Below are 215000 nucleotides of genomic sequence, written 5' to 3' on the forward strand. Positions count from 1 at the left end.
GACCTTCACCAGAATGAATTTTCCAGACTCTAACTTCTCCTTTTATCCTCCCAGAGAATGGGCTTGTGGTTACTCCACGGGCTTGTGGGAACTACTTACAACCAACGAATTTGCTCCTTTTTAAAGGTGTGTAAACTCCTTTTCAGAAGTTTAAAAGTGTAAAGGTTTGAACTAAAGGTATGAACTCTGAGCTAGAGAATTGCCAAGTTCCGACTTACCACTTAGTAAGAACCAAACATCTGAGAGCTGTCCGGACCAAATCCCCGGCAGACTAGGCTTGCCCTGCTGCTCTTTCCATTTTCTCACCAGCTCCCTTGGTCATCCTCAATTCACCTCTAACCCTGAGAAATCTGAATCAATCCACACTTATCATTCCCCAAAAATCCATGTCAACCAATAGCCTTATTCACCTCCCCAGATAGCCCCCAGATGAAACTGTATACTTCAAGAGGGAAGGATGGAAGGTCCCTTTAAAAAAAAAAAAAAAATTATTCTCTCTTGTGAAAACCTGAGGCAATTTGATGACTATTGCCCCTAGGCAGATTACTCAGGGCCCCAGCACTGGGCCTCTGGGTAAGAACAGAAGGGTAATTTTGGAGTCTTGACTGAAAGTTACTGGCTCCCCCTTGGTGGACCCCTTTTAGCCTACTCATCCTAGACCCTTCCTGTCCTTCTCCACTGACCACACGGGAGTCTATTTTTATTAAAGAGATCTTGGGGAATCTTTAAGGACCCAGAGATCCATTGCTTCCAATATCAGAGCAACTGAAATTACTGCAAATGGATTTAACCTTATTCTTTTGTGTGTGTGTGTGTGCTTTATTTAATATTTTTATTTTTCCCATTTATACATAAAACAATTTTACATTTGTTTTTAAAACTTTGAGTGCCAAGTTTCCTCCCACCCCCTTCCCCAGTTGAGAAGACATATGTGAAGTCATGGGCTGGGATTTTCTCTGGAAACCAACAGATTGAGATGCTGCGTTCCAGTTAAGAGGGACAAGCCGGTGAAAAGTGGATTCCCCGTAGGGATCCCTTCAGACATGGGTTGGGTGCTGAGGTCCCTTCCAGCTCTCAAATTCTGGGTTAATAGAAACAAGCCCACTTTTCCTTCATGTGTACACTAATGAATTTTTGAGCATGAGATCAAGAGGGAACTCAGAGACCATAGTCATCACATCTTCCATGTGAGGTAATGGAGGCCCTTACCTCTCTTAAATGACTCACCTAAAGCCACCAGCTAATTAGTGGCAGAATGACTACTACGCCAGACTTCTGACCTGGTGCCTTTCCTTTCCATCAAGTTGCCCTTAACCTCAGAGACTCTTTCCTAGAAAATAGATAATGCTCCCATAAAGACCGAGTTCTTCAAAGGCCCACATATGCACATATTATTTAGGGTCCTAACTATGCACTTCCTATCCTCAGTTTGTTATCAGCTCAAGAGACTTTTCACCAAATGACCCAACATTTACTACATTGGATTGAAAACTTTTGTATAAAGGAGATTTTTTTTTAATTTTTTAAGTGGGTGATTTGAAAAATTCTACATTAAAACCATACAGATCATAATTTCATCTTTTCTTGATGGTTCCATAAATACTTCAGAATCTTATCTGGTTCATGTTCCTTGTTATGAATATGTATTGTTCTGTGAATATATGGAATTCTGAATAATATATTTCTATAATTTATAGAAACTTCAATAGACTAGCTCATTTCACTGTTTTTTTTAATATAGTTTTAATTTCTGCAGGAAAATATTTCTAATATAAATTTAATTGTACCAAATTCTGGGCACAGTGTTGGGATGATTGTAATTCTTATTAATGGCTCATTTTGACAAGATATTATTTACATCTAAAAAACTCACACTACAAGACTGGGTGCTCTGAATTCATGAACAGTCTGAAGAATATTTTTTAAATGGTATGGCTTTGTACACACAGTACACAAGTAATTAAAGTACACAAAGTAATTCAAGAGTGTTAGATGGTTTTTCTTTTTCTTTTTTTTTTTAACAGTTTTTAATAAATAAATTAATTCAAGAGTATTGGTTGTCTTAAATAAAATATATCTAGTTAATATAATAATTGTTTTTATCTAATATAACACTCAAAACTAATACTCAGAAACAGTTTACAGTAGAAAGTGGTTTAAGCATTCCCTCTATAATTGTGTTTACAGTATCAGTTTACTTTTAAAATGCCTTTTTCAAACAAACAACCACACAATATTATCCCACAATATAAAATCAGAGAATTTTAGAATTAGAAGAGATTTTAAAGATTATTTAATCCAACTTCCCAAATAGAAGGATGCTTTCAACAACATCCCTAAAAAGATGGACCTCCAGTCACTTCTTGATACTTTAAGTGATGGAAAAATAAGGGGATCAAATCCATTTTTGAAAACCTTTTATTGCTGGAAAATTCTTTTTTAAAATAAATGAAAATCTGTCTCTATCCAAAATAAATAAATAAATTGATTGATTGATTAATAACTAAATAAAGAGGCCTTTTTTCCCCCACCAAAAATCAGTTTGGTCCAAATTCTTATTTAAATACAGGCATTTTAAAAATTCTAAGCAGGATACAAATTACTGAGATTGTAGTATACACCAAAGCCATAGAGTACAAAGAATGGTGTTTTTGCTCAAATTGCCAAAATTCAAAGGACCTTACTGACATACTTTTAGCTAAGGTAAAAACAACTAATCTTTGCAAGATAACAATAAGAATAATCAGTTGAAATAAAAAGGTACCAAATGATCTTCTTGCTTTTTCCAGCAATCTGTTCTCCCGTCTGGGCCAGTTCTGTACTATTCTTTCCCTCTAGTGTCTTCCCAAGCTCCGGTTTCACAGTGTCTTGAGGTCAGAGAGAGGCTTTCTAATCACTGTCCCTTCCTAGGTATGAGCAAAGAGCTGAAGACCCAAAGCAGAGACCAATTTGACTGTGACAGAAAATAGGGCAGACAATATAAATATATGGTACCTAACACAGCGGCGTGGCACTTATTACCAGATGATATCAACAACTCTCCATCATGTTAGACGTAAGTTACCCCTTGCCATTGATCCAGTGTTCTTAATCTGGAGTCTGTGAACTTAAAAAAATTTTGATAACTTAATTTTAATATTATTTACTTCCTTAATAATGCAATGTGATCAAGTCAGTTTCCTTAAATACATCACAGGGAATAGGTTTCAACCTCAAGGTTGCACATGACTGAAGCAAGCCAGATTTTCTCTCCTCCAAACTTGAACTGTTAGATGTTATCGAGCATCTCTTAAAACATCCCCCCCAAAGCTTAGAGATTAATAAGAACTCTAACTTAATCTATGGTTCATTGGGAACCTCAGTACTTGGGAGTAAGTGATGCATCATGGTCCCCGAGGGATTCTATGAGCTAATTTCAATTCAACAGTCGGCCATTTGTCTCAAAAACTGCACTAAACCCTGCGTTTATTAGAATAATAATTGATTCAACAACAAAAGCAAAATGAACACCCCAGTCTTCAGAGAGCTTACCTATTACTGGAGGAAAAAAAATACATGCATTTGATTTCCAGTTTCTTGCCACTACAAAAAGGGCTGCTGCAAACTTTTTGCACATGTGGTCCTTTCCCCATTTTTACAATCTCTTTGGGGTACAGAGACACTGCTGGATGAAAGAAGATGCATAGTTTGATGGTCCTTTGGGCATAATTCCAGATTGCTCTCCAGAATGGTTGGATTAATTCACAACTCCACCAACAATGTATCAGTGTCCCAGTTTTCCTATATCCCCTCCACCCTTTATCATTATCTTTCCCTATCACCTGAGCTAGTCTGAGAGGTATGAGGTGGTACCTCAGAGTTGTCTTAATTTGTATTTCTCTGATCAATAGTGATTTAGAGCACCTTTTCACATGACTAGAGATGGCTTTAATTTCATCTGAAAATTGATAATTTGTCAACTGGAAAATGGTTTGTATTCTTATAAATTTGAGTCAATTCTCTCTCTCTCCTCTCTCTCTCTCTCTCTCTCTCTCTCTCTCTCTCTCTCTCTCTCTCTCTCTCTCTCTCTCTCTCTCTCTCTCTTTCTCTCTCTCTCTCCACTGCACCCCTAGCTGCCCCAATTCTCTATATATTTTAGAATTGAGGCCTTTATCTTGACCATCTACCTTGGATGTAGAAATTCTCTAGAAGCTCTTTTTGTAGTGGCAAAGAGTTGGAAACTGAGTGGATGCCCATCAATTGGGGGAATGGCTGAATATGGTATATGAATGTTATGGAATATTATTGTTCTATAAGAAATGACCAACAGGAGGATGTCGGAGAGGCCTGGAGAGACTGACATGAACTGATGCTGAGGGAAGTGAGCAGGACCAGGAGATCACTGTCCACAACAACAAGATTATGTGGTGATCAGTTGTGTGGAACGTGGCTCTTTTCAATGATAAATGATTCAGAGCAATCCCCAAAGGCTTGTGCTGGAGGGAGCCATCTGCCCCCAGAGAGAGGACTGTGGGGACTGAGTGTGGATCACAACAAGGTACGTTCACCTTTTGGTCGTTTTTGCTTGCTTATTCGTTTTTTTCTTCTTCATTTTTTCCTTGATCTGATTTTTCTTGTGCAGCCTGATAAATGTGGAAATTGCTCATGTTTAACCTCTATTGGATTACTTGCTGTCTAGGGGAAGCGGGGGGAGAGAGAAAAAGTTAGAACACAAAGTTTGCAAGGGTGAGTGTGGAAAACTGTCTTTGAATGGATTTTGAAAAATTAAAAAGCTATTTTATATATATAATTTAATTTTTTAAAAAAGCCTCACCCCAGGAAAATAAATTCAAAGTAATTTCAAGAGGAAGAGTGCATTAACAAGTGGGGCCACGAGGGGGGAGCCACAGTGCCTAGTTTTGAACTGACATGGTCGGGATGCTGTTCTTCCCCAGTGAACCTGAGCAAGTCCCTTTTCTAAGTCTCAGTTTTCTCACCTGTGAAATGGAGATAACGGCAGGATCGATGTGAAGATCAAATGGAAATATTTGCAAAGCACTTCGCAAACCTCAGGCTCACAACTTGGGGAGGATTGGGGGAGGGACTGGGAAAAGGACTCCTGTAGAAAGCTCTGGGGGGAGCTGGGGATCCAGGTGGGGACAGGGAAGGAGGAAGGACCTTCCCCACGCAGACACAGGCGAAGCTGGGGTGCCAGGGAGCAATCAACCCAGAATATTCACTGAAATACAAGAAAGGGACAACAGCAAATCAGCTTGGAGAGGTGAGGGGGAGCCAGATTGGAGGGGAGCAGGGGGTCCTCCAGGCCACATCCCGTCTAGTACTACACCTGGCAGTGCAGCATCCCTCCCTCAAGCCTCCGAATTGTCCCTCCGCACCACCCTGGCCTACAATCCCAAGCACGTGACTCCTCTGGCCCAGAGTGCCTTCTTCCCTCTCCCTAATCTTCCTCACCTCTTGGAATGGGTCCCTCCTCCCAAACTTTCCTTCAGCTCCTCAACTCAGGGTCTCCCCTCCTGTTTTTCCCTCCAAGGCTTTCAGTCTCTTGTAAGGTGCCACTCTTTACCCTGGATCACTCCTGTGATAACCTCTGAGATTTGCACCGCACTTGGATGCATCCTCTCCTGTGAGCCTTGAAAAAATCCTCTGAAGTCAGGTACTTCAGGTAATAATCCCCCCCACTTTATTAAGGAGGGAATAAATGAAAGCTCAGAGAGCTCCCCCTGTCACAGACAACAAATCCGAGGCAATATTTGTATTATATAATATAATATATATAATAATATAATAATAGAGGTTACTCTACTCTGTGCAGAGAAAACAAAGCTTATTGTATCTTTATACTTCCAGTGTCAAACATGAGGTGTCTCATTGGAGAATCATCTAATGATGTTTCCTATCACTCCGCAGTGACCTGCCCCTCACAGCACTGAAAGGCGTCCATCCAGATTCAGAGACAGTATGTTCCTGGGAAGCTGCCCACTTCAAGGAAGCAAGAGAGGCAGAAAGGTACCAGCTGCATTGTGGGAAAGTCCCCTACGCAGGAAGCATTAGAAAATCAGAGTCAGATCCCACCTCTGACCCTTCCTAGATATGGCACCATGGACAGATCACTCCACCCCACTGAAGGTCCTCAGCCTGACTGGCTACATCTCCCCATTACCATGGAGATCATATACCCATATGGAAATCTTACATTGAAGTTGTAACCCTAATCCTTAGGTGTCTGGAGGGAGATTCCAAGGGATCTATGAATGTATAGAGGGGAAAGTGAAAACAATCACTAACTTCTTGCTGAAATTTGGCATTTTTTCCCATTCTGAATGAATGAACAAATGTAGATGACAAACCCCAGTAGTATTGTCAGTACCTGTGTCTTTGTCACCAAAGAAAGCACAGATATTTCTGTTTCTCATTATAGTAGTTACAAATATCTCAAAATGGTCATGGCCATCACACTTGGAAATTACTGGATTTGGGGTAGATACAATGATTCTTTTTTTTAATTATAAATTTTTTGAAATTTTCAATAGTATTTTATTTTTCCAAATACATGTAAAGATAGTTTTCATTTTTGTAAGACTTTGTCTTCAAAATGTTTCTTCTTCTCTCCCTTCCCTCTCTCTTTTTAAAACAAGTCATCTGATATAGGTTAAATAGGTACAATTCTTTTAAATATATTTTTTATTTGTCATGTTGTGTGAGAAAAATCAGACCAAAAGGAGAAAAAAAAACTATGAGAAAGAAAACAAATAAATAAAAACAACAAAAGATGTAAATATGATCCTTTAATCCAACTTCAGTCTTCCTAATTCCCTCTCTGGATGTGGATGGCGTTTTCCATCCCAAGTCTATTAGAATCGCTTTGAATCACCCCTTTGTTGAAAAGAGCCAAGTCCATCATAGTTGCCCACCACATAATCTTGTTCTTATCGTGCACCGTGTTTTCTTGGTTCTGTTCACTTCACTCAGCATCAGTTCAGATACAAAGATTTTTAAAGAAACAAATTACCTAGAATTTGCATCAATAGCAGAGAATATAAATAATTTCTGTAAAAGAGCCAGCATTGGGCTATAACTAGGAAACTCGGCAGCGCCACACTCCATCTCTCAAAGCAAGGGAGCCACCATTCAACTCCTCTCAGCCTCTCTGGGGTGGAAGTTTGTGAGTCTGATCTCTCCCCTCCTCTACTGACAATCCCAGCAATAAAAGGAAGAAAAAAGATCTCTAAAGGGGCATCAACTGCTTGGCTCCATCCAGCTCAGGTTCGAGGGACTGAATTCCTTAGCACACTCAAGAGAATCAGGGGACTGAAGGCCACTTTGGGCTTCATGGACTTGACTTGGGAATCCCATCGTGTCTATGCTGCAGCTCTGTCAATTTTGAAAAAAGAGCAGCTGGGAATCTTAGGCACCTTCTCTGGCTCACACTGTCCTCCGAGCTCCTGAAGAGAGAAACAAAGTGAATCCTTGGTGGCTTCATTCTATAGCTTCCCACCCCCTCTTTCTTTTAATTTCCTGTTATCTTTGCCTCTCACCTTAGCCTGCCAGGGTACCCTCCAGCATCATATCACTTCTGTCTCAAAAGGGACTGTATTATGCTCAGTCTGATAAGGGTCCTGATCAAACAGCCATTGGAGAAATAATCATTCAGGAACTACGGACCCTGTCCAAACTGTCATGCTCTCTACAATCCAAATGGGTTACATAGGTGCACTCCATATAGAGCTGGGAAGTGATCCAGCACTCTGGAAAGCAATTTGGAACTATGTCAGCTTTAAATATGTCTCAACAGAGAGTATCCCAGTTATGTCCATACCCCCAAAGGGATCAAAAAAATTTAAAAAAGAAAAGGATATCTTAAATCAAAAAATGTTTATATATATATATATATATATATATATATATATATATATATATATATATATATATATATAATCAAAAAATGTTATATATATATATAAACATTTTTTGATTTTATATATATATATATACATATATATATATATACATATATATATATATATACATATATATTATATACCTTGAAGTATGTTGCAAAGAATTAGAAACCAAGGGAATGCCCATCCATTGGGAAATGGCTAAACAAATTATAGTGTGTGGATATAATGGAATACTACTGAACTATAAAAATATATTTTTCAAAAGAAAAAATTGCAGAGAAATCTTTGAAGACTTGTATGAATGGATATAGCATGAACAGAACTAGGAACACAGTTTTCATCATAATATCGATTTATTTTTTTTATTTGATCAATTCCTATTTATCATAGAAAATAAAAATTTAGAGGTTTGTTTCTGGACCTGTTATTTTACTGGGTGAAGAAACTCCCTCTATCAATGTAGACTGACAATTGTTTTTTTTTTTCTTTTTTATTATTAAAGCTTTTTATTTTCAAAACATATGCCTGGATAATTTTTCAAAATTGATCCTTACATAACCTAGTGCCCCAAATTTCCCCCCCCTTTCCCCATCTCCTCCCCTAGATGGCAAGTAATCCAATATATGTTCAACATGTTAAAATATATGTTAAATCCAATATATGTAAACATATAATATCAAGATTTTTTTTTTTACTGAGGCAATTGGGGTTAAGTGACTTGCCCAAGGTCACGCAGCTAGGAAGTATTAAGTGTCTGAGGCCAAATTTGAACTCAGGTCCTCCTGACTTCAGGTGCTCTATCCCACCAAGCTGCCCCTCCCCTCAATAAGTTTAAAAGAAAAATGAAAGACTTACAGATTCTGATCAATACAATGAGCAACCATAGTTCCAGGGGAACAATGTTGAAGCAGGTTACCCCTCTCCTGGCAAGGAGGGGATGGACTCAAGGTGCAGAAAGAGACAGACATTTTAAGATACAGGGAATGTTTTGCTTGATGGACACATTTGTTACAAGAGTTGTATTTCTTTTCTTTTTTGCTTTTCAAATCAGGGTGATGTTGGTAAAAAAAAAAAAAAAAATGAATCGGAAAAACCGGTAATTGGTTCTTCATTAAAAAAAGAGAAGGGGCAACGAGGTGGCACAGTGGACAGAGCACCAGCCTTGAATTCAGGAGGACCTGAGTTCAAATTTGGTCTCAGACACTTCCTAGCTGTGTGACCCTGGGCAAGTCACTTAACCCCAGCCTCAGGAAAAAAAAAGAAAAGAAAAGAAAAAAAGATCATTGAAACATTTTCTTTAATGTGTGGAAGAGAACAGGAGTTAGGCTAGAAGGAAACACAATTAGTAAGACAGCTTTGAAAGTTACATGTTGGAGCAGCTAGGGGGCGCAGTGGATAGAGAACCAGCCCTAAAGTCAGGAGGACCTGAGTTCAAATCCAACCTCAGACACTTAACACTTCCTGGCTGTGTGACCCTGGGTAAGTCACTTAACCCCGATGGCCTCAGGGGGGAAAGTTACATGTTGAATTTACTTATACTTTAAAAGAAAATACAAATAGAGCATTTATTAAACGTTCAGTAAGTGCTGGGCACATGTATAAGCAGCAGGGACACAAATGTAAGGAGACAAGACAGTTCCTGCTGTTAAGGACAGATAACACATATATAAACACTGATGGGAGGGGAAGTGCCCAGGGCCAGTCCCAGGAAGTGAACAAAGCCATAGTGGGTGGGAGGAACATGTCTATGGCCCTCCTGAGGTGAGATTCTAGTGGAGTCACCATACAGGATACCGGCCTCCAGGTGGCGGTTTTTCCGGGGGGATCACAGTAGAGTAAGGCAGTCGCCAGGCAAGAGGGTGGGCCTTCAGGGTGGAAGTTCTGCCAGAGAATTGCATGCAGCCACAAGTGTGAAAACCGTGAGCCAGAAGGCAGAGGCAAGGAGGGAGAGCATCCCTGACGTTACAGACTGATGCTGTCCCAGATGGAGAAGTGGATGCCGAGAGATGGATGCTGAAGGTGGTGGGGAAGAAGGGGAGAGGAAAGAGATGGAGTCACATAATCAGCTCTTCAGTCAGCCTTGGAAACGGAGGCAGAAGCAGGCTTGGAACTGAACAGAAGGAGAGGATGCAGCTGAATCCCATTTGGCAAACGGGGAAGTTTCTCAGTGCTCCCAGACAACTTCCTGTTCCAAAAAGGCTTCTTTCAGCACCAGCACTCTCCCTGGGATGCAGCGGGACTTCAAAGCCTGGAACAAGGAGATCTCTCCACAATCACCATTCTCCCGGACAGGATGGGTGACGGAGAACGGCGGTAGGGGAACAAAAATAGTGACGCAGCACCAACTGCTTCCAGATGGACAGTGCTGAGAGAGTCTTGGGAAGGTGGACTGGCTGAAAAGAAAGGGCCGGCCCCTGCTCCAAGGGGGAGAATCCTGCTGGTCAGAGAGGAGAGAGGCCTTCGGCACCCACCCTGTGCCAGGCTTTGTGCTTTACAAATGTCATCCTGAAAGGAGGTGCTGCTGTTGTTTCTATTTTTTTTTTTACAGATGAAGAAACTGAGGCAGACTTAAGTGACTTGCCCAGACTCATAAGACAGAATTTGAACCCAGGTCTTTTGATTCCAAATCCAGCACACTCAGCAATGTATTCAGATACCAATAGAGGGGCCCACCAAAAGCAGGGAACAAGTATGTGTTTCCCGCTGCTTTCTTTTTTAACCCTATCTGTTATTTCATCAGCATTCCTCATGGCGCCAGCCATGAAACAGTGTAGACAGAGAAGGAAAGTGATTTTCTGGGAGCCACCCACCTGACTATGAGACTTGAACCCAAGCTCTCTGACCACTGATCCACCCTGCCTCTCTTTTCCTTATAAACACTGAAAAATTGCTGTTATAAATGTCAGCCAATTGAATGAAACCACAATGAGTAAAAATTTAACAATTCAGCTGCTTAAAGTACCTGAGACATGCCTTCCCAGGGGCCCTGGCCCCCTTCCTCCTTCCCAGCAGAGCCAGGCAATCTGAGTTTTTATCTCAGCTCCCAAGTGCCCTTGGCTAGGTCACTGATTCTGACACTCTGGCCTTCTGTTTCTTCCTCAGGAATAGGGAACAACAGTTGCTAGGGTTCTAAACCTAGATGCTCTGACCCGCCAAATGATTTACAATTCATGATGGAAGCTTGGGCTGAACAAAAGTCCCTGGTGTGTTTGTGGGGACCTCCCTTTGTGGAGTTCTCCCCACTTCCTCCCCTGCTCATTTCAAGACAAGCTTCCTGGCCTGGCTTGGCCATGACTAGGAGCCAAGACTGGTTGGAGCAGCCAAGGCAGTTTGCAATCATTATATCATACAGCTGGGATTGGTGCACAGTTAAAAGGAAACCCATTATGCAGAAATTAGCATTTATGGAAATAATAAATTACGCAAATGATTCTTTAGTGTGAGCTGTCAGCCCTAAGCAGCTCTGATCTAAATAAATTTGTAACTCACCAAAGGGTCCAAGAAGATGAACTGCTGGAGTATCCAGCCAACATTTTTAGCAGATGAGATTAGGGGTTTAAAAAGAAGCATGAGACAAAGCTATTTTGTGCTTGTATCCAGTCCTAGAGAAGGACGGATATTTATGATCTTCTTCTTTTGGAGGATCCTTCTGAATAGCGTTTAAAAGAAGAAACTCAGATTCAAACCTGACCTCATGGAATCCTAAAGTTAGAGCTGAAAGATACTTTGGAAGCCATTAGTCTGAGCTTTTCATTTTTACAGATGAGGAAACTGAGTCTCAGAATGCCCCTTTGGATATGACCTGTACTCTGGGAAGATCACTTATCCAATCAGGGCCTCAGTTTCCTCATCTGTGAAATGGGAACAATAATAACAACTTCACAAGGATATTTTGAAGAAGGTACTTTAAAAGCTTCAGTTTCACTTTAGAAATGAACATCATCTTTCCTGCCATCCTCTAGTTTGTGTTGTAAATTGTTGTTGCCATGTTATTATTATTATTATTCCCAAGCCTCTTCATAGTATAAGAAGCCGTCTTTTTAATATCAAGATTTTTTTCAAAATTGTATATAACCATGAGTCATGGAATCTCAAGTCTCCACAGAATTGAAGATGAGGGTCACCCAAGGGGCAATGGAGAAGTGCATTGTGGGCTTGAGCAGGCTGCAATGCATCATCCACAAGGCACTCATTATGAAGAAGAGTCGTAAAAAAGATGTCATCGGAGATACGTGGAAGCTCAGAAAAGAGGAGCTGCTTACTTGGTAACCGCAAAGATCAGTGGACAGCTGGTGTCCACCATTGGTAACCATTAAATGTCAAGAAAATAAGAGCAATGGTCAGACATGGACAAGGTTGGAAAGGCGGAGGATGGATGGGCTGCCATCTGCAGCATCAGAGACACCATGGCCATTGAAGAGATCTCGGATCTGTTTGGGTATTGGAAATTCATTTTTTAAAATGATTCCCATTTAACGATGCTTTCCCCTGCAAATTTGCTTCCTTCTTGTGTGTGATTAGGAGCGTAAATGGGTCCTTTGTAGTAACAGAAGTCAGTGAGGAAAAAAAAATTGTTTACAAATTTGATTTGATTTTTATTTTCATTTATAGAAATTTCCCTTGAGGATTTTTTTTTAATAGAAGTTTACCTTGAAGTATAGTCTGTCAAGGAGGAAGAGAGCTCAGGAATGCATCCATTCCATAGACTGAGGCACACCTGTATTATTTCTCAGGACTGGAAAAGAGGCCGAGTGACTCATGAGGTAGGGATTAAGCCATGGAAGCCTCCCTCCCTGGCTTACCAGCTTGGATACCAGGAGACTGCGCAGGAATTGGCACACACACAAAAAGCATAACCCCTGTCCCAAAGCTATGTGTTAGAAAACTCTCTCCTCCTTGAAGAAGATGAATGTCCTGTCCTACATGAGGAGTGATGGAGGGTTCCTGAGAGGGAAAGCTGGGAAGTTGCAGGCAACTGAAGAAAAAAGTTCTGGAAAGAAATCAGTATGAGTAGAGCCAAGTTGGGTAGGAATGGCCTTATCCCCAGCTTGTTACAACAGAGTATTTCTTAGTTGAGCTGAGTTACCTCATGCCCAATGGAAGAGCTTCTTCACCCAATATAATCTGGTATATATTCTGCTCTGGAGACCTCTGAATTCTTTTTTCTATTTTTTAAATCAAAGCTTTTTGTTTTCAAAATATCTGCATAGATAATTTTTCAACACTGACCCTTGTGAAACCTTGTGTTCCAAATTTTCTTTCCCTTCCCCCCATCCTTAGATGGCAAGAAATCCAATATGTTAAATCCAATATTAGTATACATATTTATACAATTATTTTGCCTTATGAGAAAAATCAGATCCAAAGTGAGAAAGAAAGCAAAAGTCAAGCAAACAATATCAAAAAGAGTGAGAATGTTATGCTGTGATTCACACTCAGTTCCCACAATCATCTCTCTGGGTGTAGATGGCTCTCTTTATCACAAGATCATTGGAACTGGCCTGAATCATCGCTTTGTTGAGAAGAACCACATCCCTTCGAATTGATCATCGTACAGTCTTGTTGTTGCTGTGTTCTGCTCATTTCACTCAGCATCAGTTCCTGTAAGTCTCTCTAGAACTTTCTGAAATCATCTTGCCAGTCATTTCTTGTAGAATGATAATATCTGAATTCTTTTTTTTGCTGCTGAGTTGGATAAATGGGTTCTCTTTGCTAGTCACTGTAACATGCCCTCCTGGCAGTTACAATTACTAGTCTGTCCTAGGCCCAACAGAGTACCTTTGACCACTGACCTTTGCAGTGTGAACTCTACCTGGCTTGCCTCCTCTGAGGCCTTCAAAGGTCTCCGGCCACGATCTCTTGAATCTATAGTTTAATAACCTGTAGCGCACTCAAGAACAGCCACGTGTAATCTTAAAACCCTTTATTATACCTACTCACATAATGCCCTGACTTGTTGGTTCCCTAGTGAACACCTGGTCAGAAGATCCACGTGTTCTCTACCAAACTCCTTACCTCTCTGGGCTATCCATCCGCTTGGCTTGGCTACCCCAGGCTGGGGAGCCAGGTTAAAGAGAGTGACTGCTGTCTGCAGTGGGCTTATAAATGGCCTGTGAGGTCACACACACAGCCAATCAGCGAGAGAGTCGTCACCCATTACGAAGCTATCTCAGTATGGCCAAGATCCCACCCACAAGGCAGTCCTATATCCACAGAGATTACTTCCGGGCCACTCAATCTCCTGTTGCGCTGTGGCACCCATTTAAAGGGCCCTTACAATTCCCTTCTCTTGTTTTGCAGAATCTCATCCTTACAAGTCACTATATGTATTCTTCATAGAACTGGTACTTGGTAGGAAAGGAGTCAAGCCTTGGGTATAGAACATGGCACCTCCTCCTCCCTCACAAATAATAATGACAGCAATCAGAAGTTACATGGAACCCAATCATACCATCTTCATTAATAATGTTTAAGGAGAAAATAGATATAGTTCTATCCCAGTGTTCCTTCTCTCTGAGGAAATCAGAGTGGTCTCCTTCTCAGCCACAGATACCAAGAAGACTTGAGACTCCAGATTCCAGACTCCAGACTCCATCTTTGAAGATCCATCCTTGGGAGTCTCCTGCCTCCTTCACTCCTCCACTAAGACCAAGGACTCGGGATGGTCCTCCAGAGAGCTAGTCTGGACATTGCCACTCATGGGACCACACTCATTATAGAAGTTTCAAGAATTGACTTCCAGTTTGGGTTCCATGGCTTATTAGCTGGATGTTCAAAGGAGGTTCCCTCTGCCTTCTGATGGAGGCGTGCTCCAGGGAGTAGGAACAAAAAAGACCAACTGTCTGGTGTCCTCTGGGCCCCAATCTATGGGGCAGCCTGGAAATACAGCAAGGCCCATGACCCTCCTCAGGAAACCCACACAGCTTAGGAGAACTGGGCAGGACCCACATGCCACAGATCTCCTTCCATGCCACCGAGAGGTCTCCCCAGCTTGCCCTCCCTCCTTTCCAGACTAACAGCTTTGCAAGAAAGGTAGAATGAGTCAGACTAATAAATGGCAATCCAAAAACTCTCTCCTCTTAGCTGCCACCTACAAATCAACAGAGCAGGGGAAAGAAGGGAGAGCTTGATGCAAATGCCTCAAGGCCATTGCCTCCTGCCACTGCTTGTCATCCCCACAGTCCAGCTCCCTAATGCCCTAATTCTGAGAGAACAGAACAGGGGAGAACGTTAGAACAAAGGAAGAAACATTTATTGTGGGATATATAGGCCACTGAGCCAGACGGAGACTATGGATGCTGATTTCCTAGTTCAACACTGTCATTTTATCAGTGTAATCTAAATTATGAACTAATTTAATTCTCACCAGAGTAGTTCTTCTCATCTCTGTCATAAATACCAATTCAATTCAACAAGCATTCATTTGAAACTCCTATTATGTGTATTCCCATAGATGGAAAGGATAGATGGGAAAATATGAAAAAGTTCCCTGCCCTCAGGGGTGCTACATCTACTGCACAGAAGATCTAGCCACTATGTTTGGGGCCTTTTTGTAAATCAGGGGGTCTTAAGTGGGATCCATGAACCCACAAGGGATCTGTGGATCAATGTTGCGGGGAAAAAAAAACACATATTTATTTCTGCTGAAATTTGGAGTTTAAGTAAAATTTAGAATTTCCTTCACTTATTTAAAAACATAATTCTGAGCAGGAATTCATGGAGTTCTCTTGATTCTATGATCTATAATAGGTGAAGAAGCCCCTCTCTGGGTCTTGGAACACTTCATGGATCATCAGGCTGTTCATCTTCCATCCTTTGCTCAAGGTAGGACTGTCCTATCACTTTATGCGATGAAACATACAGGTCCTCCTAGCTCATTAACTACAGTCTGCATGCACCTATCATTGTCCTTGAAGTTCCCTGAAATTTTAATTCTTTGGAAATTATGGTGTTTCATCATTCATTGCCATATGAAATGATCAGCAATACAGGGCCTTTAAAAAGAAGGTTATAGGGGCAGCTAGGTGGCGCAGTGGATAGAGCACCAGCCCTGAATTCAGGAGGACCCGAGTTCAAATGTGGTCTCAGACACTTAACACTTCCTAGCTGTGTGACCCTGGGCAAGTCACTCCCTAGCCTCAGGGGAAAAAAAAAAAGAAGGTTATAAGACCAAGAAGTGACACAGAAAGTAATAGGCAGTTTCTCAAAAGCCTGAGGCCAGATCCAGTCATTTAGCAGCTTTATTGTCCTGAACAAGTCACTTAAATCTCTGTTTGTCTCAGTTTCCTAGTATGTAAAATGAAGATTAATAAACACCTACCTCCCAGATAATGTTTGTAAAGAGCTTAGTACAGTGCCTGGCACATAGTAGGTGCTATAATGCTTTCTCTTCTCTCCTCATTCCCATATTTGGTATGAATCATCAGAAGACCAATTAATAAAATTATCTCTGGAGAATGATGAATGAGAAGAATTCAAAAAGAAATGTATAAAGACTTGTCTAAGTTAATCCAGTAAAGGAAGACATAGTTTAATATGTATATATATATATATATATATATATATATATATATATATATATATATATATATATATATATATATATATATATATATATATAAACTCCCATGTGGGTAAAGAAAAGATTTATGGGAAAATATGATGGAAAATAGAATGAAAGATTTCAAAGCAGAAGAGACCAACAACTTGTAGGTTACTTAGATGCCTCCTCCATTCTTTACAAAGAGAACTGGGAGTCTACGGTCACAGCCAAGCCCAATATGCAGCATCAAAAGAAAAAGAAGAAGAAACTGACCCTATCTTAATAGACAGGAAATGATGGGTTATAGAGACAAGAATCATTTCAGAGGAAGCTCCCCTGGGGTAACAAGAACAAAGATCCAAATCAACATTAAATTAAAAGAAAGGCTGAAGATGAAAAGACGCTCTATGTAATTATGACTGCCGCACCCCAACCTGCCTAAACAAATTGTTGACTCTGAAAAATATGAAGTAGATAAAAGCAAAGACATTAACTTTATCACTTAGCTTAGCTGGACTTCACTTTCCTCCTCTGTAAGATGAAAGGGTTAAAATAGATAATCTTGAAGGTCCCTCCCAGCTCTCAGGCTCATAATCCTGGTCTCATCATTTCTTAAAGAAATTTAATCAAATGTAAGATAGTAGCCACAACGAAGAGGCCAAAAGAACCCAGAAACCACCTCAGCCAACAAATGTTTGATTTCATTGGTGGGCAGAGAAACAACTCAGTCTAGTTTATGCAGTGAACTCACTGGCAAAACATCTGGTCCAATCCCACATTTTATAGAAGATGCCATTGGGAAGAGTTTCTGCACCAGACCAAATAAAAACTTATAGAAATTTGTCCTACATGACTTCTCAACAACGAGATGATCTAGGCCAGTTGCAATGATTTTACGATGAAGAGAGAGGACTGTGAGAATGGAGTGTGGATCACAACATAGCATTTTCATTTCTTTTATTGTTATTTGCATGCATTTTATTTTCTTTCTCATTTTTTTTCCTTTTTGATCTTATTTTTCTTGTGCAGTGAGTTAATTGTATAAATATGTATGTCTATATTGGATTTACAAATATTTTTACCATGTTTAACATGTAGTGGATTACTTGCCATCTAGAGGAAGGGGGAAGGGAAGAGGGGAAAAAATTGGAACACAAGGTTTTGCAAGAGTCAATGTTGAAAATTTATCCTTGCATATAATAAATAAAAATATAATAATAAAAATTTAAAGCTTCAACAAAAAGGAGCTGTATTAGAATCAGACATTATCACATGTAAATAATATTTTGAACACCAGACATTATATATATGCTGACTTCTCTAAAATTCTCACAAGAATATCAGAGTGTCTTTGATCAAAATATGAAAAGAGCCCAGCAGGCTTTGGTGAAGGATTTGCCCGGCTCAGCACTTCTTCACTGGCAAAGGCAGAGAATATAAGATCCCACTGGGTTTTTTCATTTATTCTTATTTTTTAAAAAGCTTTTCACTAGGTTGAGCAAAACACAGCCTTTCAGATGTTCCCCTCCAACAAGTTGTATCTCCTGCACAGGTTGAAATCACACAGGATTCCTTGCTAGATGCTGCTGTGTTCTGTCTGTCCAGTCTTCCCTCGGTGACCATGGTAAGCCCCAGATGGGGAGCTGCAATGTGCTCAAGCTGTCTTACACAGAACCCTGATACAAGAGGAATCCCTCCTAGGTGGGGAGAACCTCCCAGAAATCTCTGCAGACAATCCTGTTGTCCAGCTCAATTCCAATTAATGCAAGTGGTGAATTTCCTTTGACGTGGTCAGGTTTTTCAAATTGGCGTTTGCCTCTTTCCATTGGGCTGCAACCCAAGATCATATTTCACATAATTATAACCTCCCAGAAACGTTCCACCACTTCAAAGGATTCGTTATTGGTACTAATCTACCCTTAGTTGTAATTGTGTTATGTCTCAGAACTCTACAGTATCTCGACAGAAGTAGTGGGCCTGCAGACAGCAAGACCTGAATTCAAATTCTACCTGGTGCACTTATTCTAGCTCTGTGACTCTGAGAAAGCCACTTAACCACTCTAGGTCATGTCCATGAACCCGAATCCCAGATGAAAAGCCCCTGTTTTAAGGGAAATTTCCAGAAACATAGGGTCAGTCAGCATGTGGCATTTCACAACTAGCACCATGGGACTATGGGAATCAGCTCACAAAGCCACATAAAACACAACACAACACAACAAACAAACAAATAAAATCTATTGAGTAATTTTTAAAATATTGTTTTGAAAGCATGACTCAATCACTTCTCTGCCTCAGTTTATTCATCTGTAAAGTAAGGATCATAATAATAATGCTCACCTTCCAGGCTTTGCAAGGACTGAATGAAATAATAAATGTAGAGGACTTTACAAACCTTAAAATGTTCCAATTTTTTTTGAGTTTTGTTTATTTGTTTATTTTGGTCTGAGCCTGTGATTTCTTCAAAGTTGATGCAGATTAGAAAGTGACCCAATTTTGATAGTTCTGGAGAATTGCCTGTGACACCAAAAGGTCAAATGACTTACTTGGCCCTACAGCTAATATGTGCCAAAAGCAGAATTTGAACTAAGGTCTCTCTGATTCTAAAGATAATTCAGCCTTCTAACCACTACACTACACTGCCTCTGGAATTAACAACTCTCAGAGGAAGACCTAAGTAGCTGAAGAATGAATATTTGTAAGATGACAGACAATTGGGAGGGTGACCTAATGACTAAGTCTTTTGGTATATTGGTATATATTGGTATATTTGGTGTATTTTGGATGGGTGCAGCAAATGGACAATGACCCAGAAGGGGCTAAATTCAATCTAACAAATTATGTCGTGGTTTGTTTGTTTGTTTTTCAAGAATGTCAAGCAAAAACCCCTGTCTTTGCAACCCCATTATCTTCCAGGGATTCTATATTGCCTTGAATAATAGAACACTGTGCTCTCTGAAGTGGGTGATTAAAGGCTGAGTGTGGGGAAAACCAGGCTATACAATGTCACCCCCTAATAGCCCACCTATTTGAGATGTTCTAAACAACATCTTCATTTTGGGCCAGCAGAGGAAGTGGGCAGTTTGTAGAGCAAGAGAGAAAGAAAACAATTTGGGTGACTCAGTTGTTCCACCAAAATTAATCTATTTCAAACTTAGAGCATGGTCTCCAGAGGGTTGGGCTGAGCTTTCCTGGGGGACAGTTAGAAAACAAAATTCCCGGAGGACAAGATGGTGTGAATGGGTTTGGAATGGTAAGGCTGTGACTGATGACCCAGTCACAGCTTGGAGCCATGGAAGCATCTCAGCTTCCAAGAGTCTATATCAGACCATGTCCAAACAGGGAATAGTGAGCAGCTTAACAATCACATCCTAAATATATCATCTGAAGGTTGATTAGCTTAGAAAGTCAAAAGTAAAAGGGAGAAATGATCGCCAAGGTCACACAGTCAAAAAATTGTAATGGGGAAAAGGAAAAAAAGATTTGGGTTGGTCCCAAGAGTAGAGAAATAAGTGGCTATTAGAGAGAGGAAGGTTTCAGCTGAATAAAGAACTCCCTGTAAGGGAGAGCAATCCCATCTTGGAATGGACCACTCAAAGGATGATGACATTAACATCCCTGGAGATCAAGTGACCTTGTAGGAAGGCCTTAGGGAAGAGTCTGACATCATTAAAGTTTGGATGAGACAAGCCCTAAGGTTCCCTCTGGCTCCAAGATGTTCTCTTTCCCTGCCATATGAGGCTACTACACCTCCAGAAACAGCTTACCTCTAAGGTGAGGGCTTGATTTGTTTATTTTGGTGAGGCAATCTAGGTTAAGTGACTTGTCCAGGACCACACAACTTGTTAGTGTCAAATGTCTGTGGTCAGATTTTGAACTCAGGTCCTGACTCTGGGGCTGGTGCTCTGTCTGCTCTGCCACCTAGCTGCCCCTAACTACATCATGGATCCCTCTGCCAGTTTGGAAAAGCCTTCAGACTCCACAGTTACATTTTAAAATATGTGAAGGAAATGCTAGCCTTCAGTTAGAGATAAATGAAAATTAAAATGTTGTGTTTTCCCCCCGTCCAAGCTTCAGACGCCTTGAAATAGTACATGGCCGAGTCCCCGATGAAGAACCCCTGCTTTCAGGGGAATTTCCAGGGACACAGAGCCAAGTCACCTGAATCTCATTATAGGATTTTACAAAATAGCACACGGAGTCCAGAATCTGCTCATATGGCCACACAAAGCAAAATCAAGGCAACAACAGCAAGCCTGTTGGGTGTTTAAAAAAAAAAGCCAAACCCCAACAACGTTCTTTTGAAAGCATTAATAAAGTAGTTAAAATCGACTCATGTGCTGGCTTTGGGCCAGAGAACACTGGGGTGGAGAAGGGAGCCAAGTTCTGGGTCCCCACACCCATTTCTTTTAGGAGAAACAAGCCATACCAAGCCAGAATAGTTTTAGGCAGAGGAGTCAGGCACGTTTCCCATGACTGCATGACTAAAGGACATTTAATAAAGGCCTCTCAGTCAACTTTATCACTCAGACAATTAGACAATCTCACTCGGAATCATGGGACAGAAAGAAAATGAGATGGAAGGAACAGCCCGCATGGCAGGCAACAAGGGTGTAAATCAGTTCCAGGAAGGCTGGCCCTGAGACTCCCCTGGATCTAGAGGGGAGGAGGATGAGGGTGGCCTTGTCTACAGGTACATGAATTCTGGGCTGGAAGGAAGCTCCCATATGATGATGATGGCGGCTTAAGAGTCACAAAGCACTGAGGTGTATTATTTCATCTGATCTCCCCTTACCCCAGTAAGATAAATGCAAAGACTATTCCTATCCCCATTTTACAGATGGAGATAATATAGGAGTATTCAGGTCTTGCAGAGCCCATGTCTGTGGCTCTTTTCACCTAGCATTTTCTCTATTTTCTCCAATCTTGCCTCATTTATGGAGGAGAAAACTGAACTGGAGATGGGGACTTGCCTAAACTAAAAACAAACAAACAAACGAAAAAAAAAAAAAAAAAAAAAACAAATATAGAGGCAAAATTCAAACTCCGTGCCTCTGCCTCCCAATCCAATGCCCCAGCAGCTTTGTGACCCTAGTCAAGTCACTTAGCTTCTGTCTGCCTCAGTTTCCTCATCTGTAAAGCAGGGATAATAATATACCTATTTCCCAGACTTGTTGTGAGGATGAAATGAGATAACACTTGTAAACTATTCGCCAAACCTTAAAGTAATATATAAATGTTTGTTATTATCCTCATTATTACTATCTATTATTACTTTATGCTACTCTATTCTACAACTAATGGGCTAGAAAATTAGGCGATATGATCCCAGAAACACCTGGTTCTGACTGGCGTTGCGGAAACTTTCAACGGGGACTGAAGAAAGAGCAGTTGTTGTAAAGAAACACCATAAAATCTTCAAAGCTTCCAGCCACATGGGCAGGTGTGGAGGGAGGGGTCTAGGGGGCAGTTTCTCCTCCTCTCCCAGAAGAGCCAAGAAGGCCTCAATTATAGTCAGTTGGGAAACGGAGAGATTAGCGACGTGGATGTCTGTCTTCAAGGTCAGAGTTTTAATTTTCTCTTTCACAACAAAGACTTCTTAGAGCAAAGAGGGAAGTGGTAGTTCCAGTGAACTGTGGGAGCATCTTGTTCCCTTGGACACAGTCTTATTTCCTATTATTATATATTACTTTCTCTTCTCGTCTGGCTATTTCCCTTTTGGAAGTGTGCAGGGTTGTAGCTACTAATGCTGTCAGTGACGAGCCCCCATCGGGTGCGCTCCAGGATAGCAATCAAGCGTTGGCAACGAGCTTTCACAAGATCCCAGGATCAGAGATTTAGGAATCAAATGGATCTTAGGATCCATTGAATCCAATTCTGTCATTGTATAGATGAGGAAATTGAGGTACAGAGAGGTTAGATTATTTACCCAGGCTCACACCACAAGATTGGCACTTGAGTCTTTCTGATCTAAGACCAGTGCACTAACCATTTTGCCACCCTTGAACAGAAGGTACAAAAGCACCCTTGGGGTCAGGAGGGCTTTTTCTCTTGCATGCCCCAGGTCCCTGGGTCTCCAGATTAAGTGTTTTTTCATACCATTCTCCCTAAACTTGGGTGTTTTCTCCCACAACTCCTCACAATACATGAGCTTTGAGGGGAAATGGCCTTAAGCTTGGGACATAGAGGGAGGCAGCTGTGGACTCCAGGGATTCTTGGAACTCTTATTTCTGGGAGATCCTCTCTCTCTCAGAGTGTCCCCACCCAATTTGCTTCCAGGCAGAGAACAAGTGACTCCTCCTGTTCAGCAGGGCACTCTTTGCTGGGGCTTCTTGATTGAAGGGTCATCCTGTGGCTGACCCACATCAAGTAAATGACTGACCCATTATGCTGGCTCCCTAACAGACTCAGTTACTTCTCTCTCTCTCTCTCTCTCTCTCTCTCTCTCTCTCTCTCTCTCTCTCTCTCTCTCTCTCTCTCTCTCCTGAGGCAATTGGGGTTAAGTGACTTGCCCAGGGTCACACAGCCAGGAAGTGCTAAGTGTCTGAGGTCAAATTTGAACTCAGGTCCTCCTAACTTCAGGGCTGGTGCTCTATCCATTGCACCCCCTGGCTGCCCCTCGGTTACTTCTTTATTGGTTCTGATGACAGTTGACCCTTAGTTGGCTTGGATGGAACTCCCAATTGAACTGGCTCACTGGGCAACCTTCCCCGCCTCAGGATATTCCTTTACTTAATATAAGGAAGCAGTAGAAGGGGAAAGAGGCCCCATGTTCAGGTACAACTGAGGGTTGGGCTGGGCTGGGGGTGACATGGGTCAGCACTGCCCCTTCCCCCACCTGGCAGTGGTCACCCACTCTCTAAAGGGAATAAAAGATACAAGACGAGCTGAGGGAGTCTGAGGCATGTCCAGTCTTTTGTGTTCAAACCATGTTCTGGCTCAGCCAATCAGAAGACTCCTCTGTGAGCATCCACCCCATGGTCTCATAGCCAAAGTTGGGCTCAACAAGTTTCTGCTCCCTGGGTGAGAATCACTCAAAAATGATCCACCAACAAGAGCCAATCCACACATGCTCTAAGGATCAGAACAGCCTGTCTTACACTCAAAGAGATTATCTTCATTTTCAGCTTTGAGCATCCTCAGCTCCTTTGGAATTAACAGTTTCGATTCTGCTGCCTCCTCCTTGAAGCCTTTCCTGATTGTTTTAGTAATTTGGCCATTTCCCTCTTGGTAGTACTATGTATGGCCTCACATACACTTTGTATCATTTGATAAACACTTTGTATCATTTTAAATAAGCTTTGTATCATCTCGAATACTTTGTATCATTTGACAAACACTTTATATCATTTTAAATATGCTTTGTATCACCTCACATACTTTATGTCATTTGACATATACTTTGTATCCCCTCCTATATACTTTGTATCACCTCGCATATACTTTATATCATTTCACATACACTTTGAATCCCCTCAAATACATTTTATATTCCCCTCACACTGCACTTTGTATGTACTTCCTTGTATACACATTTTCCCTGCTCCCAGAGCTCCTGGGTTGTGCTTAAGCACCTGCAAATATTTAATAAATATTTGTTGGATTGGGATTATATTGGATTTCAGATTCCCCCATGGAGACTGAGAGCAAGTGCCAGCTGATGTCACTTTATAACAGTTTTGCTGTAAGCAAAATATATCCGTTGCAGTGCCTAGTATAGGACATTCACCAGGACAATAACAGGCCCTCATGGATCATTGGACCATAGATTTGGAGCACTTGGGGACCTCAGATTTCATCCAATCTTTTTTAAAATTAATGTTATAATTATAATTTTTGACAGTATATATGCATGAGTAATTTTTTTACATTATCCCGTATTCATTTTTCCAAATTTCCCCTCCCTCCCTCTACTCCCTCCCCTAGATGACAGGCAATCCCATACATATTAAACGTGTTACAGTATAACCTAGATACAATATATGTGTGTAAATCCAATTTTCTTGTTACATGGTAAGAATTGGATTCTGAAGGTGTAAGCAACCTGGATAGAAAGACAGTAGTGCAAATAGTTTACATTCACTTCCCAGTGTTCCTTCTTTGGGTGTAGTTGTTTCTGTCCATCATTGATCAACTGGAAGTGAGTTAGATTTCTTTATGTTGAAGATATCCACTTCCATTCATACAGTATTGTTGTTGAAGTGTACAGTGATCTCCTGGTTCTGCTCATTTCGCTCAGCATCAGTTGATGCAAGTCTCTCCAAACCTCTCTGTATTCATCCTGCTGTTTATTTCTTACAGAGCAATAATAGAATTCATCCAATCTAATGCTCTCATTTTTACAGTTAAGAAAACCGAGTTCCATGGATCATAGATTTGGAGCATGTAGGGACCTCAGAATTCATCCAGTTTAGTGCTCTCATTTTTATAATTAAGGAAACTGAGTCCCAGAAAGGCATATGACATGGCTACGCTGATAGAAGGTGGAAGAGGCAGGTCCTCAGCTACCAGATCTCAGATTTTTCCCAGTGATTCACAGGATTGAGGGCATGGCTGACACAGTCAGCCAGAAACAGATGTCAGGGGTCAAAAGAACCTAAATGTTTCTCCCAAAGCGAATCACCTACAAAGTGTTAATGGGCAAATGATGCCCCGGTCAAGACGAATTCATCCCCTGCCAAAATTAGCTTCCGAGAAAGCCCTTGTGTCCACTTCTCTTAGAAGCACAATGTGGCAAGCTCAGTGCCAGGCAGCTGGTTCCTAAGGGCAAAGAAAAGGGCCCTGCTGAGGAATGCCTGCTGCGAGCAGGGCCTGAGCACACAGAACAGAAGGAGAGGCAGCCTGGTGCCCCGAGGGGATGCCCGGAGAACACCAGAGGAGGCAGAGCTGCTGTTGCTAAGAATCCAAATGAGGCCTTGGGGGACCAGCACTCATGCCAAGCCCAGACTGAGAAAGAGACAGAAACCAGAGCCAGCCTACCACTCTCTGCACAGAAAAGCCCCACTCCAACCTTCTTAAGGCTCTTTTCTCTCCAGATTTCCTCACTGGGAACATTTATGAAGCTTTTATTCCAAGCAGACCAAAGTGTCCAGAATCTTTTTTTAACTTTTTAAATGCCACCAGAAAGGATAGCAGGGCAGTGAAAAGTGACTGGGAGTTAGAGGAGCTGGGTTCAAATACTATGTATGTCACCAGGTACTCTTGGGTCAATCTCTTCCATGTTTGGGCCTTGGTTCTTCCTCTGTAAAGAACAATTGTGGGATGAGAAGCCTCAAGGGTCTCTCCCAGCTCTGAATCCCAGAATACCATGACAGTTCCTCCCTTCATTATTTCTCTGTTGAAACAGAAAGATCTCAGGCATCTGCTCTGGCTCAGGAGGAGCCCTCCAAGACCCCAAGCTTTTCTTTCTTCATGTCATCTCAAAACTGTTGCATCCGTGGAAAGACACATTTAAAGTTCTACTTGACACCTGCTTCACAAAATCAAATTAAAAAAAAAAAAATCTGTGAGTCTAGTGCTGGAGTCAGTTGAAAGCCAGCATGGCCCAGAGAGTAAAGCTTCAAAGCTGTGGGTTTAAATCCTGCCTTAGAAGCTGAATGTTTAATGTCCTTGCCCACATCTGTAAAATACAGAATTGAACTCAGTGCCTCAGAGGTCTCTGATCTATTTTTTTTTATTACAAATTTTTATTTTCAAAACATACGCAAAGACAATTTTTGACATTCACCCTTGTAAAACCTTATGTTGCAAATTTTTCCTCCCTCTCTCCCAGATGGCAAATAATCTTTCATAGGTTAAACATGTACAATTCTGCTATTCATATTTCCACAATTATCAAGCTGCACAAGAAAAATCAGATTAAAAAGGAAAAAATGAGAAAGAAAACAAAATGCAAAACAACAACAAAAAGAGTAAAAATCCTATATTGGGATCCACATTCAGTCCCCACAGTCCTCTCTCTGGGTGCAGATGGCTCTTTCTCCATCACAAGATCATTGGAACTGGCCTGAATGATCTCATTGTTGAAAAGAGCCACGTCCATTACAATTGATCATCATATAGTCTTGCTCTTTCCGTGTACAAAGATCTCCTGGTTCTGCTCACTTCACTTAGCATCAGTTCATATGAGTCTCTCCAGACATCTCTGAAATCATCATCTTGATAATTTCTTACAGAACAATAATATGCTTATATATAATATAATACATATAATATATAATAATATATACATACAATAATATGCAACAATATAACTTATTTAGCCATTCTCCAAATGATGGGCATCCACTCAGTTTCCTATTCCTTTCCACTGCAAAAAGAGCTACTGCAAGCATTTTTGCACACATGGGTCCCTTTTCCTCCTTTATGATCTCTTTGGGATACAAGCCCAGTAGAATCATTACTGGATCAAAGGGGAGGCACAGTTTTATAGCCCTTTGGGCAGAGTTCCAAACTGCTCTCCAGAATGGTTGTATGATAGTTTTAAATGTCCCCAAAGACCATGCCTCCCTCAGCCTAACCTTAAAAGCACAAATCTGTCTATAAAATGTAGAATGTGGCTCAGTTCCCTCCCAGTGCTAACTCTATGGTATCAATCAGATGGGATGCGAGCTACTGGCCACTAGTCCTGCCTTGTCAACTCCCTTTGGGGAACCTTCTCTGCAGGGCTAGCCTCTGAACCTTGGAATTCTAAGAAGAAAGGGGAAGGAGCTTTCTTCCCTCTGCCAGCAGCAGCAAGAATATGTATTTGGAGGAGAGAGGCTCTTGCCTTGATGTGTCCAAGTGCTTAGCACATAGTGGGTGCTTAATAAGTGCTTGTTGCCTTGCTTTGACTTAGTTGCTTTCTTCTGATTTGTTCTCTCATTTCTTTTTTCCCCAGAACATAGGCAAGGGATCAGGGATCCTGAGAAAAGGACCTTCCCAGCATGTCAGCCCCTCATGAATTAGAGTTCGGCAGTGAAGGGCAAGCTGCCCAGGGGAGGGAGCTTCCTGAGAGCCCCACTGTCCGGAGGATGCTGCGGTGGCCAATGTCCATGATGTCCTGGCTGCCCAGCACAGTTGGACCTTGTGAGCTAGGCAGGTGGTGTGGGCTGGAAGAGGAAACCAAACTACCCACCCAGTTGGTCCCAGAGGGCTCTTACTTTCCGGGAGGAGCACAGCAGATACAATGGGCTGAATGGTGCTTCCTGAACGTCCTCATTGTGCCTCTGAACCTTTTTTTTTTTTTTTCCCTCTGAGAAGAAATAGCAGCTGCTCTCTGCCCAACGTCCATGGTGTCCCTTTGGGGTCTTCTCTAGAACAGACCTCATTTCCCACACTGGGAGGAGAACCCAGGCACGTGCTATACCTAAACTCTGTTTTAAATATTTCCCCAGGTTTTTACTCTGGCGTGGGGACGTACCAAGCCCAAGAAAAAGCAAGAGAAGTCTGGTAGCCCCGACTTCTTTGGCATGAGGCTCCCCTTCAGTCTGTGTAAACCCTGATTGGGCCTTCTTGGGTCAGGGGCTCCTTTTGGCCATAGTTAAGAGCGCCATTGGCCATGGAGCAAATAAGGAGCTGAGAAGCATCATGTTCTAGAGCACAGGACCAGCTTTTCCTGTCATGACTCAAAGAGCCAGGAAGAGCAAAAGTCAGAAAGTTGGGTTGGTTTCTTTGGGATGGTCAGGTACCTTCCCCAGACAAGCCTCAGGGCTCTCTGAGACACAATGACAGCAGGCAATCCTCAACTTCAAGTACTTTGCTGCAGCTCATTCCACATTCAACATTTTGGGATCTTTTGGCAAACGCGTTCACTGCCATGACTTGACGTCCATACCACCCCTCAAGGGAAGTTCAGAAAGAATCTTTGATTTTGACTCAGAATAAGGACTTTGTCAAAGTAGTATGAGCTGTCTCGGGAGACAGGGACTCTCCGCTGTAGATGTTCAAGCAGTAATGGTGTGTCCACTTGTCAAGGCTCTCTGGAGGGGAGACGAGATTGGCAAGGCGACCTCTGAGGGCCCTTTGAAATCTGAGATTCTAGAATCAAGATGAAGCTATCCAGGAACTTAGCAGCGAGTTCTGGAGATGTCTCATGTGCTTAGAGACTGCTATTGAGGCTTGCCTTATATCATTAGTGAGGTAGCAAGGTGAGGTTCAGACAGGAGGGAGGAGGTGAGCTAGGCAGACTTCAGAGAGCAGGAGGCAAGCCTAGCACTAGCTCTGGAAGGATGGGTTGGGTTTTCCGACAGAAAGGAGAGGAGAAAGCTCCTTGGGAGAGTGAAGGCTGAGAGTTCTGAATCCTTCCTGAAAATAAGGGACCACTGAATCCATTTCTCCCACTCCCATGCTACTGAAAAGGTTGGGTGACTTCGCTGAAATCACCTCCATTTGTAGTTTTCAGATTAAGAAGAGCTAGCATTTTTGTACTGCCCAAGATTTGCAAGGGGCTGTATGCATGTTACCACATTTGAGCCTCCCAGCTTTAAGGAGGCAGATGCTGCTATGACTTTACAGATGAAGAAAATGAGATTGAGAGAGATAAAGTGCCAGTCTTGCTTAGGGTTACCCAGCCTATAATTATCTGACACTGGATTTGAACTCAGCTTTTTCTGACTCCAATCTATTCACCAAACCACCTGGCTGATCTGGGGCAAATGAAACAGTCCCTTAAAACTAGCAACCGAAGCTCTCTGTGGCAAGCTGCACATTTGGTTGGAGTTAAATAAAAGTACATATGGCAACACTTGATGCCTCTGTAGCTTCTAGGATCCCTTGTCATGATGTTCTCCCTTCCTAGGCATCTGTGCCCGACATTTAGGAACCATGGGTAGAAGCAAAGGCATGGAGGTGGGAAAGTCCCATTCAGTTTCCTTCCACAACCTGTCCTGTCTCTCCCCTCGCAAAGCCACACCTCTACTTTAAGCCTGCTAAAAGTCCAAGCTCCCATGTGGATTCTTGCCTTCCCATATCTCTCCTTTCCAAACTGTCCTTTATGTAGCTGCCAAATGAACAACCATGACCATATCACTCCTAAAAATCTTCACTGGCTCCCTATTGCCTCAAATGATATCCTCAATGAGGCGCTTCATACCCTCCCCACTTTGATTTCTATCTGTACCTTCAGGCTTCTTTCATATCATCTCCTTTCACCAGGTCTTTATCCAATCCAGTGGCTTACCACTCCTGACCTGTCAAGCTTTTACTTCTGCATGTGCCTCGGTGCCATCCTTCCACACTAGCACAGCTCCAGGGCCACCTCCTACAGGCAGGCTTCCTTGATCCCCAGTGCAGCCTCTGCTGTCTCCTTCTTCCTCAAACGATCCCATATTAACTTCCGTCCCTATACCACAGGCCTCCCAGTAGAATGGGTTTAACGAGAGCACATCCAAAGTTCAAAGGATCTGTAATCTAAAGAAGGGAGGCTTTCTGGATGGGTCAGGTAGAGCATCTAGAACCCTAATGTTATCCACGAGGAAAAAGCCAAGGGAAGTGATGTAGCTTCCCCAAAGGCAGTGTTACAATTTGAATCCAGATCCCTCCCCTCCAAACCTAATGCTCTTCCCACTGCCCAGCACTTGTCTCCAAAGGTAAAGGCCCAGAAAGCTAGGGTTGTTTGACTATGGTCTTTGTATTCCAGATGCATAGAACAGTCCTTGGCATAAATAACAGGCACTTGGATTGAACTGAAAGCACTTGCTGTGTTTGAGACCAAAATATCATCTGACTGCAGTGGAAAATATGGCAGGAAAGGGAGAGTGCCTTCCCCAAACCATGTTCTCTGCAGCCAAGATCAGGAAATACTGGTTGGACCGAAGATATCTCTGCTCCAGAGCCCCCTAAAAGCAGACTTGCTTTTCTGAAAATTTGGACCATCCTAAAAATTCCAGACATGTGATTATTCTAATTCCATCCCATAGATTTTGATTCCAGGAGAGAAGAGAATTTCATCTCAAGCTCTCAAGGGCCAGAAATAGGAACTGCATAATTGTACTTGTCCCAAAGGAAGAATTTGGACAATACTAATAATAGCTTACGTTGACATAGTAATATAAAGTTAAAAATCAGTTCAACTTGATATGAGGGATGTTGATATCACAATATGCTTGATATGGATATGAAACCTGAATATTAAAGAATGAAAACAGTTCAGATACTTACCATGACTATGGATTAGGGGAAGAATTCTTTTTTTTTAAATAATTAACAAATGTTGATTGATTGATTGATTGATTGATTGATTCACCATAATGTTTGGTTTCTAATATTACAGACTTGCTCATAAACATATTCGTGCTTGGAGTCCCCTTGAACTTTTGTCTTTCTTACTTTTTTCTCTTTCTGTATTCTTTTCTGAGATGTCAGAATTAGACTTATCAAATAAAAGATTTATCATTTTGTCTTTATGTCTCAGGGGAAGAATTCTTAACTAAACAAAGCGATAGAGAAGAATACAAAACATAAAATGGAATATTTTGAGTACAGGAAACTGAAAAGTATTTACTTGAAGAAGAAGAATGTAATCAGAAGAAAATTGCTGCTGATTGGGAAAAAGATAAAATATTTACCTCCAAAATCTGTGATATCCAAGAGATACAGAAAACTAGCACATATATATAAGATCAAGAGCCATTCTCTACAGATAAAGGATACAAACAAACTGTTCTCAAAAGAATTATAAACCCTTATGAACTATATGAAAGATTTCTCCAAATCACTAGCAAGAAGGAAAAATGTAAATCAAAATGATTTCACCTCCTATGTAGAAAATTGGTAAAAGATAGAAATGGGCAATGTTAGATGATATCAAATAAAGGAAGCAGACCCTGAAAACAGAACACACAATAACTGCAATGATGACTCCATACTAAAACCTCAAGCTAAATTTTGTGGGAACCCTATACAGCAGTAGAGATGATGTACCTTCTTGGCAGAGGGAGGAGAGGATAGGTGTGGAATACTGAAAATGCTTCTGGCCAGCACTGAAGGACTCTGGGACTTTAAAGAGGATGAAGCAATCCCTGATTGGACATTGTTACAGAGGATCTTTAAATGGAAGTAATCTGCCTGTGATCTCACTCATCTTTCCGGCTATAGATTATCAGCATGGCTCGAGTCTGTCTTGGAGCACAAGGCTCTTATGCCTCTGCCCATCCTGGCAGCACTGCAATCACAGCCACGTGGCCAAAGGGTAGAGGGCTCAACTTCAGCCTGCCTGTTTTGCTTGGTTTCTTTGCCTTAACATGGATGATCGAACGGCAATCACGAGACGAACTTGTCTTTTTTTACAGCATCAACTTAGTAAAGCTGAGAAGAGAGAAATCCTGTTCTGACATCTGATGTTGGCTCGGGGTGGCAATCAGAGAGGGAGCTTGAGGTCTGCCCAGCTAGAAAACGCAGACTTAACAAGCAAGAAGCGAAAGGTCAGATGTTGATTCAGCAGGGCCGCCAAATGTTTGATGTTTTTATGGTTTCGATTCAGCCTCAAAGGAAAATTTAACACTCCCAATAAATCCTAAATTGCTAACTGTTGAAATCTTGTCAGTAGTGAGAACCTTTTGAATTAAGCATTTCTTTTCTGTGCAGGAAAAAAAAAATCTGTTCTATAGTTCATTAATTAGTTGCATTTGATGTAGGTACCCCTTATCTAGTTCTCATCACATTGATCCTTCTTTTAGGTGGCCAGGAGCCACCAAGACTGAACCTGGTCTCTGTGTGGCCCAGAGCAGAGACCTCTTAGTAGAGAGGGGAAAGACACAGTCCTCCAGTCCTTTGGGCCCAGCGATTATTAAATTAGCTTTTCTATTTCCCCATTATGTTCAGCCTAGTTCTATGGTTAACATTTATTTAAGTAATCATTTAAATTAAAAGTTACTTAAAGCATAGATTTGACCCATGTCTTGTTCATACTCCATTCCCTTCAGTCTGCCTTAAGAATCTGAATTTAGGTACTTTTTTCTTAGTTTATTTTTCTTAGGCTTTTGTTGTTGTTTTTTGTTTGTTGCAGGGTCGGGGAAGTGGGAGATTTATGTTTTCTTTCACAACATGACTATTACGGAAATGTTTTATATGACTATACACGTATAACATATCAAATTCTTGTCTTCTCAATGTGTGGGGGACAGGTCGGGGAGGGAGAAAATCTGGAACTCAAAGTTTTAAAAACAAATGTTAAAATTTATTTTTACCAGTAACTGGGGGGAAATAAGATACTAAATAAATGAATTTTTTTTAAAGAATCTCAATGAAGGGTCCAGGAGGCCCAGTGATGGCCCTTCCAGTGGGGTGCAGTCTAGATTTAAAATGCTGAGGTAGGGAGGGAGGAGTTGGTGCTGAGTGTGAGGTAATAAGCTAACACGTGGGGGGAAGGGAAGAAGAAAGGAGGAGGAAAAGAGAAATCAGATGTGGGGGAGCCACAGGATGGTCCCAACATACTTGTACGCATGGCACACTGTTGAACACTCATTAACACATAAGTGAATACTCGTTTCAAGCCTGGGAGGGAAGGACTGAGTGGAAGAATGGATGAAATGAGCTGAGAGGTATGGGGCCAGCTGTCTAGTAGCATGGAAAAAGGAGTTAGAGGGAGGCCCTGGGTTCTAGTGCATGAACTGCCTGCCATTGCCTGGTTGCTGTTGGAAAGATCCCTTCTCTGAGCAGCTTCCCTCTCTGGGAAACGAAGGGGCTTGATCGAGTGAGTCCCAGATCCCTTCTAGGCCTAAATCTGTGATCCTTTTGGACTATTTACTCCTTCACACTTATCAGCTTTAGCCTGACCACGATGGGCAGAACGCTGCTGCTTCTGTCACTTCCAGCGTGAATGAGGAGCAGAGTAGACAGGCAGCTCAGGGGCTGCAGATCGCTTTGCTTCTTTCCTCTCCATCTCCTTTCTCTCCCCTCAAACCTGGGCTTCCCTTCTTGGCACACAGAATTTCCCCTGAGTTGAGAGTATGAGTAGAGACCCTCTACTTCCCCTCCCCTGTTCGATGGTAAAAAGACCTTGCAAAAATCTGTAGGGACTTTCCATGTTCTTGGGAATGTTGGAGCCCCATAAATAGATTTCAGGTGTTCAGGTCCAGCCCAGTGCTCAAATGCAGAGCACTCAGCCACTATAAATAGGGCTTTCAGGGGCTCTGACGTGTGTGAGGGGGGAGGTTCAGCAGGGAGCACCCACAGAGCCTTCTGCCAGTCCAGCCTGGCCCGGCTCTTCAGCCGGGGCATCTCACAGAGCACGGCCCAGATGGCCGCTCAGTGGATTCGGATTTCTGCTCTTTCCTTAAATGAGGAAGGTTTCATCACATTCACTGAATTCAATTTCAGAAACATTTACTAGTTACCTGCGTTCCAGACTAAGTGTGGGGCAATGGGGATGATACACAGACTCCCCCCAACCCCACAAGCCAAATCCCACCAGTCACCTGTGCTCTTATGGTGATGGTCGTGTGAAGCAATGAAAATAGGCCATGGAGGGAGGGGCTTAGAAGACCCGGACTCTGCCTTCCTTCTGCATGACCCTGAGCAGATCCCTTCTCTCAAATATGAAATGAGGTGTATAGGTTATCCGGCTTCCAGGATCCTTTCCTGCTCTAGGTCAATCATATTGGGGGCTATGCTTCTGGCGAACAGCCACCCCCAGGATGTGCCCCCTCATCCCCATCTCTTCAAACATCACAGAGAACTTGAACTGGAGTGGGACACCTGAGTTCCCATCCTGCCTCTGACACTTCCCTGAACAAATCATCTACATCTCCTTTTCTGTCAGTAGGGAGTATTCCGAGTGGACAAGCCCCTTTGGCGTCCACCTTTTCCAAACTCTCCCTTGTGACTCTCCACTGGGGCTCTAAGAAGCTGCAGCAGGCCCAGCACCATGTCTGGGCTGATCCAGACTGAGGGTAACCGATGGGCCTCAAACCTGTTCGTGAATTGGGGGGGTCTACCTCAAGCTTGGAAGACTTGTCTAGCAGAACGGGCAGATGACAACAATCTGTTCCAGGCCGTGAAGGCGGCTGAAGCAGGGGCTGTGGAACGCTTAGAACTCACTCATCCAGGACAATCACTCGTTGTCCCCATTTTCCTCCTGCCTCTGGACTTGGCTGACTCAGGAAGAGAGAAGCAACTCTGCCTCAGGTAACTCCAGGTTTGGGCAAATCACCATCCATGTTGTAATATCGTTGCTCTTCAGATAAATGAGAAGATAGTCAGTGTAGTATGTGTGTCTGTGTGTATACAATTCAATATACAGACATACACATGTGTATATATGAAAGAGAAAGTGAGAGGGGAGGGAAGTGGAGAGATGGGGAAGAGAGAAAAAGAGAGACAGAAAGAGGGACAGTCAGAGAGAAAGAGGGAAGAGGGAGTGGAGAGATGGGGAAGAGAGAAAAAGAGAGAGACAGAAAGAGGGACAGTCAGAGAGAAAGAGGGAGGAGGGAGTGGAGAGATGGGGAAGAGAGAAAAAGAGAGAGACAGAAAGAGGGACAGTCAGAGAGAAAGAGGGAGGAGGGAGTGGAGAGATGGGGAAGAAAGAAAAAGAGAGACAGAAAGAGGGACAGTCAGAGAGAAAGAGGGAGGAGGGAGTGGAGAGATGGGGAAGAGAAAGAGAGAGGAGGTAAGTGCAAAGAAAGGGAGATAGAAATGGAGAAAGAGAAAGAGAAGAGACAGGAAGTGAGAAAAAGAGACAGAGAGACAGAGAATAATCATTCTACTATGGAACAAAAATTCATCTTTTTTGAAGGAAGTTGGCACCAGACTTGACCCAAGCAGGGTCTTCCTGGCTCTGAGGCTGACTGTTTACTACTTTACAGACTGTGTAAATGTCAGCTATAATTATGATTATTATGACTGTTATTAAAAAGTCACAAAAGGCCTGCTATATGTTAAGTACTATCCTAGAGAAAATCAGAAACAGTCCCTTCCTTCAAGGTGCATATTAGATTCTTCTTGAGAACAATCAAGAGGAAGCTTTCATTTTGCTCCAGGGCTGCCTCCGGACTTTTCTGCCTGTAGTTATAGTCACTCAGTCCACACCTTTCCTTGCTCCCAGAAAACAGAGAGAATATTCAAATGTGAAGATTTTCCAGAAAGAGTAGGGGAAGGGAAAGAGAAAGAGAGAGCTAGAGAGAGACAGAGAGAGAGAGAGACTGAGACAGAGAGACAGACTGACAGAAAAAGGGAGAGACAGAGAAATGGACAGAGACAGAGACAGACAGATACAGAGGAAGGAGGGAGGAGAAGAGGGAGAAAGATGGGGGAAGGGAGGGAGGAGTGAGGGAAGAAAAGAAGACTCTTGGGAATCTGTTTTGATTTTGTCCCTCTGGGACAGGGACTACTTTTTTGTCTTCCAATCCTAGCTTCTAGCCCTGTCAGGACGTCACAGGCTTAATAAGTGCTTGCTCTCTAGGGCTTTATTTAGATCTGCTTCTTCCCTCAGTCTATTGAAGCTTCAGTTGAGAAAGCCTTTGGATTGTAGAGCATGGCTAAGAATGTCTGCTCCACCCTACAACAAGATTAAAGGCTACCATCTTAAAAGATAACAGCTCCTTCTGAGGGATACATTGAAAATATCCAGAAGCTGAGCCATAGATTTATGTTTAAAAAAAAAAAAATCCCTAAATCCTTGCTGGGTGTTAAATATTTACTAATGCCCCGCTGGCTTTATCCCTGTGCTATGCTGGACTTGCTCACTCTCAGGAAGCTGAGGGAACTGCTCACTGGGCAATACCAGCATGGGGGGAGAGGGAAAATGCTGGCCATGGCTCTTAGTTATGGATAACAAGCTCCCCGAACACCCTGTCTTCGGCAGCCATCCTCTGAATGTCTGAGGACCAGCTTGGCTAAGCTTAGAAAGGTTCACTCCCAGGCTGGTTACTGGGTAATGAATTTGGGAGCTAACTTCTAGGCTGGCAGGAACACACATTTGGAACTGGAAGGAACCTTAGACATGGGTAGAAGAAGTGTCCGTACCATGGAGCTTATGCATCTACGTTGCCTTGTGAGAGATGCTAATATATATGTCTGGACCTCCCTTGAGGAAAGGAGAACTGAAGGGAGTGTGTGTGTGTGTGTGTGTGTGTGTGTGTGTATGTGTGTGTGCAGGGCAACCTATCCAACCCCCTACCCCCAAGTACTGCCAGGCTGGGCATTCACTAAATATTTCTGGTCTAGGGGTATAATAGTTTCAGAACAAAAACAGTTTCCTTGGTCCTCCTAATAGTGAAGGGCAAATCTTAGCCTGGAGCCTGTGGGTGGGGCTGTGGATAGAATATCCCTGCTTCAATCATCTTCTTGACCACTGGAACAAACTGTTCACATCTGCCCATTGGGGGATGTCTTCCCATGCTTGGGGGAGACATCCCCTTAATTCACCAAAGGGCTGAAGGCCTGTGGGTTACCCCGACCTAGTTTAGTCCATTTACCAAGGTGGTTTTCCCACGGTGTGGCCACTGGTGGAGAGTGGGAGAAGATGGACCCTAACGGTGGATGAGCAGCCCTGAAGAGGACTCTGTAAGCCCTTCCACAAGAGGCTGTAAGCACTGGGGATGCAAGGATGAAAAAAAGGAAAGGCAGAGGGGGTCAAAGAGGAGCTTGGGGGCACAGGAGATTTACTGGGTTGCACACCCAGATAAGAAAGGACATGTCCAGGCTGAGCTCCTGGCTTTGGAGTTCATGGCTCCTGATCAGACAAACAAGAGGAGGCTGATGGCTCATGGTACATGCCATACACGTATATTAGTAGAGGATGACCCACACCAGGTTTCCAGGCTGGAGCTGCTGAAGTTGGCTGTTTGAATTTCCTAGGCACTGGATCTCTCTTACTCGGTGAACAGCTCAGCTGGCTATTAGTAGGTGTTTAATCAGTGTTTGCTGAAGGAATGAATAATTTCATATCCTTAAGAGAAGGATGGAAACGAAAATGTCGGTAGATCTGTGCATTCATTAATCTTGCCGGTGGGATCAGTTTGGGTGAATTTTTTTTTGAGTTGTCCATTAAAAAGCTAACATTCAACATTTATTCAGAATGTGCTCAGTTCTGGAGATATAAAACGCTGTTCCTGATTTCAGGGAGCTCCCGCTCTAATGGGAGAGACAAGGAGCAAACAGATGTGGACAAATCAACCATAAACAGAATAATCAAGAGAGGGAAGATATTGGAATTAAGAGCAGTTGGGAAGGGCTTTCTGTAGAAGATGGGATTTTAGCTGCGACTTAAAAGAAGCCTGGGAAGTCCCAGGTAGAGCTGAAAAGGGAGAAGATTCCTGGCAAGAGAGGCAGTCAGAGGAAATCAAGATCTAAGGAGTAAAATGTCTGACTTTGGGATCAGCCAGGAGGCCTGTCTCACTGAATTGGAGAGAATATATTGGGTCATGAAGTCCGAGACTAGAAAGGTAGGCTTTGAATATCAAACAGGCATTTTGTATTTGATCCTGAAGGTGAAAGAGTTTGGGAGTGTGGGTAAGGAGGTGGGAAGAGGGCTAATGTGGTTAAACTTGTATCCTAGGAAAATCACTTTGTGGTCTAATGGAGTGGGGAGAGACTGAGGCAGGCAGATCCCCCAGCAGCCTTTGCCACAGCTGAGGCATGAGGTGAGGATGGTGACAGTGTCATAGGAGAAAAAGAGATAAATTGAAATCCGTTGTAGGGGTGACATTCATAGGGCTTGGCACCATATTGGATATGGGATAAGCCAGAGATGGCTCCTAGGAGGAAGGAGGGGCCCTTTATTGTGGCCGTTGTTTGTTCTTCCTTCTCCAAGGTCGGGGCAGCACAGAAGGGACGCCGTGACATGAAAGTGAATTGGATTTAAGGGAAGGAGGCCGCTTCAAAAGCCTCACTTTCTCCTTCGAACCCTTCTGGGTCCAGTGGCTCCAGTGCAGGAGGAGACCTTTTAAGCTAAGATCTTTTACAGGTCTCATCTGACTGAGGCAAAGCTCAATCAGTGATTTAGTCTAGATAAAAAAATGAATGAATAAAAAAATGAGAATGCCCTCTTTTACCTAGACAAATTAAAAAAAAAAAAATCAATCTGGGAGGGGAACTCCCTCAGGTTTTCTGGTGAAAACAGAAACGATTTTTACTTACATTTACTCTGAGCCAAATTGGGTCCAAATAATGACCAAGTGGGGTTTGATGTGGGACTGACTATTGGCCAATTAATGAGAGCCAGGGAGATGTGGGTTTAAGGCATGGTCCTGGCCTGTAATACTAGCCAAGTTGTGGTGATCAAAATTTGCATTCATTTGGACAGAGCACTGGCAGTAAGGTTCTGATACCCAATGTGGACAGAGCCAAAGGAAAGGAGAGAAAAGAAAGGAAAAAAAAAAAAAGAAGCTGTGTTGTCCAAGTAGCCGGTTCCAGTTGGGTCCCCAGTGGACAGCCCCTGCTCCTACTCACAAAAGTGGTTATTCCCCTTACCATAGTGGGAGGTTGGGGGAGGAAAAGAAAACTTCTGACTACAGCACCAAAATTCTTGCCTCTTTTCCAGAGGCAAGTGCTTAGTAAAAGGGATTTGTTGATAAGACTTGATGGTTTTAAGCTGTTTCTCCCCTTGGAAGCTGGAAAGTTATCTTGGATCTTTGGTCCTGGACAGAGAGTCAAAGCAGTTAGGTGGGGGAAGTGCCCCTCATCTTCTCCTTTTCTTTTAAAAATGAAAGCTTTTTGAGGGTAGGGCCTAAATTGCTTTTCATCCTTGGGTAGCCCAGTGCCCAGCTAAAGATGCTACAAGCATTCATGCTTATGAAATCTTCCAGATCTTCAAGCTATCATGCTAAACCTCCCCTTCCATTTGGGCAAAACTTCTAGGACAAACATCTGTATTCTTTATTTCTCCAGCCTGACTACTCACTTCTCAACTATTTGTACTCTAGTTTCTGATTATACCAACTGGCTGAAACTTCTCCCTCCCTTTGCTCCCCTCCCTTCCTCCCTCTCCTTTTCTTTATCTGTCTCTCAAAGATCTCAACTCCTAAATTCAATGCTTCCCCCACCCCCTTCCCAAGCTCCCTTCATCCTTTTTGTCCTCACTGCAGTTTTTGACAGCCATTCACCCCTTCCTGACTCCTGTTCTCCCTTGACTTAAGTAATATTGTTCTGTCTTGACCCTTCTATTTATCTGACTAAAAAACTGTTAATTGATAATCATTTATCAAGTGTCTGCTATGTGCCAGGTGCTATACTAGGCCCTAGAGGTACAAAAAGAGGCAAAAACTGATCCTTGCCTTTAAGGAACTCAACATCTAAAGGGAAAAACAAAACAAAACAAAAAACCATGTAAACAACGAGGTCTTCCATCTTTCCCTCTAAAGGACTATCATCTAGATCCATCTTCTCAAACATAGGTCAGGTCTCCCTTAAGACTTGATCCTGGGATTCCTATTCTCTCAACATTGGGTCTTCCTGGCTGAAGTCTAGTTTTTTGGTCACTTTCTGGTTTAGACCAATCAGCCTATTCCGTGGGCTTCTGAGAGCTGGTTGTGATCTCTGTTTGGAGGAATCCCAAATTTATGTACCCAGTCCTAGCCTGTCTGCCTGCTTGACATTTACACAGATGTCTCATAGGCATCTCAGTTGTGACACGTCCAGGATAGCATGATTATATTTCCTGAAAACCCTTCCCTCCTCCCAATCACCCAGGCTTGCCCCATTGGAGCACTCCTTGCCTCATCCCACTTCCTTATCCACTCAGTTGTAAATTCTGGTCAATCCTTTCCCAAAGTCTCATTACAATGTTCTCATCACCACTGGACAGTTCAAACCCTTAGAATCTCTCATTGAGAATCTAGGAATCATGGCTCCCAATCGCTACCATCTCTATCCTCCAAAATGGCAGCTAAGTCAATATTCCTGTCACTAATTTGACCATACCCATCAGTGGTTTTCCATTATCTCTAAGATAAAATATTGGCATTTAGCAATCTGGCCTTGGTGCCTTTTGTATCCTATTATTCTCGTTCACACACTTATGATCAGGTCAAATTGAGCCATGTGCTGTAAACTGAACTCGTGCCACAGTTTTATTTTCTTTTATTGTCCTGCCTCAGTTTCCCTAAATTGTTCTGTCTCAGGCCCTTGAATTGAACTGCCTCAGTACCCCTGATTGTAAACCCCACCCCCTTCCCGACCATTAGGACTGATGTAACTAAGGGCTGGCTACGCTAGGGTCGTAAATTGTAAATGTTTAATCTCAGATAAAGGGGAGATCTTCTATTTCAGACATCCTGGCTCCTAAGTCCTCCTAAATTATCAAGAACTTATGTTCCTCACCCTCCAACCTGTCAGAACTGGATTGATGGTCCGTTCCTGGAAATTCCCACTCACCAGTACCCTTTACCCCTCCCCCATAAAAATCATTGGAACCTCCCGTTCAATACTCAATTTTTGAGACAAAAGTCTAATTCAGCCCTGGGGAGGGGGGGATGGATTCTGGTCTGCCCCCAGACAATTTCTCCCTTTCAGAAATTCAAACAAATATTAAAAACTCTTGCCTCAGTTTCTCTGGCATTACAACGTCTCCATTCCCAGATCCATGCCTAGGTCCACTCAGGAGGCTGTTGGCCCCCCTCTGAGCCTCCTCCTCTCCATCTTGGCCTCTTTGCAGGATTAGCTAAGAGCCCCGGGGTTTTAAATTCATTTCTTGTTTTGTTTTGACCTTTCCTGCTCTGCTCCCCTCCTCTCATAAATGTTCAAAAACCTATGTTTTCTTTAGTCTTTATTCTGCTACAAGTTGTTCTCCTACCCCCAAGTAGAATGTAAACTCCTTGAAGGGAATGGTCTTTTTGGGGTGTGGGGGGTATGTGCAGCCTCAAACGCCTTAAACTTGGCAGCATAGTGGGCATTTAATGGCTATTCAAATCTTATTTGATAAGTTCCACGAAGGCAGGAAACTTCCTTTTTTCCTTTTCTTGTATTCCCCTGAAAGCTTAGAGAGCCTGGCAAACAAGAGGTGCTCAATAAATGGTGATTGATCCACTGGACTGAACTGCATTTGGCAACCCCCCACAACGTCCCTAGCTACCTCTGCAGTGGGAAGAAAACTAGTGTGGAGTCGGGCTTTGCTATTTACTGAAGTCATCCATTAACGACATTTATCAGACGCCTGCTGTGTACAGGCAGCGAAGTGCTGGGGTCTTCGACTGCCAAAACAAACAGGATGTTGGCCTTCGCCCCCAGCATCTCAGTTAATGGGAAGCAGGGGTTGGAGCCTGGGCCTGGAGTTGGGGGGAGCGGCGGCGGCAGCACCCGGCACAGGGCTGCTTGTGGCACTGGGAGCTCCTTTCCTCCCCCAGGGGGCTTCTCCGTGCACAGCGCCGTGATCCCGGCATAGCCAGAAGGGATCAGAGGGTGGGGGCTCCCGGCGTTCTCTGATCTGGGGGTGCCGCTCCTCCCCGGCTCAAGGTCCCCCCTCAGAGCTGGTCAGCGCCTGGTGAAGAACTCCGGGTCATTCCAGTCTGGACACTGTATCCAAACCTCAGCGGCTCTTTTCTTTGGCGACAACCGCCGGGGCTCCGCAGGGATCTCGCAGAGTGCGAATCTGGCGCTCCCAGGGGGCCGCTCCGCATTATCTGGGGTGGGCCTCATCGAACCTTCCCAATCCCAAGGTTTTTAGGTCCCCTGTCAGGCCAAGCGGGAGAACCCAGCCCCCTCTGCGAGCGGCAGGAAACGGGCCGAGCGCCAAGGGAAAAGCTCCACTAAGAGCATCCCTCTCCTGCCTTCCCTGCTGGAGGGCACAGGGCTCAGTCTCGTCCAATGGCGGGGATGCCTCGGGAAGGAGGACGACGCTGGGGCCTCCTGGGGCCGACCCAGAGGTCTGGCTCTCCCTCCTCCTCCTCCTCCTCCTCCTCTCGGCCCTCCCTCCTCCCACCTCCGGGGTCTCTTTCTCCCCCCTAAGTCTCCCGGTCCCTTCTGCCGTCTCCTCTTCCTCCCTGTCCTTCCCTCCTGCCCGGCGCCTCCTCCTTTCCTCTTTCTCTTTGCTTCTCTCTCCCTCTAATCTTTCTTTTTCTTATTTTCTCGAATTCGCTTTCCCGCACCTCCCCCCGCCCGGTCTCCCGCCGGCTCTCCACTCTCCGTCCCTCCTCCCAGCGCTCCCTCGGTCTCCTCCAGAGCCGACGGCGGACTAGTCAGCGCACGCGCATTGCCGCAGATGCCCCAGGAGCCTCTTCTCTCCCAGGGCACTCTGGGGCCGTTCCGTACACGCAGGCGCACGTCCCCGAGAGCCCCGGGGGCTGAGAGGGAAACTGCGGTCGTTTCGCGCAGGCGTATAATTCCAGCGTCCCAGAGCCTCCCTTTCCTTCTTCACAAAGCGGCTTTTTGCGCATGCGCACATCATCTTAGCAGTCCCTCTGGGGCGGAGTGATGGGTGGTGGGCGTGAATTTTTTTTTTCTCTTCAGTCTCAGAACACACCTGGGTAGTCCTGCGCACGCGCACATAAGCGGGAGTTTCGCGACCGGGGGGAGACGCGTAAGCAGGCGCACGCACGCAAACCCACGCACCACGTAGAGGCAGACGGCTGCGCAATGACGCAAGCGCTAACGCGCGGACGCCGCCGCGGCGGCGAATGACGCGCGGATGACGCGGATGACGCGCGTCCCGGCCCGGCCCGGCCCGCTCCCGCCGCTCCTCCTCCTCAGCCGCCGCCGCCGCCGCCGCCTCCGAGTCGCCGCTCCTGGGTCCGGCCGCGGCGGGCAGGCGGGCAGGCGGGCAGGCGGGCGGGCGGGCCGGCCTGCCTCGGGCTCGGGGAGTCGGGGCAGCGGGCCCGGGCTGCGGCCTGGCTGCCGAGCCTTCTCCTTAGTCCCGCGGCCCTCGGCTCCCCTCGGGGCTCCGCCTGGGCGCCGGCGCCGGCTCGGGCCCTGAGCCAAGGTGAGTGACGGGCGGCGGGGGGCGGGGGCCGGGACCCGGGCGGGAGGGGAGCTCGGCATCGCGGCCGGGATGCAAGCGGGGTCCTCTCCCCCGGCCCGGGGGAGCGCTCGGAGACTCCGGCGTCAGAGGCCCCCCGGGGAAACTGAGTCCGACCCCCCGCGGGCCCCTTCTCCGCCCGGATCGCTGCCCTGCGTGGGGCGCGGAGGCGGGGCTCGGCGGCGCGCTCTCCTCCAGAGGCCGTTTTTACTAGACAGGGAAACTGAGGCACAGAGAGGCCGCCGTCAGCCTCACCGAGTGAGGGCCTCCCGTCTCCCCGAAGTTCGGGGCCGCCTCCCGGGAGCGCCCCCCAGTCACTCCGGGAGCTTGGGGGGGCCCGAGGAAGGGCCTGCGGAACTGCGACCTCCTGCCCTTCCTTGGAGCCTGTCTGCCCGGCGCTGGACGCAGCAGGCGCTTAATTAATGCTGCTTGGGCCGCTGCGCCCCGGGGGGGGGGGGGGCGGCCACTGGGTCCGGGGCTTTGGGTTTGTGTCTCCTGTGTCTCGTTTGGTCGTTTAAGAGCCCGCTCCGAGAAGGGCCGCTCTGGGTCCACCAGCCTCCTCAGTCTCCCGTTTTTCTGAGTTGCCAGACCCCTTCCCAGGAGCCTCTGGGGCGGAGCGCCCCGCCCCCGGCCCTGAATAATTTAATAATGGAGCTCCTTTTTGCTGGGGTCTCCCTGCCCTCCAGCACGGCGGCCCTGCCTTAGCCCCATGGGTCTAGCCCCGTCCGCTCCGTCAGTTGCCCGGGGCGTCCGGAGAGGCGGTGGCTGTCCAGGCTGTTTTGGGGAGGGCTTTTGTACCTGAATCAGGGAGAGGAGGCTATAAGAGGCTTTTTAAAGTACGAGACAAAGTAGCGCTCTCTAAGCCTCGCCGGGTTCCTCTAAACAATGTGGGAACTTCGCTCCTAGTGGGAAACGATGACGGAAGCTCAGCCCGGAGCAGCCTCCGGCTCATTCCGTCTGAGCCCCGGCGCCCCCTGCTCGGATTTTCCCGGTTCTCCCAGCGTCTGGGGAGCACTCGGGACCTCGGTGTCGCTCTCCCTGTAACCGGCTCCGGCCGCACGTTGTTCTAGCGGCTCCTGGGCCCCCGCTGCGCTTGACTGGGGTCTCTTTATTTCAAGATGATGTGCGAGGTGATGCCCACCATCAGCGAGGCGGAAATCCCCGCGGGAGGAGGGGGGGGCCTCGGCTCGGGCTCCCCCTCCCAGCCGGACGCCGACTCCCATTTCGAGCAGCTGATGGTGTCCATGCTGGAGGAAAGAGACCGCCTTCTGGACACGCTCCGAGAGACGCAGGAAACGCTGGCCTTGACTCAGGGGAAGCTGCACGAAGTTGGCCACGAAAGGGACTCCCTGCAGAGGCAGCTCAACACGGCGCTCCCGCAGGTAGGGCCGGCTCCGCCGTATTCTCTGCGCAGGGGGCGGTGGGCGGCTTCGTGGAAGTGAAGGAATTCACGTGGGATTTCTGGACGTTCCATGTCCCGCTTCCTTCTCCGACTTGGGAGAAGCTGGCTCTGTCTGCCCGTCTGTCCGGGGTGAGAAGCTGAGGTCTCTGTGCGCAGCTTCTTTGCACCCTGGGCGGCGCTGTCCCTGCGCTCAGTCCGGCTGCAAAGTCCGTCCCTCGGTCTAATTGTGGAATCCTGAGGATCCGAGTCCAAACACACGGTCCGCAGCGGCCCCTGGCATCCCAAACACACGGTCCGCAGCGGCCCCTGGCATCCCAAACACACGGTCCTCCGCAGCGGCCCCTGGCATCCCAAACACACGGTCCGCAGCGGCCCCTGGCATCCCTGCTCTGCCTCCTGGGGAAATGCTGACGGGGGTGAAGGAACGGAGGGTTTGCACCATTGTCCAGTGTTTTGTCTGTCTGGGCCGATGGCCGGAGGGAGCATGCGTGAGAGCCGAAAATAGAAAGAGCAAAGGCTTTGGCTGGTCCCAGAGGTTCCTGAGATGAGGGTAATTGTAGAACGGCTAAAAAATAGTGCACTAGAAAAGGGGGTGGAGGGGCGTAAAGGCCCCGCTTTGGTGCGGGACATAGGAAGAGCTGACTTCGTGAGCCCCGGGGCGTCATTAGCTCTGTGCCTGGCCCTTGGGCAAGGCCCGTCCGACACCTCGGGAATGCCTGCCCGCGTCCTCCGGTTGTAGCTGCTGCTGGGGCCAGGCGGGGTGTGATGCCTCCGCCCCAAATCTCCGTCCCTGCAGGCCATCGTCCCCTCAGCCACCGAGGGGACTTCTCCTGATTGATCACTGGGGGCTCCCCCTCCTGTGCACCCTCCGTGACCCAGCCCCGCCTGACCCGCCCTCATACTTTGCTGCCCCCACATACCCGGCTTCCGCCGTCAGCCCCGGACTTTCTCTCCGGCTCTCATCCCTGGAATTCCCTTCCTCAGTTCTCCCTCCTCGCCTCCCTGGCACCGTGTAAGTCCCAGCCAGAATCCTGCCTTTTAGTGGAGCCTTCTCCAGCCCGGCTCAATTGTAGTATATCCTTTTCTTGTTAGACTGTGCTTCCTGAAAGACCGCCTGGCTCCTTTCTCCCCGATGTTTGTCACAGTGCCTGGCAGTGCGCACTTGATACATGGTTACTGAATGAAAGGCTCAGCCTCAGTATTCTCCAGTTTCCTCGACTGTTTAAAAGTGGGGACGCTATGGGCATCTCCCTCCCAGGCTGGGGGAATCAGATGAGACGGTCTCGGTGAAGCTCCAGCTGGGCACAGAGTGAGTGCTACGCCAATGGCCCTCCTCCCAGCGCTGTAGTGGTCAGTGGCGTGTGCCGGGGAATCCCTTCTCCAAGGAGGAGCATGTGCTGGGAGCATGGATCTCTGGCGCCCGGGGAGAGAGGAGCCTTCTCCGGGGAAACTGGCGGACCTGTGCTGGGCTAGCTTCCCTCCTGGAGCTTGAACTCGGTTGTGGGATTTTTTTTTTCACTTTGTGAGAAGGTATCTCTAGTTTCCTCATGAAAGATAATTTGAAAATGGGTATTTACTTAACTGGAATTTGCATTTTGTAATACTCTCGGCTGGGACATTTCTCTTTCTGGGAATGAAAGCTTGTAGAAGGACATCTTAGGGAAATTGGGCTTGGAGGCTAGAATTGCAAAATTTGAAGCTACAGTTTTCTTCTTTTGTTCCATTTGGGCCAGTGTTTGGGAGCCTTGAATGTCAGTATTGAATAGTAGTGTGACCCACAAGAAGGGCAGGAAATGTTACATGTGTACCTTGGTGCACAAACGAATTCTAGCCCAGTGTGTCAGGGTGGGTCCGTCATGTAACTCATGAGTTTGATTTGGAATTAAATGAATTCAAAGATCTCTTTGCTGTTCTGGTCTTTGCCTCTGAGAGTAGCACGTCGTGTGAAAGGAGTAACCTTCTTTGTTCTCCTTGGGATAGTCCATTTTACTTAGGGTATATGCAGCGAAATGTCCTTTTATGCAGTTTTTAGAAGTGATTAATCAGTGAATTGTTGCTAGCCTCCTAAGAAGCCAAACATTGGATTTTCCTTTTTAGCAGCAGCAATTCCAGGTTAGTGCTATCTGCTTTATTTGGGATGAAGAATAAGCATGTGTAAAAATAACGTGTTCTGTTAGAATCTCGTTCCTATAAAGCTTAATCATATGTAGTTGCGCACATTCCGTCCCATTGTACTTCAGGGCTTGGCAGAGTTTTCGGTCGTGCTCAGTTGTACTCACTCTTGTTCAAGATAAACGGTTTGCTACCTGACTTGGTGGTTGTAATGTCACATTGCAGCTGTGTTAATGGCCAGAATGCTGGGTTTGGAATCAGGGAGACCAGGGTTCAAAGGCCTCTGGTATGCTGGCACCCTGCTGCGGTACCCTGGACAGAGCACCTACCTCGGACCGATGAAATCAGTCACTTCTCTGGTCCTTGGGGCTTTTGGAAAAATGAGAATGAACAGGTTCCGAGTTGGCAAGGGCATGATCTTAAGCAACATACCACGATAGTGGTTCGGGATTGCTTCAGTGGAGGGGTCAGTAAAATGATGACTCCAGTCCAGGTCTGGAAAGATACTGCGTGGCTGAGTGCCACAATATCAAAACATTAGCTATTAGTGTCATCAGGAGCAGCTGGTGGTGGAATGGATACAAGGCTCGCCTTGAGGCCATTTCAGCCTCTCACGCTTTTTGGCTGGATGGGCCTGGGCCAGTCCCAAAGATTTCCTAGCCTTAGTTTTCTTACCTTTAAAATCGAGATAGTAATAGCACCAGCTTCATGGGATTTTTGTAAGTGTCCAATGACACGACAGCTCCAAAGTGCTTTGGGGATGCGTACTGTCATCATTGCTGTCCTCACTATCCTTGTTTAACATGTTGGAGAATGGCTAAAGGACCCAGGAAGTGAGTTTTTAGGTGTGGCATTTGACACTTAGCACCTGCCTGGCATGTGGTAGGTGCATAATCACTGATGATTGGTGGACCAACTTCCCTTCCCTGTATATTGAGAAATTGAGAACATCCCCTCTGAGTTCCCTCTTTTTCATTCTGTACCATATACTCTTGTTGTCCCCATTCTTGGCTCTTTGCATCAATTCCAGAGGAAGCAGAGGTACCTTTTTTCCAGACCCAACAATATTTTTGCCCTTGAGTATTTCCTTCTGGACTCTGCCCTTTTCTGTTGCTTCCTTTTTCCTCATCTTCATTCCTCCCTACTTTGCCTAAGAATATTCCACCTCCTCTCTGGAAGAAACCTTCACTGGTCCCTTCTGTTTCCTACTTCTTTTTGTCTTCGTGGATATTTTCCCCCCTCCATTTCAAAGTCAACTCTTAGAAAAAAATACTTACTTGACTTTTCCTCATTTTCTTTTGTCTTCTGGACTTCTCTACTCAGTCCTGACCTGCTTACTACTTACTGCCAATGTTGTAATTTTTAAATTGGATGAAAGGTGTTTTCTTAATTTAATCTCTCAGTGGTCAATAACACGTTATCACCTTTTCTTTCGATGTTTTCTTTGTCTTTCTCTTCCTGGGCTGTCCTGCTTCTCCTATCATTATTATTGGTCTTAGTCTTTGTCAATTCATTGTCACTAATGTCCTACTGATTTCAGGCACTTTCTTTTCTTCTCTTTTCCTTGATCTCTTTTTTCCCTTGGCTCGTTTTAAAATCATTCAGCAAGGGTTTATCATGTGCCTTAAATGTGTCAGGCACTGCACCACATATAAGGGATCACATACAAAGTGAGACAGTCACAGTCTGCCCTCAAAGAGCAGTCTTTTAAAACATTTTCAGAGGGTTTTTTTTCTCTTTTCTTTTTATATCACTTAACTTCTGAATATATTTTTCTTTATCTCCTCTCCATTTGCATTCTTTGTAGCAATTATATTGAGTAAAATCTGAAATGACTGAGGAAACAAAGGTTCAACCTTCCGAGCTATTCGTTTATTAAGCAATGTGTGCCAGTTGCCTAACAGACCAGGACCAGGCCTCCTCAGCTTGGCACTGGTCCTTGAAAACAGGTGGAAACAAATTTTTATGCATTAAAAGAAAACAATGAACAGGATATATAAGCCAAGATATAAGATTAGGTATTTTGATTTCTAATTGGAGGAAAGATCAGGGCTTTCCAAGTTGGGAGAGGGAGAGCAAATAGACTCAATTCCTTGAAATTAGAAAAAGAGGGAGCCTGTTCCCCCCAAGTGTTTGTATTCAATCAAAAGAAAGACAATAATTGACCAATATGGGGTCCATTTTCACATAAGACATGAGTTAAAAAAACAAACAAACATATGGGTTACTTGTGATGTGTAATTATGAGAAAATTTACATCAATTTTTGTTTCTAACTGGATCCTAAGGTGATCAAACTTCCCAGCCACACAGGACTAGTTCAAATAGGATAATAATGGAAAATTTTATTGTACTAACAAAAATAAAGAAGTTAAGAGGAGGGGTTTGTTCAGGGGTATTCCATGTTGGACAGGTTGAGTTAGGGAGGCCCATTAGACTTTTGGGTAGAGAAGGCTAGCTGTCACTTGAGGAGATAGATCCCTTTAGCCAAAGAGAGAGAGGAGCATTTGTCGATTTGAAGGTTATGTGCATTACAATGAGAGTGAGTTTGTGGGAGCTGATTGTGAGATCTCAAGAGAGAGAGTGTAGCTGGGAGAAAACCATGGTGTACACCCCAACAGAGGGGACAGCACATGTGTGGTGAAGCTGTGGAAGAATGGCTCATGTGATAAAACAGGGACAGAAAACTGAGAAGGGAGTATGTTAGGAAGGGAGTGACCAGCAGTGTCCAAGGCAGGGGACTCTGGGAGTGAGCCAGGGGCTGAGGAGGAAGTGGGTGGCGATGAATAGCCTGTTATGTCTCATTCCCCTTGGTGCCCTCTCTAGTTCAGCCAGATCAGCTTTTGTCCTGGTTCCTATTCCACCTCCATCTCTGCTTCTGCTCAGATCCTGTCTGTGACTTGAAGGGCCCCTCCCAGCCTCCTCAGCTGCCTATCCCTTCTTCCCCTCCATGCTTTATTTACGTGTGTGTGCGCGCGGGCGCGCATGAGCCCACACGCATGTGTTGTTTCTCCTTTTTGTATCTCCAAGTGAGAGTTCTTTAGGGACCTCTAGTCTCTCGTTTTTAGAGCCAGGTCTGATCCCTCTTTCACCTGATTGATGGCTCACTTCCTCACACTTGCCCTTTTCCTGGGCAGAATCTCTGCAGTTCTTTTAGAAGGTTTCAAGTTGGCGTCCAACTTGTCGCTGTTCTTAAAATGTGATGCCCGCCCAGAACACTACTTTCCGATGAAATCTGACCAAAAGCACGCAGCTATATTATAGTCCATTTCTGGTTTCATTGTCGTTCATTCCTTTCAGTCATGTCCGACTCTTTGTGACCCTATTTTGGGTTTTCTTGGCAGACATACTGTAGTGGTTTGCTACCAGCTTGTTTTCCAGATAAGGAAAGTGCCAGAATTGTGTTAAGTGACTTATCCAGGGGCACCCACCCAGTGTCTGTAGTCAGCTTTGAATTCAGGAGGATGAACTTTCCTGACTCTGGGCCTAGCACTCTTTCCACTTTGGTTTTTTTTTTTTTTTTAAACTAACCTCATTCCTTGATTTAAATTGAGTTTGCAGCCCATGAAGCCAGTGGTAGAGCACAAGCCCGAAAAATGGACAGATCTTTGTGTGCTGTTGGCAGAGGCTCACATTGGACCTGAGAGAGAAGCCTGGGAGCAGCCATGGGGGGTCTCTCCATGCCTGGGGCCCAGAATGTCCATCCCGCTATTCTGTATTCAGAATGACTTGGGTAATTGAGAGGTGATTTAGAGCCAGAGAGCCAGTTTCTGAGGCTGTCCTGTGCCAAGGGAGTCCTTTACCCCTTCCCCGCCTCTGCTCTCTCAGTCTCTGGTGCAAAGCACTGGTGGCCTCCATTGGTGGGAAGAGTGGATTCACTGAAAATTCTTCATACCAATGAAATCACAGGTCAACAAAATGAAACTCCCCATAATGCTTTATGGTTTACAGGGCACTTTTAAAAAGTAAATAAATGAAGTGATAATAATAGCTAGTTTTTATATAATTTCTGCTGTGTGCCAGGCACTGTGCTAAGCCCTTTATAATTATTCCCTCCCAGCAACCTTGGGAGGGAGTTGCTATCATTATTCCCATTTTACAGTTGAGGAAACTGAGGCACACAGCTTAAGTGGCTTGCCCGTGGTCACATGTGTCTGAGGATGGCTGTGAATTGAAGTCTCCCTGACTCCAGGACTGAGGTGCTTTCCTTTGTATCTCTGAGCTCTTGATAGGCAGGATATGTCTCTCGTATTGTAGCTGAATTCTACCTTCTTGGTCTAGGGTTACATGGCTAGCAGTAGCAGAGTTGGGAACCTAATCTGGATCTCTGTGGCTCTTCCTGATCGGGTGATCTTTCCAGAACATCAGGGCACCCCCACCCCTTACCTCTCCTCAGCCAGAAACAAGTCATTGGCTCTGAGGCCAAGAACTACTGGCTTCTGTCCCTTCTGGGCTCACAGGCCCAGGGCTGGAAAGGTTCCAAGGTGAAGCAACCTGCCTAGGATTAACTAGTAGTAACCCTCCAAGAAGAAATGCCCATGCTCTGAGTCTTTCCACTGGCCATTTTAATTTAAAATTGTGATTTATTGTTTTATGGCTGTGCAGGCTTTTACATGGCATGTTTTAGTAAGGAAATTGATTGAGTTAAAGAAGATAGAGATGTGGAAGACACACCAGTAACTGTCTGGAGCAAGTTTAGCTCTGCACCAAGTCCTTAGCTCCTTTTCTCAGTTTTTGGAACATTTGACATGCTTCTTTGAAGCATCAGAGGCATAAACCGGCTCCAAAATTAGAACTTCAAAAGGAAGAGCCTTCGCCATCCACCTTGTGTGGAAGGCTTGAGCTGACCTTACCTGGGGAGGAGACAAGATTTCCCTCTGAGTTCTACTTACGTTCCTGCAGATGACCCTCTCACATCAAACTCAAGGGGAAATTGGTGTGATTTAACATTAAATGTGACATGTAACAATATCACATTTTTCTAAACTTTGTGCGAAAGCTTGTAGATGTCCTTGGGTAACACAGGGGCCACACAGCTGGCCACCAGAATCCCTTCCTGCAGAAAAGCACACAGACACATTACCCATCTTTTATTGGAATTGTGTTTATTCTGTTAACTCTTTCCCAATAAACTTTTTTTGGATAGGGGGCAAGGCAGTTGGAGTTAAGTCACAGAACTCATAAATGTCAAGTGTTTGCTGGATTTAAACTTGGGTCCTCCTGAATCTCCAGGACCAGTGCTCTAACCACTGCATCATCCAACTGCCCCCTCTCAAATGCCTTTTAACCTGATTTGGCCATTCCCTCATTTTTATGAATTTCTGAATTTCTTTCTATTTGCTTGTATTTGATTTAAAAAGACACACAACAAGTGTGTGGCAGGAGAGGCAAGAGATAGTTTGTGTGTTATTATTTCATATCAGATTTTATCTAATTTCATGTTTGTGCTTCTTAACTTTGATGTTAAAATCTGCCATGTCTAGTTGTAGTCCTTCAAATTGACATTTTCTAACATGGAGACAACCATATTTAAAAATCTTATCAGAATATATTGTTGTATTCCTTCAGATGTAGGAAGAAAGAATTCTTTCCGAATAATGTGGGTCAGTCAGGTCTCAAAAATTGTTTGCATTTATATCTGTATTTTTTTTTTTCAGTTGAATGTGTGTCATGAAATAGATTCATTGATTAACCTTTTTGGAAGCAAGTGTTTTTGTTTTTAATAGAAGACTAAATTAAAAAAAAATCTTATCTATTTTTATATCACCTATATTTCCTAGTATATTCTTCCTCTGTCCCCTTGCAGAGAGCCATTTCTGATAACACATTTTAAAAAGGAAGCAAAAAACCCATCAGCAAAACTAACAAACTAAATAAAAATCGGACATAAAAAGCAGCGTCCTGTGCCTGTAGTCCCCCAAGTCTACAAAGAACCACAGAGTGACTACTTATTTCTTCTTTAGACATTCAGTTTTTATTTTCTTGTTTTCATTGGCGTAGTCATTGTGTGGGCAGCCAGTGGATACAGTGCCAGGCCTAGAGTCAGGAAGGCTCATCATCCTAAGTTCAAATGTAGCCTCAGATCCTCCCTAGCTGGGTGACCTTGAGCAGGCCACTTCACCCTGGTTGCCTCAGTTTCCTCATCTGTAAAATGAGCTGGAGAAGGGAATGGCCTGCCTCTCCAGTGTCTTTGCCAAGAAAACCCCCCGATGGGGTCACAAAGGGTCAGAGTGGACAGAACAATTACGAAAGTTGCGGTGCATGTGACTGCAGACCTCACTCTGCTTCGGTTCGTCTAAATCTTCTCCTCCTTCTCTGTCCCGATGCCATTCATCCTTTCATGTACCACAGCCTGAATCACTACTTCCCACTTGGGAAACATCTGCAAAAAGTGCTGCTATAAATAGTTTGGCGGGCGTGGATATTTTATTCCTGTTTTAGCCTCTTGGACAGTGGCTGTTCTCCTAGGCTGTCTCCCTTTGCTGATTGGCTGGGCCCACGGGCTAGTGAAGCTCTGCTTTCTAAATGCCGGAAGCGGCACGCTGCGCTCTCCCACCATTCACGGGGCTGTAATTCACATGCATTTCTTGGCAATCTGCACCTTTGGTTGCTTTGATTTGAGCTTCACCTGCTGAACCGGAGGTGCTGCTGTAAAGAGCACACTGTGACAGAAGTTACCTGTTGGCCTGTCAGCCCTCGAATTGACCTGCCCGGCATTCACCGGCATCGCCAAACCTTTAGCTGGGAGGGCTATTGGAGGTTCAGAGGAAGTCCCGGCGTTTTGTTTGGACTTTTCTTTTGTATCGGTCGCTTTTGTGCCTGGCCCAGGCTGCTGTTCTTAGGCCCTAACTCACTTGAATAATTAATTCTAGCATTAAAATAATTACATCCTCTATGGTAAATGTGCAGAAGGGACAAAATTAGATCAGGGTTTGTTATCTAATTTAAACAGAGAAATCCCAGCTGCTGGTGCTAAACAGGTTTTTCTTCTGTTAGTCTTATATAGCATAGCTTAGGATAGCTTTTTTTCCTCTGAATAGTATAGGCCAAATCCCCAAGAGACTGGCCTAATTCTTTTGTTCCAATGGAAACTTCTTGTACAGAATGTTGCTGGAAATAAAACTATCACAGCGTGAAAATATTTGTGCTCTGCTGAAATGCCTATTGCAGTGATTATTTGTAGGGGGATTGCTTATTTTTGCCATTCTCCTTGAACCAGTTTTATATTTATATTTATAAAATCAATTTTCATGAAGTTTTTAAATTACATAATCAAACATCTGGGCTGAAGGACAAAACCTACTAGCCTGCTCTTTGTCAGTGAAGAATTCCCCCTCCCCGCCTTTTTGGGGGGCCTGTGAAGTGGGTGCTGGGCTCTTTCTAGTGCAGCTCATCTTTTCAGCTCTGAACAACCTCAGTTTCCCCTTTGGAATCCTCAGGTCCTCATCAGAGGCTTTCTATGATTTCTTCTCCCTGTGACTTTGTATTGATTTTTTTATTTGCTAATCAGATCAGTAGTTTACACACTCCTCTAGGGCAGGGCTGGTTTTTGTTTTTGTTTTTGTTGTTGTTGTTGTTGTTTGTTTTTTGTTTTTTTGGCTTTATATCCCAGGGCCTAGTACTAGATATTTTTGTTGAGTTCAGTGGAGAGTGAGTATGTGTGTATGTGCAGGTTGTATGTGTTTGTTTGCACCTCTGACCCCAGATGTAGATCACAATCTCTTCATGCTTTTGACTTTTTTTGCAGTTTACTTGGCTAACAAGCTCATCACTCACCTGGTGGCTACTACCCTGGTGTCGGGCCGGCCCAACTATGCTCGGCTGCCCCTCTGACAAAAGATGCAGTTAGGCCTGTGCAGTCAGGGCTGGACCTGCAGGAGCTTGTATTTCCTTGGCCTGGTCTGTGGGAGCCCAGTTTCACCTCCACACTGTCTTGGAATTAGGGAAATAGAACTTCAGTGGAGGAACATGCTGTTATTCATTCTCTTTTATTCATTCATTTATTATTATATTGGAGTGAAGTTCTTTCAAAAGAGGAAAACTACTTTAAACTTTCATATAATGATCTTTAGTGGGAACCGTTTTGGACTCTTACATCCTACAAGAACAGTTTTGGAATGATTTTGAATATTTTTTTTCCTTTGGAGGGAAGGGGAAGTATTCAGAGTAACCCTGAAAATGTCTGTTCTGAAAGTCTAAACTCAACTTTCTATCTGTCTGAATGCGTGTATTGTGACCAAACCTCCCAAACCAAACAATAAAAACTGGTGAACAGGGAAGAACAATTAGCACATTCATGGTGCTTCTTGGGAAGTGCAATTATTTATCTTTAATGAGTTCATATTTGGTTTTTAAAGTATTTGCTCCTTTCTTTTTCTCTGGTGAAAAGAAGTGTCCAATTGTAACATGGTTCAGGTGTTGGTGAGGTCCTGAGACAATGAATGCAACTGGCAGAGTTGGTGAATGTTGCTATTGATGTTTCCCCATGGTGCTTGAATAATTTAGCGAGAAAATAACATTAGATAAAAGTATGTATAAAGGATGTCTATTTAAAAGCCCAACTTGTATTAGCGGGGAGAGCCCACTGGCAGGGTTTGTTCAGGATGGTAACTAATCCTGGGCCTTGGACAGTGCCTACTGTAGTGCTGTTAATGACCTGGTAAGTAATTACTGTGGGATGATTGAGCATTTCTGAGTCCTCCCCCTTCTCTCTTCCAATGCTGTGCTTCCTCCCAGTGGTCTCTGGTTGAGATTCTTGATGGTGTTCCTCCTCTAAGTAGGATGCTTTTGTTCCTCTCCACAGTTGTAAGCCTTATGTTCAAGGGTTCTCAAGAAGAGGGCTCCTTTTCTTTGATGACTGTTTGGTGATTCATCTGAAAGCAGGCTTTACCAAAAAAAACAAAATGAAGAAATACATACTTGGCTCCTGTTGTGTCTAGGCCCTTTATGAGAAAGAAGGGGGCAGAACCAGGTGGAAGTAATTTGGCCTTTGGCAGTTAGTGTTGAAGTATTTACTCTTTAAGTGTATACTGGCAGTCAGGAAGTGGGCTGGCTGAGAGGAGAGGGGCCAGGAAGAAAGTGGGAAGGGCTCATTCCTCACTCCCAGCAACCACTTGGCTCCAGGACTGTGGAGGTGGTTGAGCAGGTGGGAATGAAGACTTCTCACCTTTCTGGAGGGGGGGAGCAGAGCCTACGGCTTCCTAGCAATCCTGGTTGAGTTTTTGAAATATGCTGCTTTCATTCTTCTCAACCTCCCTTCCCCCATTGTCCAAATGAGCACTTTCTTTGTTCTACCCTTGGCCAGAAGCTCCTCCACAGCAAGGATTGTTTAGTTGGTCATTTCTCTTATGGCAAATAGTTGGTACTTAATTAATGCTTATTGCGTGGCCTTCGATCTATATGCACACTGTTTTGCCTGAGTTCAGGCTGCACCACTGTAAGGGAATCCTTGAAAACAGTTTTCTTAGTTAACTTTGTACCCCCCCAGGATCTAGCATGGGATAGCCCTTGGCTCAGTAGACACCTAGAACCTGTTTGCAGCATTGAATTTATTCTTATGAGATAATGAATCATGGTTTCAGAGAATTCTATTACTTCATCTGCCTAATAAAATTAATAAGATCTGGAACGCAAACTTTGGCATGGATAATTGAGAGTTAAGTATATTATTATTGATTCATATGGAAGATTGAGTATATTTTTATTAGTTTACAGAACCAAATAGGCAGCTTCATTATTAACATGTACTTACATTTTAAATTCAGATTTTTGATGTTTCTGTTTCCAAGTGATTTCCTTTTTTTTCTTAGAACGTTTCCCTGTACTGAAATAAGGTAAGGGAGAAAGGAGAGCATTCTTGATGGTCCTTAACTGTAAATAACTTCACTTTGTGGATCCTTTGTTTCCCCCCCCCCCCCATTAGCTTCAAAGTGCTATTGGCTGAAGGAGCAGCCTCTTAGAATGCTGTGAACTTGGCAGCAGAATTCACAGCTTGGCTTTCAAGAGTCTAATTCGCATTCAGAGGAGAAAATGTCATTTTGTTCATCTTAGCCTTCTTCTGCAAAATTCTCTGCTGGGAAAACTGACTAGCTTGCTTTCTTGCCCGTATAATATTTGATGCCAACACTAATATAAAAATTGATTTCATGCAGTGACATGTACAGAGAGGTGGGTACATGTGAAGAAAAGTTAAAGGACTGTTTTAGACTAATTCGTAATTGAGAGCTGTTGAAATGAACCTGAATTTCTCTCCAGTTCACTCAGCTTTTTTTCCCCTCACAACTTGATTTCAGGAAGCAAATGTGAATTTGAGGTCAGACCATATCTCAGACTTCTCTAAAAATAAATAGAAAGCCTGATTGGAGGAGACCATTTTAGGCCCAAACACTAAGCTAGTGGTATGTGAGATGAAACATTTTTATTTATGTGTAGCTTAGCACTTTAGAAAGTACATTTGTGGCTAGATTTAGAGATGCAAGAACTGGGATGAGATTTGCATTGGAAAGCTGCAGAATCCTAACCTGTTCTTTGAGGGGGAATTGGGGAAGAAATACAAGGGGCCGGGAGTTAAGCCTTAAGAAAGATGAGGAGATCAGGGAGGGTTATTTTGAAGTGATTACATTTTGGAAATTGTAGAAATAAATAATATGAGGTATAAGTTCAGGGTGTCCCAAAAGTCTTAGTGCCGTTTTAAACTTTAATATAGACATGCTCTTGTGTCTAATTACCTTATATATAGTTGCTGTACGTATCTGTGCTCTGATGATTCTGATTTTGCTGGTTTTTGTAGTACATATTGTATCATAGTACACTTACCATAATATTTAAATATTAGCGACTCTGTGAGATATATGGAGTGTGCTCGGGGAGGACTAGCACCTCTGATGGGAGGGCTTGCCAGACCCTTTTCAGGACAAAGAAGGCTGTGGAGCACCAGAGTCGCTCACTGCATCCCGGGCTGTTAGTGATCAATGATGAGGAGTAAACTGAGGTTCTAAACCGAGATGGGTCAGTTCCTTTTCTCCTGGGTCTGATTATCTCTCTCCTTCCCCAAAGTAACGAAGGCGGGTTCGGTAGCAAATGAATTTGCTACTCAATGCTCTATGGAAACATTGATAGTAAAGGATAGACAGGCATTTGGCCTTAGGAAGGCCAAGCTGCCTGGCAAGGAGACGCCAGTTGGCAGACACTAGGCTGGTATGAACCAAGTGCAAAGATCCCATTTTTCAACCTTCCTTTTATACATAGAGTCATCAAAACAACTTTTGCACAGAGATGTTATCCAAGAGGTTCCGGAGGTATTTGTAAATAAGACAGTAATTCTCTGTTGTTATCTCCTTCTGTCTCTCCCCAAAAAGGAATTTCAGATCATTAGAATGGGGGCTGAAAACCCAAACTAGCCCAAAGGAAGTTGGAGATCAAACAAGGAATATCAAAGGGGGGCTACCACCCCCATCAATCTTGACTTTTGTTTTGCCACAGGACTTGGATGACTGGAAGAGGGAGAGAAGCTGACCCTCAGTGAAAGTCCAGTTAATGGCAAGTCCAGACATCACTTGTGACGTTGTTGGTCCTCTTGGAAGGGCCTCACTGATGCTTGTTGACTTGTGAGAGTGCTAGGGAAAGAGTAGGTGCTTCATAAAGAGTGCTTGTCTTGACTGAGATGAAACTTTATAGGCCTGTTTATTGGATCAATTTTTGGTCAGAACTTTCTTTTATAAAACTTATATACAAGACGTTTTTTTCTGATGCCCCAGCTAAATTACCTGCCGTAGGAAAGAGTCCTGGTATAATGAAAGAGCCACTAGTGATTCTGGGAATGTTCTCTGAATTTAATAGAGATAATGGAGAGCGAACTGTAGAAAATTGGGCTTAGTTGATTTGAGAATGTTAGGTGAGATATTAGGCAGGAGAGCTTCCTGTTCCAGTTCCCCAGTATTGACTGACAGATGGACTTCATAGAAATCTCCAGTACAGATTTTTGTGAGACGGTTACAAATCTGGTTTAAAAAAAATATTGCTTTGAGTGTCTTAGGCTAGGAAGGAAAAAGGCATGAAGGTGATATTGTTTGAAAAAAAAAATCATCAAAAGTATTTGTTTCAGTGATTTCCTGATGGGAGTTACTTTAAACTCTAATTCAGTTTTGTTTTGAACTGAATAAAATTGCTCAATGTGTCTTCCGTGAGCTTTCATATTTCTTAGCTGAGAAAAAATGGGTGCAGTTTTGTTTAATCTAAGTAAGGAGTGTGTAAGTGATGACTAAAACAATTAACAATGATGCTTGTAAAATTGAAGACATCACAATAGCATTTACCTGAAGGGCAGCTAATGATACCACCTACAAGCTGGAATACTCTGCTTAAACCAGCAAATTTGCATTTCTCCTCTAGAGCCAAACTACTTTCCTACTTATTAGGGAACGTTGGTTTTAGGGAGTTATCCTTTTATCCACACCTTAATTGGACATTTTTGTTAGAATATTAGGCTTTCTCTGTCTTATTTTTATTCCTGTTCTGGATGATCTATTCCCAATTTAAAGGAGAAAACAGTGAAATTTCACAAGAAATAAGAAACAGTGGTTTTGTGACATGAGAAATACTGTGTATGTGTTTGAGAGAGAGAGAGTATGTGTGTGAGGGAGGAGAGGGAGAGCATCAGAGTGAAAGAGAGGGGAGGGGAATCAGAAATCTGGGGAGGGAAAAAGGAAGGAGGGGGAAGGGAGAGAGAATGCCACCTTTGTGGCCTGTGTCCCATTACAGGAAAGATGGGTGTGTGGTTTGAAAAACAAAATTGGATTGTAAATTCGATAGTGTTTTTCCTCTAGAAGTACTTGCCCCATAACAGTCTGATCGTGATGACCTGATGACAGATTCTGAATGCTGTATGCAAACCCATGGCACTTCCTTTCATTAGGGTTTTGCCAAGGTCTATCACTGAAGTTTTACACAAATGTGGAGTGTTCAGTGTTGCTCCCTGGAAGGAGATAATTTGGGAAGTGCATTTCATGGACAATGGTGCCATTTCAGCAGCCCAAATCATACCCTCTTACGCTTAGGGAGAGAGGGGGTAAGTGGTTCAGCATGTCCGAATAGTGAATGACTTTAGGAAGTGCCAGGATTGTTTCATTTCTTGATTCTGTTTAAGAATCTTTGAATCCTTTTAGTACAGAAGGAAGTTATACAGTTTTGTCATTGTCTTCTCTCCATGATACTATTCATCATGCAGACTCCAAATGCGCTCATGTTTGGGCAGGGGCCAGCTTCTTTTCCAAATTCTCCTTTAGACATATAACCCCTCCATTGCTTACACTTACTTTTTAGTTAGTAGGGAAAATGCCTCTGAAGTTCCCTATCAGCCGTAATGATAGGATGAGCCATGATTGACTGGGGGAAGAGGGGAGCTGACTCGAGCTCCTGTTTGCTTTCTCCTGTATGTTCTTTGCACACAATTGCAAGTGGGATTTCCCCTCTACAGACGTCTGTTTGTAGGTATCCAGAAAGGTTTCAGTGGATAAGGAGCTAGGAGGGAACTCGATGTTTAGATGATATTTAAGTTCCTTCTTTGCTCCAAACATAAGAACCTTTGCAAGTGAGACCAGAACAGAGGCCGTGTGCTTGGAGAAGAGAGAGCAGAAGACCTGCTGAGTCTGAAAAGTGTGGTTTGGAAGGGAGAGATGGAAGAAGAAAGATAGCCAGCCAATCGTGGATCTGCCTCTTCTAGGTTTGCAGAGCACTTTCCATTTGTTAATTCATTTGCTCCTTCCAACAGTCCTGGGAGGCAGCTTCTTATCCCATTTCTTATCCACAAGCTGAGGGACTTGGCCAGTGTCACACAGCTAGTCGGAGGCAGGAGCTGAACTCTCTTCACTGCTCTCCCTAGCAGAAAGTAGGAGTTTGGGAATAGAGAGGAGAGTTTCAAGAATTCAAGATTGTGAGACCAGGCACTTCTATAGTGCTCCCCCTGTGCTGGGTACAGTGGCAAGTGCTTTACCAATATTACCTCATTTGAGCCTCACAGTCACCATGAGAGATAGTTGCTGTTATTATTCCCACTTCACAGATGAGGAAATTGAGGCAAAAAGAGGTGGTGATTTGTCCAGGTCTCACAGTTTGTGTTTTGAACTCACCTTCCCAGCTCCAGGCCTTAGCTGCTTGTCTCTATGATAATTGAAAGTCTTGGGAATTGAGGAGATTGATAAATTGGGGGGCCAGGATTTTTGATATCTTTATAAGAAATAACGCCTTTCAAGGGGACACTTGGGGGTTGGGCTGGAGAGGAAGGCTGGGAATCAGCTTGAGAAAGGAAAAATGGTGACCTGGGAGGTCACCCAGATGCAGTGACCTCAGAGGAAGAGACGGGGTTGTGGAGGGAGAGTCTGTGAACGCAGCCAGGCCTGGGATTCTGATACCCTTTTTCAGAGTTGTCCAGCCATGAGCCTTCACAGAAAGCTATGGCCATGGAAACAGATTGATGGAGATTCTGAAAGCAGCAGGGGACATCCACAAGGCCTGGGGTCTGAGAGGCCCACAACCCACATCCTGGATCAAAGGTCCCAGTAGAGTTAGTTAATTGATGAAGAGGAGGAGGGTGAGAAGTGGGGAGAGGTGATTCCTGGAGGGTCCAAGCATCCTCAGCCCTTCTGGGAAGCAGCCGCTGTGCAGTGACTCAGGAAAGAGGCTTTGCCACATCCAAGAAAGTGACATTAAAGAAGTTCCCTGCCCACTTGCTTTGCTGCTGCACCCTCTGGCTGTGATTGGCAGTGAGGAGCTGTCCTGTAGACCCCAATTTCTCCAGCCAGGAACCCTGGGTTCCTTTTCTTCTGTCTTTCCCCAATACTTAACCCAAGCTAGGGGCCCATCCATCCATTCATTCATCTAAGGAAAATAGAGACTTCCAAGTCATGAGAGAGTCTGGGAGAGGGAGAAGGGGGAATCTGTGGACTCCTAGGAAGATTCCTGCCTTTTTCAGGAACGAAACCATGGGACTGAATGGAGATAGGCCGGGTCCTGAGTGAGGAGGAGCTGGATTCCACTGAGAGGTCCCGCTGTGGAATTTCAGTAAAAGGGGACGAGAACAGTGCTGCCATCTGAGGGTGACCTCACAGGGTGAGGTCTTGACTTAGGTTTTCATTAGATTTAAGTGAGGCAGAGTTGCCCAAAGTCTCAGCCCTTCCAGTGACTGGAAAAAGACCAGGAGGGCTAGGGATAGCCCAGGATACAGGGCACCAAGCTCTAAGCCCAAGTCACACTGAGCCCTATGGAGGCCTGGCTTACAAAGGCCACGGGCTCCCACTGCATCCAGGGCCATCTCTGGTCATCCTGGGATCCTTACCTGGCCACTGGACCCAGAGGGCTCTGGAGGGGACAGAGAGACCGGTGGCCTTGCCCAGACTTCCCTCCCTTATCCAATTCATCCACATGTCGTGGTGTCTCCTCTCCATGTCATAGGTCTCTTCCAGAGAGGACTAACAAGCACCCCATGGTTGCTGCTGTTCTCCTTTGCCCGTGCAGACTAGGGAAGGGTTCACGTGCTTGGGGTCATCTCCCTAACTCACTGATGGGTTGTTTACCTGGAGAAGGTTACCAGGGTGTGGCGATTGGCTGTCACAGCTTCTTGGAGTCGCTGGTTTGTGAGATTAAAGGAGGTAACAGTGTTTTATAAACTTAAAATACTATGTAAATGCTGGCTCTTACTATTCTTGTTATTCAAGAGCTGCCTTCTGAGTAATTTGCAAGAGGTTCTTATTTTTATAATATTCCTATTTTATGAAGGGCAGGGATGAAGATGACTGTATTCTAGTTATTCTCTTCTAAAATCTATCCTCCCTCTTAAAAGCCTGGGGTGGGGCCCAGGCAATGAATATTGCATTAAGGAAACCACTCTGTTCTTAAGTGCCCAGCTTTCCTTCCCTTGTTGATTTTAGAGAAGTCCTACCTAGTGGGTGTTTAATGCTTCCCGCTTTTGGAACTCTCCGGATCTAATTTCTGGTATCTACCTGGCTCCCATCCTGCTTTGGCCCAGGAAAGGCGAAGGCAGAAGCAGGACTGAGTGTCTGACTTAACCCGAAGTCTCTGAGAAGGGCCGAGCTCACCACAACTGAGCCTGGCCCCATGATCAGAAGTGCCTCCCTCTTAAAGTCAGAAGTGGGGAGGGGCCTTCGCACCACACTCACAGTGGGGCCCCTGGGAGAAAACCTTTCTTGGTTTTCTCCACCTTTCTAAACACATTTCCCTGAAGCCCTTGTGTGTGTGCAGTGAGGATTAACTGCATGGTTAACACCTGTGATCAACAGAGCCTGGTGACATCAAGCTGTATTGAGACGCAAATTCTTTGCAGACTCACGTGTTTGAGCCCTGCTGTGGAGTCGGGGCAGCCTGTGCAGGGCCCACAGGCCCGTCCTCTGCCGCTCTAGCAGTATGGAAAGGGGGATTTGGCTTCCTAACTGCATCCGGGCAGTCTTTAATCCTTCAGTAGTTAGTGTGTGCTTGGTGTAGAAGACACAACTCCTTCCCCTGCCCACAGCCAACGTAGCATTGATTCACGTTCCAGCAAAATCAATAGTCCAAATATCGACAGAGCTAGAAACGGGATCTCCCGTACAATTGTTTGGGGGAAAACCACTGGGACAGATCATATCACACTAATTGAAGGGTGGGTTAAAAAAAGGGTGGGCTAATTGCTTTTGGCATCTGAGGAACGGAGATTTTAAAATGCTGTCGGAAAATGGAAAGCGATCCTGACCTGTGAAGATGTTGGAGATGGCGGATGTAAACTTGAAACGCCCTTATGTGGCCCTTGGAACCTAGGAGAACTCGATCGCTGTCTGCATTACTGCCGTTGGACTAGAAAATGCAGAGAGGAGGCTTGTGGGGGAGAGTCTCTTTTGTAAGCTGTGGCAATTGTAACTATTCTAGCATCATTTTAATAATAAGTACATTTTACTCTTAAAGACTTGACATTGCCAGTTTTAATTACAAAGGTATTAATGACTTATATTGGTATTCATTTTGTTGAAACCTCCGCATAGGGCTAATAAAATCAAAGTCCCCAAGTTCACTTTCCTTTGCCCAATAAAAACAGACTGCCTCTGTAGCCTTGACCAGCCATCTTGTCAATTCATCTTCAGCTACGTCTCAGTGAGATTAGGTAGGCCACACGCTGGCGGAAAGGATGTGTTGGCAGGAGGGAGCTCTGGGAGGCCTCTAGAACCTGGAAGTGTGATGTAGTCTCATTTCTCTTTTGTTCCTAAGGATGGATACCCCCAAACTCACTTCCTGTCCTCCTTATACTTTATCCTTCAGCGATGTCTTTTTACCTCTGTAGCTGGTCGGAATCTTTTCTTCAGCTCTCCAGTCGCCGGGAGCTGACCCCTACTGGCCGTGCCCCTTTGGACCTTTCACTCTGGATGCCCCGAACTGATCTGCCCTTCTTGAGGCTTCTCTCATGCCGTCCTTCCAGTGACTTTGGAGGCATCCCTGACTTTCCTCCGTCCTTACTCTCCCATGTCTGTTGCCTGTGTTGGCTGAGACACAGCTAGGCAGTGTTGGAGGGGGCTGGAGGTGGGGCAGGAGGGGCAGGGCCAGGGGGCTGTTTTGGAAGATCCCTCTCCCCCTTTTCTTTCCAAAGGTTTCATATACTCTTCCCTTTTCTATGCTAAGACTCCTCCCCATGGGGTCCCCCACTTCCATCTCTGGTCCAAGACCTCTGCAGCCAGCCCCCCTGGGGAGCTCTCTCTGCTGCCTCTCCGACCACTCCTCCCCCAGCTCCTGCCCTCTGAGTCTGGGTGTCTGCTAGGGCTCTGCCCTGGGCCCTCTGCTCTGCTTCCTCCGACTCCTTCCCTGGATGATGGCACCAGTTTCCATGGATTTCAGGACCGTCTCTGCGCTGCTGTCCTGCTCCAAGCTCTGGCCACCTCCAGACTTGCGTGTCCTACGGCTTCTTACCCATCTCAAACGGAAGACTCGGGAGACTTCTTCAGCTCAGACCGGAATTCAGGATCTTTCTCCCAAACTTAGCCCATCACTGCAGAGAGCGATACCAGGCTCCCAGCCTAGGAGTCTTCAATTTCTCCCTCTGTCTCTCCCGTCCCATCCTCTGCAGCATCTTCTCTCCTCTGACATTGCCCCCACGCTGGTGCAGCCCCCATCCCCCCACCCCTGGACTATTGGAATAATTGCTGGGGGATCCACCTGCTCCAGTCCATCCTCCATTCTCTTAGGGACTTGTAAAGCCCTGGTCTGACCATGTCCCTCACTCAGTAAATCCCAGGGGGTCCCTGTTGTCTCCAGGAGCAAATGCAGAATGCCCCGTCATTTAAAGCTTTTGTGCATCTTCTCCCTCCCCCCACCTTTCAGTCTTTTTACAGTCTTTTTACACCTTACTCCCCGCCACATACTCTTCCGTGGGGTGGCACGGCCTCCGGCACTTGGCTCTGGGAATTCTTCCTCCTTGTCCCCCCATGCCTGAAAGGCTCTTCCTGCGGTGCCCAGACTACAGGCCCGTCCCCGGCACCCTTTACATCCAGCTGAAATCTTACTTTCTAAAAGATTGTTTTCCAATTTCCCTTAAATTACCTTCCTTTAGTTACTTTTTTAAAACTATTTATTTCAGTACATTCTTACAGGAAAGTCTAGCATTGAGCCGTTTTCTTCCCTCCTTCTCCCCACTTATTGGTATTTTATTTTTTCTAATTACATAAAGATAGTTTTCACATTCACTTTTATAAGATTTTAGGTTCCAGTTTTTTCTTGTCCCTCCCTCCCTGCCCCTCCCCAGGCTTGTAAGCATTCTATATGGGTGACGCATGTGCAGTCATAGTAAACAATTTCCATTAGTCATGTTGTGAAAGAGGATCATTTGTTTGCTTGCTGCCCCCCCTTTGGATGGAGGGCCGGGTTTCTGACAATTTTTTGCTAAACTTGGAACACAACACCTGCTTAACTCTTGCATCACCCTGGATTATGCTCACTCCTGTCTTTTTAGATCAGGTATCCCTTCCTCCTTGAAGCCCTCCCTGCTTCCCTCTGTTTTTCTTTGCCCTGTGTTCTAAAGAGGGCCCGTGACCTCCCAGGGTGATGTTCTGTCAGCTCCCCACTCCTTCTGAGTCGTTAAAGTCCAGAGGCAGGACAAAGGTCAGGACAGCAATGGCCAGATGACCTTGTGCCTTAAGCACCCCCTCCCCGAACCTGCTTCAGCCACAGTCATGGGCACTGCATCAAATTATTCTCCTCCACCTGTTCCACCACGGAGATCTGCACACTCCTCATTCTCCCCTCCCTCCCCAAGATGTCACCCTGAACGCTTCAGCTGGGTGAGGCTGTCATCCCCAGTGACAAAAAAGGAAACTGAGTTTGAGAGGAGGCTGTGTTGCTAGGAAATGGGAACCCAGGCGTCCCTGCCCTTCCCTATCCCGATCAGTGACTGCTTACCCTGGACACAGCTTGTGTGTTCAGATGTCTGTGCCTCTTGTCTCCCCATTAGATTGGGAGCTCCAGGAGGGCAGGAACAGCTTTGACAGCACTTAACCCAAAATGACCTGAACAGCTCTAGCCAGCAAGATGGCTGGGAGAGAGACCCCTGCCCAGAAAAAGGCTCCTGTCTCCCTCTAGAGAAACAAGTTTCTTGGCCGAGCCATTAGCTGTGCTCCGTCAGGCCTCAGGAGCAGCGGGAGGATTTGGTCTCTTTGGACTCCTTGGAGGCCAGCTGAGTGGGACGAGGGGCTGTTGGAGAGGAGGCAGGGAGTCCCGGTTCATATTCCAGGTTAGCCATTTATTCTATGTGCCCTCGAATAAATCCTTGGCTTCTCTGCACCATCCCAGCAACCCTAGGTCACTTACAGGCTACTGACCTCATACATATAACAGGAGCACTGGGGACATTTTGCGTTTCATAAAAGTATTTTATTCTTTCGGGGAAGATGGAGAGATCTGAACTGCATAATATCATCCAGTGGTTCAGACCTTGTTGATGGCTGGACTCACAGCGTAGTTGTTAATGGGGTGGATCAGCAGGAGATCTCCAGTGCAGGGCCCCGGAGATCTGGGGGCGGTGATTCGTAGTTTGGATAGAGGCGGAAGTGGTGCGCTCAGCAAACTGCAGATGACAAAAATCGACAGAACTGATCCATGGGGTGACAGAGGCGGGAGCTGGATCAAACATTGAAAGTATTTATGAAGCCCTCACGTTGTGCCCTGCCTTGCACTAAGTCCTGGGCCACAAAGAGCAAGCCAAACAGCCCTTGCTTCCCGAGCTTCCATTCCCCGGCAGCTGAAGGAGACATTCACAGGGGGTGTATGTAGGGGGTTTGCCTTGAAGTCTCAAAAACCATCTTCCCAACCTCAGAGGGGATGATGATGATGATGATAACTAACTTTTCTCTAGGGCTGACATAGGTGAATGAGATAAGACAGGTGAAGTTTCTCAAGAAATCTGAGACTAGGCCTAAGTCACGTGATCCTTATTCCCAGAGAGCTTTAGAGCCAGAAGATCAGGTCTTGGGAACCAGGTAGCAGAAGTTACATGATCTCTAAAGGTCAGGCCCTAAGTCAGTGACAGGAAATGACCTGACCCACAGGAGGCAGACAACATTGGTGACCATTAGTCAGTGATGGTTACTTCTTTTTAGTCTATCCAAAGAAAAGGCTTGGCTCTTTTGCTATTTAACTGGGTGTTCTGCTTCCAACTTGTCAGTTCCATGAGCACATGTTGGGAGCTGTTTCCCAGGTGCTTGAGACTCTCCCTGCAGGGACTAAATAAATGCTTTTTCTTTGTACCTGAAGATTCTGATTGGTTAATTTGGGAAGTGGGTAGCCCCGTTTGACACATAGGGATATATATATGCCAGGTATTTTACATGTGATCTCCTTTGAACTTCACAGTACCCTGGAAGGCAGGTGCTGTGGGTGAGGAAGCGGGCAAACTAGGGCCGTGATCAGGGCCATGTTTGCCTGGGCTCACACACCAGAACCTGCATGGCTGCTTCAGAGCTGAGCATAGGTGTTCCCATCCATCCGCTGCACCGGCCAACTGCCTCTTAGACAGTGGTTTGGAAAAGGGAGAGAGCTTTTGAGGAGACCACTGCGAGCCCAGCAGAGCTCTGGGTGGAAAAAGAGCCATTAGTTAGCAAGTATCGAGTCAGATCCTTCCTTCCTTTCCCAGCACAGAAGCTTACAAGAGCCGAGAAGTTGGTACAGCCCAAAGAGTATTTGAATGGAAGGAAGTTAAGGAGAGAGAAGATGCTAATGCTTCAGGGAATCAAGAAAAACTTCACCTAAAAGCTGGGGCTTGCTCTCTGTGTGGTGGAGACGAAGGAGGCCGAGCGTCCCAGCAGGTGGCACCACCTGGCACGGGGTGGGGTGTTGGGCACCTTTGGCCTTACTGACAGGCGGAAAGTTTGGTTGGGAAGCACTTTAAGAGCAAAACAGAAATTCATATTAATCCTGGAGGATTAACAGAGTCCCCCGCTACTCCTGGAGTTCATTCGGCAGTGTGACTGGTCAGATGTGTGCTTAAGGAACATCTGCCAGCTGGGTCTAAGAGGGGGTGAAAATGAGGAGAGGTGATGAGAACTCCAACTGAGGTGGCCGCAGTCAGTGCTGGCGATGTGGGGGAGGTCGGAATGCCGAGTTTGGCGGACCTCCAGGATCTGATCTGGGGCTCCATTCAGGGTGGGCGCTAGTGCTGCTCTGTTCTGCCCTATGAGCCTTCACCCAGAGCGTCAGATTCAGTTCTGAGGATACTGATCATCTGGAGAGGGTGTGGTGTTTTGTTTTTGTTTTTGTTTTTCCCTGAGGCTGGGGTTAAGTGACTTGCCCAGGGTCACACAGCTAGTGTCTGAGACTAGATTTGAACTCCTGAATTCAGGGCTGGTGCTCTATCCACTGCGCCCCCTAGCTGCCCCTGGAGAGGGTTTTAAGGACAACCAGTGTGGTCAGGGACTTTTAGTTGTATGGGGGTAGCCTGAAAGAACTGGGGAGAAGACTCCAGTCATGAGACAGATTTGAAGGGCAGGTGTGTGGAAGAAGATTTAGGTCTATGGGGGAGGAAAGTGGCAAATAGGCCTATTTATACTTTTATAAAAATTTTACTTAATTTTTATTTTCAGTTGTCAGTTGTTCCTCTTCCCCACCCATTGAGAATCTAGGAAATTAAAAAAAAAAAAAGTGAAGTCATGCAAGACACACCAGTTTTGAATCGATGTCAGGAAAAACTTTGTCCCAGTTGGGAAGATCCAGAAGTGGGATGGGATGGCTGTTTCAGCAGGTGGTTTCCCCTCCTTGAAGAGATTAGAGGAGAGGGGCTTGGTGGTCACTATTGGCTCTATCACAGTGGGGATTCTTTTTCTTTTTTTCCAAATGTATTTTATTTGAAGAAACAATAAGCAAAAAGAAAAATAATACAAAATGAAACAAAACAGAAGAGAACATTATCATGGGCCCAGCAGAGCATCAGGAAGGATTCAAAATATATGACAACAAACACCAATTTAAGAAAGCAATGTATTAGTAGAAGAGATTGCTTTTTACACCTGGCCCTGGCCTTCCCAGTCAGCTGAGGTTCACGCTGTCTTCCTGGACCTAAACCCCCGTTGGACTAGCAGTCCCAGAGGTGAAAGTGTCTGTGGTTCCTGCTGAGGCTCCAGCCACCTTCAGGTGGCCCCAGGGAGCCCCACTTGATGTTTCTGGGGAGCTAGCTGGGAGGTGTCTGCACTTCAGACAGTTATTCCCTGGCCCTGGGGTTTTCTTCAGATATTGTTGAGTTTTATCTGGAGCACCCCTGTTCTGCCCCAAGTCTTCTTGGTTTTTCACTAGTCTGTGTTTACCCTGAGGTGCAAATTGGTTCTGTTTGTGGAGGAAATCGGGAAAGCTTGAAATTTACCAACCTGCTCTGCCATCTTCCCAGAATCCTCCAACCAGAGTGGGGATTCCTTTAGTATATGGGCTGCATACCAGTCCTTCTGACTCCCATTACTGTTTGCCCTGCTTCTCAGTGACTCGCCTTAGTGAACCAGGCCCCTTCCCAAGTCTTCTGTTACTGACAGAGGGGATTTTTTGTGACAGACATTTACTACACAAAGAAAATCACAAGTCACACGGGTTTATGTAACTTCTAAGTGGACATCACATCTTCTCTATGGAGCCTGATAGTCTTCTGCAATAGATCCCTCATTTTATAGATGAAAAATCAGGAAAGTTTAAGTAGTCTGCCCATGAAGGAGTATTTTGACCCAGGTCTTTTTAAAGAGTATTGATTTTTATTTTTATATTCTTTCCTTTTCCTATTAGAAATGTCCCTTCCCTCTTCCCGGAGAACCGTTCCTTGTAGCAAACTTTCTTACTTGCATTTGCCTCAGCTCCCCTCCACCTGTCCAGTCTCTTTTTCCTTCTCTCTCTCTCCCAATCCAAGCACATGGGGATCCTGGCTGGCTTCTCTTGAGGAAAGTGCTCCATTTTGGTTTAGACATTTTCACTGGCTCTCCTTGTGCCTGGAATTGGCTCCCTCCTCAGCTTCCTTGGCTTCCTTCAAGTTTTGGCCTTTGTTTATACTTCTTAATTCTATCGCCTTCCCTCTGAGCATTACTTCCATTTTTCCTTGTATAATAGCTTGTTTGTACATAAATGTTTTCATGTACTTTGCCCCATTAGACTGTTGAACTCCTTGAGAACAGGAATGTCTTTTACCTTTCTTTGAGTCTTTACTGCTTAGCTGAGCACCTGGCATGTAATAGGTGCTTAATAAATGTTTACTGACTGTCTGAGTAAAGGTCTAGCCTCTCCTTCCACAGTGCTACAAGCTTAAACCTTTGCCTTTGTCTTGAAAATTTCCCTTCCTCACTCTTTCCATGGTTTTCTTGCTCTGAGCCCTGGCCCTCCCCTGGTCACTTCCCCTCTTGCCTACTGCCCACTGGCTGTGGTCCGGGCACAGCGCTCCATGTTCCCCACCACCACTTCCAGGCTTTCTATCTGTCTTTGAGCTTCCATCCCAATTGATTATGCATCTCATCCACTGTTTCAAGGGTCCTCTCCTCCCCTTGATTTCAGTGTCTGCCTTGCCTCGGTGCTCTCAGCACCACCAGCCCCTGACTTTCTGCTGCTTCCTCATAAATGGCCTCCTCCATCCCACCTTAGGCACCTGGGGATGGCTGGACCCATGACTTTGGTGTAGCCCTCCAGGGTTCTCAAGAACTCTGAAATTCCTTTATTTGATCATCTTTGATCGTTCTTCCTAATCTCATCCTGTTCTTCCTTTCATTCCTTGCCATCACCTCTATCTGCTTGTCCCACCCCGTCTCTGTCCAGATATCTGTGACTCATTTCAGCTGAAAGCTTTGGATTCTCTCCGTCTCGTCCTTGCTGACCCCAGGCTTGGATTGTTCCCACCATCCCCTGCCTTTACTCCTCATCATATGCTGCTGATTGGTTCCTCTGCAGATTATGTGACATCATCTTAATGGGCCCTCTCTGGGCAGAGCTGTCTTACTTGCTCTAGTTCACCCTCCTCCTGGTTCCCTTCGCTAGCTCCTCCTCCTCATCTTGTCCTGCTGTCTCTTTCTCCCCTCAGAGGAAGCTGTGGACCCCGTGTCTTGGCCCAGGCAAACTCCACTACGCACATCTTTGATACTGTTCCATTTTTGTCAGTTTTCTCCTGCCTTGGCAACATCGCTGATGCTGCCCGCTTTGGAGCAGGCCCTCCTCAACTCACCCCTGGATTGTTGTCGTAGTTGGCTGAGGGCAGGGAGTTGTCTGCCCCCACTCCTGTCCATTGTCCATTTAGCCACCAACGGGCCTATTCTGTCACTCCCTATTATTAAATGAACTCCAATTCTTCCTGTTTCCTCCAGAATAAAATCTTCCATTTGTCATTTAAAGTCCTTCCTCTCCCTAACTCTTCTGATCTTCTTATGCTTTGGTTCTCTCCTGATCCCATGATTCTGGGCTGCTTTTTGTTCTTTATAAATGGTGCTCCTTTTTCATCCCTCATCCTAGAATGCCCCTTACTCCCGACTTAACTCCAATCCTGGCTCAGAGGGGGGCTTCTCAGTCTCTTTCACCCTCAGAGAGCCCCTGCCTTACCTCTGAGATTATTTTCTATATGTGGGATCGCAATCTTGCCATGTCCAGTTATTTTCACATTGTTGCCCCTTTCTGTGGCAGATGTGCTAGCTCTTGAACATCTGGTTCAGAGGCCACTGGCACTTCATGTACTCGGTCCCCATAATTCCGGTTACTCTACAGAATGAGTCCTGGTCTTCTTGAATCAGATTCAATATTATAACCATTTCTAAAGAGCTCTTCTCTTGACCTGAAGATTCCTGGCAAACAGTGTTTAAGAGCTGTCCTGCTCTCTTTGTGGGCCGGGACCTTCCCTAGACAGGCATCTTGATTTGCTAAAGGGGCCTCAATGCCCATATGCTTGTTTTCCTTCCTCCTCCTCAACTGACCAAGTTGGAATTGCTTATTAGGGGACTGTTTAAGAAGCTAAATTGATTGCTGGAGAGTCATCCTTAAATGGGATGAATTGGAGCTGATAACGCATCTGTTTTAAGTCTGCTAAACTACCTACAGACATTCTACATATATCAGAGCAATGTTCTGGTGAAATTGTTTATTATTAACAATCACAATAGATGGATGGACCTTTAAATTGCCTGGTACCACAGATCTTCCAGGCTTACTTACAATCAAATAAAATGAAAATCAAGGCAAATTTACATTTTAAAAACCCATCAGCAGCTACAGCCACAGATGATTTTATTTATTTTTTAGGCTGTGTCATAGAATTCACTCACTCTTGATTTTTATGAATGCTGCAAGAAAAGAGTAAATGAATTACTATGGTAATTAGGTTATTTAGATAGCAAAGAGCTATCTTCTCTAAGAGAGGCAGGACCCTCCAATACATCTAATATATTTTCTTCTATTTCTACTCTATCAGTATATTTTAGGCTTCCTCTTTTCAGTGGTTGCACTGGGCTTTGAATTCTTTTGCTTAAAATAATCAAGATTTTATTCACTCACGCTAATAGGGAGTGAATGGTGGTGGACGCCTGCCTGTGCAGGCTGAGAAGCCTCATGTTAGTAGAATCATGTTAGTAACCTTAGCCCAAGATAATGCTTTTCACTTTGCAATTTCAAATATTGTTTTAAAAATTGTCCTAGAAATATTTAGGTTTGGAAGAGTGATTTATAATAAACAGGGTTACAAAGAGATAAGTCAATAAACTATAATGCCAGCTTATTCATTCTCTAAGTGTATTTTTTTTTAATTTTCCCTCCTTACCTCTCCACTGAGAAGGTAGGCAGTGTGATATCAGTTATACAAATGAAATCCTGCAAAATATTTCCATTTAAGCCATTTTTTTTTTTTTAAGGCAGGGAAAAGGAAAAAAAGTGAGAAAATTGTACTTCAGTTTATACTCAGTTCTCTCTGGAGGTGGGCAGCATTTTTGTTCATCATGAGTTCTTTATAATTGTTTTGGATCATTTTATGGATCCCACGAGCCAAATCTTTCGCCAGGTTGTTAATTTATAATGAGATATATGAGAGGATTTGTGGCTGGTGGATAGGGAACCATCTCTGACAAATACTTAGCTCTGTGACTGTGCACTAGTCACTTGATCTCTTAGATCTCTAAGAACCTTTTTTTGTATCTTAGATCTCTGATGAAGCATATGCCTTCTCTGAACAGTAGTTTTAAAGGCATAAAATAAAATGCATAGCTCTGAAGGAAACTTCATATTGAAACATAGTTGTCCAAATGTTTTGTTTTGATGTTCACAAACCCCAGGTCCGGAATCTGTTCTAAAACTGTGTTGGGGGAAAAACAAATGAAACAAGTCACTGCATTTTAATGGCCGCCTCCTCCCTCCTGTAGCCTGTGGCCTTTAAGACTCAGCTCCAGTCCCCTTTCTGATGGGGGAAGCCCTGCTTTTTGTTCCCTTTAGTCTCCTGGATTACCTTTCATTTGTTTGGTTTAGCTCTCTCGGGTGGACTTTTTTTTTTTTTGGCATATTGTCTTCCTCATTAGAATGAGAGTTTTTGCCTGTCTTTGTATTCTACTTGTTCTGTCACGTCCCACTCTTCTAGACCCCATTTGGGGTTGTCTTGGCAGAGATCCTGGAGTGGATTGCTCTATCCTTCTCCAGGTCATTTTACAGATGAAGTGGAGGCAGACAGGGTGAAGTGACTTGCCCAGGGTCACACAGAAAGCATGTGATTTGAACTTAGGAGGACAAGTCTTTCTGCCTTCATGCCCAGTATTCTGTCCACTGCACCGCCTAGCCTTAGTGCTTGGCGTGCTTCTTGGTACCTAAGAGAAATGATGATTATGAAGTGTGGTGGTTGGAGGGAAGAATCTCTTTTACAGATTGTTTCCGTCTTTTTGGCTGCTTGTTGTCCTCTTTTCAGTTTCATCCTTAATTGCCTTATAGATGACATGGCTCAGTTATATCTCTTGTCAAAAGAGACAAAGTAAATGTATTTCCCCCTCTGTTCCTTTCTTTTAAATAAATGGGCAGGATACTTGTTTTGTGGTATACATTGTACATAATACTAGGGAGATACAAATGAGCAAAGAACTTACACTCTGGCCACAGACACTTAATTGCTGACTTCTGCTTTGCTTGGGTTTCCTAATCTGGAAAATGAGGATAATGGCACTTTCTTTCTAGGGCTGTGAGGACCAAAGGATATCACACGGAGCCTGGCACATAGGAGGTGCTCCATAAATGTTGCCTCTCAGTAGCTGTTATGGATATTCCAATTGGGAAGGAGATTGGGAAGAGGAGGGGCCATGTGTACAGAGGCAGGGTTGGTGAGAAATTGGACAAAAACTGACCTTTCCTAAGAGCAGTGGAAATGTGAGCAGTGGGGGTAGATAGAAAAGGTAGATTTGAGCATCATCAGCATAAATGGTGCTTAAATCCATGGAGGCTGATGAGAGCCGGCCTCAGGACAGAATTAGAGGTTTAATGTGGGGGAGGCTCCAGCAAAGGACAGAGAAGGAGCACTCTAAGAGGGAGGAGGAGAACAGGGGAGAGAGTGGGCTGCAGAGTGGTCCACAGGGTCTGCAGAGGAGTTAGGAGGAATATAAAGAGGGCAAGAGAGTTGGCTTCAGTTCTTCAAGCAGCGTGGCCAATCTGAGGCCTGGGAAAGGCTTCCCATGGATAATTAGCCCATGGTTCCCTCAGCATAGATGTAATTCCTGACTCCTCTCCTACTGCCACTGCTTCAGGACAGCAGGATGCTACTCAGGACACAAGCCCGCGTGTATTTTTATTTCATGTATTGTAGCCTGTGGAAAACATCATAATGATGAGCTTACTAGCAAAGGGGCTCTTAGTATTTGCTTCTAACTGGAGCTTTTGATGCCCTTTATAAGAACCTTGGTACATAGCCGTGCCATGTGGGGTGCCATGTGGGGGCCACTGAGGAGGACTCTGTGGAGCTTTTTGAATGGTCATGGTTTAGAACTGAGGGCTCTTCATTCTGATCTTTGGAGTTGCTTTCAGGCCTGGGCCAGTTGGAATAGGTGCTATTTGCTTCCCAGCAAATATTTTCTTGGGCGTGTGTATAGATGTATGAATGAAAGGTTTCCCCTTGGAAAAGGTATTAATATTTAATCATTCTTTCAGTGTGAGTGTTGCTAAAAGCACTTACTCATTTTGTGCAGTTTATAAGCACAATATAAGTTCTTGTCAATTCTTTGGTTCACTCATTACCCATTTATCAGTAGTTATCACCAATATTGTCATTTTCTTCCAAAGAACTTTAATGTAGAATTGACTTTGTTGCTTATTCTCTTGTAAATAAAGAATTTTAGTTTAGTTCAGAGATAGTTGCAGAGATTAGTGCAGAGATAGTTCAAAGTTTTCATGCTCAAAATCTGACTCATTTTGTCCCCAAATTCCTGCACGTCTATCAGAGTTAGCTCCACGGCTCTTGGGCTTTTCTTGCCTCCTTATTCTTCTTTCCCCCACGTAGACAGTAGCCACATCTTGTCTCTTGGACCTCCATGACTTGCTCAATCATCGGCTTAGTCCCAGCCTTCATCATTATCCCTGGATTATTGCAAGAACTTTCCAATTAGCATCCCTGGCCCAATTCCTTCCTTTAAACTATTCCCAAAAGAATTTCTTTTAGTATCCGCTGACCAGGGCACTCCAGTGCTTTGTGATCTTCTGGGATCAGATGTAAACTTCTCTCTTTTCTTAGGTCTTTTGTTTTGTTTAAATTCCCAGCCTTTCACACAGCTGGTCCCCTCACACACACAGCACACCCCCTCCCCTCTAATTGTCTTCTTTCTTTGCACACTCAGAGATCGAGCTAGAGGGGCCTCAGCCATGACCTTTGAGGCCTTCTCTATGGCTGGAATGCGGCCCCTCTCTTTCCCGTGGAGGCTCTTGCTTCCTAAGCCTCTTCTAATGGCCAGTGCTTCCCTCCTAGACTACTTTGTATTCAATGCTCTAGTATTTATTTGTAATTGTTTTATTTATATTTGTTCTATATGTACTTAGATTTGTATGTTTCCATGTCCTTGGGGAGTAGGGATGATTTCCTTTGTATCCCCAGAGCTGATGCTGCCTTGTCAGGTGTCCGGGGCCCCTTTGTGGGTTTTTTTTTTTTTTTTTTTTTTTTTTTTTTTTTTTTTTTTTGCCAATTTGGCCCTCATCCACGTTGGAGAGTCCATCACACAGCCAGCATCTGAGGATTCTTTTCACTGGAGCTTCAGATGGCTTTGATGACCCTTTCTTGTTATGTTGTGTTTGATTCTTAGCACACTGCAAGTATTCTCTTTTCTAACTTTAAGGAATGTAAATGAATTTATTACTTATTAGAAAAAAATCTACATGCACACATTTTTACATCAACTATATTAATAATTTCCTTTTCATCATTCCTCCCTTCTCTACTTCTCACATTTCCTTAGGCTCAGTCCAGGAACTCTATATATGGTAGCAGAATTGCTAATGCCAAGAAGGAAGGGAAAGTGTTTTTATTTTCTGTTCTTGTTAGGGTTATTATGTATTGGAATTTAATTCAGTTCTCCTGTATCAGAGGTCAGAAAACTAACCTCTGGGTTACCTATTTTTGAACCTCTCTTGATTTAAGAATATTTTTCTTTTTTCTTTCTTTCTTTCTTTCTTTTTTTTTTTTTTTTTTTTACTTTTTAAAATAATTTTAATGTACTTAAAATAGTTCAAGGAATACAAAAACAGGCAACAGGTGGATTTGGCCACAGTTTGCCACCTTTGCTTTCTACAATCTGAATTGCTATTTCACATTTAGAAACTGAAAGAACAATCATGAGCATTTTTGCAAACACTGTAGGGTCTTTCTTCTCCTTCACTTAGTCTCTCCCTCCCTTCCTCCCCTCCCCAACCTTTCCCCATTCAAATTCCTGGAGAAGATTTATGCCCAGATCAGTTTGGCTTGTATTATCCAAGTCTGAATTATTTCTCCTCCTTTCTCATTTTCCCAAATTATAATTTTATAGCTAAGTGCCTGCATGGGCCCAAAGGGTGCCCTGGTCTTTGTTCATTATGTTCCCTTGTTAGAAGAAACTAAGAAAAAATCCAGTTTGGCACTCAAATGACTTTCAGTGACTCCAAACTGTCGATCTTGAAGTAGAGGAAGCAGATACCACCTTATTCTCCTATCAATCCTTGATTTATAGGAAACCCCTATAAAGGGGCTTATAGGTTTGCCGGAACCCCTATAAAGAAGAGAACTTCTCTAGTGTCTGTCAGAGGTGGGACTTGGGCACAAGGAGAAAGCTGGGAAGCCATCTCTGGAGCAGCCATACCTCTATGTCACACAGCTGGAGTAGCTGCCCCCTTTTTCCCTCTTCCACCTCCCCTAGCCATGTAGCTACAGGTCTGAACATCTGTGGCATCTCATCCCCACCTCCAGTTGGCTGTAAAGAGCATCCTTCATTAAATCACTTTGGGCTGTAAAAGTTGTTTGTAGGCTTCTTTTCTCCCCCTTGTCAGTATGGATTCCAGCTTCCTGTAGCATCACCCACTTGGAGAGACTTGCCAGCAACTGGAATGGGTAGGCATATACTTCTCATTTTTAAACTATGCAGAGAGCTTTCATTCTAGTTGTTGGCCCAAATTTAGTTCCTCATCACCACCTGTCTATTGGATTCTCTCCAGCTGGCTGTTTCATTTAGATGGCGTGTGGTTCTAGGATCATCAGTCTGGGAGTCCCATTCAGACCCCATCCCGCATCACCTCCTTTCCAAAGGCTGGCCCAGATAGAGCTGCCTGATGTCCCAGAGGCCTTCCTTACTGTTTCTTTACATTTCGAGGGATCACTGCAACCCTTTGGCTGCTCAGCTCCCTTTTACACCACGCACTTTCTTGGTAATATTTTTCATTCCTTCAGAATTCCTTATTGCTTCTATGTTGTAGCCCACTCACAGCAGCCTGTGGGTCTCTTTATTTTCCTCTGTGACATTCACGTTTAGTTCTTTGCCTTCTAACTGCATTCTGTGTCTTGCTGCCATATGTTGAAGAAATTGTAAAGAACTCATAGAGGTTCCTGAATGAAAATGATAGAGGGGAAAACTAGAAATGGCAGTAGAGAGCAAGGAGTATTCCAGTGCCACCCATCAACAATGAGGAGTAAAGAATGGAAATGGAGTCATTTCTGGAAAGGTAGTCAGGAAATCTGTGTCATCAGGAGGGAGCCAGGTTTACACACACTAGAAGAAGATGGAGGGAATGAAAAGGAAAAATGTTGAGATAAAAACTAGTTTGTTGAGAAAGAACAGAGTGGAAGATTTGGGTAGCTTTAGAGTGTGATGTTGACCATGGGGCACCTGGGTTGAGGGGAATGGGACCAAGGGAGTAGTGTCAGTGGAAGAATGATAACAGGGTTTTAAAAATGGCAGTTTGGTATGTCCCTGCTGGGTTTATATTCCAAAGAGAACATAAAAGAGAAGAAAGGACCCATGTGTATAAAATGTTTGTAGCACCTCTTATGGTGGTAAGGAACAGGAAACTGAATGGATGCCCCTTAGTTGGGAAATGGCTAAATAAGTTATGGTATACGAAGGTAATGGAATATTATTGAACAGCCTGATTTCAGAAAAGCCTGGAAAAACATACATGAACTAATACTGAGTGAAGTGAGCACTCCCAAGACACCATTATACACAGCAACAGCGAGATTATGTGGTGTTCAGATATGATAGGCTTGGCTCTTCTCAGCAATGTAGTGATCCAAGACAGTTTTCCAATAGACTTGGGATAGAAAATGCCATCCACATCCAGAGAAAGAACTAAGGAGACTTCGTGCGATTGAAGTGTACTATTTTCATTTTTTTTCTGTTTGCTTCTTTCTTGTAGTTTTTCCCTTTTGTTGCAATTTTTCTTTCACTACGAGACTAATATGGAAATATGTTTAAGATTATTATAAATGTGTAACCTACTCTAAGATTGTTTGCTATCTTGGGAGGAAGGAGATAAAAGAGGTAGAAAGAAAAAAAAATTGAAACGCAATCTTACAAAAATGGATGGAAAATTATCTCTACATGTAATTGGAAAAATAAAATACCACAGACATTTTTTAAAAAGACAGCCTGGGCTGGGAAAGATTTGGTGGGATGGAGGTACATGAATTGCTAAGGAAAGTTGCAAATTGAAATGGCCATTGGAAAGAATTAGTGGTATGTTTCAGTTTGAGAATGTCTTAGGAGTACTTAAGTGTTCAAGGGAGAGGAGATTCCAGATACTGCTAAGATGAGAGAACCTGATTTGGAAGCTGGAGACCAGCTTCCAAAGACAAGATAAATGAGAAGATAAAAAGGAAGCACTTTGGCCATGTGAGAGCAATAAGGAAAAAAGCTACTTCACGATCACGGTACCGACTCTCAGAGTAGGGCTGTGAGTGACTAGAAATGGAAAAGCTCTAACAAGTTTGGAAATATGTTGTTTTGTATCTGGCTCATATGGCTCAATGAAAAATGTCACAGCCATCATTTTTAATGAGGAACCCATGGTTAAATGTTTCTGCCAACCAAGAAATTAGGAACTTAGAAATCGTCAAACCTGTATGAAGAATCATTTCCTGAAATAAAACTTGAGTCACCCTGCACTTGATTTTTTTTGAGAAAACCCTGTAGAAATAATTAGCTTTATAACTGGGTTACATTTTGAAATAAGAATTCATTGCTTCTAGCAATAGGTTTTTATTATTATTGTTGTAATCATTCTGTTAGATGAAATATTTTGGATCTTGAGTTGCTTGTGATAAATTTCATTTTGTTATACCCTGTGTGTTGCTGGCTTACAGATTTTAAGTCTGGCTAAGATAAAACACCAACATTTGTGCTATGATGAGATGGGGAACGCTGGGAATTTTATTCACAGATGGACAAATATATATTTTCAAGAGCTCCTTGGCTCTTGTCAGCGTCACATCCCAGAGCCTTGGAAATCTTAGCTTTGGGAATGGCCAGTTTTCATGTTTCTTCAGATTTACCTGCTTTCTTTCTATTGTCTTTTTGTTTATTGGATGGAGTGTGTTTTCAAACAGTATTTATCAACTGGTTTTAATAGTATTTTATTTTTTCAAATACGCATAATTTTCAACATTCATTTTTGTAAAACTGTGTTTTCTCCCTTACCGCCCCCCCCCCCCCAACACAGCAAGCAATCGGATGGAAGTTAAATATGTGTAGTCCTTTTAAACATATTTCCATATTTGTCATGTTGTGCAAGAAAAATCAGACAAAAGGGGAGACAAAACACAAATCAAAAACAAGCAAATAAAAAAAAAGTGAAAATACTATGCTTTATGTATATTCAGTCTCCGTAGTTCTCTCTCTAGATGTAGATGGCATTTTCCATCCCAAGTCTTCTGGAATTGCCTTGAAATCATCTCATTGTTGAGAAGAATCGATATTATACTATTATTCCATTATCTTTATATAATATAACTTATTCCATCTGAGAGGCATCTACTCAGTTTCCAGTTTCTTGCCACTACAAAAAGAGCTGCTAAAAACATATGGGTCCTCTTCCCTTTTTACTATTTCATTGGGATACAGACCCAGTAGTGAGATTGCTGGAACAAAGGATATGCACAGTTTGATGGTCCTTTGGGCAAATTTCCAAATTGTTCTCCAGAATGGTTGGATCATTTAATAGTTCCACCAACACTGTATTAGTGTGCCAGTTTTCCCACATCCCTTCCAACATTTATCATTATCTTTTCCTGTTTATCTTAGCCAATCTGAGAGGTGTGAAGTGGTACCTCAGAGTTATCAACTAATTATAAATTCAAAAGGCATTTTCTTTAGAGCTAGTCACATATCCCAAGATACTCTCTTGGCTGTTTTTGGTTTTGTTATAAGAAGTGCTCCATAAACTGGATAAGTATTTAAGAACAGCAAACATTTAGAAAACTCCACACATGAAGATACAAGGTAATCCAGACATTGAAGTATTTAGACTTTTTGTTTGCCACAGCCATACTGCTGGTAACTTGACAGGGTTTATTTTGTATGTTCCTGTGTTTTAAGATCAGGGTTTTGTTTATAGTAGTTAGAGATTGGTGAAATGCCTTTTTTTTAATGCTGATGCTGTATAATAAAAATATTTTGGGGAGGAGGGATGATTCTACACTTGTGGTTTTTGTCAGGCCTAGGGATCTCCCACTGTGGAGCCTTCTTTCACAAAAACTGATTTGTAATTGATGGTTTCAGAGACCTTCTGGGACATTAAGATGAAGCAAACTAATCAGGGCCACACTTCTACTGTATTCCAGAAGTAGGACTTGAATCCAGTTCTTCCTGATTCTAAGGTTCTTATGGTCATTGTTACATTCTGTTTATCTTTTAGAATTCCCTGAAACACAGTCAGTGTCTTTGTATGCCTTGATGAGCATATTTCTGGTTTTACTCTAAGGCATTCATCCAAGACCTATGAGATATAAATCAGATAGGTAGACTGGCTCAGAGGCATGGGGTAGCGCTATTGAAACACTAGAAAGAAGGCAATTGACAGAATAGAAAGGTCATTATTAATATACAATAACTGCTTATTTGGCTGGCTTTCTTTACCTTGTGGAAGTCTGAAATGATACCTATTACCAAAGTAATTTATAAAGATTCTTTAGTTCTTGACACAATGTTACTTAAGGTTTTTTCCTTTCTTAAAATTAAATTAAATATATTTATTTTTTAAATATACTTTGTTTTATGAATCACATTGGGAGAGAAAAATCAAAACAAGAGGGGGGAAATATGGGAGATGGAAAAAAAAACCCAGAAAAAAAAGTAAACATAGCATGTGTTGATGATTTACATTCAATCTCCATCGTTCTTTTTCTAGATGCAGATGGCATTTTCTACTTAAAATTTGAGATGCTTGACTTTTTCGTATATTTGTGATACTGAAAATCAGCTTGTATTGTTAAACCTGCTCAGGTTTGAATACGGTTGTCATATCTCTTTGCAAAATGAAATGTTGGAAATGTCAGATTTATAATTGAATCACATAACACCATTTTTATAACATAATTTATGGCATATTTTTGTACAAGACATCTATGCAAAAGAATTGTTAGGAGATGTCACCTAAAATGTGTATCCTCTTGCTGTGGAGGCAGTTGTGCATTCCTGAAGGCTCTCCTGTTCAGGTGTGAGCAAGCTTGGAAGGTTTCTACAATGATCCCGAGCCAAATTCCAGGATGGCTACCTAATGATTTATTTGTTTTGGTCAAATGACTCTTGAATCCCCTCTTTTCAGGTATAGATGGGCTCTCTTCTTCCCTGGTAGAAAAAGGACTCAGCCACATGGAGGAAATCTTGGGTTTTTGAAGTCTTGAAGGAAGGGGTTTGATAATAGGGATTTCTATCCTCATCAGCTGCTGTTTATTCTGCCTTGTCTCAGCTGCTTTGTTATAGTATAGAGTACTATTAAAAAGAGGTGTGGAGTACCACAGTTACTTAAATGTAAAGTGGTTTAGTATAGTGCAGCTTAAGTTATGAGAGAGCTAGGTAGGATAAGGAGGCCCAGAATTATACAGGAGGAACAAAGGGACTTGAGTTGCTTTCAAGAAATTTGTAAAGCTCTTTCACTGACAGCTGACTTCTTCCAGAAATAAAGACCCTTAGGAAAAATCTGATTTTTGTATCACTTAGATTTCCTTCTTACTCTATCCATCATCTAAGGGAGCCATCTCTCATAATGAAAGACTAAATAAATAAATAAAGCCACCCCAAAAAGGAAGACGAAAAAAAATTTAGCAAAATCTGATGTTCCATGACTGTTACAGGTGGAAAAGATGTTCCAGATCACTTACTTGCTTTAAGATAAGAGAGATGTCTTGGGGGGGGGGGAGAGGGATCTATTCTGGCCACTGGCTAAGAGGGGACCACAGGGTTAGTAGGATAGCTAGAGCACTCAGTTGGTATCCCCTGATAGGTGTCTTTTAACGATCTTGACAAAGGAGAAGACGGTACCAGAATGGCAAGTGGGGGGTTGGGGAAGAACATTCACTTCAGTTTTGTTTCATTTGTTTTTAATTTTGAACTTAAGCATCAAAAAAGCAAATGCAGAACAAGGATTGTATATGAAACTGAGCCACCTCTTGGGAACTTTTAAAGTATCTAATAAATTCCACACATTATTTAAAAATCCCTACTTGCCTGTGTGTCCTGAACTTTTTTCTCTTCTCTGTATGTTTCTAAAAATCTCAGTGTCTTTTCCCTTCCCCCCTCTTTTGCATAAGTAATGCTAATTCTCCAATTTAAAAAATGATAATATAGTCAGCCATTTGGTAGTGCATAAGCAAGCTCCCCCTTGCAGCCTGGTTCTTGTTATATACTTTTCATTTTCTTTTATTCCCAGAGCAACTTACTTAACTTCATTCCACTTATAGATTCTTGTGAATTTACGTGACATAGTCATGGAGCTTTAGTAAGAACATTTAAAACCATAAGGCATATGGTATTTTAAGTTATTTCATTGTTTATTATTTATTTGGATTTCATTGAATTGAGGCCCGGAGAGATGTAATTTAATCAGGGTCACCACAGTATACTTAGTGGCAGACCCAGAAGGAGAGCCTATTTCTCCAGAATCTTTTTTTAAAATTGATCCTTGATACAAATATATGACAATTTAGTCATTGATTTCTAAATCATTTGCTTTAGTTTTTATGACTATTCTTTTTTAAAAAAAATGGAAATACATTTAGAAGAACTGCACATGCTTAACCTATATTGGATTGCTTGCTGTCTTGGAGAGGGGAGGGACGAGAAGGGGAAAATTTTGGAATACAAGGTTTTGCAAAGGTGAATTTTGAAAATTTTTTGCCTGTATTTGGAAAAGTAATATACTATTAATAATTAAAAAAACATTATTAATTCTAGCTAAATTATGAACATTGGATTTATAAGTTTCCTGTATCATAAATCTGGTTGCAAATCTTGGCCCCATTCCCCCAGCACCCCAGCTGTCCTGGACTTGTACAGGGAAGTGTCTGACCTGTAGTAATCCTTTTTCTGTATTTGGTTTTATGTACAGTTTCATTTCACCTTTTTTCCTCTTCTTCCCCTTCCTCCCCCCTTTCTGGAGGTCTCCATTTCCAATTACAGTAAAATTTTTCAAGCACCATCTTTTAAAAAAATGTTTTAATCAGCTAAAATCGAACCCTTTCCCTTACTGAAAATATCAAGAGAAAAACAACAGCTAACCCCCCCCCCAAACTGCAAAACAAATTACCACAAATGTGAATAGACAATCAAAATACATTTCCACATTGACCATGATGAAATTTTTTTTGTTTCCTTCTGCACTCTGAATCTTTCACTTTTATCAGGAGGTAGGAAAGATGTTCCATAATTAGTTTTCTGGAATTGTGATTGATCATTATGCTGGTAAGAGATCAGCACAAAAATATTCCATTATGTTTATATTCAATAGTTTACTGACCCATTCCCCAGTTTATGATTTAAGATTTCCATTCTTTGCCACTTCAAAGAGCTCTATTTTTATACATCCTAAAATTTTTATTTGCTTAATACTAATCCTTTCTTTAATTGTTCCTTCAAAATCCTCCCTCCTTCCTTTCCTCCATATTTAGTGTTTCCATATTTAGTGAAATGTTCTCCACCCAACTCTGTGCTTTTGTGTGTTTTTGACCACTTTAGGTTGAGTTTTAAATGTCAATCCACTCTCCCTATCTCCCTCCTCATGGAATGGATTTCTTATATTTCATACTCTCCCATCCCCTTCTCCATGTGTATTTCTTTTCCCCTTTCTTTTATTTTTAAGATCATCAAGATACAATAAAACCAGTTCCAGACCTTGCCACTTTGTATTCCCTCTATAACCTCTGATGATGGTTGAACTCAGAAGGGATACTCTTTTATTTTTGGATATAAGCAGTGTATCTTTATTATATGGGTGTTTTATTCCAGGATCTTTAATATTCTTGGTACCTACAAGCTTTCATTGCTTTCTGAGTGATGTGGTGAAAATCAAAGTCTAATTGTGCTCCAGTAGCTTGAGCTTTGCAAGTTTTTCCCTGGGTTTGGGTCTGAGCAGGAGTAGACTGCTGCTTGGACTCAAGAGTCCAAGCCCTTTGGAAAGCACTGTGGATTTCAAGTGGAAGAACTGCAGGCTTCCTTTTGATCTGGGATTCCTGCAGGCTGGGATAGATGTTGGAATGAGACTCTGTTCTATTCCTGGAGTCTGAGCCATCCTATTACTGCTGCTACCTTCTATACTTTCTCCTTTTTTTATATATGGTCTCTGCACAGGTCTCTTCCTCCGTCCATCCTGCACTACCATATAGTGGTAAAGTTACCAATTTGTACCTGTCTCTGCAACAGGATCCTGGAATGAGTCTGGGACTTCTTGGGATATGTTTGGTGCTGGATGGCTCTGTTCCAGTGTCTGCATATCTTCCTGGGTATTTCCCAAATGATTCACTCACTTTTTTCCTGGATTTCTCCATCAAGCTTTGGTCTAATGCATTTTCTAAAAATTTTAGAGGATTTGTGTGAAGGGGGAATCTGGCCCACTACATTATCTTCACTCTAACTCTCAAGCACCATTTTAATGGAAATTCATTTAATATGATGTTGAAAGTCCTTCATGAATGCAGATCTCCCACTTCTGTGGTATATAATTCACTGAGTCTAGTTTTGAACTGGTTTCTCAGCCATTTTTAAAAAATGATATTAATGGTATTTTATTTTTTCAAATGCATGCAACAATAATTTTAAACATCTACTTTCACAAAACCTAGTGTTTTTCTCCTTCTCTTACTCCCTTCTCCCTCCCCAATGCAGTAAGCAATTTGATATAGGTTAAACATGTGCAATTCTTCTAAACATATTTCTCTGTCATGCTTAGCCAAAAAAAAAAAAAAAATCAGATCAAAAGGGAAAAAACACTATTAGAAAGCAAAATAACAACCAAGTGATAATAACAACAAAAATGTGAACATACTATGCTTTGATTCACATTCAGGTTCTTCTCTCTGGATGTGGCTGGCACTTTTTATCCCAGGTCTAATGGAATTGACTTTAATTGTTGGAAAGAGCCAAGTCCATCACAGTGATCATCATGTAATCTTGTTATTGCTATGGATGATTGTTTCTTGGTTCTGCTCATTTAACATCAGTTTATGTAAGTCTCTCTAGGCCTTTCTGAAATCATCCTGCTAATTGTTTCTTATAGAACAATAATATTTTCATTACCTTCATTTACCATAACTTATTCAGACATTCCCCAACTGATGGTCATTCACTCCCTTCCTAGTTCTTTGTCACTACAAAAAGGCTAGCCAATAATCTTTTAAAAGTATTTTTAAACAAGAAATTAAAATGTCTTTGAAAACTTTAAAAAATGTGTGTTTCTATCCTTCTCTCTCTGTCTTCTCATTGAAAGCAATAGTATTTCTGTGGTTATTAAACAGCTTTTGGTTTAACTGGGATCGGAACTAACTTTCTTCTGATTTTTAAACAATAGACTTGGGAACGTACTTTGGGCACAAACCATCTCCACCTCTCCCCAAACTCAAGGGTTCCTGTGCTTTCCTTGATTCACCATCTTTTCACATTTTAAATGACAGGTTTTTTTTAACTGACAAGAAAACATTTTTTTTTTTTAAATTAAAATTTTTTTAAATTAAAAATTAACTAGCAACCTTAAAGATGTCAACACCAGTATTTGTTAAATCCATCAAAACACTCAAATGTGGAAAATTCTAGCAGAATTCTTTTTTGTTTCATGGCTGTCATTGGTTATCCTTTGAATATTTCTTGTATTGTCCATCCAAGTATCCTCAGGGCTGGGCTCCTAGGATTGTGGAGGGTGGATTCCTGGGCTTTTGCTAATAAGCAGGTTATGTCTGTTACTTGTGTTACAGAGCAGCTTCATCATTGTCTTCCTTCCACCTTGTGCTCAGTTGTGGTTTTTATATGAAGTGGACCCCTGAAGCCTTTCTCTGGACAAGGAAGCAGCCCCAGGCTCCCTTGGACCATGCACATGAAGCTATAGAGCTGCACCTGGCCCAGATGGGTTGGTTTGGTGTGCTTCTAGACTTAATTTACTTTATTTTCCTTCCTGTCAGAATCCCAAGTGAATGTAGTTCAGATTCCTGAATATTGCTTTTAAAACTCTTACCTATTTCAGCTTGAAAATTGAAACAGGCCCCTGAGTTTTTGCAATTAGAGCAGCTGCCTCTTCTTTAGATAAGCATATAAAGCATTTCTAGGCAGAGAACAGTGGGCTTGGGTTCTCCTGGGATGTCCCAGAATTGGCTGGAACAGACGCCTCAGACCCCACTGTTCTTAGAACACTCCATTGTGCAGAAAGGAGAAGTTGGGAAATCGAGCAAGCCCTGGTTTATTACTTTTTCTTACCCAGTGTCCTCCCACTTGTCCTTTTCCAGGAGTTTGCAGCACTGACTAAAGAACTCAACGTCTGCAGGGAACAACTTCTTGAGAGAGAAGAAGAAATTGCTGAGCTAAAAGCAGAGAGAAACAATACCCGGGTTAGTACGTCACAGCTGCTTGGGCTCATGGAGTGCATCCCACAGGCGGAGGGACCGAGAGAGGGCTGGACTGGTGGTTGGCCTCCATGGGACAGCTTAGCATGGAACTGAAGTGGTGCCCTCTTAGTGAGGGGTGCTGAGCAAGGGGACCCATCCTTTGCTTGCTAAGTTTTGGGGTTTTTCATATAGTGATTGAATAATTGACTAAATGAATGGTCAGTAAGAGGCTCTAGCCACAGCCCTGTTCCCACTCTTGTTATCTTGTACGTTCACCATGGTGGGCATGCTTTCTAAGCTTCTTAGAGACCAGCTGGGATCTTTCTTTGTATCCCTTGGGGCTGAGCATATTGATTAAATTTAGGTTACATATTACATTTTGGTATTTTTTAATTTTAAAAATTGGATTAAAATTTTAATTTAAATTAATATTTTAATCCAATTTTTAAATTCTTTTTTAATATATTTTAATATGGAAGATTCCTAAGACCTGGACCCATTCCTTCTAACCTCCAAATTACCAAGTCTGTCTTCCAGTTGTCAGTAAACCTTTCTAAGCACCTACTATGTGCCTGGTACTGTACTAAGGTTTTTCTCTGAAAACAAATGTACATAGACGTTTGTTTCTGATTTGGTTTTGCTCTTTCAGCTGCTGTTGGAGCATTTGGAATGCCTTGTGTCCAGGCACGAGCGATCTCTGAGGATGACAGTTGTGAAGAGACAAGCCCAGTCTCCTGCAGGCGTGTCTAGCGAGGTGGAAGTACTCAAAGCACTAAAGTCGTTGTTTGAACACCATAAAGCTCTGGATGAAAAGGTGACCCCTGGTGCTGCTCCTTTCCCCACTTCCTTCCCTGCCACTGCCACTGGCACCACCATTCAGGCTGAGGGCATAGTCTTTGCCATTCCAATGGGACTCTGCTGTCTCAGTTTCTTGACCATATCATCCCATCCATTTCGGGGCAGTTGCCTAGTCCTGGAAATGTTTTTCACTGTGTCTCAGGCACTTTGCACTTTTAGGGAGCAAGAGGAAAGCAATTGGAGTTAAGTGACTTGCCTAGGATCACACAGCTAATAAGTGTCTAGGGTCACATTTGAACTCAAATCCTCCTGACCTCAGGGCTGGTGCTCTGGCCACTATGTCATCTAGCTGTTCTCCCTTGAATACTTTTACAAAGCGAACAGCCCCCTTTGAATCATTTTAAAAATACACTAAATGAAACCCAAAGAATTACAAAGGGAACCAATTAAGTGGAAATTCATATGCCAAGTTTTTTCCTAAAAAGTCTAAAAAAGTTCATGGATGCCTGGAAATTTGTTCCCAGATTAGGTGAGCTCCATCTAGGAGATAGAAACCTAGACATTGATTTTTCCTTTTTTATCCCTTTCTTTTAAAGGTGAGAGAAAGATTACGAGTGGCTCTGGAAAGGTGTAGCTTACTGGAGGAAGAATTAGGGGCCACCCACAAAGAGGTGAGTGAATGGGGGGGGCTCTTGCAGATTTCCACTCTGAGGGCAAGTTTAACCATATTGCAGCATTGTTAACTCTGAACTAAACCATTTTTGGCATTTTGAAGACTATCCTTGGTTTTTACACCATCCCCTAACCTTCAACACAAGGTATTCTACTACCTCCGTCCTCCTGTTCCTAGGGAACCATCCCTGCTACTACTCTTATTTCTCAGGAGAAGATAAAACCATTTTAACAGTTACACATGTCTGTTATTTGGAGAAGTGAGGCTGAAACTCCCCTGGTGCTTTTATTACTTGGATGTTCTTTGTGACACCAAAGAAGAACACTTTTCTGATGGTTTTAAAGGAAGTCTTTATCTGTAGAAATGGTGAATTATAATTGGCATTGATGTGCTTGATTTTCAGTTAATGCTTCTGAAGGAACAGAACAATCAGAAAAAAACACTTGCAGATGGGATGCTGGACATAAATCACGAACAGCAAAACACACCAAGCACAAATGGAAAGGCAAGTCTTTGAGTCTGTGAAATTAATTTTAATTTATGGAAAGGCATCTTCAGAAAGGTTTTCCTGAAAAACTGCTCAGAACAGAAGTTGGGATTGGCTTGTCTAAGCCCCCCATTGCCCAAATCTAGTTTAATATTCCCGTGGCTATTTCTCTGGATCGGGCACCATAAAGCTTTATTTTTGTTTTGACAGAGATCTTCTGATGGATCTTTGAGTCATGAGGAAGACCTAGCAAAAGTGTTAGAGCTCCAAGAAATTATAGATAAGCAGTTAAAGGAACAAAGCCAGATGAAAGAGCGGCTGGCGGCCCTCTCGAGCCGGGTCACCGAGCTGGAGGAGGACCTGGACACTGCCCGGAAAGACCTCATCAAGTCGGAAGAAATGAACACCAAACTGCAACGAGATGCCCGTGAAGTGAGTAGTGAGCCTTTGTTACTGAGGAGGAAGAGGGAGAAGTAGCAGGATGGCAATCAGGCTGCATGGAGTAGGGACGTGCTTCTCAGAATCCTCCCTGGGAGCTCTGAGAGGCTCCTCCCTTTCCCATGGCAGAGTAATGACTGTGGGGAGCCTTGGGAGCAAGTCTAGCACTTCTGTCTTGTTCTTTGCTTGGCTTTCACCAGCATGGACTTCAGGTTAGCTGGGGATTTTTAGAAGCACCATTGTTAATCTGTAATAGAGTGGACTTTGGCTTTTCTCTTTTTTATGTGCACACACACACACACACACACACACACACACACACACACAGACACACTCAACCCTTTTCAAATCATTTGGGTTATACAAGGTGTCTGATTCGGTAGATAAAGGGATACATTGCACTAGAAATGATTCCTGACATTACATTTTCTCTACGAATCAGACTTCTCAGAAGCCTCTTAAGCAAAGCCTGGGTGACAGCTTGTCCACAAGGTTTTAAAGAGAATTCTTGTCAAGGAGGAGATGCCCCCCTGAGGCCCTTTCCAACATGGAGATTTCGTGATTTCCCTTTAGGATTAGGGGCAGTCCTTTGTGGGGAATGTCATAGATGTGGCCTATAATTTGTTACTCCTCCCTGTCCTACAATGAACAGATAGTATATTGGAATAAAATAGAGGTGATTAATATTAAAGGTCATTAGTTTTTTTCACATTGATAAAACTGTTCATCTTCATAAACCTCATGCACAAACCTCCAGTTTATAGGTTCCGATTTCCTTTTTAATGGATTGACTCTGAAACAAAACCTTGACTTGAATTGTTCTCGCTTTTCTGTATAACAGTGTCAACATTACCTGTTGACTGAGTTAAAGGAGTTAACAATATTGACAGTCTCCTAGGAGTCTGCCATTCTGTCCTTGGTTTGTAAGAAACAAGCTGCTAAGATCAGCTGGAATGGCGTCAGGTCAAAGAATACTGGGTGTAGAATATTTGTGGTTAACCTAACGACGAGTGGGTGGAATGTATCCACCCCGGGATGCTTGGGAACCAGCTGGGAAAGGAGCAAAGACGCACATCTCTGGTCATCACTGTTGCCCCAAAGCACAGTCACAGTAAGCACGGGCTGGAGGCTGGTTCTCCTGCTGCCTCTCCGCTTGCTCCCTGTAGCAGATAATAGGTCCGTTAAAGAGACATTCACACCAAGAACTTAGAGCAAGTAAAAAGAGTTCTAACCTTGAAATGGAAACCGCACCCTGCTGTATGTGTCTCCCTGGGCAAGTCACTTTTCATCATCCTCAATTCCGGATCTGTAAAATGGGTGTGACAGACCTGCTTCTTTCCAGGGTCCTTGTGAGGCTCTCTTCTGTAAGCATCCTTATTTAGGGTAGTCACTTAGAGCATAAAACTGTGTAACTGGTGAAAAGAGGGAAAGCCATGCTCAAGTCACACTGCTTTCCTAGGTTATCTGGGGGAAGCGGTTAGACCAACACTCAGAAGCCAAAGTTGATAAATTGAGAAAAGTTACTTCTCACCAGGAGCTGACCCTCCCACTGTGGAGACTTTGCTTCCATTGCTCATCGAGCCAATGGGATGATGATGTTGGCTTCTCTGCTCTCGTGGTTGTCACTGAGGACCTCCTAGCGTTCTGGGTGTGACCTCACCAGCACTCTGGGCTTATTTTCTTGGACTAGATTCTTATTTTTCTGATGCAAATGAGCAGAATTGTAGCCCTAGATCTGAGTGTTAGCTTTCTCTCTAAGGTGAGGCTATGACCTTGTGAAAGGGCAGAGGCTTGCATATGTTTGTCTCTGTGTCTCCTGTACTGGGCTCAGGGCCTGGCGTAGAGGGAGCGATGCCCATTGGATCCCAATAAATGACTAGAGTAGAACTGTGGAATCTGAGTTCAAAAAGACCTCAGGGCCCATTTGCTTTGATTTGGATTCTTTTAGGACCTTGCACAAGAGGTTGGCCGGCTCCTTTGCCTGCAGCTCTCAAGGCACCTCTGTCCTAGGGGTGGCCCCAATTTGAAGAGAGTTTTTCCTCTCTGAATCTCCCTCTTGGCTGCTTCTTCCTGCTTGTGAGATTTTCCACTTTTCATAAGGCCTCATTCTTAGAATCTTACATTTATAATTATAATTTTAAAATTCTTTATTGAAAAGTCAAGAGATGAATTAAACTTTGTAAACTTTGTATACCATAGTACTCATCTGTTTCAGTAGCACTGCTTTGTATATACTTATATTTAGGAGAATTCTTTTTTCCTATTAAAATCTATATATTTTGGAAAGGTTTCTCTATCGAATTTTGTAATGATCAGATTTCACACTGTACTTTTACACACAATTATGCCCTCTTATCTCTATGTCTGAGCAGCATCTGCTTCTTTCCTCTACTTCCCCTATAGGCCATGGCCCAAAAGGAGGACATGGAAGAGAGGATCACAACTCTTGAGAAACGCTACCTCGCCGCCCAACGGGAAGCTACATCTGTGCACGACCTCAATGATAAACTTGAAAACGAAATTGCTAATAAGGACTCCCTGCATCGCCAGGTAGTGTTTATGAAGGAGGCTGTTGAGCCTTTCCTTCTGTCGTGAGTTTGAACAGAAGGTGCTCTTGTCCTCAGGCTTTAAAAGTTTTTATAAGTCTGAAGTTTATGACTGTGTCCTTACTTGAGGAATAACCCTGTCTCCTCACAAAACCGGATTGTTCAGGCAGGTCTGTGGAGCCAGTGGTGGGCTGCCGGTCCCTGGGGCTGGCCTCCCAGCACTTTTCTAGATTCCTCATTGAGGAGCAGAGAAACAAAGGAGAGCAAACCTAATTCAGTTGTTTTGGTTCTTGTTAGTAACTTAGGTAAAAGACTTATGAGTGAAACCTTGGAAACCACTCTTGCCAGTGCGGTTCTTAGCGGTTTATTTTTTGTCACCCTTCCTCCACGGGAGAGGTTATCCATGATTAGTCAGGAGCAGCTGTTTGGCTCAGTGAGCAAAGAGCTGCCAGTCAGTGTGAAGATTCAGTAGTGCCCAGGGGCCTGACAAAATGTGTGACCCCCAAAAGTTCTCAGTGCTAACATTTGAGTAGGCTTCCATTCCTTTCAGTTCAGTGAGTAATAGTTGAGCTCTTCCCTATGTATATGGCCCAGTGGGCTGAGAGAAAAACCAGCCTTCCTGTCCTTGGAGCGTATAACACACATGGCAAGTCCAGGTATGTTAATGGAGAGGAGAAAGCATGAAGAGGCGAGGGTGGTGGTGGTGGAAAACTGTGGTTAGAGGTGGCATTTGAAATGATCTTTTGGAAGGAATCTTAGAAGCTGAAGGGGTGAAGGTGAAGAGCGATCTCTTTCTAGGTATGATTGACAGTGTTTGCAAAGGCAGAGCATTCAGGGCTGAATTGGGGGAATGTCATGTAGGCCGCTGTGCCTGGGGGTGTGAGTGGTAGGTCAGTTGTGAAGGAAGTGAGGAGAATTCGGAGAGGAGGAAAAAGAAAGAGATAAGATGAAATGGTGTTTTGCCCCGGGGCTTCAAATTAGGCTGCACTGCTTACTTTGCAGGAGGCTTCAAGCTTGAGATCCTCTTGGGTTTGTCTTCTGCAAGTTACGTAGGAACTAGGCTTAGAAATCATCATAAAACTTTTTTTCTGCTTTTTAGGAACATTCATTTATCATGATAGTATTTTATTTTTTCAAATACACATAAAGATTCACATTCAGGGCATTGAAGTGAAGTAGGATGCATTAGAAAGAGCCCTTTCTAGACTAGAATTGAGTGAGAAATACCCTGTCTTGTGGGAGACTGCATCCCTCCACCTCAGAAATACCTGTCCTGTGCTGTTAACAGCTGGATTTTGTTCCAGAGTGAAGACAAAAACCGCCAGTTACAAGAACGCTTGGAATTGGCGGAGCAGAAGTTGCAGCAAACCTTGCGGAAAGCGGAGACCCTGCCTGAGGTGGAAGCTGAGCTGGCCCAGAGGGTGGCTGCGCTCTCCAAGGTAGGGGCCCTGGACCGTGCGGCCTGGAACTGGGCGCTCGGTGCTTCTCAGTCAACAAAGTTGATTGTCCCTGGATGATTTCTGATTCAGTGCTTTTCCTTGTCCCTCATTGGAGAATGCAGCGTGGTGAAATGTCACATTTCTGTCTCGTTTGTGTGATTCCTAAAAGCTTTTTCCAGTTGGTGGCTTTATGTAGTTCATGTCTCCCTGGCTTGTTTGAACTAAGGATTGCTGCTTTGTAGAGCAGCCCCTGCAAAGCCTGGGGGGCTTGATTTCCTTCCCAGGAAACAGGTTTGCTGGTTTTGAGGAAGAAGCTTTCTTTTAAAAGTCATAGCTGATGGACATAACAGCCAAAGTGAATTCTTGTTCTTAAGTCAGTGAACAGTGGAAATCCTTATTTTAAACATTGATGTGTGCTAATTAAACCTCCTAGAAGGTTTATATCTGGAGATATAACCATGTTTTCCTCTCCGTCTGTGGATCTGCTTTTTAAAGTCTCATTTTCTCTTCCACTCCCTGTTATCTTTATCATTTCTTGTTGAATTTGTAGTCTGACCCTTTGTCTTCTGGAAACTCTGCCGCTAAGGAAGCTAAACTGTTCGAACTTACTTCCAAGCTTAGGAAGGTAGAATCCTTTGCACATCGGTCCCTGTTTCTGCTTGCTGCTTTCTGCTTTCTGTGGTGACTGACTGAAGGCCGCTTAAAGGGCTGGGGAGTGTTTCTGGGGGGAGGTGAATTTGAGAATTTCTAGCACAAACTTAATTGCCAGCACCAGACATTGCACAATTCACCCAAGGATGGCGTGCTCACTGTTCATCACGTGAAAATTCACAGGTTTGTGGTAGAAGTAGATAGAGACAGTGCCCACTGTGGTAGGGAACAGTGCCGCTCACGCCCAGCACGTCCTGCTTCTTGCTATGGCAGCATGTTGAGAGAGTGTTTTAATTACTAGGTCGGACTGATGTATTTGTCCCCAACAGGCTGAAGAGAGACACGGCAACATTGAAGAAAGATTAAGGCAGATGGAAGCCCAGTTGGAAGAAAAAAATCAAGAATTGCAGCGGGTATGTGTGCACCTGCCCTAGGGCAGAGGTCTTTTATTGCTTTCTTTTTCTCTCGCCTCTTTCGATGTGCTCCCGTGCATTCTTTTTGGATACACATAGACTCACAGATACTGAAAGTCACTATTTTGTTATTAAGCCACTCAATTTTGAAAACTCAAATTGGTTATTTTTTACATTACAAAGTTTTCCTCAGTATTTTTTACTCTACCATCAACATATTTTTTTAAAAAAAAATCTGAAAACTCGTGTATTGTACCACATTTGTGGGCCTCCCAACACTGCCACCAGCTGAAATTGGTAGGTTATCTTTGTATATGTTTTTAGGGGAGCCATGCTTGTTCTTTCTAATTTTGCAGTGTTCATTTTTTTCTACTTCTGAACATGTTGGAACATTTACTTGTGTGTGTGTTGGTTCTTTCCATTTATATGTATGTTGTTTTCTTGACTGCTTACTTTGTTCTACGTCTGTACATGTAAGTTGTACCATTTTCCTTGTTTTTATCATATTTGTCATTTCTTACAACATAATAATATTCCATTATGTTCAGTTATCTTTGTTTTCAAGTCACAAAAAGCATTATTATAAATATTTTCTTCTTATTGATAGCATCCTTTGTGTAAAAAGCTAGTAGTGGAACCTCTGGTTAAAGGTAATGGGCATTTTATTGACTTTATTTACAAAAGTTCTAAATGCTTTTCAATGTTTGTCTTGAAGTCCACTCCACCAACAATGCCAATTTGTAAGCTATGAAGTGGAACCTCAGGGTTATTTTGATTTATTTTCTCTTATGACTAGTAATTTGGAACATTCTTTCATATTTATAGTGTGCAGTTTTGTTTTGTTTTTAATTTGGGTTTTTTGTTTGTTTGTTTGTTTGTTGTTGTTGTTTTGAGAAGTGTTTGTTTATGTCTTTTGACCATATAAATGGCTTTTGTTCTCATTTAGTCTGTCAGTTATATGGGTGAGTGTGTGTGTGTGTGTGTGTGTGTGTGTGTGTGTGTGTGTGTGTGTGTGTGTGAATGTATATATAAACAATTGATTTTGAATAAGAAACCCTTGTCATAAAAATTTGATTCAAAGATGTTTTCCTCATTAATACTTCTCATGTTTTGAGATGCATTAATTTTCTTTGCGCAGCAACTTTTCAGTTTCACTGGAGAGCTCTTTTATAATTGGCAGAAATGCTGTCGATTGTTTTTCTTGAAATGACAGGCTCACGGTGTTTATTTTTAGAGGAAATATTTGCCATAGAGCCACACTTATCAACATAAAAACTATAGTTGGGTGTGCAGCAGTCAGTGCTTTGTATACTTTCCTATTCTGTCACAGAATATGCCAAAGTGTATCCTCCAGGGTCAGTTGTTATTGCCTCAGCAAAGATGCCCTTTGTTGATAAGTCGATTCTCATTACTGGGACACTTCAGTGACAACTGTGATCAGGATGCTTGGGTGCCACAGTTGTAATTGCTTTTCTACTCACTGTTACTGAAAACTCAGTTGTTCAAGAATAAACTAAGAGATTCAAACACTTGAAACTTTTCATCCTACATGTTTGTTGCTAAGCACTCATTCACATAAATTAGTTGGTATTTCTGTTGGATGAATACAAACAAAACAGCAAGTCAGGCCATGTTTGGAGAGTAACCCATTTGTAAGATAATGTATAATTCTCTGGTAAAGATATTAACTCAGTCTTTACCTTTGTTGCTAAATTTTTAATTCACAGGTAATGTAGAATATGGAAAACTCAATTGTACACTTGAGAAAATACAGAGTTAAAAAGGCAAATCACACCGAAATGTTATTATGAAAATAGATTTGACTTTGAGGACTCCCTGAAAGGATCTCAAGGATTCCCAGGATTCAATGGACCATGTTTCATAAACTATGGATTTAGACAGAATCTCTCTTGTCTGATCAGTGCAACTCACTTTTTTATTCCTCTGTAGCTGACTATATTTCAAAGAATAGAAACTGAACATGGCCTTGTGTTTCCTTACTTATGATTTTTAATATTGAACATGCTAAATTCAGTCACTCTGCCTGGATCTCAGAGCTTACCATTTGTGAAATCGATTTCTTCCTTTGGAAAATGGGGGAGTGGAATTAGACGGCCTCTCAGTACACTTTCTGCCCTAAATGTGAACTCTGAATATCCTTACCTTAGGGTGGCTGTGAAAGAATTGCTTTGTAAAACCTTCAAGTGCTGTATCAGGGAGAATTAATGAGTTTTGTAGTTTAAAAAATTTAATTTCCTTTAGTAGTTATAATTTCTTAAAGAGGAGAACCAAATGTCTTGTTGCTTTTCTTGTGGATTTTTTCCTAAGTAATATTTTATTTTTCCAAATACATATAAAGATGGCTTTCAACATTCATTTTTGTAAGACTGGTCCAGATTTTTTCTCCTTCCTTCTCTTACCTCTACCTTCCCAAGAGAGTAAACAATTTGATATAGGTTATACGTGTACAATCATTTTAAATATTTTTCCATATTTGTCATATTGTGCAAGAAAAATCAGACCAAAAGGGGGGAGGGGGAAACATGAGAAAGAAAAAGCCAAAAACAAGCAAACAAAAAAATGAAAATTTCATGCTTCAATCTATATTCAGTCTTCATAGTTCGCTCTCTGGATGTAGATGGCACTTTGCATTACAAATCTATTGGAATTGCCTTAAATTGCTTTGGAATTATCAAGAGCCAAGTCCATCGCAGTTGATCATCACATAATTTTCTTGTTTTATACAGTGATCTCCTGGTTCTGCTCATTTTACTAGCATCAGTTCGTGTAAGTCTTTCCAGACTTTTCTGAAATCATCCTGCTGATCGTTTCTTACAGAACAATAATATCCCCTTATATTCATGTACCATAACTTATTCAGCCATTTTCCAACTCAGTTTCCAGCTCCTTGACACTACAACAAGGGATACTACAAACATTTTTGGATACGTGGGTCCCTTTCTCTCCTTTATGATCTCTTTGGGATACGAGCCCAGTAGAAACACTGCTGGATCAAAGAATGGCCCTTTGGACATAGTTCCAAATTGTTCTCCAGAGTCAACTGTTCTAATTCTCTACTTTATGACATGAACTTTCTCATTGAAGGACTGCTCCTGTTCCTTCCTAAAGACCTTTCTTTCATCTTAGGTCAAGAGATTTTTGATTTCTTTCTTTGGAACTTCTTCCTTTAGTTGTTACAAGTTATTACTCTGTATTCATGGGAAAACTCTGTGACACAGGAGGAAAATTAAGGAAAAAGAACCGTGTCCATTTTCTTCTCTCTTCCTCTTGTTTCAGGCACGGCAGAGAGAAAAGATGAATGAAGAGCATAATAAGCGTTTGTCAGACACTGTGGACAAGCTCCTCTCCGAATCCAATGAAAGACTCCAGCTCCACCTGAAGGAGAGGATGGCAGCTCTGGAGGATAAGGTAGGCTGCTCTGAAGGTGATTGATCAGAAGCATCATCAGAGCCGCTGTTGAGCTGACTTGCTCTTGTAGAAAAGTAGCCACTGGCTTTCTGCTTATAAATTCTTTTACTTATTGTAATTTCTATCAGATAAACTAGCTTATTCATTAATCAGGAAAGTTTGTCACTAATTTGCCTTGCTCATAGAACTACATAGTTTTCAAAGCCTTCTATGTGTCACTCTCCCATTTGCTGATTCCCTTTGAGCCTAAGACTGTGCTAGGTAAGATTTTGTTCAGATGGGCTGTTTATATTGCAGTATCAGAAATTTGCTTTTTTTGCTCCATAGATTTGCCCCAGTAAATTATAATCAAGCTTTTTCCTAGACTTACTTATATAATGGGAGTCAAGAAATCTTTAGTCGATCAGAAATCTCACCTTGGTCAGGGATGGGTGAGCTAATCTTGTAGAGGGAAAGTCTCTATTTCCATGTGTGTGACAGGTAATGAATTGTACAGGATTATGCCTGGGAAACTGAGGTGGAGCCTGTCTCATTCATTAACCATGTGTGTAATCAGGCGTTTCTAAGACATGGATTTGCAGGGTTTGCCCATATTGACATGAAAGTTTTCTTTGTGCCAACATTGTATGAAAAGCTTTGGGCTGAGGTTAAGGAGATAAATTTTCTATTCAGGTACTAGTTTGGCCATTCATTTTTTTCCATTACTTTCCCCAAATTCTATAACTTTGATTTCTTCATTTACCAAAGTTTTTGAAGAAGATTGTTTTAACACACTCTGTTTTCCAAGTTTCTTTGAAAGGCTATTTTTGGAGAAAATAGTTTTCTGAGCTCCACTTCTGATTGGCCATGGCCGTTAGCAAGAGTCTTAGTTGTTTGCCTTGTAAAACTTTGATATTTCTTGTAACCCATGAAAAAGAGTCAGAGGAGGCGGTCCCTGCCAGGTTTGTTGGTCCAGTCACATTATAAGGAGAACATATAGTGTTTTGTTTGCCATGCTTTTGCTTGCAGGTTGGGATCAAGATAATTATTTTTCATTAACTATACATTTTAAGTTTTAAGTGCTCAAACTCTTTTAAAATAAATTCTCTGCTGCCACAAACTACTTTCTTTTAAATGACATTTTTTAGGGATTTCATGAGATGGGCATCCTAGTTTATTGTTTTGCTAGAAGTAGGATATTTGGATTTGAAATCCTGCTTTTAATAAAATCAGTTGCTTTATGAATTTGAAATTTTATTTTATTCATGCAAATTGACTACTGAACTGACAGACTAATGTAACATTTAAAAAGCTAGATCAAATATTTGCTAATTCCCTACTGTGAAGAGCAGTAATTTGGGCCTTGGGAAAATTGCAAACTTTAGCTAAGACTCATTTCTCACCTTTAAGACAGTCTCTGGAAGGTTAAAGCACCAGTCTAGATAAAAGTGTATCACGATAAGTCTTCAATGAGCTGCAAAATAAAGTGCCAGCACTTTTAATCAAGCAAAAACCAAGACCAGGAATATCTATTAATGAGGGAAAAGGCAAGCCCTGCCTGCCCCCTGGTGCCTCTAACTGTGCGGTTTCTCACCTGGCTGCTGCCATTCTGCCCTGCCAGGACATCCACAGGCTGTGTAGACTCACAGGATGTCAGAAAAGAGATTCTGAGCTGTGTGATGTTTCTCTTCTAGAATTCTCTTCTTCGAGAAGTTGAAAATGCCAAAAAGCAAGTAGAAGAAACACAACATGACAAGGTATTTGTAAAAGCTTGAGCTATTTCTGTGGGATCTCTTTGAGCAGGGAGACGGTTGGGTGTGGGGCAGGAGGCTGGATTGAAAGACTGTGTAGGATTTGCTTCTTATTATCTGGAAGTTCTTGGAGCCACCGGGTTAGAGCTGAGCATGTATTTGGGAAGGAGGAGTAATTGCTTTTTTTTTAAAGAGAGAGTTGAGAGAAAATTTGGGCTTGGGTTTCATACTATGTATTTTTACTCTATTTTCCCAACCCTTTGTGATTTTTTTTTTTTCCCTTGAAATCTAAAAGATACATTGATGGCTCCTCAAATGCCTCTTCATTCCAGACAACCTGGGAGGCTGGGGCTCTGTTTGCTTTAGGGTTTTCTCTGGGTGTACCTCTGCACAGATGGGGCTGAATATCTTCCCCCAACCCCTTGTAGCTGATAACAACCAGGTGACATGTTCCCCTGCTTTTTAATGGAGTCTGTTTCATTTTTTTGTTTTTTTGAAATGCCAAAAATGAAAAATGGCTTCAGCCATTTTTTCTGCCAGCAGAGGCATAAACCTCTTGGTCTAATTAGGGAGGTGATGGGTTCAGACAGGGAGGTGAGGCCGAGATAGCTGCTGCCTTGTGGTCATTCCCTTTGGCTCAAGGGCCTCTTTCTTCGGCGCTCTTTCCCAGGACCAGCTGGTGCTCAACATGGAAGCCCTGAGGGCTGAAATAGAACAGATGAGGATGCGCGGCGGCGGCTCGCTGCTTCACGGGTACGTATGCTGGGGGCCCCTGAATTGGTCCCTCAGAATAATTGTTTTTAGGTGTTCTGTTCATTTGCAAAGGCATAGATGGTGTGCGCTGGGCTTTCTGTAAGCGGTGGCTATTTTTCTCTGTTGCAGCCGCCCACATCTGGGCAGCGTACCCGATTTCCGGTATCCTGTGGCAGAGAGTCCCACTGATCCGTATAGCACCACATCAGTATTGCGGAGGGCCCAGAAGGGCCGTCTGGCAGCTCTCCGGGATGAGCCTTCCAAAGTGAGTGAGCAGCTTCTACTTGACTGAGATCCAAAGAACCTGAGCACGGGCAGTTCTGAGCAGGAACCTACTCTTGACTTAAGAAAATATTTTAAAACAGTGGTTCTTCTCTGACCCTGCCACGTCCTGCTTTCACTTCTAAAATAATTTATCTCTGAAGTTAACTTTATTATATACTTGTAGACAGTTTTATTCTTTATATGCCTTTGAAGAGGTAAATGATTCTTATATACTGGGGTATTTAAATTATGTCACATAATAGAAAACAGAAACCTTATTTTAAATTTTCCTTCCTATTCCCCAGACCTAAGGATTTGGAGCATTAAGGGTTAGCACTGGGGTGTGTGTGTGTGTGTGTGTGTGTGTGTGTGTGTGTGTGTGTGTGTGTGTGTGTAAAATTCTTTCCTTGATTGCTCAATGGGTTATCCAGAGGCCTTGCTCTTTCCTCTCCACATCCCAAGTCTTTCCTTCAGTTCAGAAGCTAGAAAGCAGAGGAAAGAGCATTGGAAAGTTGAAGTTAATGATGACTTCCTCATACTCAGAACAGTTGGGTACTTCTAACTAACATAGTTTACAGTTCTCTGGGTACTTGATTCCCTTTTAGCACAGCTAATTCTTGACTTCTTAAAACTTGCTCTTAATTTTTGCATTTGACCATATCACTTGACCAGACCTTAGGTTATTGTAAAAGGGTGTTCAGCAGCTACATTCAGAGAATGTAGAAGGCAACTAAACCTTTGGTTTTATTTTTACTGTTCTTTAAACACTGCTTACCTGCTGGATGGTTGCAGCAGGTAAGTTTGCCGTGCTTTTCCCTTTCTTTGTTTACCCATGAAATATTAGACTGCATACAGTTGTGTGGCTTTCAGTAAAGTTTCCTCTACCATTTTGCACACGATTGACTAAAATCCCGTTGTTTTGTTCCTAGGTACAGACTCTGAACGAACAGGATTGGGAGCGGGCCCAACAGGCGAGTGTCTTAGCAAACGTAGCTCAAGCGTTTGAGAGCGACGTCGATGTGTCTGACGGTGAGGATGACAGAGATACTATTTTCAGCTCCGTGGATCTCTTATCGCCCAGCGGGCAGGCCGATGCCCAGACGTTAGCCATGATGCTTCAGGAGCAGCTGGATGCCATCAACAAAGAGATCAGGTGTGTTGTGATTCGTGGCTTCTCAGAACACATGTGGGCCTGGCACATTTGAGGACAAGAAACAGATCTTTAGTCTGAATCTTCTTAGATTGTCTGTGCTTTTGACATATCCCAGGGGGACTCCAGGAGCTTTTTCATCTTCTATGAAGTCTAATGCAGTGGAGCGCCAGCCTTGTAGCTCAGGTCTGCCCCCGGCCCCTTCCTGCTGGATTGGATGGGCATGAGCCAAATCATTGCCCCTCTTCTGGTTCCAGGGACAGTCTAAGATTTCCTTAGACTGTGAAATGATAGCTCCTGCTCAGATAGACTAGTGGTTAGTGGTTGCCTTCCTGCTTTGCGCCCAAATGGCAGGATGGGACATTGTGGGGCTACGAGCAAGGTTTGAGTCATTATCACTGCCTTCAGGGGGCTCCTGGCCTGCCTTGGTGGCAGAGGTTCCAGGAGTCCCCTGTGTGAAGCAACAAGATCACTCCTGTAGCCCACCAAGGTGGGTCAGGCTGCATGTACAGGAGAGCTTAGAAAAGGGGGCCCTCCCCCTGCTGGGAGGGGGGACCCAAACATTGGGCTGTCCCCGGGTGATGGGGAGATCTTGAAATGGAGGCAGTGAAAGGAGAAGGCAGGAACAGAGGGGGCTGAGTGCTGAGGAGGTGGACAAAGGTGTGGCAGGATTATGGTGGAAGGAAGGATTTTCATCCTCACTGCTTTGCTTTGACTATTGAGGTGGGGAAATTCCCACATCTCTTGGAGTCTGAGGCACAAATTGCCCCAAAGTTTCATTTTATGTCTTTGCTGTATGGGAGCCTCCCTACCACTGGGCAGGGATGGAGCCCAAGGTGTTTGTATTTAAGAAGCTCATTGTAGCTTCATGATCATCCACCATCATCAGATCATCACTGATGGTGCAGGGGCCCATCTTGACCCTGGCCTGTCTCATTGTTCCTGGAGAAGGAAGCGCAACCTTGGCTGTGCGAATCTCATACCAATTCCTCTGGATTTCTTGCCCAGACCTGCTAAAGTGCTGGGCTGTCCACTCTAGAGAGCAAAATGGGGGACGGGGGAGAGGATGCTATGGGGTGACCCATGACTGGATGCAGGCCAGGCGCCGAGCTCTAAGACGAAATACTGAATCAGCTGAGGCAGGAGCATCCCCGGGAACTGTGCAGCTTGAGCCCAAGGAGGCTTCTCCAGATCTCACCTGTTAAGTAGGAAGCAGTGACGAGCCCTTTTGTTTTAGATTGATTCAGGAAGAAAAAGAAAACACCGAGCAGCGGGCAGAGGAGATTGAGAGCCGCGTGGGCAGCGGGAGCCTGGACAACCTCGGGCGCTTCCGCTCCCTGAGCTCCCTCCCCCCCCATCCCGGCCCGTGCCTGGCTGGGTCCTCTCCTCCCGGCAGCGGCCGCTCCACCCCCCGGCGGCTCCCCCACAGCCCTGCCCGTGAAGTGGACAGGCTGGGGATCATGACTTTGGTAAGTCTTTGCCCTCAGTGTGTTTTCCTTCTTTTTCCATTTCTTTGTCTGGCCTCTGAAAAAGTCACACATTTCAGTGGGCCCTCCTGTCCTCTCCCACTCCTGTTGCCTGTGTAAAATCACCTTTGCTGCAAGCAGACCAGAAAAGGGAGTGAACTGAAACTGCTTCTGGTTTTGGTTTGGCCCACCTACAGACCCTTGAGTGTCCCGGGCAGTGCTCTCGGTGCCATGTTGGGTCAGAAGGGGCTGTTTCATGGGCAGTGCCCATAGAGTAAGCACAGATGGTGTCAAATGCTGCTTCCCGGCTGTCTTTGTAGGGTGGTCAAGAGAGACATTCATGAAGACGACGGGACTAGCAAAGGCTAGCCCACCTCGGTGATGCTAATCAAAGTCCAAATTAGACTGCTGACCCCCATGTGCAGCTCTGCTTCTCCCTGTATCCAGCTGTTTTCTGAAAGTAACTACTTCCCAAGGATGGGGATGGGCAGGACTGGAGCTGTGGCTGCCCAGGTGCTAGGAGCTGCACCCACAAGCTGTCTGAGTGCCCAAGGAGGACCTCAAATGCAGGCTTTCCTGCCTCCTGGGCCAGCTGTGTAGCCGCTCGGCCATGCGGCCTTGCCCCTTTTGCTTTGGGGAGGAAAGGATTAAATTCCCACTTTTTTGATGTGTGAAAATCCCACACATCTGCTTCATGCTGCTCCTCTTGCCAAGATGCCAGCCCAGATGTCTCGGAGTGTCCCCAGCTTTCTGTTGAATACAGGGACATCAATGTAGGAATACCAGTCTTGTTTGTCCTCTGCATGTGAGCCTTGTCTCTGTTTTCTGCCCTTATTTTCAGTCTATTCTTTTGACTTCTAACAGTTTTTATCATTAGGTAGCTCATTGATTTTTCCATATGTTGTTAGCCAGCATCGTGTTCTCACTACGTGACTGAATTGGATGTACCTCGTTATATTGACATCGGGGCCAGGGCAGGTGCCCTTTGGCGCCTTTGCCATCCCCATTCCTGGCAGCTGCTCGATGTCGTTGCCCTTTTCCCTTCGGGGGGCTTCAGCCCATAACCAATGCCAAGGGGAAAATCTGTCGTTAAATTGGTTGAAACTCAGCATGCTGGCTAACAGACCCTGTACTTAACCGTAATGATTGGTTTTGATTTTGTGTATTATCCTTTTTGTTTTACGATTTTAGCCATCTCCAGATTCATTTTTAATCCAGACCTCAGTTCCCCATCAGTCTGTAGTTTATTCATCTACCTCCCCTCCCAGTTCCACCCCATCCTATAATGAGGCTTCACAGCACTCTCAGGTAAAGCAAGTGGCCATTTTTGCGGTGAAATTGTTTGCCTGTATTGGACTTTGAATATGTGAGTGAGTGGTTTTTTTGCCTGTTGGTCAGCTTCAACAGTAGTGGCTGTGCGGATTTTTTTTCTCGTTACATTATGATTCTGTCATATATAAATAACATGACCAAGGTCTTCTTCCCTATGCAGTTTCCCTGTGAAATGCAGCAGGTTAACGGGGATCCGTGCACCAGGTTTTTTGCAGCCTTGCTGTTTTGGACTCACAAAGACCCTTTAAGCAAATCTCTTAAGTTGATTTCTACTGAACTCTAAAAGTAGACTATTGTACAGTTATGCTCTATTAACAACCTCTATCCTTGGAGGAAGCTTTTGACTGCTCCGGGTTAATGCATGATGATAATTTGGTATTGGGATGAGTTTTTGCAGAGAGCAGCTGGGACATTATAAAGCAGAAGACTTTCCAGGCCTGGATTCCATTTTAACAGGTTCTCAGGAACTCTGGGTCTTCTTTTGTTTCAATGCAAATTTTTTTGTTCAAAATATTAATAAAAGTAAATGGCACACTGAGCAGTGATCGGGAATCACGCCATAGAATTGTAGTAGAAATGGAATCGAATGTTGCTTCAGAATGGTTTTGTATCATGCTGAACTTTTGCCAATGCAAGTATTTAGGAATTTTGTAATTTATTGCCTGAAAATATTTTTATTATTGACAAATTCTTTTCTCTTCTTCCGCTTAATCTTTTCCACATTCTTCTTTAATGTGTTCACTTGCCTAATGCTTTTATTTTCAACTGCAGAGTTTGCAATAAAACTGGTTTCTCTGAATCTCTTTTCTTTGCATGCATCTTTCAGCCTAGTGATTTAAGGAAACATCGTAGAAAGGTAAATGATCTAGCAACTTCATCTGACTTTTTGGTTTTCTATAAACTTTCTATAAACTGTGATGTATCACAATGCCCCATCGTTCCCCAGAGTTGAGCCCTAGAGAGGACATAACATCTTAACGATGATATTGAATCTTGCACCACGGGGGTAATTTCCATGGGTCAGAAATAAGTCTTAGCTTCTTTTCTCTGGAGATCGGACAGTGCAAAATAATCTCTGTTCTCCCTACTCCAGCCCTTTCCATTTCGGTGTGTTAGAGATTTACTTAGACTGCCATCTAATTTAATTCAATCCAACATCCTACCAGTTGTGTGATTCCCTTTGCAATGGGACCATCATCTTTTTGTGTGTTTTATTCCCCTTTGCCAGTCTGGTGAAGCCTCTTGGTTTCTCAGAATGATATTTTTAAATAATGGAATAACATGCTAAATTTCCTTTAGGGGAAAGGAGTGGGTGAAATATATGTGCGGATAAATACTTATATGTGCAAATTTACATTTGTGTGTGTGTATACATATGTATGTGTATGGATATATATGTGTGTGTGCGTGTATGTATATATATATGTGTATATATATATACATATATATATGTATATATGTGCACACACATACAAATATACGTTAACAATAACAATGGTAATAGAGTTAATGGTAGCTGATCTAATATATGTGTATGTTTCACATACACATTCATTGAGCTCCTGAGTTCTCTCTGTAGACTTCAGCATGAAAAATTCTTGTTGAAAGTATCCCTGACAGATGATTTTTGTCCTGGTGTCAGTGGGCAGCTTGTTGATTTGAGGAATAGGAACCCAGGCCATTTTGAAACACTTATTGTTAAAGACCCAATTCGTGTTGGGTCTAAGCTGTCTGCTGGAGACTTCTGCTCTTTGTTCTTGTTCTTTGCCAAGTCCATGTTTCAAACATTGAGCAACAGCAGACATGGCCTTTGGTTCCCCTCCTTCTACCTACACTCTTCTCCAGGGAAAATTGAATAGTCCCCAGATTTTCAGGAGACCCTCATAAATTTTGTCCCTCCTGAAACAAGTGCTCTGGATGCACTAACAGAGGAAAGCCTAAAATGACTATCAGCTGTGACAGCAGCCATCATCTTACCTTCTTGGGTGCTTTGAATAGATAAAGGTAGATTGATGATGGGAGCCAGTATTGTATCAGGTCTTTTTTTTTTTTTCCTGTAGCTTTAGAATTTTTTTTATTAATTTTATAATTATAACATTTTTGACAGTACATATGTATAGGTAATTAGAATTGTTTTTTAAGTGAAAGATTTTTTGCATTTATGTCTGTTAAAATTCATTTGGTTAGGTTTACCCAATTGAGAGATTATGAGTACTTAATATAGAGATTAGAACAGAATTAAAGATTTTAACCTCAGAGCTTTTCATGTTTTGTTTTGTTTGTTTACTTGTAGCTTTAACAGGCTCAGCTGTACTTGCACTAAATTCAATAAATGAGGCTCATTCATCTTGCTATTTGTCAGTTTTAAATGGTGATCTCAATAATTCAAAAATTTAAAATACTAAGATGCCTACTATGTGCCAACTACATTAGCAAATTACTTTGATCTGAACATTTGCTGTGGCTGCTCAGTGGAAGCGGATCTAACCTGACCTTCACGCTGTTCATGTTCACTTGGGCATATATAAACAAATAGCCAAATAGAGTTAATATAGCTGAATAGATTGATAGCAGCCTAAAGGAATTTATTCATCCTGTAGCCTTTGGCACCCTTCTCCCTCAAACAGGAAGTACTATCAGTTGAAGGGCAAAACTGAGTTTATTAGAGCTATGCTGGCTTGAATAGAACTATTTTTAAAAAAGCATTTCAAAGTATAATAAAAATAAAGTTAAAAAAATTACATATTATACTATTTTGATATATGCCATTGATTTGTTAAACACATGAAATCCAGCCAAGTTCAATGATCAAAGTTATTTCATAAAATCACACTTTCTAGGAAAACTGCTATTTTACTATATCCCCAACCCACTTGAAAAATTACTGGTTATGGCAAAATATGCCTTTTTATTCTAATGAAATATTAATGTGAACTGTGGCATATAGAAGAGGCTGTGGCTTATGTTTAAGCACCATCTGGATCTCAGGAAGCCATTGATGATCTTGCCTAGGAAACATAGAATCTTAGAGCTTAGAGGGAACTTAGGGAATGTTGAGCACCTTGGGGGCGCAAGACAATTAATGGAGGAGACAAAGGTGCTGGCTTGAAAGCCCAGAGTCTCAGATCCTGCTGCCCCCTAAACTCAGCCCTTACCTTCAGTGAATGTCAGTTTCCCATCTTTACAATTTGGAGAATCCTACCCAATCCAGAGAGGCCTGGAAATTAAAGCCTGAATGAATATCCTTCCTTACTGTTTTTCTAAAAGCAGACATCTTCCTGGCCCGGCCTGTAGTCATAAGGGGCAGTGATATCCAGTCATTAGGTCTTTCCCCTTGATTCTTCTATTTTTCCTGCCATGGCTATTTTCACTGAATTGGTATTGGATATAGCTCAGAGCACATAGCATAATTGGGGGGTGAGGGTGATTCAAGTTTTAAATTCAGAATTGAAGATGTATAAATAACCTCCCACAATAGCTCTTTGATAGTTTTTTTTTTTTTTTTTTTTTTTTTCCTGATCTCTTCTAGTTGCCGGCTTCAAGAGAAGAGGTACGAGATGACAAGACGACCATAAAATGTGAAACCTCCCCACCTTCATCCCCAAGGTCCCTTCGTTTAGACAGACTCCATAAAGGAGCTTTGCATACAGTGAGCCATGAAGACATCAGGGACATCAGGAAGTAAGTGATCTGGCTCTCCTTTTGGGGAGGGGGTTTAATACATTGAGGATCACGGTCAGTATGTGTGTATACCCATGGCTCAACTGGCCACCATGAAGCTTCCACCTGCCTAGATTACCTACTATTGACTTGAGATTTTACAGTGTTAATTCTGCTGCTTGTTTTATGCTCTTTTTAGAAGATATGTTAAACAGATGGATCCTTCTCCTTTAATCTCAAGGGTTCTGCTCATTTCACTCAGCATCAGTTCATGCAAGTCTCTCCAGGCCTCTCTGTATTCCTCCTGCTGGTCATTTCTTACAGAACAATAATATTCCATAACATTCATACACCACAACTTACCCAACCATTCTCCAATGGATGGACATCCATTCATTTTCCAGTTTCTGGCCACTACAAAAAGAGCTGCCACAAACATTTTGGCACATACAGGTCCCTTTCCCCTCTTTAGTATTTCTTTGGGATATAAGCCCAATAGCAGCAATGCTGGGTCAAAGGGTATGCACAGATAAACTCTGCAAATCTTAAAGTAATATGTGTGAATGCCAGTGGTTGTCATTATTATCAGTACAACATTGTAAAATCAACAAAGATTTTACAGCTGTTGTACAATTACAACTCTTTGTGGCACTTGCTGATGTGGAAGCATTTTTGCAAAAGCTGTCACATACACATGCTTATTGCTATCAGCAGCGAGTCAGCTTCAAATGGAAGGTACCTCTTCAAAGAGAGATTTGTATTAATGTGGAAATGAATCCACAATTTTTAGAAATCTGTTCCCTGCTCACATTTTGCTTCTCCTAAGTTTTGTTACTGACATTTGAAATGAATGTCTCATTTGTCTATAGGGCTGGAATTTTTGTTTAAAAATGTGAAGGATTCGATATTGAGTCTTTTAATTTCATGAGACACATTTTAAGGACTAAAAGTATTCTTTATTTCAAGCTCTACAGGTTCCCAAGATGGTCAGGTCAGCAACCCCAGCAGCAGCAACAGCAGCCAGGACTCCCTCCATAAAGCGCCCAAAAAGAAGGGGATCAAATCCTCCATTGGTCGCTTGTTTGGAAAAAAAGAGAAGGGCCGTCCCGGACATGCCGGCAAAGAGTCCCTGGGACAAGGTTGGTTGTAATCCTTTGGATTGGGAAAGGAACAGTGACTTACATTAATCTTAATATCTTCAAGTAAAAGTGCTTTGATTTTTAAGATTATTAAATTAAATTTTTAAAAATTCACTATTTGTGAACTTAATTTTATATTAACTTTGAGTTTTTAATTTTATGAATTTGAATTTTAATTTTAATATCAGTTGAGAAGTCACATAATAAGAAGACTCCATACTGGAAGGTCATAAGGCCAGGGTTTGTGATCCAATTCATCTCCATTTAATCAGAGCTCAGTGAATCTTGAGCATGAAGGACCCTCAGAGTAGAGTTTGTCCTTTTAGAACCACCCCAGCCAGTTGAGCCATCGTTGGTAGTGATCAGGGGATCCCATTGTTCCTCCTCACTTTGGAAAGGCTTCTCTAGCCAGTTCCTACTCAGGCCCCCAGGCCAGAATTTTTAGGTCACTTTGAATGTTGAAAATCATCTCTCAAGTGCATCCTAAGCCTTCCTTTCTCCAGGCTCTTACTATGCTTCCCCATTCCTTTCAATGCTGCTCAGATGGTGTCAGGAATGCTCTCAAGACCCTCCTCCTGGTCATTTAGGGCCCTTCTTTATATGCCCCTCCGGGTCTGACTTGAGCAGAGCGCCCCTGGACTGCCCCTCTCCCTGCTTTTTTTCCTGCTTTTGCCTGCTGTGCGGCTTGCATCATGCACATTGAGCTTGCATTTCATTGGGATCCCCAATCCTTTTAAGATGGGCTGCTGCCTGGGTAGGCCTCCCTTGTGCTGTACAGTGGAGGTTGGCTTTTGGAATCCCCTGAGATCTTTAGATCACAACCCCTGTATGTTAGATAAGCAGGTTTGATAAGCCCAGGTAGATCCTTGCTGCCATCTCCTGCAGAGACCTTCCAAAGTGACCTCTCCCGCTGGAGAACTAATCTTGAGAGGGTGAGCTAGCCATTTCTGAGCCTCCCTCACCGTATTTTCTTCTAGCCTCCGTCTCCTTCAGACCTACAAATCTCTAATACGTTTTGGAATGTTGGGCAAATCCCCGTTAATCTCACCCCCTTAGAGGGTTCGAAGGTCTCTCTGCGTATTCCCCAGGCCCCAGGGATCTGTGAGCTTTTCCTGCCATCGTTGGAGGAGGTACCTGCATTCACATCATCTGAGTCTCCACTAGTACTGTCCTTCTTCAGGGAAATAAGTCAAAGCCTAATTGTGTACACTGAGTTGTTGTGAAGGAGCATGTGGGTGGAGAAAAATTCTTTCCAGACTTGGGTTTTGTTTACTAAAAAGGACACACTGCTTAGAGAAGGACATAACTAATGTGCTGAGCTGTTGCCCATCTGGAAGCTTTCTGTACTAGAAATCAGGGGAGGTTTACACGAGGTTTCTTACCTGGAAGCTAGAAGACCCAGCGTGCCCGTGCTCTTCAGACACGTGTTCTGGGTCCCTGGGCACTGCCTGGCTTAGCAGGCTTTTCTTATTCCCTTTCCCTGGCTTCTGGAGCACAGCTCTTTCCCCAAAGTCCAGAACTTTCGGAGGCCGTCCCAAACCAATGCTTTTCTTTGTAATTCTCTGTATTTTATTTTATACAATTTAAAACATACTGAGAAAAAACCCTTAGGCTTCACCAATAGGTCTGGCAAAGGAAGCCTGCTGCAAAGGCAGGCACCGCTGGGAGACTGATGGAGAAGGAAGCAGGCAGTGGGGCTGGGAGCTGAGGAAGCTCAGTCGCCCTTGTCAGGTTCAGCTTTCTGAGCATCTTGTCAGTCACTGGTCTGCTCTGATTGTGTACAAAACCAAATTGTGAATGAGCTGCCTAAAGAGAGAAAGTCCTTGAATCACAAGCATCTCCCATGTGCTCCCCTTTCCTTATGTGTTCTTCCGCCTCTCCTGGCCTGGATCAGTGGCCTGGCAGCTCTGGTGGGCTCCTCTGCTGCCCCTCCCCCAGCATACATAGGTCAGAAACAGCTGCAGGTATGCCTCGCATCAGGTCAGCTCATAGCCAGAGGGAGCCGCTAGGGCTGTCCAGTTACCACAAAACATATTTAGGTGTGTTGGGCCTTGATTTCAAGATCCCTGGTCTGTCACTCATCTTGTCTAAGGGGTTGGAGCTGGTAACTCATTGTTTGCCTTGATAAAATTCCTTTTCCTGGGACTAGTTTATTGTCGCATCTGTCAGCGGCACCCTGGGAAGTAACGCTCGTCTTTTGAGGGACAGAAGCAACTTCTTGTCCATAAGATTGCCATGCTGTTTGGTAGTCCTCAACTCATTGGACCTTTTTTCTTTGCAGCTGGTGTTACAGACATGGATAACTCCTCTCAAGATGCTTTAGGAATGAACAAATTGGGAGGCCAGGCTGAAAAGAACCGAAAGCTACAGAAAAAGTGAGTTCTTGGTCAACGGTTTTGTTCCACTGACTTCTTTCAAAGGAATGACTTGTTTAATGAATCTTTTGTTGATGCTTCCTACATTTTATGATTTCCTCCTAAGAAAAACTAACTGCCATACTCGCTTTAAGGAGTTACATGGTAAAAATGGATTTTAACAACTTGGTAAAAGTCACTTTAAAAGTAGAAATCCTCATAGAACTTGAGAATTTGAGCATTTTCAGGGGCCTTTGTCATTCACACTCACAGAAGACCCTTCCGCTTCCTTTCCTTGTCCTGAAGTTGTCTGAATCTCAAGGCAGCCTCCTCTATGCTAGGATTGTTCAGACGGTCAGACTGGTTTTCCATCTGCTTTACCCCAAACCTTTCAGGTACTGCTCAGCCAGCCCAATCTGCAGACCATAGACCATCTTGGGAAACTCAAGTCAGTGAGCGCTTATTAAATGCTTCTTGTGTGCTGGAAATCATAGTAAAGTTGAGGAAAGCTCATGTCAGGGAAGGAAGCCTGGGCAAGGCTTCTTCGAGAAGGTGGGGCTTTAGCTGAGACTTTTTTAGAGAGCGCAGCGTAGCCATGTCTGCTCCTCCTTACATTGATTAAGCTGATTTATTTGTGATCCCAAGCATAATACTCGATGTGTGTCTTGCCTAAATGTCATCTTCAGTTCAGTGCGGCATGTCTGCTTGACTTTGCTCAATTTCATTCTTTACGACTTGACCCAGTTTTTTCATCCTGTCAGGATCTTGTTTAGCTCTTGACTGCTTTATGTTGTGTTGAAATGTCCCCTCTAGCTTTCAGTCATTGCTAAGTAGTTAAGCCCGCCATCCGTGCCTTTAAGTGGGTCATCGATGGACATCGATAGTCAGGAGCCAAGCAGAAAGGGGCCACAAAGGGCTTCCTTTTTTTGGCCTCCTGTTCCCCTGAATGGGAATCCCTTGGACCTTGGGCATTTTCTTGCTCTCATCTTGCCATGTTTTCACAAAAATTTTATTTTATTTTTATTTTATCAGTTGTTTTAATAAGTCATTCCAACATTCTCAGCTAAATAACCCTGTCAGATACAGGAAATGTGTAGCCTGATACCACCTGTTATTGATGCTTAGTTATTTGTCTCGTTTTTCCTTGATGGCCACTAATCATCTTTGTTCAGATATACTCTAGAATTTGCCAACAAGTGAGGTCAGAGTCTATTTCTTACCGCTTGCAGGCTTTTTTCTGTTTGGGGAAACAGAGGTATTTTGTTCTTTTCTCCCATTTTCTGAGTTCTTCTCTTTAAGGACAGTCTTTCCCTTGGTGTTGCCTCTTGTTTCACATCATCAGTCCTTAGTCTAGCTTCAGGAGGAAAAGAGAGGGAGAGACTTGACTACATTGTCATTGCCGTACCATTCTGTGCTTTTTTTTGTATACCTCACGAACTTCTATTTAGGCAGCTGCATGCTCAGTGCATGTGCTGGACCTGGAATCAGGAAGGCCTAAATTCAAATCCAGCCTCATAGTTGTCTGACCCTGGGCCAGTCACTTAACACTTATGGTAAAGCACTCTAGTAACATTGCCCCAGAAAACCCCAGATAGTGCTGGGAAGAATCATAGATGATGCAAATCCATCTGAACATGCTTCCATTTGATTAAGGAATACGTGGGTGAAGATTTAGACATCTGCCCTGATGTGGCATTTGGAAGTGGCTTTCTTTTCCACATTCTCAGCCATTTTGTTTAAGGTGATATATTTTATTTTTCATTCTATAAATTTTGGAAGGGGAAAAATAGAACATGAAATAATCTGAGGAATAGTGGGCACTATTTCCATTGTGTAGTTTACCTCAGTTTTAAATAAAGTCGGGTTATCACGGTCATAATTTTCTACCATCCAGAATTTGTTGATATGAAAGTGGGACTTAAAGTGGTGACTGGTTATATTGGTCAGCCAGCCACTAAAGAGTCCAATGGTGTGGACAGAGGCCGTTCTACAGACTCATCCTTGAGTAATGTCAAAGGCTCGCCCCAAGCCTGATACTGAATCTTCCCTCTTATCTTTCCTGCTATAAAGTGGGTTCTTATCTTTGACCTCTTTAATTATCAGTGGGGAAAAGTTAAAAATGGATGAGCTTGATAGGAAAGAGGGGACTGATAAACTGGAAAATAAAATTGAGCCTGCTTCTGAAACAAAATAGGTGCTTTGTCATCATCTAGGAGATAACCTGCTCACCCGAGAATGGAAAAGTAGATTAAAAGTGATGGGTGTGCCTTTGGTTATGATGTCAGCGAGCCAGAAAATGCAGGGTATTTAATGCAAAACTTTCTGCCTTGATAAAAATTAATAACCTGTGAGCAGAACCATTTCTGGTGGGTTCTGAAAGCCCCAGAGGTGAGCAGTATTGGAGGGTGAGGTAGTAATTTATTTCTGAATGAAGAGCCTGCAGCTCTGCTTCTCTAAATACTGGAAATTTTGACCCTGAAGTGAAAAGAATGGTTCTGAATCTGTTTGAATCCATCTCTTCACCTGCCACGACATTTCTTGCTTACATTAGTATTCCATTAGTCCTCTGAACCTCTCCCTGATCCCTGTTCTATCATACAGGTGGCCTATACAGTTCTTCACTATGGAGGAGGAGAGAGAAGGGGATGGAGCCAGCCCCATTCCCATCCTCTTCCTGGGCCTTGTGCTACCAGTGTCAAGGTGTATGGGAAATGAGCATGGGAAAGGTTTTCCTGCCTCTGGCTTAGATCTTGCAGAAGCAGCAAAATGTTCATTTCTTCTGGGGCATAGTTTCTAAGTCATTTGGAGGAGAGTTTCAATATCCAAAAAGAAGAAAAAATAACTGCCACCTCCCACAGGGAAGGATTGAAGGCTGCACCCCAAATCTCATCCCAGCTTCTTGACCACTCATAAAGCATTTCCAATTTCAATGAAGTCTTCACAAGGGGCTTGTTCTCAGCTGCTCCCTCTCGTTTGTCCAACCATTTCTTGAACCAGTCCCTTTCCATTTCACCTCTCACCCTTGTCCAGACCTTCCTTGTTCCTAGTGTTTTGCACTAGATCCCATCACGGCAAACATTGCTCAGGATGGTAGGATTAGCCACGTTCATTCCTCACTGTTTTGTAGGATTGATCCCTTTTGAGAGTCTGAAAGCCTTTGGGCTTTCAGTGGGGGCTGGTATGTCCTCCTAGAATAGGGGCCTTAGTAAGTTATGGCCCTGACACTGTAACTGTGTGTAACCAGCCTTGTTCAAGGACTAGAAAAAATGAGACTGGATGGCCAGACCTGCTCTCTTACCTTCTTTCCAAAAGAAATCCAGTCAGTTTTCCTCCTCTTCCTCACATCACTGAGGTTTTCCTGATCTCTTTTTCTGCTGAAAGCCACACACAGTGGTTTTATTTACAAGTTAGCAATTACTTCTCAGCCGTCTCAGCCGCTAGTCGTTAAGTTATCAGCCTTTTGTTACATTTCTTTTGCTTAGTGGGTGCCACCTAGTGGAATTTCATAGAAATCATTTTAATAACTAAAAGGTACTTGAAATCATGGAAATTTTTTTACTTTGTACTTTTTTTTTAATATGTCCTAGCACTTCCTACAATTAAAATGCTTGTTTTTGATACATTGATTAAGTAAAACCTAATATTAAAACTTAATTTTGTTTCTTTGGAACCTCGCATAGAAAGAAATTCTTCCTCTAACTTTGGTATTTTATTCTATACACATATACCTTTTATACGATTTATTATAGGCTATGAAGTATCATATATCTTTTCACCTAATTTGTTATGGGAAGGAAAAAAAGATTTTTAACACCAAGTTTTTTTTAGTGATTATTATGCACCAGTCATTTCTCTGTAACATCCCAAACCCTCATGGGACCAAGAAAGAGACAAGTGAACCTGATAAACCCAGTCATTGCCTCCCTTGTGAAAGGAAGGAAGATGGATTTCTCTTGGAGAAATTCCAGATGGGGTTTTAGAAAAACCTAAAACTAAAAGGAGATGGTTAATCCCCCCCCCCCCCAAAAAAAAAAAAGTTTCACATGGTCTCTGTTGTATTTTTTTAAATTAATTTTTATAAAGGAAACATGATTCAGAGTAGAATTTAGAGATTATTGGCTATGAATTAATAAATTGCATCATAGTTGTGACTTAGATGACAAATCTTGGAGCATCTGACATCCCATGTGTGCTTTGGAATATAACTATAATTCTCAGCAAAGTCTTGATACATAAGATAATAATAAGAGAAGAAAGATGTCTCATTTGATTAAAAATCTGCTCCCTCCCCTTCCTGTTTGTTCTGGGAGGCCGCCAGGGGCAGCATGGGTGTGGGCAGGGGGATGATAAGGTCGGGCCCCCTCACTACATGTTTGTGGAATGAATGACATTCTAAGCAGTGTGAAGTCTGGGCAGAACTGGGCTAATTTAGACATCTTAAAGAAGTATTGTCTATTACCTCATGGGTAAGAGAGTGACAAGCGTTCTCAGACAGCCCTTGGCCTCTCAGGTTCAGTTGGGGGCTCATTGGGGATTTTTTTCAGGGCCCAGCTTTGTGCCTGAGCCTTTAGGTAAGTGCCACAGGAGAGGAAGAATGAATGAATGAATGAGGAAGTGAGTGAAGTCTGCTTTCAGGTCGCTGACCTCTGACAGGGCCCATATTCAATGTGAGCCCTTTCTTCCACATCAGCTTTACCTCGACCATTTTCTATGGTTCATGGTTCTATGGTTCTATGCTGGGTTCATAACGGGGATTTTCTTTGTTTTTCCCTGGGCCCTCTAGGGTGAAATCAGGGTAAGTATTTTGGTAGGTCTTGTGTGTTGGATTTGGTGTCAAATGTGTTCAGTTTTTCTTTTTAAGCACTAAAAAAAGCACTTTTATTTATATTTACCAAGGAAATAGTTCCAGTTTTGACATGGAATATATTTTTAAAATCTACTTAAAATAACTCCATTCCCATTGATACTTCCATGCCAATGAAGCGTGACATGTCTTTTTTAACAGCATGCTGTGTATTTGTGATGTGTATATTTATTTTAAAATGCATTTTATCTTTTATGATGAAACTTTCTAATTGAAATTTTTTAAAAAACCCACAAAATTCAATACCTTCTTACCTCCCTCTTCTTCCCCTCCCCGCTCAGGTCCCCCTCTTATTCCTGTTCTTGGTTTGGAGGTAGTCATGGGTGTTTGAAGGTTCTGCCAGTGCAATACCCCTCTCCCCGCAGGCAGGGGCTGACAAGCTGGATGGACTTTGGATTTGGACCTGGTGATGCTGGGTGTGCCCGCAAGGCCTCTGCTGGGATCAGAGATGGGGTAGCAGCAAAGAAGGAGGAAGCATTCACATTGAATGAATTGCTGATTCATTGCAAACTTCCTAGGATGGCTTGTGATATTTTTAATTGACATGTTTTAGAACATTTCATTTTATTTCCCAGTTTAAGGGGTTTGACAATAGTCTTACACAACATTAATGAACCATCTCCTTACCCCATCTCCTATCCGTGTACACATAAGTTGGTCATGCTTGGCAGCTACGTAGGATGATGTCATCACAGTCTAATAAGGAGTAGCTTTTCATTTATTGGTCAGGAATATTAGAACATACTTGCTTCTCCCCTCTTAGAGCTGATGAAGTAACTGTCTCTTGCCTTTTCTACTTGTTGTCTTACTTATGGGAAAAGGAAGGGAAGGGAAAGAGAACAGGCATTTATTAAATACCTACTGTGTTTCAGGCCTTGTGTTATTAATTTATATATTTATAAATTTTCTCCTTTAACTTATACAATTCTGCAGTCTTCTAAACACTGAATGTGAATAGCCTTTTAATTTGTAAATATTTCTAGTTTTATTTATTTTGAATTTACCAGCAAATAAAATTAGCATTTTTCTATATCAGATGTAACACACAAAGGACCATTTGTGGAATGAACAGTCCCTGTTATAGACAATTGGCTTTTCTTTTTAAAAGTAGAAGAATTTCTAGAGGGAACTTTCAAACTATCCTGCTTTCTTGGTGTTTCCTTCAGGCTCTCCTATTCTCTTACGTGAATTTAGAAAAATCCTTTCTTCTTCCCATCAGTCCCACAGTGGAAAGAAATACAAACTCAACATAGTCCATGTTAATTTCAAGAATCAAGCCATTTTTATACCTCTGTGATCATGTCTACTCTTCTTAAGTCTGAGCTTTTCTTTTTCTTTTTTTCTTAATTTAAAAATTTAGTATTTTATTCTTTCCCTATTTACATATAAAAACAATTTTCAAAATTCATTTTTAAAGCTTTAAATTCCAAATTCCCTCTCTTTCTCCCATTTTCTCCCTCCTTTCCTCCATTGAGAAGGCAAACAATTCCATAAAAGTCATACGCAATGTGTGGTCATGGAAAACATTTCCATAATAGTTACATTGTGAAAAAAAACAAAAAACATAGGCTTCCTCTCACCAACCCCCCTTCCAGAAAAAATGCCCTCAACAAAAAGTTTTTTTAAAAGTATGCTTTAATTTGTATTCAGGCATCATGAGCTTTTTCTCTGGGTATAGATACAGCATTTTTCAACATAAAGTCCTTCAGAGTTGTCTTGTATCATTGTATTTCTGAAAATAGCTAAATTCACGGATAATATTGCTGTTTCTACAGAGTACAGTTCACTTAGCATCAACTCATATTTAGTCTTTCTAAGTTTTTCTGAGAGCATCCTGCCCATCATTTCTTAGAGTGCAACATAATTCCATCATAATCTCATGACAATTTGTTCAGCCATTCCTAGTTGATGAGCATCTCCTTAATTTCCAGTTCTCTCTCTCTGCTCTCTTTCTCTCTCATTGTACAGAATGGTTCAATCAGGTCACAAGTTCACCAATAGTGCATTAATGTCATTTTCCCACATCCCTTTCCCATTTTTCATTTTCTTTTTCTGTCCTATTAGCCAATAAAAATAGGTATGAGATAGTATGGTTTTTAATTTGCATTTCAGTCAGTGGTATTAGAGCATTTTTCATATGGCTATAGATAACTTTTATTGCTTCATCTTAAAACTTCACATCCTTTGATCATTTATCAGTTGACTATAAATTTGACTCTGTTCTCTGTATAGTTGAGAAATAAGGCCTTTTTCAGAGAAACTTGCTGCAAAATTTTTTTCAGTCACTTTTACCTTCCTCCTTTCTTTCTCACCATCCTATTCTTCTTCCCCCATGTATTCTACTTTCTCTCTCTTTTCCTCTTGGCCCTCAAATATGTTTTGCTTCTGACTACCTCCCCTTCCTCTTCTCTTATCCCTTTCCTTTTCTACTGTCTCGTAGGGTAAAATAGTTTTTTTTATTCAATTGAGTATATATAGTATTCCTTCTTTGAGCCAATTCTGATGAGAGTCACTTTCACTCATTCCTCCTCACCCTCCCTCTTCCTCTCCACTCTAAGAGCTTTTTTGTGCCTCTCTTTATGTAAGATATCTTAGTTTTTTCTGCCTTTCTCCCAGTACATTCATCTCTTAATTTTATTTTTTTATCTCTTCCTATTCAACTCATACCTGTGCTCTCTGTCTATATATATATATATATATATATATATATATATATACTCCTATCTGCCCTAATAATGGGAAAGTTCTTATGAATTATAATTCATCTTCTCATGGAGGAATATAAACAATTTATCGTTATTAAATCTCATGATATCCCTTTCCTATTTACTTTTCTTTGCTTCTCTTGAGTGTTCTCTTGGAAGGCCAAAACTTCTGTTTGTTCTGGTCTTTTCATCAAGAATACTTGAGAATCCTCTATTTCATCCCCGAAGGATTATACTCAGTTTTATTGGGGAGATGATTCTTGTTTGTCATACTAGCTTCTTTGACCTTAGGAATATCACTTCAAGCTCTCCCATCCTTTAATGTAGAAGATGCTAAATCTTGTATTATCCTGTCTGCCTCCATGATACTTGAATTGTTTTTTCTTGCAATATATTTTCCTGAACTTTTCCTGAGTTCAGGAATTTGGGTCAAATCTTCCTGGGAGTTTTCAGAGATTTTCTTGTTTTTTAGAATGTTTTTTATTGTATTAATTTTTCTCCTGGTTGTCTAGTTTTACTAGATGTCAATTAACATTTTCTGAGACCATCCTTTTCAGCATTTTTTCCTGTTGTTTGTTTGTTTGTTTTTTGGGGGGTGTTGTTGTTGGGAGGGGTGTCTTTTTTCGTGAGGCATTTGGGGTTAAGTGACTTGCCCAGGGTCACACAGCTTAATAAGTGTTAAATATCTGAGTTTGGATTTGAACTTCGGTAGTCCCAACTCCAGGGCCAGTGCACCATCGGGCTGCCTCCCTTTTAGCATTTTCTTATGGTCCAGTAATATTTCCATTAATTGTTTGTTCTTTCCCAGTTTAACAGACACTTTTTTGGTTTCCAGTTCTTTGCTATAACAAAAAAGCTACTGTAAACATTTTTGTTTTCTGGTTCCTTTTCATTCTCTTTTTAAAAATTGCTTTGGGCTACAGATCTATTAGTAGCTTCTTTCAGGGTTCAAGGAAGAGGGGGAATTCAAATTTCACGATAGCTAGATTCCTCTCTCCCAGCTCTATTAATAGTGCATTCAAGCCTCCCAGGCCTTCTTGTTTGACCAATTGGACCTGTCAAATGGGTGTGAAGTAGAACCACAGAGCTGTTTTACTTTGTATTTAATTACTAGCAATCTGTAGTATTTTTTCATGTGTCTTAATAGAGTGATTTTTTTCTTTTGCAAATTATCTGTTTATAACCTTTGATCATTTTATCTTTTGGGGCATTTAAAAATTATTAGTAATTTTTAAATTTTCAATTTATAAATCAAGAGAGAACTTTAAAGGGAAGGGGGCAGGAAGTTGCCAGAATTTCTATTGTTCAATCATTGTTTATAATCCCCACAAAGTTATGTTAATATGATACAGAGTCCTACATTGTATTGCTAATTTGTGTGGAATTAGTCAGAACGAAGTATAATTTTTATACAGAGACCATGTTGGAAAATATTTGGGAAACACTTTCCTAATATTTTACAAGTGTGTGTAGATTCTTATTTTGTTCTAACTTTTTTAGGCACGAACTGCTTGAGGAAGCTCGAAGACAAGGCCTGCCTTTTGCTCAGTGGGATGGGCCAACTGTGGTTGTGTGGCTCGAGGTAATGACATTTCTGAAAACTCCAGAAAGAGGCTTTTCTGGAATGCTTGTAGTACATGCCGTAATGTAGAAATGGATATTCAGTTTTGCTTTCTCTTTCCTCCAGCTATGGGTCGGGATGCCTGCGTGGTACGTGGCTGCTTGCCGAGCAAATGTGAAAAGTGGGGCCATCATGTCTGCCCTGTCAGATACTGAAATACAGCGTGAAATTGGAATCAGTAATCCTCTACATAGGTTAAAGTTGAGGCTGGCTATTCAAGAAATCATGTCCTTGACAAGTCCATCTGCCCCACCCACGTCACGAACGGTAAGAGCTAGTGGTCAAGGAAGAGCCTCATTAAAAGTCATATATCCCTTGTGTATGGCTGATGGTAATTAATAGGAAGTGCATGGTTTGTGTCTTGGTTATCCTAGTAGGCTCTTACTAAGTGTCCAATGGATTTAAAGAAACTTTGTAAAAGTGTCTTTGTGCAAAGCTTGGGTGGAATAACATTCTGATTAACTACAAAATTAGAAATAAATTTCCAGACAATCATATGTTTGCATGTGAGCTTGTTATAAAAATTCAGTAAAAGCCTCTGAAAACTGCTCCTGAAGAAGGAAAAAGAAAAATTTGATGGCGTAAATATTATATCTATGTCCTCCCAAACCTGATTTGTTTCTCCTTTACTAATTGGAATTTAAGACCAGCCAGTGAAGTTTAATAGAATTTACTATTCAAACTTATTTTAAATATATTTTTTTTCCTCCAATGAGAGAATAATAATCTTATTCTTTTTTTTGCTGAGGCACTTGGGGTCAGGGCTAAGGGTCTGAGGCCAGATTTGAACTCAGGTCTTCCTGACTTCAGGGCTGGTTCTCTATCCACTGCACCAACCAGCTGCCCCATGATCTTATTCTTTAAACAATCACAATAGTATACATCAATGTCTCTTTGTACCAGATAACAGCTTGAACCTTCTTTCAACTTTCATAAAGAAAATTACTTAGATTTCTCTGTCATTCTTTGAGATGCTTTTTAAAAAATTGATTGCAGACTTTTAGAAGCAAACTAGCTTTTATTTTAAGATGTCTCAGTTTTGGTTCCTTGTTATTCACAATTAATTTTAATCATTATAGGAAGCAGGATTATAATGTTAAATCTAAAAAACAGAGAAAATGAATTTCCTTTTATTTTACAATGTAGAGAATTGGTATTTTTTGATCACCTAATACATTTTAGAATGTATTTGCATAATGAATGACAGCTGCCTGGTCTTAAATTCAGCTTTATAATCATCTTTTGCCAAAAAGAAAAACCTTTATTTAGATAAAATCCTCAGTCCTTACCTGTTTAATACAATTCCTCTTTAAAAAGAGAAGACTGTTGGTGTTTAACTTTTGAAGGCCTGAAGTGCTCCTGGGGCCTGAGGTTTTCCCGCCTTTTATTGCCAAAGCAGCTCGGGCAAGTGTCCTCAGAAAGCAGGTGCTCCAGGTTAGCACCATCACTGCCAAGTGGTGACTGCTGCAGCTCAAGTCCCAAAGCCTTGGATGTCCCTGTTGCTCATGTTCTGCAACCCACCCTTTCCTCTTTGTTACTGCTCTCCTTTCCTGGGATGGGACTTATTCTCACTGGGGTCATGTCAGACCACGGGGAATGTCTGGTTAACACATGAAGAGATGGAAAACCTGACGGCAACGCCACAAACGGTCAGTCCGCATACCCCCTCGTTGTTTGATTCGTGTGCTGCTTTTTGTTTCCCACAAAGTTATTGTGTGTGTGTGTGTGTATATATATATATATATATATATATATATATATATATATAGTATTATATGTGCATATTGTATATATGTGTAGAATTATTGAAAATAATTATTCCTTCTAGGTATTAATTAATTGGTTAAAATCAGAATCAATATTGATAAGATTTAAATTTTTAGTCTCCTGAAATTAGGAGTGTAACTTTATTTAGCTCCTCTCAGAGAATCTTAATCTATTTACTAATTTCTGCTAATTTCAACATAAGACCTTTCCTCCCTTCCTTCCTCCCCCCTTATTTCCCTCCTTTTTTCCCTCTTTCCTCCCTCCCCTCCTTTCTTTCTTCCCTCTCTCTGTTATTTCCCTCTCTTCCTTCTCCTCTCCTTTCTTTTTCTTTCTCTAGAGGTGTACAGCATGAAAAAAGGACCCTGCTCTTTATTGCATAAAGAATACCAGTAGATTTGCATGGCTGTTTCATGATGCTTTTGTCGTTGTCCTTGAACTTAGTTTGCTCATCATGAAGTTGCATGTGTCCTACAGCATTTACTGGCTTGTTTTATGAACTTACACTACTAACCGTTGTCTTCTTTTGCTTTTTTAACCATGTAACATCAGGACGATGAGGAGGGAAGCTGGGCTCAGGTTGGAGACTTTCTCTGATTTGTTTCTCATTATGTTTACCTTCTCCCAAAGCAGGGAATACTGGGAAGCTTGTACTTTTCTCTAATTGCTTAAAAACCGTTTGCTAATCAATCAGAAATGTCCAGAGGTTTCCACCCTTTGGGTAAGCCTCATGGACAATTTTGAAAATCTTTCGGGGGTAATTTTGATGGAAATTTGTGATTGACATGAGCTTATGTATAAAACGCTATCTCTGTTTCAAAAAAGGGCCTGATGCTTAGACGAGTCTCCTGAAGTTATTGTTCTTTGGTGGTGGGGAAGATTCTTGCTTCTCTGTTGTTGTTGTTATTGGGGGTTTTCAGATTATAGGCATATGCTTTGCTCTGTGAGGGGAAGATAGAAGGGGATCCTCCTCTAGTCCCTTCTAAAGACACAAACCAGGGAAGTATCCGCTGCAGAAACCCTTGTCTCATTGAGCTGACATCAGCACTTCCTTTCTGGATTGACGGAAAATGACATTGAGCAGGGAATCAGGGCCCCTAAGAACTTGTGTGACATCAACAGGACACCTACTCTTTCTTTGAGCCTCTTGTTTACTCATCTGTAGCACTGGGTTGGAGCTGATGATCCCTGGGATCAGAAATGGATGCAGTACTGGTCCCTGTTTCCCCTTCAGAGGGTCCTCCTACTGTGGAAGGTCAAGACGCCCTTGTCTCTGAACATCTCATAGTAGTCTTGCAGTTTGTTTAGTAAGACCCAATTCTGGAGAAGGCTCCGTGGCCTGCAAAGACAAACACCCAGCGCACCTGCCAGAGCTCCACGAGCGGCTTAGGTGTTGTTGGAGGCAATACCTGGACTTGAGAAAGTGGCAGGTCATGTCTGGTGTGGGACAGGGTCCTAACGTGGGAGGATCCTCCACATCTGTAGATGTGGAGGAGAGCGTGTGCAGGGGAATGGGGAGAGGCACGAAATCTGGGGCTTGTGGTTGGTCTATTTTGCCGGCAATGGAGAGTGCAGAGAAGGGACAAAACTGCCTGGAAAGATTGCTTGGAGCCCTAATGGGAAGTCACCTGATGGGCAGAGTTTCCTCAGTGGGGCAGTGGGCAATAGGATCAGAGCTGCACTTTAGTAATATCACTTTGGCAGCCATGAAGGGGAGGGATTGGTTGGAGTGGACATAAGAGAGGGAGACCAATAGGGAGGCTGCAAAATTGGTCCATGGAAGGGGTAGGGCACTAGGGGACCTAGAATACGCTCAGTGAAGAAAGGACACGGTCAGCTTAGCAGGGCCTCTGACTCCAGAAACCTGGGCTCTGTGTGCAGGGGTAGCAAGCTTCAGCCAGAGGTGTGGAAGTGGTCATGCAAGGGTTAATGAGCAGGAGGAAAGCCCTGGAGGACAGGCCCACTGAGGAGGCAGCTGGGCCCACCTTTCATAGCCTCAGCTCTCAGTGCTAGGAATGGATGCAACAGCACGTTTAATACCTCAGTGCTTGCCCCTGGACCTCACTCTTCACAGGCAGACATGGTCCAAATGAAGGTTCTGCTGCAGGTTAGATGGAAAAGTCCCAGGGAGTGTGCAGAGCAGGTGGTCAGACCTCTTGTCTCGTGCCATTGCCCCTGAGAAGATGGCTTTGGTTTCTGATAGAGAACTGTCATTTAAGGCTCAGGGCCTCAGGGGCTTCAGAAGCTGCTTAGTTGTAGCTCGGGTAAAAATCACGTTTGGATTTCATATTTAGAAGATTGACCTTTTCCTTCATGCAGCTGACTTGGATTTCTTGAACCTTCTTTATGTCCAAATAACTTGGAATCCTTAGTGATTTAGCGTCATTTGGATCACCTCTGACTAGTTGTGGGGGAATATTGTTAGGAAATTCCTAAGTGATCTTCTCTCATCTTCACCCAGATTCATCTTGGTCTGGGTGGATGCTGAACTCAGCAAGTTCTTTTCAGATGATAACGATCATTTAGTGCAAATAGAGTTTCATTAAGACTTCTATTTCAGGCTCATTTTTCAGCAACATTTGAATTTCGTTTTCTCCTAAACTTAGCTTAGAGGCACAAAACTTGATTTATAGCAACCTCTTTGTTATAGAAGTGGCAGGTGAGGAAGAATAACTAGGATTGGCTGTCAGCCTTTGACATAGGTTTCATGTCTGAGCACTTAAAAGCCCACACACAGCCTCTTTGCTCCCTGGTAACCCTGCTGTGTAGCTTCAGCTGTCTGCATTTGAAGGTCAGAGAGTTTAGTCATTCTTGGAGACGATGCTTTTTTTTCTCCATGTCCGTTGGTTGCCAGATCTTAGAGATGCTAACTCCATAACCTCCCCTGTTAATCCACCCTGCCAGATTGGTTTTCTCAAAACCTAAGGCTGCCATGCGCCTCCTTCTTTGAACCTTTGCACTGCTACCTGAAGGCCTTCTGATTTCCTGGCTCCCTTCTAGACCCACCTTTGGCCCAAGGCCTTTCCCAGACCAATGTGCCTCACCTAAATCTTGTCTGGGCCTCCTGACCTTCATGTTGTCTCCTGTGTAGAATGTAAGTTCCTTGAGGGCAGGAACTGTTTATATCTTCCCCAGCTCCCAGTGCCATGAAGCAAGTGAGAGTTAGGGCTTTATTTTTTTGGCTTTACTTCACATCATGACTTTTGAAAGCCACTTGGTAGTATTTTTCTTTCCCTGTTTTTGAATAAGAAACATTTCTCATAGGAAGTCCTCCTTCCAGGAGTTTGCTCCCCCACCACTTGGAAAGGGTTTCATGAGTGGCTCTCTCCTAGAAGGCAGCCACGGCCACAGAGGTGCAAGGAAGCTCAGCCACTCTCTGCTGTTAGTGGCTTCAGAATACAGAACTCTGTACAGCAAACAGTGACAGCCATTGGCCACTCGGCCTCCTCCTGGAGGCCTCCCGCCCCTCCCGAGGCTGTCTGTGACCACCGGCTGCAGGGTAGCACTGGCATTCGTGCTTCACGTCCATATACTTTGGGAAGGTTCCTAGCCACAAACCCAGCCTCCATTTGAGGCTGGCCATCTTTGAGCACAGATTTGAGGGGCTGTGATTTTGCCCCTGGTTTTATCAGTGGGGTCTTGGTCCACAATGAAGTTTGTCATGGTTGTGAGTTCATTGTCAGAAGATTAGATAAAACTGGCATTTATTCTCCCCAGCCCTTTGCCATTTGGGAGGCCCAGCTCTTTGGCTCAGTTTGGGTAGGAAATGGTCAGCCAGAAAGAACCCAGTCCTCCAGTCTTTGTGTGCACCTGGTGGTCTTGGGTCCTTTAGAGAGACACTGAAGAATAGTGCTTCGGAGAGCCACCTGACATGCCTGCTTACTTGTAGCTCTGGGTTAGGCGGCGAAAGTCTGCTTCCTTGGGAATATGAGCTTGCTTGTTAGTGTCCTGCCATCAGTCACTCCTGACCTGAACCATTTGGGCCTCCTGCATCTACCCAGTGTGCATTAATAACCTGCCCAGAGAGAAGGCTTTAAGCTTGCAGAGCACTTTCTTCACAGTGACCCTGTGAAGGAGCCTGTACGAGCAGCATTGTCCCCATTTTACAGATGACTAAACTGAGGCTCTATTATATAACTTGCGCATGTGAACAGACTTTTTTTTTTTTTTTTTTTTTTTTTTGCTGAGGCAATGGGGGTTGTGACTTTGCCCAGGGTCAGAGAGCTAGGAAGTGATAAGTGTCTGAAGCCAGATTTGAACTCCGGTCCCCTGACTTGAGGGCTGGAACAGACATATTCTTATATGAACGTAAGTGTCTGAGGCAAGCTTTTTGCACCGGCCTCCTGATCCCAAGGCCAGTGCAGCATCTCCTTTGCAAAGTTGTCTTCCTCACAGAGAATCGGTTATTGTAGCAGAGCATACAGAGTATGTGGTTGCAGAATCCCACTCACAGGAGCCCTTGACTGCCACAGGAGAGATTTCTACTTTATATCTGCCATAGACATCTGATGAACCTATCTCCCCTCAGCCCCCATCCCCACCCCCAAATCACGTATTTGAAAGCTCGGGTTTGGCCAATCATTTCCAGTTGTTCATGAGTCATGACTTTTCTTTGTGTGTTGTTTGACAGTCGGTGAGAATCGGGGATTGTAACTGTATTCTTGGTGATTCTGCCAAGGCAGGTTTATGTTTTCAGTCACAGAAATACCCAGATGTGAGAAAATACAATATCTACTTGGTAATTGCCGCCTGAGTAAAATGTCCTTAGGTCCGGAACTAGTCATCCTTCCGATGCAGGCGTAACAGTGTATAATATAAACAGAAGGGTCTGCAGCACTCCTCTCTTTTAGCTGTTCAAAATAGAAAGGCAGTTTGACAGTCATGAATTTAACTTGTCTGGTGCATTGACTCGGTTTCTCCTCAGTAACTCTTGACTTCTTTTATCAAGCAGACACTAGCCTATGGCGACATGAATCATGAGTGGATTGGCAATGAGTGGCTCCCCAGCCTGGGGCTTCCTCAGTATCGAAGTTACTTCATGGAGTGTCTCGTGGATGCTCGGATGCTCGACCATCTGACCAAGAAAGACCTTCGAGGACAGCTCAAGATGGTGGACAGCTTTCACCGGTAAGTGGATCTGGAGGAAGCAGGACTGTGGCGGCAGAAGTCCCCGCCCGTGGCTGCCCCTGAGTGTTTCCCTTTTCCAAACAGAAACAGCTTCCAGTGTGGAATCATGTGTTTGCGAAAACTAAATTATGACCGGAAGGAACTGGAAAGAAGAAGAGAAGAAAGTCAGAATGAAATCAAAGGTTCGTGCTGTAATCTTGCTTGCAGTCTTAGCCATCCTAGAGCAGGCATTCTTCAGGTGCACCCGCTCACAGCCTCAGCCAGCAGCAGGGGACGTAGGGGGGTGGGGATCTAGTGGGCCTGTGGGGGAGAGACAGGACCAGCACCAGCACCAGTCAGAGCCGACCTTTTCCTATGGCCCTTGTGGCCAGGGCAGCGTTTCATCCTCACCTCCCTTCCCTGTAAGGTCCTGGTGCTGCTGATGGTCCTGGCGGTGCTTGTGGACGGGAGGCTTTATCGTGCTCAGTAGGCCTGCACTTGGCGTGTCTCGTTTCTGCCTTTTGCTGCTTGGGTGACATGGGGGAGTCTGGCCCTCTGCTTGCCTCTGAACCTCTCAGCAGGTGCTGCCAGGATTCACATCCCCACCTTAACCTTCCCCTTCACTGCTCCCCGCTTCAGGCTCCTTCTCACAGAAATGAAGGCCCTAGGCTAGATCAGGCTGATAACCGGACCCGGGAGAGTCTGAGGACAGTCCTTCGCTCATGGCCGGAAGATGGGGGCAGCCGGGTCCGGCCCGCTCTCCTGCCTGAGTGACCAGCATCGAGTGATCCTCCCTGCTTTTCCTTTCCCTCTTTAGAGGTCCTTGTCTGGAGCAATGACCGCGTGATCCGCTGGATTTTGTCCATTGGCCTCAAAGAGTACGCCAACAACCTCGTGGAAAGTGGCGTCCATGGTGCTCTGGTGGCCTTGGACGAGACCTTCGACTTCAATGCTCTGGCCCTCCTGCTGCAGATCCCCACTCAGAACACACAGGTGAAGCTGGCACCTTTCCCTTTCCCAGCATTGTGCAGGCCCCGGGTCACTCAGACTCACCCAAGCTGGGACTTAGTCCCACCCTTCTCCAGTCCTGGCCCTCTGCTCCCCCCCTGTGGCCGCCAGAGCCATTGCAAGGAGAGCTCCCCTTTGCATCTTCTACCACTTCTCATTCTCCTGTTTGGGGGAGTGACTGGGTCCCCTGGGACAATGGCCCCTCTCTACCCTGGCTGCCCGGCCTGTGCTGCCCTGGATTCCATGGCATCCTCCACCCCGACAGGTCAGGGCAGAGTCCCCCTGTCTCAAGGCTCAGAATCACCTGCCTTCCTTGCCTTCCTCACCTCACTCATAGGGGCCCCCCCCCCCCCGGGACCCCTTGGGAGATAATCCATGATTTAAGGGCTGCATATAAATGCTGACTGATAGAAAGGATTTGGTGAAGACTGTCGGAAAATGGATTGCCGTACAGCCACCTGCTTTGATCTTGTTTCTGCAGGGAGATTGCCTTAGGAATATGGTGGTGGCTTAACATATTTAGAGCTTTCAGAAAATAAGCCAGAAATCCCTTAAAGATTCTCTAAGATTAATGGAAACTCCATTTGTTTTGTTTTGTCTGTTTTTTCCCTTAGGCTCGTGCTGTTTTGGAAAGAGAGTTCAATAACCTTCTAGTTATGGGCACTGAGAGAAGGTTTGAGGAAGTAAGTTTTAGGCCTAAGCACATGAGATGCTTTCAGCAGATGTGGGTTTGAACTCGGTTTCTGAGGTGGACGTTCCTGAGGGGATTATTTGGCATCATGGCATCAGTTACTGGGGATGGAGTACCTGTATCTCCTTTCCACCGACTGGGCATATGGATTTGTGACTGAGCACCTTGTCTCTGTTTTTGCAAATTTCACAATTAACGAAACATTCGAATATCTTTTTTCTGACACAAGATTTTTTTTCCTCTTTAAATTCTGACATTTTCTCCTGTTGAGGCTGAAAGAGATCTGGGAGATTTTGCTTGTTTCACATTCTTGATCTGGCACACATTCCCCATGTCCCCAGAGCTCTCCTCCTGTGGGAAGTACAGGAATCATTTGGGACAACCCAGAATGCCGCCCTGGGTAGGAAGTCAGCCAGAACACGAAAGTCCCCTTGTAACGTTTAGCCTGAAATACTGGGTCTGCCTTTGGCTGCTGCACCTGACCCTCAAACAATCCCACTTAGCCAAGCAGTGAAGGCAAAAACTTTCAATGCTAGACCATGATTATTGTTTTCAGACCCAGAAGATGAAGGTTGGGACAGGATGTGACCAAAGGTTACCAAAAATGTTGAGACACTTGATGGAATATTACCTAAACTTGTTGGGTCTGTTTCATTCCTTACCTGTAATGAAGGGCTTCAGCCTTCCTGGGCCGGCCTTGTCGCCCTCACTCTGCCCAGATCCTCCTGGGATTGCAGAATTTTTGGAGGAGTCTGTGTTTGAGTGTAGGGCTGGCTATCCCACAAGCCCCTGGAATCCCCTCGGGCTGCCATCTGTGCCGAATCATTGAGGAAAGTTTGGGGGGGGGTCTCTTGCCAGCCAGGCGTTGGCCCCTCAGGCCAAGAGAACACCTTGGGGTGCAGGAATTAGGTTCATGCAACTTCGAGAATGATTATGCTCAGACAGTGACCAAATGGGGCACATGTGGGGCCTGGCCTGGACAGAAAAAAAGTGCCTGCAAAGGTTTGGCCCGGCTTTCTCTGGGATTTTTACCGGCTTCTCGACTTTCCAGGATGATGATAAAAGCTTTCGAAGAGCCCCTTCATGGAGAAAGAAGTTTAGACCGAAGGACATTCGAGGTTTAGCTGCTGGATCGGCAGAGACCCTCCCTGCAAATTTCAGGGTCACCTCGTCTATGTCTTCACCCTCTATGCAGCCAAAGAAAATGCAAATGGACGGTAGGTGCTCTTTTCTCTCTTCTCAGAGCCTGCTTGGAATTCTGTTGTGGTTGGAGTGTAAGTTGTTTAATTATCTAAACTCTCCTGATTAATCAGTTTTAAAACCTTTGTGTTCCTGGTGCATGTGCTGCCTTGAAACTTTTCCTTGCCCTTGGAGCGTTTCCTCCAGAGTACTTGTTGTCTCTGCTTTCTGCCAGCACGCTCAGGGCCAGCCAGGCTTTCTCGGGCCTCCTGAGAGCACATCCCTGCTCCTCACTAGTGGCTCTGGTGCTTCCATCTCCCGAGAGGGATTCTGACCACCATTGGTGGCCGGTGTATCTGTGGGACTGTGGACTTCAGGGCTTCAGTGTTTCTGATTCCTTTGGTTACATCTTCATCCACCAACAGATCTGAGCTCGTCTTCATCTTTATATTTAATCTGTAGGCAAAGGGTCTGTCCCTCCTTGGTAGATGATGTCGGGGGATACAGAGGAGCTGACACAAGATTGTTTTCGAGATGCTCTTCTAACTAAGATCCAACTTTCAGGATTGTCTACAACCTTAGCTTTCCTCGTCATATAATCTTATCTACTTCAAAACGGGCAATTTCTAAATTTAGGTTAGTTACTCATATCTCCTCCATCATTCTTTGAAGAAAATACCAACAGGTCAAACTCTTTCTTGGGTACTTTTAGGGTCAGAAGATGACCCTCGTCTATTTGTTTTAATTGCATGTAGCCTAAAGATTGACACAGATTCTGGCCAGCTTTCAAAGCAAAAGAAAAAACACTCAAAATGGAAGCACATTTGAGAAGAACACCCTTTGCACCCCAATTCTTGTCACCTCCTGGTGTCCTAGAGCATTTTTCAGGGCAGCTGGGCATTCTGGGAAAGGAAGTGTCTTGGCGTCCTTGAAGCATGGATGGCTTCTGGAGGTCTTATCCCAGGAGGCAGCACATTCAGAATGGACTTCTGTATTTGAAAATCAATTTTTTTATTCAGCTTTGTTCTTTGTATCAGGAATGCACTTCAAATACAGAGAATAGTGTTTGAAAATCAAATTTTTCATTCAACTCTGGTCTTTTTATCCTGAATGCTTGAAAATCCTCTATTTCATTGACCTTTTCCTCTGGAGGATTACACTTAGTTTTGCTGGGTGGTGATTCTTGGTTATAATCCTAGCTCTATTGTGCTCTGAAATAGCATATTCCAAGCCTTTAATGTAGAAACTGCTAAATTTTCTGTTATCTTGACTGTAGCTCCACTATACTTGAATTGTTTCTTTCTGGATGCTTACACTATTGAAAACATCCAGAAAGAAACCATTCCCAGGAACATTGCAACCAAATGTTCTGGAATTTGGCTGTAACATTCCCGGGAATTTTCATTTTGGGATCTCTTCCAGGAGGTTATTGGTGGATTCTTTCAATTTCTATTTTACCCTCTGGTTTTAGAAAATCAGGACAGTTTTCCTTGATAATTTCTTGAAAGATGACTTCCAGGCTCTTTTTTTGATCATGACTTTCAAGTAGACCAGTGATTTTTAAATTATCATTCCTGAATCTATTTTGCAGGTCAGTTGTTTTCCAGCGAGATATTTCACTTTTTTCCTTTTTTTTTTCCCTTTTTTTTGGTTGTGCTTTATTGTCTCTTGATTTCTCATAAAGTCATTAGCTTTGATTTGCTCAATTCTGTTTTTAAGGCTATTTTCCTCAGTGAGCTTTTGTAGCTCCCTTCCCAATTGGGCATCGATCCATTTTCAAGTATGCTTGTGATTATCCTGTGCCTTTCCAGAACTGCTGTGTTGTGTAATCATATCTAGCAATTAGCTTATTTGTGCCAAATTGGGCATCTCAAAGGGATTTTGATGACCTGGAGAGTATGAAAAAGAGAAACACCCTGCAAGTATTCCTATCGATTTATAATGTCAGCAGCAGTTTTTAAAAGCTGGTGCCATTTTTGCTGTCTTTCTTTCCTGAGATTTTGGTCTCCCTCATCCGGATGTGTTGCGCCTGTCTCCTGAGGCACCTTCTTCACTATTTATCTGACACTCCAAGGGATTGTTCATCCCTGGTTGACAGTTGATTCAGACATAGCAGACAGAGAGATGGAAAGAGATTTCCCATGACCCTCCTCTCCTGTTGCTTCCTGGGGTGGGGGTAGGCCCCTTAGAGACCCCTGGGGCCAGTGTCCAGCTGTCATTCATTCCCACACCTCTCCAGAGAGATTCCCCTCCCAACCACCATTGGGGAAAGGTGCAGCCGCTGCCTCAGAATGTTTGGTGATTGTTCTCACTCGTGTGATTTTTAAAAACTAACTGCATGCTGTGTTCTGCACGCTTTCCTTCTGCGCTCTTGAAACAGGCAGTGTGTCAGGAAGCCAGAGGTTGGATTCTGCGACCGTAAGGACTTATTCCTGTTAAAGCCTTCTATTGGTGAGTAGAGAGAGCATGGCACCCACAAAGTGCCCAGTGGGTACCAGCCCTTTGGGACTTGGTTTCCCATGGCTGAGTCTCCTTGGCGTTTCTCCCTGGATAAAGAGAGAAAGAGAGGGGGCAGTGGGTAGAGCACCAGCCTTGAATTCAGAAGGACCCGAGTTCAAATCTGGTCTCAGACACTTAACACTTCCTAGCCATGACCCTGGGCAAGTCACTTAACCCCAGCCTCAGGGGGGAAAAAATCATTGAGAGAGAGACAGACAGACAGACAAGGATCCTTCCTTGTTGCTTGAGCAGTGTGGATTAGCTGGCCCTACATACAATGTTAACACTTAGTAGGTTCTTTATCCTAGCCTTCCATGGGATGGACCATAATTCTCCAAGTCTCATTCATTTCATTTTTAAAAATATTTTACATCCTTTTGTACTGTAGAGGTACTAAGGTTACTCTTCACTCCCAGCTGCTCTGGAGTCAGGGACTAGAGTAATTTGAGAATTTTACCTGAGGCTTGGCTAAGTGAGCGCCCCACACGCCACTGTCCCGTGGCTGCCTTGCCTTGCCTTGCCTCTTTCCAGTGTCCAAGTGGGAAAGGTGACGTTTCCTCTGATGGTTCTTATTTACAATTTACACCAGCAGCTTTTCCCTAAGACTGGAATAGGCTAATTCATTTGGAGCAGGGAGCCGCTAATCTAACATGTTTCTTCCTAGGAACAGAGCTTTAATTAGGTTCCCAGGTGACAAATGCAAATGGTAAATGGGCCATTTTCAGTTACAGTCATTTGAAATCTAAATTCTACCAATAAGCCCAAGTCTTCTCACGGATATAATTTGCATTCTTTGTGGTACAGATTTTACTTAAAGGTTCATAGCAGGTCCATCCCTGGATTTTGGAATCAGGCCATGAGGCAATCCAGTTAAGAGGGTCATTGAAACATGGCATTGGGCACACGAAACACAAAGCCAGGGATTGCTGGCTTGTGGCCACTTCCCATCGTTTGGGTTTTGTGAGACCAAATCCTTAGCCATTGGGTCTCAGGAGGAGCAATCTCTTCTTCAAAGGGATTCTCCCCTTTGACCCTTGGGAGGCTTGAGTCTCTTTTCTCGGGCACACTTGCTGTTGAAAAGTTTCCAAGCTAGGCCGGCTTGGTTTTGTACGGTCTCAGTGCCTGACTTCGAGACATGCTTCAGTAACTTTGTTTAGGGACATTTCTTCCTGTAATTAAAAAACGTGGGTTTTTCTCGGCTAATTAATTCCTTAAAGAAGGTAGCGTGGGTTGGGATTTAGGCTTTTCAACGGCTTCTTCACTGACCTTTGGCTGATAGCCACTCATTTCCGTGTGCTTTTTTTTTTTTTCTCCTAGTTTACCCACACTACTTCTACAGATGATTATGCATCGTTCTGAACTCAGCCAAGACCACACTTTAGAATTGAGTGGATCTTTAATCTGTTAATACTTGTTATATGGACAATGAGATATTTTATTACAGAGTTTTTAATTAGTAAAAAAAATTCATGAATACCATAGAGAAAATATTTTAGAATTAAATGTTTCTTATATTTATGTAAACTTATGTGACTTCATTTATACGGTTACTTACTTTTTCATGTGTATCCAGATTATAAATATCTTTTCCAATCAATTCATGAGGTTCTTATACTTAATTTGTTAGTCAACTGAATGTACTGTAATGCTTGTAAGTATAAATCCTATGAGCAAATAGGGTTTTTTTGTAAATTATGCAGTTATTGTAATTATCATTGTTTAATTTTTTTTAAAATAATAAATCTGACCGCAATGAGGATTTTACTACATTTGTAAAAAGTGCCCTATGACCACGGAGTAGGCATTATCAATCATATTTGTAAGCTAATACTTCAAAAAGCAGACCACTGCGACCGTTTGGAAACAATCAGACTTTTCATTGCAAGCAGTTATGGTGTGTGATTTAATTACTGATCCACAGCTGATCTTTTTCCAAAAAGAAATTTTTCATTCTGTAGCATGGACTGATTTTAAATTTCCTATTTTAAATATGATCTTCTCTACTAAAATTTGAACTGAGAAACATGAGAACACTCTGGAGGCGTTCTAGACAAAACTGACTCAGGATGCTTTTGGAACTCTCTCTCTCTCTCTCTCACTCGTCAGTGGATAACTTGTCTCCAGTGACCACATATAAGCCATGAACAGAAAAGACTTCTCTCAGCCAGGAAGGGGGTTTGGAGGAGGGTCCAGGGCCAGGTCGCACGCCCCTCCCTCCCCATCCTCACCCCCAACCCACAAAGAAGTGCTTTCCTCCCGACGCCATTGGTTGAGAGGCTCTGATGCAATTTCTTAGAGGACCAATCACAACCCGCACTGCAGTCTCAAGGCCCGCCCCTGCCAGGATGCAGCGCCACCTTCAAGCCAGGCCTTACCTGCTCACTTGTCAGTCTCTCAGCATTTGTTGGTCAACTTGTTTCAAGTCTGCGTCTGGACACGTTTTGGAGCTTTTAATGGTTATAGCCATTACATTTCAGATTGTGGAGAATGTACCTTTTACTTTTGAAAATGGCACATTAAAAAGCCAAGGAGAAACTGGTGTAGATCATGGTGCATTATTTATTATGCAAACTATATATATATGTATGTGTATATGTATATATATATATATAGCTAGATCCAGATATAAATATATACATATGTGCATATATATATAGCATGTCTTTTTCCTATTCGTTTCTGCTTTTAATGTACTTGTATAACTCATTGTTACTGTTGTTTTTCTATTAATCTTTTGTGAACTTTCCAATTATGTAACAAAGTATGTACAGCCTACTTTTGAACTATTTTTATCACAGTATTATTTATTGCTTTCTTTCAATAAAGTACTGAAGCCTTTTCCACTGCCAATAAAACACCCACAGAATGAGCCATGGTTAATGCTGACCATCACCTACCGGCACAAGGCGTCAAATCTGGGAGGGACAAGAGCTGGGGGGGGGGGGGTCAGGATCCCTCTGGGGGCTGGGACAGGGTGGGGGCTGGCCTTTGGCTTCAGCCTGGGACGGGGCTTCTCCGAAGCTGCTTCCTGAGATCGGAGCCAAGGGGTGGGGGCTTCAGGGACATTCCTAGGGTCCCCGCTCTGCCTGCTCCACCGTTCCCCCAGTGGTCTGGATTCTAAAAGGAGATACAGGAGCCAGTCACCCAGAGGGGAGCTCTCGTACTCTTCTGACACTTTTCTGGCCTTTTCACAGTTGAACAAAAACTTGTGGGGCTTTATTGGGCCTGCGCACATATCTTATTAACTATCTGGAGGCAGCTTGATAGCTCAAGAGCTAGACCTGAATTCAAATTCAGCCTCACACACTTAACAGCTGTATTAGCCTGAGCAAGTCAGCCGCTGTCTGCCTCAGTTTTCTCATCTGTACAGTGGGGTTGGAAGCACCTTCCCTGGGTAGTTTTGGGGATCAAAGGAGCTAATAACTGTAAAGTACTTAAGTACTCTGTAAATGTCAGCCCTTTTTATTGTCCCTGAGGCTAAATTCTACCACAGGACCGAAGCTGTTTCTTCTAGTTCAGATCAACTTTTAATCTTTTTGCTTATTAAAAAAGCAGCTGAAGAAAGCCGCACCCAAGACAGGGGGCGATCTCTCATCAATCTGTCTGCCAGAATGTGCAAGGGGAAGAAATGTTGCCAGGTCTTTCCCCTTCGGGGTCTTTCCCCTTCGCAGTTTTCCTAATGAGTGAGCTCCAAATGGCTTTCTTATTAATTACCTGTTTGCTATTTTTTTTTTTTTTTTACACCATGAAAATCACTCGATTCTTATCTACTTTTAATCTGTTGAGGCAGTTCAGGTGGCCAAGTGGTTTTTCAGTAATTTCTTGGGTTTTCTTTTTTTCCTCGTGTCTCTGGTACTTGAGATCATTCCCTTTTTTACTTTGTTTTATTAACCTGAGGGGAAAAATTGTTATATCAGGATAGTTATGTGGAGAGTAAAATTATCCCATCTACATTAAAAGGGAGACTGAGGCAGAGCTCGGTGCCAGTGGCACTTTATTAAAGGGTCGTGGTCCCTTCTAATCAAGAGGACTCTCATCTTCCTCAGGACCCGAGATGCCGCCTCCCCTTAGAGCTGTGTACTTAAAGAGTTCCAGGTATGCTAAACAGAGAATAGGGATTTCATTGATCGGAAGTTATCAGTGATGTAAGTGCTCATGAGATGGTCACCTGTTGGACAAAGTATTGTCTGGAGGTATGGAAATATCCTGGGGGACCTTCCGTGATCTCTGCCTCGCTGGACCATCACAGGCAGTAGAGGGTCTTTAGTCAACTTCCTAGAGTGAACGAAGTGAATGCGGAATCTGTAGCTCCCAGCTCTGGGGCCCTTACATGCAGAATTTGGTTAGGATTCTGTCCATTTGATTGATACGAGGGAGTCCAAATGGATTATTTCTCCCATTCATCACTCAGTTTCTATGAAAAGGGGAGATTCTATTCCCTGTTTTGTGCTCTTAATCAGCCTCCCTACATGCTGCCCAAATTGTTCTCTCGTTCTGTGTAAGGTTAGTGTTCATTGAGCAAGACCTTCGACTGGGACCACTCCTCCATCACTTGCTAGCTCTGTGATCGGGGCCAGCCACCAGACATCAGGACATCAGGATGGTCTGGATGAGCCCCACCCTAGGGGCCACTCCCTATCTCTGTGACCCTCCAATGGTCCTCTGGGAAGTTGCCTTTGTTCTGTGCTTTATTTCTTCATTTCCTTAGAACGGCGTAGCCTCTTTCAGTTGGCGAATTCCATTTTCTCCACCTTTTCCTGCTAAGTTTTTGTAAAAGACCCTCGGGTTCCGGAGAAATATCAAGAGTCCATGTAGACCGTGCCCTCAGATGGGAAAACCGAAGCTTAGGACTAGGTGAGGTCTCAGCCTCAGAAACTGCTTGAACGCCGGTGCTCTCACTCCTTTCCCACGTTCCCCTTTCCCTTTCCCCTGTCACAAGGGGAACATAGAGTGAGCTTTTATCCAATGACTTTTCTGCCAGGACAGTTCTCACTTAACACAAGAGTTCTGGGTCAAAGGTGAAAGTTGAGTTTGTTACAGGCTGGCTTTTATCAGCATCTGCCTCCAAAACAAGTCCCTGGGAAGGGATGAGCAGGCAGTGACTGGATGGGCTTCCGTTTCTCTGCCTTACTAATAAGGACATCGTACCTATGAGGAGTTGTGCCAGCTGCCCCCATTAGGGGTATGTTCGTTCATTTGAGCCAATGGAGGCCTCCATATTTTGTCATTTATTAGCTGTGTGACCTAATGCAAATAAGTTAACCTACTGACCTGCTTGCTCATCTGTGAAATGGGAAAAATGCTTGGTACTGACCTTCTGGTTGTGAGGTTCAAATGAGCTCGTTGATGGGAAAGTGTCAAAAAAGAAAACAAAAAATGTAAATAAAACAAAGACAGGAAAAAAAAGTGCCATGTGGGATTATGTAGTGCTATTAAATTGTAATGACTCCTTGGGGAATCTGTGTCATTAAACAAACAGCTCCTGCCCTCCACAGTTCCAGAGATGTAGCGCCTGGTGGCACAGTGCTTCAATTGCCAGGCCTGACACTGACTTGGGCAAGTTCTTTAACCCTGTTTGCCTCAGTTTCCTCATTTGTAAAATGGAAAAGGAAATGGCAAACCAAGAAAACCCTAAATGGCAGAGCCTGAAACGACTGAACAACCCCAGGCTGCTCTAGTCCTAATCTTGGGCTCCTGTGGCCCTGCCTCCGGGACTTTTTGGGGTTGGCCAGTTGGTTTGTTTTTAAGAGCCAGTAGTAATTCCCCTTATTTCCCCCTTTATCATTTAAAAAATATTCTCCCCAATTACATATAAAAACATTTTTAACATTCTTTTTTATGTTGAGTTCCAAATTCTCTCCCCTCTTCCCTTTTTTTTCGAGTAAATTTATTTTTTAACACATATTGCTTTATGAATCATGTTGGGAGAAGAGAGAAAAATCAGAGCAAAAGGGAAAAACCATCGAGAGAAAAAAAACAAAAAAAAAAAAACCCAGAAAGGAATTGAACATAGCATGTGTTGATTTACATTCAGTCTCCTTAGTTCCTTTTCTGGAGGCAGATGACATTTTCTCAAAGTCTATTGGAATTGCTTTGGATCTTCTCCACTTCCTGAGAGCAATTCGGTGTAGGTTATACATAGGCAATCACGAAAAAACATTTCCCTGCTATATTGAGAAGGAAAACAGATCCCTCCCCCTAAGAAAAGAAAGAAAAAAAGGAAGAAAGTTTTAAGTATTTATTTTTATTCGACATTCAGCTTTTTCTTTGGAGGTGGACAGCATTTTCCCTCGGGAGTCCTTGGGGATATCCTGGATCACTGCATTGCTGAGAAGAGCTAATTTAAGTCCAGTTGAGCATCATATAATAATTCTGTTGCTGTGTACAGTGTTCCGCTTCTGGTCACTTTACTATGCATCAGTTCATATAGCTTTCCAGGTTTTTCTGATATCATCTTGCTTTTTATTTCTTATAGAACAATATTATTCCCACAACTTGTTCAGCCATTTCCCAATCATGGGCGTCCCTTCCATTTCCAATTCTTCGCCATCACTAAGAGAGCTGCTATAAATAATTTTGTATACATAGGTCCTTTCCCCCCACTTTTTTCTTTTTTGGGGGATACAAACCTAGTATAGTAATTTCCCATTTGGAGATTGCCCTTCAAGGTTTTTTAAGTTCTTTGCTCCCTAGGGCAACCTTGTTGCTCTCCCCAGTGTAGACATGACAGCAAGTATTCAGATAATTGAAGGCACCTAGCCTCTTCCCCCATTGCTTTTCTTTCTTTTTTTTTTTCCCAGCATGAAATAATGCCCCCTCTCCCACCCCCAATTCTCTTTGCTTTTTGTTTCAGCTTTGACAATCTGGAGCAGAATGGTACAATGCTGAGGGCGGCTGATTTAGCCAAGCTGTGGGATGGAAACCGGCCTGGCTGTGTTTAATACATAGGAAAAACTTTCCAAATAAATGTTTGCTGAGCCCGAGTTGGTTTTTCAGAGCTTTCTCATCTGTGAAATATGGAAAATAGAGCATCTGCCTTCTGGGGATCGTTGAGGATCAAAGAGAAGAGAGATCCGAAGCCCTTTACAGAAAAACGTCTGACCCCGGCCCGTGCGGTGTGTTGGGCTGAGAACATTTTAAAAAACTGCATTCCAGAAAATCAGCTCTGGGTCTTTCTGCTGCTGCCATCCTTGTTCAGACTTGCCCCACCCTTCCACTCTTGCAAACCCCATTTGGGGTGCCCTCGTCAAAGATCCTGAATCTGGATCTTCTAGTTCATTTTGCAAATAGGAACGGAGGCAAATGGGATTCAGTGACTTGCCCAGAGACACATAACTAGTAAGTGTCCGAGGCTAGCCTAGAACTCAAGAGGAGTGTTCCCGACTACAGACCCTGCCCACACTTGGGGAGACGTTCAGAGCTTAAGAGGCTCTGTGGAGCCCGCAATGCCTTTTGCGAGCTGGAATGGGTGATCTCGGATCTTCGGGCCTCAGTTTCTTCCTCTGTAACACTGGGGCAGAGCTGACTGACGGGGGGATCTTCCCAGGTTTGCATTTTCTCTCTTGAGCTATTCAGGGGACAGGCGGTTTGACTGATCTGGGTGGAAGGAGGCTTTCAGGAGGGCCGGAGGAATCAGGTTCTTCCAGCTCTGTCTGGGAAGGAAATGGCCCAGCCGAGTCCGAGGCAGCGCCCGGCTGGAGGGATACACTGTGGCAGCTCCAAGCTTAAGGAATACAAAGTAGCAGCTCCAAGTTCGAGGGATACAAAGTAGCAGCGCGGGGAGGGCCGGGTTCCCATGCTCCCCACCCCCAAACCCCGAAGGGATACAAAGTATCCGCAGGGGACGCGCCGGCTCCCGAAAGTTAGCGGGAAAGCCCTGGGGGGCCGAGGGCCCAGGCGGGGGCTGGGAGGAGAAAGGAAGGAGGAAGGGAGGGAAGAACGAATGAATGGCGAAGGAGCCTGGGCCGTCCCCTGGGTTCTCGGCTGGGAGGGACGGGCAGACGGACAGACCCAAGCGGGGCAGGGTCGCTCTTAGAGGGGGCGCGGGGCGGCCCGGCAGGACCGGTTCGGCTCCGCTCCGCCGGTGCTTCCTCCGGGATCTGCATCCCGGGCCCATCCCGGTGCTGACGACACAGGAAGTGTCGCGAGCGGAAACCGCGGCTGGACCGGAGCGGCGGGGCGAGGAGAGGAGGGCAGCGCAGGGCGGCGGGGGAGCTCGGACGCACGGAGCGAGGTGAGCGCACGGAGGCGGGACCCGGAGGCTGCCCGGGGTCTCGGGGCGGCCCGGGGCGGGGGCGCCGCCGAGGGAGGCCGGGGCTCGCTCCTCCGCCCGGCCCGGCTGGAGTTTCGGGAGGAAGTGGTGGCTCTTGGGGTGCTGCGGTTTGTGGGCTGCGGGTTTGGGGCGAAGGCGGAGGAGGAGGGGGGAGGGGACGTGCTGAGCGTGGATGTGGATGGGGTCGGGGAGCCTCCTCCGCCAGCCGGGGAGAGCTGAGCCCCTCTGCAGTCTGGGGTGGAGGTGGGGGCCGTGACCGGCGAAGGGGGTGCCGTCCCCTCCCCCGCGCCCTCCCTTCCTTCCCCTCGGAGCCGGGAGCGGACGCGAGGAAGAAGGCTCAGGTAGGAGCTGGGGGCGATGCGGCGGGGGACCCAGGCCTAGGGCGCGGGCCGGGCCGGCTCGGACCCAGCAGATAAATGGGTGTGGCGCCTTCCCTTCTCTCGGGTGCGCCCGGCCTTCTGGCCTCTGGGAACGCCGGGACCCCTCCCCCTCCGCCCGAGGGCTCCTTCTGCAGGCTCCCGCTTCTGGGGGAGGGGCGGGAGGGGAGGGCTGCGGGAGCACCGGCCCGCTTCGGGGCACTGAGGGCTTGGAATCGTGGCGGAAAAAGTTCTCCTGGGAAGGGAGGGGAGCCGGGACTCTCCAATTGTGTCTTCTGGAGGACCGAGAGCCCCTGGCACCAGGGCTGCCCGGGCCGGGGGGAGGGGAGTGTCTCCCGGGGACTCCCCGACTATTCGCCGCCGGGCCCCTGGAGCCGGAACCTTGGCGCTCGCCGTCCCACCGGCCCGGGAGCCTGCGGAGAGCGAGTCCTCGCCGAGCTCCGAGCCCGTCCCGGCATTCGGCCTCCAAGCCCTCCCGGACTCTGTGGCTTTCGCTCCCTCCCAGCCTCCCCGTGAGTCAGGGCCTCGTGCACCGCGAGCTCAGCCCGCTTCTCTCCCGCCGGCTGGAGGGCTGCTGGGATCCGAGCGTTCCCAGGAGGGGCCACTTCTCCCCCCGGCGGGAGCTCCGGGCCCGGGACGGGCTGGGGTCGCGTTCTGAGCTGCTCGGCCCGGGAATCTCCTCGGGACGGGGCCAGGGCCTGGCGGCCTCTACCAGGCCATTTCTTTAAAAGATTTCCCAAGGGAAGGCATGCCCAGCCCGCTCCCACACTTCGGGGCAGCTCTGCTGGGAGGGCCGTGATGGGCCCTGGAATTCTTATCTGAGAATTGGCTGAAGGGAAAAAAAGGGAAGCTTCCTGGGGACTGGATGCTCGGCTTCTAGTGTTTGAAGGGCTCTCTATTTTACAAGGAAGACGACATCCTAGCTGTGTGACCTTGGGCAAGTCACTTAACCCCAATTGTCCAAGAAGAAAAGAAGGAGAAAGAATTAAGATTCCTTTTTTCTTGCCCCAGATTGCCCAAGTTAGTCTGGGATTGCTGAGAGGCAAATTTCGGGGGCAGGACTAGCCACAGTGTGTCTTTCTGCCCCGAAGTTAGATGGATAAGGATGGGGGGGGGATAGGCATATGGACAGATCTAGATATCCTGTTTATATATGGCTGTTTGTCTCCCACTCGATCCTGAACAGCCAAGGCTGGGACTGGTTTTTGCTTGTCCATATATTTCTCCTTAAGCACTGTTTAGCATACAGTAAGTACTTAATAAATGCCCATTTCCTGGAGGAGTTTCTTTGGGAGGAAGTGGGCTCTCCCTCTCTGGAAGTAGCCAGGCAGAGGCTGTTGGCTTGCAGGAGATATCGGGGAAGGTTGAACCAGTTGCCATTGGTGGTCCAACTCTGCCATTTATGAGAACACGGGAAGGCTGTTATAATTGAACTCAATGGGGGTGGGGGAGGGTGGTTTTCCTTGGGCATTTTCAGTCCTTGGAACCCAGACTCGAGCTGACTTTTCTAGGCTCCTAACCCTCCCCCTCAGTCCTCCTCTTTAGCACAGAACTTTAGGAATGTTCTTTTCCCTGCCCAGCTACCACCCAAAGTCAGGCCTTTCACCTGGATTTTAGTAACAGCCTCCTCCTGGCCTCCCTGTCTCCTCAGCCTTTCTCCCAGCAGGTTTGGCCAGAATCCTCCCTCTGCCCACACCACACACTCCGTTCAATCAAGTCGAATCTCCAAGCATTGCTTCAGTTCCTCCCGGGTGCTCAGCTCTGTGCTGAGGGCTGGAGACACAAAGAAAGAAAGGCCCAACAGCCTCTGCCCTTACTCAGAAATCCCGGGGCTCCTTGAATCCATTATCGAGTCAACTGTTTGGCATTTCAAGCCCTTCCCAGCCAGCTGGACTCCTTGCTATCTTTTATCTTCTCCTGTTTTACTCCCCCTCTGTTCTCCAGTCTAGCACCCCGGCCTTACACCCAGCCCTTGTTTCCAGTCTCCAAGCACTTCCATTGGGGGTTCCCCTGCTTGAAATGTCCTTCCTCCTCCTCTGCCTCTCAGCAGTTCCAGCCTCCTTTCCTCCCTTCCCTCTCAGAACTGCTTCCGTGGATCTGATTGTTTTCAGCCTTTTTTTCCAATTAGAGGGAGAGCTTCTTGAGGGGAGGGGAAGCGTTTGTGCCTTTTTATCTTTAGGTCTTATGATGCTTGGCACATGGTAAGTGGACTGGCCTTGGGGGCTTCCTTGTGTTTCCACCCCAGGAGGCCCTCCTGCCCCACTGATCTCTGTTTTCTGCAGCTGGCTCTCTCCCCATGCAGCCTTCTCGGACATCTAGAGTTTCCCTCCCTTGCTGGGGTCGCCATATTGGTGTCAGATTAATACACATTCTCTTTAGCCCAGAACTTCCATGCCTCAGTCTCCCCAAGGAGCACATACAGCAAGCATTGGCCTGATCGGGTTACTTCCTGGTTTTGTTGTTGTGGTTGTTGTTAACTCCATTTGGAATTGTCTTGGCAACAATGCTGGAGGGGTTTGTCATTTTACAGATGAGGAAACTGAGGCAAACTGTGTTCCGTGACTTCCCCAGGGTCACATAGCTAGTGTCTGAGGCCAGATTTGAATTGAAGATCAGTGTGACTCCAAACATGCCCTCTGTCCATTGTACCATCTCCTAACCACCCACTTTGTAGCACCACCTGCCTAGCACTTAGCTACCCATGTTATTTTCTAGCATCACCTGCCTACCCGTGTTACTTTGTAGTACCACCTACCTACCTCTGTTACTTTGTAGCATCACCCCCTAGCACCCATATTACTTTGTAGCACCATCTATCTACCTCTGTTACTTTGTAGCATCACCCCCTAGCTCCCATATTACTTTGTAGCACCATCTATCTACCTCTGTTACTTTATAGCATCACCCCCTAGCACCCATATTACTTTGTAGCACCATCTATCTACATCTGTTACTTTGTAGCATCACCCCTAGCTCCCATATTACTTTGTAGCACTATTTATCTACCTCTGTTACTTTATAGCATCACCCCCTAGCACCCATATTACTTTGTAGCACCATCTATCTACATCTGTTACTTTGTAGCATCACCCCTAGCTCCCATATTACTTTGTAGCACCATCTATCTACATCTGTTACTTTGTAGCATCACCCCCCTAGCACCCATATTACTTTGTAGCACCATCTATCTACCTTTGTTACTTTATAGCATCACCCCTAGCACCCATATTACTTTGTAGCACTATTTATCTACCTCTTACTTTGTAGCATCACCCCCTAGCACCCATATTACTTTGTAGCACCATCTATCTACCTCTGTTACTTTATAGCATCACCCCCTAGCACCCATATTACTTTGTAGCACCATCTATCTACCTCTGTTACTTTATAGCATCACCTACCTACCCATGTTACTTCCTACTCAAAGACATTCAGTGATTTCCAATTTTTAGGCTTAAGTTTGTCTGGAAAAGGCCTTTATAACCTGACCTGACCTCCCTTCCCAGGCAGATTCTACCTTATTCTGTCATCCACACACATACTCTCTTGGGTCCAGTTCAGAGGGTTTTCTCTTTTCTCCTTACAGGAGACACCCACTCTCTTATTTCCATATCTTCCCTGTCTGGAAGGCACCCCCTCCCCCCTCTCCTTGCAGTTGGGCTCAAACATCACCTTACTATGGAGTTTTTTCTTATCTCCCACTGCTGGGACCCTCCTCTTGAAACCACCTTGTATTTGTTTTCAATTTCTGCTTTGCCTACCTTTTTGTTAGCATGTTGTTTCCCCGATAGAATAATTAATAACAATAACTGGTATTTTTATAGTGCCTTACACATGAACCTCACTTTTTCCCTCAATGTAACTATGGAGGCAGTTGCTTTGATCTTTACTTAATATCCTCATTAGGTTAAATGATACCCAGGAGGCATCTGATGATGCAGGATTTGAACTCAGGGTTTCCTAATTGCAATTGGGCACTTTATAAAACTACTTCACTGCCTCAAGCTAAACACTGCACTTGGGAACTTTGGGTTTTGTCACCTGGCCTTAGAGAGGTGTGAGAACTACCATAGAAGTTCCTCAGGTGGGATTGGGTCTGGGAAGTGAGCAGCAATGTTATGGGCCAGAACTCTCAACTTGAAACAAGGAGCTAAGTCAGTGGAATTGATAGAGATCCCAAGAAAACCCCAAAAAGAGAATATTACATTTTAGAGAAGAATATTACACAGCACGGCTCGAGCTGGGCCTCAGTGGGCACTGGGGCTGCCACTAGTGGTACCTGTGGGATTTGAGCCAATCTGCTCAGATTTTGATGCAGTATCATGTACTTCTTGGGGAAGACAATCCACCAGAGACCCTCAGAAATGGGTGGTTGCTTAGCCTCAAAGAGTAATTGTTAACAGTGCCCCAGAATTCTGTGCTTGACCTTGGCTCCCGCATGCTTTTGTCAATGGCTTGGATCAAGCTGTAATTAGCGGATTCATCGAATTTGCAGGAGGCACCGAGCTGGGACTGAGGGCTGACACAGGAGTTGAGAGTCAGCATCCAAAATCAATCAGTGGGCGTGCGTAGAAGTGGCAGCCTCTGTGCTAAGGCCTGGGATACAAAGCAAAAGCCCAGACAGATCTTTCCAGAAGCTTATCTGATAGATTGGCCTATTGGGCTGGATCCAATTGCATGAAATTCCTAGGGATGAGGGGAAGGGAAGAAGCCTTTGTGTGGTACCTGTTTTCTGCCAGTTCCTGTGCCAAGTGCTTTGCAGATATAATCCTACTTGACAAATGTAAATAAAGATTACACTTGGGAGCAAGAAATCAACTTCATGAATTGCACATGTTGAAAATTTTAGAACAGGATTTTTTAAGGATGAATGTTGGAAATTATCCATGTTTTTTTTTTTTTTTTTTTTTCATTTTAAACTAAGGCTTTAAAAAATTAACTTCATGGGTATACGATGAGTCACATGACTAGATAGGCAGTTTTGAAAAAGATCTGGGGGTTTGAGTGGACTGCAAACTATATAAGAAAGCAGAGGACTATAGCTTTTTCAGGTAGCTTCAGGAAGGTAGAGTTTACAGGCAGAGGGATGTCCTCTGCTTCCTTTAGATCTCATATTTAGTTCTGGGGACAGGGACAAACTGGAGAATGTCTGGAGGTGAGCAGCCAGGGTGGTGCAGCAGGAAGATTATTTGAAGGAAATGGAAAGAGAGCTTGGAAAAGATGAGGCTTTGGCTGGGTCTAAGGGCTGAAGGGTTGTCAGTCATCTGGAGGCAGGAACTGATTTGTTCTCTTTGGTCTCTGAGCAGGCTTTTGACTGATGGGGGAAGGGAAGGCTCAAAGAAGTGGTAGGGGAAGATACAAAGAAGCTACTTGAAGTTGGAGGTCACCAAGATTTTCCTGCCTCTGCTGTCTCCCCTAGGACTCTTCAAGCCATGTCTAGATGCCAGCTTGTCTGCCCAGCACAGGAGACCGGGCACTCCCTTTGGGGAGCGTTTGGCGTGAGGTGCCATCTAACTGGTCCTGTGAGTCTGCCCTGGGGATATAAAGTTACCCCATTGCACCGGCCCTGCCTGTTGTGCATATGAATACTAGCCTAGAATTGGAAAGTAACCTAGAACCTAAGTTCTTTGAAGGAGAGACTCCTTACCCATAGCAATGGCTAAGTGTGAGTTAGCATTTATTACCTGGCCTGGTGCGATGCCCCGTGGAAGTGCTTTCCAATTATTATTTCATTTGATCCCATGGTTGTTGCTATTGTTCTTTTGTGTCTGACTCTTAGTGATACTGGAGAACCTTGTTTCTGCCACAGCCATTTGGATATTTGTCATTTGTGGGTCATTCAAAAATATTAACTTAGGAGATCATGGTACTTAACTTTCCACTCATCACCTGCAGTTGCTTTAGCAAAACATTTCAAGGGCCTTAAACAGGCTCAGCTGTGGGCAGCACATCCCCCACCCCAGCTGTAGACCATCACACCCTTCCTACCTCCACCATCTCCCAAAGTCTTCCAAGCTCATATTTGTTGCTTCCATGACGTTATCTCTTCTTCTATCTTGTTCTCTGCTGTCCCCTTTTCCTTTTTGCTTTTAGTCTTTCCCAATGTCAGTGAGTCCCATCTTTTTTTTTTTTTTTTTTTCCCAATGAGTCCCATCTTTTCATTATGTGGTCAAAACATTTAAGCTTACCCTAGCAGGTAGGTGCTATTATTATACCCATTTTGCAGTTGGAGAAACTGAGGCAGGGGGCACAGAAGTGACTGCTGACTCTAACCCTAAGTGACTGAAGCTGGAATCGAACTCCTTTACTTTGGGTCCGTTGCTTTATAGCATCCCCGAGCTGCCCCCCCCCCCCTTTTATCTTGTGGATCTCACTCTCTGTTCTGTCTTTGTGCTTCATCAGGGCTTGCTATTGCCTCCTCAATGAGCCTGTAAACTCCCAGAACATTAGAACCACACTCTGTCCAACCATCCTGCCTCTCCCAGGACAGCACGCCACATAAGCCCAGCAGAGGGGTCGAGCCTCCTGGAAAAGCAGAGGCCTTCCCTGGCGAGGCTGGACATGGGGGGGGGGCAGCTCTTTAGCTGTGGCCCTTGTGCCCAATCTAACACTTAAGATGTGGTGGCTCGGGGCAGAATCCTGGAGAAGGTTATGGGATCAGAAATTATGGCATTGAAGCCGATTGCTCATGTCTTCTTTGTTCTGTATATGGGGATGGAAAGACCCAAATGAGCAGGTCCTGCCCTCTGGGAGCTTACTGTCAGCTGCCTCTTGGAGAGTCTTAGATGTAGCTTTTTTGAGAAAACTGCACGTGGCCCCAGCACAGCCAAAGGTTCCCCACACGGCCCCTGGTATCACTTTCTTCATCTTGAATCTGTTTTGTTCCAGGGGGAGAGGAGGAGTGTCTAGTTCAGACTGTTTTAGCATCTAAATCAATTAGTAAACATTGTATCATGAGCCCTGTGCCAGGGGCACATGTTAAGCCCTGGGGATACACATGGTGACAAGAGACTGGCCCTGGCCCCCTGGAGCTCCCAGTTGATTGGAGGAGACCAGATGTAAACTGCTACAGAAAGTAAATATTATAAATAGGACATAATGAACACAGGGAAGGCACTCCCTTATTTTAATTTTAATTAGGAAGGGTTGAGAAAGGTTTCCTATAAAAGATGGGATTTTAGTTAAAACGGGAAGGAAGCCAGGAGGTGAGGTTGAGGAGGGAAAGGTGTTCCAGGCTTGGGGCACAGCCAGAAAAAATACCTGGAGGTGGGAGGTGGAGGATCTTGTGCATGCAACCACCCAGAGGATCAGGAATCCACGGTGGGGACAAATGTGTATGAAAACCGGAAAGGTAGGAAGGGTCAGGGTATGATTGACTAAAACAGCATTTTGTGTTGGAACCTGAAGGCACTGCGGACCCACTGGGATTTACTGGGTTTGGGGGGGAGGGGACTGTGGGTGACATGGTTGAACCTTTGGGGGAGAGGGAAGAGACTTGAAACTGATAGACTCAGCCCCAGGCTATCGCAATAGTCCAGGGTGATTAATTCTGGACCACAGCGATGGCGCAGCAGGAGAGAAGGGGGCGAATTTGAGAAATGTTACAGAGTGACATTGAAGGACCTTGGCCACAGCCACGAGAGAGAATGGAGAGCCCCGGTGGCTCCTGGGTTGGGAGCCCCGAGGGACTGGGAGGAGACTGGGAGAAGGGGGTATTCTGGACGGTGATAGGAGGAGGGGTTGGGGGGAAAGATCCCATGGATTTGGGGGTGTCTGCTGGATATACGGGACCAGGTGTCTGAAAGGCAGAGTTTGGAGGTCAGCAGAGAGGTGGGGGCAGGAGAGGGAGCTGAGTATACCAGGAGCTGGTCATAAAATCCAGGGAGCTGCCGGGCTCACCCAGTGAGGTAACCTCCAGGGAGAGTCGGAGCCTCTTGTGGTTTGTGGCCAGGGCCTCCAGCCCCATTTCTCACTTCCTCAGTTTCCCGGCTTCTTGATTTCTTGGCTTCTCACTCCAGTAACTTTACCTCTTCATTATCTATTCAGCTCCTTCTCTGCTCTTCCATGCTGTGGCCATGGGCACTGCAACCAGCTAACTGGCGGCAGGAGAGACTGGTTTTCTCTCCTCATACTGGTCTGGGACCATTTGATCCCTCGCTGACTGCTTGCTTTTCAGCCCACTTTGCTTAAATCTTCAGGAGGCGCGCGATATCCCAATGTTAACCTAGTGAAGCGAAAAATGGAACTCTGTTTTCTGCAACTTGGAGGAGTTTTCTTCTGAGGGCTGAGCCAGTGACCAGGCATTTCCTCTGTGTGTGAGTGTGTGAGTGTGTGTGTGTGTGTGTGTGTGTGTGTGTGTGTGTGTGTGTGTGCGCGTTAGCTGGGGGCTGGGGGCTGGGGGGCAGGAGGAGGGAAGGACATGGCTAGGCTGCTGCTCGGTGTTTCCTTTGCATTTATCTGGGCTCCGAGCCCCAGGTAGCGGCTGATTCTGATCAGCACAGGCTCTTTTTGGACTCAGTGACCCGGTTACTAAAATCGGAGGCTCCTCTGGCAGCGTTCGGGGAGCGCTCCCAAATGAGGCGGCTCAGAGCCTTCCTGAGCGCTGGCTCTCGGCTTTCTTGCAGACGGCCGGCACATTTCCTGGCGGCTTACAGAAGTGTTGGAGCGGCCTCCGGTGAGAAGTCCTCCGTCCTCAGCTGGGAACAAAGGTTGGTCCATCACACGAGCTCTTAGCTCTCCCTTTCTCCCTCTTTAAAGAAAATCATAGAATTACATAGAGTTTATACAGCTTCTTAAGGTTTGCAAAAGATTAGACACGAATTCTCTCATTTGGGCTTCACAACAATCCCAGGAGGTCAGTGTGATTGTTTTCCCTATTTTACAGGTGGAGAAATAGAGGCACAGAAGTGCCTTGCCTCGGGTTATCCAATTGGGAAGTGTTTGAGGCTGGAATTGAACTCCGATAACTCAGACTCCCATCCAATATTGTCCATTGCACTACATAGCTTATTCATAAAACAGTCCTAAAATTATAGACGTGGCAAGAGAGCCTCCTGGGTATATAGATACGAACAAAAAGGAGGGTCCTGATACTCAGGGAGCTGGAAAGGGCGTGAGGGAGGGGTGCTGGAAAGAGGAGGGAGAAGGCCCGGGAGAGGAGAGAGGATGATTGCAATGGTGGACCAGTTCCAGCAGTCATCCACAGGCCCTCTAGGCCCAATCTGAAAGTGCCGCTCCTTGTCTGTGCTCCCACCCTAGTGAGTGTTGGGATACGAACCCAGCACTTCTGCTTCCAGTTTCTTTACTGATCACTGCACCAAGCTGCCAGGAGAACACTGTGGCCCTGGCAATACTATCCCCTGAAAATCGTTACCACGTGGCCATTTTTCAGCATGAGAAGCGCTTTGTTTTCTTTATTTGGCCTGGATTTCCCTGATCTAGTTTGATCCTAGGATTATTCTAGGCCCCTTGAGGATCAGGCCGGTCCTGACTTGGAAGGCCCAACCCAGTTTGGGAAAAACTGGACTTAGTAGTTTCTTTCTATATCTGGCTGATGCTATGAATGGCTTTGTTTGTTTAATTATTTTCTGAATGTGACGTCTGTTCTGTGGGGTTTTTTTGAGTTTTCTGAGATGTCGGGAAACATGAATGCACAGTCGTGGTATCTCCTTTACTTGGGTATTTTGTGTCTGTGAGTTTTCCAAGTTTGGATAATTCAGTGATTCCTTTTTTGAAACTTACATTTCCAGCTGCTTTGCATTTGGGGCAATTTAATTTTCCACAGTAAAAAGTATACTGTTTATTGCATCTATTGATTTTTTTTTTCCCCCTTTGGAAAATTTAAAATGGTTTTCTCCAGTTGGCTACTTCTTCATTAAGTTTTCTCTTTTTCTCCCTCCCCCCCTTTACTTTCATCCCTTCCCTCCCCCTCCTAGTCTGCTATTTTCACCTCTCTCCTCGTTTCCTGTCCTTTTTCTTCTTCCTTTCTCTTCTCCTTTCCTCTCTTTTCTTGTCTGATTTTTCTACTTGGTTTAGGCATTCTGCCATTTCTCCTCCTTTTCTTTGAATGTGGCCCTTCCCCACCCAAGGACGTCTCTCGAAAACTCTCGTGTGCCTGCTTTTTCTATGTCTGTCGTTTCTGACTCGTTGCTCTGCAGTATTTTTGGTAACTTTATTTCAAAAACATGGGAGATCTCTGTTTTTTACCAGACACGGCTTCCCGTCTCACTCTGCCCTCTTTACAGTCTTTGCATCTGAGTCTGAGTTTTTAGGGACTTGAGAGGTGAGGAAGCTGAGGTCCAAAGAGGGGAAGGCCATGTCCCTTAGGCAGACGAGGCAGAGCTAGGATGTTCATGACCTTCCCCCTCTCTAGTCCAGCCAGTGAGTCTGACGGCTGCCGGTTCCCTCGGGGAGACTTTCCACCCCTGCTCAACCATGGTCAGAATTGGAAGCGTCCCAGCTTTAGAGTTGGAGGAGACCTTCAAGGTCACTGACTCCAAATCCTTTGCTTTGTAGAGGAGGAAACTGAGCCTTAGAGAGTTGAAGGGTATTAAACCAGTTAGGAGGTCTATGGCAGGATTTGAACTCAGCTCCAGCCTGGGGGAGGGAATGTAACACAGCAGGGTGCTACCTCCACCAATTCTCCCAGGATAGAACTTTAGTTGTATTTTTGGTTGTCTTTGTTTGACTCATTTTAAAAAGTTGTAGTTAGTTTTTATATTTTTGTGTCTAGCTCTTTCTCTTTTGCTGTTTTGTTTTCGAGTGGCGCTATGGATCCCACCTCCCTTCACTTCTGTGTTGGATCGGTCCCTTTGGAGGAGGTGATTTCTGTGGCCAATAAACATGTTAAGCACTTTTTATGGCTGATCAGGCAACATTTATTAAGCACTTACTCAGTGCCGATGGAGGAAGGGCAGCCAGCCCCTTGGGTGGAGTCCTGGCGAGAACTTTTGCCAGCATGGGCCGTCGGGAATGAGTGACTTTCTATGTTGTTCTGAGATGCATTTGAGTCTCTGAGAGAATACACCAAATGCAGCGCTGGGAATACACAGGAAAAGCCTGTGGTGATATAAAAACTTGGGACTCCCCAGCCCTAAGCTTTTAAAAGTCTGGTTGGGAAGTTGGCTGCTGTTAAGAAGTGGTTGGAAATCTCCTTGCCGTGACTGTGGGTGCCCGGGTAGGAAGTACCAGGTTTGGGCAAGTTCCTGATTGCCTCCCTTGCCCAGCCTGGCTGTTCTTGTAAGTGAAAGGCCGATCCTTGGTTTCCCTTTGGCGTCCTGTGCTCAGACTTGGACCATCCGTGGATAGGGTGGGTTAGACAGGGCGCATAGTAGGTCCTCAGGCCTTTTCCACCTTGTGTCAGGCTTGAGAATTTTTTCACAGGGCCAGGGGCCTTGGAGGCCAAAGTCACAGGCTACGCGTGAGATGCCCAAAGCGAGCTTCGAGTGAGTTTCAATAAGACCAATGGTAAATAGCTTTCCATTCGGTGTCAGCTTTTTTTCAGTGGTTTTGCAAAAAGAAGACTAAGTCCCTTTCATATTCTGGCTCATAAATTGTGGGGTTTTTTGTGGTCAAGTTGTGCCTTTTGTAGATTTTTCAAAAGTCATTTTGCTGGCGTCAGGTTTTTTCCCTCCTTTTCTTGAGTAGGGTGGTTTTTTGTTTTGTTATGGTTTTTTTTTTTTTTTAATATGAAACAAAAGCCTTTAGTCATATAATCCTCAGGAATGCCTGGTCACAAGTGAATTAGGCAGTATATCTGGGACATGCTCCCGAAAGGATAACGTGCTGTTGGTCTTTCTGGAGCACTTCTGTGCTTTTGGAGGGCAGGCGCAGCCTTGGAAAGACAACTTGTCCAGAGGCTCTGGAGTCGCACCTCTGGGCATTTTTCTGCCCTTATGACCCCTGGGCCACTCCCTCCCCCTGTGACCCAGTGGGACTTACTACTTCTCTGTTAAACGGAGACCATGGTGATCCAACACATCCTGGTGCTCCACGAATGGGGATTCTGATGTGTGAGCTCACCTGAGGGTCCAGACAGCCCAAGATCAGGCTCTGTTCTTCCCAGGGAGACAATTCCAGGATCCGGCTAAGCTGAATCCTGGCCTAGGTCACTCCAGGAAGTTTAGAGTGTGTCCTAAAGATGAAATGAATCCACTTGTGTTCTTTCTCTCTTGGAATAGAGCCAGGGATTCTTCCTGGGGTCTAAATAAGGACAGAAGCCCAAAACCAGTTTTTAGCTCCAGCGTCAGGGGGTGTGGCAGCCACGTAGTGTGCTGGGCTCTGAGTTGGAAGGATGTTGATCCACTAGCTGTGTGACCCTCCTCTGTCAGATGGGGTGGTGACAGTAGCTACATCCGGGCTTGTTGGGAAGCTCATGTGACGTGATATGTGGGGAGAACGTTGGGCCCCTAGAAGGACCACCCCCATGTCAGCTGTCTATTGTCATTGCCATCAGCAGGAGGAGTTTGTCAGTGTATATCCCGAGTGGGGGGAGGAAATCTTCATTTTGTAGAATTTTGGAACCTTTATGTCACTATGGAGATGCTCTTCATCCAAAGTCAGGGATGTTTCCATCTTCCCAATTGCCCTAATGAACAGCCGTGTGATCTTTCAGATGTGGAAAGCTTCAGCAGGACATTCTATATCTGTCAGCAAGGATGATGAGGGGGCCGATGACTGGGAAACCGACCCAGATTTTGTGGTAGGTCCAGCTTGGTCATTTTCTTATTTTTTCCTTAAATTTATGTGTCTCCAATTTAATTTTTTCTCAGAAGTATTGTAGGTTTCCAAATAGATGTAAACATAGTTTTCAACATTCACTTTTCTAAAACTTCGTGAGTGTTGCAATTTTTTTTCTTTCCCTTTCTTAACCTCCCTCCTCCCCAAGACAGCAAACAGTCTATCTTCTACTACTACTACTACTACTACTGCTATTACTACTACTATTATTATTATTATCTACTACTATTATTGCAGTCTATTATACATGTACAATCAGACCAAAAGGGAAAAAAGCAAAAGCAAGCACGCACACAGAAGGGTGAAAATAGTATATTTTGGTCCACGTTCAGTCTCCATAGTTCTTTCTCTGGATGTGGATGTTATTTTCCATCCCAAGTCTATTGGAATTGTCTTGCATCACCAGTTGCTGAGAAAAGCTAAGATTCTCATAGTTGATCATCCTCACAGTGTTGCCGTTACTTTGTACCATGATCTCCTGGTTCTGCTCACTTCTCTCAGCATCAGTTCCTGTAAATCTCTCCAGGCGTCTCAGAAATCATCCTGCTGATTCTTTCTTACAGAACAATAATAATATTCCATAACATTCATATCCCTTAATTTATTCAGTCATTCTCCAACTGATGGGCATCCACTCAGTTTCCAGTTCCTTGCTGCTACACAAAGGGCTGCCACAAACATTTTTGCCCATGTGGGTCCTTTTCCCTCTTTCATAATCTCTTTGGGATCAGACCCAGTAGTGAGACTGCTGATAGACATTTGTATAGTTCTTTGGGCATGACTCCAAATTGCTCTCCAGAACAGTTAGGCCATTTCACAACTCCACCAACAATGTATTAGTGTGTCAGTTTCCCTTCTACGTCCCCACCTTAAAAAAAAAAAAGTATATATGTGTTTACATACACATATATATATTCTGTGTGTGGAATGTGTGTGTGTGTGTGGAGTGTGTGTGTGTGTGTGTGTGTGTGTGTGTGTATGTGTGTGTGCATTCATATATACTTTAAGAAAAGGCTTCTAGATTGTCTTCTCTCATCTATTTCTTTGCAGAATGACGTCAGCGAGAAAGAGCAAAGATGGGGTGCCAAGACGGTGAAAGGGTCTGGGCATCAGGAGCACATCAAGTAAGGGGGGGGTTCTTTGCCTTTGTCCTGGCCAAATTGAGGGGAGGGAGCTGGTCAGAGAACCCAGGGCTCTCCTTGTCTCAGGCTTATGCTTCAGAGGCTGGTGTTCCAGGGAGTTAATGATTAATCGTTAATCATTAACTCCCTGTGTGCAGCACAAACTCCATTTAGGGTGCAGGAGTCAGTATAGAACTGCCCGGCAGCCCTGGTAGGTGGCTGTGTGGGGGTGTTCCCCCATTTCCTTTCTTAGCCAAGCCTTCCTGAGCTCCCCCGTGTCTGAGGGATGGCTTTGTCCCCAGGATCCAGCAAGCGCTCAGTGGGTGGAGCCCAGAGCTTGGTCCCACCTGCGCAGTGGGCCCTGAAGATCAGAAAACAGCCTGACATGTGTCACTGGGTCACTCAGCTGTGGACGTGACTTGACGTCTTTTCCGAGAAAGTCAAGAAGGCCGATCCTTAAAAAGCCAAACATTCCCATCCCAAAGCTGTTTCCGTGAACCATTTGAAGGCTAAATTCTCACACTTTTTGAGGTTCATAGATAGATCAGATAAAGCATTTATTAAATACCTACTGTGTTCCTGACAGTGCTAAGAGGTGGAATGCAAAATACAAGCTGACAGAAACCAGTCTCTGCCCTTGAGGAGTTTCCGTTCTACTGGGAGAAGCAAAGATCCCTAGGCGTTGAGGTTGGGGAGGAGGGGGGAGGCAGAGACCAGTCCTAAGACTCCTGCCTGGCAGGTGAGCCTCCTCAAAGGGAGGTCCTGAGGAGCATCTCCCCCAAGGCGGGAAGGCCTGTGGGCCGGAGAGCTCTTTTTAGCTTCTTGGGAAGTGTGTGTCTTGATTCCAGGTCTTATAGAATCAAGTGGACATTTTTTCTGGAGAAGGGCCAGGAAAGTCAGCTTGAAGCAGAAGCCTTCCCCCTCCCCCAGACCCTTCCTGCAGGGATCTCAGCGCTGGGACGCTGTTGAGCAGCACCCCTGGAGCAGCTGTGAAGCCTCCTGGGGCTTGAGCCTGCCAGCACTGAGGGCCTTCTGGCCGGCACGAGCTTCTCCAGTAGCCTGGGCCGGTTCCTCATTTGGTCAGATCAGTTGTAGTTTTCTTTTTTCTTTTTTTTTTTTTTTTTTTTTGCTCTCTGCTCTCTCTGGTTTTGAGATGCTTTAGAAAAAGGGAATCGGTGTAGTGACGTCTGTCAGTATAGACCTTCAGGGGCCCACCTCTCCGTGGATTTCTTAGAGCTCATCACTGTATTTGAGGCTAAGGGACAGGACGGGGCATTTAGAAACTGAGCCCCTTTCAGGGCTCCCTAGAGCATTAGGACTCGATTCTCATAGCAGCTAGCAAGAAATATATTCGTAAAGTACTTACTCTGGGCCAGACACTGGGGATGAAAAAAAGGACTGAGGCAGGTATCTTGTGCCCAGAGTGGCTGGGGGGCCACACAGTGCCCAGCCCTGCTCCCTCCTCTCCGGTAGGGCACGAGGCTTCTCCCCCAGAAAATGGGGGCCCATCCTTGGGCCCTGGACAGCCTTCAGGCTGCAGGCTACCAGCTATCAGAGAGTCAGGAGGAAAGGATCATGGGAAAAATGGGCCTGTTGTCCAAATAAGTCATTTGCACCCATCTTTGATGAGAGCTGCTAAGTTCAAGTCTCTCTGCTGGGGGTTAGAGATAGGCCCTTTTTCTCAATGTTGATGGGATTGGTTAGTTCAGTTAAAGAGCGCAGCCTCTGTCTGAGCGCCTCCTGGTCGTCACATATTCCGCTCGGTCTGGTTTGTGACGTGGCTTTTCTGTGAATGATAGGAATCCACAGGATTCCTGGACTGCGGCCAGTTGGTTCCCTCGATTTCCTCATTCTTGTCTCTCCCTCACCCACAAGTCTGTAGGTGCATTGCTCTAACCCAGAGTCAGGCGTGTGAACAAATAGAGCACTATCTTTTGTCCCTGAGGATGGGAAAGAGTCTTCGGCTTTCAGGTCCAGGGATTTCTCTCTCCATGGTCTCATTTACAAGGGGTGGACCTATTTTCCCTCAAAGTGTCATGGGGCCTTTGGGATGCTGAGAGAGGGGCCACCTTCACTAGCTGACTGCAGAGCACACGATGAGGATCAGTGGAAGCTGGAGCTCTGGGAACTTCCTGAACCATGAGACCGGGATTGGTGGGGGAGGAACGGGGGGGAGGGACTACATACCTTATCTGGGGGAGGGGAGAACCAGGAGAAATGTTCTGCTCTGTAATTTTCCTCCCTTTTATTTCAGCATACACAAGCTGAGAGAAAATGTTTTTCAAGAACACCAGACCCTCAAGGAGAAGGAGCTCGAGACAGGACCCAAAGCATCCCATGGCTATGGAGGAAAATTTGGTGTGGAGCAGGACAGAATGGATAAAGTAAGTTGGGAGGTGCAAACCTCTCTCTAAAGTGGCGGTGACGGAACAGTGCATGGGTCCCATTGTTTCTACCCAAGCAGCTGAAAACTCTGGATGAGAATGATGCAAATGCAGGAGAAGGCAAAAAACTTGGCTCTTCGGGTCTGGAATTTGGTGGTGGGTTTCCTATTTATTTACCTCAAAATTTCATAGAAACCCATGTGGCGGCCAGTCCCATTCATGGTGGGGGTAGATCAGGGTCTTTGACCTGGGCAATAACCGTTCTTAACCTCTGCGGCGTCCTGGACGATCTTGATGGGCCATGGGTGATTCCCTGTTGATTCCTTCAGAGAACAGCGGTACCAAATACATCCACTAAAATGCACAGGGTTACAAAGGAGGTGAGGGAAGGGATCAGTGTCTGGTGCTAACTGTGGCCAGGATTGGCAGAAGCAGCCAGTTGGCGGCCAGCCTGAAACACCCAAAGTCCAGACCACCATGTGGCTGGGACGATCGCCAGATCTGACCCAAAGCTATCGGAGTTTCTTCAAATCTTAAATAAACTTGAAAGACTAAAGGTATAGATTGAATCTATACTGAGAGGCTGAGGTTGAAGTCACTATTTTTAAAAGCTTGTGGGCAGATCCTCATTCAAGCGATCGTTTCTGGCTTTTAGCAGAAGCCAAGGGAAGTCTTTGACTCAACACATCAACTCCCGTCTGTTTCTTTTGACAGTCCTTTGCCTCTTTCCTCCCGGCTAATTTTAGAGCCCGTGGGGGTTTGTTCCCGAAGGGCAGGTGTTGGAGACAACTGTCTTGTTCTGGGACCGTGGTCATTCTCCACATTGCTGCCAGGCCTTAGAGTTGCCTGGTTTCTGGGTCCTCTTGATCCCTGCCTGTCTTCCTGCCCTGGATGGGAGGGTAAAGATCAGCTGTTGAGCTAGTTCAGGTGTAGTTTCTTTTTGTATTAAATCTTTTACTTGGACAACAAGATGACACTATGCTCATTGGGGACCATAACTGGTTTATAGTCTATTGGTATAGAGCCTTCCAAATGAAGATGTCAATCCCAAATTAGTCACGAAATCAAGTATTGGCTTATAAGAAAGGATGACTTTGTCACTTATCTCTTTGCCTCAGGGAGCTTTGTGGGAGCTAAGTCATGGGAAGTGGTAAGAAGGAGCTTCCTGGGCTTGGAGAGAGGAGAGAAAGGAAGAGGGTGTCCACATCCCAAGGACTCTCCCACCTCCCAAGTCTGGAATTCCTTGCAATTAGGTGGAGCTGGGTGAGGTTTCTTATGGAAGTTGGACTCTGAACTCTGGTTGGGGATGTCATAATAGGGAAGTAATAGGAGACCTGTCAGACTGGTACTTAACCCTTTGTTGGCGTCAGCCACTTGCCACCTTTCTACAAAAGTCATTCAAGAGATTGTTGTCTCCTTTCAATTGTCTCTTCAGGCTTGATTGAGCTACAGCAGAGGAGAGGGGAGTGTTGAGGGATTCCCAAACTGTCAATCAGAGGATGTTTATTAGGGGAGCAAGCTGAGGCCTGCTTCAAGATTGTATTGTTATTTATGGTGCCATTTGGGGACCTTTTATCCTTAATCACTAATGTTCAGCTCACAGCAACCCCTTGTGAATTGTTTGCTATGTGCAGAGGGCTTTAATTTTTTTTTTTTTTTTAATTATAGCTTTTTATTTACCAGATATATGCATGGGTAATTTTTCAGCACTGACAATTGCCAAACCTTTTGTTCCAACTTTTCCCCTCTTTCTCCCTGCCCCCCAGATGGCAGGGTGACCCATACATGTCAAATATGTTAAAGTATAAATTAAATACAATATAAGTTAAATACAAATACATGTCCAGTTGTTTCGCTGTACTAAAAGAATCGGACTTTGAAATAGTGTACAATTAGCCTGTGAAGGAAATAAAAAATGCAGGTGGACAAAAACAGAGGGATTGGGAATTCTTTGTAGTGGTTCATAATCATCTCCCAGAGTTCTTTCACTGGGTGTAGCTGGTTCAGTTCATTACTGCTCTATTGGAACTGATTTGGTTCACCTCATTGTTGGAGAGGCCATGTCCGTCAGAATTGATCATTCATATAGTATTGTTGTTGAAGTGTATAATGATCTTTGCAGAGTGCTTTAGTAGGCACTGAGGGGAATGTAAAATGTAGATAACCCTAATTCCTGTCCTTTTGGAGCTTATGGTTTAATGAGGGTGTTCCACAGATATCTCTGTAATACAAAGTGATAGAAAGTAAGTGTGTGTGTGTGTGTGTGTGTGTGTGTGTGTGTGTGTGTGCGTGCGTGCGTGCGTGCGTGTGAGAGAGAGAGAGAGAGAGAGAGAGAGAGAGAGAGAGAGAGAGAGAGAGGGAGGAAGGAATGATAAGGCAACAAGCTTTTATGAAGTGAGCCAGGTGCTACTGATACAAAAAGTGAGATGTTAGTTATGCCTTTTGGCGCGGCAGCCGCGCAGCAGGAATAGTGCAGTGTGTCCAGCTGTGGGCCATGGGAGGCTGTGCAGAATCATGTTGTGTTTGAGCCAGACACTTCAGTGATGCAAAGAGACCTCGAGGAATGGAATGCTTGGCCTAAGGCCCCCAAAAGGAGGGGGAAACACCCCCTCCCCAGCACTCTGCATCTGTGGATCATCCTGACTTTGTACTTAAGAGGCGGCTCCTTGTCTGAATTTGAAACCTTGAGTCCATTGTTGTTCTGTCTGGTCCTGTTCTTATTTCCTCTTTGATGTAATTCATCTGGCAAAGGCTGTAGGAGGCCCCAGGAGCAGTGAGAGAGTGGGCCATAGCAGTGACCCTCCAGAGAAGTGGGCTGGATGAACAAGCTCTGCTGCAGACACTTGCCCAGGATTTCCGATTGCTGTAGAACCTCCCCGAGTTTCCCAGTGTAGCAGGAGCCCAGTCTAGGCCAGAGAAAGCTTTTTATGAGGAGTCTCCACTGGGTCAGAAGAAGCCATCTGTGGGTGTACTGACCAATACAAGTCGGCCTCTAAGTTGGTCCCTGTGGGATTCTGCTTAGGGCCACCTGGGCTGCTACTCTCTCTCTCACACACACCACCTTTGACCCTGAAACACCTGCTCTGATAGTAAGTGATTGATGAGGGCCAGTGGTGTGGCTGTGGCCCAGAGCCCCCTGCTAGGGCTGGGGTGGAAAGTGACTGGATCCTCCACAGCTTCCCCTTACACCAGTGCTTACTAGGGGTAGTTGGGTAGGTTGGCTTTAGGGATTGATAATCCAAACCAGCTGAGCCATTCTGACGTGTAGGGAGCCTTAAGTCGGTTTTGTTTTTTCTTTCCTTTCTCCAGAGCAGAGAATGGGACCAAGAACTGACATTTGTAGAGAATGTGAGCCTATTTTGTAAAAGCTTCTGCAGAGGGCACACAATCTTAATGTGAAAAATTAAAAAGAAAAGCAAAAGCTTATTCTGAATAGCCCCAACCCTCCAGTGTCCCAGGAGATGGTGTGTGGGACCTCTGCTTGTGCACTTGAGGGAGCTCCTGCCCGATCAGACGAGGAAGCAGAGCCAGTCCTGCTTCACATGCCCATGGCTGGGGAAGTCTTTGATGCTCTGGAAACATGAGCAAAGGGGCTCCCCCCATGACTGGGGGGAAAGGAAGTATCAGATCAAAATGGGTAGAATCGAGCCTGGGGTCAGGTTCCAGCCTCCAACCTTTGCTAAAGACTCCCAGAACTTGGCCCTCATTCTACCCGGGTTTATGATGCAAGATGATGATGTGAATTTGACAATCTTCCTGTGTAGACTGGTGGATAAGCCTATGGATAAGCCTTAAGACTAAAAGATGCTCTTATCACACTGCTGTGACAAATGAGGAGCAGGGGCATCAAGAGTGGTACCTTGCCCCAGGTGTCCCTTCTCAGTGTCCCAATGTTGAGGATGAATTGCTGCGGGGAAGGTCCTGGCCCACATTGGGAGAAGGAGCTTCCTCACCTGGAGTTTACCATAACAACTTTAATCACAAACAAAAAAACCCCTAAATCCAGCATTGTGTCCAAGGACAGCTTGCTGGTGCCGGCTCATTCTTTGGTCCTGATGCTGGTCTCAGCTTGGCCAGGGTGGGGCTCAAGCTTTTAGGGGCAGTAAAAAAGGACCACAATTTCTGTGTTCACTGAATGTTAAACAGTCCATCATGGTGCTCCGAGAAAGCAGCACAGCTTAGGCCCGAATCCTTTTGGAACAAAAATGAATCTTCTCCTCTTTTTTTCTAGATCAAGAGCTTCCTTGTTGCCATCTTATGGCTTGAGTGATTGATTAATAAAATTTGCTGCTCATCAGCTGCCTAATTTTTCTTTTAAAAATCTCTTTCAGTCTGCTGTTGGCCACGAATATCAGTCTAAACTTTCCAAACACTGTTCTCAAGTCGATTCCGTGAGAGGCTTTGGAGGCAAATTTGGAGTACAGCTGGATAGAGTTGATCAGGTAAGTGATGGATCGTTCACTGCTTCTGTAGCCGAGGATCTCGTGGGGCTCCAGGGGCCGGCATTTCAGCGAGTAGGCTCGGGTATAGGACAGACTATTTTAGAAAAAGATTCTCTCTGTGCAGATGTGTGTGATCTTTCAGCAGCTAGGTGGTATCATGTACAGAGCACCAGACTGGGACACAGGAAGACCTGAGCTCAAATCTAGGATGTGCTTCCCCAAAGAATAACATGCTACTCTTGTTTGCTTGATTTCCTATCGCACATTCAATCATCCTCCCTATGAAGAGGGTTCTCATTATTTAATTGGCTCTGACCGCTCGCCTCACCTCCAAGTACCCTCCAGATTTCTCCAGCTGGATGTACAGTTGACCTCTCACACTCAGCATGTCTGAAGCTGAACTTGCCTTTCCACCCATGCTCTCCATCCTTCCAAACATTCCTGTTACTGTCGAGGGCACCAGCAACCTCCCCGTGAAGCTCAGGGTCATCCCCATTGATACTCATCCCACCTTTCCAATCTGCTGCCCCCTGTCATTTCTACCTGTTTCCAGTCTGATGCTCCCTCGCTGCCCCCAAGCTCTCGTCACCTCCTACTTCAACTATTGCAGTGACAGCTGAGGGGTCTGCCAGTCTCAGATCTCACTCCTAAGCACCCTCTGTTCAGTTGTGAAATCAACCTTTTAAAGCACAGGTTTGATCAGGTCCCCTCTCTGCTCAAGAAATGACAGTGGCTCCTTACTACCGCTAGGATCAAATATAAAATCTCCTGTGTGGTCGAAGCTCTCTGTGACCCCACCTGCCCCCTTTTACTGGAATCATTCTTGACCTGAAAGAATAAGTAAATCTATCCAAAAAGGCACATAAAAGAATTCTGTATCAAAAGAGGCTTTAGAAGTAATAGTGTGGGTCACAAAGCTTTTGCCAAAGGGTGAAGTCAGTCTGATGGATAATACACCTGTGAAGGGAGACTTCAGAGAACAAGAGGAATGATAAAAACCAGGAAAACTTCAAAGATAGGAGAATTACAGATTCAAAATCTCAACGGCCACAACAAACAACAATTCGAACTCAGACCCATAAAGCCAAAAGCTTGCCCAGAATACAACAGAACTTAGAGCATCTATGCAATGAGCTGGAGAAATGAATGGCAAACTACTCCAGTGTCTCTGCCAAGAAAACCCCAAATGGGATCCCAAAGAGTCAGGCATGACTGAACTGCAACAAGTACTTCTAAATATATTATAAATTTCCCATGAGTACTTGTAAGGGAAGTGACCTCCTGGATTGAAAAAAGCATTGATAATCAGAGCAGTTCCAAAGAACTCAAGATGAAGAATCATGTGGAGAAAGAGCAGATGGGTTTTGAGTGAAGTGGACTTTTTTTTTTTTTTTACCTTTCCCTCCTTTCTTCCCTTCCTCTCTTCCTCCCATCTTTCCTTTCTGTCTTACTCAGGACATTCCCAGACCACTTCAAAGTGAATGGCTATACAAAAATAGATCAATGTTTATTTCATACTTAATCAAAATCAAATCCAGTTCATCTCCTTCCTCCTTCCCTTCCTTCCTTTCTTCCTCCCTTCTTCCATTCCTCCTTTCCTCCCTTCCTCCTTCCCTTTCTTTCTGGTCTGTGTTTTCTTTCGCAATGTGACTTATATGGAAATGTGTTTTACATGACTGCACATGTGTGATCTATATCAAATTGCTTGCCTTCTTGAGGAAAGAAAATTGTTTTTACATTTAATTAGGAAAAAATTATTTAAAATTTTAAAGAAAAAAAAATATTGAAGTGCCCTTGGGCCACAGAACAAGGGTGTGACATTAAGTGTCTAGATGATCTTGGAAAAATCCCTTTGGCTCCCTGGGCCTTGTTTTCATGTGTTTAAAGAGGAGGTAGGACATCATGGTTTCTTGAGTCCTTGCCTGCTCTTATTCTAATGAACCAAGACAAACTTGCGGAGCTGTTTATCTGAATGTCTCTTTCAGAAGTGCCAGGTTTGTGTCCTCATCAAGTGCTTCAGTTATTGAGGCACCTCATGGCACTTCCAAGACTCTCGAGCTGCCGTCCAGACTTCTCCCCAACATCGTGCCCGTTGTCTCTCACTATGCTTGAGACGTTTTGATTGAATGAGTCTAGAGACCGTTGGCTGCGGCCAAATAATTTAGCCCTTAGCAGTCGCTCCTCAGCGATGAGTCTTTCCCTTCTTGGCTGGGTTGGTGCAGGAGGCACAGGCTGTCACCGGGGCCACCCTTGAAGCCCTTTCAGGAAGAACCTGCCTGGGCTCTCCATCATGGGTGTGACCTCTGAGAGCTCTGAGTCATCTCTGTGCGTGATGGGGCATTTTGAGTAGGAAATGATTCGCAAATATGGGGGAAATGGGTGATAGTGCATAACTTTTACTTGACCTGGAAAAGCTAGTCCTCCATGGGACAGTCAGAGTGCTTCAAAGCCAATGGCAGTGCAAAAATGCTAAAGATCAATGTTTATTTAATACTTAGTCAACATCAAATACAGTTCAAACCAGCTCTCCCGGGCTGGTATAATATAATATAATATAGCACCTACATTTTAAAAACAAAGAAATCCAAACCAACAGAAACTGTCAGTTAGCCAGCATTTATTAAACACTTCCTGCATACCCAGAACCATGCTAAATGCTGGGAATACAAAGAAGTAAAACTGTCCTGAGCTTACAAGGAGAGCTCCCCTTCCTGTAAGGAGATAAATAACCATGGGCTTATTAGAACTGTCAGGAGGAGGGACTGGGAGTAGGTCTTTGGTAATTCTGAAAATGGCAAAAAGGAATAGGAAATAATAAAAAAGCCTCATACAATAAAAAATTCTACATGCAGCAGAAAAACATTTGTCATGTGTGGGATCAGAAATACTTTTAAACTCCTTGGTCTTTGATGGGTATTTAAGAAAATGGAAATGGCCTGTGTCCTTTAAAAAGGCAACTAAAAACTTGGAATTGCAACTAAAATGGAAACCGGCCATCGTTGGCTGACCATTCATGGACAATGGCACACTCCTGAGGCAGGAGACCCGAGCTCAATCTCAAGTCAGTCTCTGACTGTCATCTGGGCCATGTCACCTTCCCAGACCTTGATACTATTCTCATGTATCCTAGGAACTTCTGGGCTCTTTTCCAGCTCCAGATCTTTGAATCTTTGGCTCTGGAGGCTCCAACTGCAAATCCTTTGCTTTATTTTTTTTTTCCCCTAATTTATATATATATATATAAAAAACAAAACAAAATCCTCATTACAAAGGTACAAATCTTTATCAAAAGATTATCAAATCATATGACCTGTTTCTTAACTTCCTGGAATTTCAGCCTCCCCTGGCTGATGGATTGATGCTAATTTACATAATTATCTTTGGGAACTGTTCCAACTGATGTTTGTTTAGGGGGTGGAAGAAGGGAAGGGACTGGAATGAGCATTCATACAGCTCCTACTATAAGCAATATGATCTCATGTGTTCCTCACCACAAGGTAGGGGCTATTATTATCCCCATTTTGCTATTGGGGAAACCAAGGCAGATGGAGGTGATCACACAAATAGGAAGTGTCTGAAGCTGGAATCTATTTGCTCTGCTCCCAGCTGCCTCTTGTAGAGAAAATGACCTTCTCCAAGGTGAAATGAAAGGCAAAAGGGAGAGGAAGTAAATGGGCTTCATTGTTCAGATGTGGTTTGCCCCAGAATGTTCAGTTCGCTGGAGTACTTCTAGGGCTACTGGGCTGACCGTGGTGGTTTAGCCATTCAAGGTATTAAGCGAGCCCCCTTACTAGAGGTCCTGTGATGGGCTTGTTGAGGTGTGAAGAATTCACACACCCCAATGAATACTCCAGGCTCCAGGTTTGTGGCAAGGATGGGTTTATTACATGGGGAAATATCCTGTTGGGACTCCTGCAAAGATCTGGGTTCTATTTTATTGGGTCTTGGCCAGGAGCTGGGGACCTTCCAGTAGAGGGTGGTGGCCATGCCCCAGGCCAAGGTCTCCAATCGAATTATCTGGGAATTTCTCCCGTAAACAGGAGGGCGGGGCCCCTCCCAGAGGGGCTTGAGATTTCTAACCCAGGACCAGCCCTCCCCCCCAAGATCTCCATTTATATCAGGCTGAATCCCAGTTACTCATCTTATTTTTTTAATCTACTTCTTTCATAGTCCGCTGTGGGTTTTGAATACCAAGGCAAAACTGAGAAGCATGCTTCCCAGAAAGGTAAGATGGGAATGAATATTGGCGGAAGGAATCGCTCTGATGTGGGAAAGGAAAACAAAAATAGAACCTTCAAAATACAAGCTTCCTTCATTGTGGATGGCCCATTCCTCTGCATTTCTGGGACCCTTAAGAGTCAGGCAAAGTCTAAAGCACTGTTAGATGGGTCTGGGGGCGTTCCCTGTCCTCTGGAGATTGGCCGGCGCTTCCAGCCTTCCTCACTGGATAGTTGGCTCCCATTGGGCTCCTCGCTGTTGATAAAAGTCTGGCCAAAAGCTCGTTTTCTTCCTCTGACAAAACCTTAATGGAGCGCTCTCGATCTGGCTCGTCTAGAATTGTCGTAGCTCTGCCAGGAGCAGGTGGTCAGAAATGGCTTTATTGAGTGTAGATTTTAGGAAAGCCGCCTCCTCCCTATCACCCTGCCTATCCCACCCCCCAAAAGAAGAGTTCCATCTAATCGTAGAGCTCTTTGAAGCTGTGGTTTGGTGGACATCATTCAGAAGTAAGAGCGTTGCATGTTGAAGTCACCAAGCTTGTGAAAGGCCTGGTTTGGTCCAGGAACCTTGATTAAAACCACAGATTCTCGCAACCTCGGGTCCCGTGTGTGACTAGTTCTTTAGGGGTGTCCGCTAGCAGTCTGCCGGGCCCATGTTCTGAGACTCTCAAGGAGAAAAGAGCCGTCTCTTCTTTTGTAAAGTGTCCCTGGTGCAAGAAGAAAAGTGCATTTGTGCATGCGGGCTAATGCACCAGCACCAGCGTAAAGGGCTGAGTGCGAGGCTGTGCTGATGACAGCTGCTCCCCCCTGACCGACCTTGCATGTGGGAAGTGAAACATCCCTGTCATTGCTGATGGCCCCCAGACACACGGGGCCCTGACGAGCGGCTGCCGCCCTGGCGGTGGGAGAACAGCCCAGCCCAGGGCCGTGTGCCGCCAGCTCCCCGCGTCCTGGCTTCGCTCGGCTCCCCGGTCCCTCGCCCGAGCATCGGCTCGTGCCGCGCCTTTGCTTACCTTGTCACTCTTGCTTGCTGTCACGCTTGCTGTCTCCACATGCTCAGATTACTCTAGTGGTTTCGGTGGTAAATACGGTGTGCAGGCCGACCGGGTGGACAAGAGCGCGGTGGGCTTTGATTACCAGGGTAAAACGGAGAAGCACGAGTCCCAGAAAGGTTCGTATCTGGAGGGCTCCTGGCGGGCAAAGCAGCGGGGGGTCGAGGGGCCCACGTTCGCTGGAGGGTTGGTCCCTGACAACATTTACTACAATCTCTCCTTTTCTGTGCAAAGAAGGCCGAGGGGAAGGTTCGTTTTTAAGTGCAATGAGTGTGTAAGCTCTAGTTTTCTTTGCTCTTTTTCTTTTTTTTTTTTTTTGCTGAGTCAATTGGGGTTAAGTGACTTGCTCAGGGTCTCACAGCTAGGAAGTGTTACGTGTCTGAGGGCAGAGTTGAACTCCGGTCCTCCTGACTTCAGGGCTGGTGCTCCATCTACTGAGCCACCCAGCTGCCCTGACTTTGGTCTTTTCACCGTGACTTAAGACTGATGCCCAGTGGTTAGGGAGTTAGCTTCAGAGCCAAGAGGCCTTCTTCCTCTGGCCCAGGGTGCATGTGTGACATTGGGCAAGTCACCAGCCTCTCGGTGCTGTGGGCAGCTCTCTCAGCCTGGACGCTTGGTTCCCAGTCGATCTCCACTTGTCTTTATTAAGCATCTGCTGTTTACCATGCCCACCGCTAGATTCTGGGGCCACCTACAAAGCACCCCTGCTCACAAGGAGCTGACTTTCTAATGGGGCCGATGACCAGGATGTATTAAAAATGCAGCACGAATGGCAATTGAATAAATATTACTTATCTAGTGTGTGTGTGTGTGTGTGTGTGTGTGTGTGTGTGTGCACATACATGCTCACACACATGCTTATGTGCATGCACATAAAACACACTTAAATACCTGCACAGTGGTTTGGGGGGGAGGGCACAAGCAGCTGGGGAGCAGGGCCTTTTTCCTCTCCCTGCTGTGGCTCATCATGATTCTTAGAGACTTGTGACAGTTCTTGAAAGATTTCACAAGATTTGGGGGGGGAGATGGAAGCAGATTGTTCTTCATCTTCGTCTGAGTTGCCATGTTGCTTCCCGCTCTCGTTGGGTCCTTGGGCACGAGCACAGCCGTTGCCCCAAGTGTCGATGGGCACGCTGGCTCTCCTCCTGACCCTCTGCCCTTTGGGGCTTATCGCTTCCCATGACGTCCTGTGATCCGCTTTAAGCCAGAAGGTTTGAGTGACTGGATTAACTGCCATGAATGACCCTTTTTTTTCTCCTTTTTTTCCTAGATTATTCCCGAGGTTTTGGTGGCAAATATGGTGTCGATAAGGACAACGTGGACAAAAGCGCTGTCGGCTTTGAATATCAGGGCAAAACAGAAAAGCATGAGTCCCAGAAAGGTTTCTTTGGTTTCCTCTTACGTTCTCAGCTGTCTGACCCTAATGTGGCGAGCTCTGTGGCCAATTTATGGCTTTAAAAAAAACCCTCTGAGTCCGAAATATGGTTCACTATAAACTCGGCTCCCCCCATTTTCCTGCTCTGGTTGCCCCCGATAGTAGTCCCACCTTCCCAGCCTCGTGTTGAGAGTGCGCAGCATGTGTACGTCCTTTGGATGGTGAGACCCTGGGCCTAACACGGTGTGGGGAGTCGCATGGACCGGAGCTTCTCCTCCGTGGCTCTTGTGTGTGTCGCTCTGACCTGTGAATGGCGCTGGCCAGAGGGGATTTGTCCTGCGGGAAGGGAGGAGACCTTTCTCCCAGAGGATGCTCACTCTCCAGCACAGAGAGCCTTTCCCAGGACAGCTTGGTTGGGAAGGGGGAGGGGGTATCCACAGTTTACCTTCCGTCCCTGTGGTGTGGTCTCTGTCTTTTGCCCCTTCTCCAGTTCCTCCCGTGATCCTTGTGGCCTTTTATTATGTGTGTAGACTATGTGAAAGGGTTTGGAGGCAAGTTTGGTGTGCAGAGAGACAGACAAGACAAGTGTGCCTTGGGCTGGGACCACCAGGAGAAAGTGCAGCTCCACGAATCCCAAAAAGGTACAGCCGTCTCCTTTCCCCTGCTCTCACGGGGCCAAAGAAAGCCTTTACCCATAGCTCACTTCTGCTTCATTGGTGCGGTTGGGATTTAAAGGGCCCTTTTGGTTTTGCTTGTTTGGAGCCGTCTTTTGCTTCCTGGCGCCCCAAGGAAGCTCGGCTTGCACAGGGGTCAGCCGCTTGCCCGTGCCCAAGGGTCAACAGCTTGCACAGGGGTCAGCCTCTTGTTCTGGTGTTTTTGAGAGACAGGAAAGGGGCCCAGGCAGTTTCTCTGCCTGGAGTCTGCTACAGAGCAAGGGAAAAAGAAAAAAAGGCTGCTTTGGTCCTCCCTCACCTTTCCCAGTTTTCAGGAAGGAAATAATCCTGTTTCCTAGCCTGTAAGGTTAGGGAAAGAAGTCGGTTTTTCCTTAAAGAAAACAGTGGGGCAACTAAGTGGTGCAGTGGATAGAGCACCAGCCGTGAAGTCAGGAGGACCTGAGTTCAAATTTAGCCTCAGACACTTAACACTTTCTGGCTGTGTGACCCTGGGCAAGTCACTTAACCCCAACTGCCTTAGCAAAAAAAAAAGAAAAAGAAAAGAAAAGAAAAAAACAAATAGAAAAACAAGGATATTTGGGAAGGAAAATAATTTTCTTTGATATAGCTCCTGGGCCCTCCTAAAATTTCCAAAAGAGAAATCTTCCTTATGTTTAGTGAATGTTTGTTCGATTTTATCCCTGTATACACGACTCAAATGTGTGTTTTATATGTGTGAGATATGTCTTAATCTTTCACATACACACAGAAGTATTCACTGGGGAGGAACATAAAGCTATGAAGGCACCCTTAAACAACCTTGGGGAAATTAACGTTGCTGGTGCCTCGGTTTCCTCATCATAGATTTGGACTTTTCCTTCCTTTTCCCTTCAAGAATTAGCTCTTTGGATTGGCCCCACTTCCCGGGCCTCCGGGACGGGGGCTTTAATCCTGGCTTCCCTCTGCCCCCGAAGGTGCAGACTTATAGCTGAGGGTCTCGCTTTTCTTGCGCACCGCCTCTGGCTCCGTCCCCAGTCCGCGTCTCTGTAACTAAAAGTGTGTTTTCCTTTCTTGGTTGTTTTCTCCGCTGTCTTGTGTGGATTTTCAGATTATAAGAGTGGTTTCGGAGGCAAATTCGGGGTCCAGACCGAGAGGCAGGACCCATCTGCTGTGGGGTTTGAGTACAAGGAGAAACTGGCACAGCACGAATCTCAGCAAGGCACAGTCGCTGCGTGGCCTCGGGCTCCCTCCTCTTCACCTTCCTAGGCATCCACTTGTAGCACAGCCTTGCCCAGAGAGCGCCTTGGAGGGCTCTCTGTCCCTCAGGGCCCACAGAACAAGGGGCACCTTGGGTTAGCATGGGGAGCCTTGGGCAAACCTGCCTCAGAGGGCTTCCCAGAAGCCTGTTTGCTTCCACGCCCTTTGGGGCTGGAAGATGGCTTATTCAAACCCCCAAGGGGCAACAGGCACTCACAGACCCTCGACTTGGCCGGGTCAAGCCAAGAACCTTGGAACCTCGGCCGTGGCCAGAGTTCAGAAAAGAGGCTCTCCCACAGTTGATTCACACAGCTGCCCCTCAGGAGGATATTGTGTCAGATCAGGTCCTTTGGGAATGAAGGTCCCAGAGTTCAACATTTGTGTTCTTTAGATAAACATACGTGTAAGAAAGCATCCTGTACCCTCAGGAAATGGGCAGCTAGGAGTCAGGAAGATTCCTCTGGCCTCAGACACTCATTAGCTGGGTGACTCTGGGCACCCACCTTGTGTGCCTCGGTTTCCTCATCTGTAAAATGAGCCAGAGAAGGAAATGGCCAACCGCCCCAGTATTTCTGCCAAGAAAACCCCAAATTGGGGGAATCTGACAAGTGTCATCATTGAATTTTAAAAGTCAGCCCCACTCGGGGCTGGAGGCTGGCGGTCACACTGAGGTGACCCCTGAGCTCTGGTCTCTGATTAAGCCCCCCACAAATCCGAAAACCTTAGCTCGTAGAGTAGAGGAAGGGAGGTAAGCTCTGTATGTTCCGTGTGGTGTCTTTTTGTTCCATTTGTGTTGTTTGTGGAGGAACAAGAAGATAAATGTGTTACTGTTGGTGAACTCCATTCAGGGCACAGGAAACCTAGCTGTCCTTCAAGGAACTAGAAATACGGTTAAAAGCAGCTTAGAAATAAAAGCCGCTCCCAGCTCCCAGCTCTCCTGGTGGTGGGCGATCGGCCAGGAGCGCGGCGTTCTCTCTGACTCGGAGAGCTCCCTCCCCTTGGTTTGGGATTCACGCTTAGCTCTTAGCCCCTGATCCGTCAGCTGGAACAACAGTAACTTCCTAACTTTGCAGGGCAGATATTAAGCTCTCATTCTCACTAGCTGTTAGTAGAAATCCCGCAGCCTGGCCAGGAGAGGTAAGGGCCTTTGTGTCCGTCTCACCCAGTGCATGATTTCAAGCCTTGGATCTATGTGGTGAATAACTCTGCATGGACGTCTGCCTCGGAAGCAGCCGTGCTCCTGCCGTGGAGTGATTCTGGGAGTGGAATTCCCACGTGGCCTTTTTCTTCCTTAACGATCATCACGAAAAAGGCCACTAAACGTGGTTATTGTTCTAATGCTCATCAGAGACTTAGAGCACCCACGGGAAACCCAACCCGAACCAAGTCTGCCGTGAGGGCTGGGGAGCGAGAGGCTGTGCTATGAAGTGGTGTCTGGTGAAGAACCCCATCCTGTCGTTCCCGTCCTCCGCTTGGGCTCCGCCGGCGATCACGCCGGCCCTCGGTCTTCCCTCTTCCCCCTCCTTCCCACTCCCAGCACGAGGAGAGCATGTACGTGGCTCTTTCCGTTTCTCGCCCGCCTGTGGATCGAATGTTTGGAGGAGGGACGGACAAATCGACTTCCTTGGTCATTGATTGGCTCTTCTCTTCCTGGTTTTCCTTGCGACCCCTGCATCTTCCTTTTGCCACTTTACTCGTCTCTATGCATGTGCCTGCTCCAAAGAACGCTCCCTCCTTCACACTGACATCAGTCTGCTCTTGTTCTCAGTCTGCTCTTGTTCCCCGTTTCAGATTATTCCAAAGGATTTGGTGGCAAATATGGGGTGCAGAAGGATCGGATGGATAAAGTAAGTATGACCCTGTGGAATAGAAAGCATTTGTCCCTGGGCTGCATGGCTTCCTGATGTGCCCCAAGGTTCAGTGGCCTCTCAGTCTAGCCTATAATGGCTTGTGGTTTCCCACTGTGGCCCAAGACCCCATGACTTTCCAGTCTGGCCCAAGACTCCATGACTTTCCAGTTTGGCCCAGGGCTCCGTGGCCTCCCACTGTGGCCCAGGACTCCATAACCTCCCACTGTGGCCCAGGACTCCATGACCTCCATGTCAGGCCCAGGGCTCCGTGGCCTCCCTGTCTTGCCCAGGGCTTCATAACCTCCCACTGTGGTCCAGGACTCCATGACCTCCCACTGTGGCCCAGGACTCCATGACCTCCAGGGCTCCATGACCTCCATGTCAGGCCCAGGGCTCCATAACCTCCCACTGTGGCCCAGGACTCCATGACCTCCATGTCAGGCCCAGGGCTCTGTGGCCTCCCCGTCTTGCCCAGGGCTCCATAACCTCCCACTGTGGCCCAGGACTCCATGACCTCCATGTCAGGCCCAGGGCTCTGTGGCCTCCCTGTCTGGCCCAGGCATCTTCATTTTTTTCTGGCCTGGGGAAGCCCGGGGACCCCTTCTCAGAATGATGCTCGTCAGTGGCAAAGGAGACTAAGTATATTGAGATTCAGTGATCAGGCATTTCAGAAAACAAGTCCGTGAACCCCAAGTTTAGGATCCCTGCTCTAAAGTATTTTACCTTTTGTGATTTTCCTTGGATTGGGTCTTGAGGGACCACGGTTTTTAGAAGGCCCTATGGCCACGAGGGGGCACCAGAGTGCGCAGAATACGTGGCTGAGTGTGGGATATCCCAGGATAAGACACTGTACTATGCAGGAGACTCTGGGCAAGCCAGCTTCCTTGAGGTTCCTCATGATGTATCATTTTTAATTTGTTGACAGCGTATAGTTAGTTTTGCCATAACAAGGCCCAAGCGTTCCCCAAGAACACCTTAGAATTATGCGCTAAGTGCCACAGAGTTTCAGGGAAAAGGGATATTGCATTCAATTTCTCAGAGACATGTTCAGAAAAGAGAAGGACCTGGTAGTTTTGTGCACATCAGAACTCCCGCAGTCAGCGCTGGGCTTCCAAGCCCCACGGGGCGGCCCTCACTGACTCAAGGACGTGAGACGGGGATGGAGCGTCTGCTGCAGACTAGTCCTCCACCTGTAGTTCCCCAGCACCCAAGGGGACACAAGAAATGTGGCTTTTGCCTGGAAAAGACCTGAAGTTAGCTTGCAGAAGGCTTGTGGCTCTTATTGGGAGGTGGGGCAGTTTTCCTCGAGGACGAAATGGTGGGTAAGCAAACTCGAAATCTGCCTGGTGGTCAGACTGTTCCCCAGCGCCTCCACTTCTTGGAACAAATTTACATTCTCAAAACCAGCGGAAGTAGAACTGGCTGTTTCTTTTGTCTGTCTGCGCCACCAAAGCGAATTACTTTGCAGACTTAAGAAATGCAGATTTGACCATCCCTGCTCCTCGTTAGCTCTGTGATCATCTCCCCATCAGCAGACTTCTTTTTGTACTGGATCCCGTGCGAGGGCCGGGATATACAAGCAGGAACATTCCTGATCTTCAGGAGCTTATCATCGGGGCCAAGGACACAGGCGGGTGGGAGGGTGTGGGAGCAGGCTGGGGGGGAGCACTGGCTCTTGGCTGTGCTTGAGGGAAGGTCTCACCTTGAAGATGATCCTGTGTTGTGGGGGAGAGGAGGGGAGACGGCATTCTAGGCAGAGGCACAGCCTGTACAAATACATGGAGGTGGGATGTTGAGAGAGAGACACACAGAAACAAAGAGACTCAGAGTATCAGCTTCTTTCTATTGGTTACTTAATGTCTCCCGTCTCCCACGTACGTGGGGCACTGTAGCAGTAAGGGATTGAATGCGTTGCTTTTTGAGGGTTTATGGGTGGCTTTTTGAAAGCGTGAGAAATAAAGCAGAAGTCAGATTGCGCCTCACATAAGAGACGGCCACCCGAAACCACATTTCCCTTCTTTTTTGGTAGAATGCCTCGACCTTTGAAGACGTTTCCAAAGTTTCCTCAGTTTACCAGAAGACGCTGCCGGTTGAAGCTGGTGAGCCCCTCCCCTCCCCATGCCTGCCTCCTTGCTTAGTGGTTTCCCCTAAAACACACCCAGTGGCAAGCCATGGAAAGACTTTCTTGGAGGCAGAAGAAGCTCCAGAATTGTTGCTTTTCTGGAGAGAATTTCAGATTCTCCCTTGCCACTGTCCTATTTTGGTTCCCGGACCTTGAGGCCGTCTGTTCCTGGTTAGGCGATCAACAAGCATTTATTTAGCACCTACTATTTGCCAGGCACTGGGGTTCCCCGAAATCTCCTCTCTAAAAGGGACAATGTGCTGACAATTATATGAGGTTGTGGTTGTGGTTGTGTGTGTGTGTGTGTGTGTGTGTGTGTGTGTGTGTGTGTGTGTGTGTGTGTGTGTGTGTGTTCCCCTTTTCTCTGGATAAAATAAAAACTGACTTTGTTTTCCTCCCTAGTGAACAGCAAAACGAGCAACATCCGCGCTAACTTTGAGAACCTGGCCAAAGAGAGAGAACAAGAAGATCGGAGGAAGGCGGAGGCCGAGAGAGCCCAGAGGATGGCCAAGGAGAAGCAGGAGCAGGAGGAGGCCCGCAGGATGCTGGAGGTCAGGGCAGGACCCAGGGAGGGCAGGGAGCCCCCTTTCAGCTGCCGGTTCACACCCCGCACCCACGCACCTTTTCAGTGGAGAGACTTCCAACACAAGCTAGATTTAGAAGAGGGCCAAGTGATTTAGCAGATAGAATGCAGAGCTTGGAGGTACAGAAGACTGTTGCATTGGGGGTAAAAGGTTCACATCAGTTCTTCCAAGAACATGTGTCCCTCTGGTTCCCCGTGAGCTTGCATCCCATGATGCTTTTCTCTGTCCACATCCAGGACTGGCTGAAACTGCAGCAGTGGAGGGGTCAGCCTTTAAGCTGGGACTGCCAGGGGAGGGACCGTGGTTCTGACAAGCCCTTGTTTTAAATTGTAGGAGCAAGCCAGAATCAAGAAGCAAACTCCGTCTCCTCCCCCTAGTCCGCAGCCGGAGGAGCAGAGGCAGCCCTCCAGCCCCGTCTATGAGGTCAGTGCTCGGCTCTGAGCTAGAGAGCCCACCCCCCATGATTGCTCACTAACTGTCCTAAGATTGCCAACTCCCCAGGATTGCTCACTAGCTCTCCTGTGATTGCTGGCCCCACTGTGGTCGATCACTAGCTCTCCTGCTGTGATTGATCGCGACAAGCCTTAGTTAGGGGTGAAGACTGTCGGCAGGGTTGTGTGTCTGTGGCTTTAACTGTTGGCGGTGCCATCCTAGGGAATGAAGTTGTCACAGGCCCCCAGAGCACCTACCCACGTCCCAGCCAGATTTCTAGGGGGCGCCATAGAGCACGGAGCACTGGGCTTGGAATCAGGAAGGCTCATCTTCCTAGTTCAAATCCAGCCTCAGATACTCACTAGCTCTATGACTCTGAGCAAGTCAATCAACCCTGTTTGCCTCAGTTTCCTTATTTTGGGGATATTAATAATGGCACTTACCTTGTAGGAGGAGAAAATAAGATGACTTAATATTTGTAAGTGCCGTGCAGACCTCAAGGTGTCTTGTGAATGCTGTCTCTGATGATCATGAGAAAGATGCCAGGTGAACTTTCCTTGACTTTTTCTAGGATGCTGCATCTTACGATACCGAAGCAGGGTACAAAGGCCGCAGCGCGGCGTATTCTGGGCCCGAGCAGGAGTCCGAGTACACAGCCGTGCAGGCAGACTATCAGGAGGCAGTGAGCCAGCGGGGAGTGGCGCAGGAGCCCGAGGCCGTGTACGAGACAGCCGACTCCATGGCTCCCAATCAAGAAGGTGCTGAAAGGGGCTTGTCCAGTGCCCCACTTCACAGCGCAGTCCCCATAACCACAGTGGGCGGCGTGTTCGCCAGGCCTCTTGGTGCCCCTCCTCCTGACCTTGTGGAGGTTACCCAGATTTTAATGGGCTTCCGTGCTGGTCGCCTAAAGCCATCACTCACCCTCTATTACTAGTGGTTGCTGTGCTCCGAGGGTGCCAGGGGCCCAGGTGCTCTCAGACCTGTGTTTGAGACCAAAACTGGCCATGGGTGCTGGGGAAGGCTCATCCTGGGCCAGGCTATACCCAGGCTCCTGTGGAGGCTTCTTTGGATGGAGCCAAGGCCCCAGTGTAGTGCAGGGAGATGCGTGATGGGATCGGAGGGGTCGAGGCTGGGGACTGGCGTCTCCTGCTGACTTGCTGAAAAAGGAGGCAGAAATCTAGATATGAGATGCTTTGCTGGTACGCCTGTGGCCCGATGATCTGTAGAGAGAGAATATAAGAAAGTTAAGATGAGGACCTCCTTCCCACCAAAGGGGACCAGGAATGGAGCCATGTGGACATGTGTTGGGGATTATAAGAGACGAGGGGAGGGAGAGAGCGTTCCAGACAAGGCATCAAAGGCGGCAGGCAACGCATCTCCCTGAAGTGGGAGATTGGAACAGAGGAAGGCTGACCAGGCTAGAACGTAGCGGGAGAGAATGGTGCAAAGTGAGGCTGGAATGGCAAGTCCCAAAGCTTCCCAGTGCCATGCAGAGGAGGGTGCACTTGTGGTGTAGGGAAATGTGGTCAGCCCAATGCTTAGGGCAAATCACTTTGGCAGCCGAGTGGAGGATCGATGTGTGGTTTATATTTGTGTCCTTTACCATAAAGCTTATTTCGAATTGTTACTAATCACATTCTTTTTGTGTGGATTTTAGAGGAAAATACTTACGATGAATATGAAAATGACCTTGGGATCACAGCCATTGCCCTCTATGATTATCAGGCCGGTAAGCAAACCACATGGTGTTTAGAGGCTGGGCTGGCCTTGGGGCGTCTTGTCCAACTGAGTCAATCTGTTTTTTTTCCATTAGCTTCATGACTGGCAAATCTTTTTTATTTTTAAATTAAATATTACAATCAGCAAAAATCTGCCTTTTCTAATCCCTCAATTGAAAATGAAAGAAAAAACAAGCTCTGTTACAAACATGTATAGTCAAGCAAAATACATTTCTGCATTGACCATATCTAAGAGAAAAAGAGATACATTATACAGTGTACATGTACATAAACACATGTGCCTCTGTGTATACATATATGTCATATGTATACTTGCTTGGCCACATGCATATACACACATTCACAATTTGCAAAATTGAATTTTGTGATTGTCTCTCTCACACTCACACACACACACACACACACACACAGAATGTGTATTCTGAGTCCTCCCTGTCTCTATCAAGGATGAGCAGCCTGTTTTAGAATCATGGATGGTCAGTTCCCAAGTCTTTTAAAGTTGTTTGTTGCTGTTCATACATACATTTCCTTCTAGTTTTATTCATTTTCCTCTGTGTCACTTTATACAAGTCTTCCAAGGTTTCTCTGAAATGATAATTTCTTATAGCACAATAGGATTCAGTTGTCTTCATATATCATACTTTATTCAGACTTTTCCACCTTTTCCACCTTCCGCTGATCTGTGAATATTTTTGTATGTCTTTGGAGTTGTTTTCTTACAACTAATTTCTTTCTTAATCGATCTTCCCTTTAATTCTTTCATTTGCCTTTTATTTCTATGTGGAGCAAAATATGTTTCTGCATCGATTTGGTCCTTTGTCCAGATCAGGTGAGAACAGGGTTCAAATGTCAGCTGCTCTTGTGACTCACTTCTTTGAATAGTTGTCTACCTAACCTTCCCTACCTTCTCCAGTATATTCCCCTTTCTTTCCCTTCTTTTAAAGGATTATCTCCCATGCCCTCTATGTTATGGGACTCTTGTGATTCTTGATGATGAGAGGGTTCAGAGAGGACAAGCACATCATCTCCTCATGTCAGAACATAAATGATTCATCCTAGTTTTAGTTCCTTATGATTGTTTTTGTTTATGTTTTATTTTTTAATACTTCTACATAAATGAAATGTTTGCATGTCAAAGTTTCTAAGGAGCTCTGGTCTTTTCATAAAGAATGTTGGGAAATCTTATGTTTCACTTAAGATTTAATTTTTGTTTTGTAGGATTATACTTGGTTTTGCTAAGTTTGTTATTCTAAACTATAAGCCTTTCTTTGCTTCTGGAATATTATATTCCAAGCTCTTTGCTCCTTTAGGGTGGTAGCTGCTAAATTGTGTGTCATCCCAACTATAGTTCCTTGGTATTTGAGTTTTCTTCCCACTGCTTCACTATTTTTTATTTATTTGTTTTTTTTTACCATAAAGCTCTGGATATGATGATTCTGGGAATTTTCGTTTTGGGGTTTCTTTAAGGAATTAAGCCATAGATTCTATTTCCTTTTTTAGAGACTAGGCCTGGAGTCAGGGAGATCTGAGTTAAAATCCAGCCTCATATACTTACTAGTTGTGTGACCCTTTAGCTTATATTTAATCTACTGGAAAAAGAAATAGCAAACCACTCCAATATCTTTGCCGCGAAAATCCCATGGACAACAAAATCAGATTAAGCAACAAAAATCCCCACTTTGTCTTTTGGTTCTAAAAAGTCTGATTCTGAGAGGTTGTTTTCTTTTAAGATTTCTTGCTGAACAGGCCCCTTTTGTGGTCATAGCTCTCCAGGAGTCCAATAACTCTTAAAGCTTTTCTCCTTGATTTGTTTTCCAGGTTAGTTATTTTTACTATGAAATACCTTACATTTTCTTCCATTTTTTGCACTCTTTTGATTACATTTAATATTTCTTGTTGTCTCATGGAATCAACATGGAGTTTTATTTTGTCCATCCTAATTTTCATGGAGTTTATTGCTTGAGCAAGGTTTGCTTGTGCCAATTTTAATACCCTTTCTGTCCTTTCTTTCATAGCTCTCATTTCTTTTCCAGTTTTTTTTTCCTCTAGTGCTCTTATTTGATTTAATAAAAAAAAACAAACAACAACAAAAAAATGTTGTTAGTTATTTTTTTAAACTTTCTAAAATATCTTTTAGAAATTCTTGAATATGTGTCCAAACTCTGCTTTTTTGAGGCTTTGATTATAGATGTTTTGGAGACATTCTCATCTTTTGGAATTGTGTCTCGTGCTTCTTTACTGCCATAAAAGCTTTGTGTGGTGGGATCCTTTTAGTGTTTGCTTCTTCTTTCAGTTTGCTTTCTGATTATGTGAGGTACAATCCAGCTCTGAGCTCTTCTGAAGGAAGGTCTGGGCTGGTCCTGTTGCCGCTCTCTTGGGATACTGAATGTTTGTCTTAATCTAGCATCTCAGTGACAGCTCAGGCTGAGGATGTGTGAGCTTTCAGTGCTCCCAAACGGGTCTAATGCAGGGCAAAGTAGGAGCACTGCTCCTTTCATCCTGACCTGGGTCTAGGTCAGAACCAAAGTAGATTCTATTGGACTTGGCCACTATAATTCAGCTGAGCAGCTTGGCTGACGCAGAGTGACAAAACTATAGGCTTCTCTTTGGTCTGGGATTCCTGAAATCATTCCTCTGCAGGCTCCCAAATGGGTTAAAAGCTAGAACTGGGACTCTACTTTGTTCTTGGGGTCTGAATCACCTGGAACTGGATGGAGGATAACAGTTACTCTTTGGGGTGCATCTGGGACTTCCTCTTGCCCCAGTGCATCCTTGTTCGATCCCTGAGCACAGGAATGCTTCCCTTGCTGTGCTTCTGGTCACACCCCATCTTTAGTATTCAAAGGTCTCCCTGTTTCCCTATACCCACCAGGGCTAGAAAAGTGACTCAATGTGATTTTTTTTTTTTTTTTTATTTCCTGGCTGGGATTTGGTTTGTTTTTTTCTAAATCTGTTTGGAGGAGTTTTTAGAGAGACCTTGATGTACTTCTGCCATGCTGCCATCTTGACTCTATCCTCCTATCTGAGCATCTTGAGGACCTGATGGTTTTGGCCATGTGATCACTAAGTTTGAGCATCAGGCTCAGTCTTTCTGATGGCTGCTTTGATTGGTTTGATTGAGGGGTAATGTGAGAAGTCGATTTATTCAGCTCAGTCCTGCCTTGAAACACGATTCATGGTGGAAGTCCTGTGAGGTTACCCTCCCCACCAGGCTTGATCCTGACATTGGAATGGTCTTGGATGACCGTGTTGCTGAGAAAAGTCGAATCTATCATAATTGATCATCACTTTATCTTGCTGTTGCCGTGTACAATGTTCTCTGGGTTCACTCAGCGTCAGTTCCTGTCACTCTCCAGGCTTCTCTGAAATCAGTCTGCTCATCATTTCCTATAGAACAATATAACATACACATACCGTAGCTTATTCAGCCATTCCCTGATCCATGGGCAGCCCCTCAGTTTCCAGTTTCTTGCCACCCCAAAAAGAGCTGGTTCAGTGGTTTCTGAGTCGTTACCTTCTGTCTGGGGGGCACTGGGCATCCAAAGACTGAAGGGGTCCCTGCCCTGAGAAGACTAGATTCGGCTCCCAATGGCAGCTTGGTCGGGAAGGGTTGCCACAGAGAGATGAGGCTTTCATTCATTTCTCTCTGCCAATTTCTCCTTTTTAGCCGGAGACGATGAAATTTCCTTCGATCCCGATGACATCATCACCAACATCGAAATGATCGATGACGGCTGGTGGAGAGGCGTGTGCAAGGGCCGCTACGGGCTCTTCCCGGCCAACTATGTCGAGCTGAGGCAGTAGCCGGGCCGGTCTCTCACGGATGCCTTAATGCCGTAGTCTGCGAGCCTGATTTCTACACTACAGAGTCACGCCTCGGGAAGGACCGCGAGGGGAAGATACATCCGCTTTCATATTTAATACTTTTGCTGATGCTCTTAAGAATGTTTAATCCTCAGAATTTGCTAATATATCGTAATCATGTTTCCTTGAAGGACTTGGGTGATGGTGTTGGAGCATTTAAGGCCTTTTCTTTTTTGCCAAATCGAATGGTTCTTACAAGAAGCCACGCCGAGGCCCTTTTGTCCCCGTGCAGCAGATTGTGCATGAGGCCTTGGGCCCTGCCCGAGACGGAGGTGCTGAGGGAGCCCTGTATCTGCATGTGGAGAGAGCCAGCGAGGGCCTGCTGGGGGGCGTCCAGCTCCCTGGAGGAAGGAGGACTTGGGGAAGAGCAGGGCTCTGACTGGAGCACCTCTCGAGCCTCTTGCCGTGAGTGAGACTTTGTAGACTGACTTTCAGAGAGTCTCCTCCTTCCATCAGAAGAAGCCCTCAGCGGCCAAGTGTGGAGGATTTGTGACTTTTCATTTTCTCCCCCCTCTTCCCAGCAATCCCGACTCCAGGAGCCCAACAAGCTCCTCTCGGTTCCTTTAGAATTAGGTGGTTCCTCTAGGTGACCCTCCCCCGCCCCCAGTTGCTCGTCCACCTCCAGACCTTGGGGAGTCCCATTCTTCACGGCTGCTGAGACGTCGGGGCTGACGTCTCATAACCCGAAGCTCTCCGTGGACCAGCAGCTGCTGGACAAGACTGCTGGGTGGTCACCACTGCAGCCTGTCACAAGTGTGTGAGAGAGAGAGAGAGAGAGAGAGTGTGTGTGTGTGTGTGTGTGTGTGTGTGTGTGTGTGTGTGTGTGTGTGTGTGTGTATAACAGCACGTACATGTGTGTACAACTGTGTGTGTGTGCAAGGCTGTCACCTCAGTCACTTTTCAGCCCCACGGGGCAGTCACCTCCCCAGATGCTTGGCACAAACTGCCCCTTGCAGTTTTACCCTCTAGGGAGGGACGCTTCTTTGGCCCACACGTCCATGGGCTGACTCGATTAAAACCGAACTACAAGAGGAGTCTGTGTCCTACCAAAGACATTGGTGGCTGCCCAGTGCATGTGGACCGGTCTCGTGGTCAGCTGTGCCGGCCCGGCATGGCCGAGGAAGACAAGCCACTTTGGAGTCTCAGCGCTGTGGACCAAGGAGAGTGGGCGTGAGCAGCGGGGTGTACAGAATCTCTGGGAGACCCTTGTAGAAACGCCTCGGTCCTTTGGGACAATCCTCCTCCCAGCAGGCGCCCATGTGTCCATTTCCCCCTCCCCCACTTTTTTTTTTTTCTTGTATTGTTCAAGCTTCCCTAGGACTGGGCTGGGTTTTATACTCGATTTATTTTATCCCCCTTTGTCTAGGACACTTCATAGGTAGGATTTTTTGTTGTTGTTGCTGTTAATTAAATACTCAAAATAAATTTTTGGAACCCCTTGGCAATGGATGTTTTGGATTTGGCTCCTTGAGTCCGTGATCTGGCTCACACAAGTCACATGACTGTGCTTTCTGACGAGGCACATTGGGGTGGGGAATTCCAAGGGCCCGCTTCATCCCTCACGCGCCAAGGCCCGTGGCGCAGTGACCATAGCCCTGACCAAGGGGCTGGAAGGTCCTGGCTTCAGATCTTACAGTTGGAAAAGACCCCAGAGATTTTCTAGGCTAATCTCATTTTTTATTATCTTATTATGTATTTTCTTACTAATTTCCTTTTTAATTTCATGAGGAAACTGAGACTAACAGAGGTTAAATAAATGACTTTTTTTTTTTTATTATAGCTTTTTATTGACAAAACATATGCATGGGTAATTTTTCAAATCTTCTGTTCCACCTTTTCCCCTCCTTACCCCCACCCCCTCCCCCAGATGGCAGGCAGTCCCATACACGTTAAAGTATATGTTAAATCCAATATATGTGTCCATATTTATACAGTTCTCTTGCTGCACAAGAAAAACCAGAACTAGAAAGAAGGTAAAAAAACCTGGGAAGAAAAACAAAAATACAAATGGACAATAATAGAGTGGAAATGCTGTGTTGTGGTCCACACTCAATAAGTGACTTAAAATCCTTCATAATGTAACCCCCTCACACCTTTCCAGTCTTTTCCCTCCTTAGACTTCCTCCAACCCTTGTAATTCAGTGACAGGGACCTTTTTGTTCCTCAAACAAAACCCTTCCTCCCCTGACTCCAGGTAGTTTCCTGTTTGCACCTCCATGCCTTCTGGCTTCAGGTCCCCGCTGAGCGCCAACCTTCTGCAAGGAGGCTCCCCTGCCCCCCACCAATGCTGGCACTCTCCCTCTCAGATTGCCCCCAATTTATCCAGCACCTGTAGCTTCTCTGTATAGAGTAGTTTTACAGTGATTTCCCCATCAACTGGGAGCCGCTTGGGGACAAGGGCTGAATTCTTAATAATCCAAGTTCTTAGCACGGTGTCTGACACACAGTAGGTGCTTAATAAGTGCTTGTTGACTGCCTGTGCTTTGCTGAACTTAAGGGTTCAGTACTCATGAGCCATTTCCAATGGAGAAAAGTGTTCTACTTTCAGAATTAAAACAGGCGGGCATTCCTCAAGGCAGGTTGTTATCTTCAATGACACCTTTCATGTACGTTGGTAGTGGCCAGAGCCTGTTGATTTTGATTTAAACTGGAAATGTTCGTGGGGGGGAAATTGGGGCCTGAAAAGTCACTTGCAAAGGAAGTGACAAAAAGCCTCCCACTTAAAGGAGCGATGCAGGGGGAGAGTGCCCCGCCCAGTAGATCAAGGGGCGGCAGCGGGAGCCTGAGACAAGCCAGTGAAGGCCCGGCCCTGGTCACAGTGTGGGCAGCTTGGTGACCTTGGTCTTCCCGGGCAGTGGGGAGCCTGGCTCTGCTCACCGTGACTCACCTCCAAGCCATTTTATCAAGCTCCTTTGTTAGTTGTGCTTGGGATGCTTTTATTTCCCACAATGCCCGTCTCTGAACAGTGGACACTTTATAGGACTCCTCCGTGACCGAGGTCTGAATGTGTCTGAAGCCCTGGGTGCCTGCTTCACTGAGGCTGGCCTTCTTCTGCAGGCTGTAGCAAGGAGGCCCCAGAGAGCCGTGGCCAGGCTGTCCTTGCACCCTGCCGAGGGACATCTTGCAGACCAGTCCCTGAAAAGCCTTCTGTTCTGGGGCTATCTCAGGCCGGGAGCAAGTTGGGAAGTGCGTGAGCATGCTGGGGTTTGCCAAGCCCTTTAAATATGAGAACTTAGCGAATCCTCACAATCCTGGAAGGCAGGCGTGTCATGGTTCCCATTTTACACATGAGGAAGCTGAGGCTGAGAGTCCTGACACGTCACACGGTGAACATCCCAAGCAGGATTTGGACTGAGGCATTTCTGAGTCAGTGTCCTTCACTGAGCCGCTGGCTGCCTTATCTTCAATACTGGACACCAGAGCCCCCTTCTGGTACTCTGTCAACATGACTCATTTCAAAGAAAACCTATAGTTCAATATTTATCACATTCATTTAGAAACTCATGTTTCTATCTGGGAAATCCACCCACCCTAACCTATGGGGCTTTCAAAGTCCACTGAGCCTCCATAAGAAACTAGTCCTATGTAGTTCTGGGATATTCCAGTTTTCATAGGATTATAGACTTGAGAGCTAGAAAGAGTACTTAGAAATCCTGAATGGCCTCATTTTACAGATAAAGAAACTGAGGCACATCATTAGAGCAGACAAAACTGGAAGCAATGGGGATGGGGAACTGCAGGGAGGCAGATTCCAGGTTCATGTAACAATGGGAATAAGTGTAACAGCTGCTTCAGTGGATTTTTTTTTTTTTTTTAGTTTAGTTTAAATACACATTTTTTTGTTTGTTTTTTTTTTTCATTTTTTTATTATTATAGCTTTTTATTGACAGAACATAAGCACAGATAATTTTTCAGCATTGACCCTTGCAAAACCTTCTGTTCCAACTTTTCCCCTCCTTCCCCCCAACCCTCCCCTAGATGTCAGATCGTCTAATACATATTAAATATGTTAAAATATATGTTAAATCCAATACATGTAAATACACATTGTTTTATGAATTATGCTCGGAGAGAAAAAGCAGCACAAATAGGAAAAACCATGGGGGAGAGAGAAAAAAAAAAGAAGGGAATGTGTTGATTTACATTCAGTCTCTTTAGTTCTTTTTCTGCTGCAGATGGCATTTTCTGGCCAAAGTCTATTGGGATTGCTTTGGATCACTGATCACTGAGAAGAACCGAGTCTTTCCTAATTGATTATTGCCCCTTCTTGCTGTTACCATGTACGATGTATTCCTGGTTCTGCTTGTTTTGCTCAGCATCAGTTCGTGTGACCCTTTTCCAGGTCTTTTAATAATCAGCCTGTTTAGCCTTTTTTATAGAACAATAATGTTCCATCACCTTGTTCAGCCATTCCCCAATTGATGGTCATCCACTCCTTTTCCAATTGATTGCTACCAAAAAAAAAAAAAGAGCTGCTACAGACATTTTTGCACGTGAGGGTCCTTTTCCCTCCTTTATGATTTCCCTGGGACTCAATGAACTTTTTCAAGCCCAGGCCGGATGACCACGTGGACTGAGGGGTGGAGGACCAAGCACCAGTCAGGTATCATTTGGACTAATACCTTCTGGAGTCACTGAGCAGATTCCACTTTCAGTTTATAAGGGACAGAATCTCGGTGCAGGAAGAAGCTCCAGAAGTATCAAATCCAACCCATCTCTGAATAAGAGGCCCTTCTATACCATGCCTGACTAGTAGCCATCCAGCTTTTGCTTGTAGAACTCCCAGAATTCGCTCACTACCTCCTGTGACTGCACGTCCTGCCTTAGGTTCGTATTATTAGGGCATCTTACCTTCCTCAAGTTTAAATCTGCTCCTTCAGGCCAGCCTGTCTGTGGTATTCCCTGCATCATCCCTTTCTTCTCTTTCTCCATTCTTTGATCCTTGACCATTTTTATTTTATGTGAAACTGGGAGGGAGGCTGGATCCATTTCAGTGACAGGATGGGGATTCCCAAATAGCTCAAGAGGCAACAAGAGTGGGCTGATGTGGAGAAAATGAAATCTAAATGGGACAAAGGAGAGAATGGGCGGGAAGGCATTGAGCCAGGATTTGTACTCTGCCAAGATTTCTCCCCTGGAACACCCGTGTCTGTGTTGGGACTCTTAAAACCCTGAAGCTTTTAAAAGCTTCGGAGATAATATGACCCAGCTGGGTACTGTGATAGCCAAAAAAAGATCCAAGAAATCCAGCAATAAGCATTTATTAAGCACCGTCTGTGTGCCAGGGACTGGGCTGGATGTTGGGGATGCAATAACAACAAAAAAAAAGCTTCCAGTCTATCAGAGGAAGCATGTAAAAATATTTTAAGTTCATGCAAAGCCATGGACTATAGACTGCAAAATAAAAATAGAGTGGCCCAAAGGAGAGACACGGCTGTTTTTAGTCCCGCTGGGTTCTGCCCCAATCAGAAGGCACCCCACTGGGACTGGGTTTCATTCTAGTCACCACAGCTTGGAAAGGATATTGACATTACATCTATTTTGTATATACTTATCTATAAATGTGTTTTCTCCCTAATAGAATGTAAACTTCTTGAGGGCAGGTTTATTTTGGAGAGAAGGTCGTATTCCCCAAGGGGGTCAGGTGGGAGGGAGATTCCATTCGTTCCTCTGGGCTCAGGAACCCTGTGGGAAAGATCTGAGCTCCATGTTGGTCTAAAGCAGAATGTCAGACACTGGCAACTCACAGGATGCTCCTGAGAGAGGCTGGACCCATATTAAAGTGTCATTGGGAAAATTTTTAACATAAAAATGCAACAGGAAGTGGATACGGCTAGTACTTGGTTTTCTTTTTTTTCTGCTGAGGTGACTGGGGTTATGTGTCACACAGCTAAGAAATGTTGTGTCTGATTTGAACTCAGGTCCTCCTGACTTGAGGGCTGATGCTCTATCCACTGTGCCCCCTAGGTGCCCCTAATACTTGTTTTCTAGTTTTCCAAGTCAATATGCTCCCTGCCCATTGGCTCCTGGGTATGACTGGGTGGTCCTGCTTGATGCAGTTGGCGCAATTGGATGTCATCACCTGCAGAGCAGCCTCTCTGACACCCAAGTATCCTTGCACCTTCCCCCAGAGTGAGTGGAATGGCTCCTGGTCTTCTAGGCTTCCCTTGGACGCTCAGGAGGCTTCAGGACGCTCAGGGAGCTGTCCAGCATGGGGAGGAGCATTAGTGAGTGAGCTTGAAAGGACGTTGATGACCTCAGTGGGCTGGCCAGGGAGCTCTTCTGTCACTTTCCACTTCCTGGGGGGAAATGCAACGTGAATTTGAACACAGTTAGACTTGACATGCGGGGGCTGGGGAACTTAAAGTTTGAAAAAAAAAATGTCCTGAGCTGATGTTTTTGGTCATCCCATGCATTTTATGCATTTAAAGAGCACATTCTGAGAAGGTGACCCCAGGCTTCACACCTGCCAGAGGGCTCTGTGACCCCAGAAGCTAAGCACCCCTGAACTAGAGATCTGCTGGCTATCTTTGGGGTGACTTCTTCCTCCTTCCTGTCTCCATCTTCATCCTTTTCTCATCCTCCAGGGAAGCATCTTCTGTGTATGAGGCCTGAGATCTGTCCTTGGTCATGTCCTTCTGGGCTTAGAGATCATACTTAGGAAGCCTGGATGAGCCAAAGTATTTTAGGGGCTGATAAGGCTTTAGCCAGAGGTTACACGGAATGTCTGACCAAGGGTGGATGGTCCCTATGCACCCAGTCAAGCTGAGCACTGAGCTGAGCTCCAGAGACACAAAGATAGTCATGAAACAGCCCTTGCCCTTCAGGAGCTTCCCTTCTAATAGGGGAGACAAGAGGTTCACACCAAGGTGCAGAATCTCCTCTTCCCAGCTTTCTGTACAGTGAGCTGCAGGGAGTAAGGGGAAACCCATTTTAAAAATTCACAGCACTGTGTTAAGGGTTAGGGATACCCAGAAAATGGCGGCATTTGGGGAACTGGCCTGGGAGCTCCCTGGGAGGGAGTGAATGGTCCTGGACCCTGCCTCTCACCTTATTTTCCATTCCTTATCCATTGTCTGAATGGGTGCCGGAGCCTTCAGCTTTCAGCTCCGAGACTTCGGTGATTACTGAGTGTGGGGAACACACATAAGGTTTGTTGAATGAAAACCTCAAAATGTCAAAGAGCTGTGATTTCACCCATGTGGGTGTCCGCCCACCAATGCAGATCGCAACCTTTTTGTGGCTGGGTAGCTACAATAAGGAACAGCAATTCACATTCCTGTAGCTGTGGAGATTTGCAAAGTGCTGCTCCCAACAACTCTGAGGGGGTATTCAAATCTTACACATCAATCACCTCCTGGTTGTGAACCCCTCCCCCATCTCAGCCAGCCCGATCATGAGCACTCTCCCCACCGTGGCCAGTCTTGTTGTGTGGCCCCTCTCCCCACCTCTGCCAGGCTGGTTGTGAGCCTGTCCTGACTTAGCTAAGCTGATCAATACCTGATCCATCACCAGGAGCATGCTTGAAACTCCCATTTGCATAGATCTGGAGCTAAAAGGGGTCTTAGAAGCCATGAAATCCCAGCCCCTCATTTTACAGATGAAAAAATGAAGGACCAGAGAGGGAAAGATATTTTCCCAGAAGTCATATGGCTAATGTGTCCAAGGAAAGCCTTAGAGCCGGGGTTTTTGTCTCCAGAGCCATGTTTCCTCTCCCTAGCTCTTTTCCAGGGCAGAGCCATCTGTCTTCAATGGTAGAAAGCAGTTTAATTCCAAGAATTGGAGGGCTGGATAACCTCTCCAGCCTCTGCTCCTCTCACCTGCCTGCTCTTGCATCACTCTTCCCCAGCACAGGCCACTTTCCCTCGTCCAATCACTCTTCTAGGCTTTCTGTCAGATACCCTCCTTTCCCCATTTCACCTGGTAATCTCCACCCCTCCTCTCATGGTGAATGGCATTAAAATCAGAAGGGCTGGGCTCACAGACTACTCTGGAAGGGATCTCAGCAGCCCTCAAATCTCCCTCTTCTCTCTTCCTCATCTCACATTGTTCTGACATTACTCCCTTGATTATTCCATCCCATGATTTCCTGGAGCAGATTAAAGGCTCTCCATGCTCTCACTAACTTTCACTCTCTCTCTCTCTCTCTTCTAGCTCCTTCTCTACTGACTTCACATACACCTATGTCTCTCCCTCTTTAAAAAGCCTAATGTGATTCAGCCATCTCCATAATCTTGCACTCTAGAGCTCTCTTTCCTTTCCTTGTCAAACTTCTGGAGACAGCCATCTACAGTTAACTTCTTCACTTTTCTCTCTCACCCCACAATTCTCTCTTCCAACCTCATCAATTGCAGTTCCTCTTACCCAAGTTGCTGACAACCTTTCAGTGGCCAAAGCTAATGGCCTTTTCTTGATCCTGATCTTTCTGGCTCTCTCTGCCACCCTTAACATTGCTGATCCCCTTCTCTTCATGACTCTCCTCTCCTTTGAGTTTCCTCCTTCCTGTTTGGCCAATTTTCATTCTTTGTTAGATCCTCTGTCCATTAAGACACTGTCCTGGGTATGGTGATGTCATCAGCTTCTCTGGGCTTGCCTATCATGTCTAGGCAAAAGATTCCCAAATCTTTTTATCCATTTCACCTGCCCTTCATTTTGAGTCATTAGCTGCCTTTTGGTAGATATAGGAATTTCTAGCTCCACATGTCCAAAACAGAACTCATGATCTTTCCCCCCAAACGCTATTATTTTCCCAACTTTCATTGGTCACCTAGACTGAACACTACTTACAAAACCCCACCCATTAAATCTGTTGCCAAATCCTGCTAATTCTACTCTCATGACATGCCTTCTGTCTTGGAGAAGATGCTCTCCTGCCTCCATTCTATCTCATGGCTTCCTTTGACTCAGCTCAAACATGGGCTTCTGCAGGAGTTCCTTGAACCCCCATTCCTCCTCCACACTGCTACCTCCTTCCCTCTCTGAGACAACCTTCCTTCTACTCCTTATGTTTCATGGCTGACCTCCCATTGGAGGCCGAGGTCTATAAGGGCAAGGATTATTTTGGAGTTTTTGCCTTTTTTTTTTTTTTTTTTTGATTGTCAGAGCTCAGCACAATGTTTGAAACATAGTAAGCACTTAATCAATACTTGTGATTAAAGATCTTGAAAGCTACCATTATATAGTACTAGAAACTCTAGCCTTGGCAATAAGAGCCGAGAAAGAGATCCAAGGAATTAGAGTAGGAAATGAAGAAATCAAATTGTCACTTTTCGCAGATGACATGATGGTATACTTAGAGAACCCCAAAGACTCTGCTAAAAAGCTATTAGAAATAATTCAGAATTTTAGCAAAGTCGCAGGATACAAAATAAATCCACATAAATCCTCAGGATTTTTATACATTACCAACACAATCCAACAGCAAGAGATACAAAGAGAAATTCCATTCAAAATAACAGTCGATAGTATCAAATATTTGGGAATATATCTACCAAAGGAGAGTCAGGAATTATATGAGCAAAATTACAAAACACTTGCCACAAAAATAAAGTCAGATTTAAATCATTGGAAAGACATTCAATGTTCTTGGATAGGCCGAGCAAATATAATAAAGATGACAATACTCCCCAAACTAATCTATTTATTTAGTGCTATACCAATCAGACTCCCAAGAAACTATTTTAATGACCTAGAAAAAATAACAACAAAATTCATATGGAAGAATAAAAGGTCGAGAATTGCAAGGGAACTAATGAAAAAAAAGTCAGAGGAAGGTGGTCTAAGTGTACCTGATTTAAAGCTATATTATAAAGCAACAGTCACCAAAACCATTTGGTATTGGCTAAGAAATAGACTAGTTGATCAGTGGCATAGGTTAGGTTCACAGGACAAGATAGTGAATAAAAATAGCAATCTAATCTTTGACAAACCCAAAGATCCCAAATTTTGGGATAAGAATTCATTATTTGACAAAAACTGCTGGGAAAACTGGAAATTAGTATGGCAGAAACTAGGCATGGACCCACATTTAACACCACATACTAAGATTAGATCAAAATGGGTCCAAGATTTAGGCATAAAGAACGAAATCATAAATAAATTGGAGGAACATGGGATGGTTTACCTCTCAGACTTGTGGAGGAGGAAGGAGTTTGTGTCCAAGGGAGAACTAGAGACCATTATTGATCACAAAATAGAACATTTTGATTACACCAAATTAAAAAGTTTCTGCACAAACAAAACTAATGCAAACAAGATTAGAAGGGAAGTAACAAATTGGGAAAAAATTTTTACAGTTAAAGGTTCTGATAAAGGCCTCATCTCCAAAATATACAGAGAATTGACTTTAATTTATAAGAAATCAAGCCATTCTCCAATTGATAAATGGTCAAAGGATATGAACAGACAATTTTCAGATGATGAAATTAAAACTATTTCCACTCATATGAAAGAGTGTTCCAAATCACTATTGATCAGAGAAATGCAAATTAAGACAACTCTGAGGTATCATTACACACCTGTCAGATTGGCTAAGATGACAGGAACAAATAACGATGAATGTTGGAGGGGCTGTGGGAAAACTGGGACACTGATGCATTGTTGGTGGAGTTGTGAAAGAATCCAACCATTCTGGAGAGCAATCTGGAATTATGCCCAAAAAGTTATCAAAATGTGCATACCCTTTGACCCAGCCATACTACTACTGGGCTTATACCCCAAGGAACTACTAGAGAAGGGAAAGGGTCCTGTATGTGCCAAAATGTTTGTGGCAGCCCTTTTCATAGTGGCTAGAAGCTGGAAGATGAATGGATGTCCATCAATTGGAGAATGGTTGGGTAAACTGTGGTATATGAATGTTATGGAATATTATTGTTCTATAAGAAATGACCAACAGGAGAAATACAGAGAGGCTTGGAGAGACTTACATCAACTGATGCTGAGTGAAACGAGCAGAACCAGAAGATCATTATACACTTCAACAATGATACTGTACGAGGATGTATGCTGATGGAAGTGGATTTCTTCAACATAGAGAAGAACTAATCCAATTCCAATTGATTAATGATGGACAGAACCAGCTACATCCAGAAAAGGAACACTGGGAAATGAATGTAAACTGTTATTTTTACCTTCTGAATCCAATTCTTCCTGTGCAACAAAAAATTCGGTTCTACACACATATATTGTATCTAAATTATACTGTAATATATTTAACATATATAAGACTGCTTGCCATCTGGGGGAGGGGGTTGGGGGAGGAAGGGAAAAATCTGAATAGAAGTAAGTGCAAGGGATAATGTTGTAAAAAATTACCCATGCATATGTACTGTCAAAAAATGTTATAATTATAAAATAAAATAAAAAATTTAAAAAAAAAAAAAAAAAAAAAAAAAGAAAGCTACCATTAGACTCAATATCCTGGATGTGGCCCCTCCCAGTGGTAGGGGCAGTTTCAGAGGAAGGAACCAAAAATCCAGCAGCCTCACACTTCTAAGTGAATGAGAAAACTTGGCATCCAGCTTCCCTAGCTTGCCAGCCCTTGCTGGGAAGGGTGGGCACAAAGGCCCCTTGCAAGATGGGCTACCAGCATGGGCACCTTCTGCCCTCGCTGCTGGAGCAGCTCTTTCTGACATTCTACACTCAGTGAGTGAAGTTGGCTGGGAAGGAGCTGGCCAACATGGAGGACAGACACCCACAGATGATTTTTGCCATTCAGTTTCAAGCAGGCTGATGATACAGTCAATTAGTCGATCAACATTTATAAAGTGCCTACTATGTGCCAAGTGGACAGATGTTTCTCTGTTTCTCAATTGAAATATAGAATTCTAAGCTACCTTGGGGATTAAACATATGATCTAGTCTATTTTAAGAAAACTGAGACCCAAAGAAATTAAGTGGTCACTTATCAAAGCTTGGATAAAAATAATTGCTGATATTTAAATAATACAACTTGATGATTGTCCCATTGAGAGTGGGCTTGGAATTAGAAGGGCTGGATAGACACTTACCTAGCTGTGTGGCCCCACAAACATCAATTGGCTTCTCCGTTTCAGGTTAACCATAGGACTTCACTCACAGGCTTATCATGATACAAAAAGTATTTGATAAGTTCTTCATAAGGTGTAGATCCCCACAAATATTAATTATTATTAATAGTTATCATTTCATTTTACTTCTTTACCTTATTGGACCCTCACAACAATTTTGTATAAAGGGCTGAAACTCTGAGTTGATACACCGAGGTCAGACAACTGAGCACTTAAGGCTAATTACCGATTGGACAATACTCTATTAGCATATGCTTGGAAAATGGCCCTTCCCACTATTCTGTGCTGGTTCAATCTTTTGGTGTATACAGAGAATTGTGGGAAGGATTAGGGGGTGGAGTAAGACAAGCCAGAGTCACTTTGGTGGTAGAGGAGAAAAAGGAAGGTTGCAGAGATCCTGTGTCCATTCCCTTCACTTCTCCCTCTAAAGACCAAGAATAAAGACCAAGGATTTTTGCTTATCCTGACTCTGGCTGATTCTAAGTTAGCCAGGGCACTAACTCTGTCTTCACAACTTCACATTTTCTGGACAAGGAAACCAATTCAGAGATGACCATTCGTGAGTGTCTGATTTGAGGGGAGATTTAAACTCCATCCTCCCAACTTCCATTCTATCCATCGTGTCAAGCTGTAATAATATCATTACCCCCTTCCTGCAGATGAAGACCCTGGAGCCCCTGGCAGGTTGTAACTTGCTCAGAGTCACACAGTTCAGTGAGTTTCAGGGGCAACATCTGAACCTAGCTTCCTTAATTCTGGGTTCACATTGCTGCTAAAATTCTATTTTGTTCCAGTCCTCCTGAAAGCCCCTTCTCCTAGTCACTAAGTTGTTTGTTCTTCATTTTAAAAAAGGACCAGTGATGTCACAGGGGGATGTCTTGACTGGTTTTGAATTGGATTTAAGTGAGCAGAGCTAGGCAAGGTCATCAGCCTCACTCTCTCTTCCAGAGACATCACAATCCAGGACAGAAATCAGAAAGACTGGTCCTGGATGCCGTGGATGACCTCGGCATCCCTGATCTCTGACCAAGCTCGGAGTGCTCCATGGGGCCAGCCCTCATGGCCCTCGGAAAAATCCTCCCATTCCTTAGGACAAAGTCTTCATAGGGTAGACATCCCCCCAACTCTCCAATGTCTTTGAGGAGTGTCCATTACTTTCAAATGATTTAGCTCCTCTACTGAAATGGTTTGCTGGGGGTGGGGGGGCAGCTTCTTGGAGCCACAGTCAGGATCGGGTGGCAGGTGGACATCAAAGGTGGGCGAGCAGCCCCAAAAAGGAGCCCAATAGAGGCATCCATCCTCATGGACATCCACACACCCCAGGCACTAAGTACTTTTAGCAGGAAATAAGATTGCCGAGGGGAACCTGGAAGTCAAGTACTAATGGTTCCCAAGATCAAAGGAGCTTAATTTACAAATTAGTTCCTGTAGTAACTCAGATTCTCATCTTGGTAATATGTGCTGAATCAAGAGAAAGCATCCAGAAGATGCTGCTCATCAAGGGTTCTGGGCCCATGAAAGGAAAATCCCAGATGTGTGTCTCCTAGACCCCCTACCGCTCCAGGAAGATGAGAGGGACATTGGAGGCTGCAGGGAACTTTGGGATGCTGACTTTGAAGTTTGGTCAGTAACTCTGAAATGAATATCAGGGAAGAGACGCAGACACAAACAGCAAAAAGTGGGGAGGGGTACAGCGTGGCGGCAAAGATAGACAGCGTGGCTCTCAGCCGGGGGATGGGATGGAAAGGGAGGCGGGCAGCGTGGGGTCGTAACCATAGATAAAATCGGGAGCACTTGGGAAGAGGGATGCAGCAGGAATCGATCATCTCCTTTTTATAAGTGGTTTTTTTTGGGGGGGAGGGCAACTCCAAATGCACCGCTTTAGGGCTAGTTCATGACCACATCCAAGTGTAATTGTTGCTCTGTGTCCTGCTGCCAATCATGGTCTTTCCTGGTGAATTATTTCATAATTTCAAGCCTATCCACTAGAGTCACTGCTCCTCACACTGGGTTTTGGGCGGAGTTGGGACCCACCTTATGGGCTCTTGCCTCTCCAGGGCTTTCTCTTTCCTAAGGTTGGGATCTTCTGAGAGTGACATTAGGAAGGAAATTCAGAGACATTTATTAGACCCCAATTATGTGGACAACCCTGGTCTGGGTATTACCTAAGGTACAAAGTTTAAGTTAGAAGAGGCCCTGCCCTCAGGGAGTTTATGCTCTACAGAGAGTATAAAAGTTACAAACCATGATCTGCTCTGATGGTGGGGGAGGAGGAGGGGTCACTGAAGGGAGGTCCTGAATGATGGAGGGAAGAAGAAAATGGGCACATCGAGGCTGAGCCTTTCTATACAGCAGGAGGCCAAGGGTCCAAGCTCTGGCCTTGGGAGGGAAGAGGCCCAAGTTCAAATCCTGATTCAGACTCTGATGAATTATGTGACCCAGGGAGAATGGGGCTCCAGCTTCCTTGTCTGTAGAAGGAGAACAAGAATGGGCAGCTTGGACTGAATGCAGAGAGCAACAGCTGCCCTCGGAGGGTGGAAGTGAGGACCAAATGAGAGGGGTAGAGTATAGGAGTGTGTGTGTATGTGTGTGTGTGTGTGTGTGTGTGTGTGTGTGTGTGTGTGATTGTGTGTGTGTGAGTGTGTGTGATTGTGAGTGTGTGTGATTGTGAGTGAGTGTGTGATTGTGTGTGTGTGATTGTGAGTGAGTGTGTGTGATTGTATGTGTGTGGTTGTGAGTGAGTGTGTGTGTGATTGTGAGTGTGTGTGAGAGTGTGTGTGTGATTGTGTGTGTGTGATTGTGAGTGTGTGTGAGTGTGTGTGTGTGATTGTGTGTGTGTGAGTGTGTGTGATTGTGTGAGTGTGTGTGTGTGATTGTGAGTGAGTGTGATTGTGAGTGAGTGTGTGTGTGATTGTGTGTGTGAGTGTGTGTGTGATTGTGAGTGTGTGTGTGTGAGTGTGTGAGAGTGTGTGAGTGTGTATGAAAAACTTAAATGTACTATATAAATGTTAGCTATATTTATGTATATATAATATATTTATATACATACATAAATATATATATTTATGTGTATACATATATATATACATATTGGTATACATATATATGTGAATATATATATCTGAGGACATATATATACACACACACACCTGTCTGCATGTATAGTGTAAATAGATACATTTCTCATTTCCTTTTAGTTGTAAAGATCTGATTTAAAAGATTCAGAATTCTCAGAAACAAATTCCTCATTTACAGATGGGAAAACTGAGGCAGCCCAGAGAAGCTCAGCGATCTGCCCCGGGGCACATGGGAAACAGCAGGGCTGATGTTCCAGCCGGACCCTCGGATTCAGCCCCTGCACACCCCTCCCAGGCCCCCCCCCCCCAGCTTCTGTTGCGTGCCGACCCTTAGTCAGTGTGAGGGGCTCCTGGCGGCCCCAAGCTGGCTCCGTAGCCATGGCTCCCGGTGGACGCCCCGGCTGGCTTGTTTTTCTCCAGGTCCCAGCATTTGGACCGGCGCTTTTGAAGTTGGATCTCCTCGTGTCCCTGCTCGGAGCGGAGGCGGTATTTTTAGCTTGCCCAGATGGCGGGTTCCAGGGGCCAGGGAAGAAAGCATCTGGCCACCATGGGGTTTAGGTACAGCTTCAAAGCTGTTCAGCTCCGTCCAATGGATTTTCTACTTGGAGCTGAAGCTGAAGCTCCCTCAAGTCCATTCTTCATCTGATCTTCACTTCTTAGCAACCAGAGAACTTCCAGCCAAAGCGCGGGAGGAGGAGAGAGGGACGTGGCCTTGGCCACGATGCCCGAGGTTGCCAGCGTTCTCTTTCCCTCATGGGGACTTGGGGACTGGCCCAGCTGGCGCTGGTGGGAGGCAGAGCTGGGCTACATGGGCTAAGCCCAAACCAGGGGCCTGGACAAGTGAGGATGGGGAACTAATCACTGGCTCCAGGGATGTAAGGCTGTTTCATGGAAGATGTTGTTTGGACCTCAGAAGGTAGAGCATATGGAAGAAGCTGGAGAGAGGCACGTGTGGTAGGAGGATGACCTGGCCTGGTGAGGCACGCCCAGGGATGAAATCGTGGAGGGCCTGGCCTGGATGGGCTGCAGTGTGCCCATCATCAGAGACCGTAAAATTCCCAGGAGTCTCTGGGCCATGTGGAAGAGGGCTGACCTTGTCTTGCTTTACCTCAAACCCGGAGCTGCTCAGGGAGAGGCAGGAGGGCAGGGATCACAACTGGAGCTGCCCAAAGTGGAAGCAGGGATTGCCTGGGGAGGTGGTGAGTTCCCCATTACAGGAGGTCTGCAAAAATCTTGGTCGGGTTTGGTTTGGGTTCAAGCTTGCTGAGGTCCCTTTCATTGTAGAAATTATAGGATTGCAAATCTCTGATTCTCAGAAAATGCCAGAAAGGGAAAGTAAGATCAGAACCTTTGGATTTGAGGCCTTGAATGTTAAGCAAAGGGGTTTGCCTTTTGGCTGGGAGGGGGTTACTCTTCAGTTACAGCTAGGCCTTCTGGGAAATGAGTATCAGGAGAGAGGACATGAGCTGACAAGCTTGGGTGGCCGGATGCGTTCCCTTAGAACGCTCGCCAATAAGGGCCAGCTGCCAGGGAGGAGCAGCAGGAGGGCTCTTTGCTGTGCTCCTCTGGGCCAGACTGGCCACCTCAGAAGGGGGGCTTCTGGCCCCCTCCCCACAGACCATTATGATTGCTCGCTCGTGCTAGCCAAGGACGGCTGGGTTTGACAAACGGATCTCCAGGGCCAAGTGCTTCAGCCTGTCCCCACAAGCCATACCGCTGCCGAGCCACAACCGGCTTCAATTAATCAGCTGCTATTTATGGATTCATTAGAGATTGCTCGCCTATCCCAGGTGTTCACTAACCATGATAAATCTCTGCCATCTGTCCGGTGTTCAGAGCTTTCCCAGGTATGACTTAATAGCTCGTGTTTCTCTGATGCTCTGGAGTTTGCATCCCCATGAAGGCAGGCAGAGTGGATTTGCTCTCCCCATTTTACAGAGGAGGAAACTGAGGCTCTGAGGGAATAGGCCTTGCCTGTGGTCAGCCAAGTAGAAAGAGGAGAAGCCAGGAGTTTTCTGCTTGTGAATTTATAATTTCATTTTTGTCTCTGTATCCCAATAATGTAGGGCGGGGCAGCTAGGGAATACCATGTCTGGAGTCAAGAAGTCCTGAGTTCAAATCCAGTCTCAGACACTTCCTGGACCACTTCAGCCCTTCCAGAATTTGTGATTTCTTCAATGTGCCTCCCCCACTACTGCCACATATCACAGCCTCTATGGTATTCCACCTTTTAGGCAGGGAATCAGAAAGACCTGCATTTAAATGCAGCCAAAGACATTTACCAATCCTTTAATCTCTGTTTGCCTCAGTTTTACCAACTATAAAATGGGAATAATAATAATAGCATCCACTCCCTAAAGTGGTTGGGAGATCAAATGAAATAATAATTGTAAATTATAATTTACAATTATGAAATTGTAATTATACAATTACAACTACAAAATATAAATTATAATTTATATATAATTTTATATGTTTATACATAATTTATATTGTTATTATATATTATATATTTATATATAAATAAAATTATAGATAAATTTATATAATTAATAAATACAATTATAAAATATAAATTGTAATTTATAAAGCATTTAGGATAGTAGGTACATAGTAGTACCTAGTACCTAGTAGTATATATAGTGTAGTAAGTACTATATAAATGTTAATTATTAATTATGAACTATTATTAAGTCACTCTCCTGTGGCCAGATAAAGAAGATTCATTCAATCCTGAGTTCAACTGGTCTTCAGACATACCATCATTTACCTTTGGGGCCAGGCTTGATGCTTGAAGCTTTTCTTAGAAGGACCTGCCAAACTCTGGGCTCCTCTATTTCTGCTCCACACTGCCCCCCCCATTGTGGCCCTCAAGAATCCTGGGCTCTTCCATATTCAGATGAGACATCAAGACCCCATCCAGTCCAAATGCCTTCATTTGGAGGAAAGTGGGACCCCAAGAAGATTTTAACTGAGGCTCATCCACTTACTTTCAATTAAACTAGCATTCAAAAGAGAAGGCAGAACACCCCACTCCTCAGGCTGAGGTCATGGTATTTGTGACCAGGATGGAGCCAGAGGTTGGCCAATGTATGGTTCAGCACCTGGGACAGGTCCCTGCATACAGCAAGTGGCCCTCAATGAGCGGGAAACCACTGACCCAAGTGCACATTCTTTCTATAGCTCAACACAGATCATCCTCTGAAGTGCAGAGGGGAGGGAGAGCGGTGCATATGGATTTATGGACCTGAGTTCAAATCTCAACTCCACTTCTACCTGGATAACACTGAACAGGTAACTTTTTGCTCTCTGAGCCCAGTTTCATTCTTTTTAAACCTAAGTGTACTAAATGATTTCTGATCTCTGAAGTCCTTCTAACTCTCTGATCAATGGGAGGCAACAAAGGGCCCTTTCTTCAGTGTAAGGCCAGGGGCAGGGATATGCTGGAGCCAAGCCCAAAGAATTTTAGAGCCAGCTGTTAATTTTTGTCCTTTTTTGAATATTTACAACTTGGAAGTCAGGAAACTCTACAAATCAGACTTATTTTCTTCCTCCCTCCCTCCCTTCTTTCCTCTCTACTTTTCTTCCTTCCTTCTCTCCCTCCCTCCCTCCTTCCTTCATTGTTTCTTTCTTTCGACTTAAGTGTAAATCCTGATAATACAGATTAATTTAAAAGAGCGTTGTGCAGCCAAACATTGACTAGCATACCCCTGGTTGAAGGGTTTGTTGTGTTTGTGTGTAGGGGGGTGGTGGGATGCAAATCTGTCCAGCAGGTCCCTCCAATCTGGGAAGTGATTGGGCCAAGATTGGCTGATAATGAATGATCCTAGCCAGCTTCACAGTTTGGGGATGCTCATTACCATGAAAGTGGCTGCAGGGGAATTAAAAAAAAAAAACTTCAATAATGTATGAAATAATCTGTTGGTAAGGCATGGAGGGGCTTCCAGCTAGCTCAGCAGGAAAACCCGCAAAATCAGCTCTCTTGAGGGATCAGGGATTTGGAAGACCCCAATCCAATATAAGAACAAAAGAAAAATAATCAGTAATGTTAAGTCATGTGAATTGTCACCATGGATATATATTTAATGCTGGGGTTTTATAATGCATAGCAGAGGATATTTAGTCCCTTCTGAGCATATGACCAGTGAGGAAAATGAGACACAACAATGAGTGACTTGCCCAAGACTTCAAGAATAGTAAGTAGCACACCTGAGATTTGAATCCAGATTCTTTAGTTCCAGATCCAGAGCTTTCCCTACCCTATCATGCAACAGGGCCATGATTGTTAATACTATCTTCAAGTCAGGAATATATACTCCACTTGCTCTATTGTCACTTTACCGGGAAAATTAGCTGAAGAGATACTGGATGGAGCAGTTAGGAAGCATCCCCTCCTATCCCCATATTATCAAAATCTGGATTGGATTTTTGACTTGAAGTGGTACCTAAATCATAGGCACCTTTGGCTTCTTCAAGCCCTGTAACTGTGGGATCAGTGTATTTTTTTGGGGGGGTTGGCAATAACAGGTAGAAAAATCCAAAGTAAATATAATTCCTTTATAGAATAAAAAATATATATCTGGGAAATAGGGGCAAAATCTGCTAATGCATTAGGAGCCAACTTTGAGCCAATGATGAGTCTTGGTCAGAGGGCACTTGGGGGTCTTTGCCTACTGCACTGTCCTGCACTATGGGCAGATTGGGGAGGGCACTGGTGAGACCAGAGGTTTACAAATCCTCACTTATTCTGGTCATGCAGACAAATGGAGATTCTTAAGTTTATGGCCCCAGCACTGAGACACACCTTCAAGGCTGTTTCCAGCAGGCAGTTGACAAATGGAGTAGCATCCAGTGGAATCATCCAGAGAATGATATAGCTCATTTCCTCGTGTTGCAGCTAAGAAAGGCAGGAGGGCATAGCAGATAGAGAGCCACCCCAGGGGTCAGGGAGTTTTACAGCCCTTGGCCAGGTCACCACCTTGCAGGGTCCTGTGTTCCTTTCTCAGACTAGGGAGATGCTAAGCAGATGCTCATCCCCATCGGCAGAGGAAGTTATTGGTCATCGGGAGTTATTGGTACCAGGGCAATCTCCTGCCAGGGCTCCTTCACTTGACCAATAAAAGGGAAAAAGGATTTCTGATTATCACTGATATTTTTGTAGTTAAAGGAAACAAAATGGCATTGGGGAGGGCTGACAAGATGGTGGCTCACTGCAGTTCCAGTAACTGCCACTGGGTGCCGGCAGAACCCAAGGAGTTCTTGCTAGGCCAGTCTTGGTGGCTCAGGACGTTTCCCTCTAGCTTGGGCTAAATAAAAAATGCCATTAGCGTCTCGGGGAGACATAGCATTGTCAATGGAAATTAACTGAAACACAATCTCATTTCAACTTTGTTTTTATTATTTCACTTCAGTGACTGTGCTCCCTTCCCGGCTCAGCGATGCCAAGGGGACCCCAAGTCGGAGACCGGGGGCCTGCCTTCGCATTGCATTTCTCGGCCGGACCCCTGTTTGGGCCGGGCACCGAGACGGACTTCGTAGTTCGGAAAACAAGGCACTAAAACTAGGTCCCGGCTACTGGAATACACTGACGAGAAAGCCATCCTTCCATTCAACAGAGAGTATTGGAACACAGTGGGGGTTTTTCTGCAGACCAAGTCTTAAAACACCCAAGGTACAGACTTTTTGGTTTTCCTTATTTTTTTTTCTTTTCCATATTTATTTGAAAGCTCATAGCCAAGGATCAGAATTCTGATGAACAGAGTTTCCAATTAGTAGCATCAGATACTAGTTGGTTGTGGTTTTGGCTGCAAAGTGAGAAAGGGTGAAATGCAGAAGCACGGTAACACAGCGAGTGAACAAGAAAGCCACCGGGAGCTACGGCGTGTCCCCGGATGGAAGGGATGCTCTCAGTCAGAGTCCCAATCAAACCCGGAGGCAGCAGGGCTCCCCCCTCCACCCAGGTCTGGAGGCGTGGCTTGCTGGGACTGCCTGGCTAGCATTGTCTTGACTTGGTGTTTTTTTGCAAAGGGCTCAACACAGATAAATGGATTGTCCTGGTTGTGGGAAGATGCTCAAGTTTCTCTAGTTTTTAAATGCCCCAAATACAGTCCAAATGGAAAATGAAGAAGGCCACAAACAGTTTCAATGAGACAGACCTGGGTACCCCTGGGGAGAGGGAGGGGCAGAACTCCTCCAAAAACATACAAGGAGCTCAAGTGTCCCCCGTGGGGACAACCAAAGGTAATTATAGGGCTGCTGTTTCAGGGGTCATGAGAAGCTAGACTTCTCCAATGACCAGAAACGCGAGGTCTTGGTGAGAAGGGCTTCCAGGCTTAAAAAGAAAGCTGGCTTCCTCAGAGTAGAAGGGAAGGGTAGATGAGCATCCTGGAGCTTCCCAGAGGGACAAACCCTCCCGGCTCTGGACCACCTGATTGTCCAAACCCTTTGGTTTTCCATTACCAGCTGAACACTCCACTCTGGTGCAGTCTCTCCAAACGACTGGAAGGTCAAGAGTCAGGAGTGTGCAATAGGATGGGAGAAGCTGTTAGAGCAGGGAAATGGTGGCAAGTGGCTAACCTCCTCCTTGAAACCAAAAGAACTTCCATACTGTCCTCCATCACCCCAAAATTTAAAATTCAAGTGGAGCAACCTTCCCTCCCATGCAAATGTTCTGTGGCCAGAGGGTGACACTTCAGTTTTTCTGAACATAAATCCAAAATTCAGGGCCCTTGTTTTCCATATTGTCAAGAAAACAGAGGCAGACTGATCAAATGGAATGAGCCGGCTGGCTTTTCAGTCCTTGGGAACCCTCTACCATCTCTCCGGCTGTAAGGAGGGGACCCTTTCTCTGCAGCATCAAGCCCCACTCTACATGAGGTTGTCACTTTCTGCTGTGATGCCTCCAGATAAGTTCTTCTGCTTGCAATCAGACCCCTGGCCTTCCTGCAAGAAGGCATTTGTTCTGGACGGTCATTTTGATTGCCACACAAGAGCAAAAAAAAAAAAAAGAAAGAAAGAAAGAAAAAGAAAAGATCAGAAAAAGAATGTGCTACCCAGGGATGGCTTGCTCTATTCTGACTTGGAAAAAAAAAAAGAAACAAAAAAACGTCCAGAGCAGTCACAGGGAAAAGACAGGGTGGGTTTGGGGCCAGGCCATCAAGAACCAGGTACTAAAAAGGAAAGAAAGGATGTTAATGGGAAGCTGTCACCATCGGGGACTCAGATGGCCATCCCTGCTGGATGGACAGAATAATGAACGTGCGCCCATCTGGCTGGGCTCCTAGGGAACTCAGCAGGGGGGAAATCACCCAAATCATTCTTTCATGAACGGAAGTTGCACAAGTAGCGAATTCGTTTTGTGACATGTAAAATTTGTAAACCATCAGTCACATCTAGTCGTCATCATCGTGACCTAGGAGTCAGCCCAAAACATGTCCAGATGCTCAGGTAGAGGTGGCCCGGATGCGCCATGTGACGTACATCTCGGGAGGTTTGGTCTCATATATACAAATATTACAGAAAGAAAATAGGCATTAAATACAGTTTATTTAAAGTACAGTATATAGCAAAAGTTTATCCTAAAACCTAGAGGACCACAGTTTCACATGTCTCTTTGAGTAGACCCGGTATTTAACACTCGGCTCCACTGGTAAAGAGGATCATGAATAGGGCCTAGGCCTGATGTTCCCCAAGCAGGGGGAAGAGGAGGAGGGGGCTCTCTGAGCTAGGAGCTATTGCTGAGGGGAGCAAACTCATCAAACAGAGCTAGACGGATTTGTCTTGGCAAACAAGTATTTTATTGGTCATTGCAGGCCCTTGGGCAGCCCCGTTACTCTGATACTATAAGACACAAAAATAAAACTATTTCAGTAGCTCTTTAATGTTTCCATCTGCTTTCGACTGCTGACACCACATGGAGGCTGTTAAGTGTCTGCAAAGGTCCGCGGCGCGGGACAAAAGGTCCCCACTGGCGGAGGCCACAACTCAAGAAACCTAAATTAAACCAAGGTGGGATTAAACAGCGGCGGCCTGTAAGTCATCCGGCCGAGTCCCTTTCCTACGTCTGGGCTCACGTTGGACCTGACACAGTGCGCCGAGGCAACACCAGCGGAAAGCAAAGGAAGGAAAAGAGCCTGATTGCTAGTGGTTTATTGACTGAATTCTGTCATCTCACCAAATGGAAGACAAATGATGGCTAAAGTACCTTTTTTTACACATTCTGAAATATTGTGGCACCTCCGCTAACTGCCTCGAGTCTCCAGGTTCCTCTACAGCAATGTTCATCTCCCTATGGAAAAATCGAAAGTACTCTGAAGGAAAATGCCTGAATGCATTATTTTTATTACAAGTTAGGTTGGAACTTCCAAATACAAAGATTGACCTGCAAAGGGGATCAGAACAGAGGCAAAGTCAAAAGAAAGACTGTTTTCCAGAGGTGGAGGGTGCGGTGGATGAAAGGAGGGTGGGGAGGGGGCTGGAGAGGAGTGGCTTTTTGTTGGCTTTGGGACTGGGGAGCGACCGACTGGCTTACACCGCTCGGTGAATCGGGGACCGCTTTTGAAGAAACATTTGTCCTTCGGTGACGAAGTTCTAGCAAAGATAGAAAACGTAACACAGCTCTGCTGGTTCAGACGCATCCAAATAAGGTTGATTTAAAAAGGTCATACTCTTTAGAATTATTCCACAGAAATAGTATTATTAGTATTAAATCACCAAAGTTTGTTTTCTTTAACTTCCTAGCACAAAGGCTGCCTAGTAGACCAGCCACTGTTTTTTTTTTCTCTTAAAATATTGTGCTTATAAACTATCTATACAACTATTTAAACTTGCAGTAAAGAAAGAATTAAATTGGTAAATTTGCTGTTCTCATTCGAGGGCTGCTGCAGACCTAATCAGACACTTGATTGTGAGCAAAAGTAATAAAAAGAAAAAGAAAAAAAAAGTCTTGTTTTATAACTAGAGATGGGCTGGGCTAATCTGGAGTAGAAAATTAAAAAAAAGAAAAAAGAAAAACCTGAACATTTGGGCCACTTCCAGATTCGAGAGTGGATACACTGGAAGCCTGGCAGGACACTGGCTAGCTGTGGGCAGTTGACAACCTCCCTTGGGGATGAGAGGGCCTATTACTGTGGGGGGGGAGGAACTTTTGGGGGCCTGTGCAGAGTCAGGGAAGTGAGGGGCAGGAGAGAGAGACATGGAAGAGGATCTAGAAAAGTTGGCAGTCAGGGTGATCTCACTCTGTTCCTAAGTGACCAGCATCTTTCCTAGCCCCTTGGAGATGCCCCCATTCCGATGCCTCCATTTCTGCTCCTTCAATCCCCACTCACGACTCGACTCCTCCTCTCCACCCCGGGTCCTGTCCACCTTCTGCCCCTCTCCCAGCGCCGCTTCTCAGGAAGCCGGAGAGATTCCCTGAGGTCCAAAGAGGAAGGGAGACCTCTCAGCATGCTGCTCTCCTGGGCCCTAGACAGCCACGGGGCTGTCCTAGCATGACTCCTCAACCTTGCGGGGCTCAGGCGGGGATCCTGGAGCCCCAGACGCAGCTCCCGACAAAGACTCCGCGGTCCAGGTAGCACCACGTGGCCCCTGGTTCACCTCATTTTTTTGATTGTCCTTTGGGTCAAGGTACATGCTCACCTCCTTCCACCTCAATGGGGTCTAAAGACAAAACAAAGGCTCCAGAGCAGAAAAGGTTAAGGGAGGGGACCTCCTGGTGGCCCGGCCAGCTTCCGGATGGGACGCCCTGGGTCTGGCGGAGAGGCGGCTTGGGGCCGGCTTGGCTCCCGGGCGTGACTCTCCCCTTCTGTCTCCCAATCGTGGCTATGTGCTTTGCCTAAGTCCACGTGGCCTGGATCGGCCACCTGGGAAATATGCGAAATAGATTTATTTGCAGAAATCAAGAAATAAAGGTGACCAAGCAGGGCCCGATCTGGGGGAGAGACTCCACTCTGCCAAGAAAGGTCGCCGGCCCTCTGCCTGACAGCTATGGCTACAGCCCCAGGGAGGAGACCCTGTGGGGGGCCTGGGGGCGGGGAGCCCCAGACGGCAGTCTGAGAGAGAGCGCGAGCTCCGGGTCTGGTTCTATTGCAAGCAAACCGCTCGGAAAATAAGGAAGCAAGTGAGCATGTACGCACTGAGAAAGGGGAGGGGAAATGAGCGGGAGCCGGTGATGGGACCGGGAGGGTCAGGAGCCTGTCAGAACCAAGGGAGGAGCAGCTCGGGAGGCATCCGGCCGAGACCCTTGCGGGCCTGGCTTCTGGGCCTGGGAGGAGCAAGGGAGGTCACTTGCCCCCGGGGTGGGGGGGCAGGCTGGAAACCCGTTTTAACCCCCCTTTCCCTTCCTCCCCTCGACTGAAGGGAGTGGCGCAGGCGCCCGGTGCCTGGGCCTGGCCGGCCGCCAGGTGAGCATCGGGGCCGAGCGAGGGGGCTGGTGGACCTGGGCTCCGAGACGCGCTCGGACTTTCTTTGGGCGGCAGGAGGTGGACAGAGCCGGGGGTGGTGTGGGGCTCAGGGCCCAGGAGGCCTCGGCGGTGGCAGCGCAAGCCCATCTCTACTTATAAGCAGAAGTCCGTGAAGGCGGAAGGAGCGGGCGTCCTTATCTGTCCAGCAGCTGCTTGAGCGCTCTCTCTATGTTCATCCGATGGCCGACCCGAGTCACGCCGAGGTCTATGAGGTCTTCCTTCTGGAGGTTTGGTAAGTGACTGCCGTCGATCTCATTGTCCATGAAGGTCTCTTTATGCTCACCCAAGTTTAAGCTTTCCAGCCAATCAGCCACGTCGGGCTTGGTCCACAGGTGGACAGGTTTAGTTGTAAAAGGCTTATTTGAGATTGGCTGTTGCAGTATCGAGGGAGACGGGGACCTGCTGCGCGCTGCCGCGCTCAAGCCAAACAAGTCCCCGGAAGATGGCTGGCTCGGAAGGCTAAAAACCTCGGGCAGGGTGGGTGAAGGGGCCGCGGCGGAGACGGCCGTCAGGGGGGCGGCCAGGGCCTCCTTGGCGATCTCCGTGGGGGACACCACGGGGCTCGGGGCGCGTCTCGTGACGGCGGTCCTGCCGTCGTAGTCCGGCGGCCGGCTCTGCAGGGTGATGGGCTGGGTGGTGCCAGGGCGGACGGTGAAGGTGACCGTCGTGCTCCGCGTCCCTGAGACGGTGCTCATGACGTCCGTGCTCCTGCAAAGGCGGCAGACAGAAACAGGTGTCACCTGGTGAGCGGAGGAGGGGGGACGGGGGTCGTCGGGGGCCCGAGGAACCATTCGAGTCATGGGAATCAGGGCTGAGGGAGGAGCGGGAGGAAGTACGAAGGGAACGGTCTCTCCATGGTGGGCTTTTTCAGAAGGGTTACGTGAGCCATCGATGGTTCCTGCCCCATAGGACCAAGGCAGGAGTCCATAGAGGCTCTGGGTAGTATCTACAACCCTGCTACCTGCCTCCCTCCACCGCCACACACGACTGACCTCTGCTGGTCATTCAGAGAAGCCCTGGGCTCTGAGCTGGGGGGCAGGCCCTGGCTACCCTTGGGGTAACATTCTCCCGGCACCCACAAGCCCCCATACACCACAAATGGCAGGGTGTGGGCTCTGGCTGGGTCGCGGGGTGGAGGACTCTAGCTGACATCCCAGAGTCAGTGGGACTGGGAACCTGGCTAGGCCCAATATTTGCGTTTGGTTTGGGGACCCTTCCCCCCAACTCTGCTTCCAGGAGAAACCAAAAGAAGACCACTTCAGAGAAGGTTCATTTTAGAAATCCGGCCAAATGGCAGGAGGGTCCTGGGGTCACCCGCCAGCCCGACAACCTCGGGGAGCAGAATTACCGTGTTCACCCAAAGGGGCCCCAGAGGCTTGGCCCCCTCTCCATCATTCTCTCCTCCGCTTAGAGCCCAGCTGATTTAGAAACATTTCCCACCACGTGGGAGCTGCCCGTTTTCTCGCTCAGTTGCCTTGCAAACATTAGCTATCCCAAGCACTAGACTAAATTCCCCCAGGTCAGCCTAGAGGCCACCCTGTTGCTAGCATTTGTGTGTGGGGGGAGAGGAGGACACTTGGTAGACCCTCATTAAACAGATCCGAACGGAATCCACCAGCAAGGGGTGCCAGGCAGAGGAAATGGACGTTGGGGAAGTTAAGGGGGCTCAGGCTCAAGCGTGGCCCCTGAGCCACCCCAGCTGTGGGAGCCTCCCTCTCCCCCATCAGCCCGCTTGCACGTCTGTGCCTGAGGAGGCAGCTTGTGTACCCCAGAATCACAACTTCAGAGCTCCCTCCCAGAAGAAAATGGAAACTCCGCCATTGCCCCATAAGCTCAGCAGACTCCTCTGGAGATCTGCTCGGCTGGGGGCTGTGTTTACAACCGGGTGTGGACCAGGTGGATCTTGGGGGCCCAGAGAGGCCTTCTAATGGCTCCCACCCCCAGGCCAGCCCCCAAAGAGCCAGGTTTACTGCAGTCATTGGCCAACATCCGCCCCAGTGGACAGGTGGGTCACGTCCTTTGGGGAGGCCCGAGCAGGTGGGGCTTAAAGAATGAGGAGGGGGGACAACAATAATTATAAGCTGTAAGGAGGGCACGGTGCTTTATGAGCATCTCCTGAGTCTCAGGAAAGCCTGAGAATAGGGAGCTCTCCCACAGATGGCCAGGGAAGGGGGCAGAGGTCCGCCGAGAGGAAGCCGGAGCTCTGGATTCCTCCTTTGCCCGGGCCCCAGAAAGCTCTTGGCCAAGTGTCCTAACAAGCTGAGCTCCCTTGCTCACGGAAGGAGCTGGGATCTTGTGCACATCTTCCCTTTAATGATGGGCCATTTGTAATGTCTTGTCAAGGACCCAAGGCTGGGGTCTTGAAGAGGAAGCAAAGCTGGGAGAAGACCTTGGGGGCATCCCAGACCTTCAAGCTTGGGAGATGGAGGGGTCTCCATCCTGTCTAACCCTCCCAATTTACAGGAGAGGGCTGTGACTTGCTCACCTAGCAAGCGGGAGAGCCAGCACTAGGAGCCAAACTCATGGCACCGTGATGCCTCCCTCTGGCCCAGCTTGGATCCCCTTGGCTGGGTGATTATGGGCCTGTCTCCTCATCTGTGAAATGGGCACAAGAGCACTTTGTACCCTCTAGCTCACAGGGCTTTGTGAAGGACACACTTGGAAGACTTTAATGTCCCAAGGGAGTGTACAGAGAGTGTTTGACAGCAATAAATAACTAAGAAGTTCCTTCATCTTCAGTAGGAAGTCGGCCTTTCTCCTGGGGCCTCCCAGGATGAGGGGCATGGGGAGTGGAGGACACCAGTGCTCTGGGGGTGACCGCAGGCCTTTGGGAGGAGCCGGTGCCTGGCAACGAGGAAGCTTCCTGGCTGAGCTGCCTGGGGTCGGATGCACCTGTCATTCCCTAGAGTCCCACAACACCCCCAAGTTCTTGAGTGACCTCCATGGGCCTTCCTGTGGCCAGGGCCACCTCTTGCAGAGCTCAGGGTCTTTGTTCCCTGTGGTTCTGAGTTTTCTTGGCATCTCACTGGGCTCAGAGCTCATGTGGTTCTGTGGCCACAGACGGAGGGAGGATTGGAACTGGATTTGAATTCAGGCCTTCCTGACTTGAGATCCAGGGCTCCTCAGAGGGGCATGAGGAAAGCCTGAGAGCCTGGATACCATCGTGGGGGGGAGATGCCCATCTCCTTCGCTGCCATCCACCTTCCTGTGGGACTCAGGCCTGAGGAGGAGGATGCTGAAGCTTGGGCATAGACGCACAGATACCTCACAAGAGGCATGGGACGGTGCCCCCCAGGGGTTGGCAGGGAAGTCCACCTGATTCCCAAGCACCCCCAAATCCGCAGCTGTGGCGAGAGAAAAACCATCCAGGACTCTGTAGACCTCCAATGCGGTCCCTGGGTTGGACTTGGACCCGAGAGTCCCTCCCTCCCCAGAGTGCTCCTGATCAAGCATGAATTAAGCACCTACTCTATACCAGGGGCTGTGGCCACAAAGACAACAATGACAAGGCCCCAGCACTGGAGATGATGTTGGACAGACGCTGAAAAGGTGTAAAGGAAGGCAAGGGGCTGGATGTGAATTCTGGCCATTTACTTATACCCAGTGACTTTGGGCAGGTAACCTGATCCCTCCAGATTTCAGTGTCTTCCTCAGGAAAACAAAGGGCCTGGACTGGGATCTCTAAGCATATGGCTCCCTATGATCTAGGAGCTGGCAATTATAGATGGAAGAAAGGAAGAAAAGAAAGGAGAAAGGGAGGGAGGGAAGGAGGAACAGAGGGAGGCAGGAGGATGGAAAGGAGAGGGAAGAAAGGAAGCTTTTGTTAAGCTCCTAATATGTGCCAGGAACTCGGCTAAGCACTTTGTTATCTCATTTGGTCTTCAAAACTCTGAAAGGTAGATGCCATAGGATGTCCATTTTACAGACGAGGGAAACGAGTAAGGGACTTGTTCAAGACGATACAGCTAAGTGTCAAAGGCTGGTTTCTGAACTTGGCTCCTGACTGCGGGGCTGCCACTCTATCCATCGAGCTGCCTTTATGGACTCAGGACTGAGGTTTGCAAAGTGCCTTACAAATATCTAGTCCGACCCTCATGACCACCCTGGGACAACCCTGCCGTTATTACCCTGTATCTGAGGCACGGAGCCGTTAAGTGACTTGCTTAGGCTCCCACAGCTTAGGCTCCCAGAGCAGAATTTGGCCTTGGGTCCTCCTCACTTCCCATTTGATTTCACCTGCTCTACCCCCAACCTCTTATTTAGAAATAAATCCGAGCCCCTCGAACGCCCCAGGGCAAGCTTGCTGCTAAGGACACCAGAATAGGAAGACCCAGAGAGTAGAACATCAGAGTATCAGGGGAAAAGCTTCCTTTTTCTCTAAATATCCTTTAAAAAAATTAAAATAGATTATTCCTGTCTTTTTTTTAAGTGTCAAATTTATTTCCAAACCTGTGTCTCCTCCATCAACTACCCAGGGAGTGGCCATCAGAAAAGAAAAATGCAGATGAATAAACCGAGTCTGAGACTCATCTACAGCCTCCTCCGAAAAGAAGGGAAGAAGATAGTCTCCCTTTTCTTTTTCAGGGACAAAGAAGTCGGCCATTATCATGGAAGGGACTTTGATTTGCTTTGAGTAAGATTCGAGTTTTCCCCAGGAAGCCCTGCCCCCCCCCAGAAACCCCCAGGCACCTTCTCCCCATCCCTTCCCCACCAAGAATTAAGCTGAGCCCTCCCATCCTGCAGGTGAATGGGAGGATCCCTGACAAGGAGAGCCTGTGCTTGTAGCCCCAGGGAAGGAGGCATCTCCTGCCTCCTAAGGCAGCCCCTTCCCCAACGGGAAGTTTTTCTCACATTCAGCCCAGACCACCCACCTTGCACCTTTGCCTCCCCGGCTCCCGGTCGAGCCCCCCTTCTCCAGGACTGCCCTTCAGACCCGTAAGCCAGCGCCCTTGCATGTGCTTCCCAGTCCCTCTCTGGCTGCCCCAGCTCTCGTGTCGGCTCTCAGCCCCGGCTGCTCTGACTTCTCCAGGGCCCGGCTAGGCGGCCTAGGCAGGGCTGGGGATGGAAGGTCCTGGAAGCTCACCCGCTTTGTGGGTGCATTAGACCAGCCTGCCGCCCCTGGCCCCCAGCGTTCCGATCTGGTAGCGTGTGGGGTGATCATGGCAGGCCAGGGCCATCCCAGTGTGGAAGCTTCCCTCCCCATGATGTGGAAGGGAATTTATAGTCAAGCTGGGTCTCTGTCCACTGTCCACTGTCCACTGCCAGGCACATACACTCAGTGACCGCCAGGGGCGGCACAGGGCACAGTGTTCACACCTGGAGGCAGGGACACCCGAGTTCTAACCCTGTCTGATTCTCCTAGCTGTTACGGCCCTGCACATTCCTTGGCATTCCTCAGTTTCCTCCTCTGTAAAAGGGGGATAACAATAGCGCCTGCCTCCTAGGGTTGTAGCGGTCAGGGGGGTTAACGTTTGTAGAGCACTTTGCAGATCTCCATATTCCACATTCTCTCTGTATATATTCTATAATGTATCACCACGTGCGCCATCTATATCTGCGGCAGGCTCTCTCCAGTCTCTGTACCCCCTTCAGCTCGTGGGCCCGAAGCCCTTGGACCTCCTGCCCCCGCAGGGACACACCAGAAATCGGGAGGCTTTCGCCTTCGATGTGGCCCAGGACTCTCCCCCCAACATTCCCTCCATCTTCCTCCTCCAGAACCATCATCATCCCCCAGCAGAGCACCGGCTCCTCGAGAGGAGGGACAGCTTCAGGTCTTTATAACGACAATGTTCATCCTGGTACATAGTAGGTGCTTAATAAGTGTCTGTGGAACCCAGACTGTCAGCATGTGGACTGCTGAATGCTTCCAGCTGCAGGCCTTTATTCCAAGGCACTGACAAAAGTAATTAGCAGCAGGCAGCCCAGCATGGAATCCTGGGGACCCCTGGGGACCTCCAAGCTGGCAGAACCCTTATCACCTCCCGGGGAGACGTCTTTGCTAAGGGGGCTTTTCCATGCTAACGATGAAAAATCTGTTTCCTTTCTCTAGCAGGCCCTTCCGGACACTTGTTGATAGGGTCCGAAAGCCAGCCCAGAGTCGTCCTACTGTACATCTGAGGGCCACGGACCTGGGGCCAGCCCAACGTCCTCTTACTAGACATCCGAGGGCGATGGGCCCAGGATCAGGAGGCTCAAGCTTCCCACCGTGTGACCGTGACTCCTCTGAACCTCATTCCTTCTCCTAAAATGGGATTATTATCGCAGCCTTTGTCTAACTCCTGGGGAAGTGCTCGGGCTCGGCTGGGGCTCTCTGAGGGCATCTAGCCTAACCCTGGATGGAACACAAGCTATGATAATTTAGCCAAAGGGATGGGTGACCCTCCAAGGCCAGACAGGTAAATAGCAGGAGAAGCTGGGCCCTTAGAGTGGGATGAGACACCCGAGGTCCTCTGGAGGCCCCCAGATGCCGGCTCGCTCACTCCGGGGGCCCCCAGACGCCGGCTCGCTCACTCCGGGGGCCCCCAGACGCCGGCTCGCTCACTCCGGGGGCCCCCAGACGCCGGCTCGCTCACTCCGGGGGCCCCCAGACGCCGGCTCGCTCACTCCGGGGGCCCCCAGACGCCGGCTCGCTCACTCTGGGGACCCCCAGACGCCGGCTCGCTCACTCTGGAGGCCCCCAGACGCCGGCTCGCTCACTCCGGGGGCCCCCAGACGCCGGCTCGCTCACTCCGGGGACCCCCAGACGCCGGCTCGCTCACTCCGGGGACCCCCAGACGCCGGCTCGCTCACTCCGGGGACCCCCAGACGCCGGCTCACTCACTCTGGGGGCCCCCAGACGCCGGCTCGCTCACTCTGGGGGCCCCCAGACGCCGGCTCGCTCATTCCGGGGACCCCCAGACGCCGGCTCGCTCATTCCGGGGACCCCCAGATGCCGACTCG

At 45.1% G+C, this 215000-nt stretch overlaps 4 protein-coding genes across 21 annotated transcripts in view; 3 read left to right on the forward strand and 1 right to left on the reverse strand.

Annotated features, from left to right (window-relative positions):
* The window catches only part of FADD (Fas associated via death domain), a 10085-nt gene extending 8094 nt beyond the window's left edge, over positions 1-1991 (forward strand). For both annotated transcript variants that reach the window (XM_074276645.1, XM_074276646.1), the window contains exon 3: positions 1-1991. This exon is cut by the window's left edge and continues 631 nt beyond it. The gene's annotated coding sequence lies outside the window, so the exon portion shown is untranslated.
* Positions 1992-43082: 41091 nt separating this feature from the next.
* On the forward strand, positions 43083-136859 carry PPFIA1 (PTPRF interacting protein alpha 1). Of its 6 annotated transcripts, XM_074273295.1 has the most exons (32): positions 43083-43273; positions 44428-44691; positions 87741-87842; positions 88489-88653; positions 89234-89308; positions 89714-89815; positions 90008-90229; positions 92639-92785; positions 94086-94220; positions 94771-94845; positions 95201-95284; positions 98582-98713; positions 100387-100449; positions 101114-101196; positions 101326-101461; positions 102390-102613; positions 103848-104079; positions 106235-106264; positions 108938-109089; positions 110035-110207; positions 112489-112582; positions 121631-121712; positions 121818-122018; positions 123338-123400; positions 124068-124094; positions 128467-128642; positions 128727-128824; positions 129439-129614; positions 130244-130312; positions 131372-131537; positions 133880-133950; positions 135316-136859. In XM_074273295.1, exons 2-31 carry the CDS (start codon positions 44428-44430, stop codon positions 133936-133938), a joined length of 3807 nt encoding a protein of 1268 aa, XP_074129396.1. In that variant the 5' UTR covers positions 43083-43273; the 3' UTR covers positions 133939-133950; positions 135316-136859. The 6 variants fall into 6 exon arrangements, with proteins under 6 accessions (XP_074129396.1, XP_074129393.1, XP_074129391.1 ...); XM_074273292.1 differs by lacking the exon at positions 94771-94845 and having other exon boundaries at positions 43086-43273; XM_074273290.1 differs by lacking the exons at positions 94771-94845; positions 123338-123400; positions 124068-124094 and adding an exon at positions 105268-105384 and having other exon boundaries at positions 43086-43273; positions 128464-128642.
* A 4508-nt stretch (positions 136860-141367) lies between these two features.
* CTTN (cortactin) lies at positions 141368-183922 on the forward strand. Of its 10 annotated transcripts, none has more exons than XM_074273298.1 (18): positions 141368-141544; positions 151272-151355; positions 155261-155347; positions 156436-156509; positions 158761-158890; positions 163222-163332; positions 167503-167557; positions 168610-168720; positions 169872-169982; positions 170507-170617; positions 171738-171848; positions 173678-173733; positions 175766-175835; positions 176261-176409; positions 176776-176865; positions 177446-177632; positions 178532-178603; positions 182281-183922. In XM_074273298.1, exons 3-18 carry the CDS (start codon positions 155261-155263, stop codon positions 182415-182417), a joined length of 1662 nt encoding a protein of 553 aa, XP_074129399.1. In that variant the 5' UTR covers positions 141368-141544; positions 151272-151355; the 3' UTR covers positions 182418-183922. The 10 variants fall into 10 exon arrangements, with proteins under 10 accessions (XP_074129399.1, XP_074129401.1, XP_074129407.1 ...); XM_074273297.1 differs by lacking the exon at positions 141368-141544 and adding an exon at positions 142075-142231; XM_074273300.1 differs by lacking the exons at positions 141368-141544; positions 171738-171848 and adding an exon at positions 142016-142231.
* A 21206-nt stretch (positions 183923-205128) lies between these two features.
* SHANK2 (SH3 and multiple ankyrin repeat domains 2) overlaps positions 205129-215000 on the reverse strand; it is a 534119-nt gene continuing 524247 nt past the window's right edge. For all 3 annotated transcript variants that reach the window (XM_074275360.1, XM_074275361.1, XM_074275362.1), the window contains one exon: positions 205129-208769. In XM_074275360.1, coding sequence (XP_074131461.1) covers positions 208196-208769 — 574 coding nt within the window. In that variant the 3' untranslated portion in view covers positions 205129-208195. The remainder of the gene's footprint in view (positions 208770-215000) is intronic.

The sequence above is a fragment of the Sminthopsis crassicaudata genome, chromosome 6 (assembly GCF_048593235.1).
Source record: "Sminthopsis crassicaudata isolate SCR6 chromosome 6, ASM4859323v1, whole genome shotgun sequence".
Lineage (NCBI taxonomy): Eukaryota > Metazoa > Chordata > Mammalia > Dasyuromorphia > Dasyuridae > Sminthopsis > Sminthopsis crassicaudata.

What these genes read in the sequence shown, in the direction of transcription:
- CTTN (XM_074273298.1), top strand. Translation starts at nt 155,261, where the DNA reads ATGTGGAAAGCTTCAGCAGGACATTCTATATCTGTCAGCAAGGATGAT. An exon ending in GACGCTGCCGGTTGAAGCTG is followed by an intron (nt 175,836 to 176,260) that starts GTGAGCCCCTCC and finishes TTTCCTCCCTAG; the next exon opens with TGAACAGCAAAACGAGCAAC. An exon ending in CATGGCTCCCAATCAAGAAG is followed by an intron (nt 177,633 to 178,531) that starts GTGCTGAAAGGG and finishes TGTGGATTTTAG; the next exon opens with AGGAAAATACTTACGATGAA.
- PPFIA1 (XM_074273295.1), top strand. Translation starts at nt 44,428, where the DNA reads ATGATGTGCGAGGTGATGCCCACCATCAGCGAGGCGGAAATCCCCGCG. An exon ending in CTGAGAGAAGGTTTGAGGAA is followed by an intron (nt 130,313 to 131,371) that starts GTAAGTTTTAGG and finishes TCGACTTTCCAG; the next exon opens with GATGATGATAAAAGCTTTCG. An exon ending in AAAGAAAATGCAAATGGACG is followed by an intron (nt 131,538 to 133,879) that starts GTAGGTGCTCTT and finishes CTCTTGAAACAG; the next exon opens with GCAGTGTGTCAGGAAGCCAG.